Below are 288,358 nucleotides of genomic sequence, written 5' to 3' on the forward strand. Positions count from 1 at the left end.
GTATTCTTGCCTGCAGAATTCCATGGACAGAGGAGCCTGAGGCCACAAAGAGTTGGCCGAATGAGCAACTAACACACAAGAAGTAACAAAAAAAATTGGGAAAGATATGTGTGCAGTACATAAAGCACTCAAGCATACTAAACAAAATATATAAAGCCCTAAAATTTAAAAAGCAACCTAGAAGACAAATGGTTAAGTACATGGACTTCAGAAGGAAAACCATATGACAATAAATATTATTATGGTTAATCTCACTAACAGTGGGATAAAGCAGACTAAAATCACAATGAGATACTATCTTATACTTACCAGATCAACAAAACCTGTACGAGATCATATGTACCAAATGTTAAGTACATAGGTAAATAGGTATCTTGAATGTTCTACTGGTACATAGACACAATCATTCCAGAGGACAATCTGGTAATATATTATAATTGAAGACATTCATATCCTTCAAACAAATCATTCCATTTCTAAGTGTATATTCTAGAAACTCTGGCACAGGGGCATAAAGAGAAATGCACAAAGGTTTTCACTGAGCATTGTTTATTTTGCTACTATAGATTATTTGGCTATTATAATCTAAAATAATCTAACTTTGGGTCATAATAAATTGTGGCATATTCTTATGATGAAAAATTATGCAGCAATTTAAAAATATGAATTAGATCCTCATGAATTAATATGTATACATCTCAAGTAGTGAATGAAAAATTTGCAGAAGGATGACATTTATGTAAATGCATAAAACACAAGAACAATTTTCTATACATATGAACATATTTATGTTATAAAAGTATGAGCGGAAAGGACACATAAAAACCCTGGAACAGATTTTACCTTTAGAATGGGGAGAAGGAGATGAATACAGAAGGGAATTCAAAAGAGACTGTAAAAAATGTTCTCTGTTAAGAGTGAATCAACGATTAGCAAAATGTCACCATTTGTTAAAACATTCTCTTTCCACTAAATCTTTGAAATATTTCATAATTTGGAAAAATGGACAAACTCCAAGTCCAGAGTTTTATTAACATCTCTGGTCCCCTTTTATTTTTGGAAATTCTAAAACTCATAGGATTCCTTTATTTCCCTCCCAGTCGCCCTCTCCCATCCACCACTGATCCGTTTCCTTGCCCCTGCTCTTCTCAGCTCCCAGTATATTTGGGTCTGAAATACTGCTTCTCACTCTTTCCACTGCATTTCTACAAACAGTCTTCCTTTACCATTGAGACTGCCTCAGCACTGTTTTTTTTCTTTCCCCAGATGGATTGGAGGATGGAGGAGTTGGGAGAGGCGTGACATAACAGATGAAAATAAACAAGCAAAAGGAAGCAGGAAGGCCATGAAGTCCCACTGGCAATTTTTTTAAAATTATAGTGTAGTTGACACTTTCAGTCATACAGCATAGTGATTTAGTATTTTTGCAGATTATACTCTATATGTTATTACAAGATAATGGCTATAATACCCTGTGCTATAGAGTAAATCTTTGTTGCTTATCCATTTTATACACAGTAGTTTGTTAATCCCATACCCCTATCTAATTCCTCCCTACTTTCTCTCCTGTTTCATAGCCACAAGTTTGTTTTCTATATCTGAATCTTTTTGTTTTTACATATACATTCATTTTTATTTTTGAGATTCCACACATAAGTGATATCATACAGAATTTTTCACTCTCTGATTTATTTCATTAAGCATAATATTATCTAAGTCCATTCATGTTGCTGCAAATGGCAGTATTTCATTCTTTTTTATGGTTGAGTAATATTCCATTGTGTATGTACATATGTGTATATGTATGTATATTGTGTATGTATATATGCATGTGTATATATGTGTATGTATATATGGTGTTTGGGTTTCTTACACATTTTGGTTATTGTAAATAATCCAGTTATGAACTTTAGGGTACAAGTATCTTTCCAAATTAATGTTTTCATATTTTCTGGAAATATACTGAGGAGGAGATTGCTAGATCAGATGGTGGTTCAATTTTTAGTTTCTTGAGAAACTTCCATGTTGTTTTCAATAGTGACTGCACCAATTCACATTCTTCCCAACAGTGTGCAAGGGTTCTCATTTTTCCACATCTTCACCAACATTTGATATTTATAAACTTTTTGAAGATGGCCATTCTGATAGGTGTGAGATGATAGCTCCTTGTCTTGATTTGCATTTCTCTAAAATAATTAGTGATGTTGAGCATCTTTTCATGTGCCTGTTAGCCACCTGTATGTATTCTTTAGAAAAATGTCTATTCAGATCTGCACATTTTATGATTGGTTTATTTTTTCTTTATTGAATTATGGTTGAATTATAATATTGAATGAGTTTCATGTATAAAGTGTAGTGATTTCATTTTTTTTCAGAGTATTTTCTATTATAGGTTATTACAAAATATTGGATGTAATTCCCTGTCCTATACAGTAAATTCTTGGTTGCTTACATGTTGTATCTATAGTAACTTACATCACTTCATCCCATACTTCTAATCTGTCCATCACACTTTTGGTGACCATAAGTTTGTTTTCTTTGTCAGTGAGTCTGTTTTGTATAGACTCATTTATACTATATTGTCTATTCCACATATCAGTATATATAGTGTTTGCCTTTCTCTGTTTCACTAAGCGTAATATTCTCTATGTTTATTGATACTGCTGAAAATGGAAATATTTTACTCTTTTCAATGGTTGAGCAATATTCCATTGTGTATTAATATATAATTTCTTCTTAAGCCTGTTAATGGACACTTGCCATGTTTCTATGGCATGGATATTTTAAGTAGTGCTGCTATAAACATTAGGGTGCATGTATCTTTTTCAATTAAAGTTTTCACTTTTTCCCAGATCTATACACAGGAGTGAGATCACTGAATCATATGGCAGCTCTATTTTTAGTTGTTTTAGGGAACCTCCATATTATTTTCCATAGTAGCTGTACTAAGTTACATTACAACCAACAATGTATGAAGGTTTTCTTTCTTTACACCCTCCTTATTTATTATTTATTATTTGTAGACTTTAACATTTTTTAGAGTATAGTAGATTTAAAATACTGTGTTAATTTCAAGTGCACAGCAAAGTGAATCAGTAGTACATATACATATACCTACTCTTTTTTGCATTCTTTCCCTATATAGGCCATTACAGAGTATTGAGTAGAATTCCTCCTGCTACACAGTAGGTCCTCATTAGTTGCCTGTTTTATATATAGTGGTGTATACATGTCAACACTAATCTCCAAATTTATCCCTTCCCCCACCTTACTCACTGGTAGCCATAAGTTGTTTTTTTTCCCCTTACATCTGTAATTCTATTTCTGTTTTGTAAAGAAGTTTGTTTTTACCCCCATTTTAGATTCCACATATATGCAATATCATATGATATTGGTGTTCCTCTGACTTGACTCTGTGTGACACTCTAGGTCCATCTACATCTTTACAAATGACCTAAATAACCCATTCCTTTTCATGGTTGAATAATATTCCATTGTATACATGTACCACATCTTCTTTATGCATTCCTCTGTGAATGGACATTTAGGTTGCTTCTGTGTCTGGGCTATTGTAAATAGTGCTGCAATGAACATTGGGTTGCACATATCCTTTTAAATTATGGTTTTCTCTGGATATATGCTGAGAAATGGGATTGCTGGGTCACATGGTTGCTCTATTTTTTAGGTTTTTAGAAAACCTCCATACCATTCTCCATAGTAGCTGCACAAGTTTACGTTACTACCATCAGTGTAGGAGGGTTCCGTTTTCTCCACAGCCTCTCCAGCATTTATTGTTTGTAGATTTTTTGATCATGGACATTCTGACTGGTATGAGATGATACCTCATTGTAGGCTCTTTTCTGTTTGTTTTTTGCATTTCTCTAATAATTAGTGATGTTGAGCATCTTTTCATGTGCCTGTTGGGCATCTGTCTGTATTCTTTAGAAAAATGTCTATTTAGATCTTCCACCCATTTTTTTGACTGGACTGCTTGCTGTCTTGATCTTTAACGGCATAAGCTGTGTGCATATTTTGAAGATTAATCCCTGTCAGTTGCTGCATTTCCAAATATTTTCTCCCATTTTGTAGGTTGTCTTTTTGTTTTATTTATGGTTCCCTTTGTTTTGCAAAACCTTAAGTTTAATTAGGTCTCATTTGTTTATCTTTGTTTTTATTTTCATTAGCCTAGGAGGTGAATCAAAAAAATCTTGCTGAGATTTATGTCTAAGAGTGTTCAGCCTATGTTTTCCTCTAAGAGCTTTATAGTATCTGAGCTTACAATTAGGTCTTTAATCCATTTTGAATTTATTTTTGTGTATGCTATTAGGGAGTGTTATAATTTTATACTTTTACATGTAGCTGTCCAGTTTTCCTAGCACAACTTACTGAAGAGACTGTATTTTTTCCATTGTACATTCTTGTCTCCTTTGTCATAGATGAGATAATCACAGAAGCATGAGTTTATCTCTGGGCTTTTTATCCTGTTCCATTGGTCTACATTTCTATTTTTTGTGCTATACCATCCTGTCTTGATTCCTGTAGCTTTGTAGAATAGTCTAAAGTCAGGGAGCCTGATTTCTCCAGCTCCATTCTTTCTCAAGATTGCTTTGTCTTTTTTTATTTCTATACAAATTGTAATTTTTGTTCTAGTCCTGTGAAAAAATACCATTGGTAATTTGATAGGGTTTACATTGACTCTGTAGATTGCTTTGCATAGTGTAATCATTTTCAAAACATTGATTCTTATACTCCAGGAACATGGTACATTTCTCCACTTGCTTGTGTCATCTTTTATTTAATTCATCAGTATCTTACAGTTTTATGAGTGTAATTCTTTTGTTTCCTTAGGAGGGTTTATTCCGAGGTATTTTATTCTTTTTGATGCAGTGGTAAACACGGTTTACTCTTTGATTTCTCTTTCTGATCTTTCATTGTTAGTGTATAGGAATGCAAGAAACTTCTTTCCATTAATTTTTTATCCTGCAACTTCACTAAATTCATTGATGAGCTCTAGTAGTTTTTCTGGTAGCATCTTTAGGGTTTTCTATAAATAGTATCGTGCCATCTGAGACAGTGACAGTTTTACTTCTTTTTCAATTTGGATTTATTTCTTTTTCTTTTCTGATTGTCTTGGCTAGAACTTTCTGTTGACTAATAGTAGCAATAGTGGGCATTTTTGCCTTGTTCCTGATTTTAGAGTAAATACTTTCTGTTTTTCACCATTGAGAATGATGTTTGCTGCGGGTTTGTCATATACGGACTTCACAATGTCGAAGTAGTTTCCCTCTACACTCACTTTCTGGAGAGCCATTTTTTTTAAATCATAGATATTGAATTTTGTCAAAAACTTATTCTGCATCTATTGAAATGATCATGCGTTTTTTATTCTTCAGTTTGTTGATTTGGTATTGTGGTATATCACACTAATTTATCTGCAGATATTGATAAATCCTTGCATCCCTGGAATTAGTCCTACTTGATCATGGTGTATGATCATTTAATGTGTTGCTTGATTCCGTTTGCTAGTATTTTGTTGATGATTTGTATGTCTATGCTCATCAGTGATATTGACCTGTAATTTGGTGGGGGGAATGTGGTGGTATATCTTTGTCTGCTTTTAGTATCGCCATGATGGTGGCTTTGTGGAATGAGCCTTTAAAAATTTTTGGAAGAGTTTCAGGTTGACCTCCCAGGTGGCTCAGTGGTAAGGAATCTACCTGCCAATGCAGGAGACACAGGAGACATGGGTGTAATCCCTTGGACAGGGTGATCCCCTGGAAGAGGAAATGGCAAACTGCTCCAGTATTCTTGCTGGGAAAATCCTATGGACCGAGAAGCCTGGTGGCCTACAGTCCATGGCGTCGCAAAAGAGTAGGACATAAGTAAGCAATTGAGCACATCAGAAGGTTAGGTGTTAACTCTTTTCTAAAGGTTTGATAGAAATTTCTGTGAGAGCATCTGGTCCTTGACATTTATTTGTTGGAAGATTTTTAATCACAGCTTCAATTTCAGTATTTGTGACTGGTCTGTTCATATTTTCTGTTTCTTCCTGGGTACATTACTGAACCAAGAAGTAGAAAATATGAGCTGACCAATCATAAGTACTGAAATTGTTGACTTTTTCATGATATCTTTCTGACCAGTAAGAAGTGATAGCTCTTTGTGATTTTTGTTTGTATTTCTATAAAAATTAGCAATGCTGAACATCTTTTCATGTGCCTGTTAGCCATTTTATGTCTCCTTTCGGGGAAAAAGTGTCTATGTAAGTCTTCTGTCCATTTCTCGATTTTATTTAATATTGAGTCAGAGCTGTTTTTATGTATTGGACATTAATTTTGTCAGTAGCACATATTTTCTCCCATTGCATAGAATATTTTTCTCATTTTGTTGATGGTTTCCTTTGCTTTCGAAGAGCTTTTAAATTTGACTGGACCTCATTTGTTTATTTTTTCTTTTATTTCTTTTGCATTGGGCGACTGATCTAAGAAAATATTTCTGGGATTTTTGTCAAAGAATGTTTTACCTATGTTCTCTTCCAGGAATCTGATATTTAGGACTTTAAACCATTTTGAGTTTATTTGTGTGCATGGTATAAGGGAGTGTTAATTGATTTACATGTAGCTGCTTAGCTTTCCAATCAATATTTGCTGACCAGACTGTCTTTACTTCATTTCTTCATTGTATATTCTTGCTTCCATTGTCGTAGATCAATTGATCATGGATACACAGATTTATGTCTGGGCTCTCTTTTCTATTCCCTAGGTCTATATGTCTGTTTTCGTGCCAGTATCGCAGTATTTTGGTTATGTACCTTTGTAGTATAACATGAAGTCTGGAAGGGTTATACATCTAGCTTTCTTTTTTTCTTGTGATTGCTTTTACCATTCTCAGTATTTGGTGCTTCTATATGAATATTGGAATTATATGTTCTAGTTCTGAGTAAAAAGTGTCATTGATATTTTCATAAGTATTGCATTAAATCTGTAGATTGCTTACAGTAGAATCTCTCAGTCAGTTAGTTCAGTCACTCAGTTGTGTCCGACTCTTTGCGACCCCATGGACTGCAGCACACCAGGATTCCATGTCCATCACTAACTCCTGGAGCTTGCTCAAACTCATGTCCATCAAGTTGGTGATGCCATCTAACCATTTCATTCCCTGTTGTCCCCTTCTCCTCCTGCCTTCAGTGTTTGCCAGCATCAGGGTCTTTTCCAGTGAGTCAGTTCTTTGCATCAGGTGGGCAAAGGATTGAAGTTTCAGCTTCAGCATCAGTCCTTCCAATGAATATTCAGGACTGATTTCCTTTAGGATTGACTGTTTGGATCTCCTTGCAGTCCAAGGGACTCTCAAGAGTCTTCTCCAGTCTTCTTGACCACAGGTCAAAAGCATCAATTCTTCGGCACTCAACTTTCTTTATAGTCCAAATCTCACACCCATACGTGACTCCTAGAAAAACCATAGCTTTGACTAGATGGACCATTTTGGCAAAGTAATGTCTCTGCTTTTTAATATGCTGGCTAGGTTGGTCATAGCTTTTCTTCCAATGAGCAAGTGTCTTTTAATTTCATGGCTGCAGTCACCATCTGCAGTGATTTTGGATCTCAAAAAATAAAGTCTGTCACTGTTTCCATTGTTTCCTCATCTATTTGCCATGAGGTGATGGGACCAGAGGCCATGATCTTAGCTTTCTGAGTGTGGAGTTTTAAGCCTAGCTTTTCACTGTCTTTGTTCATTTTCATTACGAGGCTCTTTAGTTCTTCACTTTCTGCCATAAGGGTGGTGTCATCTGCATATCCGAGGTTATTGATATTTCTCCCAGCAATCTTGATTTCAGCTTGGGCTTCATCCAGCCCAGCATTTTGCATGATGTGCTCTCCATATAAGTTAAATAAGTAGGGTGGCAATATACAGCCTTGACATACTCCTCTCCCGATTTGGAACCAGTCTGTTGTTCCAGGTCCAGTTCTAACTGTTGCTTCCTGACCTGCATACAGATTTCTCAGGAGGCAGGTCAGGTGGTCTTGTATTCCTATCTCTTTGAGAATTTTCCACAGTTTGTTGTGATCCACACAGTCAAAGGCTTTGGCATAGTCCATAAAGCAGAAGTAGATGTTTTTCTGGAACTCTCTTGCTTTTTCAATGATCCAATGGATGTTGGCAATTTGATCTCTGGTTCCTCTGCCTTTTCTAAAGCCAGCTTGAATGTCTGAAAGTTCACAGTTCAGGTACTTTTGAAGCCTTGCTTGGAGAACTTTGAGCGTTACTTTGCTAGTGTGTAAGATGAGTGCTACTTTAATAATATTAATTATTCTAATCCAAAATGTAGGATATCTTTCCATTTATTTACATTATCAGTTTTCTTTATCAGTGTTTTCCAATATTTAGAGTGTAGATCTTTCACATCCTTGGTGAATTTTGTTACTAGGTATTTTATTTTTATAAATGTAATTTAAAATGGGATTTTTTAAACTTTACCCGCCTGATATTTCGTTAGTGTAAAGAAACATAACAAATTTCTATATATTAATCCTGTTTTCTACTACCTTGCAGAATTGATTCTAATGGTTTTTGGGTGGTGACTTTGTGGTTCTCTATATTGAATATTGTGTCATCTGCAAAGAGTGATAGTTTTACTTCTTCCTTATCAATCTGGATAACTTTTATTTCTTTTATTGTCTTATTGCTGTGGCTAAGACTTCTAATACTGTATTAAGTGAACTGGTGAGAATAGGTATTCTTTTCATGTTTTTTCTAAATTTAGCAGGGATTTTTTCAGCTTTTAACCTTTAAGTATGATATTGGCTGAGTTTCTCAAAAATGGCTTGTGTTATGTTGAGATTTGTTCCCTCTATACCTACACTGGTGAGACTTTTTATTTGAATAGATGTTGAATTTTGTCAAATGTTTTCTTCTGCATCTATTGAGATTATCAGGTATTTTTTTTCTTTCCTTTTGTTAATGTGATGTATTACATTACATATGTAGATTCATTCTTGTGACACTGGAATGAATCCAAGTTGATCATGGTAGATACTTCTTATGTATTGTTGAATTCATTTTCCTGATATTTTCATATTTTTGCATCTATATTAATCAAAAATACTGGACTGTCGTTTTCTTTTTTGTAGTTTCTTTGTCTAGTTTTGGTATCAGGATGATCGTGGTTCCATAGGATAAATTTGTGAGCGTTCCCTCTTCTTCAGTTTTTTGGAATAGTTTTAGAAGGATAGTTGTAAGTTCTTTGTATACTTACTAGAATTCCCCAGTGAAGCACTCTGGTCCTGGACTGTTTATTCCTGGGTGGTGTGTGTGTGTGTGTGTGTGTGTGTGTGTGTGTGTGTGTGTGTGTTTAGAGATTCTATTTTGCTTCTAGAGTTTCATCTGTTCAGATCATCTATTTCTTCTTTTCTTGGTCTTGGCAAGCTGTATATTTCTAGAACCTTGTCCTTTGCTTCTAGGTTGTCCAGTTTGTTGACATTTAACTGTTGAATGTATTCTGATAGGACTTTGAGGGTATTTCTATTGTATGGGTTGTTATTTCTCCTCTTTCAATACTTACTTTAATTTTTGGGTCCTTGCTTTTCTTCCTGGTGAGCCTGACTAGGGGTCTGTTGATCTTTTTTTCTTAATCTCTTCAAAAAGCCAGCTCTTTGTTGTATTGATCATTTCTATTGTTTTTTGATCTTTGTGTTATTTATTTTCTCTCTGATCTTTATTTCCTTCCTTCTTCTGACTTTGGGCTTGTTTTTTCTTATTTCTCTAATTCTTTTAGGTGATAGATTAGGTTGTCAAGATATTTTTCTTTTCTTCATGAACACCTGTATTTCTGTGAACCTCTTACAACTGTTTTGCTGCATCCCATAGATTTTGTGATTTTACTTCTGCTTTATTGACCAGAAAGCAAGATTCTCCTTCTGCTTTATTGACTACACCAAAGCCTTTGACTGTGTGGATCACAACAGAATGTAGAAAATTCTTAAACAGATGGAAATACCAGATTACCTGACTTGCCTCCTGAGAAATCTGTATGCAGGTCAAGAAGCAACAGTTAGAACTGGACCTGGAACAACAGACTGGTTCCAAATCAGGAAAGGAGTACATCAAGGCTGTATATTATCCTGCTTATTTAACTTATATGCGGGGCACATCATGTGAAATGCTGGCTTGAATGAAGCACAAGCTGGAATCAAGACTGCTGGGAGAAATATCAGTAACCTCAGACACACAGATGAAACCACCTTTATGGCAGAAAGCGAAGAACTGAAGAGCCTCTTGATGAAAGTGAAAGGAGAGAGCAAAAAACTAGGCTTAAAACTCAACATTCAGAAAACTAAGATCATGGCATCTGGTCCCATCACTTCATGGCAAATAGATGGGGAAACAATGGAAACAGTGACAGACGTTATTTTGGGGGGCTCCAAAATCATTGTAGATGGTGACTGCAGCCATGAAATTAAAAGACACTTGCTCCTTGGAAGAGAAGCTATGAGCAATCTAGATAGCATGCTAAAAAGCAGAGGCATTACTTTTCCAAAAAAGGTCTAATCAAAGCTATGGTTTTTCTAGGAGTCACGTATGGGTGTGAGAGTTGGACTATTAAGAAAGTTGAGTGCCGAAGAATTGATGCTTTTGACCTGTGGTTTTGGAGAAGACTCTTAAGAGTCCCTTGGACTGCAAGGAGATCCAATCAGTCAATCCTAAAGGAAATTAGTTCTGAATATTCATTGGAAGGACTGATGTTGAAGCTGAAACTCCAATCGTTTGGCCACCTGATATGAAAAACTGACTCATTGGAGAAGACCCTGATGCTGGGAAAGACTGAAGGCAGGAGGAGAAGCAGACAACAGAGGATGAGACGGTTGGATGGCATCACCGACTTGATGGACATGAGTTTGAGCAAGCTCCGATAGGTGGTGATGCACATGGAATCCTGGCATGCTGCAGTCCATGGGGTCGCAAAGAGTCAGGCACAACTGAGCAACTGAACTGAACTGAACTGATCCATTTGTTAATATCTGCTTTACAATATTTGCTTTAGTTGCCCCTCTATTTGGAGAAGGCAATGGCAGCCCACTCCAATATTCTCGCCTGGAATATCCCATGGACGGAGGAGCCTCGTTGGCTGCAGTCCATGGGGTCACACAGAGTCAGACACGACTGAAGCGACTTAGCAGCAGCAGCCCTTCTATTTGGTGCATAGAGATTAGTAAGTGTAAGATTCTTACTGACTTGATACCTTTATCATTATATAGTGCTCTTCTTTATCTTTCTCTATAGCTGTGTTTTAAAGTTTATTTTGTTTGATATGAATATTGCGACTCCCACATTCTCATCATTTCCCTATGCAAGAAATATCTTTTTCCATCACATCACTGTATTCTGGATTTTGCCCTGAAGTGGATCTCTTGCAGGCAATATATTGCAAACTGTTTTTTTTTTTCTTTTAATTGAGGTATAGTTGCCTTACAGTGTTGTGTTAGTTTCTACTGTACAATGAAGTGAATCAGCTCTAAGTATACATATATCCCTTCCCTTGTGTACCTCACTCCCACCTCCCACCACCCCACCCATGTCAGTCACCACAGAACACTGAGCTGAGCTCCCTGCACTTTATTTCCAGTTCCCACTATCTATTTTATACATGGTACTGTATTTATGGGGCTTCCCAGGTGGCAGTAAAGAACGTTCTTGCCAATGCAGGAGACACTAGAGATGCAAGTTCAATCCCTGAATTGGAAAGAGTCCCTGAAGAAGGGCATGGCAACCCATGCAAGTATTCTTGCCTAGAGAATCCCATGGACAGAGGAACTTGGCTGACTATAGTCCATAGGGTCGCAAAGATTCAGACTGAAGTGACTGAAGTGACTTAGCCCGTAGGCACACACATGTATTTATGAGCTTCGCTGGTGCCTCAGATGGTAAAGAATCTGCCTGCAATATGGGAGACCTAGGTTTGATCCCTGGGTCAAGATCCCTGGAGAAGAGAATGGCTACCCACTGCATTATTCGTGCATGGAGAACTCCCTGGACAGAGGAACCTGACAGCCTGCAGTGTATCTATTATCAGTCTTAATCTTGCAGTTCATCCCTCCAGCCATCAATCCCATGTCCAAACATCCGCTCTCTATGTCGACATCTCTGTTCCTATAAATAGGTTTATCTGGACTATTTTTGTATAGTCCACATTATATGTGTTAATATACAATATGTGTTTTTATCTTTCTGACTTCCCTCTGTATAACAGATTATAGATCTTCCACAAATGACTTGATTTCTTTTCTTTTTGTGGCTGAGTAATAGTCCATTGTATATGTGTACTACATTTTTATTATCCATTCATTTGTCAGTGGACATTTAGGTTGCTTTCATGTCATGACTATTGTAAATAATGCTGCAATGAACATTGGGGCGCATGTGTCTCTTTGAATTAAGATTTTCTCAGGGTATATGCCCAGTACTGATATTGCTACATCATATGGTAGTTCTATTTTTAGTTTTCTAAAGATCTTCCATACTGTTCTCCATAATGGCTATATCAACTTACTTACACTCCCCCCCAATAGTGCAAGAGGGTTCTCTTTTTTCCACACCCTCTCCAGCGTTTATTGTTTGTAGATTTTTTGATCATGGTCATTCTGACTGGTGTGAGGTGATACCACACTGTAGCTTTAATCTGCATTTCTATAATAATTAATTATGTTGAGCATCTTTTCATGTGCTTTTTAGCCATTTGCATGTCTTCTTTGGAGAAATATCTATTTAGGTCTTGCACTCATTTTTTGATTGGGTTTTTTCTTTTTGTGATATTGAGCTGAATGAGCTTTTTATATATTTTGGAGACTAATTCCTTGTGAGTTGCTTTATTTGCAAATATTTTCTCTCATTCTGAGGGTTGTCTTTTCATCTTGTTTATGGTTTCCTTTGCTGCACAAAAGCTTTTGAGTCCCATTGTGCTTATTTTTGCTTTTATTTTTCTTACTCTGTTGCTGTTCAGTCACTAAGTAGTGTCCAATTCTTTGTGACTCCATGGACTATGGCATGCCAGGTTCCTCTGTCTTCCACTATCTCCTAGAGTTTGCTCAAATTCATGTCCATCAAATCAGTGATGCTGTCTAACCAGCTCACCTTCTGCCACCCCATTCTTGTTTCGCCTTCAGTCTTTGCCAGCATCAGGGTCTTTTCCAATGAGTCAGCTCTTTGCATCAGGCCAAAGTATTAGAGCTTCAACATCAGTCCTTCCAGTGAATATTCAGATTTGCTTGACTGGTTTGATCTCCTTGCAGTCCAAGAGACTCTCAAGAGTCTTTTCTAGAGCCACAATATGAAAGCATCAATTCTTCGGTGCTCAGCCTTCTTTATAGTCTGACTATCACATCCATGCATAACTACTGAAAAAACCATAGCTTTGACTATATGGACTTTTGTCAGGAAAGTGATATCTCTGCTTTTTAATACACTGTCTAGGTTTATCATATCTTTCAAGAAGCAAATGTCATTCAATTTCATGGCTGCACTCATGGTCTGCAGTGATTTTGAAGCTCACAAACAGAAAATCTGTCACTGTTTCCACTTTTTTCCCTTCTATTTGCCATCAAGTGATGGGACTGGATGCCATGATCTTAGTTTTTTGAATATTAAATTTCAAGCCAGATTTTCCACTCTCCTTTTTCACCCTCATCAAGAGGCTCATTAGTTTCTCTTCACTTTCTGGCATTAGAGTGGTATCACCTGCATATCTCAGGTTGTTATTTCTCCCAGCAATCTTGATTCTAGCTTATGATTCATCCAGCCTAGTATTTCATATGATATATTCTGCATATAAGTTAAATAAGCAGGATGGCAGTGTATAGCCTTGTCATACTACTTTCCCAATTTTGTACCAGTCAATTGTTCCCGTCTGGTTCTAACTGTTGCTTCTTGACCCACATACAGGTTTCTCTTGAGACAGGTAAGGTGTTCTGGTACTCTCATCTCTTTCAGAACTTTTCCACAGTTTGTTGTGATCCACACAGTCAAAGGCATTAGCATAGTCAGTTCAGTTCAGTCGCTCAGTCATGTCTGACTCTTTGTGACCCCATGAATCGCAGCACACCAGGCCTCCCTGTCCATCACCAACCCCCAGAGTCTACCCAAACTCATGTCCATTGAGTCGGTGATGCCATCTAACCATCTCATCCTCTGTCATCCCCTTCTCCTCCTGCCCCCAATCCTTCCCAGCATCAGGGTCTTTTCCAAGAGAAGCTAAAGGCAAAGGAGAAAAGGAAAGATATATCCATTTGAATGCAAAGAATACCAAGGAGAGGTAAGAAAGGCTTCCTCAGTGATCAGTGCAAAGAAATAGAGGAAAACAATAGAATGGGAAAGACTAGAGATCTCTTCAAGAAAATTAAAGATACCAAGGGAACATTTCATGCAAAGATGGGCACATAAAGGACAGAAATGGTATGGACCTGACAGAAGCTGAAGGTATTAAGAAGAGGTGGCAAGAATATACAAAAGAACTATACAAAATAGATCTTCATGACCCAGATAACCACGATGGTGTGATCACTCACCTAGAGCCAGACATCCTGGAATGTGAAGTCAAGTGGGCCTTAGGAAGCATCACTACGAACAAAGCTAGTAGAGTTGATGGAATTCCAGTTGAGCTATTTCAAATACTAAAAGATTTGATGCTGTGAAAGTGCTGCACTCAATATGCCAGCAAATTTGGAAAACTCAGCAGTGGCCACAGGACTGGAAAACGTGTTTTTATTCCAATCTCAAAGAAAGGCAATGCCAAGAATATTCAAATTACCACACAACTGCACTCATCTCATAAGCTAGTAAAGTAATGTTCAAAATTCTTCAAGCCAAGATTCACCAGTATGCGATCCATGAACTTCCAGCTGTTCAAGATGGATTTAGAAGAGGCAGAGGAACCAGAGATAAAATTGCCAACATCCACTGGATCATTGAAAAAGTGAGCGAGTTCCAGAAAAGTATCTACTTCTGCTTCATTGACTATGCCAAAGCTTTTGACTGTGTGGATCACAATAAACTGTGGAAAATTCTTCAAGAGATGGGAATACCAGACTACCTGACCTACCGCTGGAGAAATCTGTATGCAGTTCAAGAAGAAACAGTTAGAACTGGACGTGGAACAACAGACTGGTTACAAATCAGGAAAGGAGTACATCAAGGCTGTATATTGTCACCCTGCTTATTTAACTTATTTGCAGAGTACATCATGCAAAATGGTGGGCTGGATGAAGCCCAAGCTGGAATCAAGATTGCTGGGAGAAATATCAGTAACCTCAGATGCACAGATGACACCACCGTTATGGCAGAAACTGAAGAGGAATTAAACAGGCTCTTGATGAAAGTGAAAGAAGAGAGTGAAAAAGCTGGCTTAAAACTCAACCCTCAGAAAACTAAGATCATGGCATCTGGTCCCATCACTCCATGGTAAATAGATGGGGAAACAATGGAAACAGTGACAGACATTTTCTTGGGCTCCAAAATCACTGCAGATGGTGACTGCAGCCATGAAATTAAAAGACACTTGCTCCTTAGAAGAAAAGCTATGACCAACCTAGATAGCATATTAAAAAGCAGAGACATTTCTTTGCCAAAAAGTTCTGTCTAGTCAAAGTTATGGTTTTTCCAGTTATGTACAGATGTGAGTTTTGGACTATAAAGAAAGCTGAGTGCTGAAGAATTGATGCTTTTGACCTGTGATGTTGGAGAAGACTCTTGAGAGTCCCTTGGACTGCAAGGAGATCCAACCAGTCAATCCTAAAGGAAATCAGTCCTGCATATTCATTGGAAAGACTGTGCTGAAGCTGAAACTCCAATCGTTTGGCCACCTGATGTGAAGAACTGACTCATTCGGAAAGATCATGATGCTGGGAAATATTGAAGGCAGGAGGAGAAGGGAACGACAGAGGATGAGATGGTTGGATGGCATCATTGACTCAATGGACATGCGTTTGAGCAAGTTCCGGTACATGGTGATGGACAGGGAAGCCTGGCATGCTGCAGTCCAGTTCAGTCCATGCGGTTGCAAAAAGTTGAACATGACTGAGTGACTGAACTGACCTATTGAGATGATGATTATATATGTTTTTATTTTTAATTTGTTAACATGGTGTATCACATTGATTAATTTGGGTATAAAGAAGAATCCTTTCATCACTGCAATAAATCCACTTGATCATGGTGTGTGATCTTTTTAATGTGTTGGATTCTGTTTGCTGGAATTTTGTTGAGGATTTTTGTGTTTATGTTCATCAATGATATTTGCCCCAAATTTTTTTAGGGGGGATATCTTTGTTTGTTTTTGGTATCAGGATGATGGTGGCCTCATAGAATGAGCTTAGGAGTGTTCCTTCCTCTGGAATGTTTTGGAAGCATTTGAGAAGGATGGATGTTATCTCTTCTTTAAATGTTTGATAGAATTTGCCTGTGAAGCCATCTGGTCCTGGAATTTTGTTTGTTTGGAAGATTTTGCCACTTTGTCTTTTCATCAGATTATTTTATTTTTTGTTATTTAAAGTAATTATTCTTAGGCATGTACTTATTGCCATTCTGTCTTTGTTTTCTAGTTGTTTTTGTTGTTGCTGTTTTTTACTTTTATGGTTTGATTTTTTTTGTAGTATGTTTGAGCTCCTTTCTGTTTTTTTTTTCTAATCTATTTTATGTTTTTGATTTGCAGTTATTAAGGAATTTAAGAATTTGACACATAACTGTATCTATTTGCTTTAACCCAAGTCATTCAATTTAAAAGACATTCCAAAAGGTCTATATTTTTATATACTCCTCACCCACATTTTGTGATTTTCGTGTTTTGTTTTATATCTTAATGCATATCCTTTTACTTTTTATTGCAGTTATAATCATGTTTACAATTTTGGACTGTTTTTAATCTATGTACTGAATTATTTAAATGATTTTCAATTTTTACAATATATTTGCCTTTCCTTTTGGGATTTTCCCCTTTCCTTTAGATTTTTGTGGGTTTTTTTTTTTCTATTTAAAAAATATCTTTCTTTTCTCCTTTTAAGGTAGGTTTAGTATGCTGAATTCTTTTAGTTTGCACTTGTTTCAGAAGTCCTTTATCTCTTCTTCTATTCTAATCTAGGTAAGAGTATCCTGGATTGTTGTTTTTTCCCTGTAGGACTCTAACTGTATATATTTTATCTTTAAACTTTTACCATTAATTATATTAATAAGACTGTTTGGGTTCATCTTGATTGGGACACTCTGTGCTTCCTGTACCTGGATATTTATTTCCTTCTTTAGATTTGGGAAGTTTCTAGCCATAATTTCTTCAAAAAACATTTTTAATGCCCTTTTCTCTCTTCTCTTCCTGAAACACTTATTATGCAGTTGGTTGGCATCACCGACTCAATGGACATGAGTTTGAGTAAACTCCGGGAGTTGGTGATGGACAGGGAGGCCTGGCGTGCTGCAGTCCATGGGGTCGCAAAGAGTCGGACACAACTGAGCGACTGAACTGAAGTGAACTGAACTGAACATGCTTTATATTATCCCAGCGATCTTGTATGTTATACTTTTATGGTCTCTCTCTCTGCTATTCTGATTGGGTGATTTCCATTATTCTATTTTCCAGAACACTTAAGCATTCTTTGGTGTCATTTAGTTGACTCTTCTTTTCTTCTAGATTGCCTTTTATTTCAGCAGTTGAATTTTCTATTCTTGACTGTTTTATCTTTATATTTCCTGTTCCTTTTTACTGTGTCTGCATTTCTATTGATAATTTTCTTAATTCAGTTAGCATTTTTATTACCACCCTTTTGATCACAGACTGTGGTAGACTGGTAAGCTCTGTTCATTATTTTTTCAGGGGATTTCTCTTGTTTCTTTGTGCTCAGTCACTTGGTCATGTCCAACTCTTGGGGACCCAGGGACTATAGCTCACCAAGCTCCTCTGTCTATGGAATTTTCCAGGCAAGAACACGAGTGGGCATCCATTTCCTACTCCAGGGGATCTTCCTAACCCAGGGATTGAAGCCCTATCTCTTATGTCTCCTGCATTGGCAGGCAGATTCTTTACCACTAGTGTCACCTGGGAAGCCCCAGGTATTCCTTTATTTTTTCCTTTAGTTGGGTATAATTCCTCTGCCTTTTCATTTCACTTTACTGTGGCCTTGAGTGTTTGTTTCTATGTTGGAGCAACCTTGTACAGTGTATATGTCCCAAGTCTTTGGTTCAAGGGTTGGTTTTGGTATCGACACCAGTCATGTCTTTCCTCAGGGTGTGCTGGCCTTTATCTGATAGGAGGGTGCAGTTGGAGAATGTAAAACCTGTGCAAGATGTGATGTAGAACTTGCTTTCTGCTCTATGTATGTCACTGCCCTGTTGGTAGTGAGGTCTGCTTCCCAGTTGTTGGAGTAGAAGCCCTGAGGGTCATGTTTGATCAGGCTTCATTGCCCTTGAATGCATGTCCTGCCTCAAAGGAGGTGATTGCTAAAGTGATTCCCACATGCACTGCCTGTGTAGATGTCTACAGCTCTGTTTAGAAGCAGGCCAAGGTCACATCCCTTCCCATCTGTGTTCATACCAGATCTAGTCCAAGGTTATCTTGTGGAATAACCTGGGCCTGAGGGTATGGAATTCTCAGGTGGCTGCAATGTTGTACAATATCTGGGCTGCCTCGGTGGCAGTATTCTCCCAAGACCTGTCTGCTCCAGGTCAAGTGCTAAGTTTTGGTGTGGAATGGGCAAGGTCAGGGTGGTCTCATTGGGAGATGAACCACTGCATGCTTCTGCAACACATGGCTGCCACTGCCTGCCTGGACCACACCTAAGTCCCCCTGGTGTCTCTGCATAGCTGGGTCCTGAGTCCTTTCCCAGAGCTTGTCTGCCAGTCTTCCAGATCTAAGCTGCAGTGCAATCCTATGACATTGCCTCTTGCATGTTCTGACAATGGCCTCCACTGCTCCACTCAGATTACACACCAGACACTCATTTGTGTCTATGCACCTGGTCTAAGTCTTTACTCAGGGCCATGACAACTTTGGTATAGAGTGAGTGGAGCCAGAGTGTTTGCCCTGTTTGGATTGGGGAGTACAGCAGCGAGGTGGCAGCCCATAGTGTGAGACTTTCTCCACCCTCATGGTTGGCAAGCCAGCACACATGCACTCCTCATGAGTAGAGTTTAGGCTTCTCCAGCCAGTGGTTCTCCCAGCAGCCAACAGGATTCACACAGGCCCCTAGGACTAGGATACCCAGATTGCAGCTTGACTGTTTGCTCCATAGGATGAGGGTTCTACAGTGACCTACAGTTAGGTCTTTGAACCATTTTGAATTTATTTTTGTATATGGCATGAGGAAATGTTCTAATCTGATTGTTTTACATATGACTGTCCAGTTTTCCAAGCACCACTTTTTAAAGAAACTGTCTTTTCTCCATTGTATATTCTGGCCAGTTTGTCATAGATTAATAGACTTTATATTTGGGGGCTTATTTCTGAAGTCTATTCTGGTCCATTGACCTATTTGTCTGTTTTTGTGCCAGTACCATGCTGTTTTGATTACTGTATTTTTGTTGTCTGTTGTCTGGGAGGGTTATAACTCCAGCTTTTTTTCTTTTTTCTGAAGACACTGTGACAATTTGAGGTCTTCTGTGAATTTTAAGATTATTTGTTGTTGCTCTATAAAAAATGTGATACCTTTTTGTGAGGTGTGCCTCATTTGATTTGCATTTCTCTAATAATTAGTAATGTTGAACATCTTTTCATATATTTTTTGACCATCTGTATGTCTTCTTTGGAAAAGTATCTATTAGATCTTCTGTACATTTTCTGATTATGTTGTTTGTTTTTTGATATTGAACTACATGAGCTGTTTGTATATTTTGGAGATTAATCCCTTGTCAATTGCTTTGTTTGCAAATATTTTCTCCCATTCTGAGACCTGTCATTTTGTTTATGGTTTCCTTTTCTGTGCAAAGGCTTTTAAGTTTAATTAGGTCCATGTTTATTTTTATTGCTCTTTGAGGTGGATCAAAAAAGATGTTGCTACTATTTATATCAGAGAGTGTTATGCTTATGTTTTCCTCTAAGAGTTTTATAATATCTGGCCTTATATTTAGGTCTTTAATCCATTTTGAGTTTATTTTTGTGTACGGTGTTAGGAAGTATCTTAATTTTATTCTTTTACATGTAGCTGTCCAGTTTTGCCACCATCACTTATTGAAGAGACTGTCTTTTCTCCATTGTATATTCTTGCCTCCTTTGTCATAGATTAGTTGACAGTAGGTGTGTGGGTTTATCTCTGGACTTCTTCTTGTCCATTGAAATGTATTCTGTTTTTGTCCCAGAAACATTGGTTTTTTAGTAGCATGTTCTTTAGTGTCCACGTGTTTGTCCTTTTCTCATTTTTGCTTCTGTAGTTGAGTTCTAATTTTGTACTATTAAGGTAAGAAGTAGTGCTTGATATAATTTCTATCCTATTCAATTTGTTGAGCACTGTTTTATGCCCTAGTATGTGCCTTTCCTGGAGAATGTTCCATGTGCACTTGAATGTGTATTATGCTGTGCTTGGATATAATACCCTGTAGATATCAATTAAATTCAACTCATCTATTGTGTCATTTAATACCACTCTTGTCTTGATTTTTCCATCTGGATGAGCTGTCTGTTGATGTCAGTGCTACAGTTGAAATTTCCCACTATTATTGCACTTCTGTCAGTTTCTCCCTTGAAGTCTGTTAGTATTTACTTTATATACTTATATGCACCAAATATAGGGGCACCTATGTTAATGGATATTATACTATCCTTTTATTGCATTATTCTATCAATATATAACAGCCTTATTTGTCCTTCGTTATGATCCTTAGTTTACAGTGTATTTTGTCTGATATGACTATTGCTATCTCTTTCTTGGAGTTTCCATAGAAACTTTCTATTTTTCATTTTCTCACTTTGTGTGTGTATGTCTTTTGGCCTGAAGTGTGCATATTGCAGGTTGTTTTATTTTGTTTTTTTAAATCTAATCTGCTACTATGTCTTTTGATTGGATCATTTAGTTTGTTGATATTTATCATAATTATGGATAGGTATGTACTTATGGCATTTTAATCGTTGTTTTCTGGTTATTTTTGTAGTCCTTCTCTGTTCATTTCTTTTTGTTTCCTTTGTGGTTTGATTATATTTTGTAGCATGATTGGTTTCCTTTTTATTTTTTGTGTCTCTTGTAGGTTTTTGATTAGTGGTTACTATGAGGTTCTTATTGTTGACCTATATCTACTTGATTTAAACTGATATTCATTTAAGTTCAAATACATTCCAAAAGATCTACAATTTTTACTTTCCTGCCTCATTTAGTTCTAATATCACATTTTCTACCTTAAGCTTATCCCTTAACTGTATCGTTACAGTTGCTTTTACAAATCTTTGTCTTTTAATCAATATACTGGTTTATTTAAATGATCTTTAATCCTCACTATATATTTGTCTTTTGTATTGAGATTTTCCTTATCCTATAGACTCTTGATTCTTTTCTATTTAGAGAAGATACTTCAGTATTCCTTTTAGGGTAGGTTTAGTATGGATGGGCAAATTCCTTTAGATTTTGCCTGTCCCCTGCTGTAGTCCATGGGGTCGCAAAGAGTTGGACACGACTGAGCAACTGAACTTACTGAGAAGTTCTTTCTCTCTCCTTCTATTCTAAATATTTAATAATCTTCCTGGGTAGAGTACCCCGGGTTACAGCTTTTTCTCTTTCAGGACTTTGAATATATCATGCCACTCCCTTCTGGCCTGAAAGTTTCCTTAGAAAAATCAGCTGATAGCCTTATGGGAATTCCCTTGTATATAAATTCTTCTCTTGCTGCTTTTATTCTCTTTTGGTCTTTCAGTTCAGTCACTCAGTCATGTCCAACTCTTTGCGACCCCATGGACTGCAGCACACCTGGCTTCCCTGTCCATCACCAACTCCTGGAGCTTACTCAAACTCATGTCCCTCGCATTGGTGACGCCATCCAACCATCTCATCCTCTGTCTTCCCCTTCTCCTCCCACCTTCAATCTTTCCCAGCGTCACGGTCTTTTCCAATGAGTCGGTTCTTCTCATCAGGTGGCCAAAGGACTGGAGTTTCAGCTTCAACATCAGTCCTTCCAGTGAACACTCAGGACTGATCTCCTTTAGCATGGACTGGCTGGATCTCCTTGCAGTCCAAGGGACTCCCAAGAGTCTTCTCCAACACCACAGGTCAAAAGAATCAATTCTTTGGCACTCAGCTTTCTTATAGTCCACCTCTCACATCCATACATGACTACTGGAAAAACCACAGCTTTGACTAGATGGACCATTTTTGGCAAAGTAGTATCTCTGCTTTTTAATATGCTGTCTAGGTTGGTCATAGCTTTTCTTCCAAAGAGCAAGTTTCTTTTAATATCATGGCTGCAGTCACCATCTGCAGTGATTTTGGAGCCCAAGAAAATAAAGTCTGTCACTGTTTCCATTGTTTCCCCATCTATTTCCCATGAAGTGATGGGACCAGATGCCATGATCTTAGTTTTCTGAATCTTGAGATTTAAGCCAACTTTTTCACTCTCCTCTTTCACTTTCATCAAGAGGCTCTTTAGTTCTTCTTCACTTTCTGCCATAAGGGTGGTGTCATCTGCATATCTGAGGTTATTGATACTTCTCCTGGCAATCTTGATTCCAGCTTGTGCTTCATCAAGCCCAGCGTTTTGCATGATGTACTCTGCATATAAGTTAAATAAGCAGGGTGACAGTATACAGCCTTGACATACTCCTCTCCCTATTTGGAACCAGTCTGCTGTTCATGTCCAGTTCTAACCGTTGCTTCCTGACCTGCATACAGGTTTCTCCAGATGTAGGTCAGGTGGTCTGGTATTCCCATCTCTTTAAGAATTTTCCACAGTTTGTGGTGATCCATAAAGTCAAAGGCATTGGTATAGTCAATAAAGTGGAAGCAGATGTTTTTCTGGAACTCTCTTGCTTTTATGATGATCCAGTGGATGCTGGCAATTTTATCTCTGGTTCCTCTGCCTTTTCTAAATCCAGCTGGAACATCTGGAAGCTCATGGTTCATGTATTGCTGAAGCCTGGCTTGGAGAATTTTGAGCATTACTTTACTAGCGTGTGAGATGAGTGCAACTGTGCAGTAGTTTGAACATTCTTTGGCATTGCCTTTCTTTGGGATTGGAATGAAAATTGACTTTTTCCAGTCCTGTGGCCACTGCTGAGTTTTCCAGATTTGCTGGCATATTGAGTGCAGCACTTTCACAGCATCATCTTTCAGGATTTGAAATAGCTCAACTGGAATTCCATCACATCCACTAGCTTTGTTTGTAATGATGCCCACTTGACTTCGAATTCCAAGATGTCTGGCTCTAGGTGAGTGATCACACCATCGTAGTTATCTGGGTCATGAAGATCTTTTTTGTATGGTTCTGTGTTTTTATCTTTTGCCATTTTAATTATGACATGCCTTAGTGTCAATCTGTTTGGGCTTATCTTGATTGGGAACCTCTGTGCTTCCTGTCTGAATATTTCTTTCCTTATTTAGCTTTGGAAAGTTTTCAGCCATAATTTCTTCAAATGGTTTCTCAAAATCCTTTTTTTATTTCTTCCTGTAACCTCTATATTGACACCTTTGATATTATCCCTGAGATTTCCCAGATATGTTGTACTCACATATTTTTATTTGTCTGCTGTTCTGATTGAATGTTTTCCATTAGTCCATCTTCCAGATCATTTATGCATTCTTCTGTGACATTTAGTCAGCTATTTGTTGTTCTTAGTGTGCTTTTTATCTCAAATATTTAATTATCTATTTTTTTGTGTGCTACTTCTTTATAATTTCTGGTTCTTCATGAAAAATTATCTTTGTTTACATCAATTTTCTCCCCTAATTCAGTCAGCCTTATTATTACCAATATTTTGAATTATCTGTCTGGTAAATCACATTCGTTTCATCATTTTTTTCAGAAGTTTTTTCTTGGTCTTTCAATTGAGAGTAGTTTGTCTTTTCATTCTATTTAACTTTCTCTATGAATTTAGGTGAAACAGTTACCTGTTTTGGTCTTGAAGGGGTGTTCTTATGTGGGAATGTACCTGTGTAAATAGCATGTGTTCAACCCCTTTGATGACAGGGATCAATTTGATGTGGGTGCCAGTCATGTCTTTCCTCAGGGAGTGCTGGCAGCTATCATTTTGGTAGGAGGTGCAGCTACTGATAGAGAAGCTAGAGTCTGATAGGGGTGTGAGGCAGGACTTGCTCCCTGCTCAGTGGCCATCACTGCCCTGCCAGGTCGGGGGGTCTTCTCTCAAGTTGCTGGAATAGAATACCTGAAGGTTTGGCTCAAACTAGCTCCATTCCCTTCAACTGTGTGTTTTTCCTTCCCCCCATACTGGGACGTTTGTACCAAAGGAAGGCAATGCTGAAGTAGAGTTGGTATGCTCACAGAGGTCCAGTGCTCTGCCTGTGTAGGCATCTGGGGCTCTGCTCAGATGTAGCACATGGTGCATCTTTTTCCCTGTTGCAACCACCTTAGATCTAGTGCTAGACTATGGCATGCAGTGGGCAGGGCCAGAGCATTCACTTGGCTTGGACTGGGGATCTCTCTCTGCCATGCCTGGGGGCAAACCAGCACCTGTACACTCCTCAGGAGTAGGGTCCAGAATTCTCTAGTTTTTCTATCTGTCCTAATGCTTTTCTAATCAGTCAAATGGGCTTGTCTGCTATACATAGGAGCCCACGACTGGGATACCCAGTCTGTGCCTTGAGCTTCTCACTCCCCAGGGTGAGTGTTCACATGTGTAGTCTCCCTTTTCCTCTTGGTCCCCTCCCAGGTGGACAGATCCTGGCTCAGTGCTTTTCTTCCCATCCTACCCAAATATGTCTGTATCTTTCTTACAGCATTGCTTTTATAGGAGAGCTTCTGCTCATTTCTAGTTTTTCATAAGAAATTACTCCACATGTAGATGTATTTTTGATGTGTTTGTGGGAAGAGGTAAGTTCCACATCATCTTACTCCACCATGTTGACCTCCCTTCTGCTAATTTTTATTCTACTACATAAAGATAACATAGAATCTCTCTTTTGTGACAGCAGTTAGAGGAATCAGTTGTTTGAACACACTCCTTGTTCTTCCCAATACAACTAAGCCATCATCATAGAATATTTATCCTGCAATTTTCCACATCAGGAGACCAGGTATTCAATTCATAACATTTAAAGTGTACAATATTAGTAACAGAATCCCAAATCAAAAACAGTATGGAAAATTTGAATCTCTAAGAGTCCAGAATTAGGGTAGACTCCAGACAAGGTATAATCCGTGTTTCAGCTCCCTTCTTCACAGTTCTCTTGGCCCTACCCTCTCCTGTATGCATGCTTTCTCCTCAGGATGACTTCTCAATGACAGTCAGTACGGTTTCATGCAACAGACAACTCTTCCCTATAAATCCAAAAAAGAAAAACTTCTTCCCGTACTCATGAAATAAAACTTCTTCCCCAGTAAAACAGATGAACCCTGTTAGATCATGTTGCCACATTTGGGCCATTAGGAATGCTGTGTAATGATGGGCTGATGCTGGGCTTCCTAAACCAATTACTGGCAACTAGGATGAGAGTACCAAGATGAACTCTGAGTCTAGGCTTTAGAATAATCAAGGTTAAGCGACAGAATTGGAAACAGCTTCTCCTCATTCTCTTGGGCAGTGTCTTTCTAAAGCAAAGGAGAACTGTCTTAGGAAAAAGAGAAAAATAAATCTTGGATAGCCAGCCAGTATGGTCACTGTTGAGTGGCAGGGCTAGACTGAACCTGGGGAATGATGATGGTTAAAAGGGTTTGAGTCTGGGAGTTGGTGATGGACAGAGATGCCTGGCATGCTGTGGTTCATGGGGTCGCAAAGAGTCAGACATGACTGAGCAACTGAACTGAAGACATACAGTTGACCTAAATGTTTATCGACGGATGAATAGATGAAGAAGGTGTGGAATAATACTCAACCTAAAAAACAAAGGAAATAATGTCATTTCTAGCAACATGAATGGACATAGAGATTATCATAGTAAGTGAAGTCAAAGACAAATATCATATGATATCACTTATATGTGGAATAAAAAGTGATACAAATGAACTCATTTACAAAACAGAAACAGACTCACATATTTTGAAAAAAAAAGTTATGGTTACCAAAGGGGAAAGGGGGAGGGAGAGATAAACTAGAAGGTGTGTATAACCTATACCACTACTATATATAAAATAAATAATAAACAAGGGCCTACTGTATAAAAAAGACAGAACAAAGACCTCCCTAGAGACTGTTATCTGGACTGTCAGAAACTCATTCTTACCTAATCCAGATTTTTCCAAAACGAAAACAGATTTTGTATAATGCTACATTAAGCCCATGCAGGTTGGCCCATACACAAAAATGGCTCATAGAATCAAAGGCCAATTTCAGACCCTTTGTGCTTCTTTAAAACTGCATTGCTGATTAGCATATGAATCCTGTTGCCATGGCAATTACAGTGGTGTATATTGTGTGCTGTCACTTTAGAATAGGATCTAGAAAAGTAAACGTCCTAGAATAGAAAATGAAAGCCTTCTTGGTAATAGGATCAAATGGAACTATAACTTGGGCATCAAAACTGAGAAACATTTCCACGAAATGAGAGGCTTTTGTGTTTTATAGAGACATTCTGAAATTTCAGTGAAATGAGACCATGCTTTACTTATGATTGCTCCTTGCTTCCAAATGGTTTTGTGGTACCTTTAACATTTAAACTCATAAAAATAGGGCAACTAAACAACTAGGAAAGAGAAGGAAGAAGGAAATGGAAGAAAGTAAGAGAAATGTTGAGTGGTGTTTGGTTGTGTATGCATCTTAGCATTGAAATTTCCATATTAGCCTGCTATGTGTATTCTACCACTTGCTTGAAGAGGTAAAGGATGCTGGGCGTGGGAGATACTTTAGGCTCTTTAAGTGCAAAGGAGTGGTGGGACAATCTTTTAGGCAAGATGTATCATTAGCTAAGGATTTGAACACAGAGGGTCCCTTTTCTACTGGGTGTTACCAATCCAAAAACTTTGCACTGTGTCTGATTCAATCATGTTTCTCCTCTATTCAGGCCTGAGGGTAACAATCTCTTGCTCTCTGCCTGAGCTAGGGAGGGAGAGCTTATATGCAGGAGTGAAAAAGCCTGACTACTGCCAATTATCCCAGGGTCCCATGCCGTGGGTGTATCAAATTCTTCCTTGTTTAACATCCTTGGAGCCATGACTCCTTCTTAAATAATATCTTCCATCATGTATTTTGAATTTTGGATCCATTCTTCAATGAGATAATGTTTTGTTTCCCTTCTTTCAAGAATTCATCATAATTGAGGGTCTACAGAGGACACTATTTTTTCATGTTCTACTGGAATTATGAGTTTATTAAGTATCTTTTCCATTATTTTTAGGGATCAAGGCAAGAGGGAGAAGCTGTAGTATGTACTCATTCTGCCATTTTGAAGTGAAAGAATTCTCAAACATTTCTGTGGTGGCATGAAAAATAAAGCATTAAATGGTTGTGTAAATTGTTTTTCAAACATACTCGTCCTACATGAGAATCAGACAAAAGCCCTTTTTCAGCATTTCTAAAATCACAGTCTGTGATTGGTCATGACAGGGCCTGTGGTAGGCTGAATGAGACATAAAGGACAGAGCCTGAAAGTACGTCTATGCAGCAGAATCTCTAGGTGGTAGACTGACCCTTCAGTGTTGATGTGGGCCCTTCTCCCAAGCTAATGGTATAAATTGCTCACAGGTCTAGGCTCTAGTATCTTAAAGGACTCACCATTGTTTCTGATGAACTGTGAAGATCATTGAACTTTGGAACTAGGAAGACTACTAAGAAGCTTAGACTAACTCAGATGTTATCTCCATTCAGCATGTCAGGACATAGAGGCTCAATGAGGTTAAGTTGTTCAATGCACAAAGCTAGTAATAGTCACTGGAGAAGGCAATGGCACCCCACTCCAGTGTTCTTGCCTGGAGAATCCCAGGGACGGGGGAGCCTGGTGGGCTGCCGTCTATGGGGTCACACAGAGTCGGACATGACTAAAGCGACTTAGCAGTAGCAGTAGCAGTAATAGTCACATGCCGAACTTGCTGCCCCAAAGTCAGCCTCACTAAGCCAAAGGCCTTTTATTCAATGCTGCACTTAGTAAAGCATACTGCTCCAGCTCAACATGCTGACACTAACTTGTATTGCATTTAATCCCACCAAAAATCTACTAATCATACAAAGTTGTACCATATGAAATTGCTGTTTTTATAATCCAAAGATGGCCAAATATTGGTAATCTCATATGGTTCAGTCTGATATATTTTTAATTGTATAATGAGATGGAAAAATTTTTCTTTCAGAAGTAAATATATGAATTCCTCATAGAAGTAGAGCTTGTTGAGAATTTACCTTGATAAGCCAGCTTGAAGTACAAGGATCCTTTCCAAGAATAGGTGACAGGATTTCTAACAGAATCAGTTTGTCTTTGAGGTAACGGAGGATGAGGCAACAAAAAGCTTGCCATAGAGTGAAAATTCTGGAAATGAGAAGTCACTAGGAAATGTAAGCACTTCCTCAAGATCACGAAAATGGGTATTTGAGGGAAATGTATCTAGGTCTCAAGGATAAAGGAAGCTCTTACTGGGACCCAAGATACTACGGTTCCATGTATTTCCTGAACAGTCACATTCTGAGTAAGGAACCAAAATATGTTTCCTCATGTGATAGTGGTAGACATTCTTTAAAAGTTCATTGGATTAAAGAATAAGATTGTTGGTATTTTGCTGGATTCCACATGTGATCTAAATATTCTTTAGCGCATTTAGCATGTGCTAGAAACTTATAAAGCATGAATTTAAAAAGCTTAGATTCTGATAGACTGACAGCATCAAGGCTGGTATAAAGGTAACCTACCAAGATATGTAAATTAGCCTTTTTTCCAGGGAAAATGAGATCAATAATCTGGTCACATAAAAGAAGAGTATCACTTAGTTTTTCTGATAAATATGTTGGGCAGTTGCAAGATTCAGACCCTGAGCTGTCCATCTACTATGCCATTTAAAGTAGGGACTAATGCTAAGTGTAAGAAGCCTTGTTCCACAGTGATTTCCAAGTATGTCTGTCCTCTGACTTGCGTCTTAAGTCATTCTTTTCTCAAAAATGCAGAAGTCTCTTAAATAGAGACACAAATTTTTCTAATTCTTTGATACTTCCCTTCTAGTTTATATCCTTCTGACTACTAATATTTTAATAATAAATAATTGAGGTTTAATATTAATCTATATGAATTAAAAGTAAAAGATACCTAATTTTTAAATATTCTTAAATATCATTCTAAAACTTTTTAACTACATTATACTAAAAAAATAGTTAATTAAGGAATCTCTAAATATTAAATCCCTCATTAAGAGCATATTTAAACATGCTTTGGTTTATATTACTATCATTACTGTCATCATACATGAGCAATATGATACTTAGCAACGATGAGAAATCTCAATTTAGGGAAAATATTTTGAAGGAAAAAAACAGTGGGATTAAATAATTTATTACCATTGCTAAGATGAACACATATACTTGATATTCAATTTTAACTTTAGAACTTTAAAAAAATAATTTTAATACAGTATCAAAATTTACACAAGTATTTTGTCAAAAGACCAGTGTTCCTTGTATAAGCTTCTGCAGGCTCTACTGCAGGCACAAAACTTTTTTTAAATGTCTTCAGAGTGTAGGAATACAACAATTAAGGATGAAAGCTTTTCAAGAAAAGGTGTAAATATAGCAAGCAATTTCCCTTTATAGAGTAATAATATTCTTAAAATATATAACGTTTTAAAAGAAAAGCTTAAATGGTAACCCAATTACAATAATTAGAAAGATAATTCTATAACAAATTAATTCATAAATATTTTTTGAGAACAGGACTGCTTTTTCATCACAATAACATTCAAAAAAGTATAACAATTCCATCACCAGTGACAATTAATACATGTGTAATGAGACCATTTAAAAACAAGAACAATAGAATATCTGCTATGAATCAAATCTGAGTAATTTAGAAGAAAACTGGGAATCGTTGCATTCCTACTTTTATAATTTTATATTACAATATAAAGTTAGCATTCGGTCACAGGCCTCTTGCACATTCATACAAGAAACTATCATTGCATTTGAATAAACACAAAATACCTATCATAGCATTTCCAATACACACAGTCTATTATTATATATATATATATATACCAAAAATAAGGAAAAACTAAAGCTAGCACACCTCCTTTTCAAATCTCAAGCAATCTGAACAAGAGCTTTTAGCTTCAATAATGAAGGACATGCGTCAGTTTCATAAAACGTTAGGATAGTTGCTGTAGGCTAAGAAAGCTTTTTTCATAAATGCAGTGCAATATTTTAAAGTTTACAGAAAGTTTATTAAATATAACAGGATGTTTAGAAACCAAATTGTAGAAATTGACATCTCACAGCTGGGAACACTTAGAAAAATTGTTTGCTTGTTCTCTAATTGAAATTGTTAATATTAACATTAATGAATACACTGAAGATGGAGGTTGATATGTCCCCAAGATGTGTCTTCATGAATAATACATTAAGATGAAAAGAAAAGATATATTTACTTTGATCAATTTAAGTAAATGGCACTCTGATAATGCACTTGACAAAGTCCTGCTACCCTTCTAGCTGGTAAGGAAAACTGATGTGGTATTTTTAGTACCTCAAAAGTCAAAACAAAATCCAAGAAACCTAACCTTATCTTGCATCCAAATTAATTATGCATCAGGAACTAGTATTTTATTGACTAAAATATAATAGGTGACCAACTCTCCAACTTGGGAAGCTGGAAACCACTTGTTATCTTCAACAACATGGTAGAACACTCCCACCATGATATGCAATGATTCAATTCTATCAAAACCACTGAGGCTCTACTGGACTCTTCCAATCATGCAGGTTTCCCCATTACAATCTTAGATCTGAAGAGTCAAAAACATTTTAGTTCTAATGAAAATATTGGACCAAAATGGTGATTTTCAAAGCTACCTTGTTTGAGATGGACTGTAGTGAACATCAAAGTGAGAGACAAAAAATACAACTTCAGCCATACTAAAGTTTTTCGATGGAAGATATGTGCAATGTACAATTACTCCAGGTTTGTGGAAATCCACTCTTTCCTCTTTTATCTCTCTGGCAGTGGTGATGTCATGTTTGAGAGTGTGTCTCACATGGGTCCCTTGTACTGGTTTCCAGACAAATGTTGCCTAATTCCAGGACATGAACCTGCAGCATCTCCAAGTTTCCTCCATACAACCTTAAGAAAAAGAAGAAAAAGAGTAAGTATCTTAATTGTCCTGTTCCATAAAGGGGTGTGTACGGTTTTTTTTTTTTAAGGGGGGAAATCTATGAGAAGGACAAAGAGGATAAGACGAGACAAAATATTCCACAAATGAGCTCAAAAATAAAATGAAATGTGATGCAAGTTTCTAAATCATGAGAACTGCTCAAGAGACAGGAGTGCTATGCTTCTTTAGCAATCAGGGTCAAAATTACAGAATGACATGCCAACTTAAACTGGTTATGAGAGTGGTCCTCAATTCTGGCTGTCCTCTAGGAATTACTCTTAACCAAGTAGGGTCATCTATTTCTTTTAAAGCTGTCAACATGATTCTAATGTGTAGTTAAGAATACATGAGCAAAATCATCCTGGTTCCTATATTATACATCTAAAATGAGGAATACCAAAATGTTAAATAACTAAGAACAAAAGCCCCTTCACTGTCTGTAGTGGTTTAAAGTCCTGAGCTAGTAGCCTCAGGGTCACTAGTAGATTTCCCTTGTTTTCCCTGTGGAATGGGGGCCTTAGTTATCATAAATCTTAGCTGCTGCTGCTGCTGCATCGCATCAGTCGTGTCCGACTCTGTGCGACCCCATATACGGCAGCCCAACAAGCTCCTCTGTCCCTGGGATTCTCCAGGCAAGAACACTGGAGTGGGTTGCCATTTCCTTCTCCAATGCATGAAAGTGAAAAGTGAAAGTGAAGTCGCTCAGCCGTGTCCAACTCTTTGCGACCCCATGGACTGTAGCCCACCAGGCTCCTCCATCCATGGGATTTTCCAGGCAAGAGTAATGGAGTGGGTTGCCATTGCCTTCTCTGTAAATCTTAGCTACCCAATAGTATATCTCAGATTACCACAATAGAAAGCATTCAAATGCAGGGAAAAGATAAGAATAAATTCAAGAGTCACTAAAAACAATATGTTAAAAATCAGGCTATTTTAAAAGGACAATAGCAAAGGGTGAGATTAATAACAAGTAAAACCACCGAATCCAACAATGGCATACCAATATACTACATTAAGAAACCACATAGTAGCAGTCATAACTCTCTGAGTGTTTCACTATTAGGATTATGATCAGATGGATTACTTCCACATAAATTTACATTGCTCTAACATGAACACAAACCAGCTGGTTCATCAATACTTCTTTGTTTTCTTTTTTAAAAGAGCAGATATTTCAGGGAAGCACATTTCTAGTCATAGTAACACATAAGCACGTAGAGGTCTGTCTACCTTCATTTTGAAACCTAATGAACTATTCATCTCTGTGTGTTAGCAGACACTACTGTGTGGTAGAGATGTCCTGTCATATTTGAAGGGAGTTGTAGTTATGGTCCTTAAATATTTGGGAAGGAATTTCCTAGTAGCTTGGATGGTAAAAAAATCCACCTGTAATTCAGGAGACCTGGATTTGATCCCTGGGTCAGGAAGATCCCCTGAAGAAGGAAACGGCTTCCCATTCCAATATTTGTGCCTGGGAAATCCCATGGACAGAGAAGCCTGGCTAGCTATAGTCCATGGGGTTGCAAAGAGTTGGACACAACTGAGCATATATTGCAGTGAATGGTTCAGGCTGTACCCAAGGGAGTTAGGAAAGTGTCCTTTCTCAATACACTGACTAATGAGGGACACATTCTGAATCAGGAAGCCAAGGGACACTATGGACTTTCCCTTTCTAGCCCTTAAATGGTATTACATCTATCCAGAATGCTTTGACATCTTGTTTAGAAGCAAAGGATAGAATCAAATGATCAGGAACAAAAGGTATTAGATGATTACAACTCCGAAGGGTTGTACACAACTCCCTCTTCAAGTATTCAAATGTAGAATGTAATGGGCCTTACCCCTGAAATTACGTGGTGAAAGGAAACTCAGAGAAGACAAAACTTTGAAATAAGCCAAAGATACTCAGACAGACAGAGTAGTGACTTGTTAAAACAGCTGGATATCTGAGATGGTTACTGAGATGGTGGACCAGTCAAGTATCTCAGCTATTCTCAGGGAACTGACAAGGGCCAAACAGAAAAACTTAGGATAAAACCATTACTACAAAAAGATACATAATATACTGTTTCTTACAGGAGAGTATATTTTTGTGGTAGAGCTGGGAAGAGACTACAAGCACTACATGCTTACTAATCAAAATGGTGGTGCTGTGAAGAAAGGCTGTTAACATCTATAAAATGGAAAGACGGTATAGATGTTAACAACCTATTTCCAGAAAGAATACCAGAGACGGATATAAACCTGAGTCTTTTAACTGATCTCACATTATGAGAAAGCTTTGCATTTCTGTAACGTTACTGTAAAAGCCCATAATTCCTCTAATAGGTTTCGTAATCTTATGTACATTATTGTTTAGAAATTTTGAACCTGTCCCACAATCTGTATTTTTGTTTATTTTCCAATATTTGCTATGTGTTCTTGATGTGGATATAACTTACAATGGTGACACAAATATTTCAAATCAACACTTTGTTTTTTTCTCGTGGCTTTTAAATAGTTTCCAAATATAACAGCGCTAACAATCAGATTTGAACTTACTTTTTTTGTTTCTCAAATTTCGGTGACCAAAAGCAAAAACAGAAAAGATGCCCTAGAGAACTTTCAAAGGTAAAAAGCTCTTGGCTTTCTGAAGGCAACAATAATTACCACTGTGTGTGTCCTTTTGAAGGATTTTTGGAAATACAGGCAAATCAAGATCAATGCAAAACTAATCAAGATCCAATTCATTAGTGGGTCCCTTCTCTAGGAAATAAATTTTCTAATATCTAAAAATATTTCATCAAAAAAAGAGACAAGAAACAGTCCTGTGTTCATTTAAACAAATTCTGGCATTGAGCTCAATAGAGATGGTTTCCTCTTCAAGATACATTGATTTTCATTCTTGAGAAAGAAAATGGAAGTGCCTAGATTCATTACAATTGAGAAAGTGGAAAGAGCTGGTCCTCAGAGAAAATCTGGGTATATGCCTGACTTCCCTATTCACTAGAGGACAATTGGGGCAAACAACTTAATTTCAGAATCTTAGTTTCTTCAAGTATAAAATGCGAGTTCCTACCCCGATTGCCTAAGATCTGGTGCGAAACCCAGACTTCTGAATTATGAAGGAGCCTCAATATGACTCTGAGAACCACTGAAGGTATGACCTCCTATAGTCCCTTCCAGTTTTTACAATTCCTAATGTTTGAACTTTAAAATTTATCTGACGGAGGTGTTCAAATTGAAAAGCTTCAGAACAGACAAAAAGCTACAGAAGACGAACAGTGATGCATTTAGGAAATCATGACATCTAGAACCAATGACCATTTGAAAACAGACAACAACAGATATGTAAGAAAGAAAAACAACACCATAAGCAAGCAAGAGCCTATATATGCTGGGGCAAGAGTGCTAAATGCCCATGGGACTTCTTTAACATTTCCTGGATTCTAGGAATGCCTCGGGGAGGTAGGTAAATGAGATAGCTGGTCCTAATAGCCTAAAGCTGAAGGGTATTTCTAAGTAATTTTGATATCCTAATGAACAAAGGATAAAAGTACCATGGAACACCAATTCAAATCAAAGCTTAAAATAACTGACCATGAATTTTTGCTTTTAACAAAGTCTTCCCCATCATATTCTACTTAGTTTTTAAATAAGTTCCACAAATTATATTCTTGATTAAATGATATATCCAAAGCATATTACTCAAAAATTAAAATTAAGATTAATCAAATCCAAACCCCAATAATGATTACATAGGCTAAGCATTGTAAAAATAGCATGTCTTTTTTTTTTCCCCCCACTGTATTTCTGTGATTTCATAGGTAGATTTCTGTGTGGTTATCTCTTAAGTTCATATCTATCTCTTACTATTTTGAGATACTGCTGGGCCTGACATGAAGCACACATCATATGCATGAAGAACTTAGCAAATATTACCTATTGGGTTGGCTAAGAAGTTCGTTCCAGTTTCTATGGAAAAAACAGAACAAACTTTATGGCCAACCCAATATTAAGATGGTGATTTTTTTCCCGAAGTATTGTTACAAACAATCTGCAGAAGGCTACATTTTCTTTGTTTATCATAGGTTTTTAAACACTGCCCTTTGAGGAAAATTATGAAATGGAAACTGATTTATTTTATCAAAACTAGTAACACTTTAGGAAATTTATTGTTCAGAAACTTTCACAGTTCATTCTGGAACACAGAATTGGCTGATTCTTGCTTACCTGCATATTTTACGTGATTATTGTGTTAAAAAATACTGCAATAAAATTTACTAAAGAAAATCAAGGGAAGGTTGGTTTTACTTTCACATAAAAATATAAAGGCATTTGGCCAGCATTTTAAAAAGTAGGTATTCATGAAGCAAAATCTAAGCTATGATGAAGCTTTCAACACAGAATACACAATAAAGCACATTAAACTTACATTGCACATTTCTCTGACTATAGCTTTTTCTGTCTCACTAAGGTCATGTTCATACTCTTTACCCTGTTGACGATCTATAGTTTCCTGAACATCCAAGACCTGGATTTGTTGAAAAAGAAAAGCAAATTTCACATGGAAAAAAAAAGTTTGTTAGTTATGAATAAAAATCATCAAGGAGCTCCACTTTGTGAAAAAAAAAACCTTAGTTTTTTTCCATGTCTGCATATCAAAGTAGGTTAGTATATGGCAAAATCTCTTAAAAGAGTTGATTGTTCTGAAAGCTATCTGGAGTCAATTCTACTTGATTTTCAAATGGCCATTAAGAGCAATCTGCTGCATCACTAATAGTCAATTGAATTCATTCATGTCCAAAATAATTAGATGCATTTAGTTAATCTGGTCATTAAGATAAAGCTGACTGTCAACCATTTGGAGATAGTCAATAAATCTTGCTCCATCGTAAAGACTGGCATATAATTAATTATATTACTCAACAGTCCAAATGATATGTAGACACGGCCTATAGAAAAAATGACTGAAAAGGATAATAGTAACAGATGAAACTTGTCAGAACCCATAAGAACTTTTAACATGAACGTTACTGACCTCAGAGTTCTTGCCTGGATGTGTTCCTGGTGCCTAGAACAGGACTATGGAGACAGCTCTTGGACAAAAGCAAAGAGAAGCAATGGCTCCCCAGGCGTGAAAATATGTGAGCAACACTAAGTATTTTTCATTTTTCATCTGAGAATGAGATGCTTTTAAACAATTTTAGATTCTACCTCTCTAAATTATTCCTAAATGAATTGAGAATAAAATTCTGTTCAAAATGTCTTTAAAAGTTTCATGTCAATACTCTATATAGTACAAAAGAAGACAAAGCTTTGGCCTTGAGTGCTATTTGTTATTTTTCTCTACATCAGCTTCTAAATCAAATCACTGATGTAGTATTAAAAAATTTTTTTTCCTAAAAGCTCCTGTGTAACCCACACTGAACTGTACCACTGCTAAATCCCTTGGTTCTATTGCCACGGTCAATGCTGATGGCCACACCTAAAGGTGTCACCTGAGAATTCACACTTAAAAGCCTGAAGCAGAACCCTACAGAGTCAGTTCATATTCTTTTTATACTTAGAGGAAATTATTGATGATGCTCAATGAATATTCATAGAAAACTTAAAGCACTCCTTGGAACAAGCTCATCTGCCCACAAATTCGATTTATTATGCACCTGAGAGAAGTGTACTTCAAATCGGTTAATTTCTACTAAATGAAATGAAGCTCCAATTAATAGTTATGAATTTTAAAGCAAGAAAAATGTGGCATATTTCAAGTGGACTAATTCCTCATATTGATTTACAGTTCTTTCCCCCCAACTATGACCATGGAGTTTATTAAAGTTTAGAAATTTTTAAAACTTTACGAGAAAATGAGAAACTGAGCCACTGTCTCAACTACTACTTTCAGAACAGAAAAATCTTATGATATAAATCAGCTCTAGATTGGTAGCTTTAAAAACAAAACATGTCAAGAGGCTACATTTATTCCAAAGATGCGTTTCCCAGAGGCTATGTTTGCACATATTTCTGTCTCAACTCATGGAAGCAAATGCATTCTATATTCAAGAGTCTCCAGTTACCCAATCAACGTGCTTCAGTTGCTCAGAATTACCCATCAGCCAAGTGAGGACACTTAATGTGTTCTGATTATAACATAATATCTTCCTCTCAAGATAAAACTATATATGAAAATTAGAAAATGAATTTGGAGAAAATTGAAGAGCTCTTTCCTGCCCTCTCCTTCCTTTTAGGCCATACTACCACAGCTGTGTTGAGAAACTAGGGAAAGATGGCAGTGTGACCCACTACACTGATCTGATTCCGATTGCACTTGTCATTGAATAAGGCAATGGGCTGAAACAGGTTTCAGTTTGGAAAGCAGGGCAGTGTGTCATTTCTGGAGTATGTGTAGATACTAATACTACAGGCTTGAAGCCACTCCTTCATTTTTCCATTTCTAAAGTGCTTTCAGATTGCTAGTGCCTGATTTATGCTCAAGTAACAGCTTGTTTAGCATGCTGTTCATACTAAACAGTATCCAAATGCTGTTGCTAAGAGCACGCCAGCTGATAAACCAGTAGCTATCAGACAAAGGACAGGGAAGGCCCCTCATTCTGGTGTGTCTTCCCACAAATTCCCCTCAGTTGTTCATTTTGTGAGGTTTCCCAATCGAGATAGGAAACACCAAGTTCATTGCCACTGGCCCCCAGCATAGTTCTACCACCTCCCTTTGTCAGTAATCTGTAAGTACCTGGGAGAAGCACACTCATTTCATCTAAGTTACAGCAAAATGTAATGAGGGAGCTAAATCAACTGCTAAAACAATCATCCTCAAGTCAAGTAAATATTTTGAAGTTCTCATCTACTTCTTCGCTTTTCTGCATGCCAAGAAAAGTGGGCCCCCTGCATAAGAGTGCCTCATCAACCTGTGGATAAATCATTCTGAAACCAAAACAACTTTAGAAAAGTTGTGAAATCCATGTGGCAAAAGCAGGACTTAAGCACTCTACCTACTTTATGGCTCAGAAAGGTTTAGTCAAGGCTACATGTTAGGAATTAGAGATAATTTGGAGGACAGTGTTTTATACTTTGGAGCTGATGAAATCTCAAGGAATTGTCTCAGTTTTTAATATGATTTGTATTGCCTGCAGTTTCTTCTTAGAGAGGTAAATATTTATACTGCATATTAATTTTACTTATTGGAAAGCTCATTATTGGTAAAGAAAAATAAATGATAAATTTCAGCCACATCTTTCTTTAAGTTATTGAAGAATCTTAATTATAAGCCAAAAATAAAATATCTTTATGAATAAGACCAGATGTCTATTTTCTAATAGTCTATAAAGAGGCATTAACTAGAGTTTGAAGACTTAATTTCTATTTAGTGGTGAGCAGAGTAGGCTTTTGTTTATTTGAAAACTTTTTTTTAGTAAGTTGCACAACGTACTTCAGTTGCAAAAAGAAAAATATGGTATCCTTCCTTACTATGGGTAACTATTAAGTTCCTATATTTGAAGACGTCCATGCTACAAACATTGCACAGAAAATACCTGTAACAATATTTTACACATACATGCACATCAGACTTCAACTTCAATGCAGATAGATATGAATCACATTACTCAAAACAAAATGATAAAATTAGAGATTCAATTCAACCATAAGTACTCAAACCCACTATTAGTTTATAAAATTAAAATCACTCTTCAAAACTTAAGATTAAAAAAAATTTATACCATAGGGGTCAAAAAATAAAGTATCTATGGTTAAAACGAGACTGTGAGGATTACCAGACTATAGTGAACAAGCCACAACACAACTGAAGTACTGAATAAATGGTTGTACACAGTTGGTTACCTTAAGAGAGTGTACCACGGGTTCAGGCTGCTGAGAAGGTGTGGTATGTCCACTGAAGCTAGCTGGAGAGTTGGGTGAACTGTTACTCCCATCAGCCCCTGATGACAACCTAAAAGAACCCTTAGTAGAAAATCAACAACTTTGTTATTAAAACAAAAGTCGTTTGTAACTGAAGAAATGTCATTCAGTATTCAATTTCACTGCCAAATGAGAATTAGCCTTTTTTTCTAGCCTGTCATAAGATGCTATCAACCTGTTAATTGGAATACACTTGCTGCTTGACCAGCAAAAAAAAAAAAAAGGTAACCAAGAGCCATCTCTATGCGTTTCCAGATGTCAGTTCTGATTTACTGAAGAGAGCAATGCCCCCTAAGGAATGCCCATTAAGAACATTTTAAGAATGATTTTTGAAACTTAAAAATACTCAAGAGTAGGGAATTTGTGAGTTACTCCACATTTGAGTTAAACATGCTCACTCAGCATGACAAATGCCATATTCCATATGTCTCAGAAAATGCAGATACATCACATTGGAGAAATGGTGTCCCTTACCTATGGTGGAACATTTCCCAAAGAGATTTAACCATATGCAACATTTTCTTCAAGAATTCTTATTTTATGAACATTTAAAAAATGAAAAAACAGATTGCAAATTACATATTTGTAGTTTAGTGACTTTTCAACTGAATTGCTGAGAAGTCAGAACCTGGGCATTATTAATTTGATCTGTAAGAGTCACAGTCGCCCATACAGGAAATGGGAAAGAGTAAAAATGTCACTTTTTCCAGGGTTCCTTGGGAAAAATACTAATGGATCAGGAAAGAAAAAGAACAGCAGTGATCTACCCTCCTAGCAAAAACAGTCTAATGGGAATTTTCCTGTTTTTAGGGTCTGAGAGATTTTAATTTCTACCCATCAACAAATCTGCAGATTTTTTCATACCTACTAGATTAATAACTGTTCCCTTAAACTTGATCCTATGAATCTAATTCCCTGAGAAGGAGCCATGGAAGGTGCATCATATGTGGATTCTTGGTAGGAAGAAACAACAGTGTTCCGGGACATTAATTTTCTAGCATCTACAGGAGTGTTTCGATGTTGTGCATTTTAGGGGTGGGTGGGAGAAGCTGAGCACAGCAATAGTAACAGGTATGGGTTTTACACAAACTATGCTAACTGCAGAGAAATTAACTCTTGCTATTGATTTTTTATAGAGATTATTATTTATAATGAATTGGGAATATCTTCTCCCTTCCCTCATCACTGTCCTTTCTATCTATATGTCCTTGAAGGCTGTCCTTGCCATCTCACAAAGCCAACTGAGGCCATGTTCTTTCCTATGCAATCAGGTCAGGTCCTGCCCCCACCCTCACTAGCCAACAGGGAGAGGAAGCCATGGATTATGACATTTAGGTGACCTTCCAGCTTCTGTCTGCCCCTGCAATTAATAATGAAATTAATAGCAGGTAATGACACAGGACATACATTATCACAGCCCCAACCCCCTCTGGGAAAAAAAATATAAGGTTTGTTTTGTTGTAATTTGAATCAAATCAGACATAGACCACCTAAAACAAATAATAGAAAGTAAACTATATGAAGTTTAAAGATGATTAATAACAGGCACATGCTCCCCCCCCATCCAACCACCAAATTTGGACATTTTCTTCCTTTGTAGAAATCAAATATTTCCAAAACAAACGAGTTCTAAAGGAAGTTCTTCTTCCCTGAAAAGCTCTGGTTCTCTACTATTCTCTTTCCTTACTGGTACCACTCTTAGGAACTCTTTGGAAAAGGTTTCTGAGGTTATACAGAGTTCACATCCACGTCTCATTCAGTCTCCACCACTGCACTGCTGTTTCCTCTGAATGGTAATCTAACTTGTCAGGCAAGATGCTTCCCCCTCTGGAACAAACTCCCTTCAAATTCTTCCTTTCCTGCCCAGCCTGTTTCAAATCCCAGACCTGGCAAAATGTGGTAGGCAGCTCCAATTCTAGCTTCTCTGCCCTTGGGCACAGGACCTCTATCTTTCAGGGTATTTTGGTTTAAGAGAATTTCTGAAATCAATGATAACTGGCTTCCCTAAACCACATCCTTTGGGCAGTTTAGCATTGTTTATACTTAAGGACAGTCCTGCCTATTCAGAAAGACATACCTTTTTATTAAAGAAGTTTCACCACCATCATCATCATAAAAGCTACAATGGAAGCTACATGGGCAGGGGAAGGAGGAAGAGGCGGTGGCAGGCAACTTATTCAGGGAATCAAGCTCTACTTCAAATTTGCTTTGCAAGCCATGGACTCAGTCATCACTAGAAAGGTAAAGGTTCATATTTCATGTAGTTTTGTGAAGTGGCAAAGGTTACTGAATGTGGGATAAATTGCACACTAATAGATGCTAAATAGTTTTCTTGATTATAACAGAAACAAGCACCTCATTCTTTCTGTCACATCTCATTTAGTTACTACAAAATAAAATTTTAGATTTCTAGTGCTTATTGGTAGAGTTTTATCTGGGCTTTCTCTGGGCTCTGGGCTCCATCAATACATATTCTCAGTTGAATAATATATTTTCACTGAAGCACTTTTAAAAATATGCTACTGGGTAAAATACTAGCACAAAAAATATTTTAAAAGACTCCCTTGGAGTTTATTTCAATAAGATTTAGCCTGCTTATTTAAATTGTATCTTGGCTGACTCAGGAGACAGGGAATTTAAAAAGAAAAAAATCTTACTGAAATCGGAAATGAGAGTCCCAGCTTTGGGGTTGCTTGTTTTCAAGCTACACATGACCACACACAGTGCACGCACCACCTCTTGGGTCAGTGGTCAGTTTGAAAGGGCAAGGAATAATTTTCTGAGCTGGTCTTGACACTCCTGTTGGTGTCTAACAGTTCATTTTCATGGTCACTGACATTAAACCCCTTTTCGAAAAAAAAGGTGCAGGTACCTTTCTCCTTCTTCAGTGTTTGAGGTTATTCAACTTTCACCCCCAGGTTCAGGGGGAAAAGCACTGAAGGTGACTGTTTAGAAGATAAAAGACTCTATGCCCACCTTCCCTCCCCTGATCTGGACACACAGTGAAATTCTTTCATGTGTGCAGACTCGTTCTCTCCCCTCCAGTATAACTTTTCCTCTAGCAACAGAAGCCATCTGGTTATGCACAAGCAAATCAGCAGCTGACTCATCTTCACTCACCGGGAGAGTGGGCAGGCATCGTCCTATTCCTCGGCACCCTTGCCACCACTGCAAGACCCGCCGGGCTCTGGGCCCCCAGCCTTTCTCCATATTTGAGCTGTTTCTAGTTGGAGGTTGCCTTCTATTCTGGGTGGCCTTATATTTGGAACAATATAGTACAATCACTCAGAAAAATGCTGTTTCCCAAGTTTCAAGAAAGCAGATAGAACAAGAAGCTTAATGAAATGAACCACAATGACCACAATGGCAAGCTGTAACATGCACCTCTAATGAGGGAGAACATCAAAAAACTCACTGAAGTCCTGTATGTAAGAGCTAATATTGATTTTTTTTTTTTTAAGTTTTGGGCAGAGGTATAACTAATTCTTAAGCTATCAAAAAGAGAAAGACGATAATGCCAAAATTCTACCAAAAAAAGAAAAAAAAAAAGGAAGCTATTTATACAACTTAAATCTTGTTGGTTTTATTTGTGAGAAATAGAGAATTAACATAAGGTCTTCTAAGTATTTCAACTTAGAAATTGTTTAAATGCAATTGGGAGCACTCAGACCTTATGTTAAGAAACACAAGTTGGGTAGATATATTCAATACTCAGAAAAACTGACACGGCATCAAATTCTCAGCAAAATTTCTGTACACTGAAGAGTATATAATGAACTCAGAGATCACTATTGCAATAAACTATTATATGGAGCATATACATAATTATCAAAGTTTCTATTAATCAGTCATTTCCCAAGTTTCTGTACTGGTTGTAACTAGAGCTATCACATAACTGACATAAAAAGAAAATACAAAGAGTTTTCATCCCTAAATTTCAGTTTTTTCCAGGACCAAACTGTAATTTTATTAAAATGATCAGAAACAAAATGAACTCATTTGTCCATAATTTCCTTTCCCTGCTAACTTTCACTAAGACCTTCTAAGAATGCTATGTCCTAAAGAATAAGAAACAATTTTTGAAATATAGAAAACTTGCAAATATAGTCTAAAAATTCCAGTGTCCAAACATTTAAGTTAATTTTAGGAGACTGAAAATGAGAAAATAATTTTTTAGTTCTCATTAATCTGTTATTTGCTTTATGGTGAACAGCACTGGTTTAATTTTTACTTTTCTCTGACTTTTGGAGGCTGAACAATAAAGAAAATATACCATGGTCTGAAGTGAAATCAGAAAGGGAGCAATGTCGACCAGCATTTGGTACTCACAAAATTTTTTTCTGAGTCTACAAAATAAGTACAAGTTACCTATTAAGTAAGAAAGTCACACATATTCTTCACATAGAGCAGAGAAAAATATATTTGCAGTTGGACCACAATGATCATTTCCTCAAAGCAACACTAGTTTAAACTTTGCTTTCTCAGTAATCATCTCATAAGTCAGTGTCTATTTCCATCATAAAGAGTTATATCCAACAATTTATATTATGGTGGATGGCTGAAAAGTCATCCCCCATCCCAATTTGCACAGTTTTGTTCCTGGGATGATCATTAGCAATGAATGAAGATTTATTTACAAATGAGCTCTATATTCTAAATTTGGTTCTCTCCAACACTTACACATCTCTCAGATTTCATGTTTTTTGTATCCAACAACCAAGTAAAACATAAAAATTTCTTTCATTTGTATTTAATGTGTAGTGAGATTAAATCCCAATGCCTCTCCACTGTAACAAAACTTATTACAATAACCACGAAATCTAAGGTAATATCTGTGATCAGTTAGAAGCCTGCTCGAAGGAGCAGTCATTTATTTTCATTTTCAGAAAGTTGATACAACATGCAATAGCAACATTTTTCAGTATCTTGTAAAAGGTTCTTTTTAAACATACTCAATACAGATTGTAGACGACTAATCTCATTAAAGGGGGCAATATATGTATCCTTGCCTTGAGAACCCCATGAACAGTATGAAAAGGCAAAAAGATAGGACACTGAAAGATGAACTCCCCAGGTCAGCTGTGCCCAATATGCTACTGGAGATCAGTGGAGAAATAACTCCAGAAAGAAGGAAGAGATGGAGCCAAAGCAAAAACAACACCCAGTTGTGGATGTGACTGGTGATAGAAGCAAAGTCCAATGCTGTAAAGTGCAATACTGCATAGGAACCTGGAATGTTAGGTCCATGAATCAAGGCAAATTGGAAGTGGTCAACAGGAGATGGCAAGAGCGAACGTCGACATTTCAGGAATCAGTGAACTAAAATGGACTGGAATGGGTAAATTTAACTCAGATGACCATTATATCTACTACCGTGGGCAAGAATCCCTTAGAAGAAATGGAGTAGCCATTGTAGTAAAAGAATCCGAAATGCAGTACTTGGATGCAATCTCAAAAATGACACAATGATCTCCATTCGTTTGCAAGGCAAACCATTCAATATCACGATAATCCAAGCCTATACCCTGACCAGTAAAGGTGAAGAAGCTGAAGTTGAACGGTTCTATGAAGACATACAAGACTTTCTAGAACTAACATCCAAAAAAGATGTCCTTTTCATTACAGGGGACTGGAATGCAAAAGTAGGAAATCAAGAAATACCTGGAGTAACAGGCAAATTTGGCCTTGGAGTACAGAACGAAGCAGGGCAAAGACTAATAGAGTTCTGCCAAGAGAACACACTGGTCATAGCAGACACCCTCTTCCAACAACACAAGAGAAGACTCTACACATGGACATCACCAGATGGTCAGCACAGTAATCAGATTGATTATATTTGGCTGCAGATTGCAGCCAAAGATGGAGAGGCTCTATACACTCAGCAAAAACAAGACCAGGAGCTGACTGTGGCACAGATCATGAACTCCTTATTGCCAAATTCAGACTTAAATTGAAGAAAGTGGGGAAAACCACTAGACCATTCAGGTATGACCTAAATCAAATCCCTTATGATTATACAGTGGAAGTGAGAAATAGATTCAAGGGATTATATCTGATAAGAGTGCCTGAAGAACTATGGATGGAGGTTCGTGACATTGTACAGGAGACAGGGATCAAGACAATCCCCAAGAAAAAGAAATGCTAAAAAGAAAAATGGCTTTCTGAGGAGCCCTTACAAATAGCTGTGAAAAGAAGAGAAGCGAAAAGCAAAGGAGAAAAGGAAAGATATTCTCATTTGAATGCAGAGTTCCAAAGAATAGCAAGGAGAGATAAGAAAGCCTTCCTCAGTGATCAGTGCAAAGAAATAGAGGAAAACAATAAAATGGGAAAGACTAGAGATCTCTTTAAGAAAATTAGAGATACCCAAGGGAACATTTCATGCAAACATGGGCACAATAAAAGACAGAAATGGTATGGACCTAACAGAAGCAGAAAATATTAAGAAGAGGTGACAAGAATACACAAAAGAACTATACAAAAAAGATCTTCACAACGCAGATGATCATGATGGTATGATCACTCACCTAGAGCCAGACATCCTGGAACGCAAAGTCAAGTGGGTCTCAGGAAGCATCACTACAAATAAATCTAGTGGAGGTGATGGAATTCCAGTCGAGCCATTTCAAAACCTGAAAGATGATGCTGTGAAAGTGCCACATTCAATATGTCAGCAAATATGGAAAACTCAGCAGTGGCCACAGGACTGGAAAAAGGCAGTTTTCAAACCAATCCCAAAGAAAGGCAATGCCAAAGAATGTTCAAACTACCACACAATTGTACTCATCTCACACACTAGTAAAGGAATGCTCAAAATTCTCCAAGCCAGGCTTCAACTATTGTAGTACTGTTGTACTGTTGTACATGAACCGAGAACTTCCAGATATTCAAGCTGGTTTTAGAAAAGGCAGAGGAACCAGAGATCAAATTGTCAACATCCACTGGATTATTGAAAAAGCAATAGAGTTCCAGAAAAACATCTATTTCTACCTTATTGACTATGCCAAAGCGTTTGACTGTGTGGCTCACCACAAACTGTGGAAAATTCTGAAAGAGATGAGAATACCAGACTCCTTGACAAACCTCCAGAGAAATCTGTATACAGGTCAGGAAGCAACAGTTGGAACTGGACATGAGCAACAGACTGGTTCCAAATAGGGAAAGGAGTATGTCAAGGCTGTATATTGTCACCCTGCTTATTTAACTTATATGCAGAGTACATCATGAGAAATTCTGGGCTGGATGAAGTACAAGCTGGAATCAAGATTGCCAGGAGAAATATCAATAACCTCAGATATGCAGATGACACCACCCTTATGGCAGAAAGTGAAGAGGAACTAAAAAGCCTCTTGATGAAAGTGAAAGAGGAGAGTGAAAATGTTGGCTTAAAGCTCAACATTCAGAAAACTAAGATCATGGCATCTGGTCCCATCACTTCATGGCAAATAGATGGGGAAACAGTGGAAACAGTGTCAGACTTTATTTTGGGGGTTCCAACATCACTGCAAATGGTGATTGCAGCCATGAAATTAAAAGATGCTTACTCTTTGGAAGGAAAGTTATGACTAACCTAGATAGCATATTAAAAAGCAGAGATATTACTTTGCCAACAAAGGTCCATCTAGTCAAGGCTATGGTTTCTCCAGGAATCATGTATGGATGTGAGAGGTGGACTATAAAGAAAGCTGAGTGCCGAAGAATTGATTCTTTTGACCTGTGGTGTTGGAGAAGACTCTTGAGATTCCCTTGGACTGCAAGGAGATCCAGACAGTCCATGCTTAAGGAGATCAGTCCTGAGTGTTCACTGGAAGGACTGATGTTGAAGCTGAAACTCCAATCCTTTGGCCATCTGATGTGAAGAACTTACTCATTTGAAAAGTCCCTAATGCTGGGAAAGATTGAAGGCGGGAGGAGCATGGGACAACAGAGGATGAGACGGTTGGATGTCATCACCGACTCAATGGACGTGAGTTAGAGTAAACTTTGGGAGTTGGTGATGGACAGGGAGGCCTGGCATGCTGCAGTCCACGGGGTCACAAAGAGTTGGACATGACTGAGCAACTGAACTGGACTGAGCTGATATGGGCCATATTTTCACAGATGAATAAACTACTTGATGATATCATTTTAAAGGAAAAGGTACTCTTTTAGAATCAGGATTATTGACTTTCTACTCATTTCAGCAACTTTGTTGTTTTAAATCAGGTCCTGGAAAAATGTATTCTGCACTGACCATCATTTTTGACCTTCAGGTAAAAATATAATGAAGGTTTTCTGCTAGCTCTACAGTTGTCAATCATGCTATTTTTTGAAGACAGATTCATAGAATATAAATCATCAGTAATTCTGGTTGGAGTGATTTCTGGCAAATTCAGAACCTAAAGTGGGGACACCCAAATTCTAGCCAGGAATTGGGAGAACAATTCCCAACCACCTTAACAAAGTCATTTCCTGTTTTCTGAGGAATTCTATTTTGCTTTGCTTTCTGCAGTTTTCCAAAAATTCAAATTCATTTTTTTCCTAAAAAGCAATGCATGAACGATCCTGCTATGGAAATCTGTGTACTCATCAGCTACTTTATATACAGTTAATTTGAAAATTATTTCATATTTAGTATTTATTTAGTATCTTGCATGTTATTTAACTTTGCTCTTTTGTTAATAGCAAAGGAATGCTGCACATCCAGACTGTACCAGAAGTAAATTACAGATCACTTAATATGTGGCATGTACTCATTATAGAAGTGACAAATTCTACTACTATAAACAAATACCCTAGATTGGGAAACAAAAGCACACCTCATCATAACATAGGCTAAAAATACCACCCAAAACAAACAAACAAAAAAACATAGGCTAAATATGTCAGCTATGATGACATAGCTGACATCATACTCAATGGGTGAAAAGCTAAAAGCATTTTCCCTAAGCTGAGCAACAAGACAAGGATGTTCCCTCTTGCCAGTTTCATTCAGCATGGTGCAATCAGACAAGAAAAAGAAATAAATATACTAATTGAAAAGAAAGAAACAAAAGGGTCACTGTTTGCAGATGGCATGATACTATACAGAGAAAATCCCATACATCACCAAAATACTACTAAAGCTCACCAGTAAATTAAGTGAAGCTGCAGGATACAGGATTTATACACAGAACTCTGTTGCTTGTCTATGCACTAATAATGAACTATCAGAAAGAGAAAGCAAGAAAACAATCACATTTAAAACTGCATCAAAAAGAATAAACTACCCAGGGGTAAACTTAACCAAGGAGGTAAAAGACCTGTACTCTGAAAATTAGAAGACTCTGATGAAGGAAACGGAAGATGATACAAATAAATGGAAATATATCCCGTGTTTGTGAATTGGAAAAAAATAATATTGCTAAAATGTCCATACTACTCAAAGGAATCTGCAGTCCTAATGCAATCCCTATCAAAATATCTGTGACATTTTTCACAGAACTAGAACAAATAACCCTAAAATTTATATGGAACCACAAAAGACTTAATAGCCAAAGAAATCTTAACAAAACAGAACAATGCCGGAGCTATCATGTGCCTTGAATTCAGACTATACTACAAAGCCACAGTAATCAAAACAGTATAATACTGGCACAAAAATAGACACTTAGATCAGTGGAACAGAATAGAGGGCCCAGAAGTAAACCCACACACTTATGGTCAATCAATCTATGACAAAGGAGTTAATAATATACAATGGGGAAAAGATAGTTTCTTCAATAAATGGTGCCAAAAAAAACTGAACAGTTACATGTGAAACAATGAAATTAGAACGTTTACTTACACCATATACAAAAATAAACTCATAATGGATTAAAACCTAAATGTAAGATCAGACACCATAACACTGGATGAAAACATGGGCAGAACACTCTTTGACATGAATCAGCAATGTTTTTTTGGATCTCTCTCCTAAGGCAAAGGAAACAAAAATAAACATAAACAAATAGGACCTAACTAACTTAAAAACTTTTGTACAACAAAGGAACCCATTGATAAAATGAAAAGACACACAATGGGAAAAAAATATTTGCAAATTATATGTCCAATAGGAGTTAATATTCAAAATATTTAAAACTCATATATATATATATATGAGTTTTAAAAGCTCATATATAAAAGCTCATAAAACTCAGTATCAAAAAAAAACCTGATTAAGAAATGGACAGAAGACCTAAATAGACATTTCTCCGAAGAAGACACACAGTTGGCGAACAGGCATATGAAAAGATGCTCAACATCACTAGTTATCAGAGAAATGCAAATCAAAACCACAAAGAGGTCATCCTGCTCACATCTGTTAGAAAGGCTATCATCAAAAAGACCACAACTAACAAACACTGGTGAGAATGTGGAGAAGAGGGAACCTTTGTGCACTGTTGCTAGTAATGTAAATTGATGAATCCACTACGGAAAATAGTATGGAGGTTCTTTAAAAAACTAAAAAGAGAACTACCATAGGACCCAGCAATTCCACTTCTGAATATATATCTTAAGAAAACAAAATCATTAATTCAAAAGGATATCCCCCCAATGTTCATAGCAGCATTATTTACAATAGCCAGGATACAGAAGCAACCTAAGTGATGGCTGATAGATGAATGTATACAAAAGATATGGTAATTACGCATGCATGATCCTAGTTCCCCAACCAGGGATTGAACCCACACCCCCTACATTGGAAGCATGGAGTCCCAGCTACTGGGCCACCAGGGAAGTCCCTACTACCCTTCTTTTATGACATGATATCTGGAAATTGGGATACTTTCTATTATTGTCCTTAAAATAACTGACCTTCAAAATTAAGGAAAAAATATGAAACCATTCAAATTTTTAAAAGATCATCTAAACGAAAAGAAAATACTTATGGTCCCAGAATACTTATTACTTATGGTCCTGGAAGAAAATTATTGCAATTCACGATGTGAGATTTAAGAGAACTAGCAAGATAAAGCTTTTGTGATTATCTTCTTGCTATTTTATGGTTATATTTTACTAGTTTTAATAAAATTACATTTAACTGACACTCTAGAAGCTTCTAGTCTTTTGCCTCATAGAAGTACATTTTTAAAAAGTCTTTAACAAGAATAGGAGAATACTATGTTTTTATATTTTATCATAAAAATACATGCTTCCCACTTTGATATAAATCAGATGTAATGCATTTGTAACAAACATTAGAGCCCAGCCCCTTACCTATTATAGAACGCCAACTATGAAAGCCTGAAGATTGATCGGCTAAAGAGGTTTCCTGTTAGTTAAAGATGCTTAATTTTTTATACATCCTGAAGCTAGGTCAAACTATCAAACTGTGTGCCTCATACCTCATGAGAATGTATACCTAGTTTAAGAGTGAGGATGAATTCTCTTTTTCCTTATTATATGGCAAGAGCAGATGCTTTGGAAAATAATATTTTGCTCAGTTTGATCAGTCTTCATTCTGACATATTGCAATACTGCAACAGCACACAAACAAATGCTCAGATAAGAAGAGATTTTAAAGGTCACTTTGACAAGTCTTTTCCAAGAGATTCCTGTGAATAGACTTAGAAATGCTAAGAGACCCTCTGCTTTGGTCTAACAGATAATAGTTAACTGTATTCAGAGAAAAGCACTTCTTATTTAAATTAAAGAATCTAATCAATACTACTTTAAAATATTAGATAATTTCCTAGATTTACAGATATTCATTTATTCACTTCACATATATTTACTAACCACCTACCAAAGATAATATCCCCTATGATGCCAAGTACATTTCCTTTCCAATACATTTTTGTTGAAAGAAAAGCACAGTAAGTTTGTATTGTTGACTACAGGATCACAATGCGTAGGTTCAGTCTTAATCTGACACTTAGCAGTGGCATGACCTCTCTGTGCCTCAGTTTCCTAGTCTATAAAATGTGGATAGTAATGCTACAATGGAGCGTCAGTCTACAGGTTTGGCTACTTACATGAAAAGAGCTTTACAACAATGCCTGGCCCACAGTAAGTGCTAAGTAACTGCTGTCATTATCACAAATGTTTTAGCTTTGCTTGTCAACACATTTTATAGCTTGTTTGTCAATCTACTTTCACATGTTTATTATTTAGAGCAGTTCTCAACCTGAGGTGATTTGGCCCCCAGCAGGAGATATTTGGCAAAGAAGCCTACAGACATTCTTAGTTGTCAAAACTGGGCAGTTTCTATGGGAATCTAGTCGGTAGAGGACAAGCATGCTGCTGAATGTCTGACAATGCACAGGATAGGGACAGCCCACTACAACAGAATTATCCAGCCTCACATGTCAATAGCGCTCAGGTTGAGAAATCCTGATGTAGAGAAAGAAGTTGGGGAAACTGCAAAGCAAAATTGCTAGTGAATCTCTGCATTTTGCATGTGAAGACAAGTTGCCCACAAGACTTTGATGGAGCCTGTGATGATTTTAAAGGAAATTCTCTGAGCTTAAGACCTCAAGTGATCTAAGTATAAAGACATCTTTATTTCCACCGCCCCCCGCCAAAGCAAATTACTCTTTCTAACAAAAGGAATAGTATTAAAAATACCTGATACATTCTACTGTAATAACACTAGCAGAAACAGCACACAGAATGGGCAGGCTCAGGGCAACAGTCCAGGGGACAAAGAACTGTCAGAGTGGAGAGAGACAGCACGCTGAAGCGCCTTGAAAACAGAGACACCAATCCCACAGAGAGTAAAACTGGCAGAGGTGCTTTGTGGACATTATGCGAGAAAATGAATCTTCCTTAGCAAAACAACAGGTAAAGATTCTGCCCTTAACTTCAAGTAGTCACACCAAGAAAGAATAAAATTGCCCACAAATAGAAATGAGGGCTCTGACACATGAAACAACATCCCAGGGCAGAGGAGAGCACGCTGTGATAGGCAGAGAGGAATCAGAGGACACTGGACTAGAACATGGACCACTCTCTCCAGATGTAGCTAAGTCTGTTTACATGTTTGTCTCCTCAATAGGAAGAAGACTCCTTGAGGGTGCACCTGAATCATAACAGCTCTCAATTACTAAGCCCCTGCTACATGTTGCTGCTACTGCTAAGTCACGCCAGTCGTGTCCGACTCTGTGCGACCCCATAGACGGCAGCCTACCAGGCTCCTCCGTCCCTGGGATTCTCCAGGCAAGAGTAGAGGAGTGGGGTGCCATTGCCTTCTCCGCTGCTACCTGTTAGGACTCTCCTAAGTACTGTCAATTAAAAGATTATAAAGAGTAGCTCATAGCTCTACTATATGATAATATCCATTAAGACATGAACTGTTGGCCCGGCACTTGTTCTCAGTAATTTATACTTCATAGTTACTTTTTTTTTTTTTCTTTTTGGCCTGGGACCCTGAAGTTCTTCTGTTCCAGGTACTCATCCTTTAGCTCCTGGGCTGCAAGGAGATCCTGTAGATCCTAGGGAGCATCAGGGCTGACCCAGAGGCTTGGGGAGGTCAGAATAGAAGCATGTTAATAACTGATGCAGAAGAACTGGTACATACCAGATGAACATCAGCTGTGGGCCCAAGGACTTTGTCCACTCCAGACCCAGAATTGTGGCCACAACAGTTACATAAAGCTTGCAGCTGTAATAACCCAAAGATTTTGAGACTTGAGATTTGATGAAGTCATCTAATAAATTTGTTAAGAATTGTTAGCAACTCACTTTGAAGTACTGTGTGAGTCATGGTATAAATGAAATAGAATAGGGTTCCAGCTCAACACAGTTATCAAGAGAGTAATCTATTTCCTATTCTAGCTTTCTGCTCTCTGGGTTTGTGGTTCCAGTGATGGCTTCTGGATCCCATGCTTTCCTTATTCCATACTGGTGTGATCCAGGATGTCACTCTCTTGATTCTGGTTCCTTCATATTTATTCATATTCTTTCTCTTATTCTGGAACAGGTGTTGAAAAAGCTTGCTTCCATCCTGAACAAATCATGATCATGGGGACTCTACTTTCATGGTTTGACAGAGGGTGTAATTACCCTGACCACTCACTGCAAGGTGAGCTGATAAGACTCTTGTTCATAGCCCTGTCCCATTTGATAGTAATATGTCACGTATCTTGGAGCTCCTTAAGGTCACTGCACTTGACTTCTATTATCTCTGTAATTACAATGACCAGTACCCTATCTCCACATAGAAGTTGCTCAATAAACTTAATATATTAATGGATAATAAAAATCTATGTGCAGGATAGTGGTTTTTCCTCTATCATCTCAGAAGTAGTTGTGTAAATGCTGTAATTGTGTGTCTGTGTACTCTGTAGTTAGTAGGTACTCAACTATTTATTGAGTTATTAAAGCCTACTTCTAGAGGGCTAAAATGGTCTGAAACAAATAAAACTGAAATTTCTGTGATGTCTACAGAATTTAAACACAGACTAAATTTCCATTCTTTTTTTCTGATTCATCAGAATTTAAATATAGACTAAATTTCTATTATTTTTTCTTATTAGCCAGAGCAAAATTAATTTATTCTGAAAATCTTAAATCACTTCCTTCTATTTCTAAAGCTGCAGTGAGCTCAAATATGTTAAAGAAAAAAAAAAAGTAACTGAAAAGATTACTAGGAATGGTTAGCAAACTAAAAGTAGAAATGAGAATTATGGAGGCATCCAAAGTATATGGTGATTTCTATCAAAATCATTGTATAATGCCAAACACCAAATGGTGAATATAAAAAAAGTTATTATCAAAAGAGGTATTATTCTCAGCTTCATTAAGAATAGGCCAGTCAATCTATAAGTATTCACATGTTCCCAGCTAAGGATTCAAGAAGGTACTATATTCACTGACCAGGCGGCACCAGTGGTAAAGAACTTGCCTGCCAATGCAGGTTAGACATAAGAGACATGGGTTCCATCCGTGGGTCAGGGAGATCCCCTGAAGGAGGGCACAGCAACCCAATCCAGTATTTTTGCCTGGAGAAACCTATGGACAGAGGAGCCTGGCAAGCTGTGGACCATAGGGTCGCACAGAGTCGGACATGACTGAAGTGACTTAGCATGCATACATGCATGACTCCTCATTTATCATGCCAAACAATGTCTAAGATTGACGTCTGTGAAGTCACAGTTGAGGTGGTGAGGAGCTCCAATTCAGATAACCTGAAATTTTAAGCCCTTGTCGCATTCAGGGAAACAGGAAGTTGTTCAGAAGAATGTGAGCCTAGAACATAAGGGACAGGGTAGCAAGAAATGAGGCTGACGTGAATGGCAAGAGGTGAGATGATGAAGAACCTTCTATAATATATAAAGGATTTGAAATTTATTCTATGATGAGGCATGAGCTGCATGACAAGACCTGATGTGGTTTGGTAGATTGTCCTGGGAATAATGTGGAGCTTGATCTGGGTGGGAAAAGACTTGTACTTAGTCGCTCAGTCATGTCCAACTCTTTGCAACCCCATGGACTACAGCCCACCAGGCTCCTCTGTTCATGGGGTTCTCCAGGCAAGAATACTGGAGTGGGCTGCCATGCCCTCCTCCAGAGGATCTTCCCAATCCAGGGATCGAAGCCAGGTCTCCCACATTGCAGGCTGACTCTTTATCAGCTGAGTCACCAGGGAAGCCCATGAATAGTGGAGCGGGTAGCATATCCTTTCTCCAGGGGATCTTCCTGACCCAGGAATTGAACCAGGGTCTCCTGCATTGTAGGTGTACTCTTTACCAGCTGAGCTACCAGACAAGCTGGTATGAAGACAAGCTAGTCTGGGATGAAGTCCAATTATGAGATTAACAAAGAAGTTCAAAGGAACAATGATTACTCATCACCTACACTGGACAACAGCCCAAAGAATAAAAAAGATGATATTGATGGATTAAAGGGAAGAAACTTATGAGCTTTAATATTTATTTGAGTGTAGGTAGGGAGGCTGAGGGAGGCTGAAAGAGGACTCCAGGATGGGGACCAGCTAACTGGTCATGCCATTAACCAGGACAGGAAATGCCAGGGGAAGTAATATATCTAACCCTTTCATCAGATTTTAAAATCAAGATCAAAGAGGGAATTAACAGTATAAAGCACAAAAGCATCTTTCTCACACATATTCCCCAAAATGGTTTCCTTATGACATGTAAAATGGGAGCTTGCAAAATATTTAAAGCTTTGTTAATCTTTAAATTGCAAATGACTTGAACTTCATGCAATAATGAAAATATATTCTTGGAAAAGAAAAGAATTCTGAAATATCTATGACTCCAGGTGAAACCTGCAGATATTTAAATTCAGTTTCCAAAAATAATAATAATAAATGAAAGTAATTACAGAGGTTAGCAGGATGCCTTTTTACAAGAATAAGAGAGGGCAAACCCTAGGAAGAAAAGAATGAGTATCTTGAAAGGGCCAGAACAGCGAACACCCTCTATCTCTGCAGCCAGAGCAACAACAAAGAATAACAACAAAGGCATAGCAAAAAAAAAAAAAAAGCTATTAAACAATAGGTAGGAAATGTGGACAATTAGATTTACATCATTCTGCTTCTAAGTAAAGAGTTTACGTGCTTAATTCTTGTTCTGTATTAACCATACACCTCCCTGTTGAGACAGACTGAAATTTCTAGGGAAAAAAAAAGAAAGATGATTATCTAAATGGGTTTCCAATCAGGTTGACATTAAGTAGTAAGTGTACAACACTGTTGTTGAGAGAAACATATCTAAATATTTTTAGGTCTTGAGCTTATAAAAGTGGCGGCGGGGGTGGGGGATAAGGAGAGCATGAGGAGGAGTGAGAGTTCAAGGCCTATAACGCAAATGACTGTGCAGATGCAAAATCAGAAAAGTAATGCTAATTAACACTGCATTTGGCTTGCAGAGCAGAGCTGAGTAATGGTTGTGTTAAATACCTCAGCACTTCAGAGCCCAGTGGAAGAGCTAGAGCCCCAGGGACTAAACAGAAATTTAAGACAAATCCTTGTGAGGTGGTGTTTGCTGGTTGGGCTTTGGCAAACGGAAAGATCTCCAGTTTCTTCAGTCTTCCAGTCCACAAGGGTCCCACACAAAATGGGGAGGTCAAGATATGAGAGAGGTCAACAGAGAGGTGCAAAGAGTCAGCTTCATCCAAGGGCGGTTACCACCCTCGGACAGGCATTCATAACACAAATAAGGACGCTGCCTGTCAGGCTGCAGCTCAGCTGTGCCATTTGTGGAAAATGCTACCTCGGAGCAATTCACAATGATCTGAGTGTGAAAGGTTTATAAAAACCAGAGTGGCCCAATGAACCGAGGCCCCATAGCCTCTGCACACATGGTAGTAATATCACCAGTGGGGAGAACTGAGATCTCCCATCAGTGACAACACTATTAGAGCTCAAAAGGAAGCATCGCGGGGACATGAGCTCAATTTTCACAAACGGCTCTTACTAGGGAAGGAAGAAAATAAGTGATTTTACAAATATGTTTTTTCCGCACTACTTTCTAACATAAACAATTAACTCCCTTCTCCTTCCCTACCTCTAACTCATGCCATGTCCCAGGGCATAGTCCAGAAACCACTTTTTTTTCCCCCTAAACATGCATTCACAAAAATTGCTTATTCAAGTCCCGTAGCCGTGTATTCTTTCAAATTTTTATATTCAGCACTGACCTTTCCCAAGTTCCACGTATCCGACTCTACATCTGACATCTCTTCTGTGTCCAACAGTTCACCTTTCCCACAGCCCAAAGAACTTGATTCCCCTGCAACCCCTCACCTGCTCCTTCCATGCTTCCCCATCTCAGTAAGAAGCGCCACCAATCATACATACAGCTGCTTAGATCATAATCCAAGGGTCATCCTTGATTTTCCCCTCGGCCACCACTCGCTGCACAGTCTCTGTACACAGCTCCTCCTGGGGTGGTTGGTGCCCAACCCATGCAGTCTCTTTCCTCTATATTCCACATCCAATCTGTCATGAAGCTCCATCAGCTCTACTTAAAGATACAGCGTTGTAATCCCACGCCTCCTCACCATTTCCATCCCTACTTCAAGCTACCATCAGCCCTCCGTCCTCCAAAACAGCTCCCTAATGAGTGTCCCTAAGTCCCCTCCCCCTGCCTCTATCATTTTCAATCCAGTCTCCACCCAGCATTCACAGAGACCTTTGGGAAATGTAAACAGATGACACTACACCCTCACCCAATCCCTCCAATGGTTTTTCATCAACTAAGACCGGGAACCCACCCACTTGACCTTGGTCAACAGAGCCAACAGGGTCTCTCCCCTGTCTCAGACTTCACTTCACATTTTGTTACACTCTGTTCCAAGCATTCTGTTCCAGCCACTCTAGCCTTGTAGCTCCTGTTTCCTCAAACACACCTATCTCAATCCTACCTAAGGCTCTTGTCCCTGCTGCTCTCACTTACGCAATTCTCTTTTCCAGCCGTAAGCCTTTCCTTCTTTCAGGCCTCTTCAGACGTCACACCCTAGAGAGGCTTTTTCTAACTCCATGTAAAATACCCCTTACTCCAGTCACCATCCAATTCTTTACCCTGCTTTTGTTTTCTTTACAGTGATCATCACTTCCTGTTACTATATGTTTATGGCTTTAAAACAATAATCCACCTCTTAAAATGTAAGCTGCGTGAATATTTTATTCAGGGCTGTATCCCCACTGTCTGAAACAGTATCTGTATATGAGGGATGCTTAAAAAAATACTTGAGGGGTAAAACACTGAATGAGTTGCCAATACAAGACGTCAGCCTCGCATGACCTACAGAAATTCCACTCCCTATTTATTAGGGGTTGTTTCAGTTATACTAAGAGAAAGCCCAGTGATCACTCTTATTGAATGACTATCCGTGAACCAACTTAACAACAAACATCAGCATCTCTCCTTCCAAAAACTGAGGTTACTGCTTTTGTCTAACCTATATGAGCTTCTGGGAAGAAAACACAGAATAACTGAAATAGAAAGCAGTTTTGCCTTATCCTTCCATACAGATTTTGACCACAGTTAATGCCAAAAACTAAGTCTGCCTGGTTAAAAATTTTTATTTCTCCTTAAATCTCTCCTGAAGTCTCTAGGTAAAAAACTTAAGAGAAATAAAAGGGCCAGAATTATGAGATCATTACCTAAACAAAGGAGCTGGCTAAACTTTAAAATGCACAGCTAAATTTTTTCTGAAAAGCTCTAGAAAGTGACATTATAAAGCTTTAAGAAAGGCAAATTAAAAAAAATAATAAAGTTAGAATTTCTGTAGTAGTATCATCCTGGAAAACAATCAGGTCAATGAGTAGTTAAGTTTTCCAAGGTCAGAGTTGCCTTTAAAAATAAAAAAAGAGAGAGAGAGTATTTTGCTAACCCAAGAGAGATGACCCAGGGACTAATGAGTTCCATAAGCAACTCACTGCCTGACCCTCAGCAAGTCACTTGTCCTCAATGCTAAAGCAGAGAGAGACCTTTCAATTAGCTTGGTGGTGACTGTGACAGGTGACTAAAAAGCTGATTGCAAGGTACTCTGAAAACAGCAAGCAATACAGAGAAAGGCTTGCTAATGACGAGGCTGCCATCAGTCACCATCTAAGCATTGCGCATGCACTTGGCTCTTTTTAAGCTCCCTTTTCCCTCTTGACTCTTCTGATGTCAATCACTCTTGGTGACAAAGACAAGTGAGGATTCTCCTGTTTCTCTCACTCATTTCTCATTTCCTGATCTACTGGAGACATAAACTAGCCTTTGTATGCTCTCTTGTTTCCCAAGCACCTTGCAGATCCCTATGAAGGAAGAGACTGTGTGTGTGTGTGCATGCATGCACGCACACGCACGCTCAGGTTTGGTTGCTCAGTCATGTCTGATTCTTTATGACCCCAAGAACTAACTGTAGCCCATCAGGCTCCTCTGTCCATGGAGTTTTCCAAGCACAAATGGCCAACTGAAGGCCTTTCTTTCCTTTCCTTTCTAAGCACAAACAGATCATAGTGAAAGCCAAATATTTGACAAAGAGAGAGAAGATTAATATAAAGGACCTGAAAATACACAATTCACTTAATTCCTGTCAGCGATCTCCCTATTTTTTCATTCTTTCATGAAATGCTCTCACTAAAGGGAAAGGGAGATTAACTATTTCTGACCTCCTCCCAAGCGAGAAGTGGTTTTCCTCATTTATTGATAAACATGGATTTAAAATTTTGCTTGTCTGTGAAGGACTTTATAGAAATTCACATTCTTTCCAAGCCACCAGCCATATGGTATCTATTTTAAAGACAAGCCTGCCCCATGTTATCTTCCCAGCCATCTCTTGAAAGCAGGTGAGAATAGCCAGGACACAAAACCAATATAATCACTCATTCACTAAGTGCAGATTCAGTCACCATATGAATGTGTTTCAGAAACATACATGTTTCCTGTTAGCATCACAACTGTCCTTGTAAGGGAGGACTTGCCTTTTCAAGTCAAATGCAAGCACCTTGATCAACAAAATCCTTCCAAAGCTAAGTGGTTTGTTAGGAAACAGTATCTTTACTTTTGCTCAACTACTCCTTTAGTTCAATCACTTTTCAAACCCCAGATACTGACAACATGTTTGGAGACAAAGGAACTTAAACCAATGAAACAATAAAAGTTATTGAGAAAACTGTTTGCATACAATAAATTCTTTATGTACAGATGAAAATTTATTTAACAATGAAAGTGTTAGTCACTCAGTCATGTCTGACTCTTTGTGACCCCATGGACTGTAGCCTGCCAGACCCCTCTGTCTGTGGAGTTCTCCAGGCAAGAATACTGCAGTGAGTAGCCATTCCCTTCTCCAGGAGAACTTCTATGAGAGACCAATTTTAAAAACGGTATTAACAGATAACCCAATTGACACACAAATGTTTTTAGTGTAGGACAGGAGTCAGCAAACTACTCCTGACTGAGTTAATTCCAGCCCGTTTTACCTATGCGATAAACAAAGTCTTATTAAAAACAGCCAAACCTATTCATTTAGATATTCTGCATTTGTTGTCAGCTATTTTGGTTCTACAATGACAGACATGTGATGCTGAAACAAACTGTATGGCTTACAAATTTGAAAATGTTTACTATCTGCCCCTTTACTTAAAAAGCACCAACCCCTGGTATAGAAGATAACAAGGTCACTGCCAACTGGAATAGTCTGGGAAGCTTTTGGAGGAGGCAAGCAGCTTAAGGAGAGACTATAACTGAACCAGAAGATAAGTGACGTAAGTGAACAAGTGTGTTTTTGCCTGACTACTCATTTATCTAGGTCCATCTAGTCAAGGCTATGGTTTTTCCAGTGGTCATGTATGGAAGTGAGAGTTGGACTATAAAGAGGGCTGAGTGCAGAAGAAGTGATGCTTTTGAACTGTGGTGTTGGAGAAGACTCTTGAGAGCCCCTTGGACTGCAAGGAGATCCAACCAGTCCATCCTAAAGGAGATCAGCCCTGGGTGGTCATTGGAAGGACTGATGTTGAAGCTGAAACTCCAGTATTTTAGCCACCTGATGCGAAGAGCTGACTCATTTGAAAAGACCCTGATGTTGGGAAAGATTGAAGGCAGGAGGAGAAGGGGACGACAGAGGATGAGATGGTTGGATGGCATCACCAATTCAATGGACATGAGTTTGGGTAAACTCTGGGAGTTGGTGATGGACAGGGAGGCCTGGCATGCTGCAGTTCATGGGGTTGCGAAGAGTCAGACACGACTAAGCGACTGAACTGAACTAAACTCATTTATCTAGGGGCTAGAAATGTCCTTAAGACTGATAAAAGGATGAGATCTTCCCATGCTGAGAAAATCATTATTAGAGTGATGAAAACTCTCAGTGAATAGCAAAGCAGATGGACTAGAAAATTAACTGGGTTCCTTGGCTAATTCCCAATTCACACCTCAGTGGTACCATATCAGAGGTTTGTCTTGGATAGTGGTGGAGATGCTGCTGGGTTCAGTTCAGTCACTCAGTCATGTCTGACTCTTTGCGACCCCATGGACCACAGCATGCTAGGCCTCTCTGTCCATCACCAACTCCTGGAGTCTGCTCAAACTCATCTCCATTGAGTCAGTGATGCCATCTAACCATCTCATCCTCTGTCGTCCCCTTCTCCTGTCTTCAATTTTTCCCAACATCAGTGTCTTTTCCAATGAGTCAGCTCTTCGCATCAGGTGACCAAAGTATTGGAGTTTCAGCTTCAACATCAGTCCTTCCAATGACCACCCAGGGCTGATCTCCTTTAGGATGAACTGGTTAGATCTCCTTGCAGTCCGAGGGATCCTCAAGAGTCTTCTCCAACACCACAGTTCAAAAGCATCAGTTCTTCGGCACTCAGCTTTCTTTATAGTCCACCTCTCACATCCATACATGATTCCTGGAGAAACCATAGCCTTGACTAGACAGACCTTTGTTGGCAAAGTAATGTCTCTGCTTTTTATATGCTGTCTAGGTTGGTCATAACTTTCCTTCCAAGGAGCACGCCTGTTTTAATTTCATGGCTGCAATCACCATCTGCAGTGATTTTGGAGGCCAAAAAATAAAGTCAGCCACTGTTTCCCCATCTATTTGCCATGAAGTGATGGGACCAGATGCCATGATCTTAGTTTTCTGAATGTTGAGCTTTAAGCCAATGTTTTCACTCTCCTCTTTCACTTACATCAAGAAGCTCTTTAGTTCTTCTTCACTTTCTGCCATAAGGGTGGTGTCATCTGCATATCTGAGGTTATTGATATTTCTCCCGGCAATCTTGATTCCAGCTTGTGCTTCATCCAGCCCAGAATTTCTCATGATGTACTCTGCATATAAGTTAAATAAGCAGGGTGACAATATACAGCCTTGACGTACTGCTTTTCCTATTTGGAACCAGTCTGTTGTTCCATGTCCAGTTCTAACTGTTGCTTCCTGACCTGCATACAGGTTTCTCAAGAGGCAGGTCAGGTGGTCTGGTATTCCCATCTCTTTCAGAATTTTCCATAGTTTATTGTGATTCACACAGTCAAAGGCTTTGGCATAGTCAATAAAGCAGAAATAGGTGTTTTTCTGGAACTCTCTTGCTTATTTGATGACCCAGCGGATCATGGCAATTTGATCTCTGGTCTCTCTGCCTTTTCTAAAACCAGCTTGAACATCTGGAAGTTCATGGTTCACATACTGCTGAATCCTGGCTTGGAGAAGTTTGAGCATTACTTTACCAGCGTGTGAGATGAGTGCAATTGTGCAGTAGTTTGTGCATTCTTTGGCATTGCCTTTCTTTTGAGATGTTGCTGGTCATGGTGTTTTCATAGCCATCTTGTTTCAAGAGAAACGTACTTGCCACAGGACAAGTTTCAGCAAAATGGGAAGAATACTACTATGCCTGTGGTACCTGAAAATCTAGACACAAAGCTTGTCTCTGCCCATTAGTGAACATACACTCACCTGCAATAGGGATCATCACAGGGACCACGGTCAGAATGGGAACCAGTACCAAGATGGACTCAATGTTTGCCCAGTCCCCAGAACCTCTGCTGTTAACTCGGGTTGTTGTTTCGTGCCTATTACCTAAACGGGCCTCCTGGGTAGAATGAGTGACTCAACCATTACATCCTGTGTACTGTCTGCACCCTGAGGGGAACCCAGCTGCAAGGGTCACAGATTCTTCTAAGTCACCCAACCTACTGTGGGCCAAGCTGTTTCTCAAAGAAATAAAGGTCCATTTTAGGCTATTACCACATCAATTAAAAGAAGAACATATTCAAATAAAAGAATTAGACACTATCCTTTTCAGAACCTACAGTGGGGTATCTCCATGGGTTCTGAAGACTTAAGATTCTGAACAAACAGAATCTTAAAACTAGTAGGATTGATGCCTTCAAACAGAATTACCATAAAAAAAGACATATAAAATAAAAAGCATAATTTAATAAGACAATAAAATATTTTTTAAAAAGCAATGAGATAACAAAATCAAACATATTCTCCTTGTTTAAAGACCAAAGTCTGATTCACAAATTACTCTGGCATCACTTACAGCCTTGAAGCCCTGAGAAACCACCTAGAATTGAGAGATGTCTTATCACATTCTGGTGACTGACTCTGAAGGACCTTGTCAATATCCAGATCCTGAGCAGAGCAGTTATTTTAAGTGAAAAACATTGGAAGGGCAGATGTCCTTACCTGCTCTCAGGCCCATTTTGATCTTGTTCTCAAGTGTCAAAGGCTCAATATAGCTGGTTCCCTCACCAAGAGAATCCTCTCTAATAAAATGAAAGCCGTGAGGCCACATGAGCCACCTTCTTGACAAGTGGCCATTTAGTAGAGGGTCCAGTCTTCAACGGACCTCTCCAACGTCCTTTTTAATTGGCAATGAACATAAGCTGCCATCACTACCTACCATCTGCAGAAATTATCAACAAAGTCTTATGAATTTTGCTGGTTAAGGATCTGTCTGTGCATTATAATAGGAGTGGGATGAAAACAAGGGCTGAAAAGTGAACAGAATTTGTCCCAAACAAGATAACAAATTTCAGAATACAAAGTCGCTAAATCCCCGTCTATCTAAAACTCTGACAGAAAGAAAGCATCCAGATTCTATCTGCAGCTTCTGTTACCTTCTGGCACTCAATACATGCCTGGCACCCAAAAGTATAAAGGCCCATCATTTCCACACAATTTATTTGTGATCAAATTTACGGGAGTTGTAATCTATTTCTGGGTGTGTATTTTATGTTTTTCTTTTATGATATTTCTGTAGTTAGGGTTATTATTAATAAATTTCTTAGGACATGAAAGTGTTTAAATTAAAAAAAAAAAATCCCTCTTTTTGACATTAAGGCATACCTGACTTGAATGTCAAAAACAGCTGAAATATTTTGACGATTAAAAAGCCTTTTTTAGAGCCAGCTTTTATGTAAGCCCAGGATGGCTCCCATCTGGTCATGGGTTTATTAGTTATTTGCTGTCTGTCAAACATTAGAAATTCTGCTTCACGTGCTGTTCTGTTGCAAATGGGAGGCATTTTAGGCCAAGAAAAAGACAGCATCGAATTTTTTTATTTGCTCTACTACATTTAAGTCAGATTTTTGTTTCTTCTGTGATGCTTACATTTCTATATCCAATCTTTTTTCTAATAAACTTCTAAAAGAGCAATAGCTGGATGAATAAAACTACCAAAATACTAATTAGTCCAAGAGTTTTTAAGCAAGGTTAGCTGTCTCTTTATGTTTTATTTTTCTCTGTTTTAAAAAATAATAATTCGAAACTTGCTTCTACTCCACTAAACTATATTATGGAAGTTACAAAAATCTGAAAGAAGATAAAAACTCATAAACAGGACTTGATGATCTGTGTTCCTTGGCTAAAGCACTTCTGAAATCACAAGTATCTGAGATGAGTGGATTTGTATGAGGTATCGAAAAGTTTGGGTATAAGACGTTCTCCCAAAGGAAAGAATTACACCAGGGAAGAGACACTTAAATCAAGGATAAAGAAATACTTTCAAAAGGGAGGAAAAGTTTTTAAGTAGACTGTCCTTTCACTAATCATACCTCTTCCTTCCCACCTCCAGTGCTGGGTTTAACATTAAAATCCTGTGGTAAGAAATACTTTTTCTATGGGCTTTGGGCTTGGAACAAGGTGGATGACAAAATAGGAATTGGGGAATTTTCTCAGACCAGAGAATGCTGGGAGCCCTGATCACAGGAGCCCTGGGAAAGGGCCAGGACATCACTGTAGCAGCCAGTCAACAGCCCAAGTCAGGACCAAACTCAGGAGGACAGGGAAACCTGTACACTTGAGGGGGGAGCAGCTCCCAAAGGCAGGCCCTCAAGGGCTGAGCACAGACCCCATTCACCCACCCAGCTTGTGCTGGCCGGGCCTCAGCAAACAGTCTACCATGCCTTTCAAAGGAACACCACATTTACACGGGTGTGTGGGTTGCTTTTCAAAGTACTCCACTGCTTAGCAATACAGAAACTGCATCGTAGAATTTCTAGACTAAACTTTAAATAAACCCTAAACCCAGCCCCTATAGGCCCTTAGGTCATAAAACAATTAAGGGGAAGCCTGTAGTGTATTTCATACACTTTTTCTTCATATTGCTTCTCTACACATGCTTTTTTTTTAATTAGTTTATTTTCTATTTTTTAACTTTACAATATTGTATTTGTTTTGCCATACATTGACTTGAATCCACCTACACATGCTTTAATTAGCTTCATATGTCAACACGTTACCAGTTGATACAGATTCCATGGCACACAATCCAAAAGACAGTATATAAATGTTCCATGGGAACTGTAAAAGCAACACTGATCACTGTCTCGCAGTGTACCTCCTACCACTTCTCTTTCAATCTCTGCGTCATCTACGATATCCCAAGAAAGGCCTGGTTCACTTCTTGCTGGCTGCTGTTTCAGATGCTTTAGTCTGCAGTCTGCAGTCATCTACAAGGAATCAGTTTCCTTTGAAAGAACATTTTCTTCCTTCTGTGGATCCCAGTATATCCACCTTTGATTCACATGTAAGGCCTCTTGCATTCTTTTCCTCAGTCCAGTCACAGCAAAAGACTGTCTTATACCTCATATCTTTGTCATCTCTTTTTCACAGTACTTTACTTTGGCTTCGCTCAGAATCGAATTCCTGAAAAGTATGTTACATTTTAGAATAAAGGATACACATTGCTTTGGCATAAATTAGAGGTGAATAATAAAAGTTGATTTTCTAACATTTCCTATATTGGTGTTCTCTTTCAATATAATTTTAAAAATTGTGTGAAATAGCGTTCTCCATTTATTATATAAAATCCTTTGAAATATTTTAAATATGATTTTTTTAAAAATGTTTACATTAGTTTTTGTGCTCGAGAGGGAATATCCTAAGTTCTGGTGATCTTTAACTATCATTGGTATCAACTGTGAAAAGGCATTTCTTCTCTAATGATACTACCTAATAGATAATACTGCATTTTCAAAAATAGGGCTACTCATACTTTGGGGCTCTCTTTGAAATGTTATATTCACAAATTGGATTAGAGCACAGCTCAGTGATGCTTGTGGGGTACCACAGAAAGCACGGAAGAACACCGGGTGATGGGTGATACCCATCCATATTTCAAGTGGGCTCCTCATTATCACTGGATAGAACCAATTCAGTTGTCACTGCATTTCTCTATCTGTTCTGGACTACAGATCCCTTCATTCTGGGGCTTAGCAGTTCTGTGTGGTTTTAAGACACACACACACACTTTTATTTGTCCTTGGGTTCAGAATGCTCAGGGCTGAAAGGAACTACACTTTCCAGTGAACAGCGGCCTTTGTATCTGACCAGAGAGAAATCCATAAGCAATCATTACACTCATCTTGGTTATTTTTAAATATGTATACTATTAGGGAAGACAAGTGCCTTTATGTTCATTACATATAATTTTATATAAAGAATAAAAATAAACATTAAGGGGACTGCACATTATCTCTCAAAATATACATAAGCTAACATGGCCCAGACTCAAATGTGAGCCCCATTATATGCATACTTGATGTGATATGAACCTCAAAGTTTTATACACAAGACTGTATGTTAACTTAAATTTAATAGCTATCTGATGAAATTTCATTAACATTAGAACACAATGAGGTAGAATAACCCACAATATACACCTGTAAATAAAAGATCCAATACAGTGTCAAGTTGTAGTTTTAGGGAACTTTCTGTCAGAATTAAAAGGGGCACACCTCTTCTGTGCACACATTTCACATACACACAAACTTTCTCTGAATAAAAAGTCATGGATTTCTAGTGTCCCATCAAGACATTATAAAACTCTTAGAGGAAAACACAGGAAGACCATTCTTTGACATAAATCACAGCAAGATTTGTTTTGACCTACCTCCTAGAGTAATGAAAATAAGAACAAAAATAAACAAATGGGACTTAATGAAACTTAAAAGCTTTTGCACAGCAAAGGAAGCCATAAACACAATGAAAAGACAACCTTCAGAATGGGAGAAAATATTTGCAAACAAAGCAACTGACAAGGGATTAATCTCCAAAATATGCAGATAGTTCATGAAACTCAATATAAAAAAAAATATGCAAAAAATAGGGCTTCCCTGGTGGTCCACTGGTTAGGGATCTGCCTTGCAATGCAGGGGACACTGGTTCAATCCCTGGCACAGAAGGATCCCACATGCCCTGGAGCAACTAAGCCCAGTGCACCACAACTACTGAGCCAGCGCTCTAGAGGCCAGGAGCCGCAACTACTGAAGCCTGTGTGCCTCAGAGCCTGGGCTGCAACAAGAGAAGCCACTGCAATAGGAAGTCTGCACACCACAACAAAGAGTAGCCCCTGCTCACCGCAACTAGGGAAAACCTGCGTGAAACAACAACTCAGTGCAATAACAACAAAAGAGTTACAAACAATACATGCTGGAGAGGATGTGGAGAAAAGAGAACCTTCTTGCACCTCTGGTAGGAATGTAGATTGATATACCAACTATGGAGAACAGTATGGAGAGTCCTTATACCGAAAAAATCATAATTCAAAAAGACACGTGCACCCCAAAGTTCATTGCAGGACTATATACAATAGCCAGGTCCTGGAAGCAGTCTAAGTGTCCATCAACAGAGGAATGGACAAAGATGTGGTACCTATATATAATGCAATATTAACTCAGCCATAAAAAGGAATGAAATTGGGTCATTTGTAGAGACGTGGATGGACCTAGACACTGTCCATCTGTAATTCTTACACAGACTGATGTCAGCAAGAGAAAAACAAATACTGTATATTAACACATGTGGAATCTAGGAAAATAGTACAGATGAACCTATTTGCAAGGTAGGAGTAGAGATGCAGATGTACAGAAAGACATGGGGACATGGGGGATAAATTGGGTAATAGGCACTGACTTATATCCAATACCATGCATAAAATAGATGGCTAGTGAGAACCTGCTGTATAGCACAGGGAATTCAGCTCAGCACTCTCTGGTGACCTTAGAGGGGTGAGACTGGAGGGAGGGGCAGGCAGTGGGAGGGAGGTCCAACAGGGAGGGGATAGAAGTATATATATAGCCAATTCAATCTTCCTTTTTAATCAAGGCATTTAAGGTTCACAGAGGTTAGGGTTCTGTCCTGGTCCAACAGCTCGTTAAGTCAAGTCCTAATTCTTGTAATTCCTAGTCAGTGCTTGGTCTAGCATATTCACAGCGACTCCATTAATTACTTGTTTACTAACAAAGTCCAAAGTCATGGCTGACTATGTCTCAGCTTTTTAAAAACAACTTAGTTATGTTTTGCTTATTTTTCACACAATGATAGCTTTTAAAATATAATTTAGGAAAATCTCAACTCACTTGGAAACATATTGACAAACTGTCTTCCTTTATCAAAGAATATAATTATTTGCCTATATTACATTTATTATTTATATTGTATTTATACTTAGGAAATACAGATATTGCCTATATTACATTTATGTTTGTCTACCTTACACTCTGAAGATATAGGTAACTACCAGTTATTAAGACACACCAATTTTAATTTTTTATTCTAAGTTACACATTTTCTTCAGCAGCAACATCATGCGTGTGTGCTCAGTAGTGTTCAACTCTGCGACCCCGTGGACTATAGCCTGCCAGGCTCCTCTCTCCATGGGATTATCCTGGCAAGATACTGAAGGGGGTTGCCCTTTCCTCCTCCAGAGGTTTTTCCAGACCTGGGGATCAAACCCATATCTCTTGGATCTCCGGAACTGGCAGGCGGATTCTTTACCACTGTACCACCCGGGAAGCCCACACACTTCCTCAAGCTACAGCAAAGAAACAAAGTGAACATTTAGATTCGTAAATGAAAAAATGCCTAAACTCCACTGTAGGAAAGGTTGGAACCAGAGGTAAGAGGAAGATAGAACATGGTTCAGATGCCTCTCCTCCATCAGTCAGAGAGGTCATGACCTCCAGCAGGAAACAGAGATGAGAATGAGGCTGTGCTCCAATGGGGGTCTCAGCACCTTCACAAGCGTCAAATAACCATGTCATAAGTTACATTTGTATACCCATATTTCAGCAGTATTTAATTTACTTAATTTAATCCCCAAGTCAAATATGATACAACATTTTCCACCATATTTTTTTTTAATGTTTATTTATTTGGCTGAGCCAGGTCTTTGTGGCACATGGTATCTCAAATTGTGGCATGCGGGATCTAGTTCCCAGACCAGGGATTGAACCTGGACCCCCTGCATTGGGAGTGCTGAGTCTTAGCCACTGTACCACCAGGGCAGGCCCTCCACCACTTTTGATAAGACTGTTTTCTTACCCTTAGAAAGGAGCTAGAAAAGGGAAGACTGTTCTATTTCTACCTTATAAAAATTTTTTGACTCGACTCTGGATTTAAAAAAAATGAGTAAAGAGCCATTACTACAGCACAAGTCATTGTTACTTTCTCTTACAGTTCCATCTCAAATTTTCCCCCAATATTCCTCCATATTGCTTCTCATTCTTTGACTCTAGTTGATATTACTATACAGCAGAACTCTGTGCTCAGAGAGTCCCATCATTTTTGGTGACAAATTCTGCCACAGACAGGTAACAAAACTGCTACTATTTTTATGGTGATGACAAATCAAAAACCTTTTTAAAAACATGCCTTTGTGATTGAATTACTAACATACCAGTATAGCTATAAAAAGACAACATTGTTAAATATGAATTATTGACACCACAGCCCTAATAATTGAGTATCTTTTAAAGTCAATAATTATATTAATAAGTTTAATAAGTAGTATAGCTGCGTTTTCTACTGCATTTCTACTTCATCGATTCTCTCTCATTAGAAATAAGATTTCTCATCATGAAGCAGATTCTCAAACAAGAATTCTTAAGCATGAAGGGGGTCACTGAGGAAAGCTATAAATACCCCCTTTGAGAGACTCCATGTTGCCATAGACATTTTTCCTATGAGCTTTACTTTTTTATATTTTCTGATAGATTTTCGATTTTCCCTTAACCTAGTCTCCATGTATTTAGATTCTCCAGCATGACTTTCCTCCATTAATTTACTTTCCATATCTGTCTCTTTTATTCCAATACACCCACACCACTTGTGTAGCACCCATCTGTCCTTCGAAAACTCTATTGAACTATACATAAAAGCTTTTTTCCTTGTGTTTAATTATATAAATCATGGTGATTTAGAAAAAATCATATTCCACAAGCACTGTTTCTTGGTGGAGGTCTATTTTCTCCCCAAATACGACTAGCAGCAACCAACCCTTAACGGATTTAACTAAACTCTCCTATCAGTAGCATCCTGATTCTACTCAGGTTATGCAACATAATTGGAGCTGCTATCCATGAAAACAATCTTTTTGCACAAGTTACTCCTCAGAAGTGTCACATGTAAATAACAACGAGGATATCACCACTCACTTGAAGCCTCCTAGACAGCATCACTGTATGTCTACTTTTGTGCAGCTGTTACTGAATTTTCCTTCCAGAGCAATTACAGCTCGAGAAAAGCCAAATACATTTATGACCTGATAAGGCAAAAGTGATTTGCAAAACATAAAGTCAGAAAAATGTGGAAAGGAGAAAGAGTGACACAATCAATAAATAGCTCCACAGCAAACAGAAAGAGCACAGGAGGCAAATCCACATGTCAGAGAGAAGCACCCCCAGCCTCCTCTCTGCCCAGCACCTGGCAATCTGCATAAGCACACAGGTGAGAGGGGGCCTTTCTCAGATGTGAGCTGGACCTGGGGTATGTTGCCATGGAAGTGAGGGGCTCGATTTCCTCAGCTCCTGTATACCCTCCTCAGCACTTCTGGGAACAGTGACAGTTTCTTTCTTTTGTTCAGAAACAGTTCTAGAAACGACTCTGCCTCTTGCCCAGAACACTGAAAGGCCGCACTGTTTTGAGGCCACATTGCAACCAAATTACATGAGAGGGAGATTTTTCATTTCCATTCCTAAAATTAGCCTCTTGCATGTGTGCCAGCACAACAGAAATAGAAATACTTGCTGAAAGGGCCCACTCGGTGGTGATCCAAGTTGCCAGTGCCTTTCAAACACACTGCTGAACCCACAGCACAGGGCAGGCGCAGGACACCAGGCACCAACACTGATTCTGGAAACTGGCTGTAAAATGTTGGTCTCAAGAGGTGGGTGGTTTGTTCTGGAGAGGGTTTCGGGGGCACAGAGGACATACAATGCTTTCCTAGCAGATGCTGGTGCCAGAGCATTAGAAGAAAAAACATATTTCCCAGTAAGACCTGTAATAAATGTACTTAATTGACTTTGAATTTTCAGCAAACTGCTTGTTTCTTGTCTATAGCCCTCTCCGTGATGCAAGATTCAAACTCAACACAAGATGGGTGAAACTAGCTTTAAAAATATTAGGTTTTATCTTATGGTTGTATCTGAAAAGTGACTGATGTCTTCAAAGGATAGTATTTATAATAAAATCATCAGATAGGTAATCATCATCCACTTTAAGATATTTTCTCCTGGTGAACAGACTGCATCTCAGACATAGCACATAAACGTTATCGGTTAGGTCTGGATTAAAAAATTTTTGTGACCATCAAGAAGAGGACAATGGAATGAGTAAAGAGATCCAAGCAAGAGTTTTGAATTTAGGCTAAAATATCAAATGTCACTGGGATATGCCTGAAAAACAACTATTGCATCAACTAATTTCCCTGCCCATCCGCCTCCCAATCATCTGAATGGAATGACTGTCTTGGACCACATGCTGTGAAATACCAATTTGTAAGTATGCAGATATGAGTCGGTGTGTTTGTATAATACAATTTTATGATTCTGAAGTATTTTGGAAATGCGTCAGGGGGGAGAAGACTCTAAAATACGTTTTTCTTTCATTTATGATGGATACTGCAACCTGAAGAACAGTATTTCCCTTAAAGCAGGAATAAAGGCCTAACAAATCTTAGATGGCTACTCAGATCTAATGTTAATTCTTAAGATGGTGGTGGTTTAGTTGCTAAGTTGTGTCCAACTCTTGTGACCCTATGGATGGTAGCCCGCCAGGCTCCTCTGTCCGTGGGATTCTCCAGGCAAGAATACTGGAGAGGGTTGCCATTTCCTTCTCCAGGGGTTTTTCCCAACTCAGGAATCAAACGTGGGTCTCCTGCATTGCAGGCAGATTCTTTACCGACTGAGCTACGAGGGAAGCTCTTTTTTTTTTTTTTAAGATAAATATTTAAAAAAAGAATTTGACAGTAGGACAAAAATAGATATAGCAGCTTAATTCCAGTGAATTAAGTTAATGGTATGAAATGATTAAAGGCGGCACTGTGTGTACACTAGAAAGAATGCTGAACGGGACTACGTCTTGGCCTGAGTCAGTCTGTAATTAGCTGTCTAACCAGGACTATACTCCCAGACTCTGTGAACCTTATATACCTTTTCTAAAGGAGGGGGTTGTCCAATCTGATACAAAACTAAGGTTCCAGTCAGACTTGAAAATTTATAACTTTATCCAGAGCAAGTTTGTGTTTATGTGTAAATATACATGAAATAGGTATGTTCCTTCTACATTTCATATAAAATTCCTGGGACTTCTCTGGTGGCCCAGTGGTTAAGAATCTGCCTTCCAATTCAGGGAATGCAAGTTTGATCCCTGTTTGGGAACTAAGATCCTACATGCTATGGGGCAATGAACACCCAGTGCAGCCAAAATAATAATAGTAATAATAAATTTTATATAACTACAACTTTATACCATCTCGGGTCTTTTATTTACAAATGGCTATGTATGACCTTGTGGGTAAATCTACCTTATTGGATTTGAAAGTTAATGTAATTTCATAGATAGCAGCTACATTTATTTCAGTAACACACAATTTTCATTTAGTCTTCATACCATATTAAGTGGGCTTCCCTGATAGCTCAGTTGGTAAAGAATCTGTCTGCAATGCAGGAGTCCCTGGTTCAATTCCTGGGTCAGGAAGAATCCCTGGAGAAGGGATAGGCTACCCACTCCAGTATTCTGGCTTGGAGAATTCCATGGACTGTATAGTCCATGGGGTTGCAAAGAGTCAGACACAGCTAAGCAACTTTCACCACATTAAGTATATACATAGTGGAGTTGATAGACCAGTCTGAGCAGTTTTATCATTATATGTACTATAAGAGGATAGATGCAATCGTTTGAAACATTTTTAAACATACTTTGTAAAAAATGTTGTTAGTTTATGTGTTCAAGGAAGAATATCCCAGGTCCATGTTATTTTTAATGACCATTTATGCCAACTTTCAGAAATGCATTTTCAAGGTTTACCCATGTTGTCTTGTATGGCAGGATTTCCTTCTTTTTTAAAAGGCTGAATAATGATCTATTGTATGTTTATACCACATTTCCATTATCTTTTCATCTGCTGATGAATATTTAAAGTTGCTTCCATATCTTGGCTATTGTTAATAGTGCTGCAATAGACATAAGAGTGCTAATATCTCTTTGAGATCCTCATTTCAATTATTTTGGGTAAATTGTCTGGAAGTGGGATTGCTGGATCAAATGGTAATATTATGGCAGGAGAAAGAAGCCAGTCACAAAAGGACCAACATCACATGATTTTACTTACATGATGAGATGTCTAACACAATCAGATTCATAGGAGCAAAAAATAGAATGGTAGTCGCCAGGAGTTGGTAGAGGGGGAGGGAGAGATGAGAAGTCACTAATCCACATGTACACAAGGTAAATTCTGAAGATCTAAAGTACAACGTCATGCCAATAGGTAACAAGACTATATTATACACTGAAAAATCTATTAAGAGGGTAGGCCTCATGTTGTCTTCCTCACAAAATTTTAGAAACAGTATAAAAAGGCATTTTCTTTTCAAATAATACCTAGCAAATAATAATAATGCATTTTCTGAAATTAATGAGACTGTTCTTACTTTAGGACACCTTTGAAATACTGTGTTTACAAACCAGACTTCCAGCACAGCTTGTCCTCAGAGGATACTGCAAAGGCTGTGGCAGAGCAAAGAATTCTGTGCTTACTAGTGATGACCTCCCACAGCAGCCATACTGACATTTCATCCATGCCTCCTGTGAGCTCCTCTTCACCACCAGATAGAACCAAACTGAGTCTTCACTGCATTTTTCTGTTTTATAAAAAATCCTTCATTCTGGGACCTGGTAACTTTGCATGGGTATAACACTGGACCCAAGCTTTAATTACACTTAGGCCTATGAAATGTAAGAGCTAAGAGAAACCTTGTCATTTACATATTAGGAAGTGGAAGCCTTTGCAACTACCCAGAGGAAAATCCACAAGCATTTATGACACTCAACCTGGTTAGTTTTAAATATGTATTTCTAGGCCAAAGCTGTGACTTTCTGTTCATTATATACAATTTTATATAAAGAATAAAAGTAGGCATTAAGGAGATTTCTTCATCCAGAAAAGGTTTTATGTAATTTAGTCTAAATACTCAACCAACAGCAAGGAACCTTGCTATAGCCACAAAAGGTATCTGATACACTTGAAATTCCAATTGTCTACTATATTCTTACTCCTGTTTATCGAAAGACAAGTGGACTTTTTTTTTTTTTTACAAACTTGGGAATAAAAAAAAAATAATACCTTCTAATCAAGGCACAGTGAGCAAGTTTTTATAATTGAAAATCAAGTGTTCAGATACTGGTACTAATTTATAAAGGGATGTCAGCTTGTCACATTGAACTGACCTTGCAAATCAGCTCATATCATGCAGTCAGAAATTGTTTCTAAAGAGAAATTTCATGATTAAACATCTAAGAATAAGTTACATACGTCTTTGTGTTATTTAGTCCAAGTCTCAGACTTCTACAAGGATTCAGTTGACATGATTCCCACTGCTCTGAGGTCCATGTACTATTTTCCATCCTCAGAGCTGATCTACTGTCCGTGTTCATTTCAGTTTTTTTTGTTGTTGTTGTTCATTTTGTTCAGTTTTTGTTCATCAATTTCACTTCATTTCAGTATTTATACAAGTAGTTGCAAATGGTGATTCTATCATACCTATCTTATAAATGAAGGCAACACTCTCAAGTACAGAAATTTAAAACGAATAATATTTTTGAACTGAGTCAGATCTATTATATTTATTGCATAAGTCTAAGAGAATATTGAAAACAATAGATCTTCTCTGCATTAAAGTACTTTAGACACATAAAAAGCTGAATTCTAAAAAAATTATTTTTCCTTCTTAACATCCATCACTGAAATCAGCAAGAATCTGACAATAATTGACAACATCTTTTTTCTTTCTGAAAAGCACATATGATAATGGTGCCTCCCACATTAATAACATCCTAGGTTCAATAAAATATGGTTTTCTTAGCCCTTTCTTGTAGAGAAAACCAAAACCAAAAACAACAGCAATCTTCTTTGATGAAAAACAGCAATGCATTTAAAATCATATGAATTTGTAAAAGATAAGTAATATAGTCTATTATTAACTATGCAAATATTTAAATATACATCCACATATCAGGCATAGTTGAGGACTCTTCTAATCTCCCTTCAAGACCTCTAACACTCACTTTCACAGATTTTTAAAAATCAATTTCATAATTATTTTCCCATTTGTTGTACCTCTTTTTCAATAAGACAGCATGCATGCATATACTCAATACTTGGTGTAAATTTCAATTCCCACTCAGAGGAAAAGCAAGAAACACATCTCTTTTTTCTCTCTTTTTTTTGTCGCTTACATTCCCAGTTCCCTCAGAGATGGTATAATATGTATAAAATAAACTAATCACATTTTTTAGGTTTCTTGGAGCAGAGAAGTTAGATGTTGTTAGTTAAGGATATTAGCACAGTCATAACCTGAATCCAATATAAAAGGGAAAATGGCAAAGAAATTTTAAAAATAAAAAGTATAAAAGAACATGAGAAAAAAACTCTACCAGTAGTATTTTATTTAATAATGCAAATAAACCTTTCTGTCATCATGAGCATTAACATATGTACAGTTTGAGAAGGGTGAGAAATAGACTCATTTCATTTAATCTCCAATGACTGACCAATAAAAGAGAGAAAGAGACATTCCCACATGCAGTACCTGACAGCCTAAACCATCATCAGTGAGCAAAACTAGTTTAAAAACAAAACAAGGTTTAAAAGACCTAAAACAGCTTTCCAAAGTCTTTGGTTAATTCTTTGTATTAATGTTTATATATCTTCTCCTGAATTATAAACACTCTTTGTCTTGACATTTGAATTAGAGGTTTAATTTTCTCTTACTCACTGATGAAACAGAAAGACTCACCAGAATGTAGAAAGAACACTAGTGACTAAATGTTGAGAAAATTCTTTTTTATGAAATATTAAAATACATTACTGTTTACCTGTGTGTCAAGGAAACCAAGCCAGAATCAGTAGATTTGTTCAACTCTTCAACAAAACATTTCCTAAGAACCATGACCTCAACCGACATCATTTCAAGACAAACAGCCCGTGGAAAAAAGTAAAATACATTTTTAAGTAAAATATATGGCAAGGCCTTAAATCCCATAAAAAGTACCATTTTATATTCATCTGGGAAAAGAAATTAAGCCCCAAGGTAAAAACTGTCAATTACTGTCATTTCTTTGTTGCACTCAAAGTGTTCAATTATATCACAAAAAATTTTACAAAGTACTCATTTAATTAAAATATGAAATATTCAAACTACCTGTAGCTCTCCCTAGCTCGTAAATTAGCACATTTTCCACTGAAATAAAGACCCTTCCCTATGTTCACCAACAACATGCACGACAGACGTCAGCAGTACCATCAAAGCACTTTCTACTCTTGTTTTCTCTTTCTTCTTCCTTACAAAATGATACGACATTCTTATTTTAGACATATGTACCCTTTAGTATCACGCTTATGAATCTGGACAATATGATGATTCATTATGAAAAGCAATCATGCTGTACATTGATGAATGACTATTGACAAAATGATGTCTATCATTTAAAGGAGAAAATGTAATTGAGACTTTAAATTCCAAATAAAATACTATAACTCAAATGACACTGACTAGCTGTGAGCTTCTAGAAGTCACCCACCTGGGGCAGCATGCGATTTTCTTCCTCCAGCTGTCTTACTCTTGCCTCCAGCTGCCTAACATAGGACAAGGTTGATTCTAAAATTGAAAAGAAAGAACTCACATTATACACACGGTCTTGTTTGGTACACTGTCAGGCTACTTCTGGCTCCATTTATTTAAATCAGGTAGTGACTACTTAGTCTGATATTTAGAAAAAAAAGATCTCTCCCCAGAAAAACTACAACAGAAGCCATAAAAACTCTAAGCAGTTTGAACAATTGCACAATGTTAAGGAGAATCAGAGACATATATAGGTGGTAAGATTGTAGGCGTCTGCACACCATGCAGCCTTCAGAACATCAGACATTTTGAAGATAGTTATTCCCCCTTTTCTACTTATTTTGTGCATTTTGAGCTTTCCCACACATAAGCCTTCTTATAATATTCACTATAACCAAGCTAAATTACAAGGTCTTTAAAAAAATTGAAAATAAAATATTTTGAATATCCAGCTCCCTTCATGTTCTCAATAAACTTTTCAAATCTTAAGAGGAATGGTTTGTTCTTCTCACAAAGCTATACATACCTATGACTGTATCTAGAGAACAGCTACAAAAGGGCTAAATAATAAAGCTAGTCTGAATTTTGACTTGATTTTGGCTTAAGTTTTTCCCTATTTAGGTAAATCAGGGCAGACTTGAAATTTGTTGTTTTCATTTCTACAACAAGCTCAAGCGTGTGCTGACAGCTCAGAATCAGCATCATGTTAGTGTCTGTTCCATAGTGAAAACTCTAGTAGGTTTTATAGCTTTACATTATGAAAATGTGGTCCACATGTGGGAAAAGATCGAGTTTCATTCTGAGCAACCATTTGACAGCAATGCTTCTCCATTAAAACAAAAATAATCCAGAGCACACCATCATACTGCAACATAGCTGGAATTCATTCCTTAGCCAAGAGCAAACATACTTTAGGTACAGTGAAATGTACATGACCAAAGAATCCCTCCAGAGCACACTTCCACAGTTAATATTAAAGCAACAGATCCTCAGTGCATGTTCTTCAGCCTCAAAAATACAAAAGAGTAAGAGGCAAGGCCAAGTTGGTAGTGGATTTAAGAGGACAACATTTGAAGCCCCTGATAGTCTGCACTTAGGATGACTATGTGTGCAAATGAATACCTTGACCTGAAATTTGTCATGGAAACTCTATAATTTTTATATGAAAATTGGTTATATGAACCCAGTTCCATTTTGTGACCTCCAAAGCAACAAAATGACATTTTATTTTCTTAAAACACATAAGAAACTTCAGTACTTAACTCACAATATAAAAATTAAACTCACCTCTAAATGGTTTATAGCCTGTCTGTTTTCATAAATGTTTGCAGAAGTCCCCATGACTAACATTAATAGAATCATCCATTGATCTCACACCAATGATGATGACTTGCCTTGGGCATTTCTCAACAAGACAGAAGAAACACAAGGTAAAGGCAACTGGTGACATTTGCTAGAAATATGTTCTCATTCTTTTTTAGCTCAATGAAATGTTATGTGTTCACCTTACAGACTTCAAGAGGAGAAAAAGTGTCTGGCATAAATGAATAACAAACTTACTGATTTCATGAATCTGTTTTACTTTAGCAAATGAATAAGTGATTTGCTGATCATCAAAATGTGAATGTATAACAGATTCCCTGATTTACACAGTTCTACAAACTCCCCTCTCTTGAAAAAAAAAAACCAACTTGATAAATGCCATTGAAGTGAAAAGGTGCTCAGAAAATCTATGTAAACCATGAACAGATACAATCCTCTTATACTTTGTTCACAATTTATACCCTTATCTTTATTGTACTTACTGCACTATCCTTTAGGCTAGGATACTGAAAGGAGCTGAAATGACACTATACAGAGTGATTTAGGTGACAGCTGAAAAATGCTACTGAATGAATTTTAACTCAAAAACCATCTTCAGTCACTTTAATCTATTTCTCTTCTTTAAATCTTTGCAGTTTACATATTTGATGACTTCATTAAGTTTCTACTTATATTACGAAAGTCATATCATGTCAATTCCAAAAAATGGGAAATTCTTGAATTTGGAAAACATTTTTTAACTGCAGTTTTTACTGTCCAGTTACAACAGATGAAGTCCAAATATCTGTTTCAAAGCATTCACTGCAATATGCGCAGGGACAGGAAATGATAGGGAATATTTTCAGACAAGCAACGTAATGAGACAAGTTAGCTCTACAGTAAAGGCAGAATTAAGGAAAGTTTTGAGTTCATTTGTTCCACACAAGTATTTATTCTGTCACTGATGTCTGTCAAGGCACTACTGGGGTTGGGACGAAGAGAAGGCCAGTTATCGGAAGTCTTAAGTTTCTCAGAATGCAGACTCTGTTTTAAGATTACATGCCTATGTGCTGCGTTCCAGAAGGTCCTGTCCTTCCAGGTTCAGTTTCTGCTGCAATTATTACTTAACAATGAACGGATACAATAAATGGAAAGACTCCTTGTGTGTGTGTGTGTGTGTGTGTGTGTGCGTGTGCGCACGCGCGCGCATGTGTTTATGGAGGGAGAGGGGACAGGAAGAATAGCTGATCTGCATAAACAAATATAAGAATTCACACTGTTCACTGTTTAGTTCATCAAGAAACTGATTATATACTGGTTTTACCTGGGAGAAGAGCAGGCACTGGTTTTCTGGAATATACTAGAAGATCATCACTGAATCCCTGAGTCCCTGTATGAAGGGCTATTGAGGAACCATTCAATCTTTCAATTGTGACATGACAGAAAAACAAATATGTGTTTTGTTAAACCCTTATGACTTCAAGATTTGTTACTGCACCATAGGCCAGCCAAGCCTGACTACTAGTACATAACCAATAATGGGACAGAAAATATGCAAACATTTAAATAAAACATAATAGGATAAAGTGTAAGAAATTCCACTTCAAAAAATACATCACAATCCACATCCTAGTTCTAGTTGGTCATTACAAAAGAAAGATAAAATCTTGTAAGAAAGAAAAAGAGCCCTTTGTGTGCTGGAATATATTTGACCATGTCTGTGACAGTCCCTTCCCCAGGCTGCTGCTTCCTTTCCCTTCCTTTCTCAAGGACCTACCAGAGTGGTGTCAACTCTAAGATAAGCTGGTCTTTCATTACACCCAGGGAGTGTGGAGTACAGCTGTGCTCCCAAGAGAAGTATATGACAAAAATAAGTGTTTTTATTATAAAATGATACATGTGTGTGCATGCACACACACACAACTGCATTAGAACATGCTATCATTTGAACTGATGGCTACATTTATACCAGTAGCTGACAGCTGTTAAAACAGATTTCAGGATGTAATTTTTGGCTTTCAGAACTGTGAGGATGAGGTTCCAAAGGAGCAGCAAGATTCCCTGCAGAAAATAGCCAAATATGAGGCTATACATAGATGTCCAACATATTAAAGAAGGATGCTATCTTCAAGGAGTGTATAAAGAGTTGAGGGGAGATAAGGAGGGAAAAAAATAAAGCAATAAGGTAATATGATATTCTGAGCTGAATCATGTGAAACAGGAGTACACAAAGACCAATACTGTCTGTAGTTCTTCTGAAGAAACCTCACTAATGGATCAACAAGAGCTTCAGAGATCAGACAGAAGCCAGTGAAGTCACAGGATGGGCAAGAATGGTCCTGCTATAAACGAGGAAGAGAGGAAGAATTTACATGAAAGAAAAGAAGGGGATATACTGGGAGCAGACAGAGGAGAAGCCAGGTACGTCCCACTCTCATGGATCTGAAGAACCAATGTCAAATCACAGATATGCAGATGGTGAGATTTGCTTTTTACTTTCACCAAGGGCATTTTCTATCTCCACCCTGGGAAATCTACAGACATCTACACATTAGAAAAGCTAGGTGAAGCAAACAATACCACTGTGAAAATCCAGTGACATTCTCAAGATAGTTTTTGGGTAAATCTTGATCACATTTTCAAGGCAGAAACCATTCTCTCCATGTATCTCACTTTTTTTTGAACTTATATGGAACATGAGTTCACAGTATCTCTTGCAATAAAACAAGTCTAAGAAACAGTCATAAGAATTCCACTAATATACATCTTCTAATTGATTCCACTTTTAGAACTGAAATATACCTAAGCAATTCCCTAATCTAACCTTTCCCTAACCCCGACTCATTTGACAGATGAGAGAATAAAGTCCAGAAGCTAGTGAATTTGGCCTCAGACACTGGGGATTAGCTACATACATTCAAAAGATTTTGTTTCATTCCTGGGGCATCACAGGGATTCCCACTGCGGATCTTCTAATCACTGAGATGTCAAGCTTCTCACATAGATCATTAAATTCTAACTTTTTTGTTTTTTCCTGATTTTAGATATTCTGGGTGGACTTTTACCTTTAAAATAACTTGATATTCTCCTTGGACAACATCCTGGACTTGATTTCTCTTCAATTTACCTGAAATGCATTCAGCCATATAAAGTACCTTGACTTTTTTTTTTCTCTGCTAGTTTGAAAATACCCTGGTCAAAATATTAAACCCTCTAATTTCCCCCTTGGTTTCTAAAGTGGTGTTTCTCTCCCTGGAGGACTCCCATCCATGAGATCAGCTATGAGTTACGCTGATCACTGTACCTAAAAGGTTTACTGTTGATATTTGCAACTGTCTAAGGTTTGTCAATTGCTAACATTTGCTGGATCATCAAAAAAGCAACAGAGTTCCAGAAAAACATCTATTTCTGCTTTACTGACTATGGCATATCCTTTGATTGTGTGGATCACAATAAAGTGTGGAAAATTCTTAAACAGATGGGAATGCCACATCACCTGACCTGTCTCTTGAGAAACCTGTATTCAGGTCAGGAAGCAACAGTTAGAACTGGACATGGAACAACAGATTGGTTCCAAATAGGAAAAGGAGCACATCAAGGCTGTAATTGTCACCCTGCTTATTTAACTTATATGCAGAGTACATCATGAGAAATGCTGGGCTGGAGGAAACACAAGCTGGAATCAAGATTGCCGGGAGAAATAACAATAACCTCAGATATGCAGATGACACCACCCTTATAACAGAAAGCGAAGAAGAACTAAAGAGCCTCTTGATGAAAAGTGAAAGAGGAGAGTGAAAAAGTTGGCTTAAAGCTCAACATTCAGAAAACTAAGATCGTGGCATCCAGTCCCATCACTTCATGGTAGATAGATGGGGAAACAGTGGAAACAGTGGCTGACTTTATTTTGGGGGGCTCCAAAATCACTGCTGATGGTGACTGCAGCCATGAAATTAAAAGACGCTTACTCCTTGGAAGGAAGGTTATGACCAACCTAGACAGCATATTAAAAAGCAGAGACATTACTTTGTCAACAAAGGTCCGTCTAGTCAAGGCTATGGTTTTTCCAGTAGTCATGTATGGATGTGAGAGTTGGACTACAAAGAAGGCTGAGTGCCGAAGAATTGATGTTTTTGAACTGTGGTGTTGGAGAAGACTCTTGAGAGTCCCTCGGACCGCAAGAAGATCCAACCAGTCCATCCTAAGGGAAATCAGTCCTGGGTGTTTATTGGAAGGACTGATGTTGAAGCTGAAACTCCAATATTTTGGCCACCAGATGTGAAGAGGTTACTCATTGGAAAAGACTCTGATGCTGGGAAAGATTGAGGGCAGGAGGAGAAGGGGACAACAGAGGATGAGATGGTTGGATGGCATCACCGATTCGATGGACATGAGTCTGGGTAAACTCCGGGAGCTGGTGATGGACAGGGATGCCTGGCGTGCTGTGATTCATGGGGCCACAAAGAGTCGGACACGACTGAGCAACTGAACTGAACTGAAAGTTTGTCAAACTTTTAAGTGGTTTTGATTAGACAAACTGCCATCTGGTCTTTAAGATTTCAGGGCAAAAAATTAAATTTGGTAATGGTCCATTCTAAAACACATTACAGCATTTGTAAGGATGTGCAGGTGGAAAGTCATGTGGAAGACTTTTGCCGCTGTGGGTTTATAGGCGTTAGCTTTTCTGAGGCTAAGTTAGTCTCCCTCAGCCAGAGAAAGTTCAACGGCCAGATGATTTCAAATCTGGAGGCAATCTCTTTAATAACCCCCAAACTCTAAAGACACTTCTTGAATTAGTTCCAAATTAATCCCACCATCCACAGCCTTTTACATATTCCTAAGGGAAAGTCTTCAGAACTATACATTTTAAAAATTATTATGGTTCTAAAAGTGTTACTCTTTCTTCCTCAGGCAAGCAAAGTTCAGCCTCCTACTTAAGAATTAATATTAGCTCCAGAAGTATAAGTGATTACCATTTCTCACTATAATTTGATGCTTTTCTTATTAAAAAAAATCTTGTTGGCATCAGCATTTTAGGGTTTGCCTGGATATTTAACTCAGACTGCTTTATTGGCAGAGATAGAATTTTTTATTTTTAATGGGATCTTTAATTGTCCTCAGTAGGTTAAAAAAATGATGTCAAGTCTTGCTCTGGTTCATCATCTATGAAGCTAATTCTGCTCTTGTCAGACCCTTCTCTCAGTGGCAATCGGAAAGAAATATGAGATGGTTATTTTCTATTCCAATCCTCCCATGTGGAAACCTGTTCACTGTTTTTCACTGGCCCCAACTTCTCTTAGCTCTGGGTCGCTGCCCACACCTTCCGTGCCAAATAATCTTTCTCGGCCTAGTCTAAACTCCTTATTCCTCTTTGCCTGTTATGAAAAACAGCTTTATAATCATTAGAATATAAAAAAACTGGAAGATACAGATTCAGATGATAATGTGATTCATGTTCTTGGAGATGTTTGGAGAAAGCCCAATGAGATGCAGCAAAGATTTCTACCTGCATATGCGGCTGGGCTAGTCTCTACCTCTGAAGATCAATAACTGTACAATTTTAAATTCTTCTCCCTCCAAAAGTGCCTTTCAATTTTCCTTATCATTTGCCAAGAATCATATATTGTGTGTCCTGGGATTTTTCTTTACATAGTTGTTTATGTTGTTGCTGTCGTTCAGTCCCTAAGTCGTGTCCGACTCTTTGAGATCCCATAGACCACAGCATGCCAGGCTTCTCTGTCCTCCACTATCTCCCAGAATTTGCTCAAATTCATGTCCATTGATTCAGTGATGCTACCTAACCATCTCAGCCTCTGTCGCCCCAATCACTTCCTGCCCTCAATTTTTCCCAGCATCAGGGTCTTTTCCCATGAGTCGGCTTTTTGCATCAGGTGACCAAAGTATTGGAGCTTCAGCTCAGTCCTTCCAACGAATATTCTGGGTTGATTTCCTTTAGGATTGACTTGTTTGATCTCCTTGCTGTTCAAGGGACTCTCAAGAGAATTCTCCAGCACCACAGTTCAAAAGAAAGTATCAATTCTTTGGCACTCAGTCTTCTTTATGGTCCAACTTTCACATCTATACATGACTACTGGAAAAACTATAGCTTTGACTACGGTCGGCAAAGTGATATCTCTGCTTTCTAATACACTATGTTTGTCATAGCTTTTCTTCCAAGCAGCAAGTGTCTTTTAATTTCATGGCTGCTGTCACCATTTGCAGTGATTTATATGTTATTTATTTTCACATTTTCATTTCTTGCCCAAATATGCTACATTAAAAGATTCCCTTAAACCCTACACGGTAACTGCTGGTGCTCCCTGCAGGGATTTAATACACTCTTGTTGATTTCCTATAATATCAATTCTTGGTTGTCACCAATAGTGATTATCTGCTGTGTACCAGACACTGTTCTAGATACTGCAGATAAAGCAGCAAGCAATAGCAAGAGCGATAAGGTTGTGAGTTCATGATAGCACATTCCAGAGGGGAAGACAGACAGTGGAAAGCAAATACACTCTTTTGTGAAGGCAACATGAGAAATAAATGCCACAAAACAGAGATCTTGGGAAGAGAGATGAGCACAAGTAGGGTTGCATTAGGGAGCCTGGCCTGGGAAGAGTTCTCTGGGGAAGGCAAGCTGCAAATAAGTCAACTATGCAAATGGCTTGGGGAAGAGAATTCTTCACATCAGGGAAGGGTGTGCACAGGCTCTGCTGCAAAGAGTCCCTTCTGGGGTCTAGCTGTGAAGGGGGAAGGGACAGCAGCTTGAAACTGGGACCTGTTTATCTCATCACCTTTCTTCACTACTTACATTTTTAAAAAACCTTGTGTTCTCTTTGGCTATTTACACTTAGACCTAGACTTTAATCCTTTGACTATTAGGTTTTCATTGTGACAAAAGTCTTAGCATTCCACTTGGCTGCACCCTTTCACACATCCTGCTTCCCTCCCATCAGGAAATTCTGTTGACCCTGCTGCCAAAATATCCTGAAAATCCAACCTCCTACTAGTCTCCTAACAGGTGTCCTCTCTTCTATCCCTACCTCCTTTCCTGGATTTATTATCATGCAAGGTCTATTTCAAACCCACAGCAGCCAGGGTTTTCTTCCTAAAATGATGTCTGATCACGTCATTCTTTAAAACGCCACAAGAGCTCACCATTTTCCTCCACGTAAAAGTCAAAGTCCTGGGGTTCCTCTGGTGGTCCAGTGGTTGAGAATCTGCCTGACAACGCAGGGGACACGGTTTCAATCCCTGGTCCAGAAAGATCCCGGACATGCCACGGGGCAACTAATCAATTCTTTGGCACTCAGTCTTCTTTATGGTCCAACTTTCACATCTATACATGACTACTGGAAAAACTATAGGCTGTGCACTGGAGCCTGGTAGCCACAACTACTGAGCCCACTTGCCCTGCAGCTCCTACTTCAAAATGAGAAGTCACTGCAATGAGAAGCCCACATACCACAACTAGAGAGTAGCATCCCTGCTCTCCGTAACTGTGCACAGCAACTAAGACTCAGTGCAGCCAAAAATAAATAAATATATACTCTTAAAGTCAAAGTTCTTAAAAAGCCCAGCAGGACACCATGTGATCTGGATACCTGGCAAGTCTCTGACTTCACCGCCTCGCACCTCAGCTCCAGCCCCTAGGCTTCCTTTCTGTTTCCAAACATCCCAGGGACACACTTGCTTTTGTTGCCCAGCTTCTGGGCTGCTTGTCCCCCAGGGAGATGCTTGGCTAATTTCCTCACTCCTGCAAGTCTTCATTCAGATCCCTCCCTCTTAATGACACTCACCAAGCCTACCTCACTTAATCCTGCAAACTGCCCCCACCTCCTCCCCATATCTTCCTGATCTCTGGTAGCTTGTTCTATTTCCTTATTTTTCTTCAAAATATGTTATCACCTTCTATCATATAAACTGTCTTATTCACATGCTACGTTTACTGTATAAGCTCCATCTCTCCTCATCAGAATGTCAATTCCAGAAGGCAGGGATCTTTGCTGTGTTGGGTGATGCACCTAGAATGGTGTCTGGCACCATAAAAATGTATTGAACAAATCAATAAACCAATTACACAGATAGTGCCCTGAAAGGACACTATTTCATAGGACAAGTCTGCACGTTTCCATCACACCATGTAAGATAGTTTGTATTTGAATGGAGCCAATGTCAATTCGGTTGTGCCACTGAACATGAAGAACATTCTACAGAACATTAAACTTTGGATGGAAACACTGGGGAGGTTCTCAAATTATGTCAGATCTAATCATTGAAAATAATTATCTAAAATGTGCTTTCATCCGGCTCAAAAAATTTTTTTCTGTACTGGGGAGGGTGGCGCATGGAGAAGGAAAAAGGGCAAGAAGGAAAGACAAGGTGAGGGAGAATAGGAGGGACAGACAGAGAGACAAATATAAAAGAGTCATGGGAAATGTGCCAATATGAAGCATTTCTGCCACTAGTATCCTGGAACATAGTATATCCAGCTGGAAATCTGCTTAAATTGATCAGGTTCCCCCGTTGGTTAGAAATGCCACTGGAAGGAATTTAAACTTCACCTGGACATTCTCCTCCCAGCCCATCCGTGCGACAGGAGGGGTGTGGGGGGGGGGAGGCGGGGGAGCAATGTGGAGACTTGCGGGGCATGGAGCGGGGCCAGCTGGGCCCTGAGTGAGGGGCTCTGGGCTGTCAGGGAGCGGGCTGAGGAGGGCGGAGAGCGATGGTCCATGTCGAACCAGGTTATGTTTCCTCATGAAGAGAAAACCCTGTCATTTCAAAGTAAAAGAGAACAGAGCAATGTGCTGTCCTGTTTAAGGCTGGAAATGAAGGCCTTTCCCAAGAATGCTTTGACAGGAAAAATCACAAGTGCTATATCCTGAGAGTGCCATGCAAGGGGTATGTTTTTGGAAACAATCCAGAGTTTGTTTCACTAATTATTTTCTATAAAAGAGCAAACAGTTAACTGAGTATGGAAATCCAATGATGTGCACATAAACCAATTTAGAAAACAGAAAAGAAATTCAGGGCCTATGTCTTAGCTTTGTTCCAGAAAATAATCATGGAACATTTTTCAAGTTTCTCCTCTTTCTAAATGAGAGTGTTTTTAAACTGAGAGAGAAAGGCATTTTGTTGCCTCTTTGCCAACATCCACCTGTACCTATTCCTTGGGAATTAGTGCCTGGTTGTTTCAGCTTCCATTTCTCTCTAGAAACTAGAGGCTCCATATGGCAAGTCCTTGGCCTCGTAGTTGCATTCCGAGCTGTCCTATGACTCACACAGCGCTGTGTGCGAAGGTGTCCCATAACTTTTGGTTGAAGAAATGAAAGAATGTCCTCATCATTCGGTTCCCAGCTGCTCTGGTTGCTTCTCTAAGTTTGGTGTTCCCAGAACAGTTTGAAGCATTTAACTCAAAATCCAGTCAAATTTCCACCAGAAGATCACCACTAACAAGCAATCTAAATTGATGTCTGGCTTAGAGGAAGTTTGTGTGCCCTCAAATTGCTTTCCCTTTGACTTTGCTCTTTGAAAGCATCAACCCTATGAAGGAGAAACTAGATAAGCAGCACTGAACTGGCCTAAAGGACTGGTGACTCTGTGGAAAATATTTCAAACTCTAAATAGCTGTTTAGTGTATAATTTTAACAGTTACTCTGGGTTAAAATATGCCTTACTTTCCACTGTTATGTTGCTGCTGCTGCTGTTGTCATTTCCCAGGGAAAAATGACTGCCTTTTTCCAATGCTGGAGGATAAAAATTCATGTCATTTTAAGAAATGCAACAATTTCCTTCAATGTATGTGGCCCCCTTGTAAGTGCATCTTGTCAGCACTGTCAATGAATGAACAAGGAAGCAAATCCATAACAGATTTTCAAAAGACAGTAAGCCTATAAAAATTTTTTCTTAGGATAATTATTTTGATTTTTATGTATATTTAGATGTTTTTAAAAGCCTATATATAATAGCTTTTTATTGTCATACTTTTCTGCAAAATAAAAATATTTTTATGGCATTGTACAGCAAAACATCATTAGCTTGAATTTCATCATTTGGGAATTCATAAAAATTTTGCTCAATTCAGCCTATATATAATCTCTGCAATGGCTATGAAAAGTAGTCGGCAAAACAAACTCAGAGTGTGACAATTAAGGAATAATTGCCTTACATAAAAAAGCAAAGTTTTCACAATGTTTTAGCATTATCTATCCACACACAAAGTGATACAGATAGATAATGGATGAATCTATTACATAATGGCTAAATAGTTTAGATAATATTGGAAAGACCCATACTGTGGAACTTTTTTTTTTTTGGTTAGCTATTTTAGTTGTATTAACAAGCACTTTGGACTCAGTTAACATACACTTATTAAGTAATTACTACGTGCTACACTCTCGTGCACTATACTCACTCTACTGAAAACAAACAAAAAGGGCTCCTCTGCTCAAGGAACCCTCTAGTATGGAAGACAGACAGACATGCAAACACCAACATATAAGTAAGCACACTGCTCCCCTGTACACTCGCCACAACTTTAGCTGAGGTCTAGATCATCAGAGAAGACCTGAGGCATCCAAACTGAAGCTTGAATGTAAAGATTCTGGGAACAAACTTTCCAAACAGCAAGAATACAATCTGTAAAGTTCCCAAGAAGGGGATGAGCCAGAGGCGCTCAACAAAAAGAAAGACTGTAGTGGTCCAAGAGAAGTGAGGGGAGATGAAGTTGGAGGAGCAGAGACAAGACCCACAGTGTCAGTGAATCAACAAGAGGAGATGTGATTTTGTACTATTTGGAGCAGGGAACCATTGGGGAAGGGAGGCTGGTACATTACAGTGGCATCAGTTCAATATGTTGGTCACCTTTTGTGAGGAGCTGACTCATTAGAAAAGACCACTTTGCTGGGAAAGATTGAAGGCAGGAGGAGGTGAGAGAGTCAATTCCTAGGCAGGTTGATAAGAAGTTCAGGGTCTCCGAGAAGGAGAAAGGTGTCTGAGGCCCTCAAGGAGGAGATAGGGGTCTGGCATGCTCAAGGAGGAGGAAACGACAAACTATTTTTTTTTTCCCCTACATTTCTTAGTAAGGATTTTATAACAACAATACATCCAGTTTGAGGGCAGTTTCTCCTTCCTGAAAACCTTCTGACTAATCCTGTTCTTTCTATTGTTAAGTTCTAATCCTGTTATCTTAAAATGTAAATTGTGGGAATCGGTCTGGTAAGATCTTTACAACCTTGAGACATTCTTTTGATTTATTGTAATGACCAATTGAAAATATATAACTCCTTTTTCTAAGACTGGCGAGGGGGGGCACTCTCCTTCCCCCTTCTGATGTCGGATGTCAGAAGCTTTCTTTGTCCCTTTTCACTGTAATAAAACTCTGATACACAAAAGCTCTTGAGCGATCAAGCCTTGTCCCTGGTCCCAAAGCCAAATCTTCTTCTTCAGAGATCACAAATCTGAAATCCTTCACCGTAAGCTGTCAAAGGGAATGACAGAGGATGAGATGGTTGGATGGCATCAGCGACTCCATGGACATAAGTTTGAACAACCTCCAGGAGATGGTGAAGGGCAGGGAAACCTGGCGTGTTGCAGTCCATGGGGTTGCAAAGAGTCAGACACAACTGAGTGACTAAACAACAAATCTCAGAAGTCCTATTAAATACAGCCAACACAAGGCACCCTGGATATGTTCACGATGGTTTTCATGTCCTTTGATTTCAGACACACCTGATCATAGTGCAAGAGGGAGGGCAAGTTCTAAGAAAACTGTACATCTTTCTCCATTCCCAAAGATTCAATCATCTTGTCTCATCAAACAGTTACTAGGCAACAAACAACAGACTAATCAGTTTGGTCAAGCAAGTATATCAGATGATACCCATAATAACTAATAATTTTAATTTGATTTATCATTTATCAAGCACTTCACTAAAGGGGCAAAGGCATTTATCACGTGCAATAATGCATTTAATCCTGACTGCAAGATCATGAGAAATGCTGGACTGGATGAAGCACAAGCTGGAATCAACATTGCCGGGAGAAATACCAGTAACCTCAGACATGCAGATGATACCACACTTACGGCAGAAAGCAAAGAAGAACTAAAGAGCCTCTTGATGAAACTGAAAGAGGAGAGTGAAAAAGTTGGTTTAAACCTCAACATTCAGAAAACTAAGATCATGGCATCCAGTCCCATCACTTCATGGCAAATAGATGGCAGTGGCAGACTTTATTTTGGGGGGCTCCAAAATCACTGCAGATGGTGACTTCAGCCATGAAATTAAAACACTCTTGCTCCTTGGAAGAAAAGCTATGACCAACCTAGAGAGCATATTAAAAAGCAGAGACATTACTTTGCCAACAAAGGTCCATCTAGTCAAAGTTATGGTTTTTCCATTAGTTACGTACGGATGTGAGAGTTGGACCATAAAGAAAGTTGAGTGCCAAAGAATTGATGCTTTTGAACTATAGTGCTGGAGAAGACTCTTAAAAGTCCCTTGGACTGCAAGGAGATCCAACCAGTCCATCCTAAAGGAAATCAGTCCTTGGTGTTTATTGGAAGGACTGATGTTGAAATTGAAACTCCAGTCCTTTGGCCACCTGATGCGAAGAACTGACTCAATGAACATGAGTTTGAGCAAGCTCCAGGAGTTGATGATGGGCAGGGAAGCCTGGCAGGCTGCAGTCCATGGGGTCGCAAAGAGTCAGACACAACTGAGCAACTGAACTGAACTGACCTTCAAGTAAGCCAGAGTCAGCCAAAGTAAAGCCAGCAAGTTTCTAGCTCAAAAACAACCAAACCACCCCTGGCTAAGTGTTTGGATTTGCCAAATCATTAGGTGCTGCTGAGATGTAAGTTGCTCAGTGGACTCTGCAACCCCATGGACTATAGCCTGCCAGGCTCCTCTCCTCTGTCCATGGGATTTCCCAGACGAGAATACTGAAGTGGGTTGCCATTTCCTCCTCCAGGGGATCTTCCCAACCCAGGGATCAAACCTAGGTCTCCAGCATTGCAGGCAGATTCTTTACCGTCGGAGCCACCAGAAAAGACTGCTAAGTCATTAGTGGGCTTAATGAACACAAATACCTTTTACAACATGCTCTTTGAACAATTTTACAAATTTCTTACAATTCAGAAATCTACAAACCAGTCAATCCTAAAGGAAATCAGCCCTGAATATTTGTTGGAAGGACTGATGCTGAAGCTGAAGCTCCAATACTTTGACCACCTGCTATGAAGAACTGACTCATTAGAAAAGACCCTGATACTGGGAAAGACTAAAGGCAGGAGGAGAAGGGGACGAGATGGTTGGACGGCATCACTGACTCAATGGACATGAGTTTGAGCAAGCTCCGGAACATGGTGAAGGACAGGGAAGCCTGGCATGCTGCAGTCCGTGGGGTTCGAAAGAGTTGGACTTGACTTAGAAACTAAACAACAATGACACAGGCTTAGAAGAAAATTCTGGACAAAGGCAAAGAGCAGTTTCTTCTGATTTGCTGATGTCTAATCTGAGCTGTTTTCACAGCAGCTGCTTTCCTGGATTCGCTTCTGAACTGTTGGGGAACCCAATGAAATGTTACCCATTCTGCTTAATTTAATGTCACAGCTACCAATGCTGTTTACTGTTCTTCCTGGTGATAGCACAAGGAAATCTGATATACATCACCTTGTAGGCATCTTGACAGAAGTAGGTTATTCCCCCAAGGTGAATATCTCAACACAATATTTCTAAAGTAATCATCCTTGGCCACAAAATCCTACAGACACTCAAAGTATGTATCAATACTTAATGAGTCATGAGAAACAAGAGCAGGTACAATGACCTTGTACACCTAAAGTAACTGTAATCACCAAACAATGATGTCTCAAGGTCCGTACAGCCTGAAATTATACACACAACAATGGAAAGCATATTTTAACTTCATTTTGGCCCTGCAATGAATTTACTAAATTCTGTTTACACTAATTTCCAGATTGATAATGTATTATCCTAGAAACGTTATGTGCTGTATTATAAAATGACATCATTGAATCAATGATTTTTATTCACTCTCACAAAATATAAGAGGGCTTCTTTAACTTTCAAAGCAGATGGAATTGAAAATCTTTAAGTTTTCACTTGTGTTAACTCTTCTCAGTACACTCTCTATTTACGGAAAACCTTAAGCTATAAATAAAAGAAATGCATAAGTCAAAAAATAAAAGAAGAAATAATATAGAGTGTGAAATCCTAAAATAAACTATGAAGACCACATTCCTTAGGGAAGGGACTGTGCCTTTTTTTTTCTTTATAACCCAAATCTGGCAACAATATTTAACTTCAAATAGATGCTAAACTAAGGTGCATGCCTCTTCAACATGAAAATGACCTTTGAGTATTTTAAGAATTAAAAATGTCTCTATGAAGTTCAAGTGTATGTGAGCTGAAAGAAAGTCCAAGCAGGTGACTTTAAGGAAGAAGTGTAACAGTGAATAAAAGAAGCAGATGCGCAAATCAGATCACAATAAAAACATTTCCCTTTAAAACATATTAAGAAAAAAGGTCTACCTGGTCTCAGATGGGTTGAGGGAAGGATTCTAATTAAAACAATAATAATTAAATGATGTTTTTACACCCTTGGGAAAATCCCATTCTAAAGAGATATCTTAGGGCATGCTAGGTGGTAGGAGACTGGTCAAAGAGGTACCCCTTGCCTGTGTATTCTTTCAATTAATAATTAACATTATTCTATTCCTACTCCCCTGGGAGTACACTGCCCTGGGGGTGGGTATAATCATCGTGAAAAGAGAATTATGAGTCTAATATTTCTCCTTGAGAATAAAGCTATGCAAGAATTTACAACAATGCAAGAAGGGGGGAGGGATCCACTAATGGAACTGTTTATAAATACATCCTTCTCCCCTCTATGGACAGCTCAGCTTTCTGCCGTTAGCACCAACAAACCAACTGGGGCTCCAGTTTGTGGCTATTGGCTTAGCAGATTTATTGAGAAAAGGCTTCTTAAATCATCACATTTGACCCAGGAATGGGACAAGATAAAGTGTTTTTAATTTGCTGTCTGTCCATAAGAAGTACTCAGGAACATTAAGATAGAATAAAACAGTAGGTCCATGGCCCATGTACATTCAAATCCATGGAAAAGAATGAATGCCTCTTAAATTTACAAATGCATATATCTTTCTATAATGTCCATTTTAATGAACTGATTTATAAAGAGATAAATTGTCTTAGTCTAAATAACAACTCACTTGAAATTTATTTTCCTATCGCTGTCTGTGCAGCCCCCAAAGACATTCATCTGGGATCTGGTATAGACTAGTGGTTAAGAGCATGGAGCCAGACTGCCTGAGTTTGCATCCTCACTCAACTACCTCCTCTGCAGCCTTGTGTGAGTTATTAAACTCAGTTTCCTCATTTGCAAAGTGGATCAGTAACAGTCATCCACTCATGACATAGGTACTGAGTGAGTTACTAGGTGGAGGCACCTAGGACGGTGCCTGGCAGAGGGTAAGCCCCAGCTATTCCTAACACTCGTCTCCCTTCTAGTGCTCAGTGCGGTTCTGAGACCACCCCTAGCACACTGGCCCTCTGCAGTGGGGCAGGCTGCTTGCTTGGCCCTCCTCTTTCCAGATCCTCGATGGCAGACAGGACTGTGCTCCACATGTGTGCTGCCTCCTATGCACATGCATTTCACAGGCTCCTCAGCCTTGCTTTCTGGCTACTTTGTCTCAGCCATACACATGAACCCTGGTAAGTCACACCTTCCACTGAGCGCAGCCTGACCACTGCATCAAACACTGAACATCAGCAAAGAGAATCTGTGAAACGGGAGTGAAAACCAGCTGGATACAAATGGGTAAGAAGATTCAAAGGAAAGGGAATGCCTATGTTTGGGAGCAGCACTAACTAAATGTGCACACATCTCATTTGATTAGTCTTTATAAAGTGACTAGTGACCCTCTGGCTGTTAATGAACAGTGAATTTAGGCCAAAAAAGCATATTTGTTTATACAGCAAATAGTTGAATGTTTCAGACATGGAGCTATAATGGAGAACAAACAACAGATAAGCAAGAAAATAAAATCATTTCAAATGTGCTAAGGGTGATGGAGTGGCTGGAGAGCTAGAGAAGGCCCCTCTAAAGAATGGGCATTTAAATTAAGAAATAATGACTGAGAGCCGTGGTTTAGAAGATGAGCATTCTAGACAAAAGGGGCAGTGCATGCAGAGGCCCTGTGGTAGAGATGAGCAAAGTATTTATTTTTTTAATTAGAAAATATAGGGACTTCCCTGATTAAGTGGTTAAGAATCTGCCTTGCAATGCAGGAGATATGGGTTCGATCCCTAGTTGGGGAACCAAGATCCCATATGCTGTGGAGCAACAAAGGCCACAACCACTGAATCCTGGGCGCAGAACTAGAGTCTGTTCACCACAACGAAAGATCCCACATGATGCAACAAAGACCCCATGTGCTGCAACTAAAACCTGATACTACCACATAAAATAAATAAATATTAAAAATAAAATAGTTGAGTACAATTAAAAAGAAGAGTATTAGGCACCAAGTCTGTACCTGGTGGTTAGGTTCATGCGATCCCTTCCAGCTCTAAAACTCCATATATCTCTCTAGAAGGTGATGTATTGGTAGGTACAGATAAGGCAGATTAAATTGACTCTAGCACTCCGGACTGACTATACAAAAACACCAGAGAAAAGCTTTTTAGTAGATGACATGCATAAGCAGTCATTCACTTTCATCACAAGAATATAGAAGATGGATTGGATTTTATAAGTTGTGTTATTATCTTGGTTGGTCAAAGAAAGAGTAAAGTGGTCAAAGACAATCCCCCATCTTCACAATTTAAAGACCATGGGACTTGAGGATGAAGGAGATGCGAGAGAAAAAGTGGGACTTGGAGATGACACAACAGCCAAGCAGATCCATGAACAACCTGGAGTTTAAAAAATCATTAAAAAATTTTTAAATCTCAAAGGCTGTTCAGGAGCATCAGTCACATTGCTCTGCAGGACCTCTGAAACAAACACCCTCTTCAAGTCCCTTCTGAAAAATTCTTTTCCAATTATGAAGACAACTCCAATATTTTAGGTAAAATTTCCTCTTAAGGAGGAAGAGAGAGTCTGAGGATAGATAAACTGAGTTGCCTGGCTAAGTATTTAATTTCTCACTTAGTCTGGCAAGTCAAGACAGAAAGCCTTAGTTCATACATTAATATTAATGAAAAATGGCATAATGTTCCACTTGGAAAGAAGATTTGGGGGAAATGCTACATCCAGCAAAGCCAGCTCAGACTCTCTGGACTGCAACCTGCTGCTGCAGGTATGCCCCTTAATAGGGAAGGTCAACTTCCAATTAATGTGTAATTTCTGTTGTAAAAATATCTTTACAGATAAATAGATCAAAGAGAGGCCTTGGAAACCACAGCAACTATATATTTTAATTAAAGTTTGCAGCTCAAAAAGAAAATCTTAAATAATTGGTGCCTCCAAGTCTTTGCTGAATTGGCTTAGCTATGGGAAGTACAGGCTTTTTTAACAAAAGAAAAATCTTCCAGTTTAACATCTTCCATTTACAACATGCATCTCTTAGAATGTGAGATAGCCTGAGTTAATTCTCCAATATGTGAAGCTAGAATTTTCCCTCTGAATAGAAAGTCCACTTGAACACAAAATAGAAGAAAAATTATAACTCTGGCTTAGGAATGTTTTTCCAGCCACAGGTAAGATGTACACAAAAGACATTTTAAAAACCTTTGACAACTACCATTAGTACTCTCAATTTGTTGAATGTCAATGATGTCTGTTTATCATAGAAAAGTAACATTTTGCTACTTTGTGAATAATTGCCTGAAACAGAATGGAAATCCTTAACTACATACTTATTCAACAAACATTTTATGGGCAGTCAACCGTGTGTCTGTATGGAAAACAAATATCCTAATAGAATATATTTAACAGAACATTCCCATACTATGTGCATTCTGGACACTATGCTTCATTTTCACAATAATATCATAACTATTTGACAGACAGGGTGACAGTGATCTAGTGAAGATTAGTGACTTTTTGTAAGTACTAAGACTGTGTCTTTAACTGCAAGCCAGTTCAAAGCTTCAATAGAACTAGTCAGTTAACTTCATCAACAGCCTGTCAATTTCTGTCAATAATACCAAAAATAAAACTCAAGTAAGTCACTGCTGCTGCTAAGTCGCTTCAGTCGTGTCCGACTCTGTGCGACCCCATAGACGGCAGCCCAGTAGGCTCCCCCGTCCCTGGGGTTCTCCAGGCAAGAACACTGGAGTGGGTTGCCATTTCCTTCTCCAATGCATGAAAGTGAAAAGTGAAAGTGAAGTAGCTCAGTCATGTCCGACTCTTAGCGACCCCCTGGACTGTAGCCTACCAGGCAAGTAAGTCACTGGAGTGATCTATCTATGCACAGGAAAAAGTCCAAATGGGATCAGACTGCTTTTGTCCCTAATAACGACGAACATGTTGTAGGAGAACCACATAAGTGTCTGTATGATCATATAAGCGTCCTGGCAAAGATTAATAGTTAAATGCCATCCAAACTAAATGTGGCCTGGGGCAGTTCTTGGAATGATTCCAAAAGGAAACAGGCAACATTTTCTTTAAAATTTATAATCTCCTTTGCTGTCAACTAATCCAAATATCTAAGTTTTTCAACAAGTATGTCTCAGGAATATATTGTTACTATTTATTACTAACATTGTGCTCCCCTATCACCACTCTGTCTGGTCCCAGGTCGGCCAAAACCAAGTCCACCATGAACTGACTCCTTCTATCATAAATGGGTGTTCTATGCATTGCCACCACTAAGCAGGGCAGCTGGGATGGGATTCTTTCTGTCTGAGGTGGACACATTCATTCTCTCAGGTCCTGCACGTCCACTTGCCATCACAAAGGGAAGTTCCCATGATCACCCCCTGATACAAAACACGGCCTCGCACACAACAGGGCTTAAGAAGCCTTTCCTTTGAGGATGTGTGATATACATATGCTTTTGCCCATCTAAACATTGTCCCTTTTCTTTGTAAGATCTACAATTCCCACCTGTCTTTCAACAATTGGCCCTCAAGTCCTTCCATCTCAGCAGAGACTCCCTTGACTAAGTCTGTCACAGTAACTCCCATCTCTGAATTCATACCACACTTTGCCTTAACTCAATGTAATGCTACAGAGAATTAACACTGGATTCCATTCTCATGTATCCATGAGAACAGTGGTTCTACCTCCACAGTTGTTTCAGTCCCTTGAAGGTAGAAGCTTGGTTGATATTCCATGGTGTCAGGGACAATGATAGACACACAGTATAAGCTGCATAAATACTTTCTATGTGGTAAATATTTTCAGTCTCAAAGTCATTTCCGTAGCTAGGTTCAGTCACTTAAAAAATAGTCACTTTTACTTCCACCAAGTTTTTTTTTATGAAATTTCCCCATTCCCAAAAGACTTCTGGGAAAAAAAGTTATTTATGCAAAATGCAGCCTGATAAAACAATTAGTATTTGTCCTACTCTTGATTACAAAATGTTTAAACAGATTGCATTTAAGAAGTTACCTCAGCCAACCCAATGGGAGGTGAGGTGGGTGGGCAGAATTCCAAAAGTTTATTTGTAAACCAGTTGTTGGGAAAAAGGCAAACACGTTCCAAGTGACTGACATAATGCCCCAGGTTGCGGGGGTGGGGGGCGGTGTTGTTTGTCTTCCAGCAGCCTGTAACTGATGAAGCCAAAGGGGCTGAGAGGAACAGACACGGCATCAGGGAGGCTGACTTGACGCCCAACATCAAGGCTCTGGGAAAGGAAGGAGGAACAATTGCAGGCACCCTCCACACCCCTTCCTCTAAATCCTGATTGGGAATCAGGGACCAGTGCTTCCGTGCTGGGGGTCAGGAAATTCCAAAGAGCAGTGAGTCTCCACTGTAACTTTCAAGAGGGAAGGAACACCAAGTTAAAGTAGAAAGGAAAGGACCACTTGTGGCTCCTCAACTGGATGGGTCATTTGTGTATCCATGGCCTCTTAAATGAATGATGGATGTACTTAGGGTACCCTCCACTGGCAGGCATCTGGGAGATCACTGAGCACAGTCTTTCTCAAGCTTGAAACTCCCTCACCAAGTCAACAGCTTCTTTGGGAGAAGACACGCCATGGTCCATCAGTCTGGAAACCACCAGGCTAAATAAAAATCATCGCAGGTCACCACTGGCTACTGGAAGATAACAATGAATATTGTAAATCTTGTCAATGTTGAGGGAAGACAAACCATGCAACATTTCCCAAACTATATGAACACAGGATGCTTTTCCAGAAGGCAGCACTATGCAGGTCACAGGGAGGAAAACACATATGAACCCATCCTCTGTATTTTACAGATGAGACAACTAAGTCATTTCTGGAGACAGCAGGATTACTATATGGAAGAACAGGAGTAAGACTCAGAACTGTCCTACTCTAGAGCTGTACTCTTTCTTCAGAGCACCTTCCAGTTTCTAACTGCAACTCTGACCACAGAATCTACTGTTAGGAAGCTGTGGCTCAGCCCAACCTTCTCTCCTCACTATCCTAAGGCTCTGCCTTTCCCATCCTTCCATAGCTAAGAGCCCAAGTTCATTCAAGATCACCCTTGCCTCCTGAACTACTCCACTCTACTTAATATCAGATCCAATCTCAACTGTCTGCTCACCTGGATCTCTGCAGATTACCAGAATCCTCGTCTCAAGGTGGCTGAGCCAAAACCTATTGCCCTTTTCAATGCTGACTACTGCCTGCAGCAACCCCATCTCCTGACACCACACCCTGGCTCCCTCCACAGGCCCAGCCCTGACTATAAGGTCCCCCCTAGCCTCAGGGGTCCAAGCAAAGTCCCCGCCCTCCCTGTGAATACCTGGTACTCACATCCCATCCCTGTTCCTTCACCACCCAGCTAGCTATTTGTTGCCATAGGCAACATCATGTACCAGGGCCAGGAGGACAACCTTCTGCCAGGGCAAGTATCCATGGTAACTAGATGGGGCCAGCAAATAGAATTAAATTCCACAGATAATTCCCCAAAGTTAGCTTAGCTGATAGATGATTTATTAGAGCAGTGAACATTTGGCAAAACCAAGTACATTGGGCTCCAAATCCTCTTTGTTATATTGTGGTCTGTGGGGCAAAGACATGGCTTAAAGCGAGAGTCTGAAAAAGACAGCAGTCCTAACCTTAACAGACCTAGAGAAAAAACACTGCCTAGAAAATGAAACAAATGCAGGCAGGATGCAAATCAGGATATTAGTTCTCCTTATTCCCACTTCAGATTCAACAACACTTATCAAGGGCCTGTGATGTACCAGGTAATATAAGGAATATAAAGAAATGTTTAACACACGTGAGATTTGCACAGACTAGTTAGGAAAGTAAAACTGAAATGCATAAGAAGATAAATATGATTTAAGTGACTATTAAGACAAAAACAGAAAGCAAAGTTACCACAAAAAAGAATGTGATTAGCTGCCAACTGAATGGTACAAACAACAATAGCCATGAATGGTCAGAGGATAGTACGACAATTACTCATCTCTGCTCATAACAAAAGACTCTGAGGACACAAAAGGCAGTGAGACCATCTGACTCATTAATCCTTTGATCAAATGAGCATGTTAAACCCTGACCCATGGGAGGGTTAGACACAATGGCGTATATGAAGCAGTCTGGAAGCATGAAGCACTCTACAAACTCGGTTATCTTGCTCTTGTATTTCAGGATCAAGAACTAGACCACCAAGTCAATTCTCTTCATGTGAAACTCCAGAAACATTACATCAAATCAGCTTCAGGGCTAGTGAATATTGTCAGATTTTCAAAATTAGAGATGAATGTAATCAGCAGAGAGAAGACACTCAATAAATACCAAATAAGTGATGTTAAAATCAAAGTGCTGTGCAGATAGTATCTCCTTTTTGCCAAGTTAAAATCCTTAAACTCACTTTATAAAGTGGACTCGCATAAAGCAGATCATGCTTTCCCCCTGAGACTATACAGTAATTGGATGTTTATTTCTGACCAAGGATTCGGTATCACAGCTGTCACAAATATAACCTACAGTGTCATAAAAGCAAAGATGGAATAATCATAAATCTTCATAATCATGGAACGCACTAAAGTTCTTCTTCAAACCCTATAATAGAGGCATCTTGCAGGGTACACAATGATTACATAAAGGACTCAATGCATCATAAATTGTACCTACATCAAAATACAACCCCATTATATTATAAATTCAAACCCAAACCACACAGTAACTATAATAAACATTTAATTAAAAATTATTTTTTTGCTGGCTTAGCACTGTCTCCGGGTACTCAAACACACTACAAGAAATTCTGATTTAGGCTTCAATTTTTATCCAATTCTGTCTCATAACAGAGGCATTCTAAATCAATCCATCAACTGAGAGCTGCCATTTAAAGAAATAGGTTTTAATAGATCCTTTCTAGTGATCGTGATGCTGGTGTGTCTACACCTCAAAAATTACTCTGTAGGTCACCATTAACACAGTGCATCTCCTCTTCTTTTGCTCCTACCTCCTGCTTTAGTCACAGTTAGAAAAGCAAATGTCCAATGTCACACCTCAACAGTGCCACCAGGAAGCAAGTGCCCCCCATCCTCCTATCTATAACAGTCTCTGGTTTATCAGCCTTCTGTGTATAGCAGTGCCTCTCCACCATTAATGTGCATTCAAGTCACTTATGGATCACCTTAAAGTGTAGGATTTTGGTTCAGCAATTCTGGGCAGAGATGACACTCCTGTTGCTAGTCTCAGTACTACCCTTGAGAAAGAAGGTATTAGAATGCTGCAGATGCTTGAATCCCTGCTCTGCCCTCCACTAGCCGTGAGACCCTGAGCAAGTCATTCAGCCTGTAGAGCTGGTCTGACATCTGCAAAAGAGAATTTCCACTGTTCCATTTTTGGAATTATTGTAAAGCTCTTAGTAAGGTACCTGACAGATAACTAGATTCTCATTAAGTGTTAGTTATCTTCACTTTATTGAAAAGTCATCAAAACGAATCAAACCAGGATAATAACATATCATTAGCTTATGCTTCCAGAAGCAATCTGTAAACAACTCTTATCAGAATTGCTAGAAGCTAGCAATGGCCAAAATCCTGTGTTTAAATATTGATGGAAAGTGTCAAATGGAAAAAGGCACTGGGACCTGAGGGATGGTGTGACTGCTACAATGTGGTGAGGGCAGGAGGAAAATGGGCAACGGTTAAAGAAGGCTATGAGATGTTAAAGCTTATATTCTCTTCCTCTGTCTCTTCCTCTGAGCCTTATCACCAGAGAGGATCAAGAATTCTGAAGAAATACTGGAACAAAATACAAATCAAAATTATTCTCTCCCTTCTGTATTTCAAGTCAAAATACCAACATGTAAGAACAACATATATAAAAATGACATAAGAATAAGAATAACATATCCACAGAAATGTTTAAGGACACTGCCACTGAACTTACAGGAAATCTGGGTAGAAAAGGTCATATTCGACATTCACTCCCTAAGTTAAAGGTGCTAGCATTGCAAGGATCAAGAGTTCCTGGAAGGTATGGATTTAAGAGACAGACAAATGGCTCAAGCTGTGGGAGGAATAGGGATTCAACAGCCTTTGTTTTCTGTCTATGCACATCTATACATCTGCAGTGAAAATTTTGATAGGATTAATTGTTTCTTCCTAAAAAGCATATGCAATTTTCTGTACAACCTTGCCATATATAATTCTCAGATATAGCCATATATTTAATACAAACTTAAAACAAACTACTAATAATCAGTCAGAGAATCCAGGGAACATGAAATCAATTAAGAATGTGCTCAGATAATCCAATAAAGTAAAGTGAAGTTGATCAATTTTTTGTTTGTTTATTTGTTGGACTGATTTGGTTCTTAATATAATCATTATAGTGGTCCAGCTTTGTAAGGACCTCATCATAAATTAGAATAAAGGAAGTCCATTTTCTCTAAAAAGAATTGTTCTGAGATTCCTGTTGTGTCCTCCCATGAACCCTGGGACTTCTTGTTGCTTCTGGTAGCTGCAGTTGACAGAATAGAAAGGTAGGTTCCATCAAGAATATATGCTAACCTCCACAGCATCTTAAGCTGGTCCATGGTCCACTAGAAACTGCTTCATGTATTTAGGGGAAACCCTCCTTCCAGACTTGTCCCTCACCTTGTCCAAATAAGCAAACCTCTGCTCAACAATCAGTTATACCAGTGAACATGGCTGTGACATTTCATCCAAGGCATGCCTCTGTCTCCCCTGAGACTACTAGTATGTAGGTTAAACAGTAGTTGGAGCCAGAGACAGCAAATAACTCCAGCCCTCCAACAATTGGATGGGATCAGGAATATATCATTTCTTTAAGTCCCTGGTGCTTCATATGTCATATGGGCTAAACTGAGATTCACAATGTGACAAATATGACTTCTCCAGGGCCTTATGCAAACATACAAGAAGAAAGAAAACCCTTTTTCTCTGTTAGGCAAAGTGCATATTAAATTATAAAAACTCAAGAAGCAGGACTTCCCTGGTGGTCCAGTAGTTAAGACTCCATGCTTTCACTGCAGGGGGAGCCAGTTCAATCTCTGGTTAGGGAATTAAGATCCTGAATATTGCATGGTGTGGCCAAAAAAAAAAAAACAACCAAAGAAGCAAACAAACAAAAACTCAAGTAGCAGCCATAAAGTTTAGGCATGGAGCTAGACTTATATTTAGCCAACTGTGCTGTGGTGAATTCAGCTTCAAACCCCACTGTCAAAACCCCAGCACCTTCTCAGAAGCATTCAGTTTCCTAGTTAACATCCTTTCCTGCCCTCAGTTAGCACAATGGTCAAAGTCAGTGACAACTTTTCACCACGGGGTACATGATGGCTTCTTGATTTGTTCAAATTCCTTCCTAAAGCTGTGGAATAAATGTGACCATCAAAAGACAAACCAATATCAAGTAGATTCATTTCCTCAAACTGCCCCAAAATTGATTTTCAAAATCACTTTTATTATTAATCAAATGTTATAAACAATCTTGTCACCTCGCCCATCAGCATCACCATTACTTTCTGAGAACTATTTTATACAGTGTAATTAGATAAGTTATCACTATACCATCAAACATTTTAGAAACTGAGCCTGTGATACAAAATAGGGTCTGTGAAGCTTTTATGATCATTAAGCTGATGGTCTCACTTAATGTGTTGTAAGCGGAAGCTCATAAAACATTCTTACAAAACAACTATATCTGTGGAGAGTTGCCTATCAGATTCAAGAGCTGGTTCTGATTTCAAGAAATTTAACCATTACAAGGATTCACATCATAAGTTACTTATTTTCTTTATTCTGTCTTCAGACAAGAAATAAAATCTAAAGAGTTTACTCTGTAAAGTTATGAAAAAGTTTTGCTACATAAATTCATATACTATGTTTTTTTTTCCTAATTTTTCCCACAGAAAGAATGCCCAGGTTCCCATTTAACCAAAATAAATCTCAACAACTCTCAATACAGCAGACTTATCTTATTAATAATAATATTTTCCCATTATTTCTATAAGAGGCAGTCTCAAGGTTACTTTTAGAGTCTGGAACTTTGGAAACTGGGGAATTCACCTCTCTTTGCCACATCTAAAAGGGAATTCTGGTTTCCAAAGAGAAGAATCCCCTCACTTCTCCCAAAGGAACAGCCTTCTCTCTCTCCAGGAAACAGCCTGTAAGCTGCAAGGCTAGGACTCCAAAACCAAAGAAACTTGGACTATACGGTACATGGTGCACAGATTCAGTGTAACTGTAGACCTGTCAAAGGACTGGAATCAGTGGACATCTAAAATACAAGTTTCCTCCCACTCACAAATAATTGCCATTCTGGCTGAAACCTCCTTCTTTGCTTTCAATGAATAGTAGTATCAACAGTGACAGAGCTTTATAAAAAAAAATATCCACAGTAGTTTATCATTAGGTTCAATTTTCTAATTGAGGGAAAGTTAAGTTCAGGAAATTCATCTCTCCAGTACTTACTAATGTCCAAATAACTAGCAGATAGCAGTCAAGATTTGAAGCCATATCTTTCTGAACCCAAAAGCAAGTGCAATCTTGTTAACTCCCACTTTAAGTGGATCCTCACAGTTCCAAATGCCATAAATAAATCCCAGTCTAAAGTGACACTGGATGAACCCAGAGCCCTTACATGGATCGATTGATGAAAGCTCCCCCAACACTGTCCTTCATTTTAGTCCAAACTAGGTTAGGCAGGAGCAAGAAGTTCTTTCTACAGGGATACAGACAGCTTGCAGGTATACAGACAGCTTGCAGGTAGCACAGTGGTAAAGAATCCTCCTGCAAATCCAACAGATGTGGGTTTGATCTCTGGGTCGGGAAGAAAATGGCAACCTGACCCAGTATTCTTGCCTGGCAAATTCCATGGACAGAGGAGCCTAATGGGCTACAATCCATGGGGCCGCATGACTGTGTGACTAAACAACCACACAGCTCCAAAGAGTGAGCTTCAGAACAGAAACATTTTAACGAACATCAATTAAATCTCTCTCTAGTGGAAGCAGCTCAGATATTCTTCTTCACTAGAATGGATGAATAAACTGTGGTACATCCAAACAATGAAGTATTACTCAGTGTTAAGAAGAAATGAACTATCATACCATGAAAAGACATGGAAGAATCTTAAATCTATATTATTAAGTGAAAGAAGCCAATCTGAAAAGACTACATACTATATGGTTCCAACTCTATGACATTCTGGAAAAGGCAAAACGATGGATATAGTAAAAAGATCAGTGGTTGCCAGAAGAGGGGTGGGTGGATGAATAGGCAGAGCATAGAGAATGTTTAGGGCAGTAAAAGTAACCTATATGATATTAAAATGAAGGATATCTGCTATTATACTTTTGTCCAAACCCATAGAATGTACAACACCAAGAGTGGACCACAAGGTAAACTATGGATTTTGAGTGATTAGGATCTATCAATGTAGGTTCATCAGTTGTATCCAATGCACCACTCTGATGAGGGATGTTGATAGTGGGGGAGGCTACGCACATGTGGGGTAGTGGGTATGTGGGAAAACTTTGTACCTTTCAGTTTTTTTCTAAGTCTAAAACTTCTCCAAAATATAAAGTCTTGAAAAAGGGTCTCATTTGAAAAAATGTCTGAAAATGGTGAACTACACCAGCTTCTCCATGACTAGTTTGAGGAAATGTCAAGATTTGCCCACGATGGCTTAGGCTGCTGTCAAACCACCAGGTCACTTCTTTAAATATCTAGTCATGCTAAGAGAGGAAAAACAGAATGCTCTCATAGATTGAATGAACTTCAGAATGGGATTGACTCACATAAAATGTACTTCCTAAAGACATTTAAGTGTTTGCTACTGACAATAATGTCATGAAGGCAGTGTTCAGAAAGGCCTTTCTTCCTGCATTGTTACTCACACCAAGTTTACCTCAACTGCCAACAGCCACTGCTCAAATTAGCCCCCAAGTAAAATAAATAAATTTATAAAAAAAAAAAAAAAAAAACAAAAAAACTCAAGAAGTCAGGCCTATATATGAGTCATAGCCACCTCTCTGTACATAACAGATGTATTTGGAAAAGATTTTTTTTTATAAATCTAAGTTTCTATATGTCAAATCATTTTATATCAGGTTTGCTTTAGTCTAAGGTATATTACATCTTCTGCAGCAAAGCCGGAAGCAGGCAGGAACATCTTGATATTGGAAGGAGCAAAACTACATAACAACCATTACAGGCTCTTCTATCAACTTTGCTTCACTGCAGGTCAGTGCTGGGATGCCCCTGGGCTCTGTGTGCATCCTGCTATTTCCACTTAAGCCAGCACTGGATTCCCCATCTTTCCTTGCTAAGTAAAACAGCACAGATATGGACAAGGCGTGGGCCTTGAAGTCATGGAGACATTTGTTCTAATCGTGGTGCTGCCAATTACTAGGTACACTACCGTTAACTGACTCTCAGTTTCCCCACTTGTAAGATGAAGATAACAATATTTTACAGAATTGTTCTGCTGCTGCTGCTGCTAAGTTGCTTCAGTTGTGTCCGACTCCGTGCGACCCCATAGACGGCAGCCCACTAGGCTCTGCCGTCCCTGGGATTCTCCAGGCAAGAATACTGGAGTGGGTTGCCATTTCCTTCTCCAATGCATGAAAGTGAAAAGTGAAAGTGAAGTCGCTCAGTCGTGTCCGACTCTTCACGACCCCATGGACTGCAGACTACCAGGCTCCTCCGTCCATGGGATTTTCCAGGCAAGAGTACTGGAGTGGGGTGCCATTGCCTTCTCCGATAGAATTGCTCTAAGAATAAGAAATAACTGTCACAAAATAATCAATAGTAGGCTACGTATTACCACGTTTACATGCAGACATCAATAAAGAAGAGCAAACCCAAAGTCTCCACTCATCAGTATCACTCAGTAGAAGAAAAAGGGCTATTTGTTCAATATTAGTTCATTAAGTTTCTACACTACCTCTTATCATTGTGCAAGGTACCAGGGTCACTCCTGCAAATGATAGAGGCCAGTGTGGGGCTTGACTGAAAGCTGTCCTGATTCACACTGGACTTAAACCCAGTTTTTTTTAATGCACAAATGATAATTTATTATGGAATTAATACATTTCATAATGATAAATTTCATTATTTGTTATTTTTCTTGCTTTGCATACCTAAAGGCAGGCAATTGCTTTAAGTGGTCATACTATAATATGCACGAAAAGAAAGAAAAATGAATTTTAAAACATTTACAATAAACTATTTAAAAAGACTCTGATATCAACTAGTTAAGATCCTGGAAGTAAATTATGAAGATGACCGCCTAAACATCTTTGGCTTGGGCTGAAGTTGTAGAAATTCTTTAAATGTTTAACTTTATCTCCAGCTTAAAAATCTAAATTATTAAGAAATTCACATAAATTCTGAGTCAAGTAAAATCACTCATTCTGAATTTTCAACTGATCAACCTAAATTAGGCAAAATGCCTTTCCAAGATAACGAGGGCTGGGAAAGAGAAGAATGGAAACCACTTTGGACAATAATCACATTGAATCTGTCAGTAACCTACTAGATCATCTTGACCAGAAGGACAGGTGCTGCATCTTGCTCACTGCTGTAACTCAGCACCTAGCCCGGGCCTGGCACATAGTAGGTGTTCAATAAATATCTATTGCCTGCGTGGGTGCATGCTCAGTTTTATCCAACTCATTGTTGGACAAATGGACTTTGTTGACCCCATGGACTGTAGACCACCAGGCTCCTCTATCCATGGGATTATACTGGCAAGAATAATGGAGTAGGTTGCCACTTTCTCCTCCATCTATTGCCTGACCAAGTATCAAATTGCTTACTTGATACTTGGCAGATCTCCAGCTAGAAACAATCCATGCTATGGACTAAATATGTCCTCAAATCCCCACAGTGAAGCCCTAATCATCACCCTATGAGATGGTATTTGGAGGTGGAGCTTTTGAAAGGTAATCAGGTCATAAGGGTGGAGCCCTCATGAATGGGATTAGTGCCTTTTTAAGAAAAACACAAGAGAGATGGTCCATCTTCTCTACCATGTAAGGATACAACAACCAGGAAGAGGACTCTCAACAGAACTCAATCATGCTGGGACCCTGAATCTTAGACTTTCAGTCTCTAGAATTGTGAGAAATAAAATTCCATTGTTAAGGTACCTAATCTATGATATTTTTGTTATGGCAGCCGAAAAGACAGGCCATGACAGTGGGTAACTATATGCAGTAAAGACAGTAAGTAAAGCAATTCTAAGTTATTATTTTCACTACAGTTATGCAATGAGTTAAAATTTGAATATTTCTATAAAACATTTTCAATCCAACTCAAAAATTGCTACTAAGAAAGACAGAAGTTCTTCTATGCTCAAGTCTCACATAATTTGTGGTACAGAAGAAGAGGCTAAGACCATTCTGTTTGTGTTTATCATCGTAACCACATCACTGAGCAAAGTCACCTAGGATTTAATACAATTTTTGTGAAGAAAGTGAAAGAAGGAACAAAGAGCATGAGAAAGGAGGGAATCTCTTCTTGGAACAAGTTTATAGCTCAACTGAAAAGAAATGTGTCAATCTTCAAATTGTCATTTTTAGTACCGAATATCATCATCCAGGAAACAAGAGTACTTGATTATTAAATCAGCAATGCTGATTACAGAATCAAAAGCACTCTACACAGAATTAAATTCAGCAGTTAATCAAAAGCCAATGTGCCCACTTGTAAATATCAATATCAAATTTTAAGCATATAAACCAGCCAATCAATTAAAACTGAGACCATAACTTTAATCAGTGAATGTTGAGATGCAATTTGCTGAATTCTGCAAGTAAATAAACTTAGGTCATTGTTGAAACCTGTTAAAAGGTAAACTAAGGCATATTAAAATTTTGAAAAGCCTATGAGAAAACATTTATTGGCACTGGGCAGTATTAAACCAAAAGTGGCTGAAGTTCCACCAAGAGGAACTGGGGGCAAAGTTTTCATAGTGAAAATGTGAAAGCAAAGAATTTATAGCTTCCCTCAGTATATACAGGGGACTGGTTCCCCTACAGATACCAAAATCCATAGATGCCTGAATCTCTTATATAAAATAATGTAGAGTATTTGCATATAACCTCAGCATATCCCCCTACATACTTTAAATCACCTCTAGATTACATTACCTAAAACAATGTAAATGCTATGTAAACAGGGGCAGAAAATTCAAGCTTTGCTTCTTGGAACTTTCTGGATTTTTTTTTTTTAATTTCTATCATGGTTGAATCTGAGGATACAAAACCCCTATCTAGGAAGGATCAACTGTACTTGACTATTTGTAGTGTAAGTGGTTGGTGGTTGCCTTATTTGAAAAGTCTCATTGGCTGTTTGTGACTGGGTGTCCTTAAGTTTCATTTTCTTGTATTCAAGTGTATTCACTCTGATTGAGGTTTTGGTTAGCTCACCTAGGTGACCAAGGCATCAGTGACCAGAACCTAATGGCCTCCTTATCATAATACTTCTAACAATACTGATCTTCTTGCATTTAGGGCAGATACACAAATTATAGAAATTCTCAGTGTCATTATCTACGGGCTGTTCTCTTGCCTTTTGAATAAATTTCGATGCAGAGGTCATATACTACAAAGAGAACTCCCCTAACTGTGAACACAGGACAGTATGTTTTAGCTTTTAAAAGTATAGGAAGTAGAGACTACCCAAGTTCAAGCCCCAATTTCCCTACTTACTAGCTGTGAGTTAAGTAACTTACTAGGGTAGGTTACTTGGCCTCTCTGTGCTTCAATAAAATGGGGATGATAATAATATTGGGTTGGCAAAAAAGTTCAGTAAGACCTGAACAAACTTTTTGGCCAACCCAATACCTACATGACAGACTCATTGGAAGATCAAGTTAACACCTGTATCTGCTACACAGTCAACTGTTCAGTAAATGTTAGCTATTACTAACAAATTTAGGTATTCGCCCTCCATTCCTTAAAGTCACAATGTGTCAATAGCATTATATTCTAAATATATTCATACGGTCATTAAAATTTTTTCTAATAATCCTAAGGATAATCTTCCATGGATTATTAAAACATTTTTAAAAATTTCTAAACATTTAAAATTAAACATTTTAAAGAAAGTTTACCAAAGTCAAACATTTTCTTTAAAATATTTGCGATAAGGACTTCCCTGGTGGTCCAGTGGTTAAGAATCCACCTTTCAATGCAGGAGACATAGGTTTGATCCCTGGGGTTAGGGAACTAAGATCTCACATGCCATGGAGCAACTAAGTCCTCACTCCCCAACTACTGAGCCACACATCACAACTAGATAGAAGCCCACACGCCACAACGAAGAGCTTGCATACTGTAACCAAAAAGTTAAAATAAAGAAAATTATTATTTTTTTAATATTTGAGACACATTTCTGTCTCCCTGATTCCCCCATGAATAAAACTGAGTATCAGGTGAATCATTTTTTCATATACTTGCTATTTCAACATTTCTGAGTTTCACATTCCTCACAGTATTATTGCAAGTGGCCCAACAGTTCGCCCCATAACTTGAATTTCCTATGCGTCCACCAGCACAGATGCAAATAAGATAACAGAGTGTTATTTCACCTCATAATTATGTCTACTTGGCCCAGTGAATTCTCATATAAATGCACCAGTCCTAGAGGAAATTATCAATGCCACTGCATAAAAGTCAAACCTGCATGCACATCATGTTTCTTAGAATTAAAATTCTATTCAGAATCCATCTTCAGTGCAATTGTTTAGTGTGAGCATGACAGTGTTTCAAAACATTATTTATTTGAAATGTCACTTCTGTGAATCTCCCCTTAAGTCCAGAAAGCCCAAATAATAGGTGCTATCTTCAATAAAAACCACAAAATGTAAGGTGAACCTTCCTGTTAGTGGCACTGGTCATGAAATGGGATGGGACTGCAGAAAACATGTCATATTTTCCAATGAGAATGCACTTACAACAGCCCAATTCACAGCAATTAAGGAAACCATCACAATTGATACCTAATTGAAATAACTCATGTAACTGCTGCTTTCATCTGATGAAAATCAGTAGGACAAAGAGATTTAACATCTACTTTTTCCTCTTTTTGTTCTAATCTTTATCTTTTTCACAGCTTCTCCTGGCTTTCCTTGATATGATGAACTTCCTCATCTCTTAGTGTCAGTTCCCAAAAACGCCCTTGCAGACTCTTGGCTTCCAACCAGCCTGCACTAGGACATACATCAACCAACTTATTACTTGTCTGTTAACAATGCCAGAACATAAGAGTCTAAACTATACTTAATACTTATCAAATAATTGCTCCTTGCATTCACCAAAGACAGTTCAAAACTTTTACGGGTATAGTAATTTTCTTCCTGCAATCAATCAATCAAAAAAAAAAAGGAAGATAGGATCTGGTAGTTCTTATCTGCACTGTAAACAGAGCAACCATTCAGAAAGGGAAAATAATCAGGCTCTCATAAAGGCAAACTCTTCTTTCTCCCAAATCTTTTTGCTCCTAGTAATTACTAACTTTAGAATGCCTTTACTGGCTGGTGCCTTTCAAGCAAAGCCTATTCATTCTTTCAGATTCAGTGTTCAAATCATGTCTGACTCATGACAGTCCTTGCTGATCTTTATCCGTTTCTTCATGCAACAAATACTGATTAGGCATGTACTCTGGTCCAGGTCTCCAGCCAAGAACTGAGGGTGCATCAGAGCAGAAAATAACAGTTGATGTCCTCTGGGTTCTTAGTCCAGCATTATATCTTTAGAACTATTTGAGTTTGAACCATGACAGTATGCATATTCTTTCATTTAAACATTACATAGGTGCACGGGCATGGGGGCCATAAGTATAGAGAGGACATAATCGCAGACCTTAGGCAGCTTTTTCTGAGTCCAGCATAGGGGACAGACAAGTAAGGAACTGCAATGCAGGGAGATCGGTTTGCAAAAGACTGGTATAAGGGGATATGAAAACACAGAGAAGGATTCTTTTTAGGTTGAGGAGGAAGCTGGAGATGCCTTCACAGTGGTAGCACATAAACAAAGGACAAGGACAGTGTATCCTAATGCAAAAAACAATGCAGACAGACATAAGCGGACAAAAGTAGTGCCAGGGAAGTGGGAGAGAGGCCAGGAGGTGGGCAGAGGTCAGGGGATGAAGAACCTCTTCCTATCTTCACAGTGCCCTTTGACCAGGGCATTGGATAGCTACTGAAAAGTGATAAATGGAAGAAGAACAGACCAGATTTGTGTGATAAGAGACGAGTATATAACAAGCTAAGAAACTAGTACAACTTAAGAAGACAGTATAATTTTGTAAGTAGCTAATGGGGAGAAAGATAAAATTTAAAAAATATTCAGAAAAATCATGGAAATTAGGACAGAGTTCATACTATGAAAAGTGAAGGAAGAAGGTGATGGATGCAAGAGAAATCTATGTTCCTTGATGACGGGTGCTATGTTTCAAATTTCTTTTGTATCATAGTGCTTACCCACTGCAGTATATAGCAAATAGGAGAGGCTTTCAATAAAATTTAGCCATTTGATCATTTTGGAAAAAAATCAGGGTGTGGAGAAAAGGGAACCTTCCTGCACTGTTGGTGGGAGTGTACATTGGTACAGCTACTCTGGAAAACAGTATGGATATTTCTTAAAAAAAAACTAAAAATGGAGTTACCATATGACCCAGCAATCCCACTACTGAGCATATATCCAGACAAAACTCTAATTCAAAAAGATACAGGCACCCCCATGTTCACAGCAGCACTATTCACCACAGCCAAGACATGGAAACAAAATGAATGTCCATTCACAGATTAATGGATAAATAATATTTAGTGTATATATATATATATATATATATATATATACACACACACACACACAATGGAATATCACTCAGCCGCAGAAAGAACAAAGTAATGCCATTTGCAGCTTTTGGAGCAACATGAATGGACCTAGAGACTGTCATACTGAGTGAAGTCAGACAGAGAAAGACAAATATCATGATATTGTTTATATGTGGGCTTCCCAGGTGGCACTACTGGTAAAGAACTCATCTGCCAGTGCAGGAGACATAAGAGAGGTGGGTTTGATCCCTGGGACAGGAAGATCCCCTGCAGGAGGACATGGCAACCCATTCCAGTATTCTTGCCTGGAGAATCCCATGGACAGAGGAGCCTGGCAGGCTACATACAGTCCAAGGGGTTGCAAAGAGTCGGACATGACTGAAGCAACTTAGCATCACTTATATGTGGAATCTAAACAAACAAAGACTACAGGTGAACTTATCTACATAACAGAAATAAAGATACAGATGTAGAAGATAAACTTATAGTTACCAGGGGATAAGAGGGAGGAGGGATAAATTGGGAGAGTGGGATTGACTTGTACACACTAATATATATAAAATAGGTAACTAGTAAGGATCTACTGTAAAGCACAGAGAACTCTACTCAATACTCTGTAATGTCCCACATGGGAAAAGAATCTAAAAAAGTATATGTGTAACTGATTCACTTTGCTGTATACCTGAAACTAATACAACATTGTAAATCATCTATACTCCAATAAAAATTTTTTAAAAAGAAAACAAACCAGCAAAACATTTATCTTAATGGGTCTAAGTCCAGATTAAAAGAACTAAGATATGGTAGAATAAAAATAATGACGAAAGTCACGTCTACTAATAAGATACTGAATAGTAATATCACTTTCAAATGGTTGAAATTTTATTTTAAATGGGAAAGAAATTATTCCCTTGGAAGTTTCAACCTCATTCTTTATCTTCAGCCCTACAACATACATTCAAAAATGCTACAGTAAGCTTTGGGGAACCTAGAGTTTACAATCCTACGTAAGCCCCAAATGCCTTGCATGTAGAAATGACTAAACTAAAAAGTGAAGGATTTCTTTGAAACTTCAATTATCAGAAATATATTCAATCAGAACTCTCTAAATCCACTAAAGAGTGTCCAGTTTGCAACTATCAGCATGTCATAGGAGTTAAGTACTATAATCAGCATCTCAGAATACAGTACACTACAGTCACACAAGAGGAATGATGGACACTGAGTGATCACGTTAGCAACATATTATTCCAGCTCGGAGAGCCCCAAAGAAACTTTTTCTTTTCTTTTCATCCTCCCTGTGCAATTTTAATCCAGTACTTATCAATTTTGTGTCTGTTTCCTTATCTCCAAAATATCCATAGGAATAGTTCTTACTTCACAGAGTTAATAGAAGGATGAAATAAGTCAATATGTATCAAATATTTAGAAAAAGAATATAAATGCCCAGTATTTCCTATTATGCTTTCTTTTAGATGATAAACCTAATCCTATGACAAAAGTTGAAAGTATATTAAGTCTCTAGATTTTATAAGAAATCTGTGACTGTAAAACAAGTAATTATTTCCAGCAGTCTATAAGCTTTACACCTGGGTCAAGGAGAGAATAGAAAAGAAACCATTCAAAGGGGGCGTGGCAAGCGGACAGGAAAGGCACTGGCTTGGCTCCTCTCTCTAGCTCTGCAAGACACAGAGCACAAATCTTAGCTTCTCCCCTACTCAGGTTATCAGCTTAAATGCACCAAGTCAGTCTTGTCAATTTCATCTGCCTCACAGGGTTCACATGAGCATCAAATAAAGGAAAAAGAGGGAAATGCAATTTACTAAAACCCTCATTCTCAATTCTTATTACACCAGGCTGGCTGTAGAGAAGGGTATAAAAAGCTTAGAAGAGCTGACATAATGCACACTAATAAATATAACACACATGCTCACAGTGACTCTAACAGAGATACTTGTAAAAATGAGCTTTATATTGCAATTATGGCATTAGTTTAATATTAGGTTTATGGCAGAAAACAGAGGAAACAAAGATATCTTTGTATTCAGAAAATATTATTTGAACACATTCACTTCTATCTAGATCTTATTGTCCTTAGCAAATAGTACAAAAGCAAATACATTTCTTCCAAATGTTTTTTCCCCCTGTAACCATGTGGTTAGTTTTTCTGGTCCAAACTGCTGAACGCCATGCCCATCTGGAAGTGGGATGCAGGAAGGAAACTTATGTGGGCCAACTTATCACATGTTATTCTCAATGGTTTTACAATCAGTCTCATTTCTGTCTCTCAGTGTTTATCAGAAGTCCTTCATTATATTTCGCTTCATCATGCCTATCTAGGTATCTATTGCCTTAGGGAAAACAAAGTCTTTATCCGATGGTGCAGGTCTATTTATGGTCTTTTAAACTCTATCTTTTGTTTCAGCCATTCTTTGTGCAGAAAATGTCTATCTCTTGTCTCAGAACCCCCCAAAAATTCAAATTCCACATTGCCTATAAAGTTTTTCCCAACACCCCAAACACCATCTCCAATGGCCTTTCCCTTTCTTACTTGCTATTCACTTGGTGTTAATCACATCTTATCCAAAAACTCATTCAGCCTGATAGCCCGTGTTTCAGAATAATGCCTCAAGAAATTCGGCTTGGAAAGTAGGGCCAAAGAAGCTATATTTAATGGCACCTTAGGGGATTCTTTCTCGGGTGGTAGGAAGGCCACACTCAGAGGAAGTCCCGCCACTAATTCATCCCATGACAGAACCCTGCACACACACTCACACACAAATACACACATTTAGCGACCACTGAGTAATTTGATTTGCCTCATAAATACTTTCATGACATTATCTCAGTAAAAGCAGCATCCAAAATGTAGAGGTTGACTTCTTTTACATTTTCTGGTACAAAAACTTATTTTATGCAACTTGAACAGATTAAAAAATAGTGGAGGGGGGTTGAATATTACTGTTTCCATTCATTGCTGCTTATAAGATAAAGCCAGGGTTTCAAAACCTGTATTACTTAGATGATAATCTAGACTAAAATTCACAGTTTGTAGAAAAAAATTAATGTGATTAAATGTGACTCAAAACATAAACTCTTAAAGTAAGATTCACTGTCTTTCCAAGGCAACCAACACAAACGCAATTGCACTAGGAGAAAGCACCATGCCAGATTCGAGATGACAAGAGTAGGCCAGCCCATGCACACTGACTAGAGTGCCCCATAATGTCACCTATTTTTACATCAGGTTACCTGAAACTACTCTGGAATGCTTCCTTAACTTCTCTGGAAAAAAAAAAGACTATAACTGAGTTTACACAAAGAAAGGTACCCCATCCTTGAAAATGCAGGTGATGGTGTGCTAGAGTGACCCATGCTTTCTGCATCTACAGTCCCTTCCGCCAAACTAGCACACACCGACCATGTTCTAGGGAGCTCTCTTCCCTCGACCAGGCTCAGCCTCAATCCGAGGTGACTGTATTTGCCGTTATTGTAGGGGGAGGGGGAGAAGGGATCGCTGGGGAACTCTAAGTCAACTCACTAACAGATCCATCATTATATTATACTTGCTGATCAGTCAGTTCAGTAGCTCAGTAATGTCCAACTCTTTGAGACCCCATGGACTGCAGCATGCCAGGTCTCCCTGTCCATCACCAACTCCCATAGTTTACCCAAACTCATGTCCATTGAGCCAGTGATGCCATCCAACCATCTCATCCTCTGTCCTCCTTCTCCTCCAGCCTTCAATCTTTCCCAGAATCAGGATCTTTTCAAATGAATCTGATAGATATACCACCTGAATCTATTTTCAGCATCAATAAAAAGTGCTTTCCATGTTTACCTGTTCAACAAATATTTATTTAGAACCTATTTTGTATAACATATGGTATTTAACTTCAAGAGTCTTATGGTCTAGACACAAAAGTCAAACTCCAAACTCCACCCATCTCTTCCCCATAGAACCATGTCCTGTCCTTCTTCCCCCTAATATCTCATTCTGTGTCTTGGTAACTTGTCCAGCAGCCAGCTCCTTCAGGTCCAGGGCCCATGGAATCCTTTCTGTGAATCTCAGTCACCTTGGAGGGGCCTGGTCTGCCTGGATCCACATGAACTATCTGTCTCTGAATGCTGGCAGCTCCCAGGGCCACCACTAGGATACCCCTTTATGTCACCCAGGTGCCTCTTACCTGCCGCCATTCTCTCCAGATACTATACTTCCTTATTCCCCAGAAGAGAGCCTATTGAATGTGCCAAAGGTCAAGTCTTCTGGCCGGCTGCTCATCTCATTCAGTTTTTCCCAAACTGGTAAAGTTCACTCTTCAAGTCCCCACTTTGCCCTTATAGTCACTGCACCTGGGAGATCTAAGAAATGGGTCCCCCTCGTACTTGGACTTGAAGTGAACCACTGTAGGTCTTTAGTTAGCAAAAACCCACTTCCCAGACCCACCTCAAACACCTTAATCCAGCTGTAAAAAGCGATGGGGTGGGGATGAAAGCTGATTTCATGAAGACAACGGCAGGGATTCACAGCTAATATTACTTCAGGGAGCTAATTCAGCCTGTCTTTCTGCTCACAATGAGCTGTTCCTTACCCTGCTCAGTTTCTTGAATCAGGACAAGTGTTCACCAGCCACCATCCTTTCCCATCTCCATAGCAGCTGGAATCTCTTCTTCCAAGTCAGACAGACTGTAACTGACCACCCTCCACTCCCAGCATTTTCTTTCCCGTGTTCATGCTGCTCATCCAACAACCAGCCCACTTGCCAGGAAATGTGTTTCCAGTGGCAAAGCGAGGAAACAAAAGGCGTCTGGGCTCCAAAATAGAGAACAGCCTTGGGATCCCAGGCAGACATTACAAATCTTAATTCTAGACTGCAGCACGGATGCATCCAGGCAAGGACATTAGAAAAGACTAATCAAGGAAGAAATCAGCAGGGGGGATCCATGCAGTGGATGGCTGACAGCACTCTAAGCTCACCACAGCCAAGGCTAATAGCCTCCTTACATCCTTCCCGCCCATTAAAGATGCCCTGAAAACAAGCTACCCAAGAATACTGCTGCAGTTATCACAGTTACCAAATTGGCAGGCCATCTTCTCTAAGTGCACTAGGCCAAGAGCTGAGGATTTCCTGTGCACCCTTCTCTCTTCCAGATGGAGTGCAGTTATAAGAGGAGTGAGAGCAGAGGTGTCGCAATAAATAATGCATGAGAACTGCAGGTGCAGAAAGCTTTATTCAGACCTGCCAGGCTAGTGCATGCCTAAGCACCGCTCCCTCCCTCCCCTCACCCCCCCACCCGCCCCCAGGCATTTGCTACAACGCGACTGGATGACTGGATTTGCTACTCGGTGTGTTCCCGGATGGTAATCAGAATGACAGAGGTGAGGAAGGATCAGTACCTTTGATCTGGCCCTTACCCTCTCTCCAGCTGCTTGGTCCACTCCGCTCTGCAATCCTCTCCCAGGCCTCTCCCATCTAGACCTTTGCAATTTGCCTAGCTAATAAAATCACAGCATTTCCAAGGCCACAAAAGTAAACAGAACTGATGTGTGCGGTTAAATACTCTTTATTAGTAAGCCCACAAATTTCTAACCTTGCAGAGCTTTATTTTCAATTAAATTAGCTGCCACTCCTAATTTCCAATTGTTCTCTACTCTTTAGATTGGTGATGTCACCATGAACCATTCAAGTGACTGCTTGGACTTCAGTTGTCCTAGAAAGAGTGGAAGAAAATCTAAAAATGGAAAAGGTGTAGTAGGCTCCAAAGATACCTTAAACTCATCAAATCCTTAGGATTTGATATCACATATATTAAAAGACCTGGAGGAGGGCATGGCAACCCACTCCAGTATTCTTGCCTGGAGAATTCCCATGGACAGAGGAGCCCGACAGGCAACAGTCCATGGGGTCAAAAAGAGTCAGACACAACTGAGCGACTAAGCACACACACTTACATATTAAAAAGATATTCCTCAAACATTTCTGAATTAAGATATTCAGCTGGGCAGAAACAGAAGTAAGGATCTAACTACTTACTGAAAGCATTAACATGCGCCTTTAACCAACTGTGGAACAATATCACTTTTTCTCCACAATACAGACTATCATGTGGTTGAAATGAAGGCTCTCCTGCATTTAGGAGACTCCAAGATGTGAAATTCCATGATGTTTCCTATCTATGCAGGCATCTCACTGGAACTTCTTCACACACTAGAACCCTCACTTCTGCAATTATAGAACACAGAGCACTGGATATTACTTCAGTCTTGCATATTCTCTCTCCTGCTGCCATTTCTCAATCAGGACTATTAAGTCAGCTTCCAATTATCCCCAAACAGCACAGGTTGCCATTTAGCAAATGCATCCACAAACAAGGAACCATCATGTTTCAACATAATATCAATCCCAGGAAGGTTCCATGGCTGTGCAAGATGGCTTCAGGGTTTGGAGCATGACCTTGTAAATTTCTGCAGCCCTGTACAGAATGGCACAGCCTGGGAATCATAGCTAAACCTTTCCCAGAGGGAATATGCAGCTGATAGCAGATCACAGAGATTTAAACTTGGAACAGGTTGAAAGGTACCACCATTTCACAGACTTCATTTTTTAAAAATAAACAACCTTAAACACTGCCAATGGTTGGTGCCAAGCTCCATCTGCCAAGTGCCACCCAGTTTGGCCAAATGGCCAAGGGAGAATGCAGCTCTGGACCCAATTCAATGTACTAACACCCAAGGCCCCAAAAGCATTTCAGGAGGCAAGCTCTGACACTCACCTGAATTTAGTGAGAAAATATTTCCTACCATCTACACTATTGGAATTGACTGAGAATGGAGCATACCCTTGGTCCTTGGGCACCTCAGCGTAACACAGAAAACCTACCAATGAGGAACCACTTTCCTTGGCCCTGCACTGTGATTCCATTTGAAATATATCAGCATTTAGTTAATTAACTCTCCCTTATTACATAGCTACATCACAAATGCCGTAACTCTTGGCCCTAAAACTTGAACAACCACACACGCATGCTGTGGAAACAGAAAAATGTACATATATCACATAAAGGTCACATAATGGAAAACATAGACAAGTACAAAGACTGGTGTCCAAAAAAGCTAAGAGAAGGATGTGGTTTTCTAAACACAGAGCTAGAAGGCATTACCTCTCTGTTGTCCTGAATATGTTTCCCGAACTCATCCATACTCCACTTAACATACTGATAAGAATTCAATTCAATGAAGCAATGTGGCTTGGCTTGCTTCTCATTCCCCCGATCATTTTAGTGCCATTGTGGGAAGCATTTATAATGTGCTTATAGATACGTGCCCCCACCTCTCAACAAATAAGCATTTCCTCAGTAAATCCCGCTAGAATGCACTCCAGAAAAAGCAGTGCTTGCAAAACATCTCATGTTCATTTTTCAGAATTCAGAATGAAGTGACTAACCCCTGATATACAATAAAAATGATTAAATGCAAACACTACTGAACCTCCATAATAAATATTTTATATATTAATACATTTTCAAAAGTCTTATATCATTTTTACAGCTTTGGGTACAGCATTATTCTATTTTAGTACATGTAATGAAATAATCTTTCATGAAAAAATTTGGATTTTCTGGTCCATTTTAAATAAGCAAATGGACAATTATTGTGTTACTAATTTGCTATGTAAATTGTTTAAACTGTTCTTTCCTCTTTCCATTATTAGAGATGGTTGAATCCTTCCCAAGGAAAATGGAAAATTCTTCCCAAGGCAAACTGTTTCCTCCCTCACATCCAAGACATATAATCCAGGTGCTCTCTCCTATGATTTTTTACAAAACAAGTCATAAACTCGGTGAAAAGCACTGAGTATAATGCCTGCTTAAGGCTCATTCCATGTCAAAATCCACTAACATTCCCTTCTCTACTTTAGAAGCCACCACCTTGCTTAGGCGAAAACAGCAGGTGGGGACCATTGATGCCTCCATAGAGTAATAATAGATGTCTGGTGATGCTGCCTTCTCCTCTGACAGGCTTAGGTGTGCTTCAGTAGTCTCCATTCCTTGGACCTAGAGATTATCATGCTAAGCGAAGTAAGCCAGACAGAGAAAGAAAAATATGATATCGCTTATATATGGAATCTAAAAAAAAAGAAAAAAATCAATGATATAAATGAACTTATATACAAAGCAGAAATAGATCCACAAACACAGAAAAGATATCTGTAGTTACCAAGTGAGAAAGGTGAGAGAGGGATAAATAAGGAGTTTGGGATTAATAGATACACACTAGGACATATAAAGGACCTACTGTATAGCACAAGTATACTCAATATTTATTAATAACCCATAAATCACTATATTGTATACCAAAATTAACACAACAATGTAAATCAACTATACTTCAGTAATAAAAAAAAGTCTCTATTCCTTGTTTTCATTTGCTGTTTATGGAAAAGGGAAAGAAGAAAACTACCACATTCCAGGGACTCCTCAGTAGGTATGATAAACAGTTTTTATAACATCCTGGCACAGTTTAGCAATAGATCATTTTCTAAAATATGGGACACACCTTTTATGCAGGTGCTATGATGGTAGCCAGGGAGGCACACACATGGCTGTGAGACACATTTAGAAGCTTCTATTAAGTGGGAAATATTAAGGAAGAGAATAAAAAGAGGCAATGAGAGCTACACCCATGAGATTCTGCCAGTGTGCTAAAGTGCCCAATGTTATTTTCACATAGAAGAAAGGAAAATTGCTTCCTGTAGATTTCACATTTTAAAAACTGACTTTTTTTTTTTTCATTTTCAGGGCTGCCTGCCTCCCGTCTCCTTATCATATATGTAAGAAAGATGTCAACACTTTACTGACTTAATTGGAAAGTAGTAGAAAACCCTGTCAGCTAAATTTGCAGAATCCTGACCCAGAAATCCTCAGGCTCACAGCACGTGGGCAGCCACCTAAGTGGCTTGGCACCTCCCCCTCTCACCAAGACTGTGCCTGAAGCTAGAAGCTACTAGGTGTGGGCAGGAGAGGGATTCCCCCAGGCACAGCCTTCTCATTTTATCCCCCAAAGATTTTCCTGACATTAGATAATGATGCTAAAGCTTCTGGGAGGAGGTCACTACACAGACTTTAATTTGGAAAGAGATGATCTGGAACAAGAATGAGTAGCAGCAGAGTACCCCTCCTCAGAGAGAGGGGTCACTTCTATTTAGTGGACCCAGGTACCACTATCCACCCTGATGGCCACCCTCTGAGGACCCTTAGGATGGACTTCAGTAGCATCCTTTCAGAAAGAGGTCAACCTCCTTCCCACTAATCATGTGTAGGCTGAGTTTCCAGATCACAAAGACAGAAGAGTGAACAGCATGCTATTAATCAGTTAGACTTACAGCACAGCCCATAAGCAAAGTCTGGCCCTTTGTAAAGAAACCTACCCATCCTGGAAGATGACAGATTAATAAACACAAAGGAAACCTTGATTTAGGTCTTGCTGCTGCTGCTGCTGCTGCTAAGTCGCTTCAGTCGTGTCTGACTCTGTGCAACCCCATAGACGGCAGCCCACCAGGCTCCTTTGTCCCTGGGATTCTCCAGGCAAGAATACTGGAGTGGGTTGCCATTTCCTTCTCCAGTGCATGAAAGTGAAAAGTGAAAGTGAAGTCGCTCAGTCATGTCCGACTCCTAGAGACCCCATGGACTGCAGCCCACCAGGCTCCTCCATCCATGGGATTTTCCAGGCAAGAGTACTGGAGTGGGTTGCCATTGCCTTCTCCTTAGGTCTTACTACACAAAAGAAAACAAAATTTCAGATAAAGTTCAGAAATAATGATCTAATGCTCTTAAAAACAAGTGTGAGGGAAAAATAAATAATAAATAAATGGGCTTCCCTGGTGGCTCAGACAGTAAAGAATCTCTGCAATGCAGCAGACTTGGGTTTGATCCCTGGGTCCGGAAGATCCCCTGCAGAAGGGAATGGCCAACCCACTCCAGTATTCTTGACTGGAGAATTCTATGGACAGAGGAGCCTGGTGGCCCATAGAGTTGCAAAAGAATCGGACACGACTGAACAACTAACATGCTTGTCAAATTAACTTCTTTATTTGAGGCTGTGAGACTATTTTTAGTGGGTGAAATTTAGGTAGGTGTTTGACTTCTTAAAAAAAGAAAGAAAAACTACTGGTCAATGAAAAAGACGTGGGCAGAAAAAAATGTAATATCTGGGGCATATTCCTTCAGCAATCTGGATGCAATAAATACAATGTTTGAATCTAATCTTCTTATCAGGTGATGCATATAGTGCAATGACTCAAGTTTCTGCTATCACATGTTTAGTCTTCATGACTACCAAAATCACTGCTGGAATTTTTACTACTATTAACAACACCAACCCATTCTGAGAATTTTGGGTACCTAGCAATGGGAGGTACTAGCCTTGCGAACCACCATGTACTTCTTTACAGCTAAAGCTCTCTTCAAAGCAGCAAATCTCATATTAGACTTGGGGTCTTCTTTTGTCAATAGAGGTACAGTTGATTTGAAAGTGAAAGTGTTAGTCGCTTAGTCGTGTCTGACTCTATGCAACCCCATGGGCTATAGCCCACCAGGCTCCTCTGTCAATTAAAATCTCCAGGCAAGAATACTGGATTGTAGTTGATTTACAATGTTGTGTTAGTTTCTACATACAGAAAAGTGATTCAGTTACATTATAGGTTTTCCAATTCTTTTATATTATAGGTTATCACAGGATACTGGATGTAGTTCCCTCTACCATACAGTAGGGCCTTATTGTTTATTTTATCTGTTATCCCGAGCTCCTAATTTATCCCTCCCACCACCTCATCCCTCCCCTCCCCCACCTTTTCTTCTTTGGTAACCATAAGTTTGTTTGCTGTGTCTTTGAAGACTTAGAATCTTAAGTGTGAGATGTCTAGAAGTTCTCCCCTCCAGCTAAGCAACCTGGAAACACTATCCTCTTTTCATTCATCAATCCCCAAATTCTGATGCTGCTTAGGTAAGGGTTTTATCTGTTATTGCCAGTTAGTCCCTATATGATTACAGACCAAGTGACTGAAAAAGATGTGAATCCTCAATTTTGATCATGTACAGATGTCAGAGTTGGACCAAAAACAAGGCTGAGCGCCGAAGAATTGATGCTTTCAAATTGTGGTGAAGACTCTTGAGAGTCCCTTGGACTGCAAGGAGATCTAACCAGTCAATACTGAAGGAAATCAACCCCAAATATTCATTGGAAGTACTGATGCTGAAGCTGAAGCTCCAATACTTTGGCCACCTGATGTGAAGAATCAACTCACTGGAAAAGATCCCGATGCTGGGAAAGACTGAGGGCAGGAGGAGAAGGTGGCAACAGAGGATGAGATGGTTGGATGGCATCACAGACTCAATGGACATGAGTCTGAGCAAACTCCAGGAGATAGTGAAGGACAGGGAAGCCTGGTGTGCTGCAGTCCATGGATTCGCAAAGTCGGAAACAACTTAGCAACTCAACAAGAACAACAATTCTGAAAAGAGTTATCTGGTTAGGATGAACAAGAAGATAAACTAATTCCAAGAGGCCACTTCCAAACTAAGAATATCACTGACTAGATAACACTACTGTAACCATTCCTACAGAATGAAAAGCAAACACCATGAGCTGGAAAATTGACTTTTAAATTCCATTTATGGTACGCCTTTGGCTTTTCTCTTCATACAGTCCTCCAGCATAGAACATTCCAACTGGGACAGCTAGTAGGCAGCAAATAGGTCGTTAATAGGCCACAGACACTGATCCCCTCACCGACTGGAGCAGCCATCCAGTGCCCAAGGGGCTGGAATCCTGAATCTGTGCTTCTCCAGCCTGGTCCATTCACTCCACTGTGCTGTACAAGGGCTCTCATTTTCTATGTGTGCCATGACATGACAAGGCTGAGTATGTTATATTCCTCCATCTGGGCTTCACAGGATTATTTTGCTTTAAAATATCCAGAAATTTACACCTACATAGGTATGCACATTACTTCATTTTTAGCTTCTTTTTATAAACGATCTCATCAATGTTAGCCATGATGGGATGGGCTGGGATGGCACTAAGCCAGGGACCAAAATCCACAATGCCTTTGTGGCCCCTTTGGAAGATACAGGTATAAATGCCATGTCCAAAGGAACTGTGCGCTCCTGTAGACCCCTGGTAACTCAGAACAGATCACATGGAATATTTTTCATTACTTGCCTAGGTTTGAGGCAGTTACAAGTGACCTACAACATTAAAAGCAGGCCAGGCTAATTTCATGTCCCACGTGTACGCATGCTCAGTTGCTTCAGCTGTGTCCAAGTCTGTGCAATCCTATGGACTGTAGCCTGCTGGGCTCCTCTGTCCATGGGATTCTCCAGGCAAGAATACTGGAGTGTGTTGCCATGCCCTCCTCCAGGAGATCTTCCCGACCAAGGGATCAAACCCGTGTCTCTTAAATCTCCTGCATTGTAGGCGGGTTCTTTACCATTAGCACCACCTGGGAAGCCCCCATTATCCTGCAAAGCTCCAACCACACTGGGCTCTGATGGCTCCTCAAATGTCCTTTCTTACTTCAGAACCTCTGTACTTACTGTCCCTCAGATCTCCCAAATTTTCATAGAAATAGCATCTTTTCATCTTTTAAGTTTCAGTTTAAACATCATCTACCCAGGGAGGCCTTCTCTAAGCACCCTAGCCAGGGTAGCCCCCACCGTCATATTCCCTCTCAGAGCCCCAGTCCATGACTTCGCAGCCATCACTACCGGCCCTTTTCATTATCTTCTGATGCGTTCCATTGTCTATTGATGTGTTCTTCCAACCTCTCTCTCACTAATACCCTGTCCCTAAGGCCCAGTACAGTGCCTGTCTCACAGTGGAGGCACCACCAGCACTTAAATGACTAGTAAGTGAAGAGATGAGCCACAATATGGCTGGATCCATTTATGTATATTTTGTTGTTGAGCCTTTACTCAAAGATTAAGACATCAAGATTCTCTTAATTCTCTCACTGTTCTATTTGTATTCTTTGATACTTGTCTCTGAAATACATTTAATTTTCCCAAGATCAGAGTTTCCCAATTTATCATCAGTTGTACTAATAAGGACTACCATACAACCCACACAACACAGTTTCTGTAAATCATCTTCCCTCCCCCACATAGAGTTACATGATCAAATGAATCCGGGCAACATGCCACATTTTTTTTTGCCTTGGAAATTCACAATGCACATTAACATATTAAAAGCTCCAGAAGAATTTCAGTAAGGAAGCCTGGTTATCCTCATTTAACCACAGCTTTAAGATTTTCCACACTTGTTTGACAACAGCACCAGTTTTTCTACCAGCACCAATGAACATTCGTAAGAACTAGTATTTCACAGGATACACTAGGGAAACAATTTTCTATATGAATATATAGAAGATGCCAAATGTAATTTTCTTAGGAGACATTTGCCAAATTCAAGGTAAATATGTATTGGTGCTATAAAGTTGAAACACTGAAAAAGATAGTTAAAAGTCAACAATCCACAGGAAGCTCAACCTGGTACTCTAGGCTGCGACAACCTAGAGGTGTGGGATGGGGTGGGAGGTGGGAGGGAGGTTCAAGAGGGATGGAACATATGTATACCTATGGCTGATTCATGTTGATGTATGGCAGAAACCAACATAACATTATAAAGCAGTTATCCTTCAATCAAAAATAAATTTTTAAAAAGTCAGTGATCTATAGACCAGAGGTTAATTATATGATTTCAGAATTATGTACACTATTTCCTTCTCCTGTTTGTCTTCTGGATAAACAATCACCATTAGTGATGTTAACTCTCGAGTTCAAACTAAAGCTGAGTAAGCCTGGAAGAGTTAAAGAGCAAAATTTCACCATAAACACAAAGAGAATTCATTGCTCTCATTCGCCACTGCTGAGAGGCAAAGAGTCAGGCATGTCGGATCATAAACACGGGAAATGGCAAAAAGCTATTCTCTTGCCCTGTGCACCACAAATGATGAATCTTCCTAAGGCCCCCTTCTAGAAAAACCAGGAAAAAAGCACACTGAAAAAAAGAGATGTTATGTTAGTATCGGCAAAAAGTTACACCTTCAGCATTTACATAAATGATGTAGTTAATAATTCAGAACCAAAACAGACAGAATGATTGATAATGGATTAAATTTCAGACTGATCTCTCTGAGTGACTACAGACAGAGAGACTGAGAACTCACTACAACTGAAATGTCAGCACTGATGTAAGAAAAGAGGAGGGAATTGGAGAAGGATGTGACCCACAGTAGTACAGTGTGGAGAACCGGATCACAGCGGGAAAAGATGGTTTGAGTCAGAACCAGGACGATCACTACCCCAACTCCTCTGGGATAGGGTCTGATTGAGACCCTACGGGCCAGAATAAGCTCTTCAACTTGATCTGTCTGAAGAAGATGGTGGAAGGACAACTGAGAGGGCTCTTTAAGATCTGGTGTGTGTCTCTCTCTCCAGCTCCACCTCTCACTGTCCTCTACTGTCTCTTCTGCCTTAACTGTTTTGGACTCTATATTCTAAGCAAATGAAGCAGCTTCCCAAGCATGCCATTGTCTCTCAGGCTGCTCCCTCTGCTTAAAACACCTTAAAAAGTCTGAGTTAACTGCGTCTCCCAGGGCTCACACAATTATATCAGAATAGCTATACTATGCTGTTGCTGGGAGAACCCCATGGACAGAGGAGCCTGGTGGGCTACAGTCCATGGGGGTCACGCAGAGTTGGACACAGCTGAAGCAACTTACATATATGAATGCATGCTGCCTAGTCTATTTACTTGACAATTTATTATCATGCTTATCCTCAGTGTCTGTCACAATGAAGAGTAAACAGTAATATGTACAGGTAGAAAGAATAAATACATGAAAAAAAATCTATGCAAAAAGAGAGACAAGGAGCGATAATGTGAAACTGAATTCATCCAATAATCAGAAATCATGGGTCCTGGTGCCTACTGACTTATGAATCTATATACTTTCATTGGATATGCTGATGGCAGCTTAAGCAACTCTGCCTGTACTGTAACTGGGAATGCTGGTCTGCCTCCCAGACTCCCGAGTCCCCTCCCATCTCTGCTAACACTGTTGAGTCACTCACTGTCATGTCAGTGAATCCCTCAGAAACTAAAGGGTCACCATATGTGGGGCACAAGGTTCTGTGCACACTGACCTTTAGAAATAATCATCACTTTCTCACTAGAGAGCAAATGCCATGCCCCACCTCCTCAAGTCATTTGAACTATTAATACAGACAGCGAACTACAAATTTGCAAGGGTCATTGATTAGGAAAATGGTGTTAATGGTGGTGCTCTGGTTTCAAGATCTACAATTTCATCACCACCAAATTTGTTTGTTTTTTTTTAAATATTGATTTGAATTCAGCAATGGTAGGGAGAAGCAGAAACAGGGCCCCAGGAGATGAAACGTATTTCTCTAGTGGTGTGCTCTAAAATACACCACTGAACTTCGTTCTCAAAATGTCATTTTCATGCCAAATTAAAGGTAAACATAATTATGTGTAATACATCAAAAGTGCCTAATTAAAACACTCTTTGAGGCTAAAATATGCATACAGACATAACCAATTCTAACTTATTTCCTAATAATTTCATTATTTATTGAAAAGTAGCAGTCAAAAACATGAAACTGGTTTGTGTTTATAAGAAGAGCTTAAAAACTGGCAGCAATTTTCATCATAATTCATTCCTGGTTTCTTGCTTTGTGAAACCTATAAGCATTTGATTATTTTGATTTTAAAAGGGGAAGAAAACAACAAAAGGAAATTTTAGGTATGGAGAGGCGGTTAGTGAAGATAAACCCTGGTGAGTCACACTGAGTTTGCTTCAAATAAAAATGCTAGAATTGTGACCAGATATAAAACTATTCATCACACTAATATAAAGGCCTCTGTCTTCCTCTCTCTTCCTCAGTCCACCCATCCCTCCGCGACGAATAAAGACTATAGCATCAGCGATCCCTTTCAGCAGTGGGGAGGGAACTGTCAATCAGCTCCTAAGCATTGTATTCAGAGGTGAGGCTGTCATCAACTCTGGGAAGCAAGGAGACAGGTCCTAAGCTTCCCCAGAGAGCCTCTTCCATGATTCATAGCAGTTCTTTGGGGAAGAGGAAAAACCTGAAGATACCAGAGAAGGAATATAAGAGGCCTAAAGCCCTGCTCCAAATCGGGAAGAAAATGTCACACTCCCCAAAGTAGTTCACATTTATATGCACAGAATGTTGCGTGCTGGGGCTACCAGGTCCCATTTCTTAAAATCGGGCAAACAGTGAAAAGGGAAAGAATTCAAAAAGGGTAAAGGTGAGAAAATAAAAGAGAAACAGCAGACTTGGAGCCAAGAATGAAGACCCACATAAATACTGGGTCTGAAAGGCTGAGCCTGATATATTAATGTCTCTGGTAGACAAAGAATGCAAGAAGACAGAGAATCAGTCATTTAACTTTAATATGCATCCGACAGAGAACGTTACTTCTACTCTTAGTCCTGACACAGTAACTGGAACTGGCCTTGCCTTCCTGGCATAAAACAACTAAAAAGTTGGATGGAATATTAACAACTGTTTTCAGACACTAGACAACAGGCAGTGGAAAATCTTTGAGAGAAGGGAAGCCTAACAAAGTCTGTAGATCTCGCACAGGTCCCTGACCAAGGGCTGGGTTGTACAAGTGAAGAGGGAGATCCTGGAAGGCCAAAATAAATGAATATCCCAGGTGTTACACTAATGCAAAGAAACACTGGAGCTCAGCTGTAGCCAGAGTGGAGAGACCTCATCACACACCTTAGCTTTCAGTTAAGACCACAGAATGGCTACATTTTGGAAAAGCACCACAGCCTAAGGAAAGGTCATCCCATAACACTAAAAAAATTAGTAAGGACTTAGGAGATCTGCTCAACACTATCAACTAATGAACATTTAAAAATGGCTACATCCAGGAATGTCAGAATTCACATTCTTCTCAATTACAAATGGGTTACTCAAGAGAGAGCAATAAAAATCATATTATAGAAAATGATATACAAAAACAATAGAATTACATTAGAAATCAAGAATACTGTATATAAATACCTAAGTATTTAAAAGGTAATCAGTTATTAGTAACTTTTTTATTTAAGAACAAATCAAAAGGGAATTTGAAATTGATGAGTAAAAAAAACACAATATATCAAAATATATGGGATGCAGACAAAGAAGTGCTTAGAGAAAAATGCAGAGTTTTAACTACTTAAAAAAGATAAAAAGGCTTAAGATCAGTTATCTAAGTTTCTTTTTTAAGGAGCTGGACAAAAGTGAAAGAAATGTTAGATCCAAAACAATTAGAAAGAAAAAATGATAAAGATAAAACTTAATAGACAACACAAACACCAGTAAAAATTTAACAAAGCTAAAGGTAATTAATCTAAAAATTAGGACAATTAATAAACCCTTAACAATGCTGATTTAAAAAAAGAAAAACACAAATTGCAAATATCATAAAGGAAAGATGGTATATTACTACAGATCCTACACATACAGCACCCATGTAATAGCAACTTTAAAAACTTAGATGAAATAGACACATTTCTTGAAAAATACAAATTATCAATATTTATTCAATAAAACCAGCATAACTATGATACTAAAACCAACCAAAAATGATTTTAACTACAAATCAATATTCTTCATAGACTGAAAAAATAATCGTAAAAATATCCACACCCAGCAAGGAAAAAAATGTCATGATTATGCAGGGTTTTCTCCAAACATTAATTTGGTTTAACAGTCAAAAAAATCAATGTATAAAATCAACACACAGAAATCCCTTGTATTCCTATATACTAATAATGAGAAAACAGAAAGAGAAATTAAGGAAACAATTCCATTCACCATCACAATGAAAAGGATAAAATACTTAGGAATATATCTACCTAAAGAAACAAAAAATCTATATATAGAAAACTATAAAACACTAATGAAAGAAATCAAAGAGGACACAAACAAATGGAGAAATATACCGTGTTCATGGATCAGAAGAATCAATATAGTGAAAATGAGTATACTACCCAAAACAATCTATACATTCAATGCAATCCCTATCAAGTTACCAACAGTATTTTTCAGAGAACTAGAACAAATAATTTCACAATTTGTATGGAAATACAAAAAACCTCAAACAGCCAAAGCAATCTTGAGAAAGAAGAATGGAATTGGAGGAATCAACCTGCCTGACTTCAGGCTCTACTACAAAGCCACAGTCATCAAGACAGTATGGTACTGGCACAAAGACAGAAATATAGATCAATGGAACAAAATAGAAAGCCCAGAGATAAATCCATGCACCTATGGACACCTTGTCTTTGAGAAAGGAGGCAAGAATATACAATGGAGAAAAGACATCTCTTTAACAAGTGGTGCTGGGAAAACTGGTCAACCACTTGTAAAAGAATGAAACTAGAACACTTTCTAACACCATACACAAAAATAAACTCAAAATGGATTAAAGATCTAAACATAAGACCAGAAACTATAAAACTCCTAGAGGAAAACATAGGCAAAACACTCTCCGACATAAATCACAGCAGGATCCTCCATGACCCACCTCCCAGAATATTGGAAATAAAAGCAAAAATAAACAAACGGGACCTAATTAAAATTAAAAGCTTTTGCACAACAAAGGAAACTATAAGCAAGGTGAAAAGACAGCCTTCAGAATGGGAGAAAATAATAGCAAATGAAGCAACAGACAAACAATTAATCTCAAAAATATACAAGCAACTTCTGCAGCTGAATTCCAGAAAAATAAACGACCCAATCAAAAAATGGGCCAAAGAACTAAACAGACATTTCTCCAAAGAAGACATACAGATGGCTAACAAACACATGAAAAGATGCTCAACATCACTCATTATTAGAGAAATGCAAATCAAAACCACAATGAGATATCATTTCACACCAGTCAGAATGGCTGCTATCCAAAAGTCTACAAGCAATAAATGCTGGAGAGGGTGTGGAGAAAAGGGAACCCTCTTACACTGTTGGTGGGAATGCAAACTAGTACAGCCACTATGGAGAACAGTGTGGAGATTCCTTAAAAAACTGGGAATAGAACTGCCATATGACCCAGCAATCCCACTGCTGGGCATATACACCGAGGAAACCAGAATTGAAAGAGACACGTGTACCCCAATGTTCATCGCAGCACTGTTTACAATAGCCAGGACATGGAAGCAACCTAGATGTCCATCAGCAGACGAATGGATAAGGAAGCTGTGGTACATATACACAATGGAATATTACTCAGCCATTAAAAAAAATACATTTGAATCGGTTCTACTGAGATGGATGAAACTGGAGCCCATTATACAGAGTGAAGTAAGCCAGAAAGAAAAACAACAATACAGTATACTAATGCATATATATGGAATTTGAAAGATGGTAACGATAACCCTATATGCGAGACAGAATAAGAGACACAGATGCATGGAACAATTTTATGGACTCTGAGGGAGAAGGTGAGGGTGGGACGTTCTGGGAGAATAGCATTGAAACATGTATATTATCATATGTGAAACAGAACACCATTCCATGTTCGATGCATGAGACAAGGGCTCAGGGCCGGGGCAATGGGATGACCCAGAGGGATGGGATGGGGAGGGAGGTGGGTGGGGGGTCCAGGAAGGGGAACACATGTAGACCCATGGCTGATTCATGTCAATGTATGGCAAAAACTATTACAATATTGTAAAGTGGTTAGCCCCCAACTAAAATAAATAAATTTATAAAATAAAAATGTCAAAAAAAAAAAATAAAGAAAGAAAATGTTAGTAGAGCAAGGTAATGCTGTTTCTTTTCCATAAAAATATATAAATTCATATAGAACTCATCAACCTCAAATTTAAATAAAATATTAAATGCTATAAAAAAAAAAAAAAAAGAAAGATAGCAGAGAGGATAACAATGGAGTAGTCAACACTTTCTTAGAAAGGCCAGCAAGTACAAACTCAAGTGTTTTGAATGGATACACTGAACTTCATCAAAATTAAAGACTTCTGTTCATCTAGAAAATGAAATATTAAGCTAAAGACTTAAAAACTATTCACAATGTGTAATATCAAATATGCTTATCTGACAAATGACTTGACTGCAAATATATAGAGAGAGAACACCAACAATTTAATCAAAAAGATGAACAATCCAACTTAAGAAACACGGAATAATTGCACACTTCCTTAAAAAGAAATACAAAAAGCCAACACACCCATCAAAAAGTACTTACTACTTATCAGTTAAGTTCAGTCGCTCAGTTGTGTCTCTTTGTGACCCCCATGAACCGCAGCACGCCAGGCCTCCCTGTCCATCACCAACTCCCAGAGTTTACCCAAACTCATGTCCATTGAGTCATTGATGCCATCCAACCATCTCATCCTCTGTCATACCCTTCTCCTCCTGCCTTCAATCTTTCCCAGCATCAGGGTTTTTCCAATGAGTCGGTCTTCGCATCAGGTGGCCAAAATACTGGAGTTTCAGCTTCTACATCAGTCCTCCCAATGAACACCCAGGATTGATCTCCTTTAGGATGGACTGGTTGGATCTCCTTGCAGTCCAAGGGACTATGAAGGGTCTTCTCCAACACCACAGTTCAAAAGCATCAATTCTGCAGCGCTCAGCTTTCTTTATAGTCCAACTCTCACAGCCATACATGACTACTGGAAAAACCATAGCCTTGACTAGATGGACCTTTGTTGGCAAAGTAATGTCTCTGCTTTTTAATATGCTGTCTAGTGTGGTCATAACTTTCCTTCCAATGAGTAAGCATCTTTTAATTTCATGGCTTCAATCATCATCAGCAGTGATTTTGGAGCCCAAAAAAATAAAGTCAGCCACTGTTTCCCCATCTATTTCCCATGAAGTGATGGGACCGAATGCCATGATCTTAGTTTTCTGAATGTTGAGCTTTAAGCCAACTTTTTCACTCTCCTCTTTCACTTTCATCAAGAGGCTCTTTAGTTCTTCTTCACTTTCTGCCATAAGGGTGGTGTCATCTGCATATCTGAGGTTATTGATATTTCTCCCAGCAGTCTTGATTCCAGCTTGTGCTTCTTCCAGCCCAGCGTTTCTCATGATGTACTCTGCATATAAGTTAAATAAGCAGGGTGACAATATACAGCCTTGACGTTCTCCTTTTCCTATTTGGAACCAGTCTGTTGTTCCATGTCCAGTTCTAACTGTGCATCAGAAGAATGCAAATGAAAACCACAAGGTACCATTATATACCCCCCAGAATGGCTACAATTAAAAAGCCTGAAAATACTGTTTGAGCATGTGAAGCAACTAGAACTCTCAGGCGCTTGATGATACGAGTGCAACGACTTTCAGAAATAATCTAGCATTTTTTTTTAACAAAGTTCAACATATACCTACCCTGTGACTTATATTTCCACTTCTAAATATTAACCAGAACAAATAAAAATGTATGGGTACACACACATGGCATTATTTAAAATAGTCCTAAACCAGAAGCAACCAACCCAAATGCCCATCAATACAATCATGTATAAACAAGTTGTGCTATATTGATACAACTGAACACATTTTTTAGAAAATAATTAACTGATGATAAATGAAGTGAATGGCAATCCACTCCAGTATTCTTGCCTGGAGAATTCCATGGACAGAGGAGCCTGGCTGGCTACAGTCCATGGGGTTGCAAAGAGTCAGACACGACTGAGCAACTAACACAAACACACAACTAGTGATACATGTAACATGGCTCTGTCAGGCATGTCCTTCCCTCTGTCTGAGCTACTCCAACTCACCTTCCTAAACTCAGAGCAAGAGTCACCCCCTCTTAGAAACTCAGCAGAGATAATGCTGCTTTCTCTACATTACGGTGTTGCCTAAGAAGAAAATATTAAGAAGCAGCCCCTTACGAGGCTCCAAGGCCACATCTAGAGCCTTACCTTACTCATGCTTGCATTCCTTATGCTGAGCAGTATCTTGCACACAGAAAAGGCTAAAACATTTTATCTGAGAGAATAAATGAGAGAACCACTGAAGACATGAATTCTGTCAAGGATTTCATCCAGAAAACACTGAAGTGTAATATCTGAAGCAATCATCTTGCAGCAAGTCAAAGTCTGAGTACTGCCTATGACTTTAAATAAGGCCAGTGAATTTTCTTATGCTTCCATGTCTCTGGTGTCAAATGGGGAGATAGGTTAAACAATCACTAAAGAATTCTTCTCAAATCCAAAAGTCTGGGCTGCAAGAAGGAAATGGGCTTAATTTAAAGTAGGACAGATTCTAGCTGGACAATAAGAAAGAACATCTTAACAAGGAAGAAAATGAGGGACATTTTGGGGTTCTGCTCCCAGAGTTTTCAGGAGAAAAACAACTAACCATCTGTTTTAAAAAGTTGAACCATGCCCTGAACATGAGGGGCCATACAAGATTATTTTTAAATTTTACCCCCTTTCCCACTTCCTAATTATTATAGGATGCAGACCTCACAGGTCCAAGTAGAAATTCCCCACTGGGAAAGACTAGGGGAAGGTTTATCAAAGAACTGCCAACTTGACACCAGGACCCAGCTTCCTTGTTTAAGCTGAGCTACTGTAAAGGAATCAAACTGTCACTGGAGGCACCATCAGCAACCCAGGGAGAGCACTTACCAGACACCTGGCCCTGCTGATGCAGCACTGATCACGGGCTCCAGAAATGTGAGAAAGAGATTCGAGTTGTTTAAGCCAGTCTATGGCATTTTGTTCAGGCAGCCCAAACAGGCTGAGATACAGGTTACACTTAACAGATTTTGATGGTTAACTTCATGGGTCAACTTGGCTAGGCTATGGTACCCAGATGTTTGGTCAAGCACTACTCTAGATGTTTCTGTGAAGGGATTTGTGAATGTAACTAATATTTACAATCGACAGATCTTAAGTAAAGCAGATTACCCTCCATAATGTGGACCCAATCAGTCGAAGGCCCTAAGAACAAAAATACGGTTTCCCTAAAAAGTAAGTAAGTCTGCCTCAAGACTCCAGCAAAAAACTCTACCCAAGTTTCTAGCCTGCTGGTCTGCCCTACAGATTTTGGACTCATTAACCTTTAGCCAGATTTCTGATACGCTAGCCAGCCCCATAAACTTCACATTTATCCTCCCTCCCCAACTATCCCTTAAAATAAAACTGTTTTCCTCTTTCTCTGTGTATCACGTGTATATGCTCTTTGGTTCTGTTTTTCTCTAAAACTCTGCCTAATACACAATTAAGGAAAATGGTACAATACAAACATGGGACATATCAAACAATATACCAAATAATTATGACTAGGAGAGAAGGGGACATGAAGAAAGAAAATAGCACATCTTTCCCAAGTTATCTTTAAGAGTTGGGGTAATTTGCAGAGAAGTGTGTGTGTGCGTGCATGTGCTTAGTCACTTCAGTCATGTCAATCCTTTGCGACCCTATAGACTGTAGCTTGCCAGCTTCCTCAGTCCATGGGGATTCTCCAGGTTAAGAATACCGGAGTGGGTTGCCATGCTTGCCTCCAAGGGAATCTTTCCACCCAGAGATCAAACCCACGTTTCCTGTGTCTCCTACATTGCAAGTGGATTCTCTCCCATTGAGCCATCACAGAAGCCCTTACAGAGGTGCACTATTTTAGACTTATCTGATTTGGTTGATAAACCTAAGCAAAGAAGTTAAACCTTTTAGTACTGTCTACTATGATTATGTTTAAGTAAGTGAAAGTGTTAGTCGCTCGGTTGTGTCCAACTCTTTGCGACCCCATGGAGAGTAGCCTGTCAAGCTCCTCTGTCCACAGGAATTCTCCAGGAAAGAATACTGGAGCGGGCTGTCATTTCCTTCTCCAGGGGATCTTCAAGACCTAGGGATCAAAGCCTGGTCTCCTGCATTGCAGACAAATTCTTTACTGACTGAGCTACTAGGGAAGCCCCATGACTGTGCTTGCTTTAACCAATTTTGTGTTTTTCCCTAGAGATAATAATGGCCTTGAAGATTAAAAAAAAAAAAAAAAAAAAAGGAGTTTTCCCATTTGCAGAGTTTTCAATTCATTCATCTTTAATATTTGCCAGCAGATATGCCATATGTCTGACAAAAGATTTTTTCCCCATAGTGAACAAACATCAGATATCTTATCAACTCTTTTTTTCCTGGGGTCCTCTCCCGGAGTCACCTCCAAATCCTCCTACTCCTCACACCCAGATCTACTCCACAGCTGGCATCCTGGGACTCCCTTTTCCTTTCAGTGTTGCACTGTCTTTTTTATGGAACCCATGTCCTCCTGTTTCTTGATTTATTTACTCATTTTGCTGGAGTGCATCTTCCAATAACTTTCCAAGAAAGGTTACAAGGAAGGTACATTTTAAAAACACTTTTATCCCTGAAAATTTCATTATTTTACTTCACAATTGTTTGATCATTTGCTTGGGCATGAAATATTAAGTTGAAGGTAACGACCCCTCAATTTCAAAGGCGTTGTTCCTTTGTTTTCTAGAACCTAGCTGGTGTTGTTATTATAAAGTCTGACTGTAATTCCTTTGTGTTTCTTTCTCTGCCCCCCACCTGCCCTCATCCCACGTTGTAGAATTCTACAGTGGTTAGGTTTTACTCCATGTACTAAGGCATTCAATGTACCTTTCAGAAATACATGCCTTTCTGAATTTTGATTTGTTCAAAAACATGTCTTTTTTTGTTTTTGTTTTTGTATTGCTTCTATGTTCATTTCCTATCCTTTTTTGTTGATCTCTGTAGAATTCATATTGATTTGAACCTCACAGGGTGATCTACTTTTCCTATCTTTCATCTCTTATTTTCTATGTTGCTTTTTATTTACTTATTAGGAGAATTATTTTCCAAATTTTCCTACAAATTTATTTCGGCTATGTTTTTATTTACAAGACTGTTTGTTCCCTAATTCTTCCTTTATCATAGCATCATGTTAATTCATAAATAAACTACCATCCCAAATCTCTTGAAGAATATTAACTGTGGCTATTTTGACTTTTTCTTGTCTCCATTTTTATACTTTTTTTTTTTCAATTTGTTCATATTAGTGTTTCTTCCTCGTTGAAAGTTTCCGCTAATGCTTGTGATTTTTGCTTGCATATTCATATTTACAAGTTAAAGCACTAAAAATCTCAGTGGGAGCTTGACATGTACAGGCTTGGCATGTTGCCTGGTAGCTTCACTGAAGAGGAATCAATCAGAGAGAAAGTGTTTCTTCTTTTTTTGAAGAGACTCTCAAATATAAAGATCTGGAAATCTTTCCATCCAGGAGTCAGGCTGTTCCTCAAGACACTAATTTTCTGCTCTCCTGCCTCTAGAGTATCTACGTGCAGATTCACTGAATCTCCTTGCTTTCCCCTGTAATTTATCTTTGCCCCGTGCTATATACATGATATTCCCAAGTACAGAGCTTCCCAGCTAATTTGTCAAAAAAGAACCTCAGTTCTATGATAAAGAGAGGAGAGGTTGGTGAAGAAAGTATCACATGATCATGTCACATACAGAGGGGCCAATGATCCCCAAACTTACTGTTTCTTATGAGGCTTTTCCTAGATATTTAAGATCTCAATTTTATTCCTACACATGGCAATGAACATATCAATAAAAATTTAATAAAAACTTTAAATGAAACCACTTACAATAGAATAAAAAAATCAAATGTCCAGAAGCACATCTAACAAAATATGAATACGACTTTCCATGGAAAGACAGAAAAAGAAAAAAAAAGCTGAGAAAAATTAAGAAAAGCTAAACAATTGGACTGATATATCTTTGTCCATGGATTGAAAAGCTTAATATGGTAAATATATCACTTTCATCCAAATTGATATAGTTTCAGTGCAATTCCCCAAGAAAGGGAGAAACATCTAGGTGCTTGCCAAGTCCCATCAGCTAGACAGTTGTGTTGCTACAAGCTGGTCTAGTCACTGCCTACAGGCCTTGGTGTTCTCCTGTTAAACAATTCCACTGAACATGAATACTGGAAAAGAACACTCAGTGCCCATGCTGGATCAAAACAAGACTATTCTGTAATCAAGTCTGGAAAGAGACAGGACATGAATATTGTCAACCCTCAAACTACCCAAGAGTCCTCTATACTCGCAAAGATGGAACTGTAGCTTCTTTACCGATTACAACTTTGGCTTCAGTCTAGTCTTGCCTCTGAGGGAAGATTTATTGAGATACCCAATAATAGAATTAGCCCTGTTTTCTGACAATGTCTGATGCAGAGCAAACACATACTTCCTTAAACTTTCCATAAAATCATGTAATACAAACATAAATTCTACAATAAATCTTTTAAAATACCATCTAACTGAGATATCCTGTAGTTCCTCATGATGTACATTCTCTCCCGCTACAGTAAGTAATAAATTCAACATATTCAACAAGTATATTCCTGGCCTACTTTGGCTGGAGAACATTGCATCTGGTAAGCTTATTCCAAAAGCTGAAATATTATTGCCTAATGTCAAAATTATTTGGATACTTTCTAGTTACACCTTTCTTTGAATTTTTAGCATAATTCTACTATTTCTGGTTAATATGTTGTTAAATAACAAAATTCAAATCAGTAAATTGTAAGGATATTATTGGCCTCATTCAATGATTCATGAATCGGGCAGCATCCCCTCTAGCAGAATGAAAGGCATTCGGAAAAATTGTACAAACTGTAAGAATTTTATAGGCAGAAGAGGGTGGGGGAAGGAAGTTATATTACTACAAAGGGGACTGGTTGTGGCAATGTCACTGTCCTTAAGGGGATGATAAGCATCTACCAGGCAGGCTACTTCACTAGTGCTAATCAGGCAGATCCTGGTCCAACATTCTACTTCTGAGAGAGGCTAAAAGTGTAATTAAGTTAACTCAGAGTTTGGTAACATTGGGAGTAGCATGAGTGACTTTGGGCCTGTTGTCTTGTTTCTGATAAGCATGTGGGCTTGTGGATTTCAATGTTGTTTAGTTGATAAGTTGTGTCTGACTCTGTGACCCCATGGAGCCCGCCAGGCTCCTCTGTTCATGGGATTTCCCAGGAAAGAATACTGGAATATTATTTAAACAATACAGAATATTCAAGAATACTGGAGTGGATTGCCATTTCCCTTTCTAGGAGATCTTCCTGAACCAGGAATTAAATCCACATCTCCTGTGTGGGCAGGAGGATTCTTTACCACTGAACAACCAGGAAAGCCTATGGATATCAATGACTTCAATGTAATGAGAAAACTGCTTTCATTTTGGTAAACATTCCATGTTCATTTGGGAAAAATGTAATAATAAGCTATATGAAGGAATATAATAAAGACATATTTTTTAGTTGTTCATTTTAATATTCTATGTCAATGTGACTAGTTTATTAGTTATTTTGTTCAAATTTTTCACCTCAACTGGATTTTTCTGTTTGTTCCAACAGCTATCAAGACATTTATATTAATACCCCCATTCTGCTTTTTTTTTTTTAATTTGCATAGTTTCTTTTAGATCAACCTTATGAACCTTCTAAACAAGAGTATTTTGGCAGTTTTCAGATCTATCACATTGCCACCATCTGTAGTACCCGCTCCCTCTAAGACCATTAGGTTCTATAAGATGAATCTACTTGCTTCTGGGCAGTATACCCCTCTGTAAGATGTTAAGTGGTAGCTTCCTCTGTTTTGCTAAGTTGGTTACCACTCTTTCTGCATTTGATCTTGCTAAACTTTATTCAAGTCTACTATCCACTAATGCCATTATCCCATTTTCTTTAGCCTTAGGGATTAATATCGTTTAACAACTTTGCTAGTATTTAATAGTAGGACTTCCCTGGAGGCTCAGATGGTAAAGCATCTGCCTATAATGTGGGAGACCTGGTTTGATCCCTGGGTTGGGAAGATCCCCTGGAGAAGGAAATGGCAACCCACTCCAATATTCCTGCCTGGAAAATCTCATGGGCGGAGGAGCCTGGTAGGCTACAGTCCACGGGGTCACGAAGAGTCGGACATGACTGAGCAACTTCACTTTCACTTTCACTTGGGTGGAGGTGAGGAGAGAAGAAACAAGTGGTCTACTCATCATATTAAACTGTGTCCAAAGTCCAGGATCACCATATTAGTCACACACACACATATACAGCTTGACTAACATATTTAGAAGTGAAACCCCACCTCACCCACTCCTCTCAGTTTCCCACCAGGTTCAGGCAGAAGCTGGAAGAAGACTGGAAGTTCACAAACCCAAGTGGTACATAACTTGCTTGTACCCTTCCCTCCATGTCATCAATGCCATCATTTGTCAACGACAGCAGGGACCTGGCCAGGGACAGCCTGCCACTGACAGGAATAGCCGAGATCTGTTTCTGCCCCTGAGCACACTGTCTTTATGCTCTGTTTGAAGCTTCCTGATCTGGGGCTTCTCACCTTCCCCAGATGGAGGGAATGCCTCCCCTTGTCTCTGTGCCTCGTCCACCATCAGACACAGAGAGCTGTTCAGCAATGGAGACCAAAGTGGTCCAAAACTAGGAGGCAGAATAATGCATTAAGAGCAGCTTGATGAGGGGGAAAAAAAGACTGAAGGGTTTACTATCACTTGCTTGCCTCTTTATAAGGCAACCCGACCATCTCTGCCCTGAATCTCACCTGCCTAACTCTGACACCTGCTGTGTAGTGTCTGTGAACCCAAAGCAAAGATGCTCCAGCAAATAGGGCAGAAAGAAGCTCTGGCTCATGTAAAATGCCTCCCACTTCTAGTTAGCACTCCTGCCTTCTTGGCCTCTGAGCCCTGCCAGCCTAACCAGTGATACCTGTCTGCTCCTCTCCACTAGAGCTTTGCTGTCTAGTCCAATCTTGTGCTTGCCTAAGCACACACAGGATCTACCCATCCTCCCATTGTGCTCTGTCCAACGGTAATCCGCTACTCATATTATTATTGTCTTTACTGAAGACCAGTTTCTGCTCAAAATCCAAAGCTCCTCAAAACTGACCCACATCTGACCCAAATCTGATTCTAGCCTCAAAACTCCAGTTTAGTAAATCCTACAGAAGAGGTGATGTAGTATACTAGTAACAGATTAAATACCAGAGTCAGACAGACCTGGATTCAATTGCAGCCCTGCCACTTATTAGCTGTGGGATCTTGAGTGAGTTATTATAACTCCTTAAGCCTAGTTCCTCAACTGGAAAATAGAGATCATAAATTCTAATCCAAAGAGTTGTGAGGATTCAAAGACATAATACAGCCATTATCAATCAGCAGAGTATATAAAATATACCAAGCACTTTATAAGTGTTAGTGCATTCCAAAACCAACTTGAACCAATAATAAATCAGTAGTTTCCCCATGGTGTACAACTCAAGACTGTATGAGAAGCATGTGGACCCTGCCTGCCTTGCATTCCTAAATTAATCACCTTTATCTTTAGTGCTGATTTCTGGATGCTTCTAAATCCTTCAACCTCCATCCAAACACAATGTAAAGCCAATCTTTCAGAGCCATTACAATAGTCAATGTATATTAAAATAGCAACAACAAAAAAATTAAAATGGGAGGTTGCTACAATTAATTTGAACCTGTACAAATAACTACAAAAATAACACCTAGGTTTAACAGTTCTTGATTTAAGTGGACACTCAACTATACTCCTAGGTACACAGTAACTGACATAATATTGCAGATATCCACAAAACATAGATCACTTTTCATCCCAAGTTTTTAAATGGAAATGGTAGGATACTATTGCATTCAAAGCTTTTCTTGCTCTTTGGTATTTTATTATCACATTCTCTTTGGAAATCAGAGTGGTAGCAATATTCTACTCAATTACCTAGGACTCTTAAAAATCTGTCTTCATATACATCTATATATAGATATATACCATATACCAGACCACCTTACCTGCCTCCTGAGAAATCTGTATGAAGGTCAAGAAGCAACAGTTAGAACCAGACATAGAACAACAGACTGGTAGCAGATTGGGAAAGGAGTACGTCAAGGCTGTATGTTGTCACCCTGCTTATTTAACTTATATGCAGAGTACATCATATGAAATGCTAGGCTGGATGAAGCACAAGCTGGGATCAAGATTGCCAGGAGAAATATTAATAACCTCAGATATGCAGATGATACCACCCTGATGGCCGAAAGTGAAGAGGAACTAAAAAGCCTTTTGATGAAAGTGAAAGAGGAGAGTTAAAAAGCTGGCTTAAAACTCAACATTCAAAAAACCAAGATCATGGCATCCAGTCCCATCACTTCATGGCAAATAGATGGGGAAACAACGTAAAGAGTGACAGACTTTATTTTTTGGGGCTCCAAAATCACTACAGATGGTGACTTCAGCCATGAAATTAAAAGATGCTTGCTCCTTGGAAGAAAAGCTATGACCACACCAGACAGCATATTAAAAAGCAGAGACATTACTTTGCCAACAAAGGTCCGTCTAGTCAAAGCTAAGGTTTTTCCAGTAGCGATGTATGGATGTGAGAGTTGGACTATAAAGAAAGCTGAGCACCAAAGAATAGACGCTTTTGAACTGTGGTGTTGGAGAAGACTCTTGAGAGTCCCTTGGACTGCAAGGAGATCAAACCAGTCAATCTTACAGGCAATCAGTCCTGAATATCCATTGGAAGGACTGATGCTGAAGCTGAAACTCCAATCCTTTAGCCACCTGATGCAAAGAACTGACTCACTGGAAAAGACCCTGATGCTGGGAAAGATAGAAGGCAAGAGGAGAAGGGGATGACAGAGGACGAGATGATTGGATGGCATCATCAATTTGATGAACTTGAGTTTGAGCAAGCTCCGGGAGCTGGTGATGGACAGGGAAGCCTGACATGCTGCAGTCCATAGGTTTGCAAAGAGTCAGTCATTACTGAGTGACTGTACTGAACTGATATATCTAGTGAATTATTAATAATAGAAAAATCCATTTAAGGTGTTGTTCTTTGCTATCAAATTATGAAACTATATGAATACTACTTATAAAAACAATGCTAACTCCTCCACAATTCTTGAAATCTTGTCAATTTCCAAGAAATCAAACCTTTCTGGATCCTACCACTAATTACTATAATGGAAAGGTGCAAATTAGCCAATCCCAGCTGACACAAACACATGTATACATTCACTCGCCAAGATCTTAATTCCTGCAGTAGAATGAAAACAGGTTGGGTATCCTTGACAGACTATTTCTGCACAAAATGAATCTGACACTCACTTAGCCTGACAATGCCATTACTGTGAGAAATCATTTAGCAGACAAGATTCCTAACAGAAGTCCAGCTGACAGATATGCACACTCCAAGCTGAGTATAAAATAAAAATCATCAGCAAAGCTAATGTGGAAGGAAAAAAATCTAATAGTGCTGTTTCTGGTAATGGATCATCTGAGATAACCCAAGGGAATGAATGGGTGTTAACTCCGTCTTATGCCCAAGAGTCAGCCTAACTTAAAAAGCTGACTCAACTTCACACACACACAATACCCTCACTTTATTTTTTGTTTTTAATTAGTTTATTTATCTATTTTTTAACTTTACAATATTGTATTTGTTTTGCCATACACTGACATGAATCCACCATGGGTATACATGTGTTCCCCTTCCAGAACCCCCCTCCCACCTCCCTCCCCATCCCATCCCTCTGGGTCACCCCAGTGCACCAGCCCCGAGCACCCTGTATCATGCATCAAACCTGGATTGGAGATTCGTTTCACATATGATAATTTACATGCTTCAATGTCATTCTCCCATATCCTCCTGCCCTCGCCCTCTCCCATAGAGTCCCTCACTTTAAAAAGAAACAACAGCTTTCTTTCCTGGTATTTTTTTAGCAAGGGAGTGGGTGGCACTAATGGGAAGAATGAGACACCATCAATTAAATACAAGGAGATTTTAAATTCACATGCTTCAATTAGGAGGACTGAATGTGACCCCGGGGATTGGCACTGCTGGTGAGGCAAAGCGCCATACTCTTCCTCTAGGGAGCACTCTTGGTGATGGATTTGATGAATCCTCAATCCATATTAGCAGAGACAAATTTGCTGTGATGATAATGAAGCTTAATCTTTAGGATTCTCACTTACATGGGCCTCTTCCAAGGACTTGGGAGGAGCTCCAGCAATGTGTTCATAACAGACTTGGATTTCTGTAAATTTTGTAAAAGTGAGATCTGTTACACTACCACTGAGATTGCTTCCTTCTACTCCAAATTTTCCTGCTTCATACACACCCTGTCAAACAAACACCCTGCCAGGCAGTGTGGTAACATCCATGGGCAGGTTGGGATCCAGCTAAGGAGAAGTTGAGTTGGGAGGACATTTAGTTGGGATTTAGGAGGATACATTTATGTGCTTCTGTGTAAGGTAAATTATTACTAGAGGTTCTGGTGGAAAATTATTTTCAGGGACGCTCCTGCCATACACAGTCCCAATTCCCCCTGCGTCATGACCCAAAGATGCAGGGCCTGGGACTGCAAAATAAATGTGGTCTGCATCGCCTAGCACCAAAAAGAAATGAGGTGTGGAAGGAGAAAACAAAGGTTGAAATACATGTTCAAAGCCAGAAATCAGTCTCTGGAAAAGTCTTCCAAATTATCGAGAAAGATATTTTCCATGAAAGAAACTGGAGTTTCCCAAATTTGACAATAGTGCTAAAAAACATATGACATTACTAATAAAATCTAAAATTTTTCTAAAGTAATGATAAAAAACAAACTCCAATCGATGCTGATAAAGGCAAGATAATTATCTAAGCTCTTTGTAGAAAATATCACAAAAACCATTGCTGTATGAAGTGATCAAAGACCATGCAGCCAAAAATGTTTTTCGAAAATCAAACGGTAGAAGTAAATAAAATATTACATAATTTTTCTTGATATTTATGATAATGGTGTTATTTGTCAGGCTTTTAAAAATTGTAATTTGCTGGGATTTTTCTCATTCTAAATAGTCCATTTGTACTTAATCTATTGTTTTTAAGAGATCCTCCAAAATTTTGTGCTTTAGGTCCCATAAAACCTGGGTTTGCTTCTGAATAGATCCTTATTTTCAATATTCCATAGGATAATGGAAAATCATTTCTGATATATACGTGAAAGCCTCAGAAACTTCAAAATTTAACTTAATCTTAACCTAAAGAGCTCATGTAAATCTTCTAAAAAATAGTGAATACATTAACCTGGAGCATAATTGGATCTAACATCTCCTTTAATTCGTATAGAGTCAACATAGACAAGATTCATCCTTGAAATTTACTTTTAGGAAAAATTGTTGACACAAGCCTTCTGAGCCTACCAAACTTCACACTAAACAGCAATGGTTCTCATTCCACTACCATTTAGCCTGTTTCTCTAAGTTATTGTTGAAGAGAAAGTCTAGATATTTCTAAATCCTGATAGTTAGATTTTGACTAATTACATTTATTTAAAGTGTAATTCTGGGTAAAGTTCAAAATAGTCCTGAATTACAGTGACTCCCACTCCCCAGTGTTTCTAGTTGAAATATGAGTCTATTTGGTTGTCTTCTGAGGTTAACCATGTAAAACACAGCCAGATTTATGCTCCATGAGGGCTGTGAGCACTCAATAAACCTACCCCAAAGACCCTCCCCAACCCCCACCCCCGGGTTCCCTCTGGATGCCAGCACACCGAGCCATGTTGGCATGCCACATCCTTCCCATCTGGGCCCAGTCGGAGTGAACTGTGCACTGTGATGAACACACCAATTAGCTTTTTGAGAAAGAATAAAAAGCTGGGTGGATCAAAACATCGTTCAAATGATTTAGGTGTGTACCATATGTAAAAAGGCCATGAGCACTTGAAACACTATCATTCCCAACAGGTTTAATCGATCTTTTTACAAGTCTGCATCTTTTTGTTTAGGGGAAAAAAGATCAGAAATAGCAGTACTGGTTGTTACAGAGATCTGCTCAGGGAGCTGGCTTGACTCCTGTTCTGTAGCCCTCACTAGGGATGGTGCAAACTGGCAGGAAAATGGGTCTGGGGGGTGGAGGAGGAGGAGCTCATCTCTATTTTTAGGGTCGGCAAAAACTGTTCCACTTCAGAACAGCTTCTACTTCTCAGTTGGAAGTATCACAAATCAAGCCCATGAACATATTTCATTGTCCATAATTACATATTACACTATCTCTACATTGTATATATATATATATATTTTTAAAAAAGCTAAGGCTGTCTTCATGTGTACAAGCACAAGGAGATTCACAAATAGAAAAATCTTTAAAGACCTTGTTCTCAAATAGTCACTTTTTATTTAAAGCAAACCATATTCCACCCATTTAATGTCAAAGGTCTTTTATCCTATCTTCATATAACAACAGGGAAGTCTTAATTAACTGCTAACATATCTTAAGCATCCTCATTTGGACAACTTACTAAGGGTCGGGCTATAAGTAGGTGACAACAGCACCAACAGTGAAGTAAAGGGACAAACAAAACTGAACAACAACAGGATTCAGGAGGTGGCTGAGGCCAAGCAAGACCCTCAGTGAAAACACAAAGTCGTGAACCCTAAATTATACACTTCAAGGCTTTCTTCAACTCATCTCGTATACATTAAGGTTAACCTTCTTTGGTAGCTGTGTTAGCAGAACTGTCCTCACAGAAAGGATCAATCTAGAAAGTTGATTTAACTATAGGCAACTCTGACACTGCTGGCAAACTGGTATCAGAAGGACAGCTGTTCTTTCTATAGCTTGTCCTTTCCTTCTGATGCCTCTTTTTTCCTCCTCTTCCCTTTTCCTATGCCTCAAGTAAGACTTAGGAGTGCCAGCAGTAACTATGAGCAATGCCTACCCCCTCCTCCCCTTGGCATTGTGGTAGATTAGTTCACACAGTGGTATGTACTAAGGAGAAAAATAAAGGAAGGTAGAAGGGGAGCAGGTTAACACCAGAATGAGGCCATTGTGTTACAGGCAAATCCAGGAAAGCCTCCTTACAGAGATGACACTTTACCAGAGATTTAGTCAAGGGTCTAAACTGTGCAAGGATATCTAACTAGTCCATCCTAAAGGAAATAAGTCCTGAATATTCACTGGAAGGACTGATGTTGAAGCTGAACTCTAATACTTTGGCCACCTGATGCAAAGAACTGACTCATTTGAAAAGACCCTAATTCTGGGAAAGATTGAAGGTGGGAGGAGAAGGGAACAACAGAGGATGAGATGGTTGGATGGCATCACCGACTCAATGGACATGAGTTTGAGTAAACTCTGGGAGTTGATGATGGACAGGGAGGCCTGGCGTGCTGCAGTCCATGGGGTCACAAAGACTCGGACACGACTGAGCTGAACTGAACAGAATCATACAAAGCACCTAAAGGTAAAAGGGAACAGTACACGCAGAGGTCCCAAGGCAAAAGCATACTGGGTGTGGCTGAAGAGCAGGGTTGCAAGGATGGTCTGGAGGGGAGTAAGTGAGGTGAGGTGTGTTGGGAGGTGGGATCAGAGAGAAAGGTGGGGGCAAGATCACAGAGGGCCTGCCTTCTGAGTCCTTTAAGGACTTCTGCTTTCAGACTGTAAGAAGGAAAGCTATTAGGAGGGTTGAGAATAGAAGTGTGACAGAATGACAATCTCACTCTGGCTGCTGTGTGAAGAATAGACCATGGGGAGCAAGGGTACATGTAGGGAGACCAGTTATGAAGCTACTGCAAAACTCTCAGAGAGAAACCACAGTGGCTCAGACCAGGATGACAGGGGGGTAGGTAGGGAAAGTGGATGAATTCTGGGCATGTTTTGAAAGCAGAGCCAATAGGATTTGCTGGTAGTTTGGACATGAAACTTCAGAGAAAGAGAGGATGTGAGAGAGTCAAAGGTGACATGTGGGTTCCTGGTCTGGGAAACAGAAAAGATGGTGAAGATGGTGTTGCTCTCTATGAAAACGGGTCAGGCAGCCCAAGGAGCAGGTTTTGGGGGGATGAGGATATTAGAAGTTTGGTTTTTGACAAGTTTGAAAACCTACTGGATATTAAAGAAGAAATATCAAATACAAGATACAAGAATACAAGAATCTGGAATTCTGGAAGAGAGGTTCAGGCTGTGAATAAAATTTGAAAGTTAAAAGCAGAGAAATGATATAAAGGCTATATGAGTGACACGAAATGGGATAAAATCATCTATGGAATGAGGAGAATGGAAAAGGGAAGGGGTTTAAGAACTGAAACCCGGGGCAGTTGAAAGTTTCAGTTTGAAAATGGAGGGAGATAAAATAAAATCAGGAAAAGGGGCTGAGAAGGAGTCCCTTCTAAATCATATGTGCCCCACTGCAAAAGGAAAATGAACTGGTTCACAGTCCCCAAGAGCCATGCTCCCCACTGCTCAGGTATCTACACTGTCCTACTCCATCTCTCGCCAACAAACATGCCTTCTATATACACAGGAACGCACTTGGGATTTTCCCAGCCAGGGCTTCATGGAGCCAGGAATTAACCGCGAGCATCATTCTACTCACCTGACAAGGCAGGCAGAAGAGGAGGAAGGGAACAGGCACTCTGCGAACTTCAAGGTGGTGTATGAGTCAATTACATAGAATATTTTCCCAAAGGAAACAAAACCTCAAAAGTAAATTACTGTTTGTCTCCATTCATTCATTCAAGTATTAAAGGAGAATTTATTTCTTACTAAAACTTACAGAGATTAACACTGTCCAGGAGCTCTCTGAGTGTGCTCAGCAGTGAAGATGAACAGCCCCGGGATGGTCAACTCCCCTTATGCATCAGGACTGAGCAATCTAAGTCTGCAGGGCTCTCAAGGAAACTCTATGCCTCTGGATTAGGCTGCGTTTCTATGAGATGTGATAGTGCCCAGGAAAGGTCAAGTTTTACACACTCTAATTAAGTACTTTGACTTGCTTTGTCTGCTCCAAGTATTTCTAGTTCTGTTCTGAAACTAAGTATTCATTTGGTCCCTGCTGGTCTCTTTGTTAATCAAATGCTTTAAGTGATCTTGAAAAAGAAATGTTCTCTGAGGCGCCTCTTATTTCTCAAGCATTATAATTGAAGCTGTAGTTATATTTTGCCAAAGTAGTGGAATGATCCAGTCAGGGGAGAAGTGGGCAACCCAAATACCCTGTTTAGAGACATGTGGCTGAGTCCTTAAATTTTCTATGTGTAATCTGTGCTGGCATCACATGGACATCCTCTGTACCTTGGAGCTTGCCTGTGAAGACTGGACTGGAAGCAAGAGACAGCAATGCCCTGTCTCAACCCTCCTCTGAACATGAGGTCTGACCCTGCCGCAGTTTCTCATAATCACAAGTGCCATTACGTACCAGTTACCACAGAGACTTTAATGAACCCCTAACACTGTGTGCATCGCTTATCGATGGCCGCCACTGGGAACGAGCATCTCCCAGGGAGGTGAAGACAACCTTGATTACCTGGGGGTACCTGAGTTATACCACTTTATCCCGCAGCACCTAATTGCCCAAACCCTTCTCATTCAGAAAAACCCTTAGAAACTAAGGAAATCTGGGTGAAAGTCATTTTTGTATTAGACTGAGACATTTCCAGCAATTAGTTACAGAAAAAAGTGAAAGTCTGTGAGCAAAGCCCATTATTATGTTTTAGATAAAGCCCCCAAATATCTGATGTACTCCTGTTCATACCAGTTTAAGAAAAAAAATACAAAACCATTGTTAAGTCGGCCCTGAAAAAGCCACCCTACAGTTATCCAAACCTCAATCAAGACTTAAGTACAAGAGAATGAAATCTTGCCATCTGCAACAACATGCATAAACCTTGAGGATATTATGCTAAGGGAAATAAGCCAGACAGTGAAAGACAAAATACTGTATGATCTCATGTATGTGTGCAATCTTAAAAACAAAAAAAACAAACCCCAAACTCCTAGATACAGAGAACGAATCAATGGTTACCAGGGGCTAGGGCTGGGGGAGCAAGTGAAATGCCTGAAGAGGATCAAAAGATACAAACTTTCAACTGTAAAATAAGTCATGGGAATGTAACATACAGCATAGTGACTGTCTTAATAACAGTATATTCCATATATGAAAGTTGCTAAGAAAGTATATCTTGAAATTTCTCATCACAAGAAAAGAAATTCTGTAACTATTAATATTATGGTGATACTAGACTTATTGTGATCAGTTAGTATATACACAAACACCAAATTACTATTCTATACACCTGAAACTAACTAATAATGTATATTAATTACACCTCAGTGGTAAAAAATTAAAAGTGGAAAAAACTTTTTTCAAAAATATTAAATAAAAATAGTAAAATTAAAATTATACTGACTTTAGACATATGTCATAACTCAGTAGATTTTCAACAAATCAGTGAAGTTAAAGAACAATGAAAAAAGACTTAAAAAATTCAGTTTTAAGATGGGTTATTGTAAGCGAAAGTGAAAGTCGCTCAGTCATGTCCAACTCTTTGTGACCAAATAGACTATAGTTCATGGAGTTCTCCAGGCCAGAATACTGGAGTGGGTAGCCTGTCCCTTCTCCAAGGGATCTTCCCAACCCAGGGATCGAACCCAGGTCTCCCACATTGTAGGGGATTCTTTACCAGCTGAACCATAAAGGAAGTCCTTGTATAGCTATAGACTAGCCCGTACTTCCACTGACCCTCTCAAATTTCCTCTACGTTCCCACTCCTGATCATGGAAATTTCACCACTAGAGAAAAACTGAGTTCATGAAGTTGTCTCTTCTTAGCTTCAAAATACTCTAAAATTCTCTAACACAGTATATGGCAGATGTTCATTGAGTGCATACTAAATAAATGTATGGTTAACTACTTTCCTGTGCTCTTTTCTCGTTGCCAGGAAAGTAGATGCCAGAGTAGCTAGGACAGCAGATGCTAAATGGGGTTAAGGGGTGAAGAGTCAGCACGTGGCTTGGTTTGAATCTCTGAGCAACTGAGAGCCACAGTACATGAGTCAAGGGCATCATTAAAGGATATGTGAACACAAACTTACCACATCACTAGCACTATTTCCACCTTTCAAATAGCAAACGTACAGCTAACTCATTCTCATTTCACCAGATAGAGAGTCTTGGAGAGCTAGGGCCAGGTTATACTTTACAGGTCTTTGATGCTCACTCAGTAAATGTTGGGTAAAGTGGATTAAGTAAAATGAGGCATTGCTTCAGTTGTGTCCGATTCTTGTGACCCCATTGACTGTAGCCCACCAGGCTCCTCTGTCCATGGGTTCTCCAGGCAAGAATACTGGCACAAGTTGCCATGTCCTCCTCCAGGGGATCTTCCTGACTCAAGGATCAAACCCACATCTCTCATGTCTCCTGCACTGGCAGGCAGGTTACCACTGAGCCACCAGGGAAGCCCTAAAATGAGGCATAGATTGTGTGAATACAACCAAAGTGATCCTACTGTGCTGTAATGAATGCATGCAGAATTTCAGACTGGCTTAAATGTGATAAGTCTTAGCATATGAATTTGGTTAAGTGATGTATGAACATTCAGAATGGCAGCAGAGCTATGCCTGAGTTCACTTTGGATGCAGGAGGATATGCATACAGCATCCGTAAAGAAAGGAAAGAGGATGGAACACCCGGGCTTATAAATTACCAATCTCACTGCCCTATTTCCCTCTGCAAGGCTCAGTGTTTCAGTTCTAGCCCAAGAATAGCACCATATGTTTATACAGCCCTGTGGTTTTCAAAGTGCGACCGCAGGTTTCTTCACAATCTCCCTGATGAAGGAGGTTTCATTATCCTCATTTGAGAGATGAGGAAATGGCATTTCCAAGAGGCTTTGCATATTTCTCCCTGGATCACTCAAGGACAGGACTGATCTAAGATGCAAACCTAGGGTACTGACTCAGGACTATTGAGGGCTGTGTCAACTTCATTCCTAAAGCAGATTTGTTTTTAAGAGATGAAAACTAAAAACTAAACAAAATTGTATGATATGATCTTCCAAAGGCAAGTTGTTGTTTTTTTTGCTTTTTGCAAAGATCTATGAGAATCTAATAATCAAAGGTTAAATGCCCTGGAATAATACAGAGACTATTCAGGCTAAATAGGATGTTTAGCCAACAAATTGAATCACTAGGAATATTTTTTAAATGACACTGTTTTATACATCCAATCGATATTTTCCTTATACTAAAGTAATTACCTGCCAGGTGTGCTTCCCTGATGGCTCAGCAGTAAGGAATCCACCTGCCAAGGCAGGAGACCCAGGTTCAATCTCTGGGTCAGGAAGATCCCCTGGAGAAGGAAATGACAACCCACTCTAGTATTTCTGCCTGGGAAATCCCATGGACAGAGGAGCCTGCAGGGCTATGGCCCATGGGGTCACAAAAGAGTCAGACATGACTCAGCAGTTAAACAACAGCAATGGTTACTATACTTCCAGAGCCAGTGACTTTACGCTAACTCCAGGCACCCTCACGCACAAAATTCCCGGCAGCAGCACCTAGTGGAGAGGTTACCCGGGTCATGAATGCGACATGATTACTAACACAGCTCCGACCTGATCATTATGCTAAACTTCAGAACCACGGCACACGGCTACTTCTGCTGGCAGGTAAGTTATCATGACATTAGAGCAGCTAGAGAAAAACTGGACAAATATTATCATGTTTGTGAAAGCCCATGTTTGAATAAAATGTTCCACTAACATTTTTATTTCAAGCATGACATCTCCCATTATGGGCACGGGCAAATATCTTCTGGAAAGAGCAGTGATCAAAGGAAAGATTCTTGTGATTCTTTGTTAGATCCACCTTTATCTTTCACCAGTGCCCCCAGGCTGATTCAAGCTGAAATCCGTAGGAAAGCCAAGCTCCAGAAAGTCTACTCTCCAGCAGGAGGCCAAATGGTGATCTGGCAAGGGCACACATGACTGATCATCTCTTGCCTGCTGCCCTGTCCATTTTGCTCTGTTGCTGTTGTTGCATACTATCTTTCCAGACGTCAAGATGCAGGCTGCTTTTCAAATTGGTATTTCTCTGCTCACCATCAATCTTAATGTTTTACGACTCTCTGGTTTACTTCATATTCTACTTCTCATGTCTTACATGCTAGTTTGCTTGCTAACCCACCACCTCACATTTCCCAACTCAATATGAACATTTGAGTAGGTTTGGCCAAGGGAGTCCTGAGGTCTCCACAGAACAGACCCATAAGGTAGCAGGTCCACTGGGGTCCAGTGGAGATGGTCCAGCTATCAAGACTGTCCCCCGAGATGAGCTATGGGAGTTCAGCATTCAGTGTCTGAGGAGGTAAGGAGAAATCCAACCTGACCTGGGCCATCAGCAGTGTATCTGAAGAGGCCCAAAGTGGCAAAAAGGACAAAGGAGCTTTGTGGTTTTCAATCCATTAAGGCAACAGAGGGCCAGCCATGCAGGTAGAGTTCCAGGTGATCCCAAACTCAGAGAGGAGCACTAGGAGGAAATAGAAACAGCTGCCCAGACTGCAAATACCAAGGGGCTCAAGGGAGGGCTACAACTCTGTGGACACCCAAGGGCCAGAATCCACCACATCCATGTCAGACATGGGAGTACAGAAGCAAAACTAAATCCACTTCCATCCACCAGCAGACTGGACATTCCCAGTGTGCACATTCCCTGTCCTGCTCAAGGTGCTCAGGGGCTGGATGGGCCTGAACTAGGAAGTCCAGGGCCAGGAAGTGGTGCTGGGGGGACCAGGGCCCACTGGCTCTGCAGCCATAGCTTTCCCTCTTCTCTCCTTTGTTCTTTACCATTTCGTGACATTAATTCTGACATATCAGCCTCTAGGAGTGGGGAAGAAAAAAGCAGTCAGTGCATATGATCCTGTCTACAAAAAATGAGCCACATCCAAAACAGTATTAATGTACCCCAATGTTCACTGCAGCACTATTCACAATAGCCAAGACATGGAAGCAACATACATGTCCATTGACAGATGAATGAATAAAGAAGACATGGTGTGTGTATGCGCGTGTATGTGTGTATACATACACAATGGAATATTATTCGGTCCTGAAAAAGAATGAAATAATGTTATTTGCAACCTCATAGATGGACCTAAATGTTAACTTACTAAGTGAACTAGCCAGAGAAAGACAAATATCAGATATCACTTATATGTGGAATCTAAAAAAAAAATAATAATAATGATGCAAATGAACTTACAAAATAGATCCACAGACACAGAAAACAAACTTGTGGTTACCAAGGTGGGAAAGGTAAGGGAAGAGGGATAAATTAGGATTTGGTGATTAACATATACATACTGCTATGCATACATATTGTTATATATAAAATAGATAAACAGCAAGGACCTACTGTAAACACAAGGAACTATACTCAACATTTTGTGAAGTGAATTGAAAGTCGCTCAGTCGTGTCCAACTCTTTGTGACAAAATTTTGTAATAACCTACAATGAAAAAGAATATATATATATTCTTTTTCAGATTCTGCTTCTTCCTTATCAATGTGTGATTATACTTGTAAATAAATGTAAATTTCCTTAAAAAAAGGGAACAAAATAGTATCAATAATGTACCCCTACTACCCCTGGCTCCCAGGTCTTTATTCTTCACCAACTTTCCTGCTCTGTTCATCCTCAGTACTAGTAAGCCCTGCATAGCCCTCAGTTGAAGGAAAAAGCCATAATCTAGGTCACTATAAATACATGACATCCAACCTTACTTGGTCCTCAAGGTTGCCTAATTCTTATTTTATTCATCTCACATGGATGTGGAATCACCCAACACTTAGCAATTATCCTAGACTTTACCAAAGGGCCTCAGCTCACATCTGACCCGCCTATTTACACTGAGGACTTTATTTCACATTTTAAGGAGAAGACTATAGAAATTCAACTTAAAGTGCTCCAAATTTCTTTCCATCTGTTTCAAAATCACTCTCTGTATTTACCTTCCCCCTCGTATCTCAGGAAAAAGTGTCCCCTCTTCTTGCCAAGCCAAACCCAGACTTCATCTCTTGCCCTCCTGACTTGCGCGACGTTATGAGTTCCTTTCTCTCATAATTCAACCGCATTTTTCTACTGACTCCCTCTTTGTCACAACCATATTCAGGTCTCTCCTGTCCTATATCTCATTTTCTCTTTCAAACTACGACCTTATTCTCCCAAAATTCTAGATGGAAGAGTCTGTACCAGGATGCCAAACCGCCCCATCCCACAGCACCTTTGTTTGGCACAATTCTCTATGAAGAAGGACACAGGTTCAGGCGAGGCCAGGCCACGGCTGACGGCAGAGCATGACACGGGGAAGGGAGCCACACTCAACACACCGCCTTTGTCTCCCCACCACCCACTCGTCCCTGAATCTCTTGCAGCCTGGCTTTCAGTGAGATCCTAGTGGGTACTCCCACAGACATTTTTCATTCCTCATTTTTCTTGTACCCTCCCTACTGCACACTTTCTTCCACTGGCTTCATTCTTCTCCCTCCCTGGCCGTTCCCCCCCATCTCCTCCCACAGCCCCGCTTCCCCCCTCACTTCTTCACTGCAGGGGTGCTCCTAGACCCAGCTGTCTACTTTCTTCTGCATCCTCACATTCCCTCCTCAGAAACTGATTTACTCCTTCAATGCCATGTCCATGGCTCCCAAGCTGACATCTCGAGGAAGAACATCTCTGATAAATTCTAATATGTCAGTGATTTAAGAAGTAGAAATCCAAATCTGTTATGCTAGCTGACCCCAATAGAGAACAGTCCTGATTTACCCACTCTTGTTGATGAAAAGGATGTCAACATCTTATCACCATCTTCCATCCCTGTTTCTTTCCCTCCCTCAGCAGCTAACGCACAAAAATTTGACATCAAGAGCATCTTTATTTTTTCTCCTTCATACCAATTCAAAGACCAACTATCCTTTAGATCTTTGCAGTTGTTTGTTTAGATCATCAAAATAAATTCCAAACTCATCTCTCTGTCTCTAATCCTTCTTATGCATACCTGGATACATACCTCATTAGCCTTCAAAAATTTAGTTTCTTCCACTCCTCAACTCAAAAAATTAACAACTCCTCATTCAGGCATCTAAGAGCCTCCAAAATATGCCCAAACCTACCTTCCTCCTGGATATTTTTTATGTAACTTCTCTACCCCTACCCCTCACTTCTGCCTGACTGTGTGGTTGCATACCCCTCACCTTTGCCCACCTCCTGTTTCCCTTCCACTGCCTTACGCTCTTCATTGTAACTTTACCCCATTTCCCCATCTTTCTCTTTCATTAAACCACCATAATTGGTTGGTTTTTTTTTTTTTTTTTACTTAGGGTCCATTTTAAACACTACTTCCTTCATTAAGAACTTTCCTAATCCCCTGACTGAAAACACTACCTTCCCTTTTTGAACTTCTATAGTACTCTGGGTCTCATTTTTGTCACTCATTACAGTCTGGGTTGCATGATTATTTCTGCCACCTCCCCAACACATACACACATATATGATAATACAATACTATAAAGTTCTCTGAAGTCAAGGATTGAGTCTTATTTAAGTTTGTGCTTTATGCTTCCAGAATGTAACAAGACCTTGTTCAGGGAGGGTACATGTTAAATGTTTGATTAAAAGTAATTTGATTAAAAGCAAACTAGAGTCTATAATATGGTAACTTCTAAGGTCGTAGACCATTTGAGTTATTTTGCATTCATGGTATTGGAAGGGTGGTACTATGTGGACTTCAGGTCAAGGTTCCCTGTGTGAGTGAGCTCTCTCCTTTTCCTTCTCAAATACTTTGACAAGTTGACTCTGTCTGAAGTTACTACCAGTTATTTTTAAAACTCTCAAGCACAAAATGAAAAATAAATGGCATTTATCCAGCAACACTTTACAACCGGTACCTGTTCTTTTTTGTTTGTGTTTCCTTTTTAATATGTTTTCAGATGAGTCTTTAGGACTGTTCACTCTTTTCACAACTTCTGAAGTCACAGAGATCTTACCAGTCTCCGTGTAAGCTTACAGCTTACAGTACGCAGCAGTCATTCACACAACTTAGGCACTGGGCAGGAGATCTATTCATCTGGCTGGGCAAGAGCCTCTAATCCAGACAATATCTGAGTCACCTGTGTGGCTCTTAAATTAGGATAAAAATGGCTTGCCCTACTTTGAATTTTTAAAGTGAACACTGAAGACCTAACCCTCTAAAAAAAAATCCGACTTAATGCTGCAAATGAATTCTGAGGGGTATAACTCATTCCCTCCTTATGCATGAGTTATTTTAGTCAACTACTTTATAATTGAATTTTCTTTAGGCAATTCACAGCTAGTCTGACTGGCAGGTTTTAAAGTGATAACACTGATCAATAGGCCACCAAGGACACATTGTGCTCACTTAATAAATAGTAATAAGGTGCCTGACATCTGAAAGATAGTCTCATTAATTAATCTCAGACACAGCCCTACACACTACCTTGACTCTGCTTTAAAAGATCTGTAATTCCTTACAGCCAGCAAGTTGGTTCTATGTTCCCATAAAAACACAGCACAGTAACATGCACAATTATTCAAAATGCAACACTTACTCTTATTTTTAATTTCACAATAATAGCCCTTTCATAGTCCTCAGTATTTCAGCCTGTAATCAAGATATTTTGGAATTCTAATCTTTGTAAAGAGCTAATTTGAATATTTGATCCCACCAAGCAATTTACTGTATTTTCCAGGACCATGGACAGGAAGCCGTTAAGAACCTTGAATCTACATGGGCTATGTACATCTTCTCATCTCTTCTATCAACACTTTCATCACCTCAAATGCTTCTCTGTATTTTCAAATGCCCCTCCCATCTACTGCTTTCAGCTCTAAGAAAGAAACACCCCCTCCCACCTTGTTACCAAGGCTAACTTTGTACTCTGCTCTGGTCTCCTCTAAATACTATTCTTCCTGTATGTTCATTTTCTCTTTCTCCACATCATCTCTTTTCTATGCTTATCATCATATCCAGAATTTACTCCCACCTCCAAAAAAAAAAAAAATCCCTGAACCCATGACTTTAATAATGACCCAGAGTTCCATCATTTCTTTCTCCTTCTAGCTGATCATCAACAATGTTCTCAATTGCATGGACCCGATGAGTGGCCTCGTTTTCCATGTTCTTAAATGTCTACAGCATTTGACAATGCTGGTGGCTTCTTCCTTGTGAAAGTTCCCTCACTGGCTACCATAACTCCATGTGGCATTCTCCTGGTACTGGCTGCAGGAAAGTGCTCTCCAAGATGACCTAGAATCTGTCATACCAAGTAAAGTGTGTCAGAAAGAAAAATAATTATCATACATTAATGCACATATGTGGAATCTAGAAAAATGGTGCAGATGAACCTATCTGCAGGGCAGCAATACAGACGCAGACATAGAGAACAGACATGTGGACACAAAGTGGGAAGAGGAAAGTGGGATGAACTGGGAGGTTTGGATTCACATATATACACAACCACGTGTAAAATAGAAAGCTAGTGGTAACATGCCATATAGCAGAGAGCTGAGCTCAGTGCTCTGTGATGACCTAGAGGGGTGGGATGGGGTGGGAAGGGGAGGTCTAAGAGGGAGGGGACATATGTATACATAGAGCTGATTCACTTCATTGTAGGCAGAAACTAATACAACAATGTAAAGGAATTATACTCTAATAAAAAAAACGTAAAAAGTCTAAATATACTAATCCAAAAAAAGAAATAAGAGACAGTTCTCACTACCTTCATTCTCTCTAGTAGTTTCACCTATGGCTCCATGTTTGTACTTACCCTTAAAATGCCATCTCCAACCCTCCCTTCTCTTGCAAGGTCTAGCCCTGCATTTCCAACTGTCTGTGGGCATCTTCTCCAACCTAATACCCCAGACTAAACATGATCTCAGCCCGACTTACCCTCTTCCTCTATCATTCCCTTAACCTTATGAATTGTACCTTAACTCCACATCCACCCAGGTGCTAAAGGTCATCTCTTTTCTCCCTAACTCCTTCCTCTCCTTCACCACCCACTTTTTATTAACCACCAAGTCATTCTGACATATCATTTTCATGGCCACTGATATGCTTTTACTCCTTTGACATATCCATAATCATTACTCCAGTGCATGTTATCTCTGTCTCCCAGTTTCCAGCAGTTAGGTGGGGTCATGCAGTCAGTCTGGTTAACGGGCTATGAGGGGAAGTAGGTTCTTTCCGGATGGGAATAAAGAAAAGCACGGCCTGGGGACTCCATGTTTTCTCTTCTCACTTTGAACCAACCAGCAATGTTCTAGGAGGGGAAACCACCATCAGTTGGGGTCCCCCAGGGCCTAGGAAGAACAGGAGTCTCCTCACCAGGGTATATCATTCATGTAGGGAAAGGAGGAAACAAGCCTCTTTGAAGTTAAGCCCCTAGAATCTGGGGGTTAATGTGTTATTCATACATAACCTAGCTGGCTTTCTGTCTTGCCCCTTCAAACGGCCCTATTAGATATGCTTTTCTCAGCTCCTTCTCCTACCCAAATGATACTATTCTTCTTGCACCATAATCATCAACCTCCCTAGGGAAGCCTTTGCTGATGTCGCTGCTGCTGCTGCTGCTAAGTCGCATCAGTCGTGTCCAACTCTGTGCGACCCCATAGACGGCAGCCCACCAGGCTCCTCCGTCCCTGGGATTCTCCAGGCAAGAATACTGGAGTGGGTTGCCATTTCCTTCTCCAACGCATGCATGCATGCTGAGTCGCTTCAGTCGTGTCCGACTCTGTGCGACCCTATGGACAGCAGCCCACCAGGCTCCTCTGTCCACAGGATTCTCTAGGCGAGAATACTGGAGTGGGTTTCCATTTCCTTCTCCAGCTGATGTCGCTAGCGAGATCCAATCCCTATTTATAAGCTCTCATAAACCATGTATTTCTTCCTCATGGGATACATCACGAGCCTGCAAGTGCCATTAAGAGCAGAGATGCCATACTGGTTTTAGGTCACCATGGAAACCCAACAACCAGCACAGCATAAAGAAATTTATACACACTTGGGAACTGAGTCAATGTTGCTCATCTTTCTATTTACAGTGTCTAGCACAATGCTTGGTACAATATTTGGCTTTTAATATTAATTAAATTATATGGTACCATCATAAACAATAGACATTGAATAAATTACTTAATCACCTCTATTCAATTGTTTCAGGGCAAGATTCACATTTTTATCCTTCTTTAAATTAATTTTTTATTGGAGTATGTTGTATTAGTTTCTGCTGTACAGCAAAGTGAATTAGCTGCTGCTGCTGCTAAGTCGCTTCAGTCGTGTCCGACTCTGTGCGACCCCATAGACGGCAGCCCACCAGGGTCCCCCGTCCCTGGGATTCTCCAGGCAAGAATACTGGAGTGGGTTGCCATTTCCTTCTCCAATGCACGAAAGTGAAAAGTGAAAGTGAAGTCGCTCAGTCGTGTCCGACTCTTCGCGACCCCATGGACTGCAGCCTACCAGGCTCCTCCGTCCATGGGATTTTCCAGGCAAGAGTACTGGAGTGGGGTGCCATTGCCTTCTCCCATGAATTAGCTAGACAAGTACAAATATCCACTCTCTTCTAGACTCCATTCCCATGTCATTAGCACTGAATAGAGTTCCCTGTGCTCTACAGTAGGTTCTTACTAGTTATCTTTTATATATACTGAGTGAAGTAAGTCAGATTGAGAAAGACAAATATATATGATATCACTTATATGCGTAATCTAAAAAAACTGTACAAATGAACTTATTGAGAAAACAAGAAAGAAAGGTGGGGAGATAAATTGCAAGATCAGGATTGGCATATACATATTTCTATTCTTGATATCACTGCTCCCACCACCACCATAGGTACGGGGACACAGCATCAATAAATCCCTTACAGCAAATCATCAAAGCAATGGCTGGGCCCTCTGTGAGCTCGCTGAAGAGTGCTTTATGAGCTGCAAATAGAAAGTAGGATTTGTCCTCTCATATTTATCAAATTCAACAGACCTTATCATTCCTCCAAATACCTACTCTAGCTAACTCCTGCCTGCCAAAAGGGAAAATACAAACTATACACTGACAAACACACATCTATGTGCTGTGCTGTGCTTAGTCGCTGAGTCATGTCTGACTCTTTGCAACCCCATGGACTGTAGCCCACCAGTCTCCTCTGTCCCTGGGCACTCTCCAGGCAGTAATACTGGAATGGGTTGCCATGCCTCCTCCAGGGGATCTTCTCAACCCAGGGATTGAACCCAAGTTTCCCGCATTGTAAGCGGATTCTTTTACCATCAGGGAAGCTCAAGAATTCTGGAGTTGATAGCCTATCCCTTTTTCAGGGGCTCTTCCTGACCCAGGAAGAGCAGGCAGATTCTTTACATACATCTATATGTACACACATATTTGGTACACATGGATAGATGTGTATGGGTGTCCATGTATGCGTGTTTGTGTATCTCTTCCTCAGGAGTACAGAGGAATAAGTTAGGAGATAGAAGAGGAAATGTAACACATTCTATTAATACCCACATGTGTCAATCTATGACTTAGAGCCATCACAGCCAGCAACTGCTTAGACGAACACAAAACTAATCACATCTGTCCTTGGTTTTGCCAACCTTTTCCCAAATCTGCATTCTTCACAGCCATTTTAGTTGAGCTGGCAGATGGCGTCAGTGACTGACATCACCCTTCTGCCACTTTTCCAGCCAGAAACCTAGAAGTCAGGCTTTACACCTTCCTCCTCCAGTCCCTAAACCTTACTATCAACAAGTCGTGTCAATCCTTGCTCTAAAACATCTCTCAAATCCACCCACTTCTCTGCATTCCTACTGCCGCCCTTAACCAAGCCACTTCCTCTCTGGATTAGAATACTGAAATAAGCTTCTAACCATCTCCCTTTATGCACCCTGGCTCTTCTCCAATCCAAACTTCAGCCTACATCCAGAGCCATCTCTTCATAAAAAGATATCGGATACCCTCCTCTCTCCAACTCTACTGCTTTTAGGATGAGACACAACCTCACATGATGGTTCACAAGACCCAGCAAATTCAGTCTTACCTTCCTCTCCAGACTCACTCTGCACCCACCTCTTTCTGCACATCCCATGCCAGTCTTCTTTCCACTCTTCAAATGGTTCCCACTCCCTTTTGCTACAGGAGAACCAACCTGGAAACTCTCCCCAGTCGTCACCTGAATTTTTGTCATTCTCACCCTTCAGCTCTCAGTTCAAGCATACTTCCTCAAGGAGGCCTTCCCTGGCTTCATATTTGATCCATTCTCTAAACCAACCCAAAGACATTACTTTGCCAACAACGGTCCATATAGTCAAGGTTATGGTCTTTCCAGTAGTCATGTACGAATGTGAGAGTTGAACCATAAAGAAGGCAGAGCACTAAAGAATTGATGCTTTCAAATTGTGGTGTTGGAGAAGACGCTCGAGAGTCCCTTGGACTCCAAAGAGATCAAGCCAGTCAATCCTAAAGGAAATCAATCCTGAATATTCATTGGAAGGACTGATACTGAAGCTGAAGCTCCAATACTTTGGCCACCTGATGCAAAGAGCTGACTCACTGGAAAAGATCCCAATGCTGGGAAAGATTGATGGCAGGAGGAGAAGGGGGTGACAGAGGATGAGATGGTTGGATGGCAACACTGATTCAACGGACTTGAACTTGGGCAAACTCCAGGAGATGGTGAGGCACAGGGAGGCCTGGTGTGCTGCAGTTCATCAGGTTGCAAAGAGTCAGATACAATTTGGTGACAGAACAACAACAACTAAACCAACCCACAGTTTTAGAGACTGCCATCAGAGTTCATTCTCCAACAGGGAGCAGCACTTGGAGAGGATGTGAGGGGGGCACTTCTGGGTGCTGCTAAATTCTTGATCAGTTTCAAGATCTGTAAGCTGATCAGTTTCTTGATCTGGTGCTGGCAACACAGGAATGTTGAGGTTGTGAGAATCCATCAAGCCATATACTTATAATATATGTTGTCTCCAATATGTACATCATACTTTAATAAAAAGCTCTTAAAAGTACACAGGGCACCCTGATCCTAATGTATTTCTTCATTTGTGTATCTTGCCTCTGCACAGCTGCAATTTCACATCATTAGAATAATATCTAACATTCTCCCATTAGATGATCAGCTCCGTGGAAGTCGGCTGGGTGCATTCTTCAGTAACTCTGCACTGCCCGGCCTAGGTAAATACTCAAGAAATATGACATGATTTGGCCAGTGAGACTATGGTAAAATGAATCTCATAGAAAATTTTAAAATGGGTCACAGTGAATGGCCCAGACTACATGACAGGAGAAAAGAATGGCCTCTTTCTCTCCTGCAGTGGACGTTCCACTCTCTCAGGGTCCCCCCAACACCACCCCATGCTCATCTGGTGTGAGGAAGCCCAAGCTCCCCATCCTAGAAAGACCCGTGTCACTCCGGAAGGCAGAATGAAGCAGCCACGGAGGCACTCTGGGAGGGAGGGAAGCAGCGGCGTCTCGATGGCAAGGACAGGACAGCACGAGGAGCCCGCACAGGCAGAGGAAGCAGGGAGCTGGCGCCAAGCTGGCCGTGGAGAGAGAGGCACAGGGGCTTCCGGCAGCGACACAGCCCACGGGGGCTAAGCCAAGAGGAAGGTGCAGCTTAGGGTAAACAACGTAAAGAACAGAGAAGGGAAAGGAAGCAGTAGAACCCACTGAAAAGGAGCAACTGCGAAGGAAACAGAGCCTGAGACTGAACGGCAGCCAAAACCACCATACACAGAGGCAAATCCAGGAGAAATATTCTTTTTCCACCGTTTTCCCAAAGAGCAACCTTTGTCTTTCACTCTTACTGCCCGCCTTTTCCAGAGAAAGCAGCCACTTTTTCACACATTCACCAAGCACCCAATATGCAGCAGGCAATGGGCTGACATGGGCTCACAAGGCATTAGGTAACCATGAGGAGGAAACAGAGCCATGTCAAGGCAGAACTACTTCAGGTCAAGTCAGATGCACCCATGCCCTCCTCTCCCCAAAGTCTACAGGACCATCAATGTATCTTGGCGTTACTTAAGGATCCAGCATGTGAGCCTGGGGGAGGAACTGACAAGGTACACAGCACTGATGGTATCAGATGAGGGAGAGTATTGGATCAAAACCACCCAAAAAGAAAAACAAAACAAGACAACAGCAACATAAAAAAGGGGGTGGGAGGAGAACTACACTAAAGAGGAAAGAGAATAAACAGGAAGCAGAATACAAAACAAAACAGAAGAGAAGGGAGGTCAGGTAGGAGTAATGGAAATCTGGCAAAAAGAAAGGCGAGACATTCACAATAAGAGCACTGTGCCCCAAATCCTTCAAATGCACTCCTAACACTCCTCTGTTTGTTCTGGCTCAACAGACCATCTCTGGACACAACAAATAGTCAATGAGCAGAGAACTGATTGCTAAAATTAACCAAACACCTCAGTTTTTCTGGATGCATCAATATTTTTAAAAGAAGCATACAATTTGAATCACATTACAATCCTTCCTCTAATATATTCACTTCTAAAAACCCAGGAAAGAAATCCCTACTCACTGCTTCTTAGGAGACCTGGAATTCTCCATCCTCAGCCTGAATGTCCCGGCCCTGGCCTCCATCCTGGTTTCTTCCCCGTTCAACTGCCCTGCCAGTAGCCCAAGGAGAGCTTTTCTTCACATTTATCTGAGGAAGATATCTTGATACGTTTATCATCTTATTCTTGACACACAGTGCAATATCTTTCTCAACAATGGGCCCAATAGAAAGTCTCCATGTCTTCTAACCTCAAACGAAGAACACTTTTCAGAGCACTCATGCACACGCCTGGGTGCATGGAAATAACTATGAAACTCCACTTCAGTCTCTATACCAATTTCAGATAGGATCTAGGGGACATTTCTAAGGCTAAAGATTAGGAGAGCATCCTAACTTAAAATCATATTTTTTGAGCAGGCTCCCCCCAAATGAAACAAGTACCAAGCCTGTTAAAGAGTTAATATTTGTTTCTAGATGCTTCTCCTATCCCACAAGGCCCTTGCCATCTATTGCACTCCCCGATAACCCCTTGACTGCACACGGTAGGGAAGTGAACTCTGTGAACACACAGATTTCACGGACAAGGCCCCGCCTGCCCTTCATGGCTGCTGGCTGATGGCATTTACTGCCTCAAGATCCTCAAAAGCAGAGTTGGTGCAAAGAATGATGCAATGAAGCCATTTAAATAAAGCTATGGCTGGGCTTGGCAGTGTTACAGCAAATTAAATTTTAATGAGACACGGAAAACGCTGAACCTTCAGAAAGTTTATCAGAGGAAGGGGCATCTGAAGGACACAAATGCCCCAGGGCCCAGGCATAGACACAGAGGGATAACTACATGCCACCACCACTCAAGGTCAAGAATTTGCAAACAACACAGACATCCAGAGAGGGGAGACTAGCCCTCTGCAAATATGCTGTTTTTTTGACTCAGAAGGCAAAGCAAATTGATGCAAGCTTCTTCCTAAGGGCTCAGAGAAAACTAACATGTAACCAGGTCGAGTGAAAAATGCCATATGTACAAAGGTAACTGACTTAAATACAGCTGCTGACCAATGACCTCCAAACTGCCACAGTGTGTCTTCTGAGGTTGGTTTCAGGGACAGGCTCACAGATGGGCTATGAGCAAAGACATTTCCTGTGTCCTCGTCCGGATTCACTCTCCCCTTCTCCACCCTGCTCTGTGCCCCAGAAAGCTGCCTCACCCCAGCTTCCCTGCCTTTTAGCATTGGGCTCAGATGATAAAAAGCCTTGGCAAGAGACGGGAGTCAAAAAAGAGAAAAGCTGGGGTTCTCTCCCAGCCAGGCTGTGGTTTGGCAGTGGGTACACGCCCCTTCTTCAGGCAGCACTCATATCTGGGGGCCCGTCTCATGTTGATAGCCATGTCTTCCCTTTGTGCCCTTGTCCCTGTGGGCCTCATCCATGTGGATTATAGCAGTGGCTTCTCCCAGCCTCTGGCTTCCGCCTGGGGTGTCACTGAGCAGCACTGTTGGACACTGGACAGGGGGCAAAGAGCGAGGTCCTGGTTTTCATTCTCCCAACAACTCCCTCTCATGGCACTGTGGGCTGGCATCTGACACTTCACTGAAGGTTACAACCCCTGCCTTAACCTTTGACAAGGAGTTCCACCTGTTTTTTCAGAGCCCTGACACAGATACCCACCTGATATGATCTTCAGGACAACTACAACAGCTGTGAGTGTGGATTTTAAGGTTCAATTCTCTGATATCAGTTTTGATTTTTTTGCCAGTCAGTATCATGGAGCTTCCCAAGTGGCTCAGTGGTAAAGAACCCACCTGCCAATGCAGGAGACGCAAGTTTGACCCCTGGGTCAGGAAGATCCTCTGCAGCAGGCAATGGCAACACACTCTAGTATTCTTGCCTGGAGAATCCCAGGGATGGGGGAGCCTGGTGGGCTGCCGTCTATGGGGTCGCACAGAGTCAGACACGACTGAAGCGACTTAGCAGCAGCAGCATCTTGGGGATACTAACAGAACCCAGATCAGAGTGTTGTCATGACAATTAACTCAGGCATGTGGCACTGAGCTTACCCTCACCGTGTAAAAGTGCTTGATAAAGTTAGTAATTACTATTATTATTTACAATGATTCCTCCCTACCTTTTCTTTTGCTGAAATGCTACCTGCCTGAAACTCCCACTTTTGTGAGAAGCCTCTGCATTGCCAGAAGGCACTTGTTAAAATAGAAACACCTTGAGAATATCGGGGAAATCTCTGTACCTTCTATTCAATTTTTCAGTGGCCCTAAAACTTCTCTAAACAATAAAGTCTATTAAATAAATTAAAAAAAATAGAAACACTGCAGGAAGACATGACACATCCAGCAGCTTGGACCACCTATCACTTTAAGCAATTATGCGCCCTGAAGGGACGAGTGTGGCAGGCAGGACTGACTGTACTGCCACAAGAGCCCCGAGAAGCGAGGGCCTTCAAGCAGAAACCGAGGCCTCTAGAGAGAGGCCAGCCACAGGCAGAGAAGCCAGCACCGGAAGGGAGGTAGATGGGCACCCAGGGCCTGTGTCATCTGCTTTCCCGTCTTCCCAAGGGCAAGTCTGATATCATGGACCAAGCAACATGGGGGTCTCCCGAGTGTACCACCCCACCTCAGCACCTAATCAGGAAACCAGGGCTGTCCCCAAACCAGAAGTCACCAAGGCTAGAGACCCTAGCAAGGAAGCTCCTTCCAGAGCCAGCCAGGCCCAGAATAGACTCTTCACCCTAGATCCATCGTCCTTCCTGCCAGCTGGCAGGACATTCTCCCTCTTGAGCCAATGCTTCTGTGGAATCTTTAGACAGCAAGAGCATTTATCACAGTGATATATTTTGACTTCCAGAAATGGAGACATCTAGAAACAGCCATCTGAGTAATATCACTTATATCCCCTGTCACTCTCTCAAACAATCCAGGAGAGACAAAGATAAAGTTGCTGTAATTTTCCCCCGAGCAGGTAAAACATGAGTATACCTGACATGCCTCCCTGCTCCCCAGAAAGCATGTGGGGTGTCTCTGAAGCACTCTCCTTTCCCTCTAAGTAGCTTCAGGTACCAGCAAAACATGGGTCCCAATTCCAGTATTCTCAGACTCCCCACTTGTTTGTTCCATCAATGCATTCCGTCCTTTCTCCTGTGATACAAAGGAGAGGATTAAACAGGGCCACATTCCACAGAACTGTATGAGAAGGGAAAAATCTCTCTTCTGTGTCCTTCACATCCTCTATGATGTCTTTACTTTGTTTATATTTTAAACGGTCTAGTCTTTTCCATTTCACATTTTTATCAAAGTAGAAAAGACGACACTTATCAGTCCCCATCAAAACAAGACAGTCTGGAAATACCCAAACAAAACACTTAAAGGATATAAACAAGGTGGCTTCAAGGATCCTGTTAATTCTTTCCATGGGCTCCCCCTGCATTAAAACCCAAAATACTCTCACTGAGAAAAACCAGGACAACACTCCAACTGCTTTAAGATTATACAGGGACACACCAGGTGTGTGATCCATGCAAGGCAGAATTGCAGAAGAAAAATGTATCTTCCAAGTTTCTTTCCTCTTCCTCCCAGGGACAAAAACAATCTTACCTGTCACATTCCAAGTCTATAGTTCCCAGATAAATATTAAAATAAAGTTTAAACTTCTCAGCACTCACTGTCACTAGATATCAGTAGGTTACTGTTAGTCTCCCAAGCAACGTATTTTCATTGCAACCCAGTGTCAGAGTCTCAATGCCAATCCAAACAAGAGATCATGACAAAATATGAAAAGTTCTAGAAATTCACTATGTTCTGGTCACCTTCAAATTCCCCCACATTAGGCAGTCAGAGTCACACACCCTAGTCAGTCATGGTTCCTAGGCAGAACCTGTATCATGGCATAATCATGTTTTGAGAGGATATCATTTAGCCTGTAGCATATCTGAATTCCCATAATAAAATTGTAAAATGGAGCTTCATTGAATTTTTATAAGAACAATAGTTAAGATTATTCTAATCACAACTCCTTCAAATCCTTCACACAAGGAGGCAAGGGTGACTGGAATGGATTGTTCTTTTTTACAATAAATATTTTCAACCATGAAGTTAGAAGAGAAAGGTCCTGAAACCATCAACCTTCGAATATAAAAGAGCAAAAACAAATACAACAAAAGCTACATTTTTAGCTTAAAAAAAAAAAAACACCTCAATGAAAGGAATCTATGCATTAAAAACTGTAATGTTGAAATCAAAGTTGACTATATTCTCATGCTCCAAATCCCCTAATTCTCTTATGTGTTCTCCTTTATTACTTTACACTGACTCTTCTTTCTAGGAATTTCTTTTTTAAAAAGTTGTCCTTTCTTCAAAGGTCACCATTTAAGATGCCAAAGGTAGCTGCAAATTAGAAGAGGAAAACACACTGACATACTAGGGGAAGGTCTCTTGGCAACAGCACTTTCCTCACCCTCAGGAAAGTCTGTCCTTCCAGCAACTCACTGTGAATGTCCAAAACCAAATGAAGTGATGATCCTCTAATGGATTCCCAATGCGGACACTGTGAGCTGCCTTTAAACGCCAGTTCAGGTCACACTCCTCCATTGTCTCTCATGATATAAATTTCATTAATTTAGCTTAAAAAATATAGAAGGCATCACAACATAAAACCTTTTCCTCTCAAGACAGGAGCCTGCAAATCAAGTTGAATTTAAATTCTACCCATGACTAAGTAAGAGTTATCTCAGGAATGCACAGTTGGTTCAACACATAAAAAAAAACAAACAAAAAAACAATGTAATAGACCATATTTATAAAGAACAAAATCACATGTGATAAAACCCAATACCTTCTCATAATAAAAGGACTCAACATACTAGGAATAAAAGGAAATTTTCTCAAGCTGATAAAAGGTGTCTATGAAATACCCACAGTTACCATCATACTTAATAATTAAAGACTGAAATTTTCCTACTAAGGTCAGGAACAAAATAAGGATGTCCCCTTTTCACTACTTCTATTCAAGATCGTTGGAGCAGGAAATGGTAACCCACTCCAGTATTCTTGGAAAATTCCATGGACAGAGAAGCCTGGTGGGCTACAGTCCAAGGGGTCACAAACAGTAGGTTTTAGGTATGGTAATTGGGCAAGAAAGTAAAATAAAAAGCACCCAGTTGGGGGGGAGGGGGCGGGCAGTAAAAACTCTCTTTCTGCAGATGGCATGATCTTGTACATAGCATCCACAAATAAACTACTCAAGCTAATTAATGAGTTCAGAAAGCTTTCAAGACACAAAAATCAACTGTATTTCTATACAACAGCAATGAACAACCCAATATGAAATTAAGAAAACAATTTACAAAAGCATCAAAAGAGTACACACTTGGGAATAAATTTTACAAGAGAAGTGCAAAATATGTACACTGAAAACTACAAAACTGTTGAAAAAATTAAAGAAGGCCCAAACAAATGGAAGGATATCCCAGTTCACTGATTTGAACACTTAAAATTGTTAAGATGTTCAGATGATCCCCAAACAAAAGTACTCCCCAAATCTAATACCTATTAAAATCCCAGCTGGCTTCTTTGCAGAAACTGCCAAACTCAAATACACAAAGCAATTCAAGGACCCCAGACCAAACAAAATAATCTTGAAAAAAAAAGTTGGAAGATTTACACTTCACATGCAAGATTTACTACAAGCTACAGTAATTAAAACAGTGTGGTACTGGCATAAGAACATATAGGTCAATGGAATAAAATAGTCTAGAAATAAACTCACATTCACAGTCAACTGATTTTTAACAAAGATGCCAGGATACTTCAATGGAGAATAGTCTTTTCAACAAATGGTTCTGAGATAACTGTATATCCATGTTTAAAAGAATGATATTAAAATTCTAGCTCATATCATATGTAAAAACTAACTCAAAATGGATCAAAGACCTAAAAGTAAAAGGCAAAACTACAAATTTCTTAGAAGTAAGCATATGCATAAATCCTCATGACTATGGATTAGAAAGTTGTTTCTTAGCTATGACACCAAAAGCAAGAGCAAAAATAGGCAAACTTGATTTCATCAAAATTAAAATTTTGTTGTGCTTCAAATGACACTATCAAAAAAGTGAAAAACAGACCCTAGAATGAGAAAAAAATTTGTAAATCATAGTGATAAGCAACTTGTATCTGGATTATAAAAAGAACTTGTAATCCTAATAAAAAGACAACTCAATTTTAAAAATGGGCAAAGTATTTATCCAAGCAATATAAGAAAAAGGCCAGTAAGACATGAAAAGATGCTTACTAGTCTATAGGGAAATACAAGTCAAAACTTCAAGATACCTATTAGGATTTATACCTATTAGGATGGCAATGATCCAAAGGACAGACAAGGTGGCAAGGATGGCAAGGATGTGAAAGAGATAGGAACCCTCACATATTGCCAGTGGGAATGTAAAATAGTACAGCCACTTTGGAAAATAGTTTGGCAGTTGTTCAAACAGCAACAGAGTCACCATATGATTGGAGCCATTCTACTCTGAAGAAAATTCAAAACGTATATCCACACAAACACCTGTGTACAAATAGTCATAGCAGCATTATTCACTAGTCAAAAAATTGAAATAATTCAAATACCTATCAATGGATGAGTATAAATAAAAGGTGGTACATCCATACAACAGACTATTATTCAGCCTTCAAAAGGACTAAAGTACTGATACATGCTACAATATTAATGAACCCTAAAAACATTTTACTAAATATTGGGTTAGTATTCTATAACTTCTTACAGAAAAATCCAAATGAACTTTTTGACCAACCCAATGAAAGATGCAGACACAGAAGATCACATATGGTATGACTCTATTTGTATGAAATGTCCAGAAGAGGCAAATTCATAGAGACAGAACGCATGTAAGTGGTTCCTTGAGACTGAAGGAGGAAGGAATGGGGAGCAACTGCTAATGTTTCCGTCTGGAGTGATAAAAAGAATGAGATCTAGGATTAGTGTTAATAATAGTTTCACAATTCTATGGATTTACTTAAAACCAAAGAATAGTACACTTTAAGGGGGCAAATTATACGGTTTATGAATTATACCTTAAAACTGTGAACTTTAGTTGCATGTAGATTTTAAGAGTATTCAAATCTTGGTTTAAAAAAAAAATCAAGCATTCTACTAAAAACTTACCATGAAACAGATAAATACATAAAATGACAAACTAATAAAAATATCTAAAGTTAAGGGAGTCCTTAAAAGTATGATTCCAGAGAATTTCCAAGGGAATTCTTCAACAAATTATCACATTATATTACCGCTGTCACTGAAGGGTCAGGACAACGTGCTTGCTGAACAAGGCCAGACAATCCAAACCTAGAAAGTGTCTTTATCTTGGTCTGAAGATTCCAACTCAGTAACTGTTTAAGAAAACCCTTAGTCAAACAAAGTTTATCCCCCCCAAATTTTTTAACAGATCTTCATGATAAAAATGAGTACTGCCAATTTATTTCTCAACTAAGTAATTTGAGAAATAAATTACAAATAAGTGAATTTTACAAAGCTCCAGATCCCAACCTGGTTGGTGCAAAGTGTTTGGCTCTCTCCCAGTAACAAGTAGCTTCCTACAAAGTTGCTTTGAAGAGGGAGCTGTCACACACCAGATAAAACCTACACAGAGTAATTTGTCAGCCAATACAAGGCATTATTCAGCCTGGCTTCATAAGCCTATCACTTCATGTCATTTCTCTTTTGGGCCTCATCATCCAGAATGCTCTCTCCCTCTTGTCCACTTTTAAACAAAGAATAGCATGACATGTACCTTGCGCATGAGGACATTTAATTATCTCTTTTCTGACCCAAACAGACTTTCTGTGCCTGCTCCACAGTCTTACAGTGACCCTGACAATTGGCTCAATAAAAAGACAGTGAAATGTCTACTCAGAACCTCAAAACGCACACCCTTCTCTCTTCAGGATTTTAAATTTCAGCACACCTTAGAAAGGAAACCTGTCTCTCTCTTGAAGTACTTTGCATTTTTTTTTCAACTGCCAAGGGGATTCTTAAGTATAAGGATCCATTTTGCTTTTAGATTAGTACCAAGTATATGGATATAATGTCCATCTCGCAGGGAAACATAACATAAAAAGATATGAAGTAATTAAATAACCTTTAGCAAACATCCGCTTCACGTGTAAGGTTACATGTGTACATGATAGTTATCAACTGAATCAATCCTCTGTGAAAACGACTGGTTTTGTGTAGACTGACCCATGATTCAAAATAGTACAAGTTAATCACTCTTGCCCAGAACTTAGTAAGTGATCAATTCTTTGAAGCAAAAACAAGTCTCTGATTATGCTAACGAATTGCATAATTTGGTCACTCCAATTAACCAAGTATCCCCATAAAAACAAAGCCTCTAAATAATTTTCAAAGTTTTTTTTCATATTCTCAACATGTTTGTACAATGTTCAAAGATATGGGCTACACAGACTGCACCAGAAATGTCATAAATAACAAGCCCCATTTTTAAGAAAAGGCTATATTATACATTTGTATTTTAAAAAAGAAAAAGTTGAGTGCTCGGTGCTGATTTGACATCAACCTACTACCTCCTGGCAGTACGGCCCAGTGGAAAGAGCAGAAATAAACAGGACAGGCAGGCAGCCCTGTGTTCAAAGCCCAGCCTGACCATGAATTGGCTGTGGGTGAACTTGAAAAAGTCACTTTACTTCTTCAAATGTCTGCTTTTAACTCCGGAAAATGGAGATAATGTGAGGATGCAACAATCACTATCTCACATAACACAGCACGTGGCACAAGACCCACCATCCATCTCTATGCCTGGAGTAGGCACCTAACCTATACTGTTTTCATTTACAAAAGAAACAATACTTTATTACTCATTTGTCACAGCAAATTTGTTTTATTATTATCATCCAATGGTTAGAGGTAATATAGCATCACAGTTGAGAGCTCCAGCAAACCAATAATGAGACTTAACTTTGAACCCTAGCTGTACTGCACCCAAATAAGTAGACTCACACAAAATTTCTTAACCTTCCAAACACAGTCCTTTTCCCTTGTTCTTCCAGTCCCTTTGTCTTTAAAATAGGGATGAGACATTCACATAAATTGCCTAACAAGGTGCTTGATACACATTTGGGATTACTGCTATTACTTATAAAGATTCTTATATGAGTTTTTTTTCTTTCTCTTGAATTACTTTATGTACCCGTCTGCTGAATCTCCATCATGGCAGCAAAAACAACATCCCAGAAACACCTGCAGACACCTGCTTTCTGCCTCCTGCACCCAAGCTTCCTAGCCAAATGAGCTAGGCCTGCCTGTTATCTGAATGATCATTCTAACTGTTAACGAAAATAAGCTTGAAGAGCTAACGATAGATGATGCATGCTAAGTCACGCTGGGAATCTAGACAGGACATACGGCTTTGCCAGGGTGCACAACCACATCTGAGCAAGTGACTCTCCAGACTGGCAAGGTCTGGGTCAGCCCACCCAGGCTATAGAGTCTAGGTCTACTCCAGGGAGAGGCCTGATAGAACAGAAATGCTGAATTAATAAGCACTGCGTAGAAATGGCCCTTTGAATCAAAGCAGCAGTTTGCACAGATTAGCAGCCAGTTAAAATATACATTTTGATGAGCCATGTAAATAAGCTCTAGGAAAGCTAGACAAGACAGATGGAATCAATATTCCTAAGGGACTGTCTTGTGACTTCCATGAAAGACTCTGCATTACTCACACACTTGGGCATAAGAATGAGTAAGGGTGATGCGGACAGAAGAAGCCTGACAAATCTGCACAAACGTGAGGCTGAAATTCTGAAGCAGCCACCTATGGAGAGAAAAGAACATACTCGGGAGACCTGGATTCTTGACCCTCTTTCACTTAGGTAGCCCAGGATGCTGATTTTTATCTCATCTACCCCAAGTCATCACCCCTCATCCTGATACTATGCAGAGTATTTTTAGATTCTGAAATGGAACGTGCAAAGTGTGGGAGGAGAGATAAAAAAGTAAAATAAATTTCTCATAAAATGTCAAGAAGTGTACAGGCTCACACCTCCTCTATCCTTTCATTCATTGCTCTTCCTCTTCCCTCCACAGAGACCGTTCTCACCTCCTCTCTCCTTACCATCTGCACTGGGCTCCAACTCAAGGGAGAGGCCAAGTCTGGAAATGGATTACAGAAAACACAGCACAGGTCACACTGTGTTGCCCCTCCTGGTCTCCCAGCTATAGGTCCCTTCCTCCTCACTCCATTCCATCAGGCACATGATGGTGTCACTTCTCTGCTCAAACACAGGGAACAGCTTCCAACTGCCCGCTTAACACCAGCTGGTAACTCGTAGCACACACAGGGTACCAGGACTGTATGAGGCTTTCCTTCAGTATTCCCGGCGCTCACAATGACCCTGGAAGAAAGTTATTCTGCTATTATTGTTGTTACCCCCAGTATTCTTCCACCTCCATGTCTGGTCACATCTGTACTTTCAGTATCATTCCTTGAGCCATCAACAAACTGAACTCGCTGCTGCTTATTCAAGCCTTTGGCTCTTCCTCTTTGGTTCTTGCCTGTGGCTTTCCCTCTAACAGAAATGTCCTCCTACTTCTCAGGCACTTCTTTTCAAAGGAGATCCAGATACACTTCCTCCACAAGGACTTCTTCTACCTCTTAGCCAAAAATAATGTTTTATCTTCATTATTAGAGAAATTTTTGTAGCCCGCCAGGCTCCTCTGCCCATGGAATTCTCCAGGAAAGAATACTGGAGTGGGTTGCCATGCCCTCCCCCAGGGGATCTTCTTGACCCAGGGATCAAACCTGTGTCTCTTACATCTCCTGCACTAGCAGGCGTGTTCTTTACCACTAGTGCCACCTGGGAGGCCCTCTCTCATTGGTAAGTTCTGTCTTTTCTCTAATTTACCTTTTTCATTTATGTGTAAAAAAACAGTATCAAAACAAGCCTTCTACAGTCTTATTTTTTCAAAGTACATCTAATAATGGTTACTCAAGGCTCTGGTTGACTCTGCAGTAAGTGGACCTGAAGAAATTAAGGGAAGAAGCTATGCAGAAAACTTTCTGTGCCTACTCTATCAACTAGTCTGAGTGACAAGATTATTCACATTTTCATTTAGTTAAGCTTGCAGATTAGGAGTAATGAACTAATATTTAGCTTCATACTTTTTCTCTATCACTGTGCACACTAGAGAAGACGGTATTTCACTATTTTTAGCTTGTTCATAGGTCTCCATGGAAGTTTAGTGTAAATTACTGACCCTGAAACCTTACATCTGTTTTGCTTCTGATTTTAGTAAACTGTTTTTCACAACCTGAGATCAAGTTATTTACACTCAGGCTTATAGGTATTTGGGAACATCTACTAAGCTATTTCTATCAGCAGACATGATAGAACTGTTCAACTTTCATAATATGCTAATTATTATTCAACAAATAATTAGAACGCAGCATCTCCCCTAAGTCAGCAAACAGGCAGGACAAGAAAAGAATGTGTAAACACTCAGGTGAAGGAAAATGAATACATAATCGAAGGATTAAAAAGATTAGATGAATTCTGAATCTCTTTAAGAAAGGTCTAAGCTGGCTCTGAAAGAACATGCATATTTGACAGGGAAATGGAACCCAGAGAGGAGAAAAAGGTAGATGATGAATAATGAGGGACTGACATGTAACAGGCAAATATGAGAAAAAGACTAAGGAGTTACAAAATGAATCAAGATGAGAAAAAGCATGACACACAAGGGAAAATCAAAATCCACGGAGGGTGAATTTTTTAAAAAATCAGAAAAATAATTGTAGGCAAGACATTCTGCAGGGTTAAGAGCAATAGTTAGATAGGAAAGGCTACGGAAGCCTGTGGTGTTGGGGTGGGGGGTGGGGGAGGTGGTGGTAAGGTGGAAGTTTAATTCCACAGCTGTTTACTGAAGTCCTACTCAGGACAAGATGTCATGTCAAGAGCTGCAGAGCCCACAAGACAAAATAAGAAAGACCTCACTCTCCAGAAGCCTAATGAGATGACAAAAACAAAGCTAGCACCATACCTAAAAACCATGATAGATGGCAGATGGATATGACTACCAGGAGAGAAGAACTCAGAGATGAGGAGGAAAAGGACTAAGCTCCATAGTAAAGGACATGACCCACCATCACTGACACACTTGACCATGAGCACAAGAGTCATTCAAGAGAAGACAGAATTCAATAAACACATGAAAGCCATTCTCAGACTCACAAACACAGCATAGGAGAACTCCAGTAGAGAATAGGTCTGCAAACTGTAGCCCCTATGCTAAATCCAGGCCATTGCCCACTTGTATGTGGTCCACAAGTTATGAATAAGTTTTATAGTTTTAAATGGTTAAAAAGAAAGTTTTTAGAACATATTTTGTGACATGTGAAAATTGTATAAAATTCAAATTTCAGTGTCCATAATAAAGTTTTATTGGAACACAGCCGCTTTATTACAGATTGTCTATGGTTTCATTGGCACTGTAATAGCAGTTGAATAGTAATAACAGAGACCTTTTGGCCCAGAAACTCAGCCTAAATATTTACTATCTCGGTGACAGTAAAAGCTGATTGACTTCTGCTTTAGGAGTGTGCCAGGCCTCTTCAACACAAATGTCAAGCATGAATTCTGTCACTTTTCAAAGGATGAGACAGGAAAGCTGTGTAGTTTTGTCATTACAAAACAGGCTCTGTCATCACAAGGACGGGGTTCCAGTCCTGGTCCCTCAGTCACCAGCCATGCAATCTGCCAGTTTATTTAACTCATCAGAGCCTCAGTTTCCTCACCTGCCCAGAAGAACACTATCAATCCACACCACCCAACCAGCAGTCAGGCTTACCAGGAGCTGGACGGGCTGTGAGTTCTTGGCCTTCACCTTTTAGCTCACATAGAAGCTCTTCTTTCACATGCCCATCTGAGATGTCTATATGTACACAACACAAAGGCATTGGCCACACAGGGGCACAAAAGACTAATCCAAACCACAAATCAATCGTTTTGCTAACATCAGTCATTTTTAACGCCTTTTTAAATCACAAATCCCTTTGAGTATAATTATGAATTCATTTACCCAACAAATAATTGAGTTCTGTGATTGCCAACTGATATTCTGCTGGGGAAACAGACAACAAATACAAATCTATATACCCTTACACACATTCACATATATGTTATAGTTATATATATATATATATATATATATATATACACCCATACAGATCTATATACCCTTACACACATTCACATATGTATTATAGTTATATATATATATATATACACACATATATATATATACCCACACAATTTTATTATATACAGACATATGGAGAGAGAGTCAACAGACTGGATGTGGAGGATGAGGAAATGCAAGAAATTGAATACAAGTAAGAGATTTTTGGTGTGAGCAACTGGTGCCATTTTCTAAGATCAGCAATTCCACGGGAAAAGCAGCTACAAGGAAGAAATTCCGAGTGTGCTTTGGGGCAAGATTTAAATACCCATCAGACACGCTAGTGATAATGCTGAAGAGGGATTTAGAGAGAAGAGTCTGATGTTCTTCAGTAAAGTGATGGATACAGGCACAGATTTGAGAGTCCTCTGTAGTAAGTTAGCATTTAAAGCCCTTGGACCAGATGAAATGACTTAAATACGCAGATAGAAAAGGGGGGGAGTATACAGGAGAGCACCCTGGGGCCCTTCAACACTGAGAGGTCAAGCAGAGAAGCGAGGAAGGTCTAAGAGAAAAAACAGCCAGAGAAGTGGGCAAAGGGAACATGAAGTCACCAAAGCCTCAAGTTAAGAGTATTATTAACACAAGGAGAAATGGCCCTCCTTGTCCATTGCTGCTGAGCAGCTGCCACACAGTGCCCTCTGGGATCACCAGGATGGAGGCAACTCGAATGGCGTCATCTCAGCGGAGTGGTGGGCAGTGAAGAGCTACTGGAATGGGATAAGAAAAGAATATGAAGTGAGGAAGTGAAAAATATAAATATCTCTGATGAAACCAACAACTTTTATCCCAGACCAAAAAAAAAAAAAAAAAAAGGCCACTAATATATGCAGCATCAAGTATTACGGGACTGGGGGGACTACACAGCAGAACTCTCTAGAACTATGAATCCTCTAAGATTCTAGGTACTCCATTAAAAAACCTTGGTCCACAGTGGAAACATATCACCATGGCAAACTCCACACTGTCAACCAAAACCTACAGTCATGAAAACACGGACAATTCCAGGTATTTGGAGGCCTCCTGTCTTTCCCATGAAGCTTGTTCCCTTTAGAATGTGTCTCTTTTTCATAAAATGGAGTCACTAAGATTCAGAAAGAACCCATAGGCTTCATTGTGGTGAACTGAGTCAGATTCATTCTAGCTCTTTCACAGACTTGTTTAAGAGACCCTGTTCAACTGGCGGGGGGGTGGTAGGGCATCAGAACTCAGATACCTTAATCTTGTTACCTGACTTGCTTTTCCTGCCACCTCAAGTTTGGGAGACTGTGGCTAGGACAAGGATTTTACCAAGAAGGCAGTTGAAATATTCTTATTTTTCCAGAAAAGACTCTAGTGCCAAGTTAAGCAAATGAGTAGCCAGGACATCATACTGTCAGACCCTACAGAGTCTGAATTTTTAAACGATAAAGTTGTATTCACAGGACTAATTTTTTTCCACCTTTCATTTGCTCCTAAATCTCAATTTTGGCTGGCATGCTGCCCTTTCATATAGGGGAAAGATACCAAACCATGTATGTCAGGCTTAGCACATTTCTCACAGCCATGCTGAGATGTAATGCACAGATAACCAGGGTTTGTCTGGATCATGCTTTACAACTCACTTAAGCACAGACACCAACTTTTAGTAGCAAAAGAATCTGAACCAGAAACAGTTCATGCTTGTTCTTCTATCTCCTCCAGCAACCCTCTACCAAGCACTGCCTTTCAGAAGGCAAAACCAAGGTGAGGACCAAGAATGAAGCACTGAGTTACAGCTGAGGTCCTTCTATTCATGGAACTCACTTTTTAATGATGAAAGGCAATTAAGTTAAATAGCCATCTATCTAACTATATGAAATTTTCAAATGGAGATACACACACACACACACACACACATATATATATATAAAGAAACTTTCAAATTGGGATTATTGTTTTTTAAAAAATATAAGAGAACAGGGTGGTCAGGGAAAGACTCTCAGAAGAGGTCATGCATGAGCTGAGATATGAATAACAACAAGGTGTCAGCCATGGGAAAAGCTGAAGAAGAGTGTTCTGTCTATGCTTTTAAAATCTTGCTTCCAATATCAGACTTGGAACCACTGGAAAATAACCTAGACTAAGCCATTTAGCAGCAGTATTGCTAACAGCAGAAAAAATAAATATGAACTCCTGGGATTGCCTATAAAAAGGAGTGAGTCATTACTTCTTTTATGAGGTTTTCAATGACTAATTAAGAGAACAGGGAGCCCAGAAAAATTACAACTGCTTGTACTTTTACTGCCTATGTCCACGAATTACATCATCTGCCCTCGGTATCTATCCCTAGAGTAAGTCTATGCTGCTAAATTATCAGTCATGACTTCCTAATATCATAACCAGGGAAGGGTTTAGTTCAATTAGTCTAAGTAACTGTACAAATCTTATGCAGACTCAAGAAAAGGACTGAAACACAGAAAGTGAAACATAAGATGCAGAAAGTAGAATGTTGAATATGCTGGGCTCAACGCTGGGGCTTCCCAGGTGGCACAGTGGTAAAACATCTGCCTGCCAATGCAGGAGAGTCAGGAGACATGGGTTCAATCCCTGGGTAGGGAAGAACTCCTGGAGTAGGAAATAGTGACCCAGTCCAGTATTCTTGTCAGGAGAGTTCAATAGGCAGAGGAGCCTGGTGGGCTTTGGTCCGAGGGGTTGCAAAGAGACGGACACAACTGAGTACGCATGTAATGCTGCCTAATACCTTGATAAATTTCACTTGCTGATTCTGATAATTACACTGTCCAGTATCTAAAAAAAAAATTCAAGCATAATTTTACTGACAACATCAATATCAACTTCACCAAAATTCTCTGACAAAAAGAGAAAACTTTCATAGTGTAATATCAGAACACTGATATTTGCTGCTAAAGCAAAGTCAGCTGGAAGTGAAAGTCATTGATTCCCTGGTGAAAACCCATTTGCTGGGACTGATTCATTTTTGTCTCAGATAAAACACAGACAGTGTAGGCTATTTAAGCCTAATTTGTACCATATTGTTTCAAAAAATTGATCACTTTCATGTTTCATTTAGGAAAACAAAACCAGACAAAGATTTAGCTGTTTGTAACTGCTTCATCTAGAGCCAGACATCCTGGAATGTGAAGTCAACTGGGCCTTAGAAAGCATCACTACGAACAAAGCTAGTGGAGGTGATGGAATTCCAGTTGAGCTATTTCAAATCCTCAAAGATGATGCTGTGAAAGTGCTGCACTCGATATGTCAGCAAATTTGGAAAACTCAGCAGTGGCCACAAGACTGGAAAAGGTCAGTTTTCATTCCAATCCCAAAGAAAGGCAATGCCAAAGAAAGCTCAAACTACCACACAATTGCATGCATCTCACACGTTAGTAAAGTAATGCTCAAAATTCTCCAAGCCAGGCTTCAGCAATACGTGAACCGTGAACTTCCAGATGTTCAAGCTGGTTTTAGAAAAGGCAGAGGAACCAGAGATCAAATTGCCAACATCCGTTGGATCATCAAAAAAGCAAGAGAGTTCCAGAAAAACATCTATTTCTGCTTTATGGACTATGCCAAAGCCTTTGACTGTGTGGATCACAATAAACTGTGGAAAATTTTGAAAGAGATGGGAATACCAGACCATCTGACCTGCCTCTTGAGAAACCTGTATGCAGGTCAGGAAGCAACAGTTAGAACTGGACATGGAACAACAGGCTGGTTCCAAATAGGAAAAGGAGTACGTCAGGGCTTTACATTGTCACCCTGCTTATTGAACTTATATGCAGAGTACATCATGAGAAACGCTGGGCTGGAAGAAGCACAAGCTGGAATCAAGATTTCCGGGAGAAATATCAATAACCTCAGATATGCAGATGACACCACCCTTATGGCAGAAAGCGAAGAAGAACTAAAGAGCCTCTTGATGAAAGTGAAAAAGGAGAGTGAAAAAGTTGGCTTAAAGCTCAACATTCAGAAAACTAAGATCATGGCATCTGGTCCCATCACTTCATGGCAAATAGATGGGGAAACAGTGGAAACAGTATCAGACTTTACTTTGGGGGGCTCCAAAATCACTGCTGATGGTTGATTGCAGCCATGAAATTAAAATACACTTACTCCTTGGAAGGAAGGTTATGACCAACCTAGATAGCATATTTAAAAGCAGAGACATTACTTTGCCAACAAAGGTCCGTCTCGTCAAGGCTATGGTTTTTCCAGTGGTCATATATGGATGTGAGAGTTGGACGGTGAAGAAAGCTGAGCGCCGAAGAATTGATGCTTTTGAACTGTGGTGTTAGAGAAGACTCTTGAGAGTCCTTTGGACTGCAAGGAGATCCAGTCAATCCATCCTAAAGGAGATCAGTCCTAGTTGTTCATTGGAAGGACTGATGTTGAAGCTGAAACTCCAATATTTTGGCCACCTCATGCAAAGAGTTGACTCATTGGAAAAGACCCTAATGCTGGGAAGGATTGGGGGCGGGAGGAGAAGGGGACAACAGAGGATGAGATGGTTGGATGGCATTACTGACTCGATGGACATGGGTTTGGGTAAACTCCAGGAGTTGGTGATGGACAGGGAGGCCTGGTGTGCTGCGATTCATGGGATTGCAAAGAGTCGGACACGACTGAGCGACTGAACTGAACTGAACTGCTTCATCATCTTCAACATGGTTCTCCTACCTCTAAGAATGAGCAAGTTTATGATTACCTACAGCAAAACTCAGAATCCACCTGCCAATGCAACAGATGCAGGTTTGATCCCTGGATTGGGAAGACCCCCTGGAGAAGGAAATGGCAACCCACTCCAGTATTCTTGCCTGGAAAATCCCATGGACAGAGGAGCTTGGTGGGCTACCGTCCATGGGGGTTGCAAAAGAGTCAGACGTGACTTAGCAACCATACAAAAACAGCCAAAATCAGAGGTCTAAGATACCAGCAGTATGCTGCTCCTTTTTCTCTAACTTTCCTCTCCTCTCCCCTATACTCCAGTGGAATTAAAAAAATAGAAGAAGGAGGGGAGAAAATGTGTAGACGTCCATGTTACTGCCACCAATACTCAAGTCTTACAGAATTTTGCAGAACTAAGGCTAAAATGACTGGCAGTCACTCACTCAAAGCTCTGGCCATAATTACTAGCTACAATGTTCAAAAATGTACCTAAATAATGCTCCTTTAAGGTCCTCTATTAAAAATGAGAGAAACATCACACATGTCCAAAACATTCAGCCAAGCAAAAGGAGGAAATGAAATGAATGAGAAATAACATAGATATTCAGAGACTGAAGTATGCCTTGATCATGTAGGATTAAGCCTCTTATAAGCTAACATTAGGACAGGAAAAAAAACCCCACTAGATACGCAATGACAAGTGAAGCTTTAGATAAATTCCTGCAAAGAAAAAATTTCCAAACAGAGGGCATATAGGTCCTAGTTCATCTGATAAAAGTGATTGTGTCACAGCAATCTTAGACTAGGATAAATAGTATAGGAAAATCCTTCATTGGCTGAGAGAGAGAGATTTCTAACCAGGAAGAAGTTCAGGGTCTTCAGAACCATCAGCAGCATCCAGGTCTCTTTTTATTTCAGTTGTGCAAATGGGAGAGCCTTATCCTGAAAGTTCATTATTTAAATGTATTATCATCCAATGAATACAAAGTATAGAAGGTTGATAAAAACATATCTTCTCTGAACTTGATTCTGAAGCTTAATGAGGCCACATCGAGTGGAATTAAAGAAACAGAAGGAAGGGGAAAGAATGTGTAGACTTCTGTTACTGCCTTTAGACATGTATCAAATAATAAAGACAAACATATATACTCTACACTTATAGTATACAAGTGTGTTGTCAGGCAGTGTGTTGTCTCACTTAATTCTGAGAAGCACCTTATAAAAAGGTGGGTACTATTATTATCCTCAGTTTACAGATAAGGAAACTAGGGCACAGATAAGTGAAGAAACCCTATCACAGAGCTTGGAAGGAGTATCAGTCTGGCTGGCTTCCCAAAGGAAGTTCTTAGTTACATAGTTATTCCTTGATGCTCAATAGGAGACCTTTAGTCCTCAGCTCTGCTCTGTGCTATGTCCTTTAAAAAAGCATCTCTTAATCTCTCAGCAACTCAGTCACTTCTATGACTCTGAAAGAGTACAGATTTACTTTACAAGTCATAGTGAAAGTTCACAACAGAATGAAAAATTCTGTGGGGAGAGCACTGGTGTCCAAATGACTGAGTCACACTTTTTGAAACTTAGGTAAGCTCACTTTGAAAAGGGCACTCAGACCATCAACAAACTTCATGACAAGCCCACAGAGGGTTCTGAAAAAGGCCTTCAGGGGCCTTGAATTCTGACAGGGGAGAGAGGTTAAGCTAATATATAGTTATTATAAACATACAATAATTAAATACACCAAGAAGATGGAGTAGGTCTCAATGTGTCAGACAATGGTTAGTGTTTGTTTCAGAAAGGCTTCTGGAGAAAAAAAGGCATGTGGGCTGTAATTTTTTGGAAGGAAACAATGAAAAGAAATGAAAAAAAAAAAAAAAAAGACTATTCTTCCATATGTAACGGGTAGCCTGGGCAAATCTTCAGATCGTGAGCCTGAGTTCTGGCCAGAGTATCTATAGAGCTCATATGGACAAAAACTAATTGCTACTTAAAATATTTCTTAGAAGACAAATGCAAGAAAAACATTGCTGCCATGCTGTTTTCTTCTATTTCTAGGCTATTTTTCCCCAAATAATGAAATCATTTTAACTAAAAAATGAATAATAAAACCCTGAACTATTTTTAAAGTCTGAAAACATATCTTTCTTTCTGTTGCCAAGCAACATACGTTTGCTATGATAAAATCTGAGACCTTGATTAACATTCTCAGTCATATAGAAAGGTTATAGAAACAGGATGTCTTGATTACATAATAAAGGTTTTTTTAAAAAATAAATAAATGAAAAGAAAACAGTAAGAAATGAAATAGGAGTCATATCAAACCACTGCATTTTTACACTGGAAACAGCCATGAATTCTTCAGTTTCAGAAAACTCAAAGTACAGGGCTAATAATAAAGGGGGATTCTATGCAGATACTCAGATTGCTGCAGCCATATGAAAACATAGCAATGTCACTGCTACTATGTTATCTATAATTAAGTGCTTTCAGTGACTGAATGGTTTTTTGTTAGCTATTGCATCTTTCAGTGCTAGACTTCACCTAGCTGATGGTAACAGAGCTAGGTAACTGATGGCAAACAAAGCAAAATGAATAGTTCTTACTCTCATGAAATCCACAGGCTAAAGGAACTTGCTGCACTCACCATCCTCATTTTATAGATGAGGAAATTAAGTAACTTCCCCACAGAGCTAGTTAGTGGTAGGCGTGGAATTGCAACTCAAGTCTGTTTTGACTCCAGAATCTACCATGGTTCAATGCTTGTGCCCTAACTTGAGAGGTGAAAATTCCATTGTGCTTCATAGTAATATCACACCTAGAAAACGGTAGTTTTTAACTCTAAATGGAAACTTGAATTCCTCTAGACACATTCTAGTTTGTCAATCAGGAGAGTGGAATATCTGGAAAACATATTAGGAATACTCTCTGGGTTGTCTGACCAGCAGAGAAGATTTAGGTGGAGATGTGATAAACATCTATATAACAGAAAATTTTTACATAGAAAAAGTATGAGACTTATTCTATAAAGCCTTGAAACAAGAGTAGAACCAAAGAGGAAAAAATGGGTGGAGGATAACAAGGGGCAGATTTCAATTCAACAAAAAGAGTTTTTGACACAAAAATTTGTCCAAAATTGATTATAGGTGGTTTCAGAACAAAATGAAGGAGCTTCCCTGGTGGCCCAGTGATTAAGAATCCACCTGCCAATGCAGAAAACACAGGTTCGATCCCTGGTCAGGGAAGATCCCACATTTTACAGGGCAACTAAGCCTGTACATCACAACTACCGAGCCTGTGCTCTGGAGCCCGAAAACAGCAACTACTGAGCTCACCTGCCGCAGCTACTGAAGCCCGCACGCCGACAGCCTGTGCTCCACAAGAGGAGCTATTGCAATGAGAACCCACACACTGCACTAGAGAGTAGCCCCTGCTCACTGCAACAAGAGAAAGCGGGCACACAGCAACAAAAACTCTGCACAGCCAAAAATAAAAATAAATGATTTTTTTTAAATATGCTTAAAAACTGAAGTCTCAGGAACTAAAATTCTTCAAGTGGAGAACAGCCAATAAACCATGGACAATGATATGGATGATGTATGAGAACTGGAAGTTGAATCAAATAGTTTCTAAAAATCCATCCACTTCAATATATTGTCATTCTAGAGGAAAGTCTTATACTTTACTTTTTGACACATACATACAATACATACAAATTTCAGGTAACCAGGCATATATTCCTACATGTAGAAGAAAAAACTCGTTTTTAATTTTCTTTCAAAATTATGTTGACTGTATCAAGGAGAAAAGGTTCAATGAGGTGCCTATTTATCTTTAACAATTCTTTTTAAGGCTTGCTGAAAAAAATCAAAACAATAACAGCCAAAATATAGCAGGAGTGGGCTGAAGGAACCCCAAGAACCAGGAATCAAAGAAGAGTTAGCAAATATAAATGGATATTCAAAACTCTAAATTCTCCACCAGCAAATTTGTAAGGTTTCCAGTTCAGAGAATATATATTGGTCCTATCACAGGACCACTGAGTATCACTGTGCATTTTATAGTCTCTGTGAATTGCACTCCGTGGAGTTGTTCAAGGCATAATTTGCCAGGCCATATGCCCCAACCCTGCATATCCTTCATAAACCAAGAGAACATAACCAACTCTCTTCCAGTTAGAAGAAACATGTTGAGTTCCATGTCCACTAGTGCCCATGGCCTTGTAAGCTCAAGTTACCTTTTCACCAGCCCCTCATGACAGAGGATGGTATGTATTTACAAGACTGGCTAAGACAGTGATCAAATTAATGATCCTGATTTCACTGGCCCTCTGCTCTAAGAAACTAAGCTAAGCAAGCACCCTGTCTGGTCATGGCCAAAAGCCAAAATCAAAGTCAGCTCACCATTAATAAAAATAGTAATTATTTCTTTTAAAATGTTCACTACTTTTCTGACCTTGGACTTTTTTTTTTTAACAAACCATCTGAAAGATAGAAATTTTTTTCAACTTGTCCCTGACTTACAGTTAAGGACCGATAATACAGAATTGCTTGAGGTTTCCCACATATGATATACAGTATTACTTAGCTCTCTTCTTTTTTGTCATCCTAGGAGATTTTCTGCTGAGAGCAGAGGGTACAGAGGCTGGAAAGGAGACTTAACTATGGTGTTAAAAGGTCTGAAACAGTTACAGAGAGGAACAAGAAAAAAAGATGTTAACCGAGTCCAATATTTTTTTAATGTATAATTTGCAGAGATGATGTTAAATACAGAAAACTCTCAGGAATCCATTTAACTATCAGAACCAATAAATGAATTCAGTAAGACTGCAGGATATAGAAATCAACTCTATTTCTATACACTAGCAATAATCAAACAAAAATAAAGAAAAACCAATTCTATTGACAAGGCCATCAAAAAGAATAAAGCACATATAAATAGGTTTAATAACAGAAGTGCAAAACCTATACACTAAAAACTCCAAAACATGATTGAAAGACATTAAAGAAAATCTAAATAAATGGAAAGACATCCAATGTTAATGAATCAGAAGACCTGATACTGTTAAGCTGACCATATTCCCCAAGTTGGTCTCCTGATTCACTGTAATCCCTATCTAAATCTCAGCTGCAGGACTTTCCAGTGGTTAACAATCCAAGCTCCCAATACAGGGGGCCTGGGTTCAATCCCTGGTCAGGGAACTAGATTCCACATGCTGCAAATAAGACTTCACATGTTGCAACTAAAGATCCTGTATGCAGGAACAAAGACCTGGCACAGCCAAATAAATATTTTTAAAAATCTGAGCTGTTTATTTTTGAAAAAAATTAAGAAACTGATATCAAAATTCATAGAGAAATTCAAAGGACCTAGAATAGCCCAAATAATCATGAAAAAAAAAGTTGTATGATTCACATTTCCTGATTTCAAACTTACTACACAGCTGTGGTAATCAAGATAGTATCGTACTGGCATAAGGACAGACCTATAGACCAATGAATAGAACTTTCATAAATCTAAGGGTTTATTTTTGACAGAGGTCCCAAGTCCATTCAATGAGTAATAGTCTTTTCAAAAACGATGCTGGAGTAACTGAACATCCACATGCAAAGCAATGAATCTGTACTTCCTACATCACCCATACACAAAGAAAAACACAAAACGGGTCTTAGACCTAAATATAAGAGCTAAAACTATAAGACCCCTAGGAAAAAGATGGGTGTAAAACTTTCATAAGCTTGGGCTAAGCAGTAGTTTCTTAGACATGACCCTAGAAGTACAAGCAACAAAATAAATTGGACTTCAACAAAATTAACACCTTTTACGCTTTAAAGGTGGAAAAGGAAATGGCAACCCACTCCAGTATTCTTGCCTGGAGAATTCCATGGACAAAGGAGCCTGGTGGGCTACAGTCCATGGGGTCACAAAGAGTCAGACACAACTGAGCAACTGTCACACACACACACACACACACACACACACACACACACATACACTTCAAAGGATTATACCAAGGACAAAATGACCTAAAGAATGGGGAAAAATATTTGTAAATCTGACATGTATACTTGAAAAAGGACCTGTATCTAGAACATATAAAGATTTACCACTTAAAAAAAAAACAAAAAAAACAGCTTTAAAATGGGCAAAAAAGTTGAACAGATACTTCTCCAAAGGTGACATACAGATGGTCAAGCACATGGAAAGATGCTCAAAAAACTGTGATACTACTTCATATCAACTAGGATAATAATAATAATAAAAAAGACAACAACCAGTGTTGGTAAGGACGGAGAGAACTGGAACCCTCATATATTGTTACTGGGAATATAGAATGGTGCAACCCCTTTGAAAAACAGCTGGAAGTTCCTCAAAATGCTAAACATACATCATATGGTTGCCATGTAACCTAGAATCCCACTCCTAGGTATTTAATCAAGGAATAGGAAGACATATGTCCACAAAAAAAAACTTTCATACAAACATCCATAGTAGGTTTAAAACAGTCAAGATAAGGAAACCTAAATGTCCATCAATGGATGGAGGGATCAAAAAATATGGAATATGCATACAATGATGCATATTATCTGGCAATAAAAAGCAGCAATATACAGATACATGCTAAAAGACAAACTTTGAAAACATTATGTCCAATGAATGCAGTCACAAAAAAATAATTATATGATTCCATTTATATAAAATCCATTACAGGCAAATCTAGAGAAGGCAATGGCACCCCACTCCAGTACTCTTGCCTGGACAATCCCACGGACGGAGGAGCCTGGTGGGCTGCAGTGCAGGGGGTCGCTCAGAGTCGGACACGACTGAAGCGACTTAGCAGCAGCAGCAGCATAGAAGCAAAATATACCAGTGATTTCTCTGGGGTTGTGGGGGAGGGGAGAGACAGACTACTAATGCTCATGGTGCGTGCGTGCTCACCCAGTCATGTCTGCCTCTTTCTGACCCCATGGACCATAGCCCACCATGCTCCTCTGTCCACAGGGTTCTCCAGGCAAGAAGACTGGAGAGGATTTCCATGCCCTCCTCCAGGGGAATCTTCCAGACCCAGGGATCGAACCCACGTCTCCTGTGTCTCCTGCATTGGTGGGTGGATTCTTCACCACTATCATCACCTGGGAAGCCTTGGGGTAAATACAAATTCTCTTGGGGGAAAATTAAAATGTTCTCAAGTCTCAGTGATGGCTGTACAACTAAATATACTAAACGTCATGGAAGTGTACACTTTAAATGGGTGAATTTTATGATGTAGGTTATGACCAACCTAGATAGCATATTAAAAAGCAGAGACGTTACTTTGCCAACAAAGGCCTGTGTAGTCAAGGCTATGATTTTCCAGTGGTCATGTATGGATGTAAGAGTTGGAGTATAAAGGAAGCTGAGCACAGAAGAATTGATGCTTTTGAACTGTGGTGTTGGAGAAGACTCTTGAGAGTCCCTTGGACTGCAAGGAGATCCAACCAGTCCATCCTAAAGGAGATCAGTCCTGGTTGTTCATTGGAAGGACTGATGTTGGAGCTGAAACTCCAATACTTTGGCCACCTGATGCGAAGTACTGACTCATTGGAAAAGACCTGATGCTGGGGGAGATTCAAAGCATGAGGAGAAGGGGATGACAGAGGATGAGATGGCTGGATGTCATCACCGACTCGATGGACATGGGTTTGGGTGGACTTGGGGAGTTGGTGATGGACAGGGAGGCCTGGCGTGCTGCAGTTCATGTGGTCGCAAAGAGTCGGACACGACTGAGCGACTGAACTAACTAACTAACACATTATCTTAAAGATATGAAGGAGGTGAAAAGGTAAGGTGAGTAGGAGGGAAGAGGGAAGAAGCTGGGTAGGAGGGAAGGAGAGGAAAACAAAAACCACCACTAGACTGTTGAGGCGGATTCTAGAGGATTGTTTAGGGCTATGGAAAGATCCAACTCATCACAGCTCTGACAAATCTCTGATGAAGCCACTCCTGACATCTGTATGGTCAGACTTTGGTGCAGCAACACTGACAGTCAGAACAATACAGTGAAGTACAGAAGTAAACTCCCCTTCAGCCCTTTAGACTTCTGCCAAGGCTACTTGCTAAGAATATCAGATTTTAATACACAGTAATTTTTTTCACCTTTGATGTAATGAACTGCCCTTTAAAATGATAATTATTATATCAAAGATGGGAGCAATGATTTCAATTCCTATTTTCAGGGGATGAGACCAAGATAGAACTATTGAGGTTCATCCATTTTTCAGGACAGTGTGAGAGCAACGGTTGACAAACCATGGCTCAGGGGGCCAGAACCTCCTACCTGTGTTTGTAAACAAAGTTTTAGGGGAACAGAACCATGCCCATTCATTTACATGTTGTGCATGACTGCTTCTGTACAGAGCTGAATATCTGTGACAGAGATTCATGACCTGCAATATCTCAACTATTTACTCTTACTCTTTACAGAAAAAGTTTGCCAATTCCCACTCTAGAGAAATACAACTAATTTGATTTTTAACAAATAATCTATACACCCAAATTAACAGTCTCCTTTTCAAAGCATTCACCTTGTTCAATGGTTTATATTTACTTCAGTGATGCACCATTGCTCAATGCTTTTCTGAAATTCTCCTTCTGGGTGCATATCCTAGCAATGGAAAACCAAGGTAAGTAGCTATTTGGAACCAAGATGGTAAATGAAGACAGGTACAATTATCACTGGTTTAAAATCAGGTATGACTTCAAATAATCCACTCCAGTATTCTTGCCTGGAGAATCCCATGGACAGAGGAGCCTGGAGGGCTACAGTCCATAGGCATGCAAAAAGTCAGACATGACTGAAGTCACAGCATAGCATGACTTGAAATAATTCAGCTTGTATTCCCAGGAAGCATGTAAACTGTCTTCAATAGCAATTTCAAATGAGTTCCAAAGATGACTTGAGTAGAGACAGCATCTTTTGAATAATTGTTGACCCTCCTACTGTCATTATTTCGAAGAAGAAAGCTCATTTGGATGTATAAATTCCAATATGTTGGTTACATTCTCTCTTTACCTCCCAGTCACATCTCCTACTGGAGACTTTGGATACATTTATTATCAATGGGTGGGCAAATATGTCTGATATGCCCCTGAATATTATGTGCCAAGGAAACAGATTTACAAAGACATTAACTCTCCATGGTTCAATTATCCTTGATGGGCTTTCTGAGAGGCTGCATATCTTCTTCCCTGTCTAGGTCCAGAAATTCATTCCTCTATAATAGAGAAGTGTTCCAGCCCAGTGGCTCTAACAGAGAATACCCCTCTACGCATGACTGCACATAAAAGGTGTGTGGGTGGGGGGGCTTGCATTTCAAATAATTCCCAAGTCTTTTGCCTAAGATATGGCCTGATAGGGGTTATTTCATTAATTTCAAAAGTTGGGAGTCATTTTAACAAGGATAAATATGTGCAAAGACCTTTTCTCAGACTGTACTATACTGCTCACAAAAGCCAGTGCAAAATGCATCACCTAGATGTTCTAGTTTTGCTCTCTTCTTTCAAGTGCAGTGAGAAATTCACACTTAAACATTTAAAAGCAGAGTGAGAAATATGTTATCTAGCAAAATCTTTCTCAATTTTTATGATTCTGTTTTCAAATATTTTATCACTTTCTTGCCCAATTTCAAATTTGACAGCAATTTTCATTAAACAACTTACCTTCTACTGAATCTTTGCATTGCACTTGATTTACTTTTCATAGAAAAATAACTCTCACTTTACTGTATAGTTCATCAATCTATGCAGCATTTTAACCAAATTTCAAGATTACAACAAATGTAATGGACAATAAACAGGTTTGGGAATACATACAACTAACTCCTGGTAAGCAAACAGTTCAACTAGTGGGAGAAGTTGATCAGTGTACCAGAGTGAGTATTCTTCTTACTGCAATGGCACTGGTCCGTACGCTTTACTACAAAAATAGAAATAATCATTGTGTTCAGTAGGAAAAGTGAAAATTAAGTGTACATCTACTACACTGTACGTGCATAGGTGGTATACAACTTCATGAGGTTGGTAGTTTTAAAAAGCCTTGCACATAGGCTGATTCTATCTGAGTAGCCGTCTCTGAGCCCAAATCTATCCAAGACATTTTGATGAAATGATTTGTGGTTCATCTCTTATTCATAAGTGAGCACTTGTTATTTGCGTACCAGGAAACGAAGTCAGAAAAGCAAAGAACCACATAAAAAAGAATTAGGATCTTAAATGTGCGTGTTTTCATAAAACAGGAATCTGTTTTGGAAAGGGATAGAGACACAGTCTGATCCAATGGACTAGGGGTTGGAGGGTGGTAAAGGCAGGGGTGACGAAGGCTTTGGTGGGAATGGAGAAGCCATACTAGACTCAATCAAGAGACCCTACATCCTTGGCCACCTGAGTATCTCTTTTCTTTTAGATCCATGGGAAAATTTATTACATGTTATTTCTGGTAGCCAGGAGACAAAAGAGAAGAGGTTATCGATGGAGACCAACCTTTACTGCTGTTTTGTTAGGTAAAGCCAGTCATACTTCGCTTTCAGACAATCCATTTGTGGTTGGTCCTATCACTAAGTGCTCTGACGTTGCTGAAGAGTGGTCTTCTGGAATGCCACTTAGCTACCGAGAAGAAATGACAAAGTACAAGCTGCCTTCTCAGAACTGCCTGACCTGCTAAACTGTCTGCAATAAGTGAGTCAGTTTCTGGAAACCAAAGTACTACCCCCTCCGAGTCGTCCTTTGTGCCTAGTTTATTCTTTGAAAGTACATTTGTCTTTCATTAGAATCATTATTATAAAAGGTAAGCTGTTTTCAGAAGCTTAGTGATAGCTTCCTGGCTTGCTATAAATAATCACATCTTATTCTCTGATATGTCAATAGTTTAGTGTTTTGTCTTTATACTCTACAAGCTTGGTTTCATAAAAACAAAATCCCTAAAATATTTATTCAGCATGTGGAAGGTATCTGATTTAGCAGGCTTTTAAGGGAAAAAAAATATAATAATGGAGCAATGAAGTTTTAGATTAAATAGAAAACAAAATCAAAAAGGAATTAGAAAATTTGTGCCTAAAGTGACAAGCAAAGATCTTCCCAGAACACTGACATCTCCGGCTTTTCCAAGTATGTCTTGACTTCAGAACGCCATGCTTTTACACTTACTGTTTCTTACATTCCACCGGCCTTCCCTAGCAAATGTCAGAATCTTTACATCTTTAGAAACTTCAGTGACGCTCTACCTCTTTCCCACATAGTCGATGGCTCCCTACACCTTGCTTCCATAAACCACCACACTCATGTCTATTACAGTCAGTCTAGTCTATTGTTTCTGACACTAACTCCTACTATATTTCAGTCTCATAAAGAAAGGGACAAATTCTTATTCTCATGTGTATCTATCCCACAATCTAGTATTAATCCTGACACATAATGAACATTAGAAAAATATTTACAGAATGGATGAAGCAGAAAAAAGGAAAATGTCTGCTTGTAGGGGGCAAAACAACGATATTGTTCAAATGGAATGGAAGTAAACTAAGTTTACACTTTCTTTAGTAAATGGTGTTATACACACGGATCTCTGAGCGCACAGAGAGGGGTGAACAGCCAGGTGTGAGGCTAAAGTTGAGAAGTAAAACTTGCAAAGCAAGTCAGGGTTAGGGGGCATTCCAGACAAAGGAACAAAGCAAAGGCACAAAAATACCAAATAACTGGAAGGGCAAGAGGAAGATGAGAAGGCAGAAGACTGAGTTGTTTTTGCAGCAGGATGAAGGAGGGAGTGGTCAGGAAAAAGAAGCTATTTAAAATGGATACATTTTATTGTATGCAAATGATAGCTCAAGAGAGGATTTTAAAATGTAAGATCACAGAGTGTTTTAACTATATTTGATTCAAAGGATCGTGTTAGGTCCAGGGGTACAGGGTCATGGAGTATTTTTAATGCCATCTTGTTTGTTGTTGACACACCCTCTAACACTGCATTTAGTTATTTCTCCATATACTGGTAGATCTTTTTTCTCCACAGTTATTCTACAGAGATCCCTGAGGGAAAAGTCTGTGTTGTTTATCTTAACGTTACTCATCTTCACCTCCTTAAGATGTAACACAAGGCATGGCACGTTGAAAGTACACTATACTACTGCTCCTGGCAGGGGACCTAAGGGCCCAGAAAAAAAATGTATGTGTGTGTGTACAGGTGCACGTGGACACACACATATGAGTAAAGTCAGTGTGAAGGCACATTACAGTCTAAACAAAATTCAACAATGGTACCCCTGCATCACTACCAACCTCCTTAGTACATTGGTGCTCATGACTATCCTACTTCAGTTCAGATCAGTTGCTCAGTCGTGTCCGACTCTTTGCGACCCCATGAACTACAGCACACCAGGCCTCCCTGTCCATCACCAACTCCCAGAGTTTACCCAAACCCATGTCCATTGAGTCAGTGATGCCATCCAACCATCTCATCCTCTGTCGTCCCCTTCTCCTCCTGCCTTCAATCTTTCCCAGCATCAGGGTCTTTTCAAATGAGTCAGCTCTTCACATCAGGTGGCCAAAGTATTGGAGTTTCAGCTTCAGCATCAGTCCTTCCAATGAATATTCCGGACTGATTTCCTTTAGGATGGACTGGTTGGATCTCCTTCAGTCCAAGGGACTCTCAAGAGTCTTCTCCAACACCACAGTTCAAAAGCATCAGTTCTTTGGCACTCAGCTTTCTTCATAGTCCAGCTCTCATATCCATACATGACTACTGGAAAAACCATAGCCTTGACTAGACGGACCTTTGTTGGCAAAGTACTATCCTACTTAATATACTAAAAAATGGAAAAGTCAGGGCCTCACAGTTTGGGAGACATCTCATAAACTAAATATGTAAATAATAAGTAATTAGCACACCCTTGCAGATAAAAGCATTTTCTGAGTTCAGTAATATATTTACACGTTCCCTCCACTCCTACCTCTGGTCCTCCCTACACTTTCTAAGAAGTAAATCTCTAATAATTCAAGAACTTAAATGCTATCTCCAAAAATTCTAATATTAAAAATCTATGAGAACAAGACAGCTTGCCAGTTTCTTCTGACCCAGTCTCTTCAGCAAGTCACAAGGCAGGAAAAAGGTGAGGACTGTGCTAGATGCAAGAACCATAAAGGGACAAAACAACTAGATGCAAAGAGTGACCTGCAATAAAATCTAGGCTAGACTAACAAGTTCTAAAGGATATTTTGGGGATGATCATTCAATTTTGAATATGGACCAGGTAATACATAAAATGCAAATTTACTGACATGAAACACTAGTGAGCATTAGCTGGAATAAAAGCAGATTATAAAATAGCATGTAGAGTATGGTCATTTTGGTTAAAAAAGCATGTGCGTGGAAATGGATATGAAAAAAATTTACAGATATTTATGGTAATCTCTGGTGGTAGGAAGATGGTGTTTACTTTCTTATATCTTCTATTTTCTACAATGTACATCTTTGCTGTTATAATAAAAGTTACTTTTAATTTTAAAAAAGCAGTTAAGTAACCTAGCTTCTTTAGCAAGCATAGTTTTGCTTTAAAATAGTTTAGATCACTATATTAAGACTATAGTTTCCATTTTTGTTTTTAAATTCTTCTTTCTCACAGAGATATTTAGCAGTGTACCCAAAGTTACAATGTATTTCCTGAAATTACTTAAGGAGCATTTTGACTGAGAAAAATTTTACATTGAGGTTTATTCTTCTTTTTTGCTGCTTTTGTTTTGGTTCCTAAGCAAGATTTTTCACACAAGATGTTGTATCAGACAAGATGCCATATGTCCTCAAAACTCAGCAGGAACAACTCAGAGTCTGTAAAACAGATTTAATGATGCTTTTTCATAAATTGACTTCCCTATGATCCTTAAAATATGCACATATTTTGAGAAACCAATAATCAGGCAAACCTAATTAAGAAAGATAATTATAACTAACCAAAAAGGTTGGCAAATCACATTCAGAGATGTATATTCAGATGTTTGCCATGATTTTCATGTTCAATAAATATAATCCTTGGATAATTAAGATACTTTACATTAAGTTTTCAGAAAAAAAATCATTATTTTGAGCATTTCACTTTTATTCCACATAGTTCTTTTTCCCTTCCATGCTAGATGTTTATGCCTTTGGGAAGAAAACACCAATACCTTACAAATTCTGTCTCTCTTTACATAGCATCAACATATGAGGATACGAAAGTGAAAATTCATTATCCACTTACTTTGTATAACATCAAACATTCACGTCTTTTAAAGCACCAAAAAGATATGACTGCCAGTAAAAAAAAAAAAAAAAAAAAGGCTAAGTAAAAGGATTCTCCTTCTCCAAAACCAACCAAAAAATTAAATATAGAAGAAACCTCTTTGGAACAAGAAGTGACAACTCCACAATGGGAACTATGGAGCACATCTCAACCACAGAGGTAATGTTACCACCCATACCTCCTCATACATCAGTGGGAGTAGGTTTTCCTAAAAGTTCAAGTCAGATGAGGCCTATAGGCAGAGGAGGCCTATCCAGTGACTAAGGCAACCAGATGCAGAGGTTTAAATCTGGGGAAAGGGGCAGAGGGAGTTGGGAACTTGGGATGGTTATAGGAAATAATATATGAGGGCAGTAAAGACATAGAACAAGCAAGAGCAGAATAGGAGATACAGCTAAAACAGAAACCTGTTTTTTTGTTGTTGTTGCTGTTTTTAAATATCTGTTACCTCTGGCCTAACCTTAGAGGAGGGAGATTTTCAGAGGAGAAGCAGTCAGGCCAGGAGATTACAGAGTCTCTTACTTCACTGGTATTGCCATGAGTCACATCACCTGTTAAAAGCTAAACTCTAAGGAAAGACTAACCCAAAGGGAAAAAAAATAGCCTATTTAATGAGAGGACTTCTGAAGTAAAAACCAAAACTACAACCAAAGATTATCCCAGTTCACATTCCCCTTATCCCATGAGCAAAGATGAAGAACATAAAAACAATGAAACAGAGAAAAATTTCAAGCTAATAGTTTCCAATGTCTGCAGGGAAATTTTAGATAAAAAGGCTCACTTAAGGGAGTTCTCTGGTGGTCCAGTGGTTAAGAATCTGCTTTCCAATGCAGGGGATGGGGATTCAATCCCTGGTTGGGGAACTAAGATCCCACATGACTTAGGGCAACTAAGCCCATGTGTCACACTAGAAAAGCCTCCATTTTCCTCAAGAAAGAGCAGTGTGCCACAGTGAAGACCCAGTACAGTCCAGTTCAGTCGCCCAGTCGTATCCGACTCTTTACAACTCCATGAACCGCAGCACGCCAGGCCTCCCTGTCCCACCAACTCCCAGAGTTTATGCAAACTCATGTCCATTGAGTCAGTGATGCCATCCAACCATCTCATCCTCTGTCATCCCCTTCTCCCACTTTCAATCTTTCCCAGCATCAGGGTCTTTTCAAATGAGTCAGCTCTTCCCATCAGGTGGCCAAAGTATTGGTATTTCAGCTTCAGCATCAGTCCTTCCAATTAATATTTAGGACTGGTCTCCTTTAGGATGGACTGGTTGGATCTCCTTGCAGTCCAGGGGACTCTCAAGAGTCTTCTCCAACACCACAGTTCAAAAGCATCAGTTCTTCAGCGCTCAGCTTTCTTTATAGTCCAACTCTCACATCCATACATGACCACTGGAAAAACCATAGCCTTGACTAGACGGACCTTTGCTGGCAAAGTAATGTCTCTGCTTTTTAATATGCTATCTAGGTTGGTCATAACTTTTCTTCCAAGGAGCAAGCATGTTTTAATTTCATGGCTGCAGTCACGATCTGCAGCGATTTTGGAGCCCCAAAAAACTAAAGTCTGTCACTGTTTCCCTATCTATTTGCCATGAAGGCGTTTGGGGAAGCACACTGACTAAAATCGCCCACCCTGGCCAGTCACCATAGTAACCATTTGCATGAGTTGTTTTACGACAGGAGGTCCTGGTAAGGAACAGGGAACTAATAAGCCACCACCAGCCAGAAGAGTTCGGGAAAGGTCAAAAGGAGACACCACATGTCCAACCACCTCCCAGAATCCTTCTCTCTGGCATTCATCTTGGCTGAACAAGGCATGCACCACCAGGAAGGACTCTGAGTAAGAATGACTGGCTAAAAACAACCCGGAAACTAATCCCATCGCCATAAAACCCCAGACTGCAAGCCACGAGGCAGAGCTGTTCTCCTGGGTTCCCTTACCCTACTGCTCTCCACCCAGGTGCCCTTTCCCAATAAAATCTCTTGCTTTGTCAGCACATGCGTCTCCTCGGACAATTCATTTCTGAGTGTTAGACAAGAGCCCAGTTTTAGGCCCTGGAAGGGGTCCCCCTTCCTGCAACAAAGTGATGAGACCAGATGCCATGATCTTAATTTTCTGAATATTGAGTTTTAAGCCAACTTTTTCACTCTCCTCTTTCACTTTCATCAAGAAGCTCTTTAGATTTTCTTCATTTTCTTCCATAAGGGTGGTGCCATCTGCATATCTGAGGTTATTGATATTTCTCCCGGCACTCTTGATTAAAGCTTGTGCTTCATCCAGCCCAGCGTTTTTCATGATGCACTCTGTATATAAGTTAAATAAGCAGGGTGACAACATACAGCCTTGATGTACTCCTTTCCCTATTTGGAACCAGTCCATTGTTCCATGTCCAGTTCTAACTGTTGCTTCCTGACCTGCATACAGATTTCTCAAGAAGCAGGTCAGGTGGTCTGGTATTCCCGTCTCTTGAAGAATTTTCCACAGCTTGTGGTGATTCACATAGTCAAAGGCTTTGGCATAGTCAATAAAGCAAAAGTAGATGTTTTTCTGGAACTCTCTTGCTTTTTTGATAATCCAACGGATGTGCAGCCAAAAATAAACACATTTCAATAAAGTAAAAAGCTCAATTAAAAAAAGAAACAAGTTTCAAAGAAATAAGATGGCAAAGTCCAGATTTAAAAAGGAAAGAAAGAAATGGAAATATTGCTGAGACAAAAAACATTACAAAGAAAAACAGATAGAATGAATACACCTAAAACTACAATCAAAAACAAGATGGACAGGATGGAGTAAGTGATCTTAAAAGGAAGGTGGGGGCAAACACAACACATACAATTGGTGTTTCGAAAGAAAAGAATCAAATGCAGAAAAATACCTCCCCCTCCAAATATAATGGGCCTCATTGGTGGTCAGTAAGAACAAATGAACACCTGTATTCTAGGTTTCACCTATCAGACTAATAAATTTTAAGTCATACAAATAGCCATTATTGGTGAGCATTTCATCCACTGCAAGTGAGACTCTAACTAGAAATGTCCACTCTGGAACAAGTGGTATCATCTAGGAAAGCTGAAGACAGACACACTCCATGAATCACTCCAAAGTACAATCCTAGCCATGGCACACATGCTTACATGAACCAGTATACATGTATAGAGCTGTTCATGATGACTTTTTTCATAATTGTCAGAATCCAGTAACATCCTTAAGCCCACCAGCAGGAAAATAGATTCACATTTTGTGGAATATTCATACAGTAGACTACTACACAACAGGGATCAGCAAAGTTTTTCTGTAAAGTGATAGATAGTAAACACTTTCTGCTTTGAGAACCTGTGATCCCTGTTGCAATATCTCAGCTCTGCCATGGAAACACAAAGGCAGCCATAGACACTGCACACAAAAATCAACCGCCATGTTTCAACCAAACTTTATTTATGGACAATAAAATATGTATGTCATAACTGTCACACCACAAGATATTATTTTTCTTTAGACCTTTTAAAATATCATTTAGAAATTTTAAAACCATCTCAGCTTGCAAGTCATAAGAACAGGCAGCTGCCTAGCATGGCCTGCAGGTCAGAGTACAGCAATGAAAATATACAAAGCACAACCAACTGCAGAAGACTCATGAATCTGCAAACATAAGATTGAATTTTTCAAAAAGTGAGCAAATTCCACATATAAGTGAGATCACTAAAATTTTTTTCAATTTAAAAAGTTCAAAGACAATATATGCTAAAGAGGAAAATTATGATTATATCAATATAAAAACAGCATTTAACAAAATCCCAACACTCTTAAACTAGGAATAGAGGAGAACGTCCCCCATTTGATCTCAAACATCTACAAAAAGCATACAGCCAAGTTCACACTGGATCCTTTGCCCCTACGTTCTAGGACAAGGCAAGAATGTCCTATTTCACCATTCCTATTCAACGTCACACTGAAAGTCCAGCGAGTACAATAAGGAAATAATATACAAATTGGAAAGGAAGAAATAACATTATCTTTGCTCACAGATGACATGATTGTCTATACAGAAAATGCCAAGAGGTGGGGAGGTGAAGGAGGGGAATACCTCCTGGATCTAACTAATAAGCCAGTATGGTAAGGTCACAGGATAGAAGGTTAATACAGAAAAGCCTTCCTATATATCAGAAATGGATAACTGAAATTTGAAACTTAAAAAACAATATCATTTATAACAAATGGAGAGTTATGTTCACAGACTGGAAAACTTACTGTTGGCAAGACATCAATTTTCCCAATCTGATCTACAGATTCAATGGAATCCCAATCGAAATCCCAGAAAATGTTTTGTGAATATCAACAAACTGATTCTAAAGTTAGAGTCCCCGAATAGTCACCACAGTGCTAGAGAACAAATTTTGAGGACACGCACAACCCAATTTCTATAATCACAAAGCTATAGAAATCAACAGTGCAGAATTACCAAAAGGATACACATCAATGAAACAGAAAAGAAAGCTCAGAAACAGACCCACATAAATACAATCAATTGATCTTTGACACAGAAAGAAAGGTAGTCAAATAAAGAACGATGTTTTTAACAACTGGTGCTGTCCATACACACACAAAAAATTGACACAGACCTTACATCTTTCACAAAAAGTAAAAATGGATCACAGAGCTAAATGTAAAACATAAAACACTCAAAAAATAACATAAAGAAAAATCTAGGTGACCTTGGATTTGACTATGAATTTTTAGATATACCACCAAAACATGAGCTATTAAAAAAAATTGGTAGACGTCATTAAAACTAAAACATTCTGCTCTACAAAAGACACTCCACAGACTGGAAGAAAATAATTGTAAAACACATATTTGATAAAGGACTTGTATCCAAAAACACAAAAAAAACTTAAACGTTCAGTAAAACAAACAATCCATTTTAAAATGAGTACAAGATTTGAACAGACGTTCACCAAAGAAAATATACAAGTGGCAAAATAAAAAACACTCAGTGATATTTAACATCATTTGTAATTAATAAATCCATGCAGTGCAAGTTTAAGTAAACTAAACTAGACCATTTCAGGAAATGAGTGCTGAGGGTAAGACTATAAGAAAAGCAAGGAAACAATGTCTCTCAAAGTCAGGTTAGGGTCCCCCCAAGGGAAAGAAGGGGTCATGATTGGGAAGGGATAATAGGAGTTTTGCGGAGGCAGTGAAGATTTGGGTCTTCACCCAGGTGGTGGTTCCCTGAAATTTTGGTTTATAAACAGTTCTGACAACCGTACAATTTAGTTTCATTCCATTTTCTCTACATTATGTTACAATAAAAAAGTTAAATACTTCAATGATATAATAGAATAATAATAAAATTTAAAAGCATCAATAGGGCATCCTCCACCCCAGGAAAAACAATTCTGAAGCATCAACATCAAGACATGCTCAGGGGAAGTTTACTGAAAAACCTAGGCAGAAAAGGTCACATTCATGAAAAGGAAAAAGTCAAGTTGGCCTTATATTTCTCTACAGTAACCTTCAAAACAAGGCGGGGGGATAGATTTATCTCAGTTTATAAAACAATTTCTGTCTACCTTTCATCTATAATATGCATGGGGAGCTGTGCAGAAGGTTCACAAATTTGAAGGATGTTTTTAGCTGGATGATACAACTTTGGCTTTTTTCCCCTTTTTCATAATTTCTCTGAGTTGCTTAAATTTCTTTATTATACAAAATTTTTACAAAAACAATGAAGTCATTATTCTTGAGGGTGGGGAGGAGGTATATCACATTTCACTTTGAGGTTAAAAGTCCAGACTCCAGATTCAAACTGCCTGAGTTTGAATTCAGGTCTGCCAGGAAGCAAAATCCACTGTTAACCATGATTTACACATACTCTTCATCCCCATTTTTCTTTACTTGTACAATCTTTAGCTCACTTAGATACTAGGAATTTGGCAAGCAAGATGAAAGAAAATTCACCCCCTGGGGAATTAGCCTCCAGGTAAAGTTTTCACCTCTGTTACCATTAACTTTCACTTAACAGTCTCCAAGCAATACGGCCGTCAGTGGAAAATCCTAACCTGTCGTAGACATTTATGCAGCACTTACTGTGTGAAGGTTCAATCTAAATGCTTTAAATATGTTGATTTTCTTACTATTCACAACATCCCTGTAAGGTAGAAATTTTTACCACCTTCTTCCTATGAATGAGAAAACTAGGTTCAAAAAGGTTACATCACTTACCAAAGGTCATACAAGTAGCAACTGGAAAAGCCAAGAAATAAAATCCCGTCTGGCCTTGAAGTCCAGACATGTATAATATATTCTATATACAGTAACATCAATTTTGTCCCTAGGAAACTGTGCTTATCTGTGTAGACTTGTCTCTGGAGAACGTTCAAATCACCATCTACTATCCGTCAAGCTGAGTTCCCGATGCCTGTCCAACTTTTCTGGACACATCTGGTACCACATCCTGCTGCTGACCCTGCACCCTCTCCCCCAAATTCCTATTCACTAGTAAGGCTTCCTCTATCCAAACTGGGCCACTTAAATGTCATTGGCTCACATCTATAAGAAGAGACCATTTGGGGTGGTTCTATTTTCAGTTATTAGACTTTGTTCTTTCTATGCCCGAGTTGAGGAAAGGGATAAAGAAAATCACTTCAACAGCAACTTTTTTACACTTGAAATAAATACGCCTAATATCCAGTCATTAAAAGTGCATTAGTCTCCTTCCAAGAGGTTCCTAGAGTACATAATAATAAAAATTTTAAGAGGCAGCTCAATCCCTGTTTGGCCTAGATCCTAGAGTCTGGGTATTCAGTCACAAGTCATCAATCTCCCCTCTTCCTTCAACCGCCTAGAAAAAAAAGTAGTTCCTAGAAGAACTGCTTTTGGTTGAAACCTGGTAATTTTAGCCTCGGCTCTTGGCAACACAACGAGCCGGCTGCCAATTACAGCCAAATCTAAACTCTTTGTAACACAAGATTGTGGATCTCAGCTGCTCCTGCACAGCTCCTCGTGAAATACTGACCTAAGTCCATAGAAACAGTCAACAGAGGACCAGGTCTAAGTAGTTAGCTTGAAACTGAAATTCTAGACACTCAGAGCATGTCAAGTGCTTCTTTCTTCTTTTATAAAACAAGAGTGACCACAGAGAATCTTTGTAAAGCTGTCAGCTGACATAACAGTATAGAACCCTGCCCAGGACTGAATGGTCAGTTGAGAGCTCTTCACTTTTCATTCCCTTAATCCTGTAATGTTATATCTTGTATTGTCACACACCACTAGTGACAATTAACTTGCAATCTGAGGTTTACTTGTTTCTAAGTTGCTGCAATTAAAGTGACAAAATAAGGAGCTAAGAGGTGAAGGAAATGGCGCTTCGATTGTCAAACAAAATATTTAGGTGTACAATTATTTCCCTCTGGAGGAAGGAAAGAAGGGACCTATCATTTGTCAACTTCCACTCTTACCTGCTACTTACATTTTATAAATATGGTGAGGCTCTATGAGATAAGCTGTCCTCTAGGACGTGTAGTTCAGGAAAGACTAGAACCAGAATTTGAAGAGTGCCAGGCTCCAAGTTCACATCCTGCCCACTGTTCCACGATGCTTCCGAGAGAATTATTGTGAAAATCCGAGTTGCTCAGTGAGGGAACTAAGAAATGAGTCACAAATGCAGGTACACACAAAGGAAGGTTCTTCTTGACATTTATCAGGAAGGACTAGAATTAATACTTTCTTTTGTAATATACACAAATATATTATCACAATACAGGCTCCCCAGGTGCCACCAGGGGTAAAGAATCTGCCTGCCAATGCAGGAGACATGAGAGATGAGAGTTTGATCCCTAGGTCAGGAAGATACCCTGGAGGAGGGCATAGCAACCCACTCTTGGTAATCGGCCACCTACCCGTGTGTTCTTCTCATCTCTAATATCTTCCATTCCAAACTGTCCTCTGTTTTACAGTGATCTTCCTAAACTGTCAGATCATGTTAATTCTCTGCTACTGACAGTAGCATCTCTATGCTTCCCATCTTTTAACTGGGAAGATAATCCACCGAGGTGTAATCTGTGCTTGTATTGGCCATGTCCTGTATCTGCACTTGCAGAAATGTATTATCTTACCCATGTATTCATTTCCTTATTTCTTGCCTGAGAATCCCATGGACAGAGGAGCTGGGCAGGCTACAGTCCACAGGGTCGCACAGAGTCAGACGTGACTGCACACATGCACATTACCAGAATATATAGTTTTCAGAAAAAGATCTTGCCCTCCTTCCCCTCCCAAATATACATTTGTATACATTCCCTTTAAGTGTGAAGAGCACAGAGAAGGATGCCTTCCCCTTGCCAAACAATAACTTGGAACAGGATTCTCTCCCCCATCATAAGTTTGCCCTTCCACAAGAGTAATTTTGGAATGGAATCACTGATGGGCTTCAACCAGTCAACCATTCCATCAACATTTACCAGCAGCCCTACATATGCCAGGGATTGATATACAGAGACAAAAGATAGTTTCTGCCTTCAAGAAATCTAAACTAGAATGTGAAAGCAGGTGGTAAACACATTATTATACTGGAAAAACACTCTGGAATGTTACAGAAACCCAAAGTTGAGTTGGGACAGAATGGAAATGACGGAACACCAGCAAAGGCTTCCAGTTTAGAATATGGCCAGGTGTACCTGGCAAGGACTTGGGAGCAAGTGGCCAGTTATGACCAGGGTGTGGATGTCCTAGAGGGGGTAAGAGCAGTTTGGACATGAGGTCTAAGAGCCACACGCAGTTCATTCTGTTAAGATATCCTGTGCCATTTTGAAAGAAGGCTGAGTTTGATCCAGAGGCATAGAGATGCTACTGTCAGTAGCAGAGAATTAACACGATCTGATAGTTTAGGAAGATCACTGTAAAGCAGGACAGTTTGGAATGGGAGATTTTAGAGATGAGAAGAACATACAGGTAGGTGGCCGATTACCAGAAGTACCAGTGATGAGAGGCTGAGCCAAGGGAGCAACAGTAGGTACAGGGGATCGAGAGAAGGAATACAGAGAAGGTTAAATAAATTTGACTGTCTAGGTGATGGGCAAGGAAAGGACTGGATAACACCCAGTATTCCAACCAGGACAATGATGATAACTTCACTGGAAGAAAAGTTGGTAAAAATGAAAAGGGAGACAACAGCACTGGTTTTAGATAGTTTTTCTTAATTTTTTAAACCTGTGGTTGCTTTATTTCTAATATTCCTACTAGTGCAGCACCAATAAACAAAAACTTCATTATTTACAACAACAGTGGTAACACCCACAGGATATTTTAAAAATAATAAACAAATGGCTTGGCCCATCTTCCCCAAAACAAGGAAATGCACATGGCCAAGAACAAGAAATAAGGAAATGAATACATGGGTAAGATAACACATTTCTGCAAGTGCAGATACAGGACACAGCCAATACAAGCACAGATTATACCTCAGTGGATTATCTTCCCAGTTAAAAATCACACAAAGCTTCTCAAAAGGACTTTGCCATGTGAGTCCACTTTGCATTCCACTCCTTTCCCCAAAGGACACACTTAGATTTATCATTATGAATGTTGACAAAAGAAACTAACTAGAATTTAGGGTTCATCTACATTTGGAAGTACAAAGGAAGAGCAGTAAATCCTTACCCAAAGCCCTCAGGGCAAGTCAGATGGTAGAAAAGAGTCAAGTATCGATATTTGTTGCATGTATTGGTAATAGGGAGATGTGTTTTGCCTCCTTGTGCAGTTTTAAAACAAAGTTGCAAATTCCTCAACACTTAGCCCAATGAGAGGAGGGGTATGATCTCTCTTTACAATTTGGTGGGCTTGAGACTCAATCAATAATAGAGGGCAAGGAAAGTGACACAGTATGACCTCAGAGGATAGATCCGAAAAGGCCAGGTGGCTTTTGCCTGGTTCTGCTGGAACTCTTGCTCTTGGCTCGCTGAGCTGCCAGGTAGCAAGCCTGACTATCCTGAGGTTGCCAAGTCACAGAAGACACATAGAAAGCCCACATGGAAAGACCGAGAGCTGCACACAGATTTGGAGGGTGCCCAAGCAACCCCAAGGTATCCCAACCCAAGCATATGACCTGTGAATAACAATACCTCCAGATGATTTCAGCCTCCAAAATTTAAGTCCCCTGAGCTGAGGATCCAGACACTGTGGAATAAATACAAACCATCTCCACTCCAAATTTCTGACCCATAGGATCCATGAGCGTGATGAAAGGGTTGCTGTTTTAGAACTCTACGTGCTGAATGGTCTGTTACCGAGCAATGGAAAACTAGAACACCTCCACTAAAGAGGCAGCCACTACTGCATCTGCTGACCAGTACCTTGGGCGGGTGCGCAACCAGTGGCAGAAGACCCTCCCACTTATCAAGAGAAGACAGAAATTTAGGTTTGTACGCAACTTTTCCAACTGCTAGAAAACTGTGTGGGCCAAATGAAACATGACTGTGACTGGATCTGGTCCTTAGATCATTAGTTTGCAACTCCTCACGTAGAATATAGAAGCTACAGCAGCACAAGGATGTGCACACGGTGTTGGCCTCTTTCAACAAGCACACAGTCAGTGAGTGGTTCAGACCACCTTGCCATCGCCACTCTGTGCCACACCAGCTTTCATGGCTGCTTTTCCTTAGACAATACTAGGCAAGAAACAGCTCTAGAAAAGCCTGAGACACTCCCCCAAATATTCCTAAAAAGCACTCTAGGATTTGCTTTAGTTTTAAATCTCCAAATGATTTTAAGGTCCACATTCTAACACCCAAAGCCATGGGGTTGATGTTAAAATTCAAGGACCACTAAGTTTGGAAGTCACAAATGTCAGTTCAAGCAGCAGGCCTGAGATCCATAGTCTATAAAGCAGAGCTGGAGAATAAAAGGGAGCACTGAGCCTAGTACCTAGTGCTGTGTTATGTGTCATGCTTAGTCGCTCAGTCATGTCCAACTCTTTGCAATGCCATGCACTGCAGCCCGCCAGGCTCCTCTGTCCATGAGGATTCTCCAGGCAAGAATACTGGAGTGGGTTGCCATAGCCTCCTCCAGGGGACCTTCCCAACCCAAGGATAGAACCCAGGTCTCCCACACTGCAGGCAGATTCTTTACCAGCTGAGCCACCAGGGAAGCCCGAGAACACTGGAGTGGGTAGCCTATCCCTTCTCCAGGAGATCTTCCTGACCTAGGTATTGAACCAGAGTCTCCTGCATTGCAAGAGGATTCTTTACCAGTTGACTTACCAGGGAAGCCCAGTACCTAGTAGTAAGCTCAGTAAAAGATAAAAGAAGATCCCCTGGAGAAGGAAAAGGCAACCCTCTCCAGTCTTCTTGTCTAGGAAATCCCATGGAGAGCAGAGACTGGCAGGCTACAATCCATGGGGTCACAAAGAGTTGGACATGACTCAGTGAGCAAAAGTACCCATAAATAGAGGAAAAAATAACCATTTCAATAGGTGATGTGTCCCATCCTCCTTTAAAATGTATTTTGGCATCTCCACAAAGACAAAACCACAACCCAGTCTAAATTCACTTAGGTCTTAAACTGATATGAATTATTAAGTCTCTAAAACAGAAATGACAAATTCTCCCAAGTTTCTATGTCTGATGGTGACCTAGCAGTACAGCTAGTTCATTACAACCCAATACAGAATAAACCCTTTGACAAAAGTGAAAGTATTAAATATACAACCAAAAAAAGGCCACTTTCATTTAAACTAAGAAATAGGAAATTTTGTATACAAGTCAACATTGACTTCTGGGGGAAAGAAAAAAAACAGACTCTATTCGAACCCAGGTCTCCCACAATGCAGGCAGATTCTTTACCAGCTGAGCCACCAGGGAAGCCCATTTGTATCTCTAAGTTTTACCAAATATCACCCAGGCCTAAATTAATCTTTTTGTGACTAGGATTTTGCTTAATTTTCTTTATAAGAAGCAGAGAAAAGAAGGCACATGAGAATCCACAAGAAATGTTTACTTTCAAATAGGTTACATTCAACAAATTAGCATTCTATTTACTTTCTTTGAAATCACTGTACCACAGCCATCTGTAGAAGGAAGCTATGATAGAAATGATCACATCAAGACCAAATATGAAAGACAACTTGAATATGAACTCTGACAGCAAGTTCAAATCTGCCACCATTCTTCCATCTGCTCAGAGAAATATGGCTCCGAATGGCCAGACGCCATGGCCAAAGGACTCCTTCCTTCCTTTCCTTTCCGCCTGATTTAGACCCCAGGCATACACGCCCAGGAAGTTCTTGTGATGGTGAAGAATGCCTGCTGCTTCCTATCTATCACTAAGGATACAGTTCATTGCAGCAGAGCATTATAACCAAGGGATTTCTGAGATTCCATACAGGGTACAGAAGGAAATTCTGGTTTCTCTGGTATTTATGAAAGGATTCTGGAGACCACAACGTGCCAAGAGTTTACAAGGAGACAGGAGGAACATCCTCACTGGCAGCTCTCCTGATAATGCTCTCTCTTCCCCCACCTCCCTTTAATCACATGTATTGGGTGAGCCTAGAAGAAGAGAATGAGGTAGAAGCTGGAAATTATTATATTGAAGCCTGTCAAGTCACTGTGAAAGTTTCTCTGACTCAAGCTGGGTTCAAGACACTTCTTGACCCCATGGCAAGTGGTTCACCATGGGCCCAATAAATTCTCAGCTTCCATTCATCAATCCAGGCTCTTTTTGGTTTACATGAACCCAGGATTCCAGAAGCCCTGACTACAGGAAAGCAGAGGTTCCTGGGTTGCTGTAAAAAACACCACTGCTTCAAAATGCTCTGCTGCAATGAACTATATCCTTAGTGAGTTTTAACACCTTGATGGTGGTACAAGATTAGGCGTATGTTTGTAAGAGAGAGTATGTGTGTATAAGAGAAAGGGCAGAGATCTAGAACAAAGCCTCATTTTATAGATAAAATTACAATTCATCTTTTCTTTCTGAGATAATATAATTTAGTATCCTGAATAAAAGCTGGCTTTTAAATAAATAAATCTTCTGGTCAGAACTCAGAATTGAGTCAATGAGGCCATTAAATGACCCTAAAACTCAAACACGACCTCTTCAAATGGCAACCCACTGATGTAACAATAGAGATCACATTTATCTAATTAAGCTAAGAAAACATAAATTCTGCCCAAGTAGTTTCACAGAACAGAGAGGAAAAGGGGAGGGTCCAACAGAAAACAGTTATTTGTTGGTAGATTCAAGGATAAACATTAAGTTAAATTTCTCTAGAAAAGTTTGTCACTACTATGAAAATCACTCAAAATGACCAGCACACACCTCAGCAGCTCCAGGTAGAGGTTAACAAAAGCTTGGTTTCCTTCAAAGAATTTACATTTTGTTTCTTCTCCAGCCCCAGAGGGCATCACAAAATAAAGAACAGATGGTGGAGACTAAAGGAGGAGACCCTGAAGGTGAAGGTTTTTGAAGATGCACTAATTTAAATGTCTACCTCTGAAAAAGCCTGTCCCCAGGCCTATAAATTAACCTGAATGTGTGTTTTCATAACATACCTATCATCACAGCTGAGACCAAGTTCACACCCTCAGCGACAAGAATTAAGAAATAGTGTTATCTGGGACCATCTATTCTCTGGTCCAGAAACCCAGCTCATGCATCCAAATGTTGCTTCTTTTGGCCTCTCTGGGTTAGATCATGGGTTTTCAAACTTTGTAAAAAAGTCACCTTGGTTCCACAGAAGTTTAAGCAGAAGTGTGAACAAGCCAGTTAAATGCAGGGCTGCCCCAGGTGAAGGGCACCTGCGGTCATCTGCAGCGGGTGGCAGAGTCTGGCTCCTCCCACCCCTGCCAGGGCTCAGTGGAACACTTTAAAAACCATCTGAGACTGAATATACAGCAACAAGGGCTAAAAGGAGGTCAAAACAGTAAATTTGGCCCATATCTGAGAGACATCAGAGTGAATGAAACATAAAGGCTAAATTAGGTTAATTTTACATTATACCAACCCAAAGGTCAACAGGTTTCAAGAATATTTTTCTCACTTTATTGTTTTAACAGAATTAATTTATTGATTTGCACCTAGCAATGTATGTCTGCCTTTTGGAGAATGAGGCTGTATTTTCCCCAAAACCTTATCACATCTTTATTACTGACTGAAAAGATACTCGTCAGAAGATGGGTTTTCTTAGCTGATGACCCTCATTGTAAAACTTGCCCACTAAAAAAGAACTGTAACTCAGCATAGCCTTTGCTAGAAAAATTAATGGAAGAGGATTAAATAGTAGCATAAATTTGGGTACATAAAGCTCTCAAGCACTGATCACTGTAAAATTTTTTTCCTTCAGGAATCCTAAAGAAAAGAAACAAAGAAATTAAACTGAGTTATAAAATCCTAACAAGGGATTTTTTTTACTGCTAATGAACTAGCTTTTCTGGTCCATTTCATTTAATCAAAAGGTCCCAACAATGGAAAACATTTTACCTTCCTCCTAGTATGAAAAGTTAATGTCTACTAGGAAACAATACTGGAAAGCAATACCCTCTTGTAATCTAGCCTCTACCCACTTTGCAGCATCACCTGCCGCAACCTAACGAAGACATCCAGCACAGACCTGCTCCCACCCTCGTGGTTCCTTAATACCATTTGCGCATTTCTGGTTCACATTGTCTCTTCCAGACATCCTCAACCTGCCTGCCAGTGAATCCAAATTTGACTCCTCCCAAGACCCAGCCTGACAATAGGGCTCCCTGAGCGGCCAGCGCTGATGTGACAGAATGTGAAACAGCGCTCAGGCTCATAGAGGACCACAGCACCGAGAGTTCAGTCTGTCCACCTGGCTCATAATCACACACCTCTTCCCACAGACAAGGCAGATGGCTAATTCCTAGTATGAAGGGCCTGTGGCTCACTCTTCTGCTCCCCTTCATAGTGGATGTATCACCAGGCTGCACCCACACGGAGCATACAAACACTTGTCGAATACATGTGTTTATACCTGTGTCCTCAGACGGTAAAGAGTCTGCCTATATATAGTGTGGGAGACCCAAGTTCGGTCCCTGGGTAGAGAAGATCCCGAGGAGAAGGAAACAGCAACCACGCCAGTATTCTTGCCTGGTAAACCCCAAGGATGGAGGAGCCTGGCAGGCTACAGTACATGCAAAGAGTCCAACACGACTGAGCAGCTTCACTTTCACTTTCACACATGTGTCATTTTCAATCATCTCTCATCTACACGAGACAGTGGAGATACTTACACAAACCAAGTGAAACATGAGCAGAGTTTGGTTTTCTGCTACCACCCACATCCTTGAGTCTTTTACCAGCTCGCGCTTCTCCCAACTGTCATTTATGTCTGTTCGGCTCTGTTGTTTATCTTAGGACATGCTGTGATTAGCCTTTAATTTGTTGTAATAAATCTGTTACCCCTGACATTGCTTAGAACATGTGCCTGGCTGATAAGCCAAGGAAAGCATTACAATGAAACTTTGCCTTTCCCTTTGGTTCACGGTACCCACTCAGTTTCATCAAAGAGTCTCCCTCCAAAGTAGTTCAAGCTCCAGGTGTGAAGTTATAGGATTAAAGTGCTAAATAATGAAAAGAATGGCTCCTCTTTCACCCCAAGGTTCCAGGAAAAGGTGACCAACCTCTGGCTGGGTGGGACATAACAGAAACATATGAACAGTATGGCGACACTGCATCACCACTGGCTTATTCTCTTCCAATCTCGAGTTGATTAAACCATCCTCTCCCATTTGGTACAAAGGTGGCCAAGAGATTTGAGAAAATCTGGTCTACAAAGGAGCAGAAAGTAAATTCCTCCACTCTGATTTTCCAGAGCACTGTCCCACTAAGCAACAGGGAAATAAGAATCTTGACCCAGAATGCATTTTTCACCCATGGCCAACCCATTTGCAGCCTACCCTCTGAGACCACCCAAAGAAAAGAAATCTTACATCAGACTCCAGGATGCTACAAATCCCAAGACACCTCCGCTATAGCATCTAGAGCTCCCTGTTCACCCATGAGGTATTCAATCATTACTATGGCCGTGCCAAAGGGGATTGGGTCTATTTGGACATTGCTGGGTGAATGCTGCAAACCCAACAAGTTCCTGAAAAGGCGCAGAGATGCAGGGCAGGATTTAGTGCCACAGTTCTCAGGTGGTGCCATACACACTGAACCTTCCACCTGAGCACAGAAGCCCTCCAGGGTAACATCCTCACTGCTCTGTGAGGAGCCCAGTCCCAGCTGCACAAACTCTGGAGGAAGGCAGGTGGGCTCACACGCAGAGAGAGGAGCCCCTAGTCCAAGCTGATCAGACCCCCAAGTCGATGCGTTTCCAGTCTTCCCATCTTTCTAAGAGGAGAAGCGAGAAGCTGGAAGTGGTACATGGGCTGTAGTTCCTGGTTTCCATCAGTTCACCTAGACTCTGCCTAAGTGAAATCAACATTGTGGGTTCTGTATTTATCAACATGCCACACTGTTGAAAATAGATTTTCTATGATAACTGAGATAAAAATAAAGTCCACAAACATGCTGGGCACTAGACACGCACTTCACATTGCATCGTGGAATCTGAAAGACAGGCTATATGTTGTTACTGTTCCCAAAAAAAGTTTGGTAGAGATGTAGAGATGTATCAGTACCATGTGAAGGAGAAAAACTACACTTTAGTAAATAGCATTTTTTGTTTCTAAATGTTCAAATGATCTTTTGTGACAGATGGTGTTAATAGATGACTATTTTATAGTAGTCCTTACCTAAGAAACATGGAAAGTTTGCAATTTTTGGTTTATACTGAGGTTTTATACATCTATAAAATTCAAATTCTGAGACTACACACTTAGAAAAAATGTATTCCAAGCCCCTTACCTGAGAGATAAATTATTTTGCCCACTGAAGCGGGTGGTATGCTAAAGGTCATACAGCAAAGTGCGACATTGAAAGTGGCAAAGCCAGTTGTATACCCAAATCTCCTTTTATGAAGTTGGGGTATCACACTTTAACTCCGTGAAAAAATGTAGTAATTTTTAACTGTTTTGAAATATGTTTTAAATAAATACCACTTAAAGGAAGTTTATAAGACTGCTTCATTGTTTTTAAGTTATAAAGCTAGTATGCCATATGCCAATTTAAGGATGGCTGGAGCCGCGTGGTGCTGAAGCAACTGTGAGGAGATACCCCACATCCAAGGGTAGAGAAGCCCCAGCAAGATGGTAGGCACAGGAGCAGTGGCTGCGTGGCGCTGAAGTGACTTTGAGGAGATATCCCACGTCCAAGGGCAAGGAGAAGCCCCAGCAAGACAGCAGGAGGGGTGAAACCATGTTTAGAATCAAACCCCATACCCGCCAGAGATGATCAGAGGTCTCAAACATACCTTGTGTACACCAGGACCCAGAGACCCCACAGAGACTGAGACAGAACTGTGTTTGAGTGTCTCCTAAGAAGTACGGGTCAGCAGTGGACTGCTGTAGGGGCAGGGGCTCTGGGTGAAGCAAATCTGGGTATGGTATAAGCCCTCTTGGAGGAAGTCACCACTAACCCCACCATAGAGCCTCCAGAATTTACACAGGACTATGGAAACAGACTCTGGGAGGGCACAAACCAGGACCCAGGAGAAAGGAGCAGTGGCCCCACAAGAGACTGACCAGACTTGCCCATGAGTGTCCAGGAGTCTGCAACGGCAGTGTGGGTCGGTGGTGCCTGCTGCAGGGTTGGGGACACTGAGGGTAGCAGTGTGTGCATGGGACCTTTTGAAGGTCACCATTATTTTCATTACCTCCACCATAGTTTGGCCTCAGATCAATTAACAGGGAGGGAACACAGCCCTGCCCTTCAACAGAAAATTGGATTAAAGATTTACTGTGCGTGGCCCCACCCATCAGAACAAGACCCAGTTTCCCCCTCAGTCAGTCTCTCCCATCAGGAAGCTTCCATAAGCCTCTTATCCTTCTCCATCAGAGGGCAGACAGACTGAAAACCACAATCACAGAAAACTAACCAATCTAATCACATAGACCACAGCCTTGTCTAACTCAATGAAACTACGTGCCATGCCGTGTGGGGCCACCCAAGACAGACGGGTCATGGTGGAGAGTTCTGACAAAACGTGGTCCACTGGGGAAGGCAATGGCAAACCACTTCAGTATTCTTGCCTTGAGAACCCCATAAACTGTATGAAAAGGCAAAAAGATAGGACACTGAAAGATGAACTCCCCAGGTCAGTAGGTGCCCAATATGCTACTGAAGATCAGTGGAGAAATAACTCCAGAAAGAATGCAGACATGGAGCCAAAGAAAAAACAACACCCAGTTATGGATGTGACTGGTAATGGAACTAAAGTCCGATGCTGTAAAGAGCAATACTGCATAGGAACCTGGAATGTTAGGTCCATGAATCATGGTAAACTGGAAGTGGTCAAACAGGAGACGGCAAGAGTGAACATTGACATTTTAGGAATCAGTGAACTAAAATGGGCTGGAATGGGTGAATTTAACTCAGATGACCATTATATCTACTATTGTGGGCAAAAGTCCCTTAGAAGAAATGGAGTAGCCATCGTAGTCGACAAACGAGTCCAAAATGTAGTACTTGGATACAATCTAAAAAAAAAGAATGATCTCTGTTCATTTCCAAGGCAAACTATTCAATATCACAGTAATCCAAGTCTATGCCCCAACCAGTAATGCTGAAGAAGCTGAAGTTGAAAGGTTCTATGAACACCTACAAGACCTTCTAAAACTAACACCCAAAAAAGATGTCCTTTTCATTATAGGGGACTGGAATGCAAAAGTAGGAAGTCAGGAAATACCTGGAGTAACAGGCAAATTTGGCCTAGGAGTACAGAATGAAGCAGGGCAAAGGCTAAGAGAGTAGAGATCTCTTCAAGAAACTTAGAGATACCAAGGGAACTTTTCATGCAATCATGGGCACAATAAAGGACAGAAATGGTATGGACCTAACAGAAGCAGAAGATATTAAGAAGAGGTGGCAAGAATACACACAAGAACTATACAAAAGAGATCTTCACAACCCAGATAATCACGATGGTGTGATCACTCACCTAGAGCCAGACATCCTGAAATGTCAAGTCAAGTGGGCCTTAGGAAGCATCACTACGAATAAAGCTAGTGGAGGTGACAGAATTCCAGTTGAGCTATTTCAAATCCTAAAAGATGATGCTGTCAAAGTGCTGCACTCAATGTCAGCAAATTTGGAAAACTCAGCAGTGGCCACAGGACTGTAAAAGGTCAGTTTTTATTCCAATTCCAAAGAAAGGCAATGCCAAAGAATGCTCAAACTACTGCAAAATTGCACTCATCTCACACGCTAGTAAAGTAATGCTCAAAATTCTCCAAGCCAGGCTTCAACAGTACATGATCCATGAATTTAAAGATGTTCAAGCTGGATTCAGAAAAGGCAGAGGAACCAGAGATCAAATTGCCAACCTGTGCTGGATCATCAAAAAAGCAAGAGAGTTCCAGAAAAACAGCTGTTTCTGCTTTATTATGCCAAAGCCTTTGACTGTGTGGATCACCACAAACTGTGGAAAATTCTGAAAGAGATGGGAATATCAGACCACTTGAGCTGCCTCCTGAGAAATCTGTATGCAGGCCAAGAAGCAAGTTAGAACTGGACATGGAACAACAGACTGGTTGCAGATTGGGAAAGGTGTACGTCAAGGCTGTATATTGTCACCCTGCTTATTTAACTTATATGCAGAGTACATCATGAGAAATGCTGGACTGGATAAAGCACAAACTGGAATCAAGATTTCCGGGAGAAATATCAATAACTTCAGATATGCAGATGACACCACTCATGGCAGAAAGCGCAGAACTAAAGAGCCTCTTGATGAAATTGAAAGACGAGAGTGAAAAAGTTGACTTAAAGCTCAACATTCAGAAAACTAAGATGATGGCATCTGGTCCCATCACTTCATGGCAAATAGATGGGGAAACAGTAGAGACAATGATAGACTTCATTTTGGGGGGCTCCAAAAATCACTGCAGATGGTGACTACAGCCATGAAATTAAAAGACGCTTGCTCCTTGGAAGAAGAGTTATGACCAACCTAAACAGCATTGTAAAAAGCAGAGACATTACTTTGCCAACAAAGGTCTGTCTAGTCAAAGCTATGGTTTTTCCAGTAGTCCTGTATGGATGTGAGAGTTGGACTATAAAGAAAGCTGAGCGCCGAAGAATTGACGGTTTTGAACTGTGGTGTTAGAGAAGACTCTTGAGATTCCCTTGGACAGCAAGGAGATCCAACCAGTCCATCCTAAAGGAAATCCAGTCCTGAATATTCACTGGAAGGACTGATGTTGAAGCCGAAACTCCAATACTTTGGCCACCTGATGGGAAGAGCTGACTCATTTAAAAAGACCCTAATGCTGGTAAAGATTGAAGGCAGGAGGAAAAGGGAATGACAGAGGATAAGATGGTTGGATGGCATCACGAACTCAATGGACATGAGTTTGGGTAAACTCCAGGAGTTGGTGACGGACAGGGAGGTCTGGTGTGCTGCAGTCCATGGGCTCACAAAGAGTCTGACACAACTGTGGGACTGAACTGAACTGTATACATGGCTAGTCAGACTCTAGCAAGAACAATGTTTCCATCACAGATAGATTTATGTGCTAGGCCAATAAAACCCAAAGTGGACAATTTTGAGATTGCAAAAGGAAAAAGTCAAAAGTAGTTCAGGGTGAAAACCACATGGCATATAGTGTAAGAGTAAGAAGGACTAAGTGTTGCTCTCTGTTTCAGAGCTAAAGGGACACTATAAAATCAAGCAATTTTCAAGCCTGTTCCTTGATTCCTAACGGTTTTTCATGAAAATCACTACACTGAGGAAGCTATTCATGACAAACCACCTTAATAATGTTTATTTCTAGACCTCTAATTGATCATAATCGTAAATGTACTGTCTTCCAAAGTGCCCTTTATATACAATAAACGACTAAATTCAGCCAGTCCCCCTGCCCTCCCATACAGCTCCATAACAAGGTCAATTCTGGTTGGATCCTGTAACAATGAAGCAGCTGACCTTGCCAATCACATAAGACTGCTGCCCATTAGCAACAAGGGGCACCACCAAACAGGGAGATCTTCTGACATTGCTCAAGACACCCCCCTCACTCAGCCTTTGTCCAGTAATTTCACTCTCTCTCCTTCTTTCCTGTAAGTTGACTCTTACGTCACTTTCCTGTGAGTTGCTTGGAATCCATTACCTACAGATACGACTAAGTGACTTGTCTTTCAGGGTTATATTACATTGGTTAGGTGAATAGGTGAACTGGCACTTGCTGTTTAGGAAAATTGAAGAGATGCTGAATTAACAAGCATAGTTAATTTGAATCCTCAAGAGTAGTTCAACAGACCAGGCTGCTTGGAACAGAAATTTGCAACTCAGATGTTCTGACCTTTTAAATGACATCAAAAGTGTAATGAAAGTGTACTTTACTTCTGCCGACAGTAGCATAAATCAGAAATACAGGCTTAATTAGTTTTGTTTGCAGTAAGCAGAGTTATTAAAAACACAATTCCTTGAGAGCAGTTGGTGTTGCCATCTGGTCCAACCCCTTGCTCCTGGTCTTTCCTTCTGTTTCTTGTGGTCCAGAAGCTGACATTTCTCCAGACAAAGCCCTTTGGCTATGAAGACAATCAGATGTGTGACGACAGGACTAACGTCAGCCCATCTTCACAAGACTATTGATCTGGAGGAATGTGGTCCTGGGGTGGACTGAGTCCATGTGTGAGGAAGAAGAGCAAGAAGGCCGTTGGTCTCTCAAGCAAAAAGCAGGAATATTCCTTCTACTAGGGATGCATTTCAAGACTTGTTCACCCGCTGTGAACAGTTCACCCCATCTCACTGAACCAGGGGCAAGCAATCCCAGCTCCCCTCCCGCATCTCCGGGTCTCCTCTGTAACTCCTCTAGGCCCAAGTCTCCTGACACCCACCCTGTCTCACTCATCATTGCAATTTGCTGGTTTTCTGGAATTTCCAACAGGAATACAGGAAGACTGGTTTCCTATTCTATTTAGGATCTTTGTTAACACTATCCCTACATCAAGCACCTTCAAAGTCTGGAACATTAAATATCTTTATAAAAGTGATGCTTTGCCCTGGAGTCAACAGGATTCTAGTTTTCTACTAACTGGCAGTTGGCCTTGGACAACTCACTGAACATCTCTGAAAGTCAATTTTCTCAATCAGAAGTGCATGAAATGGAGAGGACTTTACAGTTCCAACAAGTCGGAGCTCAATGGACTTGATGGACATGAGTTTGAGCAAGCTCCAGGAGTTGGTGATGGACAGGGAAGCCTGGTAGTGTGCTACAGTCCATGGGGTTGCAAAGAGTCAGACATGACTGAGCAACTGAACTGAACTAACAGCTCCAAGTATTATCAGATAGTGTCCTAATTGTTTAGCAGTGAAATAGACATTCTCAATTAACCAAATAAAATAAATATGTACATACACATGTATCTATGCTCCCAAATGCAATTCACACTTAACATTTCTAAAACAAGTAGCAATTATGGACATTCAGGAAGCTGCAGCTGCACATTAGCCAGATCGGGGTCACCCCTGAAAGCCAAAAGACGCCCCCCTCAATAATTGGAAGAAAGATGAGAGGGCCTTCCAGTTTCCTTTATAATCAAGACTAGAAGACAAATTCTGAGTTTAACATAGCAATGAACATGTCCGACTAGAGAAACCAACTCGGGAATCAAACACCATCTTCAAAATTTTGGTCATCAAAAGGTAACCAACACATTCTATCCCTCAACCATGGCAGCAAGCAAAAATGGTGATATAATTATCTTGTCTGCAAGATTTTTAAAGGTAAGTAGTCACTTTCCTTTATGTAGCTGAAAATGGAAGGAGTCATTCAGTATTTTCAAATTCAAAGCATTTAATGTTTGATGAAAAATGCATATAAGAACACTCAATACAGTGTGCACATGAGAGAGAGGAAAGCAAATAATTGAAACATAAACTCAGAGCAATCATCAAACTCAGCCTTTCTCCTTTACATATCCTGTCTCATAGAAAAGCCCATGGGAGGCCAAAAAAACTAAGGATCTGAAGAAGGAAAAAACTAAAAAATTTCACTCCCCACACTTTCATCTATATATAATTGAAAGTGTGCCTAATTTCAAACCAGGGCCAAGATGAATCCCAAGACTTTGTGCACCCTTCCATAATGATTCAAGTATGTTAGCGCTATAATACTTTAACTCTGAGACATGAAAACTGTAAACAACTCAATGGTGTGAATAACTTAGCCATTGTCTTTTCTTAAGGAGGACAAACCAGTATTGCCTTTATAAAGACAATGAAACAAGCTGCTATTCTTCTGCTCTTTTCTCTTCTCTAAACACCTCTTCTGCCACTCTGCTGCTCAAGGATCTCCCCTCTCTGAAAGAGCAGCCACTTTCTATTGGAAACTCTCGCATGGCACTCTAAAAGAGAAGGCAATTTATGTCAGGAGCAGCAGTAACTTTAACCTCACTCTTTTGCAGATTAGAGACATAGAAATTAGAGCTGAGATTTCACACATCTGATTTCTCAAATGTCCCATGGTCTACTCTTGATGTTGCATCACAAATTTCCTAGAACTCTTGAAGAATCAGCCCATTTCATAAAATGAAACTTTTAATATTTCCCAGGATCGAGTTCAAAATAAGTGTTTTTCTTCAAATGTTCACAAAGCTTGTCATAAATACTATGCATTAAAGTAGTATTAAGAGCAACCTGGTTGTCCTGTAGTACCCAAGGAGCAAAAATTGCTGAGTTGCTAACAGGTTCTCCTGCTATCAGAAAAAATGAGCATTCCTATGAAACTGTTTGTAAGCTGAAATGGTGTAAAGTGAAGCAGCAATTACCTCAGACACATCTTGCTAACAGATACACAAAGCAAATCGAGATAAAGCACAGATGCTCACAGACACAGTGAAAAGCTATGGTGGCCTGATGCTGAGCGTGGTTCCTGGGGAAAGAGCTTGGTGGTGCCACCCTCACCACTTGGGTTGTCCACTGCATCTCCAGAGGCTCACTGCCAAACTAACCCTGAAAGCTATTTTTGCTTTTCACTTTTCCATAAAATTGAATATCCTATTTAGATTTCTTTAGGTTAGAAAACACAGGTACTAAGGTAGGTCTTCAGTAGAGCAAGAAAAGGTAGGGGGACCCCTGTATTACAGAAATACTTCAATTATCTAAAACACAGTCAAGACCCAGAAAACAAGCAAAAACTAATTTTTTTCAGCCCAAATAACTGATAAATGCATGACACATGGATCATGCACTAAAGCCCATGCACTTTACTCACAGAAGGATACTTCAAGGTCACTTACTCTTGTTTTCAACACAGTTCTTTCTAATCAGTGTGGTTATCCATTTTCCCAAGGTATGACAACCATTAGAGGAGAGCAGAATTTAGAAACAGCGAGGAAATGAGTTAAAATCAGGCCAGGCAAGGGCAGCAAGGAATACTGCTGACACCATGCTGGTACTAGAGTGACTGAAAATCTGTTAAAAGTAGATATTGGAAAAAAAATAAAGAAGAGCCATCTAATGTAGGGACTCACAGCTCTATCTAGCTTCAGAGTTTCTAAATATTAGAAGTGGCTAAAACGAGAAATTTCAGAGTCTAGGGCCATAGACTTCAGCATGTGCGTACATGCTAAGCCGCTTCAGTCATGCCCGACTCTTCGACCCTATGGACTGTGGCCACCTCTGGAGACACACAGGCTCCTCAGTCCATGAGATTCTCCAGGCAAGAATACTGGAGTGGGTTCCCACGCTCTCCTCCAGGAGACTTCAGCACACACTAGCCCAATGGTGCTACACAAGCAAAACTTTTTTTTCAGCTTTTGCAAGCTTTGGCTTCACATTCTTACTTTTGAGCAGTGGAGCTTAACTAATGTGATCACCACACTGACGTCTCCAGAATAATCTATCATTACTATGAGTAAATGTAGAGCCTTACAGCAATCACTCTTATTCATTTTACACTTGTGAAAAGGACTTCTCAGATGAAACGGAATAGTCACCTAATTTTGTTGTAAGTTAGGCTTTTTCTGAATCATTTCAGTTAAAAAGATAAAAGCATTACTAACTCAAGGGTATTTTTCTACTGAACATATCTTCTGAAAAGTTGCAATGAACCCCAAACTATAAATGTTTAATTGATTTCAACTTGGTCTAAAGAGCACAGCCATGATCAGCTGAAAGTAATTCCTCTTCAGCTTCACAGCTTATGTGACTGAACCCCAATGCATTTGAAGATGTTTGCTAAACAGAATCAATCAGCTGAATGGCTGGCATTATCAGACATAATATTAAAGTTATTGAAATATATATACACACACAGAATATAGATGATATAGATAATCTCCTTAGAAGATTAAAATGGTCCCCAAGATTTCAAGAATGTTTATAGCTTTGTGCTATTATTGCCAGTACAGCTGAAAACATTACATTCTACGAGAAATTACCTCTGTAAGCCATCTAGGTTTTTCAATAATAGTTTGCCCCTCAGATATTTTGCAATATCTTAAGCATTATTAAGCAATATTAAGCATTCTATGTCATTAAATCAAATTTATTCTTATGATAAATGCAACATGCTTTGAATAAACAGGTACAGTATAATCGATTATATTTTTCAAAACGTTTTAAAATTGATGTCCTATCAAAGTGTATATAAGGCTACCACCAAATTACCATACTGAAGCTTGAAGATCAAAAACTATTATCAAGGTCTTTAACCATCTCTATGTCAGCTCACACAATAGAAAATAAATTCAGAGAACCTCAGTTAAAAATCGGTTCTGTAGCATTTCAGTAACTGTAACTGCTGACATTTTTCTCCCAAGAGACAGTCAATTTCTATTGTCCAAATTCATTCATAAGTGATGGTCTGACTTTTTCTAAGCAAAAATAAAAGATTGATGAGAGCGATCGCTCATGCTGTAATGTACCACTATTGAACTCACAGTCAACCTTGCTTCAGAAACCCTGCTGGGCTCTTCCACACACAGGTTATCTCATTCCTAACAGACAAGGCCATTTTCGTGTTATCAGCATCTTTCATCTACTCATTAGTAACCTCCACAGAGAATTAGAAGCAATCTTAAAACTCAAGGTAAAACCTATAAACTGAGAGATCTGAAACGCAGGGTTCTCTTGTGGGAAAAAGCCATTAGGATGGCAGATGCCACGTGATCTACATGCACCGTAAGCATCCACTGGAAATAAGTTAGAAACCCCCATACTTCTTTATCTCCATGTGAAGGCTTTAAAAAGTAGCCTTAAATGATTCGTATGTCAGAGTTCCCCCAAATTAACCTAATAATCCCACCCACCAAACACTCAACTTTTCAACCCACACCCCCAAAGATAGCCTTGGGCTGGGGTTGTGAGGGGTGAAAGATAGCCTTGGGCTGGGGTTGTGAGGAGTGCAGTTTTTCAGTACCTGCTGCGATCAGTCCTCTCAGTCCTAGAGTTCAGCAAAGGAAAGAACTTCCTTCCTCCCAGGCTGCCTAGGTGTTTAAGAGCTTCACTCACACCAACATATCTTATCCAACAACCACGCACCTTGGCTAGGGGCTTCCACCTGGTCTGCTTATTAGAATCACCTGAAGGGTTCTTTTTCACAATGTGCCCACAGCACAGTGCCAGAACAAATCCATGTTCATCAGAATGTGGGGTCCATGCACCAGTGTTTTTACAAAGTCAGCCCAGTGATTTTAACCTGCAGCCAAACTGAAAAACGCTGCTCGAAAGCAGTGATTTTGAACCAGGGGCAATTTTGCCGTCTATCCCAGGAACCTTTGACAGCCATCTGGAGATATAATCGTCACAACTGGGGATGGCTTACCGGTAGACCCATAAATCGGGAATGCTGCTACACCTCCCAAATCACACAAGACGACCCCCTCACAACTTTCACCTGCTTTGTGTTCAAGCAAAAACATTTAAGTGCTCATCCAAAACACCCATCACTCCAGTTCCACACTGAAGGACTCTGTAAATGACTCAGCAAATTTGCAATTTGGGATTTACCTCGCTGCTGATTCCTATCTGTTTATAAGCCAGTAATTCAACCAAAGTGTGTGGGGACTTAAAAATTTGAAAAGTCATGTCTTACCATCCATATAAAAAATTAATTTGTAACAGCAGGGTAAACACAAGCTACCAGTGCCCAAGTTTCCAGGCTGATGATCCATAAACATCTCATCGTGCCTCTTCATTTTCCAATTAATTATTGAAATAAAAATGCAATGCAAATGGACTACAAATACACTTCGGTGAGAATATCAACTGTCGGAAGATTTGTCACTTTTGAAAGAGAAAACTTGAAGTAAACAAGAAACTATGGTTTCATTCTAAAGAATACATCTATGTTACATCAAATTTTTAACTAAATTAAAAAAATTAAAAAAATTTTCCTATGAAATTTGTCTGAACTCAGGCAATAAGATTCCATGATGTAATGTCCTCTCAATCTAGAGACAGACCTTACTTAGCACAAATTGCTTAAATATTACACCTAAAATCCCTTCTGGTAAGTTAAATCGTACATTAATTAGAGAAGTTCTTTATTTAAATCAGTCCTTTTGCAAGAAGAATTGTTTTGTAAGTGAACCACCTGCCCTTAAGTAATCTTTATTTCGGTTCAAGATACAAAATTTCCTCAAAATAGTGTGCACATTTACTTTTCATGCTCATTAAAAAACAATCAAGAAATGGAAAAGTTATCAGCTTTATCTTCCCATTAACCCATTACCCCAAAGTCAAGTTTCATGGCTGATGATACATACATCCTGTGATAGCAACACAACCAAAATATCTTTGTAAATGACTTTCATCTCTTTCGAGAACTACACAGCTGGGGCTGCCCTGCAATCAGGCCGCCCCTCCACCTCCCTGAGAAAGAGCAAGCGCAAGGGAGGGCGCCATCAGCAAAGTAAAAGACCCCGCCAGCCAGGCGGTGGCCTCAACACAACAGTGAATTGGCTTCTCCTGGCTTCCACCTCCCAGCACACACAACTGAGAAAGCAACAGCATCCGCCCTTTCCTGCTCTTTCCAGTTCCAAATCTGTGCTTAAAATATTGGATGTATTAGAAGCCAAGCTTCAGGAGTCAATTTTCAGCACTATGAGATTAGGATGAAATGAAATCCAACAGGTAAATCCCCAGGTATAATATTGAAAATTTATCCCTTTGTGTCACTGCTAAAATTGGTGGCCTCGACCACTGCTCAGAGCTGACTGCACACAGACTCTGGCAGCTTTCAAGTAAAGTGAAAAACCTCAGATTCTGAAATTTTTGGATGCAAAAACTCCACTTCATAAAACCAGTCGTTTTAGTTCTAACTCGGCCACATGTAATATAAAAGAACTGTGAGGATTTATTTTTTAAACAGAAAACTATTTTCTCTCAAGTTCAAAGTGGTTTCAGAACCAAGATGCAGAAAATTAAACCTCTTCCAAAAGGTTTGGTGTCAGTTTAGGGCTGCTTCAGCAAATGTAGTGGCTGTTACGCTTTGGAAAGCAAAGGAATGTCCAAACACATCTGTACATTTTAAAGGGAACATTTAAACAACCAGAAAGACGACTCTCAATGTAAAAGAGCATGCTACTCAGAATACGTTTGAGGGACTTTGGTGAGAGGATTGGGTGGGTTTTGACTGAACTGGCAAGGAAATCATCTGATGCACTCCAGATGGAAAGAAAAGTCACAAATTCCTTCCTGTTCAAGTCCCCAACACAATGCAAAACATCCTCAAGGTAAAGTAAGGCATGTTTACAGGCACGTGGCAACCCAGTTTCAAGCCATTTAAGGATGCCCTAGTTCTTTTTTAGTGTTATTGTTTTTCATAATAAATACTTATTTCTTCCTGCACATAAGCTGTTAACTGGATTCAAAAACCTTTGGTCACCTGTTTCAGCAGAGCCCTGTAGGAAACTACACACAACTAGGAAAATGTTCAAGATACAGAAATCTTAGATTGGTTCTATTTTCATCTTCAATGACCAAAATCTCACCCTGACTACTCAGGGTCCCACAGAATTACTATTTCTCTCCTTCCCCTGCCCCCTCCTCCCCAATATTCTCCAGGCTGCCTGATAAATGCATAAAACTAGGACAAATGGAAGGGGAGCAACACACAGAATTTGGGGGCAAATGTGTGCTGCCCTTCCCCACCCACCTCCAGGCCAGGGCCTGCTGGCACCTGCACTTTCTCACGTGCTGGCAAACCCTATCATCTTAACTGTCTACAGAGTTGCCCCAGTTCCGCAGCACATACTGACCCACCGTTCATGCCACTGTAGACATTCCGGTGATGGGCTGACACATCCTCTTGCGCCTGCCTTCGGAGGGTGCCCTCCCTGCTGCTGCTGCCGCTGCCGCCGCCTCCTCCACCCACGTGTTTGTGATCAGGGCTCCCCCCGAAATGTTTGAGGTGTTCGGGGCTGGTGCCCCTGACCCTGGGGAGGTGCTCCAGGCTCCCACCGAGGGCGTGTTTCTGCAGATGCTCGGGGCTCCCTCCGCTGTGCCTGGTGTGCTCGGGGCTGCCCCCGGGCCTGTGCTTCTGGAAGTGTTCGGGGCTCCCGCTCAGCACGTGCTTGGGCAGCGTTTCTGGGCTGTTCCCTGCATGCGGGTGCCTCTGCTGTTCCGGACTGCCCTTGCCCAAGGGTTTGTGGTGCTCGGGGCTGGGGCCTTTGAGAGCTTTGGGGTGATCTGGGGTCCCGGAGGCCCTAGCTTTCTGCAGATGCTCGGGGCTGGCGCTCCCGTGTTTGGAGTGTTCCGGGCTGCCCTCCGCCCTGGGTTTCTGCAGGTGCTCGGGGCTGCTGCCGCTCGCGTGGTGCTTGTGGTCGGGGCTGTCGGTGCTGCCCGTGCTCGAAGTGCTGCTGCCATCGCCCACGTCCCGCACGTAGGGTGCCGTGGTGGCGGAGAGCTGGCACAGGCTGGCCTGGCTGTCGATGGAGCAGCGGCTGCCGGCACAGCCAGTGCCCTTCTCCTCATCCAGCAGCACACACAGCTCCTTGAGCTCCATGTTCTCCTTCACCACCTCCTCCTGCTTCACCTCCAGCTCCTTCAGCTTCTGCAGGTATAAGGCCACTTCCTTGTGCATCACCCCCGCCGTATACCGGCCCAGTCTCTGCCACTCCCGGGACACCCTCTTGCCCTTCTGCCGGTCATCATCCAGGAAACAGCAAAGGTCCCTCAGTTCTTGGTTGTCCTCCTGGAGTTTCTGGTTAATATCCTGAAAAGAGACACACAGCCATTCAAGGGAGGTATGACCATGTATGAGCCGGGGCACCAGGCTCAGACTTCCTGGGAGCTGGGGGTCTGGAATGGGTGAATTCTCTGTGATGTTAGGGGAGAAGATGAGAGGAAGCTAAAGATGCCTATCTATCCATAAAAATAAAAATAATGGGTATTGATTATGCTCCCTGCCCCATGCTTTACTTGCATTATCTCATCTACTTCTCACCAAACCCTCAGGGGATAATGGTTATCATGGGTCTTTTACGGAATGGGAAACTGGACCTCGAAAAGCTTCATCTGTCCAAGGTCATCCAGTCAGTCTTGAGGGAGCAGCCAGTTCATTAACAGGAAATCGGTAAAATAGAAAAAAAAAAAAAAAAAAAAAGACAAGGGTCCCTGCCTCACCTTCAAGGAAGAAAGATGGCTACTTGTGACCTGTGAAAGACTTAAAAGCTCTGAAGCAACAGACTTTTCATCACCGCAAACAAGAAACACAGTCTTGGTGTTCAGCCCATGACATGGGATGCGCAGCCCCAATCACCCTCTGCTGCTGCTAAATCACTTCAGTCGTGTCCGACTCTGTGCGACCCCATAGACGGCAGGCAGCCCACGAGGCTCCACCATCCCTGGGATTCTCCAGGCAAGAATACTGGAGTGGGTTGCCATTTCCTTCTCTAGTGCATGAAAGGGAAAAGTGAAAGGGAAGTTGCTCAGTCATGTCCGACTCTTGGCAACCCCATGGACTGCAGCCTACCAGGCTCCTCCACCCATGGGATTTTCCAGGCAAGAGTACTGGAGTGGGGTGCCATTGCCTTCTCCCGATCCCTCTCTAGGGAGCAGCATAATTGCCCTCTGGTGGCGCTTCAGTCCTGCACATCCAGCCCCTTATTGCCACTCCCAATCCCCACAGGTCTCCCAGGCATCTCATGGAAACTCAAGCTCGTGTGTTATATTCAGACTCCCCTCTCCAAATCACACCTCTCAGCACATGCCACCTCCACCCATCCTGTTTCTCTTCATAAGAATCTGTAGTTGTGCCTGGTACCTCTTTCTCCCTCACCTCCCATTTGCAAGCCAAACACTCCTCCTGAACTCTACCTCTGAAATTTACCTTGTCACTCCCATGCTTCAAACCCTTAAAAGGGTCTCACTACCCTTAGGATAAAGTACAAAATCCTGTAAGTCTCAAAAGGCTCCCAGTCCTCTTAACTGGCCTGCTTCTCCAGCATGAATGGTGATTCCTTCATGAATAAATATTCATGTAATATTAAACATCTATTAAATAGATGTAATAGTAAACATCTATTATGTGCAAGGTATTAGTCCAGGTGCTAGGGAGAGATCAGTGGACACAGCAAGGACATTAACTGTGGACCTTGACCTTGAAGGACCTCAACCTTCCTATGGCTTTCATTGTGGTGGGAAAGACTAGCAAAAAGTATAGAATGTAATGTCATATAGTACAAGTGCTGGGAAAAAGACTAAAGCAGGTGAAAAAATACTATCTATAAAGAGAAGGCACCTCTGCAGAGAAGGAAAACATTTGAGCAAAGACCTGGGTGCAATCAAGGAGCAAACATTTGTTGAAAGAGAGAAAGGCCAGTGTAAAAGCCCTGAGACAAGTGTGGCTCAAGCTGCAGCAAGGCCAGTGGACCTAAAGTGGGATGAGCAAGAGGGGGAGAGTGAGGAAGGCGGTCTGGGAGGTGAGGTCCAAGTGGGTGGGTGCCAGGGCTAGGTAATGTGGGCCACAGCAGCCACAGGAAAATTCTAGACTGTTTATGAGCTGAGGCTAGAGGACTGACATGATGTGATTCATTCTATAAAGAATCACTTGTGTTCTGTGCAGAAAAGAATTTGCTGGGGGATGGAAGGAGGGAGTGGCTTGAAGTGAGGGAGACAGGATAAGGTGAAAGCTGGAAGACCAGCTAGGAGGCTACAAGGTAAGTCCAGGCAGAGGGAGATGATGGCGGCTGCTACCCACAGAGGCAGTGGACAAAGTGAGACCATTCCTCCCCATCACACCCTGAGCCCTACCCATGCTGGATGGTCTCAGGCCCAAGGGACGAGCCCTTCCCCCTTTCACTCAGATGCTTCCCCCAGCCTCTACACAGCCTTTATGATACTTCCCCATAGAAGCTGTCCTGGACCACTAATCTAAAGGAAGTCCTCTTCTATGCTGGACCCCTTCAACGTCCCCTCTGTTGGGCTTTTTACAACTTCTAATCACATATGGTTGAGTGTGACTATTGGTCAAGTCTCCTTCCTCACAGGGCCAGAGTCATGAGAATGGAGACCCATCTATTCCTTTCACCTCTGTGTATCCCAAACACAGCACCTCCACTGTGGAAATCAAGGAATTCAGAATTAATTGTGAAATCTCCATTTAGTCTCCATTCACACAGAGTAAAAGGGGTAGCTGTTTCTTGCAGCACCATCCTTTGGAGGGGGTGAAAAGGGGGCAGCTACCTAAGATTTCCCCTGCTTCACCAAGCCTGAAAACCTCTGGTCTTGTGACTGTCAGATGACCCAGAACTAGAGGCACTTGGAAAGGGGATCTGATTCTCTCAAACTCAGACTGATTCCAACACTTTCCTTGATACTGACTAGAAAGTAAACCGTAAAACATCTGCCAACCATGCCTGGTACCGCCTGGCAGTCATGAAGCCTAAGGCAGGAGTGATTCTCAAGGCCTGAGGAGAACGAGGATCAGTGCAGCTTAGTTTTAAACTTGATTCTGACTCCTGGCATCACCAACGGCTCTGCTTCCTCATGTCTAATGTCCTTCCAGTTCTTCCACTTCTCAGTGCCACCTCTGACCTCAGGCCTGCTATCTCCAAAAGCATCCCCAGGCCTACCCAGCCTTGACCTGCCCCAGCCCCTAACTTCCCTCAGTCATTCCAATTCAAGCTCTCCCTGGCCAGAGTGATCTTCAAACACTCTCCCTGCAGGTGACATCTCTCCTGCCTCCATCACCTCCCCTTTGCCAGGGAAAATGAAGAAACCCTTGGACCAGGCCTGAAAGGCTTTCTCCTGCCTTTCTACCTTTAGCTCCCTCTAATTATGAACCAGCTAACTAGGAACCCTGATTAGGTCTAACTTTCCAACTAGAAAAAACTACCTTGTCCTGTCTGTGAATTCACCTTAGAGGAGAGCTTGCTCTTCTAAGACTCCACCAGCCCTAGAAGAGCACCAGGTATGCAGGAGCACCAGGTCTGAAACAATGAATGAATTTCTTCTACTCACTGCTCAATGCCTATAAGAAACACTCCCTAGAGCACTCATCGGGCATCATTTTTTTTTTTTTCTTTTCTAATGTAGATGGCTTCTGGAGGCCAAGAATCCATTTCAATGTCTTTCTTTGCATATTTGATTCATCTGACTTGGTGCACTGCACACAGTGAATGCTTAATAGGTGTTGATGGAGCGACCAACCCTTTAAAGCCCTAGGCAAGTGATCCAAACAAAACACAGCTCTAGCTACTGACAAAATGCTTCTTATTGTTTTCTGCTAGCTCCTGCTGTGTTGGAGCCTATAGTAATAAGAGAATAAATTATCCCTTGACACGGGTGCTTTATGAAAAATCAGCTGTGGATAGTCTGAGAAAATAATGCTAAACAAAATCAATCTTTCTCAGCTTCAAAAATTCTTCCACATTTAGCTTAATTCTGGTATTTCACAGAAAGTTCAAGTCACGTTCTTCTTCATCTGAATCTCCATGTGAAAATATTACCTTTTGACTATCCTACAACTATCCCTGTTTTTTCCAGAATTGGGAAGTAAATAGGACTTGTGCCACCATGGGCTGCTTCCCAAATGAAGTGAAATATATACATGTGACCGCTGAACAAGCTGGGGGCTAGGGCTGCTGACATCTGGCCAAGTTGAAAAGCCATGCAACTTACAGTCGGCTCTCTACACACCAGATCCGCAATCACAGATTCAACCAGTGGCAGATCATAGCCATGCAGTATTTACTAGTGAAAATATCCCTATAAAAGTGGACCTGAGCCATTCAAACCTGTGTTGCTCAAGTGTCAGAATTCTAGTTGGGGTTGAAGGGACAGGTATTGCCTCATTCAGTTTTATCTGTATCGCCTTTTTTGTCATTTATTTCATTTATTCACTACTGCTTTTTTCCACTGCATGCGTGCTAAGTCGCTTCAGTCATGTCTGACTCTGCGACCCCATGGACTGTAGCCCACCAGGCTCCTCTGTCCATGGTATTTTCCAGGCAAGAATATTGGAGTGGGTTGCCATACCCTCCTCCAGAGGATCTACCCACCCAGGGATCAAACCTGCATCTGTTATGTCTCCTGCATTGGCAGGTGGGTTCTTTACCACTAGCGCCACCCGGGTTCTTGCAAATATTATGTACTCTCCAATTTTTAGCTATTTCCTTTGCCTTCTAATGAATAGCTAAGCAACCAGCTTGATAATAACCTTGTGAGCTAGTTTTTTAAATCTGTCACTTTAAGATTTGGGTTGTCTTTTTCAAAACAGTAAGTGTTTTTTTAACATTGCAATAGGCCACTAGATGTTACCCATTTGTCTAAAGTGGGCTTTTTAAAAGACGAAATGTATAATCATTTGAAATTCACATCATCCCAAATTTTATATATAGGACTCTGAAGTACTACGTGTGTGCGCGCACGCTCAGTCACTGAGTTGTGTCCGACTTTCTTGTGACCTCATGAACTATAGCCCGCCAGGCTCCTCTGTCCATGGTATTTTCCAGGCAAGAACACTGGGGTGGGTTGCCAGATATCTTCCCAACTCGGCGACTGAACCCGCATCTTCTACATTGGCAGGTAGATTCTTTACCACTGCACCATCAGGGAAACCTCTCAAGTACTATAACTAAGGTTAAATAATTATTTTTGTTACTTTTCCATCATTGCAGGATGGGGAATTAGTGTGTTGGAGAGCGAGGAGGAAAATTAATGTGCTGCAGATAAATCCAGAGATTCAGTTGCCCCCAACCTCCCCTGCCAAAACTCTAGGCCAGAGCCGTGTGAGTGCTGGTACATGTTCAGAGAGCAGGAACGTGGTTCTCAGGAATTCATCCCTTTCAACATCAGCACCCTAACCAGAATCTTTCTTGAACCCCTTTTAGGAGGACGCATCACAACCAGAGAATATCAACCAGCCAAAAGAAAAAAAAATCAGCTTACGTGGATCATTTTGTATCTGTGTGACCTTAAGAAAGCTATTTAACCTCACTGGGTTTCATCTGTGTATCATTTAATCTTCATCAGACTTCATGCAGAAATAATATTCCCATTTAGCAGATGAAAAAAACGAAAGCTCAAAAAGGTGAGTTATTTGCCCATGCTACCCAAATCATCAGGGCCCAAAACCTTTCACTTTCCACTGCCCCACCCTGTACTACCAAGCCAGTGCTTGGACTGAGTCATAGGCCCCTCAAAGGACGAGAATGCTGCTTCCATCTCCCCATGTCCACAGCCACAGTACCATCTAGTAGCTGTCAAAATATTGAAATGCAATTTCAAAGGCAGCTCACAGAAAGAGACATAAAAAAAAGAAAGCAAAGTGTTATGGCCTTAATTACTCAAAACTTATAGGCTTCAGCTGAGAGTCCCAAACCAACAGAGGGCAAAAAATAAATTCCCTTCCTTCCAATTAAATGAAAATAAACGTACTATTACTTATTCAGTCAATGACATTTATGGATCATGATGGTGTCTACAGAAGCTCTGAGCTAAGATGAGGAAGGGAAGGAAGATGGCTGACCCCTTGACAGGGCTTTACCACAGTGCTAGGGGGAGGGGGAAGGCCTTGGGGCGGGGGCAGCAGGATGATGGGGATGAGGAGCAGAGGCTGTGTCAGATAGTAACCTGCCCCTGTCATTTCTGAACTTGGTGGACTGGTCATGAATTCCAGCCACAAAGGAGACCACTTGGGGTGTAATAGTTGCTCTTAACTGGCCGTATAGGTATTCCTCTAAATGAGGTTACTGGAATGAAGACTAGGTCCCCCATTCCCCACACGACTTACACACAGACTTACACACACAGTCAGTCCACACAAACGAAAAGAATTTTCAAGTATTTATAAGCACTTATGTCAATGCTCCCTACTATCAAAATCTCTAGGAAATTAATTACAAACTCTTCCAAGTCATATTATAGTTCAAGCCATAGAAGATGAAACTGGAGGATCATGAACTATACTTGGGTCCAGCTTTGCCTAGGAAACTGGGACTGGTCCAGAAGATGCATGGCTATACATACACTTATGCATCGTCACCTGATGACAATAACCACCATTTTTGTAAACAAGTCCAGAATTAAACCTTTGCCTACATTATCATTGGAAGGCCTGATGTTGAAGCTGAAACTCCAATACTTTGGCCACCTCATGTGAAGAGCTGACTCATTGGAAAAGACCCCGATGCTGGGAAGGATTGAGGGCAGGAGGAGAAGGGGACGACAGAGGATGAGATGGCTGGATGGCATCACCAACTCGATGGACATGAGTCAGTGGATGAGTTTGGGTAAACTCCAGGAGTTGGTGATGGACAGGGAGCCCTGGTGTGCTACGATTCATGGGGTTGCAAAAAGTCGGACATGACTGAGCAACTGAACTGAACTACATTATCATAGTTTATTGTCACAACCCCCAAGGCAATGGTAACTATGATTCGCATTTTATTAATGAGTAAAATGAAGCTCTGAGAAATTAATTACCCAAGCTCACCCTCCTGGCCAAATGAGGATTCTACTGTAGATACAAACCCACCTCTGAGATGATCTCCCCACTACCCTGGCCTGCCTTTAATCCCCCAAGAGTCTAGTACTTAATAAATAGTCCATTAGTAATGAATTAAACCAAAAGAGAGATTAAGCCTTGGGGTTTTTCTAACTGTGAGATTCTCCCAACTGCACCCACTCTAGGGACCATATGACAGTCAGCTGGAGCCTCAGGCCAGGGCCTCAGGGCAGGTGGAGACCTGGAGTGGGCCCAACACCCAGGTGAGCATCTGGCCTTCTGCCCCTCCCACTCCCCTTTGCCCCAGAATCCTAGAACTGGACCTCTGAGGAAATTAGGTAAGCGTCTAGGGCCTGAGAAGTGGGGTGGGAGTGGAAAGGGGACAAGAACAGCATGTGCCTGCTGGTATTTGCTCCCCAGGTTCCGGCAGTGATTTCGTTTGTGTCTGGCTTCCTATAAACAAAAGAAGAACAATGAGAGGAAGGAATACCAGGAGGCACCAGCGCAGGCAGTGAGGAAAGGAAGTTTGTGGTACACACGGGTAGGGCGGTTCCCCACCACTCATCTGCGGCAGCCACTGGGGCTGGCACGCTGCGGGCACACTCAGAGGCTTCCAGGAGAAAAGAAACTTAGTGGGGGGTTGCGGCTTTACTGTTCTGCTTTTTCTTTGGTTCTTTTCTTTCCCCTAATAGCAAAGAAAGGAAAAGCATCATTGACTGACACTTGAGGTACCTTTTCAAAACCCTGTGCTTCACGCACTGAGTCCCTCTGCCCTTCACCCCAGGCTAGATGAACTTATAATCAAATCGGGGGCAAATGGTGCGGTCGGGCTACCCCAGATGATGCCAGCCTAACTCGAGGAGAAGGAAAGCATCGGAACTGGTAGAAAACAGAACGGGAAGGCAGAGATAAGCTTCTCTGCAAGATGAGACATAGCCCAGCTCCAGGGATGGCGCCGGGCTTCACCCTAGGCGCCCTGTCAGCCCCTCTCCCTAGCACTGTCCGTTTCTTCACCTTATGCCCCATGGAGAAGTCGTGGCGCCAGAGCACCGGTATCGTATTTCTGATCCCCAAGGGCGAAGACGCTCTGGACTCAACCCTTCGCTCGCTTTTGTTTTTTTCCTGCCTGGCTGTAACCCGGCTCCTCAAAGCACCGATTTTCCAGGTTTCCTGGGAAATTAAAGATTCCGTGTGCCCATCGTTGACCTCCCAACCTTTCGACATCCTTGGAGCACGCTCCTGGGGCCACGAAGGACCACCGAGCTCGACGCTAGCGCGCCCCATATGGGGAAGAGGAGGGAACCGAATGTCTCCGAAGTTTGGTAAAGTTTCCAAAGGGCTGGGGAAGGGGAGCGGGGGGTGCAGAGAGGGAGAAAGGGGAGCACTACCTGTTGACGGAAAGAGGTAAAGTCTTCTGGCCCCACCTCCCCGGGGCGCCCAGCTCCCCGCCCTGCCGAGCGCAGCGCTCACCTTGAGCCCGCGTATCTCGCCGAGGTGCAGCTGCAGGCGGCGGTTGACCTCCCGGATGAGGTTGCTGTGATCCAGCATCGCGCTCACCTTCTCGGCCTCCGCGCGCCTCAGACAGCGGATCAGCTCCTCCTTGCTCCACTGCAGCAGCTCCTCGTCCGACACTTTGGACAGGTCCTCCACGGCGGCAGCCGCAGACGGGCCGGCAGAGGTTGGAGGACAACTTTCCGCCGCCGATGCGCCTCCAGCCGCTTTCGACATGGTATCCGCGCGGTGGCAGGTGCGAGTGGGTGGAAAAGGCAAAGCGACTCCCGAAGACGCGGGCGCTGCGGGGCCGCCTCCGCCCACACCCCTGTGCGCTCCAGCGAGTCAGCTGCACCGCCCAGGGGCCGCTGGGTTGGGGCGGCAGGGGTCGCGCTGGACGGCCATCCTACCTCGCCATCTCCGCGCGCGCGCCCGCGCAACCCCCGGGCCGGGCAGCCACCCGCGCGCTGCGGCCAAGGCACATCCCGACTCCACGCAGGTCCATGGTGAGGGGCGCCGGGAAGCGGGTGCCGCTGGGGGAGACACTGGGGAGCTGCACCCTGGTTCCCCTGCCCTCTCTGCCGCCCTAGTTCGAGCCTGTCGCCCCCTACACTCCCGCACGCACACACGCTCACTTTCTTCCCCCTTGCCAGCTGCAGCCTCTGCTTCTCTCCTAGCCTCGCTGGGGCGCGCCGGGCCCCGCGGCACCTCCGGGGCTAAGCTAGCGCCGCCGCAGCTGCTGCCCGTGTGATCCGCGCGGACGGCCGGCTGAGCTCCTCCGACCGCCTTCGCTGCTCCCGCCGCCGCTCCCAGGGAAGCCTAGGATTTGCAGCGCCGAGCCGAGGAGGGGTGGAGGCTGGGTGGGAAAGGGCTGGATCGGCAGGAGGAGGAGCCTGGAGCCAGGGCCGTCCGCAGCCGGCCGCACCTCCCGCGCGGGCCGGACGCAGCTGCAGCCGCTCGCTTGCCTGCTGGGATGCCGAGGCACGCTCTCCGCTGTCCCGCCGGGGAAGGCCGGGGGTGAGGCTCGTTCTGCGCCCCGGGGCGGGTGGGGCGGGAGGAGAAGTGTGAGAAGACGTGACGCTCGGGCTTTGGGAGGCTCGCGGGCGCCACCGTGTGACCGAAGTTACTGCTCCCTCCGCCCCTTGCCTGCCAGGCTCCTTACCCGGCAGGGGAAACAGCTGTGAGCAAAATGAGACCTACTTGAAGAAATTGGGGTTCAGGAAAGATGAGTAGGACGACATGAGGGTAACCGTCTGAGTATACTTTGGAGGATGGAAGAAAAGGTCGGTGGCAAAGACATCGGAGGGCTGTGGGGAAGGAACGTTTAAGAAAACTCTCTAAGAAGGGGAAAAAGAGGCTTCTGGGCAATACTCTTAAGGGACCACAAGCCCTCACACTCACCCCAACAGGCCTTTGTCTTGTCTAAAAACCCGCTACTTAGTGAAGAAGCTTAAGGGGAGGTTCTGGATCTTTTATAGTTTTGTTTGAAAAACATCAAAGCCTTAAGGGAAAAATAAAAACTCCTGCTCAGGGAGGGATTTGATTTAGGTCATCCCTGAATGGTCTAGTGGTTTTCCCTACTTTCTTCAATTTAAGCATGAATTTGGCAATAAGGAGTTCATGATCTGAGCCACAGTCAGTTCCTGGTCTTGCTTTTGCTGACTGTATAATGCTTTTCCATCTTTGGCTGCAAAGAATATAATCAATCAGTCTGATTTCAGTGTTGACCATCTGGTGATGTCCATGTGTAGAGTCTTCTCCTAATCAAATCTCTTACTATTATACAGTGGAAGTGGGAAATAGATTTAAGAGACTAGATCTGATAGAGTGCCTGATGAACTATGGACGGAGGTTCGTGACACTGTACAGGAGACAGGGATTAAGACCATCCCCAAGAAAAAGGAATGCAAAAAGCAAGATGGCTCTCTGAGGAGGCCTTACAAATAGCTGTGAAAACAAGAGAAGCCAAAAGGAAAGGAGGAAAAGAAAGATATACCCATTTGAATGCAGAGTTCCAAAGAATAGCAAGGAGAGATAAGAAAGCCTTCCTCAATGATCAGTGCAAAGAGAGGAAAACAATAGAATGGGAAAGACTAGAGATCTCTTCAAGAAAATTAGAGATACCAAGGGAACATTTCATGCAAAGATGGGCTCAAAAAAGGACAGAAATGGTATGGACCTAACAGAAGCAGAAGATATTAAGAAAAGGTAGCAAGCATACACAGAAGAACTGTACAAAAAAGATCTTCACCACCCAGATGATCACCCAGAGGGTGTGATCACTCACCTAGAGCCAGACATCCTGGAATGTGAAGTCAAGTGGGCCCTAGGAAGCATCACTATGAACAAAGCTAGTGGAGGTGATGGAATTCCAGTTGAGCTATTTCAACTCCTGAAAGATGATGCTGTCAAAGTGCTGCACTCAATATGCCAGCAAATTTGGAAAACTCAGCAGTGGCCGCAGGACTGGAAAAGGTCAGGTTTTATCCCAATCCCAAAGAAAGGCAATGCCAAAGAATGTTCAAACTACCACACAATTGCACTCATCTCACACACTAGTAAAGTAATCCTCAAAATTCTCTAAGCCAGGCTTCAACAGTACATGAACCGTGAACTTCCAGATGTTCAAGCTGGTTTTAGAAAAGGCAGAAGAACCAGAAATCAAATTGCCAACATCTGCTGTATCATCGAAAAAGCAAGAGAGTTCCAGAAAAACATCTGTTTCTGCTTTATTGATTATGCCAAAGCCTTTGACTGTGTGGATCACAATAAACTGTGGAAAATTCTGAAAGAGATGGGAATACCAGGCCACCTGACCTGCCTCTTGAGAAGTCTGTATGCAGGTCAGGAAGCAACAGTTAGAACTGGACATGGAACAACAGACTGGTTCCAAATAGGGAAAGGAGTACTTCAAGGTGTTATATTGTCACCCTGCTTATTGAACTTATATGCAGAGTACATCACGAGAAATTCTGGGCTGGATGAAGCACAAGCTGGAATCAAGATTTCTGGGAGAAATATCAATAACTTCAGATATGCAGATGACACCATCCTTATGGCAGAAAGTGAAGAACTAAAGAGGCTCTTGATGAAATTGAAAGAGGAAAGTGAAAAAGTTGGCTTAAAGCTCAACACTCAGAAAACTAAGATCATGGCCTCCAGTCCCATCACTTCATGGCAAACAATGAAATCAGTGGCGGACTTTATTTTTGAGAGCTCCAAAATCACTGCAGATGGTGATTGCAGCCATGAAATTAAAAGACACTTACTCCTTGGAAGAAAATTTATGACCAACCTAGACAGCATATTCAAAAGCAGAGACATTACTTTGTCAACAAAGGTCTGTCTAGTCAAGGCTATGGTTTTTCCAGTAGTCATGTATGGATGTGAGAGTTGGACTATAAAGAAAGCTGAATGCAGAAGAATTGATGCTTTTGAGCTGTGGTGTTGGAGAAGATTTTTGAGAGTCCCTTAGACTGCAAGGAGATCTGACCAGTCCATCCTAAAGGAAATCAGTCCTGAGTGTTCATTGGAAGGACTGATGTTGAAGCTGAAACTTCAATACTTTGGCCACCTGATGTGAAGAACTGACTCATTGGAAAAGATTGATGGCAGGAAGAGAAGGGAACGACAGAGGATGAGATGATTGGATAGCATCATCAAATTAATGGACATGAGTTTGGGTAAACTCCGGGAGTTGGTGATAGATAGGGAGGCCTGGCGTGCTGTAGTCCATGGGGTCACAAAGAGTCGGACATGACTGAGCGACTGAACTGAACTGAACTGCTCAGGGAGGCCTGGATTTTAAGGTCAGCACAGTCACCTCCTGTCTGAGTACGGCCCCTTAGGCAAGCTATAATGCCCGTCAAGTCTGCCCTGTATTACTGCTCTGCCTTTTATGATGGTAATTTCTAGAAGAGGTACACTGTGTCCCTGTGTACTGTCTTTGGGCTGCAAGAGTCTCTTCCCCTAGCCTCAGTTTTGCTCTCACATATGATTCACATGGAATCATCTGAGAGGAAAACATTTGTTTTTGCCTGAAGTAGTGGATACATTTGGTCCTGGGCATGTCACTTCAGAGAGTATACACTGAAGTGACATGCCCAGGACCAAGGGTGGGGCATAGGATGGAGACAGGGTCAGAAAACCACAGAGATTTGCCCCCAAGGGACTTCAGAAAACCAGGGTGCAGAGGCAATCTCTCTATCCAGTAGGATGGGGATCTAAATCAGAGGCCCACCCCCTGACCAGCTGCTCGTTGTATGTCCCCTGATAAAGCTGCTACCTGTTAAGAGATGATCGCTTAGGGACTTCTGAGACCTGACTTCCTGGAGAGTCTGAATGGTGGTGTCTCCCTTTGACCTTGATGCCCTTATAGTTCCCCTCCACTTAACTACACTTCAGATAGGTTTCTTCCTGACCATCCTGAAGGTCCATGACTTCCCTTTCCATAGAACTCTTACTTTAGAAGACTTTCCATTGTAAATTCTTTCTCTGCTCTCTTGACCTATAGATCACCTCCCAGCTTATCACCAGTATTACCACAAAGAAATTCTTTCTCAGGGACCTGAGAGCCATCCCTTTGAAATGTGATTATCAAGGAAGATAGTGCCCTAGCTCTCTGGGAGGTAGAAGCCTAACTTCAATGAGTGCCAGTTAGCAAACACAGATGGCACATCACATCAGCTAACATCCCCCCACACCCAGGCTCCTCTAGTGCTGTTGACCCTTGAACAACAAGAGTTTGAACTGTGGAGTTCTGTTTATACCTGGAGCTCTGGCCATCCATCTACATTTGACACAGGAAGGAGGTAGAAGGAGATGGCAAAAGTTCTCTTGGTAACATGATCCAGTGAATCTCATTTAATATCCTAATAGGGCTTACCATCTGAACACCTGCCAGCTTCATGGGAAGCTAGGTGGTTTTATTAAGTTAAGCACAATAATATCACAAGTAAAATCAAAGTTGTGTTAATAAGAAATAAGGAAACTAATATTATAAAGCCAACTAACAGTTTCATATGCAAACCTTAGCAGGGGACTCCACAGTAAATAGAGGTATCTAAAACCAGCCATTAAGTGACTCTACATCATTAGGTCCCGACGGTTTTACCTCATTTGTCCTTTTGAATTAACTATTCCATAATAGCTCACTATTGCCCAACCCAATCTCATTAGGTCTCACCTGACTGTCTGCACTGGTTCTTCTGACGCCACCATCACTTCTCTAGAGTTCACACAACTGCCCAAATAAACTATCTAAGACAGTCAAGTCAAGCTGTTTCACCCCTCAGGTAGGGTGAATCACTGCTCATCTCAGCCTCCAGGTATAATTCATACCATCTCTGCCCGGCGACTTTGCAGTAACTCCCACCAAGGCAGCAGAGTTTATCTTCTCTCCTGATGATTTTGTGCTTGGCCACAGGACTTGCTTTGCTAATGGAAAGTGGGTGTACCTGAGAGTATATCGCTTCTCTGGTGAGAACTCATCCACCTGTACTTTCATAGTTTATGTGGAAAGAGCTAACCTTGGGTGGCTGCTGTTGCTTTAGTCTGGGCCCCACAGAGAGTCACCCTGAAGCCAGGCCACCCTCCCCTTGTATACTCAGATCTGTGTGCAAGAATGTGTGATTGTTAGTAAGCCACTGAGTTTGGGGTATTTTCATTGTGCAGCATGAATGCGATAGATAGGAGATACAACTCCCTTGCTGAAATCCCTTCAGTGGCATCTCAGTATCTCTCCATAGGGCAAAGCCACATTCCTTAGCAGAGCACAGAGGGCTGGCACAGTCTGGCCTTTGCCTACCTTGCCTCATATTTCATACTTATCCAGTGCCAAACTGCCCATCACTCCCTATGGGCGCTCTCCATACCTCTGTGCCCCACTGATGCTCTTCTCTCAATGCCTCTCCTGTCTTTTTCCCTGAACAACTCACACTGATTTTTCCCATGGGCACCAGCTTCCCCAGGTCCCTGGCATCAGGCCACACTCTTCAGTGGAAGCAGGAGAGAGTATCCCATCTCACCTCCAGTGCATGCCATAGCTCAGCACTTGAAACAGAGTATCAACTACAGAATAGTATAAAGACTCAGACTAACCCGGCTCAATCCTAGTAGAAAGTTGAGCTCCAGCCAGAGTTTAATATTATATCTTTCCTATTGTCTCCAAACCCTACAGACTCCCATCATCCCCCACAGAGCCCCTCGGGACCACGGGAGATGCTTGCTGTTGAAGACACTGCTGAGTATATTCCACAATGCATTGTCATGACACTGCATCCTCATCCATGAAACTTCTTGGCAGCTCATTAGTTTTAATCTTATGGAGACTGAATTATGCAACTGGTAAGCATTCTTCTTTGCACTGGCTGCTGGGAAGTGGGATCCAAATTTGTGGCCCACATTCAGCTACTTCAACAAGACTTAAGGAATATAGTCTGCTGACTAACTCTGATTTCTGTCATTTTTTTTTTCACTTTCAAATTTCCTTCTCCAAATTTACAAATTTATTTTTACTTTGTTCTGTATGTATATTTGTACATTGTCAGATACATACATCTGTAAACATACACACAATAAAAAAAAAAGGAACAAAAGGGAAAGAGAGGACTTATCTTCAGTCATAGACCCTGTATGTTTTGTCTCCCATTTACTTTGATGTCTTTTCCCTCTATCAGCCCTAAACTCTGTCCACAAGGCCTGCTTCCTACTTAAAGTCAGCACTTAATAAAAGAGGGAAGCAAGGAGAAAACAAGCTTCCTAGAAGCTTTTGTTCAGAATTTTTTATCCCCCTGGTTTGGAATGCCTCTTCCTTTTGAAAATATTAATTACTGTTTGGCATTTGCTATTATAGAAGTCAAAAGAGTGCTTTGCAGTTTAGAAAACTTTTCAGATTTTTCAAAATTGTTTAAAGGTAGGATAGTATGGTGCTCAAATGCTGCAAAATGCTCTCAGGTGACAGGTTTATTCGCTGATGATGCCAGAGTAAGTAATGGTACTGCATCAACAAGGCTGAGGCTTATCTCATTGTATGTGTGTTGTGTCAAGTAACACAAGCAGCCATTGAAACATCCTATCTCACTCCTCCAAGGGCCGGTTTCCCAGGCAACATTTCAAAGCTCAATGGAAGTACATCAGACTTTAGCTTTGGTATCTAATTCTGCATCCAGATCCAGAGAACATGGCCCTTGTGTGGAGCTGGGAAACAGCTGAGATTCCCAGCTCTGATGAGAAACCTCTGGGGGTGGTGGATGTTATTGATGGTTGACTCCAAAACATGTTTCTGCCAAAAGCCGATGCAGAAGTGCTTTGCCTTGATCCAGCCCCACAAACAGGACATTTAGGAGCTTGCTGGTTTTTATTGTACTTTGTTCTGCCAAGTACTAAGGTAGAAACTTCCAGGCAAGTGTTCATGTCACTGCCAGAAGTGACACCCAAGGGAGAGAGGTTCAGTCGGCCTGATCGTCAGTGTTAGGATCCCCAGTGTCTCCGGGCTCATGGGAACAGCAGCTCTGCCCCCCTCACACCTACAGTCTCACAGCTGCACCGTGGGTAGGATGAGGCATGCATCTCAGGGAAGAAAAGTGAAAGCAGAGGGTACTTCAGGAGCCCCTGTTTTCTGTTGTTTGTAAAGGAAACAGTCATACCCATTCATGGTCATCCCTGGACCTTTAATGCTGTTTCCACTGTTAACCCTCCTCTGGTCTTTACTCCACAGATTCTCAGCCTTGATTGCATATTGGAAGACCAGGGCATCTCCCTAGAGATTTTTTATTTGATAAGTCTGGGGTACAGCATACACATAGGGTTTTTTTTTTAACTCCTCACATGATTCTGCTATGTAGCCATTTGAAAATTACTGTTAGATGGTGTAGAAATACAGTACAAACCACAAATACAAGTCACAAATGAAATTTTTAAATTCCTAGTTGTTTAGTCCCTAAGTCATGTCTGCCTCTTTGTGACCCCATGGACTATAGCCCACCAGGCTCCTTTGTCCATGGGATTCTTGAGGCAAGAATACTAGAGTGGGTTGCCATTTCCTTCTCCAGGGAATCTTCATGACCCAGGGATCGAACCCGTGTCTCCTGCATTGGCAGGCAGGTTCTTTACCACTAAGCCACTGGGGAAACCTACAAAGTTTCTAGTAGTTTCTTTTTAGAGTAAAAATAAATGGGTGATATTAATTTTAATAATAGATTTCATTTACCCTAATGTATCCAAAATGTTAGTCCAATGTGTAATCAACATAAAAAGTATAAATGAGATGCTTTGCCTTTTTGTAGTAAGCTTCCAAGATCTAACATGAGCTTTATGCTTATAGCACATCTCAATTCAGACAAGCCACATTTCAAGTGCTCAATATCCACATGCGACTAGTGGCTTCCAAACTGGACAGCACAGATGTATTCCATTTGGTGGTGGGAGGAGGAGTGGAAGAAAGAGTGGCACCTGTGGTGGACTGAATAATAACACCCTCGAAGATATCCTGTGCTAATCCCAGGAACCTATGAATGTTACCTTCCGTGGTAGTAACAGACTTTGCAGATATGATTGCAGTAAGAATCTTGAGATAGGGCAGTAGCTTATCCCAGTGGGTCCTGCATGCAACCACATGTATCCTTATAGAGGGGCCACAGAGGCAGAATTCCCCAACAGCAGAGGAGAGGGCTATGTGACCACAGTGGCTGGGATTGGAATGATGAGGCTGCAAATAAAGGAATGCTGGCAGCCACTAGAAACTGGAGATGTCGAGGAACAGACTCTCCCAAGAGCCTCCGGAGGAAAAACAGCCCTTCCGACACTTTGATCTCAGCCGCTTAAGACTCATTTCAGATTCCTGGTCTCCTGTGAGAAAATAAATTTCTATTATTTAAAGATGTTAAATTTGTGGCCACAGTAGGAACTAATATGACATGACACCACTTATAACAGAGCACTTCCTTTTTTTTTTTTTTAATAAATTTATTTATTTTTGTTGGGGGCTAATTACTTTACAATATTGTAGTAGTTTTTGCCATACGTTGACATGAATCAGCCATGGGTGTACATGAGTTCCCCATCCTGAACCCCCCTCCCACCTCCCTCCCCATCCCATCCCTCTGGGTCATCCCATTTTATCTGTAGTATTTTAGTCATTACAGCCTGTCTTCTTTTATAGCTAGTTGAATACCTATTAATATTTTCTTTTTGAGGCAGGGATATGCATAGTCATTGATGAACCCTCACCACACTCGGCCAGTAAGGTGGTTGCTATAGGCATCAGCAAAGATTGTTCAGATGCACCTGAAGTGCAGTCTCCAGGGTGTCCAGATTGTGTGTGCTCCGGAAAAGCATGAAAGGAAGGCTGCCTCCAAGGGAGATCTCTATCTGATGGAGCAACAACAGATCGAAAACATCTAGACATTCATTTGGTCCATTGTAACACCTGCCTGCCCTAGTCTCTTGAAGTGTCTTTGAGAAGCAGTAACCCCAGGAGTAGAGAAAAGGAAGAAAGTGCTAGTAGCAGGAACTGCCTACCAGGTCTGACCTGCGACGCAAACTCCAGCAGAACTGGCCCACCCCCGCTTGTCCCAGGGCAGACCCACCCCCACGAGACCAGGAATTTTTTGTCTCTTTTGGCCAGCTGCCTGAAATAGACATAGTTAAGAGTCTCGCAGGTGAAAATACCTTTTCACATGTCTGCTCAATAAGATAGCTTTCCTCCTAACGTGGAGATCAGCTGCTCTGAGGGTGTGTAAGTTTGATTAGGAAGAAGGCAATGGCACCCCACTCCAGTACTCTTGCCTGGAAAATCCCATGGACGGAGGAGCCTGGTAGGCTACAGTCCATGGGGTCGCTAAGAGTCGGACACGACTGAGCGACTTCACTTTCACTTTTCCCTTTCATGCACTGGAGAAGGAAATGGCAACCCACTCCAGTATTCTTGCCTGGAGAATCCCAGGGACGGCGGAGCCTGGTGGGCTGCCGTCTATGGGGTCACACAGAGTGGGACACGACTGAAGCGACTTAGCAGCAGCAGCAGCAGCTCTTAGGCAGAAGGACAGTCTCCTGGCAGCATCGGTACCACCTGGTATGTTGCTTATCATGCCCCCATATAATTTAAAGTGATAAATGACAGAGCAAAAATTGAAGTACACACTGTCCTTCAGAACAGAAGCTTCCAAAATGCTGTGGGCATACTGAACTGGAGAACTCTCGTGGGCGAGGTACACAATCTTACTGAATCAACTATGGGACCAGGCGTTTGATTCCCTTTTATATATGAGTAGTCCAAGGCTCCGGAGAAGGAAATGGCAACCCACTCCAGTACTCTTGCCTGGAAAATCGTATGGACAGAGGAGCCTGGTAGGCTGCAGTCCATGGGTTTGCTAAGGGTCAGACACGACTGAGCGACTTCACTTTCACTTTTCACTTTCATGCATTGGAGAAGGAAATAGCAACCCACTCCAGTGTTCTTGCCTGGAGAATCCCAGGGACGGGGGAGCCTGGTGGGCTGCCGTCTGTGGGGTCGCACAGAGTCGGACACGACTGAAGTGACGTAGCAGCTTAGCAGCAGTCCAAGGCTCAGGCCAGACTCTCACAGTTAACACAGTATCATCCGGATGATAGTCTTCATCCAAAGAAAACAGGAGGAGTTTGAAGATTCTGCAGGTGACCCTCTGGGCCCCAACCTTCCATACAGGCTTCAGAGAACGGCATGGGGTCTTCAGTGGTGTATGCGCTGAGTCCCAGGTTTTTGGAAATAGCAGTAGTGCAAACATAGAATGAGAACAGCCTCTGAAGGTGACATAAAAGGGATTCTTATGCCTTTGCCACTGGGAAGGAAAACCTAATTGCAGAATATTTTGCAAGGAAGGGAGTTGTAACATTTTTTTTTTTGTCTTTTGGTTTGTCTGGTAGCATCTACAGAAGTTGCTAAAGCAGGCTCTTTCCCACAGGGATATTTGCAAAGGATGCTGTCTGCCTCAGCACCACTGTGCTGCTGCTAATTCCTGCCCCTTCGTGTTGCAGCCTTAATGTCACTGCCCCAGAGATACCATCACTAATCAGGTCATCGGAAGGACCTACTCCTTCATCGTGGGTTCATCACCTTATTAGTTTCCTTTATAACACTTTTCATTTGAAATTGTTTCTATTTTGTTTGTTTACTTTCCATTTTCAGCTGGGAAAGGCACATAGGGAGGAAGTGTGTTTGTGTTGTGCCTGACTCATGGTATCTATTCGGAAACTCTTTTTTAGTAACTAGAGAAACTGCAGATGTTTAATATTTGCTTGTCAGCACAGCAAGCCCCTCATCACTCTATGCTTTATAACAGTGTGAATCCCCCAACACTGGAAGGCTAATATAGTTGGTCTGGGGTGAGGTCCTGGAAATGTGTATTCTAAGGCTGCTTCTTGCTCACTCTGATGTGATCAATAGATCAGCACACAGGACCCCGTGCCTGCCTCCTCACACAATTTTTATTTGTTCTCTTTGCAGTAAGAGACATGGCAACAACCTAATTCACACACCCATTTCTGGATCTTGGGGATCTCTGAGTGCATTTGTGACTCCTTTTTGCATATGTACCCTTGTCTAGCCACAAGAAGGCATAAATAAAATTCAGGGCTAATGTTACCTCCTATACACCATGAGTTAATGCTCCCCAGTAAGAAGGAGAGACAAAGACCACCAACATGGTGGGAACTGGGGGGAATATTCAGGACAGCTCAAGAATTCCACTTTCTGGAAAATGTATCCCAAGTTCCTTGGAACCTCAAAGGGACATACATCTTTTGGGGGTTTGCAAAAGAACCAAAAGGTAGACCACCTAAGGATGGCCAAGTGAACCCTATGCAGATTTGAGTGATTGGAGATCAATACTAAATACTCTTTTAGCAATAGATGGGGAATGAGGCTGGAAATGGCAGTGACAGGGAGCAGAGTCCACAGCCACACAGTAGTAACATCAAAAGGGAAAAAAAAAGGAATTGAGTACCTGAGAAATTAACATCACTCTGGGCCTTTACTCTTCATGGTGTGGTCCGAGGATCAGAGGCATGGTCTTCACCAAAGACCTTGCTAGAAATTCAGAATTCCTGCCCCGACTCTGGAAGTACTGAATGGGAATCTGCCTTTAGACAAGCTCTCCAGGCAATTTATAAGAACTTCAGAGTTTGAAAAGGGCTGGATTCTTGGCCTATAACTTTAGCCTCCTAGAATGATGTGTGACTATGAAGAAAGATCACAAAACTTTAGAAGATGGTGTAGGAATCTGTTATTAATGCTCCTAAATAAACTGTGTCATTCTTCATAGGGGTCTTTCCGGAGTTGGAAGTGTGGCCGTGTTGCTTTAATCTGCATTAAATGACCCAGAGGGAAGGTTACATAAAAGTACAAGAAATCATGAAACCAATTTAGACAGCATCTGAAAACAAAGCAAAAGCAAAACATGGGTTCTCTGGTTCACTGACTTCCATCTTCTCCCTGGGGCACAAGAAACTCTTAACAGCATGGTAATATCATTGCCACTCTTTCTCTGCCCGCTGGGGATGGGCACCAACAATAATTCTTACTCTGAGGCCAATATGTCAGATTCTGCAAACATGACCTCACATCCACTCTCTCTTTTGTGGTGACTTGTGTGACACCCCAGTGCCCTGAGTACCTATGTCTTGAGGGCTTTTTTTAAAGAAATTGTTAAGCAAACAGACCTGAGATGTATGTGTGTGTATGTGTGTGCACATTTGTGCACATGTGAGCATGTATTTGTATATGTGTGGATTCTTGCCTTTACAGCAACTAGAAGAGACTATGGACAGTGAGAGTAGAAAACTAGATTAAAATATATAATTATCATCCAAATAAGCGTGGTTATTTTCTCAAAAACTTAAAATCTGCACCAGCCAGGATCTCCTATTTGTTCTTTGATGAAACCATGCTCCTACTTATCATATTCTACTTTTCCTAAGAAATAAATGTTTCTACAGGCATATATTTTTAAAAATTTAGTGTGACTCTTAGCATAGATGTAAGGTGTTCAATAAACAGTAGCTGTTAGTTTAATTACTGTAGTATCCAAGAATGACAATTGCACATACTGTGAATGTTTAAATCTCCACTGATTAACTGAACATTAAGTTTGAATATTTTAGCATCCAAATCTCATCACCTTTGCTATGAGACAAAGTTCCAATTCTACAATAAAATTTTGAAAGTGTAATTTCTTTCCTGAGATACAAATTTAATAATCTTATATTGTGGTGTATATTAGAATTCATAATCTCTCTGAACCCTCAAAAATTATACAAAAGTTTTTGAAACCAAGGAGAGAAAAGAAGTGAAATGCTTCAAAAGAGCATGCTAAGATTCTAAGCATTCTGTCAGGCCTGTGAGGAAGCCTGGAAAGAATCTAGGAGTCCAGACAGCAATTCGACTAGAGAAAACGCCTAACCCCTAAAAGCCACCTTGCCACAGGGACATCCCTTTGCAGCTCTGTTACCGCACCTTTAAAATGAGAATAAAACAAGCATTCATCATCCTTCCCTGTACTGAAGCAGAGAAAAGAATATGTTTTGAAAAATGCACACTGCCACACCAAAATGCAACTTGACTGTTCTGTGTGGATATCACTTATCCACAGTTTGCTGTATCTCCTTCCAATCAGCAAAGGTGTTCTCAGAGTTTACTGCTAATGTAGCAGAGGAACTAAACCTTATTCCACCTTTTGTTCTATTCGTGTGTCCAGCGGATTGGATGAGGGCCACTCGTGTTGGCAAGGGCTATCTGCTTGACTGAATCTACCTATTCAGATGTTAATTTCATCCAGAAGCACTCTCACAGACACAGGTAGAATCACGTGTGACCAAATACCTGGACACACTGTAGCCAAGTCAGGTTGACACATAAAATTAAGTAAGGTGCATGGTGGGCTACAGGCCGCATTCCAGCCCCCATCTGTCCCTCGGCTGGGCACAACAGTGTAGAACACAGTCTATACAAGCACAGGCAGGGACCTGCCCACTGTTTTAACAACTGCTCTAAGAAATGGCCTCCTCTTCTCCAAGTTCAGGGACTTTATAGTGGCTTCCTCAATCCCACCATGTTTCTGGACTGATCATGGTTTAGACTCGGTACCCTAAGAAGGTACCTCATTTTAGGAGTTGCTCAGATGAAGCCTCCTTTTATGTTAATTTGTATTGTTTTATTTAAATTTTTACTTATTTACTTGGCAGCACCTGGTCTTGGTTGTGGCACACAGGATCTTCAGTCTTTAGTTGTGGATGTGAACTCTTAGTTGCAATATGTGGGATCTAGTTCCCTAGCCAGGCATCAAACCCAGGCCCCCTGCCCTGGGAGCGCAGAGTCTCAGCCACTGGACCAACAGGGAAGTCCCAAAGCCTCCTTTTAACTTTTACTACGGCTACCCAGACAAACATCTGAGTTACATGACTTACGTAGGTCAAGGGTATGATGCTGAACCCCTCCTTTCAGTAGGAGAAGCATAGCTTTTCCCTGGACTGGCAGGTCTATGTGACACATTCAATCTCCCCTCAGGAATCGAAGAACAGAGAAAATAAAAAAAGAAAACAACAGGAAGAGGACAAAAACCAAAATGAGTCTGCAAAGTAAGGAATCATGTAATTGAACAGGGAAATAAACAGGAAAAACAGCTGCCAAAGCATTCAATGAGTACCGAGTCCCAGAAATGGCATTTGTGCAGAATGGTAGCATACGGAATGACTCACTGTTTACCAGTCAAAGACAAGGTGCTGTCAAGTTCAACACTGTGAGACAATTAGGAATGGAAAGTGTGATGCCTGGAGAGTAGTGGTGTAGGGCTAGCATCGGAAAACACACAAAACCTACCTTTATCACGACCCTAACAGATAGGAGGGTGGTGTGTAAAATTCCCCCACATAAGGTTCACACATTCAGAATATAAATGTTTCATAAGCAAAGGTTGCAGTAAATGGTAGCTCCAAGTGAGTTAAAAAAAAAAAAAGGTTTAAATGTTGTTAGCTAAGAAATATAAACAATGCAACTAGGGAAAACTGGGGAATATAGTTCTTGCTATGGTAATATGTTTATAAACCAAACATGACTGTGATGTGAAAATGCAATTTTTTATGCTGGAAGAATAAGCATAAATTAATTTGCCTTAAAATACACTTTCACGGTTCATCCCTGAGATCTGAAAACCTGGAAAGGGGTCTCAAACCCAAGGAGGCAGAAGCTTTGAGGATGGGGTTTTTAGGTGATTTTTCTCCCACAGAGTGTGAAATTCTGGCCTTCTGTCTGCCATGTGGAGATGCATTTATAGCCTAGCCTTGTAGAAACTCAGATTAGTCATCATGAGTGAATTTCAGTTCCAGGTCAGCCTGCCCTCTAGAAACCAAGGACTAGGCTTCCAAATCCCCTTCACAATTGAATCTCCACTCAGAGAACCTGGACCTCAACCTCCTAGGGAAGAAGCATCATCTATGTCAGTCTGTCCACCTCCTTGCCAGCATAGCCTGGTTGTATTCTCCTTCCAGCAACAGTTGCATGTTCAGTGGTTATCAGCCTAATTCATCCAAACCTGACCTCCTGAGAGTCTTCCAAATTTGATCTCCCTGCAGCCTTCCTCATCTCAGCAAATGACCACTGCATCCTCCCAGTTACACAGACCAAAACCATGGAGTCATCCTTGACTTTCTCTCTCATACCCTCAATCTAATCATCTATAATTCTGTTGCTCTACCTTCAAACTATGTTCAGAATTTGACTGCTTCACACCTCTTCTGTTGTTGTCACCCTAACCCAAGCCACTACCATCCTTTGCCTGTATTATTGCTGTAGACTCCTAGTTAGTTGCCTCTTCGTCACCCTGTTTCTATTCTCACCTGAGGTTAATGTAAGTCAGATCATGTCACTCCAATATGCAACACTCTACAGTGTCCCCTACCATGAAAGCTGAAGTCCTTAAAAGGACCTAGAAGGCCTTGCACATCTGCTCTCTCCTCCTCCAGTTGGTATGTCTGTGACTTTTCCCCCTGTTCACTCTGCTTCAGCCACATTGACTTTGTCTGCTTCCTTTAACACACCAAAGCCAACCCCATGTTAGGACCATGCACGTGCTTGTCCTTCTGCTCATAATACTCCTGTGTTAACTGCCTCTCATCCCCTCACTGCCTTGAAGCTTTTGGGTCTCAACTGAAACATATCCATCAGAGCTTCCCTGGCCTCATTATTTAAAATGTAACCCCCTCCTTCACCACTTCCAAACTCCTCCCAATGAGGGATGGCAGAGGAAGAGGAGGGTGGTCTGTCTCTATACAGCACCAGGGCCCAAGGCTGTTTAATATTGTTGTCCTGTGAGCTGCACAGTCTGGAACATGTGACCTCCTAGGTTGCCAGAGAAGGGAAGAGAGAGCTCAGAGGTGGCACTTTGGCCATTATGTGCCTGGACGTAGAAATGGCACATGTCACTTTCATGTATATCTCATTGGCTTCAATTAGTAAAACAGTTTCACCCAGTTGCCAAAGAGCTAGTAAGTGTAGTAGTACTCTAAGTGCTCAGGAAGGAAAGGAGGGAAAGACACAGGTGGATTCTACACCATGAACTACAAGCCGTTTCCCTGGAAATCCCTCACAGCCTGAGCAGTAGGGATCCTTGCCTGTCTATCTTGTTGCTCTAAGATTCAGCATAGATTGATTCCTTTTCACTCATCCATTCAACAAATAGTGCCAGACATTGTGAGTGATGCTGAAGATACAAGACAGGGGTAGTGTTGTATTCCTGGCTGTGGTACCCGTGGGAGAGTGTGATAGGCACAGCACAATACATGACACCAACTGCCCGCACCCAAAGTCAATGACGTGAGGCACATGCTCCCTGGACAGATGTGCAGGATGGATACAACAGTCTTACCCAGGAGTGCTGATGTTCCAAAGGGGTGCTATCAATGTAAGCTTTCCTGAAAGTTCTTGCAGTCTTCTCAGAAACTAATAAATCTACCTTAGACATATGTAGCCACATAACTAACCATGATCTCCTTTATTCAAGAAATAACATGTAAATGTTCATATGATCTTCCCAGAATGATGAATTAATCACAGACGTTTATTCTTCTTTGGACTTCACGTCTTCACCATAGAATTTTTTGCAGAAAACTGGAAACAGAAATCTGAACATGCTCACAGGGTAGAATTTTTTTAATGTACAGTCTAATAGTGAAAAATGTAATATATTCAATAGTTATGAATACAATTTATGTATTAAAAATGCATATACTCAAAACCACAAAACACTATATATTCTTCAAGGAAATGTGTATATTAAATATATGTGTGTGTGTGTTTGTGGGTGTTAAACACACTAGAATGGCTGCTTTTGGAAGAGAAGAGAAATGAAGTGGGGATCAGAATGAAAGAAGAGGAAATAAACAAGAGAGCTTCCAGGCATGGATCATGGTAATAACATGCCATCAGCTGAGGAATATGATTTACTTGCCAAGTATAAAAATTTACATTCCAAATTCTGTTTCTTTTTTGAAGAGGAACTCAGAATATTTGTTGAATTGATTAATGAAAAGGTATCAATCTAAAATTAGTATTTAGAGAAATGAGACAGACTGACAATGCTTCCTTCTGTATTACCATATTCTGATCTAAGCTCAGAGTTAGGACTATAAGTAGATAAAAATAATATATCATACTATCATGCTTTTTTCTTTTGAATTGACAAGCAAAAAAGTTGTAACACACTTTGTTAGCCAGAGTGTAGAGAAAACAGCGCTTTTGAATTACGATAAGAATGTAAAATGGGGGCTTCCCTGCTGGCTCAGCAGTAAAGAATCCACCTGCCAATGCAGGAGATATGGATTTGATCTCTGATCTGGGAAGATCCCACGTGCTGTGGAGCAACTAAGCCCATGCTCCACAACTATTGAGCCTGTGTTCTAGATCCCAGGAGCTGCAACTACTGCTCTGCAACAAGAGAAGCCACCACAATGAGAAACCCACACACCACAACAGAAAGTACCCCTTGCTCGCTGCAACTAGAGAACAGCCCATGCAGCAATGAAGACCCAGTATAGCCAAAAAAAATGTAAAATGGTACATCTTTCTGAGAAACAATATTTACTAAAATCCATAAAAATATTTATAGTCTTTAACCCAAAACTTCCACTTTTAGGACTCTATCATAATAAAAATAATTTAGGTACAATCTTATTTATATAAAATTACTTTGAGGCAATATTATTTGAAACAACAAAATTGCAAATACTGTAAATATCCAGAAACTAGTTCAGTTCAGTTCAGTCGCTCAGTCGTGTCCGACTCTTTGCGACCCCATGGACTGCAGCACGCCAGGCTTCCCTGTCCATCACCAACTCCCAGAGTTTACCCAAACTCATGTCCATTGAGTCGGTGATGCCATCCAACCATCTCATCCTCTGTCATCTCCTTCTCTTCCTGCCCCCAATCCTTCCCAGCATCAGGGTCTTTTCCAGTGAGTCAGCTCTTCACATCAGGTGGCCAAAGTATTGGAGTTTCAGCTTCAACATCAGTCCTTCCAATGAACACTCAGGACTGATCTCCTTTAGGATGGACTGGTTGGATCTCCTTGCAGTCCAAGGGACTCTCAAGAGTCTTCTCCATCACCACAGTTCAAAAGCATCAATTCTTCTGTGCTCAGCTTTCTTTATAGTCCAATTCTCACATCCATACATGACTATTGGAAAAACTGTAGCTTTGACTAGATGGACCTTTGTTGGCAAAGAAATGTCTCTGCTTTTGAATATGCTGTCTAGGTTGGTCATAACTTTTTTTCCAAGGAGTAAGCGTCTTTTAATTTCATGGCTGCAATCACCATCAGCAGTGATTTTGGAGCCCAGAAAAATAAAGTAAGCCACTGTTTCCCCATCTATTTGCCATGAAGTGATGGGACTGGATGCCATGATCTTAGTTTTCTGAATGTTGAGCTTTAAGCCAACTTTTTCACTCTCCTCTTTCATTTTCATCAAGAGGCTCTTTAGTTCTTCTTCACTTTCTGCCATAAGGGTAGTGTCATCTGCATATCTGAGATTATTGACATTTCTCCCAGCAATCTTGATTCCAGCTTGTGCTTCATCCAGCCTAGTGTTTCTCATGATGTAGTCTGCATATAAGTTAAATAAGCAGGGTGACAATATACAGCCTTGACATACTCCTTTTCCTATTTGGAACCAGTCTGTTGTTCCATGTCCAGTTCTAATTGTTGCTTCCTGACCTGCATACAGATTTCTCAGGAGGCAGGTCAGGTGGTCTGGTATTACCGTCTCTTTCAGAATTTTCCACAGTTTATTGTGATCCACACAGTCAAAAAGGCTTTGGCATAATCAATAAAGCAGAAATAGATGTTTTTCTGTAACTCTCGTGCTTTTTCAACTCAGAAACAAAGGACTGTTTAAATAAATTTTGATATAGCTACATGACAGAATTATATTTAATATGCAGTGATATAAGAATATGTTTATAATATATTAATAAGTAAATGTAGCAGTCTAAAATATGTCACATAATTCCAATTTTAAAAACAGGAAGACTGTACATTAAAATAATGTTAGATACCTCTGCATTAATAATATATTCATTCAATGAGTACTGAGTGGTGGAATTGTGTAAGATTTTTGTATTCTTTGTTCTGATCTATAGAGGATATTGTTTTAGTTGGAAAAATACTATAATAACAAACATCAGTGTATATATCAGATTATAATTTCTCCTGTTATACTGTCTCAACTGCATGAAAAACGATGATCATTTACATGCTAATTTCCTAAAATGAAACGCTTCCCTGTGTACGGAATTCTCAAATCTTTGTCACATTTCAAACATTATTCAGTCATACTTAGATGTGTCACCTTGAACCACCACATCATTCCCATGTTAATAATTAAAGTCATTTTGAGATAAGAATATGGATAAAAAAATATTCCCTGGAATTTTCTAGACCTTAACCAAGAATTCATTGAAACATTTTATGAAGCTTTTGTTTGTGATTAAAATCAAGGAATCCATTTTATCATCAACATGAGTGTTCTTACATTTAAATCATGTCAAGACAAAAGATAAATGACAAAGCATTATGACCCATTTGAAGCTAAGAGTTCTATTAAAACCCAGATCAGCTTTTCTTTAATAATAAAGAATAAATGTTATTTAATATTTTTACTCTGAAATATAAAATCATAGAAGTGTGGAGAGATAAGCAAGGGCTGGATGGAGTCGAAATTCAAACACTGATATATTTTCTATTCTTCTATGTGTAATAGCTAGCTGTAGTATCTTATCACTAATAAATATATCTTCTTGTGGGGAGAAATTAAAAAACACACACATGGAAACAAAACTAACCTGGATTAAGATTTAAATTTCACAGAGACCAAATATTAAATCACATTTTTTAATTCCACTGTAATGAGTATACCCGTAAAAACAAACATGGTATTTTTAGTCTATTAAGCACAAAAACTAAAGAAAACTGGGAAAAAACAGGCCAGCCAGGTATGACTTAAATCCTGTATGAATTCACAGTAAAGGTAACAGATAGATTCTAGGGACTAGATCTAGTAAACAGCATGCCTGAAGAACTATGGACAGAGGTCTGTAATATTGCACAGGAGGTGGTGAACAAAATCATCCCAAAGAAAAAGAAAAGCAAGAAGACAAAGTGGTTATCTGAGGAGGCTTTATAAATAGTGGAAGAACAAAAAGAAGTGAAAAGCAAGGGAGAGAGGGAAAGTTACACCCAGTTAAATGAAGGGTTCCAAAAAATAGCTAGAAGAGACAAGAAGGCCTTCTTCAATGACAATGCTTAATAATAGAAGAAAACAACAAAAGGGGAAAGACTCTCTAGTCTTTCCCTTCAGGAAAACTGGAAGCATCAAGGGAGCATTCTGCCCAAAGATGGGCACAATAAAAGATAAAAATGGCAGAGACCTAGTAGACACCGAAGAGATCAAGAAGAGATGGAAAGAATACACAGAAGAACTGTTTAAAAAAGATCTTAATGAAATGAATTACTACAATGGTGTAGTTAGTCCCCCAGAACCAGACATTCTGGATTGTGAAGTCAAGTGGGGCTTAAGAAGCACTGCTGTTAATAAAGCTAGTGGATGCAATGAAATTCCAGCAGAACTATTCATATCCTTAAAGGAGGATGCCATCAAGGTTTTGCATTCATTATGTCAGCAGGTCTGGAAGACCCAGCAGTGGCCACAGGACTGGAAAAGGTCAACTCTCGTCCCAATTCCCAAGAAGGGTAGTACCAAAGAATGTGCAAATGGACAATTGCACTCATCTCCCATGCTGTTAAGGTCATGCTTAAATCTTGCATGCTAGCCTTCAGCATTATGTGAACCAAGAACTTCCAGATGTCCAAGCTGGGTTTAGAAAAGGAAGAGGAACTAGAGATCAAATTGCCAGCATTCACTGGATTATAGAGAAAGCATGAGAATCAGAAAAACATCTACCTCTGTTTCATTAGTTACGTTAAAGCCTTTGACTGTGGGGATCATGACAAACTGTGGAAAGCTCTTAGAGAGATGGGAATACCAGACCATGTTACCTGTTTCCTGAGAAACCTGTATGTGGGTCAAGAAGTAACAATTAGAACCGTGTATGGAACAAATGATTGATTCAAGATTGAGAAAGGGGTACAACAGGGTTGTCTGCTGTCACCCTGTTTATTTAATCTATCTGCTGAGCACATCATGAGAAATGCTGGACTGGATGAGTTACAAGCTGGAATCAAGACAGGCGGGAGAAACATCAACAACCTCAGATATGCAGATGATACCACTCTAATGGCAGAAGGCGAGGAAGAACTAAAGAGCCTCTTGATGAGGGTGAAGGAGGAGAGTGAAAGAGCAGGTTTAAGACTAAATATTAAAAAAACTAAGATGATGGTATCCAGCCCCATTATTGCATGGCAAATAGAAGGCAAAAAGGTGGAAGTAGTGATAGATTTCCTCTTCTTGGGCTCCAAAATCACTGCAGGCGGTGACTGCAGCCATGAAACCAGAAGACGATTTCTTCTTGGCAGGAAAGTGATGACAAACCTATACAGTGTGTTGAAAAGCAGAGACATTACTCTGCAGAAAAAGTTCCGTGTAGTCAAGGCTATGGTCTTCCCAGTGGTCATGTATGGATGTGAGAGCTGGACCATAAAGAAGGAAAAACGCCAGAGAATTGATGACTTTGAATTGTGGTGCTGGAGAAGACTCCTGAAAGTCCCTTGGACAGCAAGGAGATCAAACCAGTCAATCTTAAGGGAAATCAACCCTGAATATTCACTGGAAGGACTGATACTGAAGCTGAAGCTCCAGTATTTTGGTCATCTGATGCAAACAGACGACTCACTGGAAAAGTCCCTGATGCTGGGAAATATTGAGGGCAGATAGAGAAGAGGGCATCAGAGGATGAGATATCTGGATGGCATCACTGATGCAATGAACATGAACTTGGGCAAACTTCAGGAGATGGTGAGGACCGGGGAGGCCTGGTGTGCTGCAGTCCATGGAGTCGCAGAGAGCCACTGAAGAGCAACAACAGCACACACCAATACAAAAACTGAGTCTTGGTAATTACAGGAAGGGTGCCATATTCCAAGGCAAAATGTTCACAGTTAGCATCATCTGATGGATAGTATTTTTTTTAATGGTTAGCTACTATTTTAGGATGTCACTACGATTTAGAAAAGTTTTTGTTAAGTGTACATTTGTAAAACCTGTCTACAACCTGTTACTTTGAACTACTGGCTTCTTTGATATAATTTTTAAATTGCATTATGTAAATGACTTAAGTTATTATGAACAACCCATAAGATCAGTTGTGTTTAAAACTCATAAATGTGGCTAACATGAAAAACATTAATTAAGAAATCAATTTTGATGTCTTGCTTTTTTAAAAATGATAACCCTGGCTAGATAGCTAACTCCTATGATATACCATCCTACAAACAGGAGATATAAATCTACCCTATACTGCTAAGGACTGAATGTATTCTCCCAAAATTCACATGTTGAAGCCCTAGGCACCCCATTCCATGTGGCTGTTTTTGGAAATGAGGCCTCTAAGGAAGTAATTAAGGCTAAATGAGGTTATAAAGCCAGGGCCCTGATCCCACAGGGCCTTATCACTCTTTCCTAGAGAACACAGAAAAAAGATCATATAGAAAGAGACTCACAGACTTAGAAAACAAACTTTTTTCAGGAGTTTAGAATTGAAATGTACATACTGCTATATTTAAAATGGATAACCAACAAGGACATACTGTATAGCCCAGGGAACTCTGCTCAGTGTTATATAACAACCTAACTGGGAAAAGAATTTGAAAAAGAATAGATACATGTATCTGTAAACTCAATCACTTTGCTGCATACCTGAAACTAACACAACATTTTTAATCAACTATATGCACGTGAATGTGTGCTAAGTCGCTTCAGTAATATCCAACTCCTTGCAACCCTATGCACTGTAGCCCACCGGGATCCTCTGTCCATGGAATTCTCCAGGCAAGAATACTGGAGTGGGTTGCCATGCCCTCCTCCAGGGGATCTTCCTGACCCAAGGATCGAACTTGCATCTCTTATGTCTCCTGCATTGGCAATCAGATTCTTTACCACTGGCACCACCTAATACCATGGACTAGGTGACTCATACAACAGAAATTTATTTTCTCACAGTCTTGGAGGCTTAGAAGTCCAAGATAAAGTTTTGGGCCAGTTCAGTTCCTGTGAGAGCTCCTTCTCATGAATGACTACCTTTTGTATACCCATGACTTCTTTAAAAAAAAAATCTTCTAGTCCCCAGGACTGTGAGAAATAAATTTCTGTTGTGTGAGCCACCCAGTCTATAGTATTTTGTGATGGAAAGCCCAACCAGATTAATACATAATTATTTCAGGTAATTTATGTATTTGTTTGGTACTTAAATATAAGTTATTGACTGACTGGATTCTACTAAATACAAGCTTCTTTTACTATCTGGACTTCAATTCATTCTGCAAATTGGGGATTATGACTGTGTGGTATCTGTGCCACCATTTTCTGAAAGAGAAAGTCACTCAGTCCTGTCTGACTCTTTGTGACCCCTTGGACTATAGCCTGCCAGGCTCCTCTGTCCAAGGAATTCTCCAGGCCAGAATATTGGAGTGGCTAGTCATTCCCTTCTCCAGGGGATCTTCCCAACCCAGGGATCGAACTCAGGTCTCTTGCACTGCAGGCAGTTTCTTTACCATCTGAGCCACCAGGGAAGCCCATTCTCTACTCCTGAATAAAATGGTAGATATTGCTAATTAATCATGGTATTATTTCCTCCTGAATCTAAAGCAGACTTTATAATCCTTATCAGCAATCCAAGCAGCCTTCATCAGTTAATGAACTAGACACTTAAGGTGAAATCTATCCATCATTCATGGGGTAGACATAAGCACATTGAGTACTTTGATATTATCTTATTTCTTTCTTATAACTTATAACCTTTCATGTGGTAGAAGCTCAGTAAATATTTATTGAATTAAATAAATTGTATCCTGAGTATAAACCTTTTATAAAGAAAGACCCCTATACAAGACCTTTGGGCCTTGAGTCAAGATAAGCTCTACACAAATGCATGAGAAAGAGAGCATCATGTGTACTTTTAACTTTGACTGAATTTTCATCAAGTATGAATAACAAGTCATAATGAGGATCATAAGAATAATTCATAACAATAATACATAATTCATACTAATGAATGGTGCATTATGCATCATTATATGCAAAGTTCAAAGCTGGAAGATACAAGGACATGAAGGAGTAGAAAGCTCAGCTTTGTGCCTTGAAGAACTTCCTATCAAGCTGAGATCTTAGACTCTTACACATGAACATCTAACTAACAATATGAACAGGATGTGACAAAGGCAACTGCCAAGTGAATGGTTTTGAAAGTAGAAGCACCAGTGTTCAGAGGGAGGGAAAGATGGTTGCGGGTTCCCCAAACAGGTGCATACTCTCTACAATGCTCCACCCTATCATATGCAAAGCAGATGGAGAGGAATGACTTTCTTCTTTCTTGAGCAGCCTGGGAGATGCTCTGTGGCCTCCCTTTGATGACTCAGTAACCCATGCTCAAAGTCTTGTCATCCTGATTTATGATGTTCGAACTTTCAATAGCAAATCACAGCAACAAATCAGATGTGAGGCTTCAAACCCACCTTTGGGGCCAAAATTCTAACAAATTGGTTGGTTTCTTACTCTAAGACAGTTATTTCTTAGGGCTACATGTAACTTACTGAGTTAAGTAAAGTCAAAGTGAAAGTGGCTTAGTCATGTCCGACTCTTTGCGACCCCATGGACTATACAGTCCATGGAATTCTCCAGGCCAGAATACTGGAGTGGGTAGCTAGCTGTTCCCTTCTCCAGGGAATCTTCCAGGTCTCCTGCGTTGCAGGTAGATTCTTTACCATCTGAGCCACAAGGGAAGACTGAGTTAAGTAAGGAGAGCAGTATTTAAATTTTCAACTAAGAACAAATTTGGCCTTCCTGGACTAGTGGTAGTGAAACACCATTATCCTCAAAATTAGCAAGAGAATAGCCTCTCACCCAAGGCATGGTGAGCAATAAGCAAGTAGGTATTAAAACTATTAGCAGTTTATTACAGAGAAACTCTAAATCATTCTGAGTCTGATGATTTTCTTTTTAAGTGGAAACTAGATGAAGAAGGGAATGCATCATTTCCCATGCATGAGCACTCAAAATACTCTTTAAAGACCCTGAAACTTGTACCAAGTGGTAGCCAGAATTTTTAGAGCAGTTCACTCTAGTAGAAACTAAGAATCATGTCCCAGATTACATTTTCCCTGGCAGCCATCCAGTTTATTTATAGAATGAGATAAAAGAAATAGTCCCAGGCTCCATGCTGGGTACCATAAACAGGCATCCCCTGTTCTCCTCTAAATTAAACAAAACAAAACAAAACAAAAAACCGGGAGAATCTTGTTTTCAAGATGTAGAACAACATCCTCCCACCTCCAACCCTTCACCTTTAACCCCACTTCCTTAGGACATCTGGATCTCAGGATAAGAAGAACATGGAATCTGGTTGATAGAGCTACATATTTTTAAGATCAAGGGTTAAAATGACCTCATGTTTAAGAGCTGGCAATTGGTAGAGCTTTCCGTGCTTAACAGAGAAAAGTTTTGTGTCACCAAGTGAATCCTTTTCTCCAGCTGTAAACAAATAACTGAAATAGCACAAAAGACAGAAATATTGAGAAAGGGGACAAGGAGGGGTAAAGGCTGCCACTCTTATTCTTGTTTTTGAGAAGGTAAATGGGCACAGAACTCTTTCTGGTCTTACCTCTCCCAGACCAACTGTGAAAGAGGGGGAGAAGGGGGACTGGCAAGAGTGTGCCTCTCCATCTGCTCTACCTCTCATCACCTGCTCAGTTGCAGAAATCATCGTGTAAGTGGTTTCCTGGCTCTTCTCAAGAGAGAGATCCCCAAAGGAATCCCCAATAAGTGATGAGTTATTTGGCTGGAATCCCAGGATAAGAGGGAAGAAAGAAAAGAAGAGGAAGAAAATCAACATTGTTGAGCTCCTAGTTAATGATAGGCATGTTTAATCTACTTAATTCTAACAATCAGATATGAGACACTGGATTCAGATGAGACCTAGATTTGAATCCCAGCACTGTCACTTACTAGCTATATAACTAAGCCTATCTGAAAGTCAGTAGTCTTGTCTGTAAAGTGGGGTTGCTAATAATACTCTTCTAGGCTTATAGAGATGATTATGTGAGGTCAAGCATGTATACTACTTATTGTAATAAATGATAGTAACAACTTATCAAAAATGAGCTCTGCTCTACGCATGAAATACATGACTCCGAGGTTTAGGTAACTTTCCTTCCAAGTGATACCCAAAAGACAGCACGTTTCTTCCTGAGACAATGCCTGACTAGTTCTAAACATTATACAAGTATCTGCATGTCTTTAAAAGGCACGCACATTCTATACATTCAGGAGTTACTTGGTAAAATCCCTTCATAATAATGTGAAACAAAGACCTTTGAAAGTGACTGTGAGATTGTTTGTGCACATCAGTGCCTGCCCCACGCCATCCTAGTGGTCAGAGTGAGAACCCAGCTAGTCCAGGGCTCCATGGAGCAACTTCTGGACAGACCAGGCTCTTTTGTGATCTTCCTCTACCTCTCTTTTGGGGGGGTTCCCTCGCACTTCCTTCCTCAAACTTCAGCCACAGCACCCCTGCCCCACTCCTTCTGATGAGGTTTTTACTCATGTATATTGTGATAGAAACAGAATTCTCACCAAATATTACTTTCTCTCACACATTTCCTGACCCCCTTAAAGCTACAGGGCCATCTGACTAGTTCTAACCAATAAGACGTGTCCAGAAGTGACATATATCACTGTTGCACTGAGGAAGTGAAAAGCCCATGTCAGATTCTCCAGTCTTATTTCTCCTGCTGTTGGTCATAAAGTCAACATGACACAAATGATGCAGAGAATAAAACAGCAGAAACTTGGTTAGCTTGGGTCCCTGAGTAACTGAGTGGGACAGATCATCACACTATACCACACTGGATACCTTGTATAAGATGTCAACTTTCTTTTTGTTAAAACACTGATTTGGGGCTGTGTAATTATAGCACAATGTAGCATACCCTAATTTATACAAAATGCAATTCCTGCCTGTAAGTTAGATGTGAATCTCTTATTCTTGGCCACTTCATGATTCCCATGTTGGTTCTCATTTTGCCTTTTTGATCCTAGTATGCTTTGCAGCAAGTGTAGAACCTGAAGTTCTATTTACCTCCCAGGAGTAAATTATCTGAATTCCTTCTTCCCCTTTTTACCCTAAATCTTACCTCAACCCAAGTTGGTCAGGAGCTGACCCAGCTCGAGATTAAGTCACCAGAATAGAGAATGGAACAGGGAGTTTCCAGCTGAAGCAGAGTCACTAGAGCAAGGGATGTAAACGAACTGAAACTGAGAGATTAGATGGGGGTACTCAGAAGTCAGAATCTTAGATCCAAATGCTTCAGGATGGGAAGATGAGGCCAAGGGAAAAGTGAGTCATGATCAAAGTTTGGATGGTCCTGGTCACTTCCCTCTAGCTCTGGTTGGTGTACCTCTACTGGATAGGCAGGTGAGTTTGCTGGGGTCAAGTCCAATCCTGGCTGGCTTCAAGGATCAGGTGCCTACCAGCACAGAAGCACCTACTAATCAGTTGTGCTAGGTGATCTGTTAAATTCTCTTCTCCATGCTAATGCAGTGGGAAGCATGGTTTATCCCATGCACCTTGGTGCAGGGTCCTTCTTTCTCTCCTAAGGCAGCAATTCATATATCTCTTACCAGTGGACTCCAACCTAACATGCTTAATAACTTGCTTCCTATTCTAAAAGCTTACAACCTTATTCACTTGCATAATGCAATTTCCCCAGAATAAGCACAGAGCTAATTGAAGAACTTAATGACTAATTTCTCAAGCCAAACAAGATGTTCACATTACCTTTTGACATTCAAGTTTGTGACCAGATTATCTGATTTGGCTATGAAACCAATAATCACAACTTACACCCCAAATAACATTAAAAACCAATGTGCAATGGAAAAGTTAATTAAGAGTATGAAACATTAATTATCCTTTTTGATCTTTTCATTTAAAAAATCCATTCTTCCTTCATTTGCTCTATATTCAAAGCTGAACTGTAGACAATGTATCTCTGAATTTACAAGGTTATACCCAGTGATATTTACAAGATAAATCTTCGTATCACACACTGAATATTTGATGAGAAGCAGCACACTGCCCAGTATCTCCTCTATTATTGATACTCCTCATATCTGGAGAAACTGTAAATCTTTGCATATAGACCAAATTAAGTTTGCGATTAAATGAAAAGTCAAAAACAAATCCATCTACTTCAGGCCTCCAGATATAGTGAGAGGAAATGTTGCTCTCAATGAACTTTCTAAAATGATCCAGTCTAAACCAAGCCAAATGCTTTTACCATGAAGGAACACTGAGTTCACTTGTAGAGTGGCTCCCTGGTGGCTCAGACTATAAAGAATCTGCCTGCAATGTAGGATACATGGGTTCAATCCCTAGGTTGGGAAGATACCCTGGAGAAGGAAACGGCTACCCGCTCCAGTATTCTGGCCTGGAGAATTCTAGGGACAGAGGAGCCTGGCAGGCTACAGTCCATGGGGTTACAAAGAGTCAGACACATCTGAGCGACTTTCATTCACTCCCTCCCACATCACTAAATTCCACTTGACTATACCTAAGAACAGATTTCATTCTCCAATTCTTTTGCATTTTTCACTTTGTGCATATTGGACTTCATATATTGTATCTTATTCACCTTTTGCCAATGTAATAATCCCCCTGCCTGCTAAAGCTGAAGAAAGCAAGAGTTCATGAAAATATGTGCATTTAAAATCTGAAATTCTAAGATATTTTCAAATTCTAAACCCCTTTCTTTTATACAAAGCTTGTGCTACTGTTACAACCTATGAAGGTGGTATCAATTTAACTTTTGTTATGCTTTTCAGCCCACATTAAAGTTTTATTTGGTGTTCTCAGCATGTTGGTCAGTATATTACTAAACAGACAAACCAAGATAAAATGGAGTAGCTTACCAGAGACACATACCCTGTCTTAGATTTTACAATTGTCATAGATCTCTTGTGAGAAAATTCTGAGGCTTATGTCCCAAGATGGGAAGTGTGGAGCACCCCAGAACCAGTTAAAGCTGCCAAAATCGTAAAAGGAAGTATGACTGACCCATTAGCCAGGATACCAGAGCAGGCATCATCACCCCTACTCCCACCTCTGTACTCCAGAGACTTCTTGTAACTGCCTGAGAGCTTTCCTCTGTCATTGAGAGCATACTTGCTACCCTTAGAGCAGGCAAGAGTACTGAAGAGTTAAAGTTTCCAGGAGAAGCCTTCAACCAATGACTGACAGGAATTTGGTGTATAGATACCACTTGCCTTTCAGCTGAGCTCATTCTGAAGCACATTCTACACTGCCTCTCAGAGTTCCCCAAGATGGTAACTGTTTGCTGCATTACCTTTCACTAGCTTCCCTATTTTACTTCTAAACTCCCTTACTGATATTTCCTAGGATCACTTCCTAAATAAACTACTTTCAGTTGAGTCTTTACCTAAAGGTCTCTTCTTAGAGAAATCCAAAGCCAAATTCCTTGTGCTTTTGATGGTTCAAGAGAAAAAAATCTTCTGACTCCTGTTATGGATAACTAGACAGAGAAAGGGTGACTCTGGATCCTTGGGGGTGATCAACAACAGAATTGGCTCTGATCCTGATTCATTTACTGCAGTAGTTCTGGTTGGTAGTTGTGCATGGAGACATGAGTAAGAAAACTCCCAGCCTTGGAGTCCAGGCATGGGCAATTTGGCCAAGGTTAGCCGAAGGGAGTGAGATCATGTTCCCAAAAAGCTGCAGTAGGAAGAACAGGGTTCTGTCACCTCCTCTTCAAAGAAGTGGACCTGCGACTGTGAGCAAGCAGTGCAGCACTGAACTTCTATAAGCAACGATATTTGGTGGGAGGAACATCAGCTGTTATGGTTACTGAGCCCAGTGATACTCAACTTGGTGCAGAGGTTGGAGTAAATCTTTTGGGACTATGGAAGCTTTCAGAGCTATATTAAACAATATGGTAGTCACTAGCTGCATGTGGCTATTTACATTTTAATCGAAATTAATTAAAATTAAATGGAATGAAAAGTTCAGGTCTTCATCTGCACAAGCTATGTTTCAAGTGTTCAATAATCACATGTGAGAAGCATCATGGCAGAAAGGTCTATTGGACCTCTCTAGAATTATTGAGCAATTCAAGAATAGGGGAAATCTCAAGGAAGAAAGACATACTAAACTCTTGACAATAGTGATCTAATATATAACATGGCACTTATAGCTAAGAACACTCTGCTATACACATGAAGTTTGGTAAAAGAGTAAATCTTAAATTTTCTCACCCCCCAAAAAAACACAGTAATTATGTGAGGTAATGGAGGTGTTAGTTAACACTACTGTGTTTTTTTCAATATATAAGTGTTTCAAATCAACATATTCTGCACCTTAAATTTATACAATATTACATATCAATTATATTTTAATAAATCTAGGAAAAAAACCCAGGATAAGAGATAGTGAAATAGCCATTCTAAAAATAAAAAGATGTGTACCCTAAGTTTGTGAACAGTTGATATTAGTTACAAAATTACAGATGTTACAAAATAGGGAATTACTGCAAGAAAATTTAGAAATTATATAGGCCAACCTCTTGACCTAATGCATGAAAATAAGATGAGTTTACCAATAAGTATTGGAAGAAGTAATGCATAAATGCTAAGGGAGTTATAAAATCTCTATTGTATTAATAGTTAAAGAGGCAAGGGTTAATTTTAGCTGGGGTCAATAAAGGTAGGCTTCAAGGGGAGGTGGCGTCTTCAATAAATCTTAAAGTATATGCAAGGTTTCAGTAGGTGGAAAACTGAGGAGAGAAGGGGCACTTAGTCTGAAGACAAAGGCAAAAAAGCAGAAGCCAAGTTCAGTGAAGTTTTATTTGTCAGATTGTCTCTGTGATGGACCAATGAGCCGAGGCCACTTGAAGGAGAACCAAGAGAATTAAGTCTCCCTCCTAGCAAAAAGCCAGACTCACAGACTATTTCTGTGGAGACAGATCTCAGACCATTTTCACCCATTTATCCCTCCTTAGCTTGCTATTGTTAGAGCAATGAAAAGTGATTTCTCATCACAAGATCACTCCAAGTGTTCAAATGATCTATACCCTCAGGGTCGGGCCCTGTCTAAAATTTGGCAGGTCTTGAGGTTAATTCTTAGACACTAGAGGACAGTGGTGACTTCACTGTTTTACTCAAAGCAAACAAAATGGACTACTGTTTCTATGGCGTGATTTCAGGACATTGTTATAATGCTGTGTCCCACTCCCTACCCTAAAACTTTGTAAACTGGCCAGTGAAACTAGCTTAAGCAAATAGGAAATGTGTTGGCAGGAGTCTAGGGTAGCTCAGAGAATCAGAGAGAGCTTGCCTCTCAGGCTCTTAGCAGGACAGCAAGGGCAATACTGAATAACTTAGGGAACAGATTGCTTGTCCCTGGGCTTTCCCGATCTCAGGTGCTCCTCGTCCTCTGTCTGCAGACAGTCTCTGTCACCAGCTGTGAACATGGCACCACAGCTGTGTTAGGGGAAGCACACTGATTGAAACTACCCACCATCACCAGGCACCATAGTAACTATTATGCATGAGCTGTTTTATGACAGGAGGTCCTGGTAAGGAACAGGGAATTAATAAGCCTCCGCCAACCAGAAGAGTTCGGGAAAGGTCAAAAGGAGACACCACATGTCCGACCACCTCCCAGAATCCTTCTCTCTGGCATCCATCTTGGCTGAACAAGGCATGCACCACTAGGAAGGACTCTGAGTAAGAATGACTGGCTAAAGACAACCCGGAAACTAATCCCATCACCATAAAACCTGAGACTGCAAGCCATGTGACAAAGCTGTTCTCCTGGGTTCCCTTACCCTACTGCTCTCCACCCAGGTGCCCTTTCCCAATAACATCTCTTGCTTTGTCAGCACATGCGTCTCCTCGGACAATTCATTTCCGAGTGTTAGACAAGAGCCCAGTTTTGGGCCCTGGAAGGGGTCCTCCTTCCTGCAACAGCTGCAATCTTGCTTCCTTGTGGTTCTGTCATCAGAGAGGGCAGCTGCCATTTAAGAACTCACAAGGAAGAACTCAGAGGGCATGTATGGATCCATCACCGTGGTCTGAGAACTAGGGACATGTAAAATGATGACAGTCCTCTTTTAGACTGCATGACCAGAGGCTGAGGGGAGAGGAGGAGCTTTCCTCAAAAGAAGGGGGCAAGACATGACCAATGGAAAAATTTTTGTGGTCAGCTACCTCACTATGAGTATCGGGCACGGGGAGCACCAAAAACAGGCTTTTGAGGAAAAGATGGGAGAGAGTTTGCAAAAGGATCGCCATAGCAAGTCCCACTGTGCCAGACTACCATCATAACATGTACAGGAGGCCTGATGTTAGCCAAGCCTGATGTTGGCCTTCTCCTACTCAACTCCAGTCTTGTAATCCTAAGGCTACACGGAAGAGCATGGGGCAACTGCCTCCAGTTTTCCAAACTATCCCATCAAATCCCTCAGTATGGAACTTTCCTGTAAGAAGCATGCTGCCATCCCAAGCAGAGCTAAGCCTGATTCCGGTTCTCTCCTCTGTCAGCTTCAGGGTATTTCTCAGGCACACTATGCTTCTTTCATTAAACAAATACATTGATTGTCTAGGATTTGAATAATAATAAATGTAAAATGTATCAGTGATGGATGACAATATATTTTAAGACACAACTATGCTAAAACTGAGGATGATCCCAAAATGGGAAATCTACTCTAGGGGACAGTCGTCTTGGCTGGAGAAATCACACTCCAATTCACAGTATTCACTGAATAGAGCCCAAGGCATTCCTGACCTTTCTGGCCCCTACAATGGTTTACCACATTCACTCAAATGCAAATGTGTGCCTGCAGAGAGAATAAAACTTTCAAAGTCCTTTGGAGAAAAGAGCATTTTCAGCTGGATCTGCAACTTCCAGAAGCTGCTCATTTAAGGAGAAGGGGCAGTCCTCTTGTGGGCCAGATCAGATAAATCACCCCAGCCTACAAACAAAGACAAGCAATCCCATACACAGACTGCTCACAGCCTGTATGAGCCTTGAATATCATTGCCGACTGCCAGTCTTATGGATGTTTCCAGACTGCATATATGCTAAATCGCTTCCGTCCGACTCTTTGCAACCCTATGGACCATAGCCCACCAGTCTCCTCTGTCCATGGGACTCTCCAGGCAAGAATACTGGAGTGAGTTGCCATGCCCTCCTCCAGGAGATCTTCCCAACCCAGGAATTGAACTCAAATCTCTTATGTCTCCCACTTTGGCAGGTGGGTTTTTTAGCCACTCGTGCCACCTGGGAAGCCCAGACTGGCCAAATCCAATTTAAAAATATGGTATTAACTGTGTAAAAACGAAAAACAAATGCATCATCTGTCTCCAAAATCAGCTTCTCTTCCTGACTTCCATGTAGTTCTCAATGAAAATACTATTCTCTCTATATCCCAGGCTTTGGACCCTACCTCCTGATACCTTCTTTCTCAGTCCCAGCATGTAGTCACAAAGCCTAGCAGTTCTTCATCCTTGGTTTTTCCTAGCCTATCCTTTGTGCTCCTGCCCCCTGGCACAGCTCTAGTACCATTTGGGCTGAGAGCCAAATCTGGCCCACCACCTGTTTGGGGGGAAATAAAGCTTTACTGGAACACAGCCATCCTCACATTTCCGTATTATCTGGCTGCTTTCACACTATAATAGCAAAGCTGAAGGATTGAGACAGAGACTGTTGCCTCTCAAAGCCTGAAATATTTACTATGAGGCCCTTAACAGGAAATATTTGCCAACTGCTTGCTCCTCTATATTATTGCAACAGGCCTGCCCCACTCTAATTTCTTTCTTGTTCTTTCTACTTTTTCAAGTGTCCCCTAACCAATACCCTGGAGAAGGCAATGGCACCCCACTCCAGTACTCTTGCCTGGAAAATCCCATGGACAGAGGAGCCTGGTAGGCTACAGTCCATGGGGTCACTAAGAGTCGGACATGACTGAGCGACTTCACTTTCACTTTTCCCTTTCATGCACTGGAGAAGGCAATGGCACCCCACTCCAGTACTCTTGCCTGGAGAATCCCAGGGACGGCAGAGCCTGGTGGGCTGCCGTCTATGGGGTCGCACAGAGTCGGACACGACTGAAGCGACTTAGCAGCAGCAGCAGCAGCAGCAACCAATACCCTGTACTCAATTACTAATGGATTTTATCTCCCTCTCTCACACACACTCTGTTTAAAACTTATAAAAAAAGCTTCTCATTACCCTTAGAACAATTCCCAATGCTATGTTCTACACGAGTGGGTTGGCTTACCTCTCCAACTTGCCTCCCCATTCCATACTCCAGCTCCACTGGCTGTTCTTATTATCTTCCAGCATCAAGCCCTTCCTGCTCCAGGGCCTTTGCACCTACTGTTCCCCTTGAGTGGAACCCTCTTCCCCATCCACTTTCATCTGGACAACGGCTCTCATCCTTCAGGTCTCTGCATCAATGTCAACTCCTCAGAAATGAGTTCACTCTTCCTGATGAAGTTTTCTCTCACTCTGATCTCTCCTACTCTTCTAGTACCCTCTCCTCTTCATCCATGGAGAGAAATTAAGCATTTATTTGTTTGCTTATTGTATTAATATCCATCTCACTGATCATAATAGCACCATAAGGCCAATGATTATGTCCATTTTACTTATCATTCCACATCCAGCAGCTGTCAAATGATATTTTTTTATGAATGGATGACCTTCTGTTCATTCTCAAATACTATTCTCTCTTTGGTCTGGTACACTCTGGTTTATTCCATTTTCCAGTCCTTGTTGGATGTCTCACTCCAGATGAACTGAGATAACCAGCATTTCCCACATATACCCTTTTTTACTTTCCTCATCCCTCTCTTCCACTGCCTTCTCTATCATTTTTGCTTAGGAAAATCTTTCTCTTCCAGGCTTAATTCAAGCAATTATCCTAGGATGCTGTGTAATAATTAAAATAGTTTGAATAATATAAAATCAAAGGCATATTTCATAAGGATGCTTCCTAAAACAATCTTTAATATAGTTTCATACTCTCATGCCAAAGTATACAATTTAACAAAAGAAACTCTCTGCAGGAAGGCTATGATGCATTCCTGATTCTCCGATAGGCTTCATTTAGGGACACATTTTAGAGTGTACATGGATGGCTCTCATAACCTTCAGGTTGTTTTCCATTAATATTTTTTCTCTCAGCTTCAGTTTGGAAAGTAATCAAGTACTAATGAGTACTGACAGGTACCTTTACTCTGTTTCAGTTAAACTGAGCTGGGGAATAGAATTGATAACTTGGTGTGAAATCTGAGGATCCTGACTGAGACTCATGCCAAAGAACAAAGAAGGCCAACTCACATTCAGTGATAATTCGGTGATAAGAAAGTGCATTCTTATGTCAACCTTGATGAGGTGCTATACCAAGGATATGGCAACCTGTCTACTGAACACTTTTAACTCATCATCATAAAACTTTATCATCTGCATAAAAGAGAATTCTTCAGGGTCTATTGCCTATTGTCTACACTCAGTTTTTTAGAAGAGATAGCAAATTATCCCCCCAAAAGTTAAAAAGGAGTGAGGCTACAACACATTTCTGTTGTGCGTGTACTTATCCCCTCCCTTGTTTCACACATAAAGAGTGTAGCTTTCTATTGCTATTGCTTCTGAATTGTTTACTCATAATGACCTTGTTTTTGGCAAGAATCCAAAGCATTTCTTTTATGTTACTGCAAATCGACAGCTTTCTGTTACATATGCAGTTGTAATTATAGGATGCAAGTATAGGGATATATACACAAATATATACATACCCAAATTTTGTTCTCCCTCATAGTTTCTTTATGTCAAGTGTGAATTTCATAGGCGTAGACTCCATGGCTTTATTCAAGCCATTTATGACTCTGTTGAACCCGACAAGAGCCACAATAGCTTCAAGCATGCCTCCAGTCTCTTCCAGTGACATTCACTATAAATCAGTACCCTAATCGGTGCCTCAACAAGCTCTTTGCCCTCACATCAGATATGCAGATGACACCACCCTTATGGCAGAAAGTGAAGAAGAACTAAAGAGGCACTTGATGAAACTGAAAGAGGAGAGTGAAAAAGTTGCCTTAAAGCTCAACGTTCAGAAAACTAAGATCATGGCATTTGGTCCCATCACTTCATGGCAGATAGATGGGGAAACAGTGGAAACAGTGGCTGACTTTATTTTTCTGGGCTCCAAAATCACTGCAGATGGTGACTACAGCCATGAAATTAAAGGACGCCTACTCCTTGGAAGGAAAGTTATGACCAACCTAAACAGCATATTAAAACACAGAGACATCACTTTGCCAACAAAGGTCCGTCTAGTCAAGGCTATGGTTTTTCCAGTAGTCATGTATGGATGTGAGAGTTGGGCTATAAAGAAAGCTGAGCACCAAAGAATTGATGCTTTTGAACTGTGGTGTTGGAAAAGACTCTTGAGAGTCCCTTGGACTGCAAGGAGATCCAACCAGTCCATCCTAAAGGAGATTAGTCCTGGGTGTTCGTTGTAAGGACTGATGTTGAAGCTGAAACTCCAATACTTTGGCCACCTGATGTGAAGAGCTGACTCATTGGATAAGACCCTGATGCTGGGAAAGATTGAGGGCAGGAGGAGAAGGGGACGACAGAGGATGAGATGGCTGGATGGCATCGCCGACTCAATGGACGTGGGTTTGGGTGGACTCAGGGAGTTGGTGATGGACAGGGAGGCCTGGCATGCTGTGGTTCATGGGGTCACAAAGAGTCGGACACACCTGAGCGACTGAACTGAACTGAACCAGTCCTTTGACATGAAAACATTAGGCAAATAATATTGAGCCTACTGTGTAGCAGGCATCTTGCTGGGGACTAAAGTTTCAGCAATTTAAAAAGAGAACATTTCTGACCTCAGTTACTAATGGAAACTTATAGGTGGGCCGTAAGTTTTTTCCTTTGGGATGATTTTGTTCGCTGCCTCCTATACAATATTATGGACCTCCGTCCATAGTTCTTCAGGCACTCTGTTTACTAGATCTAATCCCTTGAATCTATTTGTCACTTCCACTGTATGTTCAGCTGGAAAAGACTCTTGATAGTCCCTTGGAAAGCAAGGAGATCAAACCAGTCAATGCTAAAGGAAATCAACCCTGAATACTCTTTGGAAGTACTGATGCTGAAACTGAAGCTCCAATACTTTGGCTACCTGATGTGAACAGCTGACTCACCAGAAAAAAAAACCCTGATGCTGGGAAAGAGTGAAGGCAGAAGGAGAAGAGGATGACAGAGGATGAGATGTTTGGATGGCATCACCAATTCAATGGATAAGAACTTGGGCAAACTCCAGGAGATGGTGACCTACAGGGAAGGCTGGCATGCTACAGTCCATAGGGTCAGGAAGAGTTGGACATGACTTAGCCACTGAACAATAACAAAAGTCACATTTATAAACATAAATAAACATAAGTAAATAACATTTATATACATAAGTAACATTCTTATTGAATCAGCCACTATTTTAAGCATTTTAACTGTATTGTGTCATTTGATCTTTTAAAAAAACAAAAATCCCTAAGGAAGGTGATATTATCTATTATTTATACAGAAGGAAACTGACATTTAAAGAGATTAAGTAATATGCCCAAAGGCACTCCTATAGAAAGTGGTAGAGGCAGGATTCAAACCCGGATGCTTCAAAGCTGGCACATTTAACTCTCTTGCTGTTTAAGACACCATGTTTGGCCATGCGGTTTGTGCACACTCAACTCAGAGGAGCAAGTTCAAATGAACTACAGCCTGTACAACCCCATACAGCAGCCTGAAGCACACCACCGTATTTCCTTGAACTATCCTTTTCTACTGTCCAAGACAAAAATAAACATAAAGATGAAGGGAAATGAAATGGACAAATTCCTAGGAAGACATAAAATACTGAAACCAACAAAAAGAAATAGAAAATCTGAATAGACATAATAAATAAGGAGATAGAGTCAGTAATTTTTAAATTGTCTACAAAAAAAAAAGTCTAAGCCCAATTGTCTTTACTGATAAATTCTACAAAACCTTTGTAGAAGAAAACTAACATGTCATAAAATTTCCAAAGAAGAAGAGAGAACACTTCCAACTCATTCTTTGACACCAAAAGCACAAGCTATATAAATGAAAAATAAAATGGTTGCAAAGGGCACCATTTGCAAAGAAAGTAAAAATATAACCACAGAATGGGAAAAATATTTGGAAATTAAATAACTGATAAGGGAACTAGTGAGCATAATATAAAAAATCCTTTACAACTCAATAATAAAAAGACAACCCAATTTTAAAATGGTCAAAGGATTTGAAAAGACATTTCTCCAAAGAAGACATGCCTGAATAGGCAACAAGCATATGAAAAGATGTTCAACATCATTATTCATAGAGAAATGCAAATCAAAACCACAAAGAGATATCACCTCACACCCACTAGGATGGCTATAATAAAAAGACAGTAATAACTGCTGATGAGGATGTGGGGTATTTGGGACCCTCATACATTGTGGGAATATAAAATAGTGCAGCCAATTTGGAAAACAGTCTGGCAGTTTCTCAAAGATTAAATATAGAGTTAACTTAGTAATTCCAGTCCTAATTATACACTCAAGAAAAATGAAAGCATACATCTACACACAAACATAGTATTATCCATAATGGCCAGAAAGCAGAAACAACCCAAAAGTCCACCAAGTAATAAATGTATAGATCCAATATGGTATATCCTGATGTTGGAATGTTATTTGTTAATACAAAGAAATAAAGTATTGATACATGCTACAACATGGATGAACATTTTAAACATTATGCTAAAGGGATCAAACCCAGGTCTCCCACATTGCAGGCAGATTCTTTACTATCTGAGCCACAAGGGAAGCCCAAAAATACTGGAGTGGGTAGCCTATCCCTTCTCCAGGGGATCTTCCCGACCCAGGAATTGAACCAGCTGAGCTACCAGGGAAACCCTAAGTTAATGAAGCCAGCCACAAAGGGCCATATATTGTATGATTTCACTACATGAAATACCCAGATTGTAGCTCAGATGGTAAAGAATCTGCCTGAAATGCAGAAGACCCGGGTTCAATTCCTGGCTCAGAATGATCTCCTGGAGAAGGGAATGGCTACCTACTCCAGTATTCTTATCTGGAGAATCCCATGGACAGCGGAACCTGGCGAGCTACAGTCCATGGGGTCACAGAGTCAGACATGAGTGAGCGGCTAAAACTTTCACAGTGACAGAAAGTAGACTTGTGATTGCCTAAGGCTGATGGGATTGAGGGAAAATAGGCAGTGATTGCCAACAGGTACAGGTTTGTTTTGGGTTTGAAATATTCTAAAATATTCTACATACTTGGACAAAAATATACTAAAATTGATGGTGGTGATGGTTGCACAACTCTGAATATACTAAAATAAAAATTGAATTGTATACTTTAAGTGGGTGAATTGTAAGATCTTTGAATTATAATTTAACAGAGTTGTTACTAAAAATTGATGTAGAAAGAGTGGGATGGAGGGAGAAAAGAATGGGGGGGCAAAGTTTTCTTTAATATGGAACATTAAGTAACATTCATCTATCTCTCCCCAAATGCCAACTAAATAATGAGAAAAAAATTTTTTAAGGCATAATGTCTTTTTTAAAAGACATGACAAATAATATGGGAGAAAAGACTACAGCCAAGGGGAGATGTCAACACAATTTTGAATGCTGGAAAAGTAGATGCATGAGTGTCATCCTGACACACCAGAATCAAAAAAATTGAAAACCAAGCTTATATGGGAAGACAAGATGGAATATTTGCATGCCAGATAACACCAGAAAGTCTCAGAAATTGAATGCATTGGTTACTTCTGAAGACCATGCTATGGGATGAGGCTGAAAATAGGAGTGTTGGTTGAAAGTTTATGTAAGGAGGCATTAAGTTCCCTTCCTACACCCATGGAATTAGGCAACACACCCCATCACCACCTCTATGCCCGCCCTGAGTCTGCTGCTGCAATGGGAGAAAGACGGGTGGTTTTCCTTCTGCATAGGAAGTGGGTTTCAGACTCTAGGTTCAGGACTCAGGCTCTGGACTCAGAGACCTAAGATATAGATGAAGGAGGACTGAGATGATCAACTAAAAACAGGGGCATGTAATCAAATGCATGGAAAAATAAAGTATAAGAATCTCACATAAAGTAAAACAAAGTGACAAAAAGATGGTAAATAAGAGAGAAAAGAATATTGGAGGATTAATTCAGATGGTCAAACATCAGAACTATAAGAGTTGTAAGCATAGGTGGGTGTAAAATGAGATCAGGAAAAAAATGGAAGGAAGATTATTTTAAAAAATAATGCAAGAAATTTTTCTAGGACTTGAATGTGCTTCTAAGTGGAAAGGATGTGTCAGGTATCCTGCAGAATGCCCATCATTGCAAAATTTCATAATACTAGAATTCTGGAAGAGTACTTTCTTCAAATTTCTAAGGGAAATTCTGTCCAAGACAGATTCTATGCTTAACAAAATGACTGGTCAAGTGTGAGGGTAAAATGTAGACCAAGGAAGAGGAATCATCTAATTCAAAAGATCAGGATTCAACACAGGAGAGAAACAAACAAAATTCCCAGAATGATGGTGAAGGGGAGCCTCTGGGTGACAGCTGGCCTGCAGGCCTAGAAAACAGTTGGAGCAGATGGAAACAGAGGGTAGGAGAATTTTGAAAGACTTATCTCCAAGGCGAATGGGCAGGGGTAGGGAGAGCAAGACATTACTTATAGAAAGAAGGGCTCAGCCTTCAGGAGTTTAGGGGTAAGCTAAATAGATAAGAAAAACAGAGCAACTTAATAGCTCTAGAGCAAATAAAAGGTACTATAAGAAAAGAGTAAATTTAGAGGTTGTTGTTATTCAGTCACTAAGTTGTGTCTGACTCTTTGCGACCCCTAGGGATTGCAGCACACCAAGCTTCCCTGTCCTTCACTATCTGGTGGTGTCTGCTCAAACTCACATCCATTGAGTCGATGATGCCATCCAACCATCTCATCCTCTGTCAGGCTCTTCTCCTGCCCTCAATCTTTCCCAGCATCAGGGCCTTTTTCAATGAGTCAGTTCTTCGCATCAGGTGGACAAAGTATTGAAGCTTCAGCATCTGTCCTTCCAATGAATATTCAGGACTTATTTCCTTTAGGATTGACTGGTCTGATCTCCTCGCAGATTTAGAGGTATATAATTATAATTTTTGGGTCCTTCCAAGATACCTGGTAAATCATTTTTTCTCCTCCCCACCTAAGTTTTGAATAATTTGATAAATAAAACTAAGGAATTCAGGGGAAAGATAAAATACAACTTTTATTCTTTATGCTAAAGTAATTTAGTTGGGAGAGCCAAATGGACTGAACCCAGCAAGGGCAGTGCTCCACGGAGTGCTTGTTCCTTGGTAATGAACAGTTTCTAGTGGGGCACAAGGAAAAATAACTGATCCAAATTTACCAACCAAATCAAGCTACTCCTTCTCCCTTAGAGAGGAGGAAATGAATAACTGAGTTGTGCAGAGAGAACAGAGAAATCCCACCTCAAGGAAGAAAACTTCAGGAGTGGGGAACAGGCTTCCCTCCTGACATTAACGATGCCAACATGAAGAGTGATTTCACCAGAAACTATAACAGGGCAATGTAAGAAGGGTAAAGGTGTGTGGACATTTATGACAGTGGTGGCGTTAGAGAGCTAAATCCCCTTAGAGAACTGGAATAGCTGGCATGAAAATGAAAAGCCAAGAAATGATAGAACATATTAAGAGGCAGGCTCAGATCATGAACTCCTTATTGCCAAATTCAGACTTAAATTGACGAAAGTAGGGAAAACCACTAGACCATTCAGGAATGACCTAAATCAAATCCTTTATGATAATACAGTGGAAGTGAGAAATAGATTTAAGGGACTAGATCTGATAGACAGAGTGCCTGATGAACAATGGACAGAGGTTCGTGACATTGTACAGGAAATAGGGATCAAGACCATCCCCAAGGAAAAGAAATGCAAAAAAGCAAAATGGCTGTCTGAGGAGGCCTTACAAATAGCTGGGAAAAGAAGAAAAGTGAAAAGCAAAGGAGAAAAAAAAAAATATTCCCATTTGAATGCAGAGTTCCAAAGAATAGCCAGGAGAGATAAGAAAGCCTTCCTCAGCGATCAGTGCAAAGAAATAGAGGAAAACAATAGAATGGGAAAGACTAGAGATCTCTTCAAGAAAATTAGAGATACCAAGGGAATATTTCATGCAAAGATGGGCTTGATAAAGGACAGAAATGGTATGGGCCTAACAGAAGCAGAAGAGATTAAGAAGAGGTGGCAAGAATACACAGAAGAACTGTACAAAAAACATCTTCATGATCCAGATAATATTAATGGTGTGATCACTCACCTAGAGCCAGACATCCTGGAATGTGAAGTCAAGTGGGCCTTAGAAAGCATCACTACGAACAAAGCTAGTGGAGGTGATGGAATTCCAGTTGAGCTATTTCAAGTCCTAAAAGATGATGCTGTGAAAGTGCTTCACTCAATATGCCAGCAAATCTGGAAAACTCAGCAGTGGCCACAGGACTGGAAAAGGTCAGTTTTAATTCCAATCCCAAAGAAAGGCAATGCCAAAGAATGCTCAAACTACCACACAATTGCACTCATCTCACACGCTAGTAAAGTAATGCTCAAAATTCTCCAACCCAGTCTTCAGCAATACATGAACAATGAACTTCCAGATGTTCAAGCTGGTTTTAGAAAAGGCAGAGAACCAGAAATCAAATTGCCAACATGCGCTGGATCATCGAAAAAGCAAGAGAGTTCCAGAAAAACATCTATTTCTGCTTTATTAACTATGCCAAAGCCTTTGACTGTGTGGATCACAATAAACTGGAAAATTCTGAAAGAGATGAGAATACCAGACCATCTGACCTGCCTCTTGAGAAACCTGTATGCAGGTCAGGAAGCAACAGTTAGAACTGGACATGGAATAACAGACTGGTTCCAAATAGGAAAAGGAGTACCTCAGGGCTTTATATTGTCACCCTGATTATTTAACTTATATGCAGAGTACATCATGAGAAACGCTGGACTGGATGAAGCACAAGCTGGAATCAAGATTTCTGGGAGAAATATCAATAACCTCAGATATGCAGATGACACCACCCTTATGGCAGAAAGTGAAGAGGAACTAAAAAGCCTCTTGATGAAAGTGAAAGAAGAGAGTGAAAAAGTTGGCTTCAAGCTCAACATTCAGAAAACTAAGATCATGGCATCTGGTCCCATCACTTCCTGGCAAAAAGATGGGGAAACAGTGGAAACAGTGTCAGATTTTATTTTTTTGGGCTCCAAAATCACTGCAAATGGTGATTGCAGCCATGAAATTAAAAGACACTTACTCCTTGGAAGGAAAGTTATGACCAACCTAGATAGCATATTAAAAAGCAGAGACATTACTTTGCCAACAAAGGTCCATCTAGTCAAGGCTATGGTTTTTCCAGTAATCATGTATGGATGTGAGAGTTGGACTGTGAAGAAAGCTGAGCACCAAAGAATTGATGCTTTTGAACTGTGGTGTTGGAGAAGACTCTTGAGAGTCCCTTGGACTGCAAGGAGATCCAACCAGTCCATCCTAAAGGAGATTAGTCCTGGGTGTTCATTGGAAGGACTGATGTCGAAGCTGAAACTCCAACACTTTGGCCACCTGATGCGAAGAGCTGACTCATTGGAAAAGACCCTGATGCTGGCAAAGATTGAGGGCAGGTGGAGAAGGGGATGACAGAGGATGAGATGGCTGGATGGCATCACCGACTAGATGGATGTGAGTTTGGGTAAACTCCGGGAGTTGGTGATGGACAGGGAGGCCTGGTGTGCTGCGATTCATGGGATCGCAAAGAGTTGACACGACTGAAGCGACTTAGCAGCAGCAGCAGCAAAAAGTCCGACACGACTGAACAACTGAACTGAACTGAACTGAAGTAGCCAAAGAAATAGCTGAAAACAGCTCTAAGAGTAGAATGTGGCAGCCTTGGCAAAAGGGTGGGTGGGGAGATGCAGAGCAGAGAAGTCCTACCTTTTCAACATGGACTTGTCTGTAATGATGTTGAACTTTAAGATTGTGGGTTGGGTTGGATCAATGAAATTGCCAATATTTGACTATGTATGACCTTGAAATGGCCATCCCAGGTACACAAACATATCTTTGCATAGTTCAACCTAAATTTTAATGGAAATTCAATTTTAGAAACTTTTCTAATGGAAGGCAAAGGAATGTGACCCTTAGAGAACTTTCTCTGCCCCTCTTTCTCTGGTTTGTGTGCCTCTCCCTGGAACCCCCTCACCCTCATTGATGTACCTACGTGTGTGGTTCTATAGCATTGTCATCATCTGACCCTGTCTCCTCTACACTTGTTGTGACTATTTTGAGAGGATGACTCTTTTTATAAGGTAACCCACACAGCAGCAAGCCCAAAGCAGTCACAGTCTTTTCTAAATGACATAACCTGTGTTAACAACCTTTGTTGGGTCTTGACCCAAAGCTTCCTTTCCCAGGTGTTTATAGTAACTCCTTCTGGCTTCTTGACCTTCTGGCTAAGATAAAGTGTAGTATCTTCTTAACAGTTTAATATAATAACCCCTTAGTAGACTATCACAGGATTTTTCACAGAATCTACATCAAGCTCACTACTTGCAATTTGTAGAATCTACTATAGTCTCCTTTTTTTTTTAAGGAAAAAAAATTTTTTTTAACAGAAACCGGTTTTCCCATCTAGGCTTCCCAGGTGGCTCACTGGTAAAGAACCCACCTTGCCAATGCAGGAGACACAGGGGATCTTCCCTGGGTCAGGAAGACCCCCTGGAGGAGGAAATGGCAACCCACTACAATATTCTTGCCTGGACAATCCCATGGACAGAGGAGCTTGGTGGGCTATAGTCCATGGGGTCGCAAAGAATCAGACATGACTGAGCAAGCACATACACATGTTTCCATTCAGCTTCTCACCACGGTCCATGTTACATATTTGGAAGTTCTCTCAACAGTTGCAGTGATGTCTGTGCACCAGGAGACCTGACCTCCCTTAGGTGCTCTGGAGGCCAAATAACGGAGCAGTTTAGCTCTCAGACTCAGATGGCCAGGGTATAATTTATGTTCCTTCCCTTCCCCTAATTACATGAAACATAAATAGTTTCACCTTCATAAGTTTATGGTTCCTAATATCTAAATGAGATAGTGGCTAAAACCACAGAGTTATTGTACAAATTCAATGAGATGATGCAGGAAGCATTCAGATATGTCACTGTTATTCTCTGACATGGGTTTCCTCCAGTCTGGACTTCTATTTCCCTTTCATCGATGTATGTTCTAGGATTTTCAATACAAAGATCATTCTTTGTTGCCAAAATAATGGTGAAAGAAGAAGGAAAAGCTCTGTTTATTTATTTATTTTTTTTGAATTATTGGTCTGCACATAAGAAAAACTTCAGGTAACAGGCCCATTTCCCACCTCTGCCTTGTGGAGTTACTCTGAACCTAATTTTATGGGGTTTGTTGCCCTGAACATTTCTTACTAGCTCATGGACATTGAAGTCTCCACAACATTGTTCCCACAGGGTTTGCCTCTCACACCTGGCCCCAAGTGTTCACTTCCCTCTGTAAGTATACTTCTGAAATGACAACTCATCAGAGAGCTCCAGTGTAGCCACCCTGGTTTTTCTAAGCACCCATTTTTACCTCTCACTGGGTGTCTGCATTTATGCAGATGAAGTACCATGGCTTTAAGAGCGCCCCATCCCTCCAGGTACCTGCTTTTCTCTGAATTCCAGGACCCAGGGTCTCAGCCCCACCAGGTCCAGCTTTCCTCCCTGGCTCTCACTGCCTCAGTGAGTCTCACAAGACTCTTCTCACTCACCACTACCGTCTCTTGGCTAGAATTAGATCTCAAGCAGCGATTTTACTACTTACTTACTTTGTAAATAAGCTGGGAAATAATAGGTAATCAGAAAAGCCCTATTTGTGTGAAGGTGTTTGGGGAAACTTACAGTACAAATGAGTAAGTACCAGTTTTCACTCAAAGAAGCAACTCTAATTCTGACTTTCTGACAGCCTACTTAGCCAGCAAAGGAGAGAATGTTTGGTGCCCTGGATAACTTCTTGGCATCCTTTAAATCATGATCTTTACCCAAATGGCCACTTCATCTAAATGAGAACCATCTTTGTGATGAGATGAGAAGATGCAGGTCCTCTGCCATCATCCCTTTCCTCGGAGCCTCTGTTTCTCAACTGTAACATGAAGGTAATGAAATGGGTGATCCCAAAGGTCTTATCACTATGAAAGTTTGGGAATTTTAAGTAGACTGAGGGTTTAATAGACTGAGGATTTTTTCTGATAGCTAATGTTTGACCTAATCAGACAGTAAAAACTCTGCTTGCATTGCAGCAAACCTGGGTTTGATCCCTGGCTTGGGAAGATCCCCTGGAGAAGGAAATGGCAGTCCACTCTAGTATTCTTGCCTGGAAAATCCCATGGACAGAGGAGCCTGGTGGGCCACTGTCCATGGGGTTGCAAAGAGTTGGACATGACTGAGCGACTAACACTTTCACTTACTTTACTTTAAAGAAAATATTATATCAAAGAAGTATATTAGATTCCCATATCAAGGAATATGTAAACATCCCATCTCTTTCCATGTTTCCTTTAATACGTTCATCAACTTCTCTTTTTCTAAGTATTCATTCTTTTTCACTGAGGCCGCCGCCAAGCCTGTTTTTCATCTATTGTTCTATTTCTCCAGTAGATGGCAGCCGGTCACAACTTTCAATTACCTTCTGCCTACAAACTCAGGGCAGACAATCCAGAAAATAAATGCAGAGTGAAGAGAATGGGGTCGGGGGGAGGGCATTTGTTTATCAAACACAGATAAATAACAATAAATTTATATTAAGCATGCACCCAAAATATTTGAGTTTTCTAAAATTTAAACAACAAATTAGGCTCTACATATTAATATAAATTATGTCATAAACTAGAGTGTTTGATAGACATTTCAGAATGTTGTATGTTAGAATTGAGTGCAACCCTTCAGAATTATGAAGCTATGGGATTATTTTTATCCAAGTGATGCTGTCACATTGCTATTTTTAAAACATTTAGAAAACCATTTTCTGGAGGATACTCAGTTTCTAGCCTACATGAGAAAAACAGTCTCAATGCCCCCTTTTTGCTAATCCTTCCCCAATAGCATCATCTTCCTTGATAATCCTCAAATTTAAGAGTTGTTTTTAATCCCCTTGGAAAAGTTATTTCCAAATATTCCACACTCAATGAAGTTTGACCATCGACTTTAAATTATTTTGGAACGAACAGAACTCAGCATCTTACTACCACATTTTCAGTCCATGTGCTCTGTCTCCCAGCTGGCTACTTTGGCCTTGGTGGGTAGAGCATGGTCCATATTGTAGGAGGGTTTATTCTGGAACTCTGGCAAGCAAAGAAGCCAGATGGAAAAGGCCTCTAGAATTGTGAAACATGAACCCTTACAAATTTAGATTTACCTTCTGAGAAATTTAAAATGGTGAGCAAAGATCTCACCAGCCTCAGGTCATAAAGAACCAGCTCCTGCTTCAAGCCTGGCAGTGGATTAGGAACTCCAGTGCCATCAGCATAGGCCTAGGCCTTACCAGGACTGGTCTTGCTGCCCTTAGCCTACCCGCAGAGCTCCTAAAAGGGCCCAGCTACTTGATACCCTGGGAGCCAGAACCATCCATAGTCCTTATCTGAAAGTGAAGTGAAAGTGAAAGTTGCTCAGTCTTTGCAAGCCCATAGACTATAGCCCGCCAGGATCCTCTGTCCATGGAATTCTCCAGGCCAGAACACTGGAGTGGGTAGCTGTTCCCTTCTCCAGGGGATCTTCCCAACCCAGGGATCAAAGCCGAATCTGTTATGTCTCCTGCATTGGCAGGTGGGTTCTTTACCACTAGTACCACCGGGGAAGCCGGAAAGTGCACAAGGAAGATGCACAAACACTATCATCCAGCCCAACCAATAGCCTCCACCTCAAATATTACTGACCTGTCCTATTCTCTTCATATCTCCTCAGGTATTGTGTTGCCTGACCTTTACACTCCAACTCTCAAAGTCTACCTTGAGCTCTGCTTACCATGGGGCCCTTCTTTCCCTGCCTCTGTCAGCTTCTGTAACTTTCTGGGTTTGGGTTTCTCCAGGAATGAGATGGACTCCTCTTGGCCCATCCTCAACCTATGAACTCCCTGTTCTCTGAGAGGAGAAAGGATCAATACCTGGTTCTGATACCCTCATTTCTCATCACTGAGATCTTAGAGGATAGGGAACATCAACACATCAATGGATTATACTTTGAAACCACTGGGTTGAGTTAACACTAAAGGTTGGTTGCATGATCTTCTAGACCTCTAGTGACATGAGCAATTATGTTTCCTAGATGCTTAATCTAGTTTGATTCAAGTTTTCACTAATTGGCTCCTTCAACTCCCTCTGGTGGTTGAAGCCTCACCCACAGGCCACCACGAAGTTCACAGCTCTGAAGCTCTGCAGGTTTATAGGCGCAGTTTCGTGGCTTCCTACGGATGTGAGGATACTCGCTGCAGTTAAATGGTGGGAGAACTAGGCCATCTGACTCCCAGGTTAGGTTTCCTTGGGCAAAACTTCACTGACTCTGAATTGCTCTCATTTTAACCTTCAGTGTGCTTTTTTCCACAGCCTGAAAATCTTCTGCCATAGGAACTTACAAATTAGTATAACAATGACAATTCTATCAACATCCTATAACTCTATAGTAATAATCCTAATATTTATTATTTACTATGCGTTCGTCCCTGTTCTTAGCACTCTTCTTTTATTATTTAATACTGTAAACAACTCTAGGGGTTGGTATGATTATTATCCCCATTTTTAAGAAGAAAAGACTGTCATACAAGCCACAAACCAGAGAGAAAAACAAATATTCCTATTTCAGATTCATTGACACAAGTTTGTGACTCAAACGAGCTGTTTAGTCCATAAAGAGGCCTCAGGTTTACAGCAGTGGCCCAGGCAGGTCTTTTGGCAGGAGCTACAGAGGCCAAATGAAGAGAAACTAATGAGCCTTTTGATGAATGTGAAAGAGGAAAGTGAAAAAGCTGGTTAAAACTCAACATTCAAAAAACTAAGGTCATGGCATCAGGTTACACCACTTCATAACAAAGAGATGGGGAAAGTGGAAACAGTGGCAGATTTCATTTTCTTGGGCTCCAAAATCACTACAGATGATGACTGCAGCCGCAATATTAAAATTTGCTTTCTCCTTGGAAGAAAAGCCATGACAAATTTAGAGAGCATATTAAAAAGCACTTTGCCAATAAAGGTCTGCATAGTCAAAGCTATATTTTTTTTCAGTAGTCATGTATGGATGTGAGAGTTGGACCATGAAGAAGGCTGAGCACCAAAGAATTGATGCCTTCGAACTGTGGTGCTATAGAAGACTCTTGAGAGTCCCCTGGACTGCAAAGAGATCAAATCAATCAATCCTAAGGGAAATCAACCCTGAATATTCACTGGAAGGACTAATGCTGAAGCTGAAGCTCCAATACTTTGTCCAAGCTGTTGTGAAGAGCTAACTCATTGGAGAAGACCCTGATGCTGGGAAAGGTTGAAGACAGGAGAAGAAGGGGCCACAGAGGATGGATGCAATGGTTAGATGGCATCACCAACTCAATGGACATGAGTTTAAGCAAACTCCAGGAGATAGTAAAGGACAGGGAAGCCTAGCATGCTGCAGTTCATGGGGATGCAAAGAGTTGGACAGGGCTTAGTGACTGAACAACAACAGAGCCCAAGGGGAGGTGTTTGGCCCATGGGGGACGCTATCACCAAACTGCTCTCAGAGATTTCAAACCAGGACTTTTAGGAGTAACACATGGGTAAGGTTAGCTTCCAAAAAGGCTTTGTAACACAGAAGAGAAAGGATCTAAGGATCATATAACATCTGAAATGGGCCTTGTACTGAGGGGTTCCCAGCATGTGGAACTTTCAGTGCAGGTACCAGGAAGATTCCAGGAAAACCAAGATGAATCACTCTATCTTTCAAAGAAATCCAGCTCTACTTTAATACTACCAAAGACTCCAGGGGCCTCCTGTCTTCCCTCAAAGTTCACAAGACTCCTAATTTCATTGGCTTCCATCTCCCTCCAACACTTGAACAGGGATGAGGTCCATATATCAAATTCCATGTCACCTGTCGATGGCTTTCCTAGCTGGCCTTAGTACAAAGGATGAAAATCTCGTTCTTCCTCCCAACAGTAATAAACCTGTGGAACTTATTACCACCACCACCCGCCTCCACCAACCCAAATAGAATCGGAATAACTTTTTTTTTAAGTTTGGATGCAAAGGAGTTCAGAACATGCTACTAGAAAATACGGCACTTTGGCATATCGATTACTGTTAGTTAAAGGTTTTGAAAAAGTGTAGATGCAAGAAAGATTCTCTGATCTTTCTTTTGTGAAAGATTCTCATGTGAAAGTTGCCCTGCCTGTACAAGGAGGAAGATACATTCTAGAGAGTCAGGAATAACTCTCATTTTCCTTTATATTTTGGTTACTTTTCCACAATAGCCACATTTCGTTCAACCTGGAATATAAGCACTTAGGCCTAGTCACCACTTTGGATCTTCTTTGTTCTTGTAAGGGCTATGTACATACTGAATATAAATAAAATTTGTATGCTTTTCCCCTGTTAATCTGTCTTATATCAGTCCCAGCTGGAGACCCTAGAAGGGTGGAGGAAAATTTTACCTTTCCCACAAATGAACTAATGAAATTCAGATCTCTAAAGAATTAGAAACATAAAGATGGGTGAAGGAAGGGAGTGATGTCACCCTATGAAAGTCCCATAGGCCTCTATTAGCCAATAAAATTGTAGCCTGGTGGACCATAGATCTGAGTCAGTATAACAATTCTTGTATTCAGCAATTATTATGGGTGTTTGGGGAGAAAACAATGAACAAATAACCCTGACTAACATAAATATATGACTGAAACACTTCAAAAAGAGAAAACCAATTAGTTATAGCCAAGTGATTTTTTTAATCCTTTCTTCCATTTTTGCCAAATTTAAAATACAAGGACCAAGAAGAAAGATAATTCCAGTTTATGATTTTCTTATCTTCTTCTTGCACCTTGTCAGACTTCAAATGGCACATCTTCCTGAGGTTAGGCAGGCACAAAAAGTTCTGTTGGGTAAGGGACTCAGC

At 40.3% G+C, this 288,358-nt stretch overlaps 1 protein-coding gene and 1 long non-coding RNA gene across 8 annotated transcripts; one reads left to right on the forward strand and one right to left on the reverse strand.

Moving 5' to 3' along the window:
* Positions 1-25,023: 25,023 nt before the first annotated feature.
* CCDC85A (coiled-coil domain containing 85A) lies at positions 25,024-238,364 on the reverse strand. Of its 7 annotated transcripts, XM_081589596.1 has the most exons (7): positions 236,291-238,360; positions 227,134-228,085; positions 77,290-77,366; positions 42,427-42,561; positions 39,229-39,348; positions 35,813-35,911; positions 29,573-31,367 (listed from the first exon to the last, which is right to left on the reverse strand). In XM_081589596.1, exons 1-7 carry the CDS (start codon positions 236,546-236,548, stop codon positions 31,278-31,280), a joined length of 1,731 nt encoding a protein of 576 aa, XP_081445722.1. In that variant the 5' UTR covers positions 236,549-238,360; the 3' UTR covers positions 29,573-31,277. The 7 variants fall into 7 exon arrangements, 6 of the variants coding, with proteins under 6 accessions (XP_081445722.1, XP_081445725.1, XP_081445723.1 ...); XM_081589599.1 differs by lacking the exon at positions 42,427-42,561; XM_081589597.1 differs by lacking the exon at positions 35,813-35,911.
* On the forward strand, positions 235,380-238,282 carry LOC145545332 (uncharacterized). Its single transcript, XR_014082008.1, has 2 exons — positions 235,380-235,872; positions 235,986-238,282. It is a non-coding gene; the product is annotated as an uncharacterized LOC145545332 (long non-coding RNA).
* Positions 238,365-288,358: the final 49,994 nt, after the last annotated feature.

This window comes from Giraffa tippelskirchi, chromosome 4 (genome assembly GCF_054371585.1).
Source record: "Giraffa tippelskirchi isolate mGirTip1 chromosome 4, T2T-mGirTip1v1.2.pri, whole genome shotgun sequence".
Taxonomy (NCBI): Eukaryota; Metazoa; Chordata; class Mammalia; order Artiodactyla; family Giraffidae; genus Giraffa; species Giraffa tippelskirchi.

Excerpts from the sequence above, each read along its gene's own strand:
- CCDC85A (XM_081589596.1), bottom strand. The coding sequence starts at position 236,548 with ATGTCGAAAGCGGCTGGAGGCGCATCGGCGGCGGAAAGTTGTCCTCCA. Across the intron at positions 77,367-227,133 it reads TGTCTACAGTGGCATGAACG|AATCAACCTTGTCCTATGTT; the intron begins GTGGGTCAGTAT and ends TTTCAATTTTAG. Across the intron at positions 42,562-77,289 it reads AAAATCGCATGCTGCCCCAG|GCCACCCAGAATAGAAGGCA; the intron begins GTGGGTGACTTC and ends TCCAAATATAAG.